We start from the raw sequence: 288,358 nt of genomic DNA, 5'->3' as shown, positions 1-288,358 counted from the left end.
GAGTATTCCATCAGCATGAGTTGAATGATTTGAGACTAAGAAAAAAGCTTCGGAACTTAGCATCCAGACTAAATGAGAAAAACTTACTTGGAAAAGGAGCGAAGGTACCATATCGTACTTTCGATCGAGAGAAAGTGTGTTTTTACCGTACTTTCAAAGTGACAGTTGCATTGTGTATTTGTGGCTTTGTGTATTGCCATAATGTAAAAGGTTTACTAGAGGAGTTGGGAATTCCGATCTACAACTTAACTGAATGGCGAATGTTCATTGACAGCTCAAAGAGGAGCTTAGTACAACCTTCTCCATAATGTCAATTTATACGGTGTAGTACCAATTGCACATTCACTTAGTCTTCGTGAAGAATACGGAAACATAAAAAGAGTTATGGAATCGTTGCAATATCACAAGCACAATTGGATCATATGTGTTGACTTTAAGATTGTATGTTTTCTTCTTGGTCAGCAACACAGATACACAAAGTACCCCCTCTATTTGTGTATGTGGAACAGCAGAGCCCAGATCAGCACTGGATGGAGAGGAATTGGCCTCCGAGATCTGACCTTAAACCTGGTGATCCCAATATTCTACATGAGCCTCTTGTTGACAAAGAGAAAATTATTTTCCCACCTCTGTATATAAAGCTCGGCCTAATGAAGCAATTTGTTAAAGCATTGTCAACTGAAAGCAACTGTTTCAATCACCTCATTTTGGCTTTTCCTGGCCTGTCAATACAAAAAATTAAGGCTGGCGTATTTGATGGTCCAAAAATTCGGCAACTCATCAAAGATGAACGATTCTGTGGTTCAATGTCAGAATTGAAAGAAAATGCATGGTTATCATTTAAAAACCTTGTCAAGGGATTTCTTGGGAGTACACGGGCAGAGAATTATATTGAAATTGTTCAGAGGCTATTGGAAAGCTACAAAGACCTCAGCTGCAACATGAGCATCAAGATGCATTTTTTGCATTGCCATCTTGCTAATTTCCCGGAAAACATTGGTGTGGTCAGCGATGAGTAAGGAGAAAGATTCCACCAAGATCTGAAGGTGATGGAGGATATGAGGATATAGTGCCCTATAGTGACCAATTTGTAAAATAAGCATCAAAAATGAATTCTCCACCCTCGAAAATGGGGGGTTAGACACCAGTTTCATTTGATTTGGATAAGAAAGAAGCAAGATATCTGATAATGTATTATCACCACTAGAGGTGCTCTTAAGCATAAGAATGTATAAAGTTGCCTATATTTCTGCATCCTCTCATCCAATTTTGACCAACTTTTTTTTAAATGATTTACAGTAGTAAGAAGAGAGGCATCTGTTGAAACTGAATTGTTAGTTGTGTATTTTACACATCGCCCTCTAGTGGTAAAAATTGCCAAAAAGTGTTGTAAGTGGCCTTAAATGATGGCCGGCTGGGGGGGTCAAACCTTGTCCGATCAACTCAAAATTTTGGAATAGTTATTTTCTAAGCTAACCTCACAAGTAAAAAAAAGTTAGGCTTTCTTGTAAAAAGTTGGGGCAAATGGTGCACCCTAACATACATACATAGCCTACAGTTAAATCGCCGGCAGTAACAACTGTTGCGTGATCAGCTGATTGCTCGTCTTTTGTTACATAGACTGTACAGTCGCACGCTTCGCTGCTCAGGCCCATTCTGGTTTTGAAAGCTCTGACAAAAGCACGCGCGCATTCCGCGCAATGGTGGTCAGACCGCAATGGGGCAAAATTTTATTGACAATCGTTTTATGGTAGCAAGTTAAACACAAAGAACGTGGAAAATCGCCAAGTCAGGTTTTTCCTTTAGTATCTCTTTAAGTACGGTATTCTTATTCAATAGTACCTAATTCAATAATAACAGTCAACAATCATTATTAATTTAATCTATTTATTAAGTTAATTTGATGCCTTTACATGCTCTCTAAACTCTAGCACAATCTTAACATTTTTATGCATCAGATCTCTTAAGAGTACTGTACTAGGCTACCAGAGCTCACGCGTTGTTGCGATTCCCCTTTTTCTTTCGATTTAACATCGTCACGTGATGTTGCGATTGCTTTTTTTTATGATTTAACACGTGATGTTGCTGCCTTTTTCTTACGGTTTAACACGCACGGATCACGTGTTTTCTTGTTTGAATAGAAGCGCAAACGAGAACCACGCACTCTAAACGATCAAACGACAGTCATAATACAATGATATTTTCGCACTGGACAGTCGGACCAGTGCGAAACGATTCGTACTGGTCCGCGGGGAACTCGCACTAGACATTGGCCAGAGGACCAGCGCTAAGATCGAACCCTGTCGTTCTCAGCAGGGACTTTAACTGAATTAACTTTTTTCTCGCTTGAAAAACTATCACGTGTAAAAAGCAGCTCTACAGCTGACCTTTAAACAACTCAAAGCAACAATTGTACGTGCAGTACTAGGGGTGGGCAAATAAAGGCATTTTGACAATAGTATTTCCAGGACCCAATTTTTTTATGGCCATTTTTCTCTCTGAATAAGAATCCGATGAGTTCTTTTGTCTATGACGTCATTTTAGGTTGGTTCAGCGGCCATTTTTAGAATGGCCGCTGAAAAATTGATACCGTATTTTCCATCAATCAGATGAAGATTTGATCATATGGGTCATGTAATATGTCTAATAGGTTGTTTGGGGCATAGATTCTAAAAATTAACTCAGTTTTGCGATTCACTGCATTGCTGTGGCGATATCATCTGAAAGTACGAAAAAAAACGCTTTTTACATCAAAAATTAAAATTTTTTAGTGTGTTTCACCATCTAACAGAAAATAATCATACGAATATCTCTTTAACAATCATTCCGCATAATTACACATGCCAGTTCACATAATTCTGCTCAAAAGAGAGTCCACAGTCATCGTAATGTTGGATACTGGCTTTAGTGCATTTTTAATGGAGGACTTCGGTTCTTCTGCACCAAATTTTTCAACCCGGTATTGTCTGTAATCCGCCTTAACCCTATATGGTCAACTTTTAGTTGGTTAAAAAAAAAAATTTTATTTTATTTTTTGGTAATATTTCAGTTTAGTCAACATGTACCTTTTGCTAAATTTTTTTTTTCTTCAATACTTTAATTTTTTTTCAAACGTAGCAAATTTGTCACGCCAGACGCATTCGCACTACCTGCAGAATTTCGAAACGTAGCAAATCTGTCACGTCGAACGCTTTAGCAACAGAAGCACACAATAAGCAGTATCAAGCAACTAGTGTATTTTCGCTAAAACAACACACAATTAATTGTTCATTCCTTGTGAAATTTCAAAAAGCAGTTCTTTGTTTTGTCTATGCAAAGATGTACTTCACATTTATGGCAAAACAAGTATGGGCTGCTTGTGCATTTGTGCAACCAGGCATTTTGCATCGTCCCTTCTTTTCTTTGTGAATGGGAAAGTGGTCTAAGTTGTCATGGCGAACAGACTGTGGAGGAATTGGTTTGGTGTTGTGCCCTTTGACTTTTTTGTAGTTATGTATATCATCTACCGACGTGGATGGTCGGCCCCGTTTCTTTGATACCACCTGTCCTTCTTTTGCCAAAGTCTGGCAGATTGATATTTTGAAGTCCATCAATAGCAGTTTTTTTTTTGTGAGATACCTATATCTCTGCTGTCTCTTTGGTACAAAAGCCAGGTGGTGACAACTGTCATATCCACAAAATGAAAAAAAAGGCGATGGTAATACTTTTTGGACCGAAGTTTGATGCGATACAATCCAATAAGAGAATCCAAAAGGTCAACACCCCCCATAAACTGGTTGTATGTTATGTTTGTTTGTTTGTTTATCTTTATCCTGCATTGCGGGAAAGCGGACTTGAGCGCTATGCATCGGTGTACGCCTTCCGACATACACCTGACCCACGCTGCAGCCGACGGCAATGTCTGTTTCCGGTTGTCTACTCTACTTATGACTTAAATTTGGTACTACCCATTACTCGAAATCGATCACTAGGTAGAGGCAATTATCGTAAAGTTTCTTGCCCAGAGAAACAACAGCAAGTGCGAGTGGCTGGAGTCGAACATGCAGGCTCTCGACTGCGAGCCCAACGCGCTAACCACTCTGCCACGGCTGCCGACATGTTTGGTCGTGGTACATCCACCATTGATTGAGAGCGCTTATCCCAACGTTTTACAGTAGTTGAAGGCTCTGCTGATTCTAAAGTGGTCAAAAAAGTAACTGGTTTAGAATCAAACCATTTGACAACTCGAATCGTTGAGTCATCAATGACACATTCTTGCTCTTCATATGCACCTCTTCCTTTAGCTTTCATATCTTTGTCTGACAACAGCTTATATCCTTGCAAACGGTTAGTGCGTACAGTTCCTAAGCAGTGTATGTTGCGCTTTGATAATTCGCATTGCAGTGGAAGAGATGTAAACCAGTTGTCAAAGTACAGAAGGTGGTTGTTGTTTGAAGGAATTATTTCTGACAGAATAAGAACTATGTTTGAACTGGCTCCTAGATCTGGTCCATTGGCTGGAGGAGCAATTGGACCAGTATAAAGTTGGAAATCATGAACCAAGCCCCGAGCATCACACAAAACAAACACTTTATAACCATATTTATGAGGTTTGCTGGGAACATATTGTTTCAAACTTGATCTTCCTTTGAATGGTATCATCTATTCATCAACACATAGCATTTGATCCATAGGAATATTGCTGAATTTATTTCGCAAATGAGTCAATAGAGGTCTCACTTTGAATAACTTGTCAAAGTTATTCTGACCAGGTGGAGCCATATTATTGTTGTCGTTGAAGTGTAAGTTCCTTTTTATTTGTTCAAACCGACATCTGCTCATTAGACTGCTGATTTGCTGAATCCCAAGATTGATTGACCAATAAGACCGAGAACGAGGTAAAGGCATTACAGACATCCTCAAAATAATGGACACAAACAATGCAAACTCCTTAGCTGTTAGGCCGAGACATTTGGAAGGGTCCAACTGCACCGAATACAAATTAGACTGCTCCACAATGAGGTCCACAATAGCTTCATCGAAAAACAACTTGAAATAATCAGCTGGTGATGAAAGTGCCTCAGCGTCTTCACACACAGTACACATCGAAGGAGTAGTCCGCATGGAAGCATTTTTTCTTACGCGGCGCCAAATTGGTCGTGGTGGCTTGGTTGGTGGAGCGATGGATTCTATTATGCTTTTATCTAAAAACAAACAGTTGTAAAGAAATAAAGAAAAGTATTACAATCCCAAAAATACGCAAAAAAGAAACGAGTTGTCGTTTAAAAGTAAATGCCAGGTTTAATTTTTGACTCGCAGCCAAACTCTGACTCGCAGCCCAAATTTGTCAATGGTGCCTGCTTCAGTGCTTCTCTATTTACGCCCACGTTTACATCTTGCCACAGGAATTCGACTGCCGAAAGTTGCCTCTACACAGAATCAATAACTTCCCTCATCACTGCAGCTTCCAACTTATCCAGACCACTTGGTTCGCCTTCTCGCTTGGCCTCCATCACTTCTTTCATCACATTCAATTTTTGATAAAAAAAAAAGCTTCACTCCATTCCAATTTCTGTCGGCATGCCGCACTTTGTTGTCAGTCTCATCAATGCCCAAAAATTGCATCAGAGGGAATATGATTACATTTCCCATTTTGGTGTAGATTTCTGAGCATCGAGTGAACCATTCATTCTGAACGTATGCGGCAACTGCAAGCACCAACTTATTGCTGTTGATGTCTACCACTTGGTTAATGTCTACTTGGTCACTTGATGTCTACCACTTGGCATTGCAGTTTTCCTCATTCTCGGTTTTCCTCATTGTAGACCAAATATCATATTAGCTACGTTGACGATTTAGTTAGGGCAATATTATGACAAAATATGACCTTACCCCAAAAAAATTGCAACAAAAGGTTTTTCAACTGATTTGATTAGTATTGGGTGTCAGTATTGACATATTCAAAATCTTAAGCGATCCAACTTCCGGAAAGTGGTTATTTTCAAGATGGCCGCCAAACCGTTAAAATAACAGTAAATTGACCATAACTCGGTCATCATATGACCAAAACATGGAGTTTTGGTGTCTATATCTAGGTTTTTATACCCTGTGAAGTCAATGAGACCATTCTCAGAATTTTTGAATTATCTGATAGCCTATAAATTGAATATAGCAATCCAAGATGGCCGCCAAACCAATAAAATAACAGTAAATTGACCATAACTCGGTCATCATATGACCAAAATATGTAGTTTTGGTGTCTATATCTAGGTTTTTATACCCTGTGAAGTCAATGAGACAATTCTCAGAATTGTTGAATTATCTGATAGCCTGTAAATTCAATATGGCAATCCAAGATGGCTGCCAAACCAATAAAATAACAGTAAATTGACCATTACTCGGTCATCATATGACTAAAACATGTAGTTTTGGTGTCTATATCTAGGTTTTTATACCCTGTGAAGTCAATGAGACAATTCTCAGAATTGTTGAATTATCTGATAGCCTGTAAATTCAATATGGCAATCCAAGATGGCTGCCAAACCAATAAAATAACAGTAAATTGACCATAACTCGGTGATCATATGACCAAAACATGTAGTTTTGGTGTCTATATCTAGGTTTTTATACCCTGTGAAGTCAATGAGACCATTCTCAGAATTTTTGAATTATCTGATAGCCTATAAATTCAATATGGCAATCCAAGACGGCTGCCAAGCCAATAAAATAACAGTAAATTTATCATAACTCGGTCATCCTATGACCAAAACATGCAGTTTTGGTGTCTATATCTAGGTTTTTATACCCTGTGAAGTCAATGAGACCATTCTCAGAATTTTTAAATTATCTGATAGCCTATAAATTCAATATGGCAATCCAAGATGGCTGCCAAAACAATTAATAATGAACAATAACAATGTATTGGTAATGGTTATTAAAAAACCCGGTGAATTTCTATATATATTTGAGTAAACTAAGTAAGCATAAAGAGTTCATACGATGTGGTTATGTACAGTAGACTCTTGACATAATCAGCATAAAGAAAGCATATGGATCAAGTATTACTAAAGCTCATCGCTGTCACTCTTGATGTCATCGTCTGTAATTATGTGATTGCTGTATGGGTTGACACATGAACCAGTTTGGCATGGTCCACATCCAGCATGGCATGGTAGCCCATATCTCCGGCAACTACAGTGAAGTGGACACGATATCAAAGATCCTTGACGTTTAATCACAACCGGTGAATGCATGAATGAAGAGGAGCTGTGAGCAATGAGCATAGGCTATATCTGGCCCGGTGATTGCCTTCAGTTTGTTGATGTCGTGTATCTTGGTTGCGTAAGCTTTGTCGGAGCGAAAGTAAAGGTCTTTAATGTGTGGGTCAGTGTTAGCATAGCATAGTAACAATATTAAAAGAGCCGTGTCTTCACCAATTAAAGTCGTGCCATGTCAATGAGGGCTGTCCATCTGCCGTCTTGGCGATGTCAACATCTGCATCACCTGGTGCGCTGATCACATTGCAGCTTTTATTCCTCAGTTGAGCAGAAATTAGAGAAATTAATCCTTCCTTGTTGGAAGCTCGAGACAAAAACTGCTCCTTCTTTCCAATGAACTTGGTGTCTGCAGTAAAGTGAACAACCCGGTGGACGTTCATGCCGCGTCTTTGATGGGTATTATCTTTGATAGACGGACCACCAATCCACCATATCCATCAAAGACCACCGTTGCTAAGCGATAATGACGAATGGTATAATCTGCATACGACTGTACAATAGACCTACAACTGTCTCCAGCTTCCCATACCACTCGATGCAACAAGAACCCCCCATCAAGAACGTAGTGATCGGTTTTCGGGGCAGATTTTTTCACTACTTCATAATCGCCTGACGTCACACTGCTGGCATGTTCTGTGATGGCGGGAGCTATTTGAGACTTATCGGCTTCTCGGAAAAAATGTCTAGCTTCAAACAAGGCGGGTTGGCATGTACTGAGCTCGTGCTTTATCACTTCCTGCATGGAGAGATCACCTGTTTGATTAAGGATTTTGGAAACAAAGCTATGATCGTTATGTTTGGCAACGATGGCAGTAGTAACCTGGAAACACAGCGCTGCAATACATTGGTCAAGAAAATTACAACATTCAAGTCCTTTGTTCACCCTGAACATTTGCCACCTACACCATCCTCTACCAAATTCCACTGCCTCAGAGTTTACTACCAGATTATGGTCTGGATGGGTAAGCTACTGACGATCGTGTGGATGCTCTAGACTGGGGATGGAAAGTAGACAATAATCAGATGGTTCCAATCATGACGGACATGAAAGCTGCCCCGGACAACCTACTGAAAATGATACACTGCAATTGCGAATCGTGTCCACCTCACTGCAGTTGCCGGAGGTATGGGCTACCATGTCATGCTGAATGTGGACCATGCCAAACTGGTTCATGTGTCAACCCATACAGCAATCACATAATTACAGACGATGACAAGGAGAGTGACAGCAATGAGATTTAGTAATACTTGACTCATGTGCTTTATTTACGCTGATTATGTCAAGAATCTACTGATGTACATGACCACATCGTATGAACTCTTTACGCTTGCTTAGTTTACCCAAATATGTATAGAAATTCACCTGGTTTTTAATAACCAATACATTGTTATTGTTCATTTTTAATTGTTTTGCCAGCCATCTTGGATTGCCATATTGAATTTATAGGCTATCAGATAATTCAACAATTCTGAGAATGGTCTCATTGACTTCACAGGGTATAAAAACTTAGATATAGACACCAAAACTACATGTTTTGGTCATATGATGACCGAGTTATGGTCAATTTACTGTTATTTTATTGGTTTGGCAGCCATCTTGGATTGCTATATATTGAATTTAAAGGCTCTCAGATAATTCAAAAATTCTGAGAATGGTCTGATTGACTTCACAGGGTACAAACACCTAGGTATAGACACCAAAACTACATGTTTTGGTCATATTATGACCGAGTTATGGTCAATTTACTGTTATTTTGTTGATTTGGCGGCCATCTTGGATTGCCATATTCAATTTATAGGCTATCAGATAATTCAACAACTCTGAAAATGGTCTCATTGACTTCACAGGGTACAAACACCTAGATATAGACACCAAAACTCCATGTTTTAGTCATATGATGACCGAGTTTTGGTCAATTTCCTGTTATTTTAATGGTTTGGTGGCCATCTTGAAAATAACCACTTTCCGGAAGTTGGATCGCTTAAGATTTTGAATATGTCAATACTGATACCCAAAACTAATCAAATCAGTTGAAAAACCTTTTGTTGCAATTTTTTTGGGGTCAAACCATATATTGCCCTAACTAATTAGTTTGCAACTTTGCATATTTTATTGGGCGATGCGGCCGTTTCTGAGAAACACTGGACCACGCAACGTATGGCTGTCTCATTGAAAGATTTTCGGCCAGTCCTCACCTTCACTGACAGGAACTTTATTTCTTCTGATGTTACGGTTTATTTTTCAGCTGACTCTTTTGACGAACGAAGCTTTCTGTTGGGAAATGTTATTTGGGATGTCGATGGTTCAGAAGCCTCGTAGCTGACATCCTTGTTTGTGTCGACTGCACAATTCATTGCTTCTATGCTCTCTAGATTATCCATTTCTCACTGTTTTCTCTTCCTTTCCTCAATCGCAAGATGCTTCCTTTTCAGTGAAATTTCTCTATTTTCCTTCCTCTTTTTTGATCTAAGCCAATCTTTTGGCACAGTATTACTACACACAGCTCTGTATGGGCAAAAACAGTTATCTTCATAGAACTTCTGATCTTCTGCTGTCATTTTTACTTGATATTTATTTTCTAACTTTTTCTGGTAGTTTATGTTTCTGCAGCGGATGTCATATCCATAATTAGTAAGCCTGTCATTGAATTCAGATGCTTTTTTGAACCAAGCATCACTTTTAGGTTTGCTTGTACATTTTTCGGCCTTTCGCAACTCATTGAATTTTTCATAATCTTTCTTAATTTTGGCAGCAACAAACTTTTTCTTCATAGGATACACATTTTTTGTATGTATCCAATCACATCTCAGTTCTCTAGCTACAACTTTACTCGCTACAGTCCTGCTTAAGGTTTGCTTCCCCTTCTGTCGTTTGCATAGCTGTAGCATTCGTCCAATTAGGCTACAACAGTCCCATTAGCTAGTTTTCCTGTGGGTTTATATTCTTGTATTTCAGTGTAGTTGAATTCAAAAAGTTCTTTCCTGCTTTCACTTCTTACTCATCGTTCAGTTTTCATAATTGATTAACTATATTGCATTAAGTTATTTTGGCAGCCGATTGTAGCATCGAATAGACAGCGATAGACACGTGTTTCGCCCATGAGGCTGGGCTCATCAGTATCGCACCGTATTCTTGCCACTTGAGTAATCGACCGTCGCTTTACCAGTCAGTTTAACTCTTATCTTTGTGGAAAGAAAGAGCCAACAAAACCAGCAGGTGCCTGGGGTGGGTCAATGTGAAGAAAGGCGTTCTTCCCGGCTATCAGCACAAGGCTGATTACTCACTAGCACAGCGAGCAGCAGTAACGCTTCGCTAACCAGAACGGTGTAGCTTCCACGCTAGCCATTAAGACTTAAACGCATTAAGACTTAAACTTAAACGTTTAATTGGAGGTCTTAATGGCTAGCGTGGAAGCTACACCGTTCTGGTTAGCGAAGCGTTACTGCTGCTCGCTGTGCTAGTGAGTAATCAGCCTTGTGCTGATAGCCGGGAAGAACGCCTTTCTTCACATTGACCCACCCCAGGCACCTGCTGGTTTTGTTGGCTCTTTCTTTCCACAAAGATAAGAGTTAAACTGACTGGTAAAGCGGCGGTCGATTACTCAAGTGGCAAGAATACGGTGCGATACTGATGAGCCCAGCCTCATGGGCGAAACACGTGTCTATCGCTGTCTATTCGATGCTACAATCGGCTGCCAAAATAACTTAAACGTTTAATTGGAGGTCTTAATGGCTAGCGTGGAAGCTACACCGTTCTGGTTAGCGAAGCGTTACTGCTGCTCGCTGTGCTAGTGAGTAATCAGCCTTGTGCTGATAGCCGGGAAGAACGCCTTTCTTCACATATATTGCATTACTTAGTACAACAACTAGTCAACCTGGATGTAGACAAAGGAGCCTAAGGTCAGTAAATATGCATATAACAAGAAGCTCAAACGATCATTGGCGTAATAAATACACAAATAATAACCTAAAAATGATCTTTTCTGCAGAAAAATACAAGAAGGTGTCATGCCAGGTAGCTAAAAGTGCTTTTATTGTAATCTTTGACCCTCAAAACATATGTTTAGACATATCGCACAGGTATATTCGTCTCACTCGTATGTCCTGAGAGCAAAATAGCCATTTTGGCCACCATTTTGAAAATGGCTACTGAACCAACCTATTATGACGTCATAGAGCAAAAAATCAACAGATTCATATTTACCAGCCCAAATGGCATTAGAAAAAATGGGTCCTGAAAAATCGACCTGAATTTGCCCACCCCTAACAGTACTGTATAAACCAGTGGTTCTCAACCGGGGGTCCGCGGACCCCAAGGGGTCCGTGAAGCGATTTCCGGGGGTCCGCGAAAGTTTCCGACTTTTCAACATGACGGATAAATTAAGAAATTTAAAAATTGTTTGTGCTTTGTTTATGTATTAGCCTACAGTGATTCTTAAACTGTAAGTCGCAACGCACTGGTGCGTCGTTTGAAATTTCAAAGGACATTGCACAAAGGTTTGGTTTCTTAACTAAAATATCATAATAAATTACTTAAACCTTTTAATAAGGCTATGTTGGCTATGTTCAACTAAATTCTTTTAAGACAGCAGATTGTTGATCAATGCTTAACTTAGAAATGCAAACGTTAGTCAGCAGTCTATCACTACTCACAGTTTTGCAATGACTGTGATTATAACGAATTAATATTGATTTCAAATGAAAAAAGGGAGAAATTTTTGTAACAGTCGCAAGTATTCTATTAACTTTTGATAAAAGTTATAGAAAAACATCAAATGAGCATAATTATAGCTTACCGATGTTTGATCCTGTGTGCCAACATATAGCTCATAAGTCATAACATAATTTCGTCAATCTCATCAATCGTCAAGTGCGTTGCGAATTCAGCAAATTCTTTTAAGTGTGTTGCTTTGAAACTTATGTAACATATGATTCCATAAGGAAACGCGATATACCAAAATTTCAAATTAAAATTTTTAGGGGTCCGCGACCGCTTCGAAGACACCAAAGGGGGTCCACCAAGACAAAAAGGTTGAGAACCATTGGTATAAACTAATTAACTGAATTATTTTTTTTCCCGCGTTAAAAACTATCACGTGTAAAAAGCAGCTCTACAGTTGTGTCAAAACCGAAACAGCTCAAGATCAATGTCTTTTTTGCTAATAAACGATGAACTTCTCTACTACTATATGTAACGAGCTGTATTGCACAAATTTCCTGTACTTTTCGCTGTAGGTTATTTTTTTTAAGCAATTTTTTTGTTCACTGTATTTTCTGCGTGCCTTTTGTCAGTTTGGTGGTACACAGTAACCCTGATTGAATTATACACCTCTTTAATCAAAATACAGTTGTGAAATAGTTTGCGGTAGTTGGTCTATAACGTCAATTCGGCTATAACGTCAGTTTTTGCAAATCCCCTAGAGGTGCCGTTATAGGCGAATTCTACTGTATTATGAAAATATTTAGCATAGAACTGCTAAATGTTGTTAATCAACAATTCTTGCCATGCTTATAAGCACCGCAAGTGACATTTGTCTAATAATCAAGGAAACACGGTTTTATAGACTCTCACAAAAAGGATGAAAAACCAAATCATCGCTTTTTTAGAGGGAACACTGCTCATGAGTTATGATAGAAACGTTTTTTCGGTGATTTCCACAAGCGTTTGTTTCATGGTGCCTGGTTTCTGGGAATGGCCCGTTTCGGCGAGAGCCTTTTTCGGCGAGTGCCCTATTCGGCGAGTTTTTGAAATTTTATTTTTGAAAGGAAATTATCGGGTACCGTAGCCTAACTGTTTTCACATCGTTTTAACGTCGCTGAAAGTGCAGAAAGGAATAAAAATGAAATGTTTGAACTATTAAATTAAAATTCGTCATGTCAGTTCAGTTGTTTTTATTTCTGACCATCATATCAAAAACAATACACGTCAACATAGCAAAGGTAGAAGCGACAAAACGCGAACGCTAAAACGTGCTTGAATTCGTCAGTTCAGTTGTTTTTAAGGTAGAAGCGACAAAACGCAAACGTTGAAACGTGCTTGTGACCAAAGTAAGTTATTGAGTTGAAAGAAATTTGGCACGGTTGCAACACCTTCAGAAAAATTTAAGATGTGAAGAGAAAATAAAAAAAAGAAAATGTTACAAAAAAAAATCATGTTTATAGCTATAAGTTAGTACTTTTGAATAGTTAAAATGATTATTTTGGATCAACAAATGTGCGGCCTACAGCTTGGATTGAAAGGAAATTATCGGGTACCGTAGCCTAGTTATTTCTACCAGCAAAAATTTGTTCCAAGAACCCAGTTAGCTTAACAGTTCATTTTTACATTGTAGTAGCAGAATGAAAAGACTAACCAAATGTGTGGCCTATCGTTTTAACGTCGCTAAACGTTGAAATTGTGTAGACAAGAAAACTTTGATGGCTAGGATACAAGCTAGGTTGCAAGCCTTAAAGCAGCCGGCGGCCATGGCCGCTAAGTAGTGCTTGAACGACCGCCTGTGTTACCTTCTCCGTCGGCCAAGTTTGGCCGCCGGTTTCTTCTAGCCAATTATTTAATTTCGCAATAGAATGATCGTGGACTAAATGTCGAAAATATGTAGTATCAAAGAGTGATGCAGAATTAGGTCAGTGCGTCATAATCACTACTGTTGTATTAAATATATCCAGCTGCGATCACCAGCGCTGTAAGTCTTGTTTGCAATCCCCGATGTTTATTTTAACAAAGTGTTAATCCGAAGTGCTAATTTACATCGGCTGGCAATATTGTTGTTTTTATATCGATTCAATGTTGTCAGATATTGAATCGTTGTTAAAAAGGAGAACTAGGTTAATTGACATCCGTGGGTAAAACACGTGTCTTCATAGTTGAGAACGCTGTGGGTTAGTGACTTCACACCCTTAATGGTGACATCATAATGGAATAAATGGTCAGGTTTTATGAAAGGCAGTATGCAGTTGAAACAATTTACTGAGCTGCGAGCAGTTAAAACAATTTAGGGTCGTTAGATGTTCCCGCAATACCGGATTTCAATCCCGATAAAGCATTTAATGCGTAGTACGGTACAACGATTCTATTGCAGGACGTCGCCCAGACTTCAACAACGCTAAGTGATCATTTTAACATTGTTGCACGTTTAATGCTGTTTACTTGCGCTATCGCTATTGTATTTTGGCCTCCAAGCACGCAGATTTGGCCGCCGAGAAGGAGCTCTCGGTAGGCCACGATGGCTGCCGGAAAAAAACACTCGTGAGTTTTAATGCCTGCGTTGAAACTGAGAAACATTCACAGAAGCTCTTCGATGCGCTGTATTTTTAAGATTATGCATTTTTAAGATAATGTATTCAGACGTTGAATCAATGTACAAATGAACTGTTAGGCTAAATGGGTTCTTGGAACAAATCGAAGGGCTTCTGTGAATGTTTCCCAGTTTCAACGTATCCTAGTCAGCAAAGTTCTCTTTTCTACACGATTTCAACGTTTAGCGACGTTAAAACGATTTAAAAAAGGCAATTTCTGCTGGTCGGGATAACTAGGCTACGGTACCCGGTAATTTCCTTTCAATCCATACTGTAGGCCACACATTTGTTGATCCAAACTAATCATTTTAACTATTCAAAAGTACTAACTTATAAACATGAAACATGGTTTTTTTTTGTAACATTTTTTTATTTTATTTTCCCTTCATTTCTTAAATTTTTCTAAAGGTGTTGCAACTGTGCCAAATTTCTTTCAACTCAATAACTTACTTCGGTCACAAGCACGTTTTCACGATCGCGTTTTGTCGCTTCTACCTTTTTTTACACCTTTGCTGTGTTGACGTGACTTGTTTGTGATATCATGATCAAAAATAAAAACAACTGAACTGACATGACAAATTCAAGCACGTTTTAACGTTCGCGTTTTGTCGCTTCTACCTTTGCTATGTTGACGTGTATTGTTTTTGATATGATGGTCAGAAATAAAAACAACTCAACTGAACTGACATAACGAATTTTAATTTAATAGTTCAAACATTTCATTTTTATTCCTTTCTGCACGATTTCAATGTTTAACGATGTAAAAACGGCAATTATAATTAGGCTACGGTACCCGATAATTCCCTTTCAAAAATAAAATTTTAAAAACTTGCCGAATAGGGAACTCGCCGACTCGGATTAGCCGAATCGGACTCGCCGAATAGTAGCAGACCCCTGGTTTCTTTGCCCCTGTTATTGGAGCCTATATGTCTGAAGGTCACTATTGTTGCCTGTATTGCCATGTGTCAAACATTTCTATGTTTACTGAAACTTTCAATGGCAAGATATCTTTTGTGAAGCGAAGTGACAACACCACTCTTGCTTGGCGATGAATATTCTGATGAAACCGCTCGCCTGGCTATTAGTGCGCAAATCAAGTGGCCTCGTTTATTAGGCAATGTTAAAAAAGTCAAAAGTGTTGTTAAAGGAGCTTGGCCTGGCAGTAGCTTTGTTCGACTAATTTTGTTGCTGCGGTATTCTAAGATAAATATTAACAATATGTATGTATTATAACGTTGGATCACAGTCTCTATAATACTAGTCTGGAAACTCAATGGCGTTGCTAGGCAAGGCTGTGTCTTTGCATTTGAGACAGCGCCTCAAGTGTTGGTAGAGTACTTTTGCAAGTCGTAGCCAAAAGTCTAGGCAGTAGGTAGGCTTAGCCGAGTAATGTCAACTGCAGGTTGTTTTAACTTTTAGTAGGCTAAGTTCTTATTTGCAGATTACCGCTAAATAGGCCTAGGCTATTTTTTCTTATTACCAGATTATCCTTCTAAGTTAGTCTTAAGATTTTAATATGGAGACTGTGGTCAAATTACATAATCTGCTTGGAAGGTAGGCTATGCAAATACAGGCATATTGCCAACTATCAACGGTGAAACTGCATGATATTGTGGTTGCAGACTGTTTTTAACTAATGTAGAATGTTTAGGATGTTAGTTACAGTTAATATCTAGCATGACTACAAGTAGTTAAAATATGATGTGAGTTTTCAAATTGCTAAGGAATTGATTACTTTATAGTTTGAAGTAGTGGTCTTTAAAGTTCATAAGTTTCAATGTACCAAGTATATACAGCAGCTTAATAATTGAAGGGTTTATAATTACTAAATATTTGTGGAAGCTTTAAGCTGAAGTAGGCTTAAAATTAGTACCGTAATTGGCAGATGCTACTTAGCCAGCATCATTTCCAAAAACATTGATTGATCAATTAATTCAGTTGACACTTACATAAGTGCATAAAGTTGTTTTATTTAGTGATAGGCCTACAACAAAAAGTTGATATGTTTCAATCTGTGGCACTCAAAATAGTCACTCCCAAAAATAATTTGTAAACAAAGAGCATTAGCAAGACAATTTTAAGTACGGTACTGGTAAGTATGCAGGTTCAGTAATTTAAAGCGACAAAGGTTAAAAGTTCTGAGATTTAACTTGTATTATATATATTATATAGCATATACCGGTATAGCAGCGTTTCTCAACCTGGGGGTCGCGACGGTCATTTGAATGTGAATTTCTCTTTCAATTGGCTTGATGATTTCTTTGTTGTAGTTAGCATAGATGATTTATCTGATGTTGAACTGTTGATGCTAATGTTACGTGCTTTGTTAGTGGACACATTGGACGTAGTGTATCTCACCGAAGAAAGTGCTCGGCTTGCAAAGAATTGCTTGTGCAAGATTATAAATGTACATAAAATCCAAGACTGTGTACCAGAGGAATATGCCCAGTTGTTTGAGTTAGCTGATCGTGGAGGTTTGTCAGCTCCTACAGATGGTTGACTGCACTACATGATTTTCTATATGTTTGTGTAGAGATCCTACCCCAATCAAGGAACTTCAAACATCCTCCGAAACCAGGCAACAATGAGCGACGTGGCAGCCGTGATACCCCCCTTTCAAGGGTTAATATGCTTGCCCATGGCAGCAGGGGACCTGGAGCCACCGGAAACACATAGGCCTAACAATGTTGGCGTTGCAGCGGTATTCATTATCTTTGTTTAATTTTCCAAAAAAATGAATATATACAGTCTTATATTATTGGCGATTCCATGTAGTCTTATGATTTTAAATGTTATAGTGAAATGTTTATAATACTAAAGTTACGTTTTATTAGTGTTTGCATATTTTTCCTCACCATATACTCAATTGGAAGTGGCTACTTTTCCACACTTAACGCCGTGGTTACAAGCAGGTGTTGCCAGAGTTAGGATTAAAGTTAAGAAGGGTCAAGGTAAGGGTTAGAGTTAGGAATAAGATTAGCGTTTTCATCTTTGCCCAAGACTAAAAAAAATTACAAAATTCAGGCTTTTGTTTTCAACAGCTTTAAACTTTTCTCAAATTAGACCAGAATTCCTTATCTGGCAACACTATTCAGGTAATTATTACACTATATAGTGTAAATGTCGCCACAGCTTTTGTAGTGGCAAAAAATATGACTCCTCATACGTATACAGCACTTAAGTTTAGTTTTTTTTTATTTCTGACCATCACAGCGAAAACAATACACGTCAACATAGTAAGGTTCTAGAAAAGTTCTTTAAAAGCGCCTTCGTAGAGGGTTTCTGTATGGATTGCTGTATACCTTGCACAGTCCAAGTCCGGCAATAAGCTTTCTTCACAATAGTCATGATATGCATTAGGCAGATTAAGGTTGTTAATTTCATTGCGCGCAATATGTCGGTGTAATACCCCACTTTTCGAAGGGAATATCCCGTCATATGCGAATTTCCACCTTCCAAATCTTCATTCAACTGTAAAATACAAATAAATTCAGTAATGCATCATCTTCATGAAGTGCCATTAATCTCTCCGAACTTGGGTGACCATTTGATGCCATAGTTCTTTAGCATACCAGTAATGTAATGCATATGTTTTGTGTAAAATAAGTCACGTTCAATTGCTATATATAGTAGGCAAAATTGGCACCCAAAGAAGAACGTTCATTACCGGTACCTCAAAATGTAAATATAGCTACGGAATTATTGAATTAATGCACTTCTAAAGTAGGTAGCACTGTCATCATAATGGTGTATATTGCATATTATGCTTTTGAAAGCTAACTTTTTCAACCTGCAATTACGTATTTCATTGGCTATATTTCCAAATTTGATATTGATAATATTATTATTACTATTTATTTGCATCAGACCAATCAGTCCATATTAATTACCATACATGCAAAAAGACAAAAACAAAAAATACAAGAATAATCACAATAACCCGGTTAACAGATAATGCTGTTGCAGAGAATTGTTAACCAGTAAGCTGCAAAAATATAAGTGTAGTTTAACATACCTTATCAAAAAATATTGTACGATAAGTTCTTCTTCACTCATGTCTTGAAGAGCCTCCAAACACTGTGACAACATTTTAATGACTTTTTAAAACTATTTAATAAAAAACCTTTCTGTACACTTATTGCTGTTTGTAATAAACATATACTGTATTTATGAACATTCTCTATTTGTATTAAGCATATAAATTGTTTTGTATATCATGAGTGGCCCACAAGTAACATGCTAAATGTGACATACCTGAAATATAGAAGTACTGTATTTCATTTTGTATGAAGCTAGCTGTTTGCATTCAAAAGTAAGTACCGTACCGGTAACCAATATTTTAGCCCACCGATGTTTAATTCAAACATAGTTATTTTGCTTACTGTATGTAAGTGCTTACGAGAATTACCACCAGCATATTTTTAGTGGAATTGGCTCAAAATCAACCATAGTTACGGTAGTGAATAAGAACCCCATAATATATACCGTAGGCTACAAATGTGTCATGTCAAATGCACTTCTTCATTTTGGTGCAAAATATCTTAAGAGGAACAAGAAAGGAGATAACATATGCAACTTTATATTTTTATCAGTAGGCTAGTAAACAAACAAGTTTTTTGCCAGTATATCTGCAGTCTGTAGTGTAAACTGACAAACAATAAATATTCAATGGCAAGTTAGAATAAACTTATTGGGCCTAACCTAGAAAACTAGCCACAAGAATGGGAAATTTTTTGACTGTAATTCACATATTCTTAATGAACAGCAAAATTGTTGATTGTGACAAGTTTAGATTTGACCAGTGCATCATAATTTGCACATGTCTAGTAGGCTATAGGCTACCCTTATCTAGATTTACATAATGTAATTAATATCTTTTAAAAATTCTTCAGTATAAATAACCTGTACAGTGTACATATATATTTATAGAGTTTGAATAGACAAAAGTAGCCTACTGTTTAATCTTCAGTCTTAGGTCAATTTCCATTGGCAACAAGTGCCTTCCTTTAAACTAACCAGTGCCTAATATTCCTGGCAGAAAAGTTTATCAACTAACCAGCCTTTCAACAACCTATGTTTTGGTCTTATGCTGAAGAAGCCAAAATTCAATTGCTTAATAATTTGAACTCACATCATCTTTTAACTACTTGTAGTCATGCTAACCTAAGCCTCAGAAAAGTTAACCAAACGAATTTTTCTAGATAAACACTGGAACTAACATCCTAAACATTCTACATTAGTTAAAAACAAGTCTGCAACCACAATCTCTTTCACAATTTCACCATTGATAGTAGACAATATGCCTGTATTTGCATACCTTTGGTGCTTTGCTTTCATAATATACTCTACCACCACTAGGAGCGCTGTTTCACGAGCGACGACAACTGCCTTTTTCGTTAGCCTTCCAGACTAGTAATATAGAGACTGTGGTTGGATACTGGGTACGAAATGCGTTCTTTTCTAGCATAAGAGTCAACCTACCTAAAATTTTATTAGTACGGCCCGCCACAGCTCTCCTAAGTGCCAAAGTGGCCCGCATGCAAAAAAGGTTGGTGACCCCTGGCCTAGATCATAACACAAGCCAACACACGTTTTGTGTCAGCATAGTAAATGTCATTCTAGAGCAGTGCTTTTCAACCTGTGGGATGGTACGCACTTGTGCGGATGAAAAAAATTGCAGTGCGGATGACAAATGTGGTGCGGATGAGTGCGGATGAAAATTGTGCATATTTTTTACTTTTTCTGACTTAAAATAATTCAAATAAACTTATTCATTGTAATTTAGTTTTAAATCTTATTTTCCAAGCCTTCAGGCAGATGCATTACAAACAAAGCTGTGGGTTTTGAAGCCCTTTGGTGAACAGGAGCCTCCGCGACCTTTGGGTCATACTCTCAAAACCGATTTCTGCCAGCAAGTATTTTTCAATCGCGGAAAACACGCTGCGTTTTGGATAGGAGTTCTGGATAGTTCTTATAAAGACCTGGCCATCCAAGCATTAGAAGCTCTTGTACAAAACAAAAAACAACTTATTTGGCCGAAAAGGGCTTTAGTGCACTTCTTCTTCAACAGATTGATCATGTTTGATCAGCTGTGATCTCCCTTATGAACTACCTCCATTTTGTTCTGTCTTTTGTTTTTATTAGTGCTTCCGGGATGCTTTTTATTCCTGTAATTTGCTTGATATTGTCAAAATATTTCATTTTTGTTGTCCTTTTGTTCGTTTGCCTTGCACCATCCCAGTCAACATTGAATTTTCCAACAAGTTGCTTCTTGCTATGTGTCCGAAATATCTCAATTTTCTGAGGTTAATGTTGTTTATCAGACTCCATTTATCGTCTATTTGTTTGGAAACAAATTCATTTGTTTTTCCTTCCATCCAGCTGATGCGTAATAGTCTTCTGTGACACCACATTTCAAAACTTTTTAATTTTTTAATGTCACGTTTTTTGCATGTCCAACTAGTGCACTAGTTGACATCAAAACGAGGAAAAGGAGTTGTCTTCTTGATGAGACACTTGATGGCCTAATGCTGAGAGCTTTGGGGCAAGAAGTTGTGCCTAACTGGTCTGAAATTGCCAGAAATATTCAGCAGCAACCGAGTCATTGATAAACCGGTAGCCTACTTGTTGGACAATTTAATAAAAAAGTGTTAAGTCTCTTTACTTTATTTTTGTGGTATAATTTTCGGTTGGTTTGTGCGGATGAAATTTTTGCGAAAAAATGTGTGCGGATGGTTCTCAAAAAGGTTGAAAAGCACTGTTCTAGAGTATATTTTGGGTTCAGATTTTTGTGTCAGATTTTTTGTGTCACATCAGAATTTTATGATATCTGAATGCTGTTTTGGTAAAAATTGCTAAAATTGACTCCTGATCTATATTGGTAGACTATGGCGTTTCATAGAATTTGAACTCTTTTTTGTCAACAAAGACTGTGATAAAGTCTAAATTCATCACGATAAAGTCTAAAGTCTACACAAGCGATACAAACATAATATTAATCAAAACATTGAGGTATTTCAAGACCTGTTTTATTTTTTTATTTTATTGAAGTGTGGTAACTTGAACCCAATTCTTCAAAGTTTATCTGCTAACACTAAACGTTCAACATCATTTTTTTTACAAGAGTAGGCTACATGGTTATTTTTTTCATATTAAGAAGTAGGTTTGGTGGCTTTGCAAATCCCCAATACATATTTTAAATCTTTTGGTTTTGCCATCTATTCCTTTTGTTGGTGCTACACTGCTACAGTTGTGTGTTAGTAATGTCATTCGCTATTATGTTTGCGCCAGCAAAGAAAAATAAAATTGAAGAAATTGAATAGAATAGACACTTAAAAATAGGTTCAATTCTACAGAAAAAAGGAAATTCACATGCACATTTGGGAAACGTAACTCTGGACAAACTTTCGCTTGCATGATTTTTATGAATGTTGTGAGTGAATTTAGGATTTCCATTGATCTATCGTCTTAGGTTTTCCACACAAGCTTTACATGCAGCATGTGTGGAGCCCATGATTTGTCCTGATCACCCAGGCGAATTTTAAAGTAGGTAAACCGACAAATGCGCGGAGGTTTTGAAGAAACTTTAATGTAGCTTAAATAATTCTTGCACATTTCAATTAATTTTTATCCTGTAGCTAGCCTAACATCTTGGGTATGTATTCCCAAAAAATTACGTCATTTCCGGTTCGCGTTTTTAAGCAGGTAATTAAAGACACACTACCCTCATTTTCACTTAAATATATTAATGCGTGACGCTTATTACAGATATGCGCACGCGGAATATCATTGCGCGAAAACCACTTAAATAGGTTTACATCACCTATTGCACAATCGAATGAATGAATAACGGCTCACAGGGCGTAGGGACGTCGGAACTCTCTTCCTGTGACCCCAGCAGTGCTGGTCTTAGGGTATTTCGGGCCCTGTGCGGAATATGCTTTGCGGGCCCCAATGACAATTATCCAAATCATCCAATTCAGTAGCGTAGCTGGGTATTTTGAAAGGGGAGGGAGGTTTGAGGGCCGGCGGGCGAAGCCTGACGGCGTGTTTGCCAAAGACGATCCCCAGTGGCAGGGATCTTGGGGGCCTCCCGCAGAAAATTTTGAAAAATTACTTTGAATTTGGTGCATTTTGAGAGCATGTTCAACAAAAATTTGGGTATGAAACTGTCTTTATGTTTTCTGCATTTTCTGAGTAAATTACGGGCCCTGTACAATCGCACGGTTTGCACACCCCAAAGACAGGCACTTTCCCCAGACCAGGGTATTGGTATTTCATTGAATTAATACTCCTTGTTGAATTGGTATTTCATTAAATGGATAAAGGAAAATTGCTCTCCTGAACATTTTACGTCATTCTTTTTCCTTACAGACTGGCTACTTCAGTGAATCAGCAGGCAGACATCAAGTAGCCTACGCAAGTTGAATACCGGCAGGCTACCGTACTAAGAAGATTAGTTGGTTCCTTTTCGCCGCCTCCTATCGTCTGTTGTATCGCATCTGTGATCGCACTGTATATATTGCATGATATCGCAATGGGCGCAAATAAAAACCTGCTGATTGGATGGTTTTAAACCAACCATAAAAGTCGAACCAGCGCCGCTTGATCTGATTTGATTGAATCTTTATCCTCGGACTGGGAAAGCTTCTTGCAGAGCTTAATCCTGGCAGTTTCGCATACTTGTAGAGGCTTTGAATCACTGACGCAGGCCCGGTCACCGAGATTGACAGAGTGAAGTTTCCGATTGTTGAAGTCTTGTTGCCGGGGAACTATTCCATCCATTAGATGCCGCTAAATGGAGAGCAGTCCTTAACGTGCGTTGCTCAAGCGCACACCTCGAGAGTCGAACCAGCGCCGCTTAGTCTTGAAGCTTCTTCGTTCCAGAAGTGACGCGCTAACCAATTCACGAATTGAAATTGAAAGAATAAGAACACTTGATAAATCAACAATGGATAAAAAAATTAGAATTGGCTACCAAAAAATTTATTTAGAAGTGCCTTAAAAAATTTTATTTATGAACCCCTTGAGGACTATTAAATTTCAGAAATTTTTTTTATGTAGAATTTGTAACAGCTGAGTAACCAATGAATGGTGTAACCTCAGCTGCACCATTCATTGGTTACTCAGCTGTATTCATATTTACTGCACAAATTCACTTTTGAACTGCTTGTAAAGTTCTTCCCTGTCCTGATTTTGCATCTCTGAATAGCAGGCTTTGATTTGAGCAATGTTCGAAACTGCCCAACGATCCCCACGCAGTGCTTCTGCAGTAGTATAAGATGTAGGATACAAGTTGTAAATGTATTAACCCTCGGTATTAACCTGCCACAAGCACATTTGCTTTTATATAGTTATGAATGGACTTGTAAATGTAATAACCCTAAGTAGTGACGCACATTTGATTTTATGTGAGAAAGGTGAATCGCAAAGTCCGAATTACGTGAAGCGACATAATTGTGTAACCGAGTTCGCTTTTCTCACGATAGGATACTGATAAAAAGGCATTATGAAATAATGAATTGAAAAATGAATCTTTCCTAGCAAAAACATAAGATGCAATCAACAGACATACGTCATCCAAGCATCAAAAAGTGGTAACGCTAAGTGGTGACGCTATATCAAATGTAGTAACGCTAAATGGTGACGGTTAACTCCGCACTAATTTTCTAAATTATAAAACAAAAATGTCTTATCACGAGCCTAAAAGAATGCATAAGTTACATAAGATTCACTTACATAACTTACACAGAATTACATTGCTAAATCTGATTGTAACCATTTTTTTTGCAAACCTTCATTACATCATTTTTTTATACGCTTTACCAGGGAAACAACCTACAGTATGTTTGCGGTTATTTAACGTTACAGGATACCTTTGTGTCATCGCTTTTGTTTCATGATGCTGCGCCCCAGCTAGAAAGCTACGTATATTACACGTTGATTTTTGGTTGATTTTAGGTAGCATGGTATCTTAGGTAGAATTCAGGTGTTATTAAGGAGTCTTTGTACACCAACTAAAATTCACTTGTTTAAAAAACATTATTTTAGAGACATATTTTCGCTATCATTCACTATGACTAGTGTGTACATCTGATTCAAGAAGTTTTATCAGCAATTTTTTTGTGAATAAAATTCTTGTAAAAATAACACGTGTTCCCCACGTGTATTATACGTGTTCAACATCTTATGGTTATTTGACCAATTTTTAAGGTATATAAGGTGAAACCACGCCGAAAAGACGGCATACAAAACAGAAAAAATATCTTCACCCAAGCAGAAGGATGTTTTATCAGAATTTTTTGTATGTTGAATACATGTTGTTTCCACGTGTATTGCACGTTTACATTTGTTGAAAATTAGCACGTGTTTTCCACGTATATTAAACGTGTTAAAACTCTTTCGTTCATTTGGGGAATTTTTAATCTATGTTAAGTAAAACTAGCCTCCAAGAACGGTATACAAAACAGCAGGAATTATACACACAAGTAGAGGGGGTCTACCCCGCTCTTCTGCATTTTTGTGATGTAGATTATGTGTTTTTTGTAGATGTCTATTACACGTTTTTATTACGTTATGTGAAAAGAAAACTTCATGACTTTTATAGTCGCAAATTAAAGTGATCCTTTAACGATAGTTTTTAAGGAAAGTTTAAGTGGTCTCGCTTACTGATATGAAACAATTACAATTAAACAGTAAAAAAATGTCTGTTCCTAAAACTTGTTGAGGATTTCTTTTATTTGTAGAAGTTATAAGTTAAACCATAAATATTCAAAAATCTAATCTGGGTCTTTGCAACTCATAGAGATATGGTACAACTTCATAGGGTGGAAATCTTGAAAAATGTAACATATGTCCCCTGACTGCCCTCCAAAATAATGTCTTTCACTTCAGCCAGTTTACCAGATATGAAGTTTTGGATAAAAAAGAAACGCGGGAAAGATTGAGTAACAAGGAATGTGTTATCTGTTACAGAGCTGCCATATTGGCCAATTTATCGTTAAACTCCAGAAATCTGGCGATTTTTGAAGACGTTTAGCTTCAAGTTAGTTCGATTTGGCTCTTTTTTTGGGGAATATTGAGAACCGATTTGGCTAAATTAATTGCTTTTGGCGATTAATAAATATGTTAGAACGTGCTTGAATGTCCAGGAAAATTGAAAGTAGAACTGCCTAGACTCCAGGCTAGATTAAAATTATGACGTTGACTCATCTGTTCCAGAGAGAGAGCGAGAAACAGCTTACTTTGTCTGTTGCGAAAAATAGAGAGAGAGAGAGAGAGAAACCTTTTATTTTGTCTGCTGCGAAAAATAGTATACGGTACCGTACAAATATAAACCGGTACAAATATATTTAACAACTGACAAGAGAATTAATTTCCGTAGTTTTTGTTTCGGAGTCGAAAGTTTTTTTTTCATCAGTTGAGGGACTGAGTTAAACATTCAACCAAAAGACTTGAACTCATTGTAATGTGTAATTTTGGCGATTTTTCCCTGCGTTTTGGTGATTTTGTGATAACAGTTCGGCTACAGAATTATTTTGGATCTGGCAATCCTGATTAGTTGGTTCAACTTGCTTGTACAGTATGTACAGTACTGAAGTGAAAGGGAAGAAATTAAGATTAAGAAATAAGAATGTTCTCACTAATGTTTGGTATAAATCTTGATTGAGAATTGAGATAAGGATTATCGTAAATTCAAAAGTTTTTCTGGTTCACAGCGTGGTTAGTAATGTGATTCACCTTAGTAGTATTGTAAAGCTCCATCTTAAATAAAATGTTGAATCTACATCGCTGGTGATCTGGAGATGTACGGTACCATAGATATTTCCGAGTAATAATATGTTTTGTGTAAACTAACAGTTCAACGTGGTGCTTGGCTACTGTCTGCTCGGGTTGTACCAAATGTGTAGGCAGGGCATGTCATGGTAGGGCGTAACAACGAATGGCATGGTATGCCCTGCCTGCACATTTTAGTATAATTTACTCCAGAGTGTGATGAGGCCATGCCTGCAAGAGGTCAATATCGACTAAAAGCCTATATCAGTATGTCACCAGAATAGCTAGCGTACCTTGTACTCATATATCATGTACCGTAAGGACTGTTTTAAGCCATTGCTGACAGACCAACATCTCAGTTTGGCCTTATCACATACTTGTGACACTTCCTACCCAGATTTTGCACCAAAAAGACCTCATACCATAATGTGGCTGCCAAAGAACCACACCTAAGGGACTTGCACCAAAATGTCTCAATTCTATGAGGCCAAGACGTAATTGATAGTTGAAAATTGTTGAAAAACTTTTTTTAATCTGTTTAATTTAGAAATACTTTTACTCTTGTAATGGATAATCGTAATGAAAAGTGTAGACTTTACCAAAAAAGGTGGATAGCAAACAAATGTGCATGTAAAGCCAAACGGCGTTTTGATTAACAGAAACAGCAGCACAGTGAGCACACAAATGAAATTCAAGGTATCAGTAACCAAAACCGTAATCGCTCAGTGTCAGGAAATGGCAAAATATACAGTTGTTGAATTTACAAGGGAAAATACTGTTCAAGTTGTACCAAGTTCATGGACAGTTATAGAAGAGGTGAGCACCATTATTAAGTTCATTGACGACATTGGTGAATTGTTTAAAAAATGACTTTATACAGTTTTGTGTCTTTGTTCAACTACATAGTAAAACCAATTCTACCTTTTGACAGGTGTTGATCTAATGATCTTGTGCATTTTTAAGCCAGTAGGCTACAATATACCCAATTTGCTTGGGTGCAACCTAATTTGTACCATAAACAATTCGTACCGTCAGTTCGTAGCCTACCTTGAAAAGATCAAAAAAAAAATTAAAAAAAGCCGAAGTCGCTGTTAGGAGTTTCCGCAAACAAACAAACTGAAAAGATCGAGAGAAAAAAATTGAACAAAGCCAAAGTCTCTGATTGCAGTTTCCGTTTTTCTGCAATTTCCGCTAACATTTTAAAATTTCCGGCAATGATTTTAAGAGTTTGCCGAAGTCGCTGATCGCAGTTTCCGCAAACATTTTAAAATTTCCGGTAATAATCCTAAGAGTTTGCGGAGTCGCTGATCGCAGTTTCCGCTAACATTTTAAAAGGGTTAGGGTTAATCGGAGTTTCCGCAAACATTTTAAAATTTCCGATAATGATCCTAAAAGTTTTTGTTTGTTTGCGGAAACTGCAATCAGCGACTTCGGCAAACTCTTAGGATCATTACCGGAAATTTTAAAATGTTTGCGGAAAAACGGAAACTGCGATCAGCGACTTCGGCTTAGTTCAATTTTTTTTCTCGTTCTTTTCAGTTTGTTTGCGGAAACTCCAATCAGCGACTTCGGCTTTTTTTAATTTTTTCTCTCGATCTTTTCAGTTTGTTTGTTTGCGGAAACTTCGGCTTCATGCTATTTTTATCTCGATCTTTCCAGCCGGAAAATTTTAAAATGTTTGTGGAAACTGCGATCAGCAACTTCGGCTTTTTTTAATTTTTTCTCTCGATCTTTACAAGGTACGAACTGACGGTACGAATTAGGTTGCATCCAATTTGCTTAACCCGGTTTATAAATGGCATACTGCTATTCCTATTTACTTTGCAGACTACCAACTTAGGTCAATGTTATTGGCCACCATTTGGAGCAAGCAATCATGTTAAAAAATGCTCAATTGTGGATAAGGCAAAATGTACAATTGTACATTGTATTATATATATATGCAATAAGAGTCCTTGGTTGTAATGGTAAGAAATACTTTATTTTTATATTGCTACAAATTTTATGTTTATGGCAAGAAGAGCATTTTGTAGTCAATTTCTTTATGACAAGTATTGATAACTTTTGCATGAAGTGAATTACACTGGTCTACAAAAAAAATTTTTTTTGTTCCATGAACTTTGAAAACTGATTTAGAGTAACTTTGGGGTGCTGAATCCGAATCTGACCTCAGATTTATCCTATCACCTCAGGTTTGTGAGATATGATACAACAAATTGTTACTTTTGGGTCATTCCATGCCAAATGAGCAAATTTTTTGGAAAAATTACACCACATGTCATAGATTTTATTAAAATTTGGCATACTTGTAGATGTCGAAGAAATATAAAGAATGCAAAAAAACTTTTTGAAAAATTTCAAACATCGGTGGAGTTATGGGCATTGGAAAAATCACCATTTTTGCCTGTTCCACTTCAGTGATTTTGTCCAATTTCTTGTCATATTTCTAATTTCTTATCCTACGATCATACAATATGGCTGAAAATTGCTAAACAGACATTTTAAGATCCAAGGAATCCAAAAATGTAAATTAAAAAGTTGACAGAGAACTTCTTGATATGATTATAAAGGTTTCAACTTGCTACATGCATTTTTCGGAGGCCAAACTTTGGGGGCCTATAAAAAAAATGGGTATAAAAATTAAGAACTGAAATTCACAAGTTTTATACTTATACCAATACACTTTCATGTCAAATAAAAAAATTGAATTAATTTTGATAACTACTATGATAAAAGTTAGATTTTCTGACTTGCAAATTTTGACCTTTTTTACACTCATTGTTTAAGATTTTTGTCTATGACATCACAATTTACATTATTGCTTGTTGATGACATCACAATTTACATATTGTTTGTCATGACAATTGTTATGTAGCTCATGAATGAATTGAATACTGGTAATACACTAAGGTTTAGTTCAGTAGGCCATGCACCATAGTAGTGGTAACTTGTAGAGTTATTGAGTTAATTACTCTTTTAACTGTGATTTCAATTTTAGGTTGTCCTATTAGCAATGTATATATTGATTTCCATTAAGGATATGCTAGGGGATCTCCTGACTAAGAAGCAGCGGGCCAGCGATTCTCCATCAAGTATCAATTAATCATTCTTTATTACAAAATACATGGAAAATCAGCAGAGCCCTATTGGCATATGCATTTCGCTCTAACTTTAGAGCATCTTTAGTGCCTAAAAAACAAACATAAGAAAGCAAAACCTAAAAACTGTCACTAAATAAATAAGTAAATGAATCTGCGGTAGCCTAAGATACTGACCAAGACTAACTGCCAAAACTAACTGGTAGAATACTGCGTAAATATTAACTGGCTGCGTAAAATATTTATAGGCAAATTTAAACTATATTTAAACTAAACTACACGAACCTAACTACTATGACAAAATAATGATGACAATGCACAAAAACAAACCAAGGTTGATGAGAGTCGAATGGCTAAAGCAATACGTACAAAATGAAACTGTGTGAAGATAGCATGTCAAAATAAAACTAAGTGATAGAACATAGCAAAATCAATGGGTCCATGACCTAAGTGTTAAGTGCAAATCAATAAGATAGCGCAGCGATAAATTCACAATAAAATGAAGCTGGAAAAGCAGGACCAGCGATCAAAAACCTCTACTTAACAAGAGGCAAAATCATTCTCTTAATGTTAATCGAAGATTTGATTAGTGATGCCCATTTATCTTCGCACATGTCCAAATCTGCAACGGGTGGCTTTTCAACAAATGTTACTGTGAAACAGTCTGCAATAGATGGTTTTGTGTTTATGTACAAAGAGTGGCAGGAGGCGTAATGTTTGAGTAATGCCGCCTTATCACCCCCCGGACTGGTGTCAAAAGTGTTCCATGCAGACCTATGGCCGGACCACCTGGTAGAAAAGCGATTGGAGGTTTGGCCAACATATTGTTCCGAGCAGAGTTTGCAGGAGGCAACATATATCCCGTAATCATTATTTTGTCATAGTAGTTAGGTTCGTGTAGTTTAGTTTAAATATAGTTTAAATTTGCCTATAAATATTTTACGCAGCCAGTTAATATTTACGCAGTATTCTACCAGTTAGTTTTGGCAGTTAGTCTTGGTCAGTATCTTAGGCTACCGCAGATTCATTTATTTATTTATTTAGTGACAGTTTTTAGGTTTTGCTTTCTTATGTTTGTTTTTTAGGCACTAAAGATGCTCTAAAGTTAGAGCGAAATGCATATGCCAATAGGGCTCTGCTGATTTTCCATGTATTTTGTAATAAAGAATGATATTAGCAATGTATTATTCCTGACATGCTCCACAGATCTTGCAACCAGAAAAGATACTTTTCCCACTGTTCAAGTGTTCAAAGCCCGTCTACCTGCTTGAAGCAGAGAAATGTCAAGGTTCATAATAAACATGTTCATCTGTTTCTGCAAGTCCACCAATGTCCAAAAACCCAATGCTTCTAGCAAAGTGAATTTTTATGGTACAATACCTTATTTTTTTCCAATGTCATAATGCTGTGATGAATCCATAACAATTGTGTTATTGTAAAACTAATGTAGTACTAATAATATGATAACTACTATAGTGCATGGCCTACAACGTTAAACCTTAGTGTATTACCAGTATTCAATTCATTCATGAGCTGCATTATGACAAACAATATGTACATTGTGATGTCATCCACAAGCAATAATGTAAATTGTGATGTCATAGACAAAAATCTTGAACAATGAGTGTAAAAAAGGTCAAAATTTGCAAGTCAGAAAATCTAGCTTTTATCATAGTAGTTATCAAAATTAATTCAATTTTTTTATTTGACATGAAAGAGTATTGGTATAAGTCCAATACATGTGAATTTCAGTTCTTAATTTTTATACCCATTTTTTTATAGGCCCTCAAAGTTTGGCCTCCGAAAAATGCATGTAGCAAGTTGAAACCTTTATAATCATATCAAGAAGTTCTCTGTCAACTTTTTAATTTACATTTTTGGTTTCCTTGGATCTTAAAATGTCTGTCTAGCAATTTTCAGCCATTTTGTTTGATCATAGGTTAAGAAATTAGAAATACTATAGGAAATTGGACAACATCACTGAAGCGGAACAGGCAAAAATGGTGATTTTACTAATGACCATAACTCTGCTAATATTAAAACTTTTTCAAAATTTTTTTTTGTATTCTTCATATTTCTTTGACATCTACAAGTATGCCAAATTTCAAAAAAATCTATGACATGTGGTGTAACCCATTTGCTCATTTGGCATGGAATGACCCTTTTGTCAAAAGTAGAAGATTTGGCGTTGCGTTTACCACCAACATGTGCAGTGCTATAACGAAAGGTTAGTGTTAGACGGCCAAAACAGCCTAAATAAGGTTACTGGACAAGCATTGACATAGGCCTGCTTAAATCTTTGTGGTTTCATGCAAAGCATTGACGGGGGAGGGGGTCAGTTATACTTTTAGCCTCCCTTTTAGCTTGTTATTACTGCCTTGTTAATAATGTTGCTTAGAAAACAAATTGGTATCAAAATTATAGTTGGTGGGTGTATTTCAGCTACTTATGCACCACATGGCCTGGCTTTGTGGATATAGCACAATGTGTATGTGCAATAAACGCAACGTCTAATCTTCCACTTTTGACAAAAGTAACAATTTGCTGTTACCACATCTCACAAACCTGACGTGATAGGATAAATTTGAGGTCAGATTCAGCACCCCAAAATTACTCTTAATCAGTTTTCAAAGTTCATAGAGCAAAATCGTGTAGATCATTGTTATTGATAACAAGGGCCTGCAAAAGTCAATAGTCAGAATTTTTTAAGGACCTCGTCTATCCACGAATCAAAGAATAAAGTTGTTTTAAGCACCTAGGGGACTGTTTCTAACAAGTTTATGGCTCAAAATTGACAATAAAGTCAAAGTTTGTCAAATTATGGCTTTTGACAAACTTTTTTGTGTTTCTTGAGAGTAATTTTTGTCAAAATCCTCGTAGAAGCATTGTTAATCAGGAACTGCGACACAATTAAGCCATATTAACCCATAAAAACAGGAAATATGTCACAATGCCCTCTTAGATCAACACTAACTTTTATCACAAATTTTCCATTGTTTAAGTTATTCATTATTACGTATTTAAATAGTTCTTATAAAACACGCTTTTTCGACAAACGTGGTCTTTTCGAAGATCAACAGTTTGGATTTTAGAAATAGCTTACTGACATTTTGTAATACAAAAATGCCTAAGCAAGCTAAATCGGGAAAAGTTAAACAGATTTGTTGAGATTTTCCTGGTGAATTTAATGCAACTCCCGGGGGTGATTTAAGGTGAATTTTTGCGAGTTTATAGTGAATTGAGATAAAAAGTATTTTGTTGAAAGCGACAGGAAAAGTAAACGCTATCAAGCTGGATTGGAGCGACAACTAGCATTGCAATCAAGGCAATTTTTTTGAACAAGTCCCTTTTATTGAACACGTTCGGGTCTGAAATCGACAAAATGTTATGTTTGGGTAACTGGTATCAATTCAAGGAAGAACTGTGGCCTCTACAAATTTCGTTAGGTCAAAATAAGGTCAAAATTTGATAAAAATAAAGTCAAAAAATTTTTTTTAGGTCAAAATAAAAATGGCCCTATTGATAACCTATATTATTTAGTTTAACCTAAATGTTTATATTTCAGATGACTATAAAATTGCTTTAGCTATGTCGGAGAAAGAAGAATAGGCCTACACTTTGAACTTGGAAAAAGAGGATCAGATCATCAGAAAACGTACAAAGAGAAGAGTAGAAGTCCTAAGTTCTCCTGATTGGGTAGGTTGATAATACACAATTGTTAAAGTAGTTTAGAAAAATTTATTTATGAGATTATAAATTTAATGTAGTTCTATAAATCTATATTTATGGATTAACAGTCACTAAACTAAGATATCAACATATCATATCTGTTCCCCCTGTTAGGGTTCGTCAGTAAATACCTCCCGACGAACCCTCATAGGGGGAAACAGACTGTTGCGATCTAACTTTAGTGATTGTAAATCTATAAGTATTGTTCAAACCTGTATTGTGTTATTACCCAAAAATTTTAAGCTACACAGTTCCATATATGTAGAGAGTGATCAACGTATGTAGCACAGTTGATACTGGCTGAGGGAGAGACTCTAAGAACAATTCCGTGACAGCACATGTACAGTACAATCTCACAGTACACCCATTGTTCGACCATATAGCTGTGCTTAAGCATTAATTGGTTTTGCGTCTCTCTACCAGCGAGTCTCAACTGTGCTACCTAGTACCTACGTTGATCACTTGAAATGTCATAGACTAGCACGGCTGTCTTATATATAATATTATAGAACACTGCTCTTTGCAGTCAGTGTTGGACTTATTTCTGTCCGGATTGCTTTTTTTTCGCTGAGACTTTGTTCTTTTAACCTCTAATTATTAATCATGAAACCCCGTTTAACAACTGTTTTTTTTCTCGCTGAGACATTATGGTACATAACCTCTATTATAAGCTAATTCCTTTCAATATACATATGCCCCTCTGGGATTTTAGAAATCTCCGAAGAAGGCTGTCTCCGAAATGGATTCTCCCAATAGTACCAGGCCGATTTTTTAATGCTAGATACTACACAGAAAACATGTTCGTTGTAATTGAAATTTACTGTAAACTTTACGTTTTTTGTTTAGATTTTGAAGCTATTTCTAAAATCCAAACCAAATTTCGAATCTGTAGAGTGTCAACCTTTAGCTGTTGACATCTTATTGTAAGCGCTCGTTATTTTATGTTATATTTTTTGGTTGTAATACAACTACTGCTAAATAGCTAAAGAGATGTATTGTAATACACCAAAGTATATCAAATTCATTTATTCTTTTATTTTTTCGGCACGGTACATCATAAACATACTTTGCCTAAATATCTTTGCTTAATGTTATTAATGATAAAAAGAAAGATTAATGAATACCTTTTCTTTTTCAGAATATTGGCTTACACTCAACAAAGACGGAAAACTATCCGAACTTTTTGGTGCAATCACAGATTTTTTTTTAATTCCCAAAGGGTCTACACAGGTAAGGATAACAACGTTTATCAGCGATTAAGGAGTTGTCATTTACGCCTATTTATTTATTTGATTAACGCATTGTTATCTTCCCGAGTACACTGTTTGCACTGTTCTTGTTTTTTCAGAAACACAAGAAAAATAAAAAGAAAATCATGTCGGAACAGGACCAACTCTGCGAGCCGGACGGGGGGAAGTGAGCCAACTTGCAGCAAGACCTGGTCCTGCTGACCTGACATTCCAACCTCGTGTAGGCTGGCTCGTCTCTACGCCGACGACATTACCATCACGGCCTCACTCACAAACACTAATACTTGAGTAGTTTTCGCATTATAAATAAATGTTCTTTGATATGTAGTTTTTGAAGTTGAATACGTAGATAGTTGCAGTTATTAACAAGGACGATCTATACTGCAATTGATAAAAATAATGGCACAGTGACACAATACGCATAAGTTTTATAGATAACAAATACACAGGTGTTAAATTGTTGAATTCAGATATGCGGAAATTAGGTAGAATGTGGGTGTAAAATCCACCACCAAATATACGTGTAATACACGTGAAATAGTGTCGACACATATACGTGTATTACACGTTAAAAGTAACGTATAATACACGACCAAAGGTACGTAGAATCTACGTGTATTAGTGTTGTAAGATACGCGGAAATTGAGTAGAATGCGGGTGGAATCCACCACCAAATACACGTGGAAAACACGTGTATTAGTGTAGTCAGATACGCGGAAATTGAGTAGAATGCGGGTGTAAAACACGTGAAATCCACCACCAAATATACGTGGAAAACACGTGTATTAGTGTTGTCAGGTACGCGGAAATTAGGTGGAATGCGAGTGTAAAACACGTAAAATCCACCACCAAATATACGTGTAATACACGTGAAATAGTGTCGACACATATGCGTGTATTATACGTTAAAATTAACGTATAATACACGACCCAAGGTACGTATAATCTACGTGTAATACACGTGAAATTTCTAGCTGGGGCATTGAATGTATTAATTGCGAAATCGTTTTAATTTCGTAGGCTTTCATAATTACCTTGCTTTAATTTCTTTCATTACAATTACACTACATACATTACATAAATAGCTTGTAAATGATGTGATTTTAACTATTTTTTATCTTCGCTTCGAAGTACTGCCATAATTGTTATTACAATACAATGCCTAAACACACCTATACTTGAAGATCATAAAGGTTTATTAACGTTATTTGTATAATGTTTCTTGCTCAACCAACATAAAAATATCAATCTCACAAAATAACTAATGTAGTGTTGTTGATTTAAATTGTAGATCTTTTGGTTCTAGGCATATAGAACATCACGATTTGAAATAGCAACGCAAAATATATCAAAATCATGAACACAGTTATATTGCCAACATTAACAGACGGAGCAGAAACATAGTCATTCACAAAACAACAAACAAGAAATCTGGCCGCGGCGCAAAGGAACATGGAAAGAATAATATTTAACATAAATAAAAAAGACAAGATTAGAAATGAAGTCATCAGAAACAAAACTTGTATTAAAGATGTTATAGAAACAACAACAAACCTAAAGTGGCAACCACAGAATGGACACGAAGATATACAAGAAGAACTAGAGGGAGACCAAAAAGAAGATGGCGAGATGCCATAGAAGAAAAGATTGGCATCACCTGGATGAGAACAGCAAAAGACAGAATGGTGTGGAAACATATGTGGAGGCCATCTGCCAGCAGTGGCATGACCGGTTGATGTTGATGATATATCTACGAAATTAAAACGATTTCGCAATTAATACATTCAATGCGCAGCATCATGAAACAAAAGCGATGACACAAAGGTATCCTGTAACGTTAAATAACCGCAAACATACTGTAGGTTGTTTCCCTGGTAAAGCGTACCGTAATATGGGGTAACTTTGGTCCACATCTGAATTTTTTGTTTTTTGCACAACTCCAGTTTTTCTTCCAACTTAGACAATTATAACCTTTTGTTTCTGATTATACATCATATCATAACGTATTTCTAGCTGTTAACTTTGTTTTTGCGATATCTGCTGCTGACTAATTCCATCAGAAAAAGGTTAGAAATTTGAAGCCAAATTTCTGAGCTGTCTACTTTCACTTCTGCAGTGAAACTGAGTCAGTGTGGTAAGTTATTTTTTGCATTTTTCTCATCCTAAAAGAAGTGTTATTGATAATATATAAGCAATATTATGATTGTGTTACATTAAAAAGCAATCTATGGGGTGGCCAAAGTTCCCCCACTAAATCACATCATTTTGGGGTAACTTTGGCCAGTGGTCAAATATATGTTTAATGCGGTACAAAGGATGTTTGTGTAAATTTAAAACCTTTTTAAACATATTAGTGTCAGAAGTGCTTCTCTCCCATCTTCAACAATGGCGGTGTGGAACAAGGTAGCCTATAGGAAACAGCTCCGCGAAAAAGCGTCTGTTGACTGTTGAGCCAGGGAAATGCGTTCGTGGGCCTGTTGACGAGCAGGACACAAGTGATTCTGATGCAGAGGAAGGCGGAATGGAGCCTCCAAACGCAGATGAACGGCAGGAGCTCCTGGACACAAATGGTTCTGTTGCCGAAGCTGTAGAGGTGGAGCCTCCAAATGCAGATGAACGGCAGGATTTCGTTTTAGGGCAAGCCGAGACCGACTACGATGATGAAACCATTGAGGAAGAATTATCTGATTCCGGATCTGACCCTGAGTGGGATCTCAGTAACCAACCTTCTCACTCCCGTACTAATATTTTCGAAGTGTTTGAGGATTAGAGTGTGTCATCCGGGTATGCTGGTATCTTAACCTTTTATTGTGTCTTCAAATTGTATTGTTTTTGAAAAAAAAGCATTTTACGCTTCGTTATGTCGCACCGGTGTGATTATCAGAGACCTAGCAGTCTTTAAACACTTTTTTAAAACTTGGATGGTGGCCAATGGTTACCCTAAGGCGGTTTAACATTGACATTCAAGGCAATTTATATACATGGCCAAAGTTATTTTTAAAAAACTCCTTTGTTACGTTGAATTTTCAGTATCAAATTATGTAGCGCTTGTGTCAGTTCATAAGCCCATGTTTTGGAATAAAATTCCACTTCTTAAAGATTAAGTATTCTGTGATAGCATTCAAGAAACAAAAAAAGTGGACCAAAGTTACCCCATATTACGGTATAAAAAAATGATGTAGCCTAATGAAGGTTTGCAAAAAAAATGGTTACAATCAGATTTAGCAATGTAATTCTGTGTAGGTTATGTAAGTGAATCTTATGTAACCTATGCATTCTTTTAGGCTCGTGATAAGACATTTTTGTTTTATAATTTAGAAAATTAGTGCGGAGTTAACCGTCACCATTTAGCGCCACTACATTTGATATAGCGTCACCACTTAGCGTTACCACTTTTTGATGCTTGGATGACGTATGTCTGTTGATTGCATCTTATGTTTTTGCTAGGAAAGATTCATTTTTCAATTCATTATTTCATAATGCCTTTTTATCAGTATCCTATCGTGAGAAAAGCGAACTCGGTTACACAATTATGTCGCTTCACGTAATTCGGACTTTGCACTTTGCGATTCACCTTTCTCACATAAAATCAAATGTGCGTCACTACTTAGGGTTATTACATTTACAAGTCCATTCATATTCATAACTATATAAAAGCAAATGTGCTTGTGGCAGGTTAATACCGAGGGTTAATACATTTACAACTTGTATCCTACATCTTATACTACTTTCTACCTCCGCTTTTGAAATGATGTCGGAGCATGGGAATACTTCGATGTCTTTTTCAAGGTGAGGAGGGATGCTTTCGTAGACACCTTCCTCCTTTGGCTGCATCTTCAAGCAGCAGTCGATTTCTAAGCTGGCAACTGGACCTTCCTCGTCTTGTAAAAATCGCCGCAGGCCTCGTCCAAGAAAAAGTGAGGTTTTTTGTTTTGTGCTTGTGTATATGCAAGCGTACCACCGCATAATTATCTCCGACTCGGGTGTTGGAGGTGAAATCGCCCTCCAAAAGCATTTCACATTTTCCTGGATATCTTGTGGGCCTACAGTAGATTTCTGTGGGCGTGCAGTGGATTTCGGTACCTTCCGTTTTTTTTGTTTTTTGGATTATTTCTCTTTGTTGTATTGCGTTGAGGTATTCTTGGTCAGTGATTATCCTGGCACTTAAATCTATTTTTCTTCTTTTTTTTTGACTGTCCTATCTGTTGTTTTGAGGCAATCTGTTAATGAAAACCTCCTCAAAACTTGTTTTTTTTTTCTGAATTAGGTGTTGAAGTAACTGCTGTTGGTGTTGAAGCCTTTATTACCAATGACCAGGTTTGTACCCATTCATAATTTTCTCCTGGGTCAGCAATGGGTTTTGGTCCCAGTTGAGTGTGGAAGTCATAAGAGGTAATGTCTGGATGAGCACTGGTGCTTTGTTGACTCTCATCAACACTGCTTTCAATCACTCTTTTGGTTGGAGCGTCATGGGAGGTAGCCAGTTCAATCATCATGTGCTTAGGCTTATTTTCAGCTTCCCATTTCCGATAACGCTTCAACAGCCTTTTATCTAATCTATCGACTGGATACTTTGAGCTGGAAACTGGAAATATACCTGTAGATTCAAAGCCACTCATTGCATTTTCTTTAGTGAGACAGTCGCACCAAATGGATGACAACTTGTCCACGAATAAAGATTTGCTTAACACTTTGCTCCTCAAAGGGAGGCCAGATTTGGCCCCCCCCTCATATTTCCTTTGATTATTTGAAGCACAGTAACGCCATGCACTTGGTTTTTCTTGACTTTTCCTAAAATTGCCAGGCGGATCTGATGATATTAAATTTGATGCTAACAGTTGTGTAGTTTTCTTGTAAATTCAAGATTTTGGTGAATTTTTGCTATTTCTAGCTAACTTCCAGCAAAGCGTGAAATGGATTACATTGCGATAACAAGCCATAAGCTCATAATTGCTTCGTGCATCGATATGCGCGAGCAGAGAGAAACGTCCTCTTGTTTTCCTTTGTTTGGTTTGACCTCAATAATACAAAGCGCGTTATTTCTTACGCTACAAAAGAAAAGCCAGTGATCACAAAGCTGTTAATTAGAAAAAATAATAGCAAACGTTTTTTGCGTTATCAGCTCTACAAAGAAGAATAGCAATCCACGATCAAAATAGTAGGCTATGTAGGCCACAAACTATTCAAAACAGTTATTTCAAGTAGATAATATTCATTGACGAATAAAAAACGTTACAATAAGAAATCATGGGTAAAGGCACGAAAACCTGGTTTCGAAATAAACGTTTTATGGAAATACTCTCATTGACAAGCATTGCAATTGCGGAAATGTATGACTGCAAATGCTTTTGGGAGAAGCCGGAGAAATAGCGTTTTTGCAAACAGTAATTGTGAGATACACTCAAAATTATGAGATAGGCTCCATTTACACGTAGCAGCTAACTCGATGGCGTCCTTTCCCTGCTTTATGTCGCCTACTTTTTCTTATGTCCTGCATTATTGTTTCACCGTGCACTGTGTGTTGTTCCAAAGAGCGCAAAATAAAGATGATAATGCCTCATGTACATTACAAAATATTTTGTAATGTAGACAAGGCATAAAGTTAGGCGTCACATTAGACAAAAAACAAATCAGCTTTCTTGATCATTGATTCAACGTCTGAATACGTTGCGTCAATGTACAGAAAAAGAGGCCGGCTATTGTGAAGACCCGCCATTTATAAAGGATCCGATTATACCAAAAGTGAGACAAACTAGTGGATCAAAGAATGAATAAACAATGCTGAGGAAACTAAATCTAAGTGACGAACAATACCGATGTCTTCATTTATCTTGGAAAAATGCTGCCTAAACTTATCAACAAAAAATACAGTAAATAACGGCAAGGATCCCGAAAGCAGAATTTGCTCAACTTTGGCATGAATTTAGTCAGACATTTACAGTAATAATTCCACACATACAATAACGGGCTTTCAACGGCTGTAAGATACATAATAATCAACCTGGTTCTGGGCGGTTTGTGTAACAGCTTAGGGGAAGACACTACTTGAAATGATGCACCACTCAAAATATTTTCAATGAAGATTGAGTCTAAAAACCGATGTGGATTGTGCTTCACAATGACTTCAAGTTTAGGACAGAAAAGGCACAAAAATATCACGATGAAAATAAAGACCTTGTGGGAAATTTTCGAGAATCATAACACGATGCAAATACCAAAAACGCGTAGTTTGCATGCTGGTCTAAGCTGGCCGGCAACCACAAAGGTAGACAATACAGGCAGTTTATATTTCGATAACAGCGCAATAAACATTATAAATACGTAAACCGACAATTTTCTTTTACAAACATTTTACGTCTAATAGTAAATTTTTCCCCAACAATTTTTTGTAAAGCGCTTGCAAACCACGGTTTTGTAAAATAGTTCATCATTATTATTTTTTACTTCTCGGATATTCTAAAACGTCATCAGCAAAATCACAAAAAAAAATTTATTACTTCAATGTAGTAGGCCTAAGAATTTTTTATAGAATTGTAGCCACGTTGTTTCAACAAAGAAGCCATTTTTTGGCAATATAAAGTTATAGAAAATAATTTGCAATCATGCAAATGTTTGGGAAGAATCTAGGAAGTCTTCTCACAATCTGGCACAAAATGATTATGTTTATTGTATTTCTGCAATATTTTTTACGACAAACTTTGAAGCTTCGTTATAATCATTTTTATCTTTGAAGTCAAAAGTTAATTTTTTTTTTGGCCAGAAACATAATCGCTGCCTTGCTGATGTTGTCGCCTTTACGCGTATTTTTTGTGCTTCAAACAATAAGAACCCAGTCAGCAATCCAGTCCTTTTACATTGATTCAACATTTGTAAACGTTAAATTTATGTAGATTTGCTGACTGTGGGTTATTTCACATTTCCTTTGTTTACGCATGTTCCTCAATTCGCTGTTGTATTGTTTCGACGCTGGAGGACTAAAAATGTTATTTCAAATTCATTGACACAATCTTCAATAAAAAGTGAGCTTCGAACTTAGCTTTGTTGATGTAAATGCTGTATTTTTTGTGGATGTAATTTATGAGTCATGTTTAAAAACACCCGTAAGCGAAATGACTTATGATGTGGCCTGCATGATATTTGTGTTGCGACTTGACACAAATCCACAATTTCAAAAGCACCTAATTTGAACTTAGAAATTTCAGATAATTTCAACAACTTGTTCAATTGTCTTCTCTCTACTAAAAATATTCATACTACAAACTCAATTGTAGACATAAAATACACAAACGAAGATGTAAACAGCTATTCAAGCAGGCTAAGGTGTTACTTATGAGAAATTTGGTTCCATAAAACTAGAAGCTAGCCATGAGTTTCGGAATGCATTAGTTTAGGATAAAAATGTAAGACAACAAACGCAGTTTTGTTTTTTTTCAAATTCGTGTAACAATGTTACTCTGATTGTAACTATTTTAGAATCAGTGAGTAGCTTACAATAAGATTTGCTCGCAAGTCGTAAATTCTAATCAATGCAATGATTCGGCACACCGCACACACACTTCGTGCGTTCGATCGAGCTCTTTGTTATTCAGAAGTTTGCATGAAATCGGATTAGCACGGTAATTAAATAGCGGCAAGTTAAATCAAAATTGTCGTTTTTGGGTACTTTTGCAAAAATTGAAATATCAAGTTTAATATATAAAATTTTAAAATAATGACTTTTCAAACTTATAGACAAATGATTTGCTTTCACACCAGTGCAACTTCTGTTGAAATATCACTAGCGGATAACACGTAACAGCTGATTGAATTTGATCCAAAAATGGCCCCCCCTTGAGCAGTTAACTTCCAAAAAAACGTTGAAAAGCAAAGGGTTAAGGTTCGTTCACTTCCAAACATAGCTTGTCATTCATTTAGGACTCCTTCCCATCTCTTTTTAAGTGGGGCAAAACAAGAAAGGTCCAATGGTTGCAGCACGTCCGTAACATGTGGTGGCAACTTCAGCAAAACAACATTTTCCTGAATGGCTTTCACGATGACGGAAGAAGAAACGTGGCTCAAATGCCCATCTACAATCAATAGAAGTGGGCGCTGTTTCACTTGCTTTGTGAAGTTAGCGAGCCACTCACAGAAAATGTCGCTTTCCATCCATCCATCATCACTTACTGCATAGGTGGTACCTGGGATGGCATTAGATCCTCGCCAAGTACTTTGCAAGTTCTTGCCTTCAAATACAATGAGTGGTGGCAAAACTCCACCAGAGGCACTGCAGCAAGCCAAGACAGTAGTATTTTGGCGACCCGGACCACGAGTAGGCCTAACTCTATAAGAAATTTTTCCTCGTGGACCAACAACCCTACATTTTTTGGGATCGTGTGGAAAAGCAGTCTCATCACAATTCCATATTTGTTCAGCTGTAAAGGAATGCTTTGCCACAAGGTCTTCTAGAAGGGAATAAAATTCATATATAGTAGAACTCGGTTAATCCGGAATCGGTTAATCCGGATCTTCGCCTAATCCGGATGAAGCTGGAAGTACAAATGAGTCAGGTTTGATAGAACCGTCATCTGTTAATCCGGATCTTCGCCTAATCCGGATGGAATCGCCAGTCAAATCGAATCCGGATTAACCGAGTTCTACTTTTATTAAGAAAGGATTACTAGTGGCTGATTTTCTGGCTTTGCTGATATTGTTAGACTTTTTTAAGGACAAATTGTTTCTTTTCATAAAGTTTTGTAGCCATTGCATTCCAGGCCTGTTATCGCGAAAACGAGTTTGCAAATCATTTGCTATTAAATAATCCTGAACGACGTCCAGAACATCGACCTGACGAGGACTAAACCCATTAGTACAGACAACCGAGATGCAATCAGCTAGAGATTTTTCTTGCTGTTTGTCGAGTTCTGGCCGTCTACCTTTTTCAAGAGTCACAAAGTCTTCAATTTTCTTGATCCGAGTTCGAATCGAACTCTCCGGTATATTGAAACGTCGAGCTATTTCTCGAACGCTCATGGAGCCTTCCTTTACATCATCTATGGCTTGGGGCTGGACCATCTCACTTTCCGACCAGTCAGCCATTATATATATATAATACAGTGTAACGCTTAATAACTTATCAATATGATCTGTTAAAAAGAAATATTAACCCAGACAACAAAATCCGTCATTTTTACATTGATTCAACGTCTGGAGACGTCATTGTTTCATTCATTTATTTTTAGACTTATATATACAGTAGAACTCGGTTAATCCGGATTCGGTTAATCCGGATCTTCGCCTAATCCGGATGAAACTGGAAGTACAAATGATTTGTAATCTTTTTCTTGAGAAACGGCTTCGGATTATCCGGATTATTTAATCCGGATCTTCGCCTATTCCGGACAAAAGTGGCGCTTTCTCTATCGCTTTATCCGGATTTTTCCGACAATTTTGCAATATTATGCTAAAACGTAACGTGGCTTATTGCGAGAAATTTTTTATCTATTGTTCCGTTAATGTGACGCAATAAATTATTGCGGATTTCTTCTTTTCATCAACAGTAATCCCTCCTAACGCAAAATTCGTGCGCAAATGCTCAAACTCGCACTGTAACTTGAAAAGATGTCGGTGGAATTTTCGGCGGTATGTCGGTGATGTTTTTCCAATAGAAGACTTTGTTTGATTTTTTGTAAGTTTTTCCAAAGAAACTCGACTTCCGTAACTTTTTTCAAAAGTTTTGAGTGACTACAGATTATTCCGATTTCCGACACGCATGTCTGAAGATATAACTTTTGCCAGTGTGTTCTTGCGTTAGACGCAGAGTCTACAAATACATTCGTTTTACATGCATACTGCATTTCAAAAGAATTCTATCGCTAATATGGTGATCGCGCGTCTCGGAATTGACAGATGACCACACTAATGGGTTCAATTTCGGTGATTTTTACCGATACCCTTCTATCTAGGTAACGTCAGGCTTGATAGAACCGTCATCGGTTAATCCGGATCTTCGCCTAATCCGGATGGAATCGCCGGTCAAATCGAGTCCGGATTAACCGAGTTCTACTGTACTTACTTCGCTCACAGCGTCTCAACCTAAATAGTTCTTTTCGTTTACATGACGTTTCATTGCGCCCGAAATGAAAGATTTCCATTTCGGTTCGTTTGGCAGACGCGTAATCTGTTTACACGCGGCGACCGAAGTGTGATTCATGGCGGTCTGGATTTCACATCGGTAGTTTTGACAGAAATGAAACCGATGTCAAGTGGTTGCGGCTATGTAAACACGCCGCAATGAGATCCTAGCAATGAGATTAGCCCTAGTAGTTTGATTATAGTCAGTTAACTGGTAGTGTAGTAATTTGTAGTGTAGCACGTTAAAAGCAGGGAGTCGAACCGTTTGATTTTTCCGGTTCGGGTCCGGTTCTGGTTCAAAGATTGTTTTAAAATTTGGTTCAGTTCCGGTTCAGGTTCGAAGAAACTTAAAACCGGTTTTATAAGTTCCGGTTCGGGTCCGATAAAATTAGGCCTAGGCCTACTATTGCCCAACTTCTAACTAGTCCAATTGGGCGTGAAAACCGCAAGGTTGGCAACACTGATCTCAACACTGCTTTGCTCAATTAACTTGCCTTTGTTGTTTGTTGCACAAGTTACAGTCAAACTATATTGTCTATGATGTCACAGAACAGAAGTTGTTTACCTCAAAAAATTCCTCTCCAAAGCATCGATGATAGTGGATCGTGTGTTACGGAATAGGCTATAATTCATCCGTACAATGTGGCCTCCAAGATAACAACATGCTACGTACAACTTCACTTACCACAATGCGAACAATGACGTAATGCTGGAGTGAACCGCTTTTTTCAACCGGTTCGGTTAGGGTTAAAGCTAACTCAAATTTTCAGTTCAGTTCCGGTTAAGGTTCAGACAAAATCGCACCAAAACCGGTTTACAAAAATCCGGTTCGGGTTCGGTTCGACTCCCTGGTTAAAAGAACTTGAACATAAAATAAAAAATATAGTTTTGTTTTTGAAGTCATAATGGTTGTGCTTTAGAACCAGCCAGATATGCTGCAAAGTGTATTAGGAAAGGAGAACTTGAGCATTACATCAGTGCAATAGCCATAGCTTTATATTTGTAAAGTCATGATGATATAGCCTACGTTTTCAATTGGGACTAGTCTAGAATGTTGGCTGTTCTTTTAGACTGAGCACAAAAACTTATTGTCAATGTCATCTGTAATCATTTAAGACATGAATTGGACTAGTGCACTAGTAAAGAGCAAATAATTAAGCTAGACCATTCTTGAAGAACACAAGTAAAGTTGCTCTGAACTTGTGATGTCAGTCTATTGACCCAAAAGAATTTTGAAAACACTTGTGCTGTTTCAGTACTGGTTAATGTACCCTTTGGAATTGCATGTTTCATTGTTGAATCTATGTTTTTTTGGGTAGGAGAACCAACTTTATTTTCAGCGTACTCAGTAGCCTAGTTACAGGCGTGAAAATCACTCATGCGTAGAGGCTGTATTCCTTTCGCCCGAAACCAAAAGCAGCCGCAATGATATGGCATGTGAACAAAACCTTTTTCACGCCGCTTTGAGATTTCATTTCGGTCATTTTCATTTCGCCTATCATGTAAACGTATTTTGAAATTGTTCAAAATCAAAAGTTGACTGGTCAGTTGGTCACTGTAGACTACTGCATTTTGAGAAAGTAGTGCTGCCAGATCTTTTTGTATCGTATTTATTATCATTAAAACTGTTTTACTTCTGTGGCCTTATTTTATTTTTTTACATAAATTGTCTTATATATATGATATAACTCTAATTTCGATCACAACTTATATATAATAGCACAAACTTTTATCAACTCGTATTCAATAACTTCAACTCTCAATCAAGAAAAGGGTCTAATAGAATAATTTCTATAATTTTGTAATATAATTTCTATAAATTGTATACTTTCTAACTTCAACTCTCAATCTAGAAAAAGGCCAAATGTATAATTTCTAAAGCCAACAGAATCTAAAAAAATAAATAAATCTGTGGAATCTGGCATTAAAAAGTTTAATCTGGCAACCCTAGCACACCACCACTCAAATGAACAAGTGACATAATTGAATCTTTGATAGCGTGTTTCGTCCGTAAAAAGGAAAATAGAGAGAATAGACCTTTTGCATAACAAACCAACAGAGCGTGACGTTGGAGTCGTGAACGACTAGCCGCTGTTTACAATACTGTTCGCTAGTGTTAGTGGCGTAGTTTGCAACAGAATAAATTGTTGAACGTTTGCTTGAGCTGTTGTTTTGGGTAGCCACTTTAACAAGTCGAAATTCTGCCGCTGAAATTGACTACAATGCAACCGCCAACCAATCAGAACGTGTTATAAGAGGCTGCCGTCCAATTGTGACCCTTCTAGCACTCATCCAGAGAGTTAATGCTTGTTTTGAACTTTATTTGGTAATTACAGAAGAAAAAGAGTAATAGCAGTGGTGAGAATCGAACACGCGTCAATGAAATGACTACTTTCTAGCCCTAACCATAACCCCTAAGCCAACCAGCTGACAAAAATTCCATCACTTAATTTGCTTTCTATGATCTTCTTTTCGCCATTTTTACGTCACTTAAACCGTAGCTTATGATTGGTTGGCGGTTTCATTCTAGTCAATTTCAGTGGCAGAATTTCGACTTGTTAAAGTGGCTACCGTTGTTTTGTGGTCTTTACAGGCGTGTATCAGTGTTTCAGTATAATTTACCAGAAAATAAAAGTCTTTTAAGTTGTAGACTTAGGCTACAGAAGTGTAAACCTTCGACCAGTTCTTTGCTGTATTGGAAGCGATCTTGCCAGGCAAAGATAGGAAGAATTTCTTGTATTATACAGCTTTAATTGATGCAGAACTTGACGATGCTAATTTCGAAATACCTCAAAATGCTACAGGAGCACTGCATCAACATAGATTAGCGGTGGAAGATGAATTTTTGTTGGTGTTTATGAAGCTTTGCCTGGGTTTGTTTTTTACAGACTTAAGCACAAGGTTCTGCATCTGTATTGTACACCGCATTTTTCAGTCATGAATGCGTCTTATGTATGTGAGGTTGATTAGTTGGAACATATTCCCTCATCGTGATGTTATCATAGCAGCCATGAAGCCAGACTTCAAGAAGGACTACACAAGCACCATGATCATCATCAACTGCACTGAAGTAGCCTGCGTCTCGAAACACTATCCTCATTTCATCCCAGTCGGAAACGTACTCAAACCATAAAAGTACTAACACTGCTAAGGCATTAGGCCTCATTAGTAGGAGTTGATCTAAATGGGGATATTACGTTTGTATCTCAGTTGTACACTGGTAATAGTCCTGTAGAATTTGGTCTAAAAATGGGTCAACCTAGAAAAAATTCTTATAAAGACGTATGATATATCGTTGGAAAGATAATTTTATCAGCTTTTCAATGATTGGTTTTGTCATTTTTTTTACCTTGGGGAAAAAAAGTTACGACCAAAAATGTGCCGGAGGGGTAAAAATTGAAATTAGGAAAAAAAATTAACATAAGAATATTTATTTTCTTATTATTCCTGTAATGGGTGAACAAAAGGTTAGAAACTTATGAATTATCAACAGAAAAGCAGGATATAGATGCAAAAGGTATAAATGAAAATAGAAATATATATCTGTTTCAGGGGGTAAGAGTGAGCAAGACGGGGGGAGGGGGGCACCAGTAAAGCTGTCGTTCATTATAACTTTATTATGTTATAGTTTACTTACTACGATTAGTGTGATGCATTGCAGATAGATTCAAGTCAAGAAGAAACAGCAATTTGTGTTAAGTGTCTATCGGACTGGTGATTCACTGTGTCATGTTGGAGCTTATTTCTGCGAGAGTGATAGTAGCCTACCACACACCCTTTGGACACTATAATTGGTCATGCTTTGAAAATGGATTGTGAAACGTTGGTTGCAATGGAGAAAAATAGAGAAAATGACCATATTACATACATCCATACATCATGCCGTAATTTCTTAAGAAACCATGCGAGATCCAAGAAACGTCCAGCCTCAAGCAATGAACAATCCAGTAGCAAGACATTATCGAACTGGTCAGATCAACAGTCGTTCGACTTTAAAAAGCAGTGTTTTACTGTGGATATACAGTAGTTGTATGTTTGATGAACGGCACCCTGGTCGAAATAAATTTGAAGAGGTGCAGACAAAATCGTCAGGAATATATTACGTAACACTTGCTTTATGCCAAAGTAGAGACGATGAACTTGCTAAAACTGTTCAGAAACGACTGCTTAGTGCACACAACCTGGTGTTTGCTGAAGCCAGATACCATGTACCATGCAGAACAAGGTTTGAAAATCCTGCTCGGTATTCAACACCTGGTCGTCCAACATACACTGAAAAAATGACATTAATATGTAAAAAATATGTAGAAATACATTAATATGTAGAAAATATGTAAAAAAAATGGAACATGATAATGGACTTGTACACCGTTGTCAGTATAGGATTGGAATCATGATTTGATTACAGAATGCCACACAAACCGTATTGTTTTTTATATTTACTTTCAGGAGGACCTTCACAATCGCTTTATTGATCTTCTCTGGAGCGCATCTTACATCTTCAAGAAGTCACCACCCAGTTGGTCTGGATACCTGAGTGCGAAAACAACATCGCAATCTAAGCCAAAGTCTGTTGTAACCATGTTACCGGTGATCGACTTACACGCCACAGATTAAACAGCTTAACACTCGTTTCTATCGTTTGTGGTTGAACATTGCCAAAAACTGAATGTCCGAATGGCATGTGTAACCTTCGACCAACAGCTTCATATAAATGCATACGACATAGAATCATCAAAGAACATGAGCGTATTTGTTCGATTGGGCGGCTTTCACCAGCTAATGAGTTTTGTGGGATCAATTGGTTCTTTTATGGAAGGAAGTGGCTTGAGAAGAGCTCTTGAGGCAGCATACGCTCCTGTAACTGTAGGTAGGGCACATGTTTAGTGGGAAGGCAGTTTTCCGCGCTGTTCGAGGTCAGCTGTTATGCGCAACAGCTATTCTGTCCCTTATGTTGGAAGAATTTTGGAGTAAGTTGACGCCCGGAGAGCAGAGTGCCTTGGAGAAATTGTATGACTCAGACAGTCCTTCTGATCATAATAATGATAACATTGGGCATAAGATGATGGCATTTTTCACCGATGAAAAGGAGCAGTTCACACGAGAATCACGTACATCAGCTCTGTGGTTGAGCTATGTCAATTACGTTTCAGTTGTGCTGGAGTTTATTCAAACAGAGAGAACAAGCAACTGGTTACTACACATTTCTGCGTCAAAAAGCATGCTGAAGCTATTTGCTGCCACAGGTCACAACAGTTGTGCAAAAACATGTCGCCTGTATCTTTAAACAGTTGCAGAATTGGAAACAAGTCCCCCAGATGTCTACCAGCAATTTATGTACGGAAATCACACCGTCAGGCGTTCTAACAAACAATTGTATGGGCAGAATTCTGAACTGATTCTCATGAACTCTTTAAAAGGAAAAGGCGGAGTCATCGGCAAGGGCACCACCGATAATGTATTAAGGGTGTGGAATAAAAAACCATGCATGATGTATTAAGGGTGTGGAATAAAACCATGCGCAGGTGTGCAACAGTGACAGATGCACTCAGTACAGTCTCATCATTGCCAAATTCTGATGATAAACACAAAAAGGCATTTTCTGGAAGAATCAAACATGATAATGATGATTTAAAAAAAGTAGGCTACAAACCTGGTTTTGTTCACATAATCCGTTGGAGTTCAGCTTATGGCTCTAGACTCAGGGTTGATTGATAACAACAACAGTATGTGACCTGTGACCGATCTGAGGAGATAGGGGCGTTTATCCAAATTGAACTTGATGATAAAACCTTTACTAATTGTTCCTTCAAGAGGAAGAAGCAAATAAATCCTATACAGACAGAGCCTTTATGCCAGTCTAAAAATTGGTCATGATACTATCACCATTGATCCATTAACACACTTTTTGAGATTGGTTGTTGTCATAGAGAGAAAGCCAGAAAACGAAATTGCAGACTACCGATACTTCTTCTACGAGTTATCACCGTACCCAATGTCACTGTTCAAAAATGGAGTTTTACGAACTGCGCAAAAATCAAAACTGAAGTCATACATCTTGCACAAAGTTGAAATGACAAAAGAACCTGACTCCATTAAAATTATTGATGGTGGTGCCTTGTTGTGGTGTTGTGACTGAAAGAAGAATGAGAAGTTCCATGAGTTCTTCAAAAAGTACATCAGTTTTCTTCAGCACTTGCGCGCCAACGTTATTGTTTTTGATGGCTGCAGGGTTGGTTTTGCATCTTCATCCTCGAACTGACAAAGCCTGGATAGGTTATTCCTGATAGTTTCGCATAGCCTACTTGTAGAGGCTTTTGACGCAGGGCCGTTTACCGAGATTGACAGAGTGAAGTTTTCGATTGTTGAAGTGTTATTGCCGGGAAATTATTCCATCCATTAGGTCCCACTGAATGGAAAGCAGTCCTTAGAATGCGTTGCTCAAGCGCACACACCGAGAGTCGAACCAGCGCAGCTTGATGAAGCTTCTTCGTTCACGAAGTCACGGGCTAACCAATTAAGCTATCGGGGTGGACTCACATGGGAAACGACCACAGAAGTACAAGGAAATGGTCATGTCTAATCGTTCTCCTGTTGATCCGGCTCTTCTTCCACCATCACCACGAGCTGCATACTATCACGGCCTCAGAGTATATCACCAGCTGAAAGTTTGGAGAACTTTAAGCAACTCAGATTTGAAACCATTGTCATTGGGTTGGCAGAAGAAAGATGACATGTTTTCTCCAGTCATGACGGATGTAGCTGCTGCACCAGAAGATGTCTTGAAAATCTTTCGATGTAGCTGCAAGGGATCATGTGACAGACGCTGCTCTTGTCGGAAAGCGCGCTCACCATGCACATCGTCAAGCAAGGAATGACACGGTGTCAACCAAAGATTTCACCCATCAAAAACGCTTTGGTACGACGTCTCAAACTGTTGAATTGAATGATCAAAATTCTTGCCAAACTGAAAGGAACATCTTTTTCTCAAACTATACACACAAAGATTTGTGGTGGCTTTAACGAAACAACTGGAGTTGAATGGTTTTAAAGTTCATTTGTGCCCTAGTGTTGCAGATACAACAATCGTTCAAGTTGCTTTGATTCGGTAGGTAGGACACCTGTAACTGTGTACTCCGACAATACTGATGTCCTTTTTTACTAGTGCATCCGTGACTATTCTAATATCTTCTTGCCAAACATTACAAGAGGGAAAAACTACCAGCAAAGACAGTGCTACAGAGTTAGAGATGTTATTGCGAAGGTAGAAGTTCTTGTTTTGGAGTGGCTGTGATACAACTTCAGCAGTTCATAAATTCGGCAAGATGTCTATTTGAGAAGTTGAAATCAAGCAAGTTTGCGAAATGTTGCCGATGTTTTCTACGAAGACGACATGTCTCCACACCAAGTTGGCAGGGCTTGGATACGGTTCTTCGAACTTTTAAGCTTGTCTACATATACTTTACCACAAGTCACTAAACAGAAGTACGAGGAAATGGTCATGTCTAATCGTTCTCACATTGATCCGGCTCTCCTTCCACAATCACCACGAGCTGCATACCACCACGGCCTCAGAGTATAGCCTATCATCAGACATGCACAAATATTACAGTCGTGTTTGATGACGAATTGGGAGAAGAGAGAAATTTTATGGATGCGTTTGCATCACTTTGATTGAAATGTGTTTACATTTTATTAGAACTTAAAACTGTAAATGTCGTTTTTACATATCCACAGCTGGTTTAACCCTAGCAAGACCGGGCTTTTTTGGCACTTCAGGACTTGGGGGACACAGTGTTTTGTAACAAAACACCCTATGAAATAGCGTTTTAACTAAAACCTTCTTCACTACGTCCTAGATAGCTTTTATGTGTTGCTTACATATCCTTGCTTATAAAAGAAAAACTTTTTATTTCGGTGAAATCCATCCTGTTATCTCCGTCTCGGTCAACTTTTACCCCCTTACACGTGTGATAAATACCTCCCAATTAGGTTATGTTTTATATTTTTGCTTTCCGATTGTTAGTTTGCTTTGTTGATAGCAATATTCCAATTGATGGTGTTGTATTCTGTTATAAAGGTAACGTATTTTAGCTTATAATTGTATTATAATATTGAGCAAATTAGTGTTTTACCCCCCCCGGCACGATTTTGACCGTAACTTTTTTTCCCCAAGGTAAAAAAAATGACAAAACCCATCATTGAAAAGCTGATAAAATTATCTTTCCAACGATATATAATTCGTCTTTATAAGAATTTTTTCTAGGTTGACCGAAAATTCTACAGGACTATAAGTGGTAATGTGAGTGACAAAGAAATATGTCAGAATAGTGGATTTTTTTCACCTTTTGAAGCAAAAATAGCTACTAATGAACTGCACTTCAATGATGCTGTTATGGCCGATAAAGGGTTTTTTTTTCTTATAGAAAAAGACCTAGCCTACATGATATTGGTCTACATGTGAATATCCCACCGTTCCTAGGTAGAAGGCCTCAAATGAGTGAGGACGAAGTGTTGAATACACGAAGTATTGCACGCCATCGCACTCATGTAAAGAGGGTCTTAAAAAAAATTCGTCAATTTTACATCTTCGACAGGAAAATACCAGTGACTATGCTTGGTATCATCAATAAAGTGTGGTTGGTTTGTTGCATATGTTATGCAGAATCAAAATAAAATGTTGCAAGACAAGGTACTATTAACGTGGTCCATATAATACTCGGTCAAAATGCACACGCTCTACAATGGCGGTCCTAAATTGCCTTTCCTAGTCTGTTAGCCAACACTATGATTAAAACGAACAAGAACTGAAGTGTACCGATAACCTATAACAATTCATAAACACAAAAAATTTACTTTCATCGGCCAGCGACTTCACGCTTGCTTGCAATAACAAGAAACGCCTTCATAAACCGTAGAAAACAAGCGATTCTTAACCCTCAGACTCTGCGTAACTCAAACGTCACGCTCTGGTGATTTTGAATGTGCAAAAGGTCTATTGGTTTGTTTGTTTTGATATGACGACAGTATCTGCTCTTCGCTGCAAATCAAGAAAAAATGGCGTTAATAGGATTTCTGATGAGCCAGCAATAGCAAAGTCAATTTCCCTAACGGCAAACTTGTTATTGCAGTAAAATTAAAAAGTTAGATTTAGTTAGATTTGAAGAGAAATTTTTTTACGAAAACAAAAAGGTAAGATGCTACATTTTCTATCATTGCAAGAATGGTGCTAGTGCTACAAAATTAACCAGTTGGAACCTACAATATTTTTGTTTGTTTATTATAATTTACACCTGCGCGCATTCGATGATGTTTTAGCTGTTACACGCATTTGTTGGTTTACCATATATGTAAGATATATGCTTGTTTCACAAAACTTGTTATGGTTTGCCTTTGGTTAGGAACAGTAGCCTATAACTGCCACATGGGTTTTTTTTTTGATGAGACTTTTCGGTCATTTGTCCGAAATGACTTAAAAAAATTCGGTCATTTTTTATTTATTTCGGTCATTTTTAGTCATATACACTCAATTTACTACATATTTTTTCGGACATTTTGACCAAATTGACTATATATATTTTTTCGGATATTTTGCTAAAAAATCGGTCCATGACCGAAAAGAAAAACCAGACTGCCACATATGTAACAAAGAACATCAGGGTCATTTTCACACTCTTTTGAAGATGTCATTCTGCTACTTATTTACACCACAAACAGAATTAACACCTTGCTAATATGAAAAAAATCTGAATACCTGAAAATTCAAATAAGAATGAGTCATAGACAAGTTTCCCATAAGCTTAAATCTCCACGTTCAGCGAAAGAGATAAAATCGATGTTATATATCAAAAAGTAGAATGGTACTAAGCATTCAGGCAAAAGTGAATGTAACCCTGCCTGTAAGAGGTAGTTTATGGACAGTTCTCAGAAGGTACATAAGTTGGATGGTGTCCACTAGCCAGATGGTCTAGGTGACTCTTTGACCAGTGGACCATCTAGCTTGGGGGGCTTCTGACTAGTGTACCTTCTGAAGGTAGGTTGGTCACTGCAATGGTCATGGTGTCATCATACATCTCCAAATGTTACAAAATAAAATCATTTCCATGTATATGACAAATCTTCAAACACTAATGGCTCATAAGGTCTTTATAAAACGGTAACAGTATGAGAAAATTCGGCCAAAAAGCCAATATTATGAGAAAAAATATCATGCAAAAATGTCAAAAACCTGATGTAATGGGTAAAATCTGATGTGATTTTTGAAATCAGCAGCCTCAATATACCCCAAATCACATCTTACATTGCAGACACAAATTTTTTTATCTTTTTTGTTGGCCTGTGTAATTGATGATAAGATGTAAAATGTAAACCAAGTGATTTGTGTAGTCATACAAAAGCTATTTGACCAGTAATGTGCAGCCTAAGGGCGCTTGTCGTTTGGTTGAAAAGCTTTTGCCAGGCCAAGGCTACCCAGGTAGCAAAAATGTATAACTTTGCATCGTTTTTACGTTGCTCAATGTTTAAAAAAACCATGTAACTTGGTTGTTTTTAGTAAGCTGGTTCTATCAGTTTGTGATTTAATTTCCACCTTTCGTTGTAATAAACTCACCATCACCAAGCTTAAACAATGTCATGGCAGAATAAGTAGGTTCAATATGAAAGCAATGGGATTACGAATCCTCACTAAACTACTCAAAATGGTCTTGTTGCGCCTAAGATGACAACCACATTGCGAAGAAAGGAGCGTTCTTCTCGGTTATCAGCACAAAGTTGAGCACTCACTCACAAAAAAAAATCCTTTGCTGAGAGTAAAAAAGAAAAAATTGAGTCTCCCTCACAACTTAAGAATCGAACAACGCAAAACTGCTGAAACAAAACGTTTTGTTTGAGTAAAAGATGTCACTGTAAGCAAATAATGCCAAAAGATGCGCGTCGCGCGAGGTATCAAAAATTTGAACAGGTGGTTATTTTTCTACATCAATGTGACGTAAGTTACTACTTTAAAAAATCTATATCTTTGTTTCTGCAGAAAATCCGCAGCAAACGCCTTTTTACATGTTTAGTATCGGCCAAATTTTGCCGATACTCAAAAAATGGCGATATCAGTATCACCGATGCCGATACCGATATATCGGTACATCTCTATTTGGGAACCATACCTACGGTTAAGAAAGCTTTTTAAAATTTCAGCTAAGTCACTCTGAAAGCTTTTGTCAGACAAACGACGTGCGCTTGAAGAGTTAAAGTGCCCTGTAGCTGCTTTGTGCCGCATAACTGATTAACTTCCACCAAACGAGGCTATGTAACTTCTTGCGTCACAATGCTCTTTCTGGGCATGAGTCAGAAAACCTCTACACCAGTGTTTCTCAACATTTTGTGGTTTGTGACCCCCTTTATTTGTTTAATACAGCCTGCGATCTACTTCCTGCTCTCCTTTCTATAAATATAAAAAATAGCAAAAAAATACATTTCAATAACATTTAATTTGAAACAACTGCTGAATGTCACAACTTTTAATGCGACGTTGATTTTGCAACTGCTTGGCGATAAGGCAAATCTCCTATCATCAACTTTCCTTCGATTTCTTGCCTTTGTTTTCAAGTTGGACAAGAGCTGAAAAACCACTGTCGCAGAGGTATGTTGTGGCAAATGGAAATCATATTCGAAAAGCTAGTTCAGATAGTTGTGGGTATGATTTGTGCATAGCACACCAGAACTGCGAGAGTGGCATTTCATGAAAAATGGCACATGCGGAGCGGATGCATCATTTTGAAGATCATAAAATTGGTCTTGTATTTCATTTGGAATATCAGCAACATTCAAAGCAGTAGAGAATGGATTTCGTACAAATTAAGGTTGGGATTTCAATACTTTTCAACGCTGCATATAAATCAGGGATATCTAAAGAAGGGGATGCGAAGGCTCACAACGATTGCCTTATTCCAATGACACTACCAGGGCGGTAGGTAATATATCTCTGAAAACTGCAATGAGTAGGCCTAGTTGAGTAGAGATTGTGTGTTTGCTACACCCAGTTATAATGCATTGTTTTTGGTGATATTGTTACTTGTTTGTTCTTGTTTTTTTTTCAATTAAACTTGGGTGTTCAATAAATTCTGACAGACTTTGTTAAATATGACATCAGTTTTAGATGTTTTCTCTTAAAAGTAGACTTCTTATTTATAAAAAATAGCTGATACCAGTCTAAAAAAAAATTGTAACATCTCACCCCATACTATGTAACATCTCACCCCGATACTGGGGTGAGATGTTACAACTGACTCATAGGTATGTAAATGCAAATATTGTTTTTAAAGCTCAATTTAAAAAATAATTAAAGTTGCGATTATAGCAACCAGTCATGTAGCAATAGTGTATTAAATTTGCAACAACTTTGCGCAAATAGTAGGAAAGAAATCTTACATTTAGGGGAAGAGAAGGTAATTTGATACACTTTTAACATTTTTGCCTGTTAACTGAAAATTACGTGACACAAACTATTGATTTTAGGCTGAAATGAAAGTCTGATCCCTTACACACTTTTTAAAAACATTTTCACTTTTTTATCTTTGTTACTTTTTTTTTAATTGAAATTTTAAAAACGTCACTCAAATGTATCAAATTACCTTCCACGGAAGGTAAATTGATACACCCGGAAGGTAATTTGATACAGTAAAACTAATACAGAAATCCCCTTTGACAGTAAAGCAATAAATGGAAATTTAATATGCGGTTGGCGTGCTTGGGTGCAAAGATGACTGTTGAGGCCTATGTGTGCGGCCAAGCTTCTGCAGCGGGATGGTCATGGGAAGGATCATTGGCTGGAGTTCTTATTCAAGGGGGCGCTTTGCACTTTTCTCATTTTTTGCCAGCAAATAGCGTGTAGGCCTACGAAAGCCTATATAATAGTTGTTTCCCAAAGTAGCAGGTCTTGTTAATAAAGAATAACTTATTTAAATCAAGTAGATCAATGTCAACATTTATTAGTCACAAAAAAGAATTCAATATACTGTATCAATTTACCTTCTCCACGTGTATCAATTTACCTTTTTCAAAAAAAGTTATAAAATGCGGATTTTTGTATGCTTGGATGCACATTGCAGAAAAAACGTGACATGCCCTTGAAGCCTTATCAATGAACTGTCAAATGAGTTTGGTTTCATCTTTCAGGAACTTTTCTTTAATTTTCCAGACGAAAATAACCATGAGTTAAAAATTTTACGAAAATACTCAAAAAACACACTTTCACAATTTTATGCCATAAAAGCACGAGTTAGCTGCATGGTGCAATTTTTGTAGGCATTATTTTCACAGATCTTCCACCTAATGACAATATTTTTGACTAATATTTTTTGTACATTTCTGTAGGGGGGTGTATCAAATTACCTTCCGTATCAAATTACCTTCCCTTCCCCTACTGAAAACTGTAACAACCCTCCCCGGTCTCCCCTAGTTTGTAGCGCGTGAAACGTGCGGTTCTTTTCAAAATTGCAGAAAGTTTTGTAGTGCAGCTGGTACAGTTACGGTAGCTACAGAAGACATTTATTAAATGTTATACATATAGATCATCTTTAAAAAATACTTGTTTGGAAAGACAGTGGAAAAGTTACCGGTAAGCTGTTTTTCTTAACAATACATTTGCAGTAGGCTAGATGTAGAGCAAGTATACGGGTAGTTGAATTAACAAGTAGGCTAACCATCCATGGGCATGCAGTGAGTATTCAGGCCTGATGCTAATAGCGCAATGCAGGTTATCATAGCAAGATTTATTAAACTACTATCGGTGTCAATTGTCAATTCACCGTAAAAAGACATTATTTATAATAAACAGAAGCCCTTTTCTGTCAGACGTATTAAAAGCCTTCGTATCCCCTTCTTTAGATATCCCTGGTATAAATTGTTTAAGTTTTCTGTCCTTTTTCGCTTGCTTTATATAGCAGCATTTCTTTTTGCATTACTCGAGCGCCGACATCAGTGGTGGCGTTAAGGTTTTGTGGGCCCTCGGCAAGAAGTAATATGAGGGTCCCCTGCAGCCTGGTATCAACAAATTAAAGTCCGCAAACTCAAATACCGGTAACCATGAATCACAATAGCACAAAAAAGAACTAACATTATACAACAACAAACAGCGATAGTAAGCAAAAAAGGTACATTTCATGCTGTGGCATCTTGGCATCACTCTGATGCTATGTTGTACCACCACACTCAGAGTCCTACACCATCCGTCTGCCAGCGCTTACACAAAATGCACCTTTCTATCTTTTATTGCGGCAAACTCTTTAATAAGAGAACCATTGTCCAATGTTTTGCCCATGTTGTGCTCTTCTTTGTTTGAACCTTCTTCGCCACTTCAAGGGTCGAGGGGCTCTGCCTTTTACCACCCTGAAGCAGTGGTGGCGACGCGGTCTAGATGTTTGGGCAAGTGTCGAGCAGCCATTTAATTGATTCGTCATTAGGGTGTACCAAAAAAAAATGAAGTTCTTTGGATTTTTTAGCCTATTTGCTAAAACTTGCATTTGAGGTCAAAATCAACTTTACGGGGATGGACGACAAGTGGCTCCTCGTGCCCCATCCTGTGAGTAACATCTGCACCCAAGCAGATGCCAAACGAAACTTGTCAACCAAGAGCCTCCACCCGGACGGCACAGCTGCAAGGGGCAATGGACAAGTTCAGACGCCCCACCATTCTGCAGCTCAACATAGAAGGCTACACAACAAGCAATATCAAAGTTGTGGAGCAGCTTGCCCATACCAACCGGGCACTCGTCATCTTCCTCCAAGAGACCCACTGCATCTCTGCAGATAAGCTAGCTATTCCTATCTACACGCTAGCCAGGTCTACCTTAAGCAGGAAGCACGGCATTGCCACGTTTGTGCATGAGAGCCTAAAGTGGACCTTTGTCGACCAATCTCCAATTGATGCTGAGATTGAGTGGGTGTGCATTTGTATATCAGACTACAACATCGTCAACATCTACAAGCCCCCACCCTCGCGAATGTTGCCACCATCCCTTCCAACGTTCCCCTCCCCCAGTCTCAGGAATCAATACAGCCTCCTGACCAATGAGTCTGCTGCAAAGTTACCATCACCTGAAACATGCAACGCAGACAAGGCATACCAGGACTTCTGCAATGCCACAATAACTGCGGCAAAGGCCACAATACCACGTGGCCATCGAACCAGCTATACACCATGCTGGGACTCTGAGTGTGAAGCTCTATATTGCTCTTACTTAAGCGCCACAAGTGGCGCTGCTTCTAACACCGCCGCCACCAGACTACTTGAGCGGCTGGACACAAAGAAGCTTGAGCGATGGAACGAAGCTGTCCAAACCATCGACTTCTCACACTCAAGCCGCAAAGCATGGAGCATCGTCAACAACCTCACTGGGCGCTCAGCAAACTCCCCTCGTCAGTGCCCCGTTTCTGCTAATGCCATCGCTTCCCAGCTAGTGCAGAACGGGGTCTACAAGACAAAGGACCGCAAGGCATCCCGCCTTGTTGCCAAGGAAGTATCTGCCCTTTGGCGAGTGGAAACACCACAAGAGGAAGCAATCTCTGGAGACTTCACCCCAGAGGAATTCGCTACCGCCCTCCGCCTAGTGAAACCACACAAGCCTCCAGGGCCCGATAAGATCTGCCCTGAGCTTGTGCTCCATGCTGGCCATGCCCTAAAGTCCTGGTTACGTAAATTCCTTTCTTCCTGCCTGCACCACCTCACAATCCCAAAAATCTGGAGAAGAGCTTTAGTAGTTGCGATCCCTAAGCCTCACAAGCCACCAGAGGACCCAAGGAGTTATCGTCCAATAACCCTCCTCTGTGTTCCTTTCAAGATCTTCGAAAGACTGATCTATGCACTCGTCAACCCAATTATCGACCCGCTCCTTCCAAAAGAGCAATCTGGGCTTCGGCGCAGAAAATCCACCGTAGATCAGGTCACACTCTTAACCCAAGACATCGAGGATTGCTTTGAGGCAAAAAAGAAGGCCGGCGCTGTTTTTCTAGATCTTACAGCTGCCTATGACACTGTATGGCATCGCGGCCTTACTTACAAGCTGCTTCGCCTGCTTCCTGACCGACATATGGTTCATATGATTATGGAACTTGTCAGGAATCGAAGCTTTACCCTCACCACCGGTAGCTCACAGCGAAGCAGACTGAGACGCCTGAAAAACGGCGTCCCACAGGGATAGGTCCTGGCTCCACGTCTTTTCAACATCTACACCCACGACCTGCCAACTACGGTCTCCGCAAAATATGCTTATGCGGACGACCTGGCAATTCTCCACTCCGCAAAGTCGTGGGAAAATTTAGAAGACACCTTGAGCCAGGACATGAAAACTCTCTCAGCCTATCTCCAGAACTGGCGACTGAAACTCAGCGAAACCAAAACTGTGGCAGAAGCTTTCCACCTCCATAATCGAGAAGCTGATCGTGAGCTACACGTCCAGAACAGTGGAAAATCTCTGTCCTTCTGGCCCGAACCAAGATATCTTGGGGTGACACTGGACAGATCGCTCACATACCGCCACCATTTGGTGTCACTGCCCAAGAAACTCACATCCCGCGCTGCGCTACAATTCCCACAGGCGTTGAAACTGTTTGTGCAATGTTATGTTTTACAGGTGTTACAAAAGATTGTGCAATCTCTGCTCATTTTTTAGTAATATTCCATTAGGTACGTAAGACATCAGATTCAGTAGACCTTAACGGTTTTATGTGACGTTTGATTTTGGGAACGATTCTCCGTAACATGCAGCCCCTAGTTATGACAGTCTGACATGGCATAACTAAAAAAGAATTGACGATAATCGTGAGCCAATAAATAAAAACACACGATACACAAATTGTTTGAATTATTCACGATAAAGCTAATACGCAAATACAAAGGGCATGCAAAGAATGAACAGCAAAAATGATACACGACGATACATGAAATTGGTACCATAGGTACACGCTATATACAATGGTTGTGATAATAACCGACTGTTCTGGGCTCAGACAAGTGTCGGCCACCGCAGACAGAACTAAGCTCAAACCCTAACTCTTAAGTATTCTTTACGGGGGCGAGGTACGAAATATCCCTCAACACGTAGTCTACTTTCACTTCCCCCGTTGCCTCCCAAGCGCCACCTTGCGCCGGAGCATACGGAGGTAGAATTCCTAGTTTATCTCCCTCTGTCTCAGGGCGTTGTGAAATTCAGCTGATTTTATCAACTCGGGTAACTTCTTAGATGCCGCCTGAAAGGTGCTTCCATTATCGGAATAGATAGTATTAACCTGCCCACGTAAATCTGTAAACCTTGTAAAGGCAAGTAAAAAATCACTTTGCGACAATGACGTAACCAGCTCAACATGAACAGCGCGAGATGCCATACATGGGAACAAGAGTCCCCAAGCTTTTTTGTGGCTCCTACCTTCAACAAAGGTTAAAAGTCCAAGATAGTCTAAGCCACAATCAAAAAAGGGTTTCCTATGCGCAGTTGTACGAGACAAAGGTAAATCAGACATGAGCTGCCTTATAGACCGCGCTCTCTCAATCGCACATAGGGCCTACAGCACAGTCATTAAGATACCTCTTCACGGAGGCATTACCATTAGCGATCCAAAACTTCTGTCGCGTAGACAACAAAGTGTGCTGTACTCCACAGTGCGCATTTCGATTATGATATGAAAGGACAATAAGCCTAGTAAAGGGATGTTTCGAAGGCAAAACAATCGGATGCTTTGCTTGTAGTGGGATCTCGGGAGAATTACTTAAGCGCCCTTCAATGCGGATTAAACTAGCGTCATCTACACAAGGTCTGTACTTTTTAAGTGAACGCAATTCTTTCAAGCGTTCCTTCTCACGTTGCGAAGCGCCAACACTACCCCGCTTTATCACTTTCTCAAGGGCATCCGGTGATCGTTTGGTCATTATACGAACCACATCGCCATACACGCTCTTCTGAACAAACTTCACAGCCAACTCAAGCACTATTAAGATAAGACGCGTCCACTCGTCCAGTTTTGGCTTCACAAAGCTACGCTTTCTTGTTTTACAGTACAAAAATTCAACAAAAGCAACCAAATAAGCGATTCTTTTTTTCATAACATACCAGTGCAAAGAAGGTGCAGCCTCGATCAATCTGTGAAGGCCACCATGTCCAATTGTCCAACGTCAAGCGACTCCTCTTCGCCACGAAGATATAGGCTATGGACAGGTAGCCTACTGAAGTGACATTTTCTACTGATGGAATTTCTTTACACTGGTAAAGAAGACTAGAACCATTTAACCACAACTCTCGAGATTCTTTCTTTGTAATAAGATTTGGCCGTGTGCCAACATCAGCTGGGTTCACATTGGTAGGGCAAAAACGCCAATCCTGGTCTCCAGACAACAATAAAATATGCTCAACTCGACGCGTGATAAACTTATTCAAACGTAAATCAGGGTTTTTAACCCACTGCAACACAGTCCGAGAATCACACCAAAAATACTTAATGCAGTCAGGCATCTTCAATGCCTCGTAGGCCTGCTTTATGAGTCTTGTGGTATTCTTGGTAGATTTACCCAGAACGAAAGACACACTAGGAACTCCGTTAACCAGTGTACGTAAGTAAACAACAGACAAGAAAGCTTGATTAGAAGCATCACTAAACCCATGCAATTGATATGAAACAACATCCTCCGGACTACACACACCAGAGTTTGCAAAATACCATGACTCCACTCTTTCACAAAGCTATCAGGGACCTCGGTGTCAGTTCAGTTGTTTTTATTTCTGACCATCATATCAAAACAATACACGTCAACATAGCAAAGGTCGAGAAAAGGGTAGAAGCGACAAAACGCGAACGTTAAAACGTGCTTGTGACCGAAGTAAGTTATTGAGTTGAAAAAAAAAATTGGCACGGTCGCAACACCTTCGCAACACGAAGTAAGTTATTGAGTTGAAAAAAAAAATTGGCACGGTCGCAACACCTTCAGAAAAATTTAAGATATAAAGGGAAAATAAAAAAAAGAAAATGTTACAAAACAAAAACAAATAAATTTAGGCTATAGCTTTATTAGCCCACATAGCTTTAGCTGATATATTTTAAGATTTGTATGGACAGTTGCTATGAAGATCGGCCACGGTGCGTTATCAAGAGTGCTGATAGTCGTAAGGGGAACACGTCTTGATGCGTTTAGCTCATAGCAAAGAAGAGCAAGGCAGGCAAAGAAAACCCCACAAAGAAATCCTACCACGGGCAAAGCCATTTCAAGCGCAACGCACCATAGGCCTTGCACGACTCACAAAATAGATAGGCTATAACTTGACGACATTGAAAACAATGACAAAACAAATAAAACAAACTAGCAAGAACAACATCATCATCTTTCGGAAATTCAATTATACCCAGGGAAGTTATGTCTTGAAGATATCAAGCGTGCTTTGATAAAAGTTGCGTTGATAAAGCGATAATTTTAGACCCCAGTCAGCTAAACTCGTCACCTCCACACTGATCCAACGTTAGCAAACGTTGAATTAATGCAAAAACGACAGGCATCGCCAGCTGGGATGTAATAGTGGCATGTCACAGTAATATGATAAATTTGGGTTACCGTATGTTTTACACGTTAAACCATAACAAAAGTCAAAAAAAAAATCCAATTCGGCATGTTAGAAAAATAGATAAACAATCAGACAATAGCATGACGATCCACTCCAAGATATTGATATAAAAACAACTGGTTGGAGCACATGGCCACCGCTTCACCGAAAGATGGCGATTGGTCGGAGTGGATGGAAAGACTTCTGAAGACTCTGTAGAACTTCTGTGGACAAAAAACACAAGAACCAGAAGGCCAGTAGGTGTACTAACAACCTTACTATTTTGCTAATGAATCTACACACATTGGCCTATCATTTCTGGGCAAAAAATATTAGTATGTTTGGTGCATGTGATACTTAGATAGAATCATTTTAAGGAAGATTTAGCTTGTTCATTTTTGATTTAAAGCCTTTTACAGTTTTGCATTCATTTCTTATAGTAGGTGGAAGCTTGTTCCAAACTGTTGGCCGCATGTACCGTATTGATTGTTTGCAAGTATTAATTCTGCAATATATCGGAATATAAGGAGAATTACTTCTTGTTGTTAGGCTACTTGCTCGTTTACACATAATTATATCATTGAATGTTGTGGGAAGTAGCTTTTTTGAATATTTAAACATGAAAGTTGCAATCTCTGTAGTTTTCATGCGGTTAATTGATTTTAAATTGTTGAGTTCCATTACACCTTTTATGCTTTCTCTGCGGTCAATGTTAAATACAATACGAAGAAAGTTATTGCATGTACGTTGTAGCTTTTGCAGTGTAGTTTTGTTTTCATGACACCATGTTGAGATACAATATAATATCTGACTCTCAACTAGAGAATGGTAAATGGAGAGAAGTGCTTGTTTGTTTAGGAAAGGCTTAATTTTTTATACTAATTAATTTTTTTTGTCACGCAGAGTGTTGATCTTATTTTTTGAAGCAAGATTTCCATATGAGATTTCCATGACAAATGCTCAGCTCGTTTACAATTATTCCCAGAAACTTTATTGAGGCAACTTGTTCTATGTTGTTTTTTCGAATATTTAAGGGTGGGTTGCATGATAGTGTCTTGCTTCCTTGACTTGAAAATAATATATGTTTGGTTTTGGTGACATTTAGAGACAATCGATTTGTTGATAGCCATTGATCTATGCATACAAGCTCTTGATTTGCCATATCATATACAGCAGAAACGGTTTTATTTTTATATATAATGGTGGTGTCATCTGCAAACATAATTGCAGTTCCGTGTTGAAGGCAGTTAGGAAAGTCATTTACATAAATCAGGAATAGAAGAGGGCCTAAGATAGACCCTTGTGGGACACCCAGAGATATGTTGTTAACGTTAGAAGATAGTGTGCCATTGAAAACAACTATTGGTTTTCTATTACTCAGGTAACTCATGAACCAATCATAGGCCACACCTCTTATTCCGAAATGATATAATTTAGCTAGCAATATTTTATGGTCGATGGTGTCAAATGCTTTAGATAAATCAAGAAAGATTCCTAATGCAAGATGGTTGTCATTGAGTATACTGGTGATACTTTCTATTAGCATTGAAGCAGCATGGCTTGTGGAATAATTTTTTCTGAAACCAAATTGATTGTTATAGAAAAATTTATGTCTAATTAAAAACGAGTATAATCTGTTGTACATGATTCTTTCTAATATCTTTGAAAAAACAGGTAGTAGGCTGACTGGACTGCAGTTGTTTGAATCTTTGCAGCTACCCTTTGAATCTTTGCAGCTACCCTTTTTAAAGATAGGTATCACCTTTCCCAGCTTAAATGAATTTAAGAATTTTCCACTCGTTAAAGATAAGTTAAATATATGAGTTAAAGCATGCAGTATATTGTTTGGGGTTGACTTTACAACTATGGATGGTATTTCATCGATGCCACTGCTAGTTTTTGCTGGCATAGCATGAATGATATTGTTAATTTCATTCAAAGTAGTTTGATAAATATAAATTGTCTCAGAGCATGGAGAATCAAGATATGTTGAAAATATTGTATTTGATTTGGGAATTTTTTTTGTAAGGGAATGGGCAGCACAGGAAAAGTGATCATTGAAGTGATTTGCAATAGTTAATCTGTCAATGACTGTACTATCATTTATTTTGATGGCATGGTTAGTCTTAGACTGGGATTTACCTAATAGATTGTTGATTGTTTGCCAAGTAGCTTTCATATTAAACTTTTGCTTTTCAAATTTAGATTTATAAAATTCCTTCTTTTTTTGTTTAACTGTATGGAAGTATAAGTTTCTTGCAGAGGTGTAGTTCTTTTTGGAGTGAATAGTTTTATTTGATATGTACTTTTTAAACAAACGCTCTTTTCTTCGTAATAGATGTAGTAGTTCTCTATCAAACCAAGAATTATTCTTTTTTAAAGGTGTTTTTTGTAAAGGAAAATGCTTATTAAATTGACTAGTATATTCTTCTATGAATGACTCATAAGCTTCATCAGCATCAGTTTGATTTAAGCAACAAGTGATGTCCATATTTTCCAGAGCATTTGAGAAGTTTTGTATGTTTGAAAGATTAAATGATCTGGTATATTGATGACATGTAACTGAGGGTTTTCCAATATTTGTACAATGCATAACTGAGAAGTGGTCTGAGATTGCATTAATTAGAATTCCACACCGACTTTCATTACCTGTTTGCACATTGGACCATATTTGATCTAAGACTGTTGCACTGGTGTCAGTTATTCTAGTAGGTTTATTAATTGGTAGGTAAAAAGAATTTGAGAACATCAAGTCTGTAAAATTGCCTACATTGATGTTTTCATAATCCAGTAAATTATAAATAAAATCTCCCATTATGCAGCATTGTTTTGATGTACCTATGTTATTCATGCACTCACTAAGCAAATCAAGAAATTCCAAATTTGACTTAGCATCCAATGCAGGTGCTCGATAAATGCTACCACAGGTCACTTGTTTACCACCAACAAAAATATCAATAAAAATAGACTCAAATACTTTTTCATAATGGTTAGGAAGGTCATCACGCTTGGTATACATAATATCACTTTTTAAGTATATTTCTACTCCTCCACCGCGACTGTTTATTCGAGCATTTGATATGAATGTATAGCCCGGTAGGTTTAAGTAAGGACCTTTTGAATTAGGCTGAATCCATGTTTCGACTACAGAAATTAAATCAGGACTGATATTTATAGACATCAGCAGGGCCTCAAGTTTGGTGAAATTTTTTACATTAACAATAGACCGAATTTACATTAACAATAGACCGTCAGTACAATCAAAGTACAATCAAGTACAGTACAATCAAGTACAGTACAATCAATCAATCAAGTACAAAGTACAATCAAGTACAGTACAATCAAACTTATCTGTCGCCAATTGCTGAAGTATCACGCATGCTTTTAAAAACAATAGAATGGAATATTGAAACGGAATAGTGAAATTTATAAAAACAATTAGGGTGAACTGTCAGAAATGTTCAAGTTCACCTGATTAAGAAGCACTGATCTAACAAGCAATAAATCTCGAGTCTGTCTGTTTAACACAACATTCCACACCAGGGCCGGATTTACCAATATGCTAGGCAGGCTGAAGCCTAGGGCCTCAACACCCAGGGGCCTCGAAATTCGGTTTCGAAGTTTGTAATTCTTTTAAAAACTTGACAAGGTTAAACCCTATCTAAAGTATATATATATCAAGCTTTTCAGAGTAGAAAATTCTATACACAACTGGTTTCAACCACGTTGTAAATTATTATTGTCGGGATATTTCAGCTTTTTTGTGGATTCTACTCCCGATAGTTCACATACCGATCAGTTAACTTTGATTTAATTATCAGATACGTGTCTCCTGTAAACGGTTTACCAAGTGAGAAATTTATAACTTTCCTTGAGCTGAAAGACCACTCTGGGGTAGGCATGGCAGATTTAGTGCATAAATATCTCACTACTGAGCTTCAGCTTGATTTTAATAAATGCCGAGGGCAGTCTTATGACAATGCTGCAAACATGACTGGTAGGTAGACTACAACGGTATGCAGCAACAAATCCTAGAAATAAATAAATTTGCAAAATTTATTCCATGCGCAGTCACTCCTTAAATTGGGTAGGCCGCTCAGCTGTTGATTGCTGTCTTGATGCAGTGAACTGTTTTGGCATTCATGGCAATGAAATTTACACCTTTTTTCAGCTTCCACAAAAAGGTGGGCAGTTCTAAAATCATTTTTGCAACCTCAATCAAAAGTGCCAAAACATTTGTCAGATACTAGGTGGGATGCACAATGCACATGCAAAAGCCACGGAAGCTATTTTGGAAAGTTACAGTGCCATTACCAATGCTCTCAGTCATTTGCACTCCAATGTAAGTGAGAAGGGCTACACCAGACTTCATGCTAACAACCTTTTGCAAAAAATGGAAAAATTGGAATTTGTGTTTAGCCTATGTTGCATTTTTGGTCCAGAGACCAGAGTGCTAGGTCGTTTTCACAGGGTTAGCAAAGCCCTTCGAAATCTGAATTGTTATTAAGTAGGCTACTATAGTCCAGTCGCTGAATGATTTAACCCGGAAAAAAATAATACCAAGCTGAAACTTTGTCAGGAAGTTCGATTGGTGATGTGGAGTGACCAAAAAAAAGCCCATAGTGAGTTTTGGCCATTTTTCCATAATGGCCGCAGCCCCTATAGGCCAAAAATTCAAAATCGTCTAAAATTGATGTTTTATACCTCATTCGAAAGATAGTTTCATACTGAATCACTTTCACAAAAGAACTATGGTCAAAAAATACACACATTTGAAGTTATTAGCCATTAAATGCGGACTATAAGGCAGAATCCATCATTAGGCTTTAGCCTGGTGGATTTTTGTGAGGAGTGACAAGCAATGAATTACTCCATGGTTAAACCAGAGATTACGAAAAAGTGTACAATTTCCCATCCGAAGTTACTCTTCAAACTTCTTCTTTGTCGTATGAGCTATTCTTCTGGACTATATGTTTGGGCATGATGTCATCAGCCACTCGACAGTCTCGTCATCCAGGGCTTTCAGTCCAAGCGCTCCATGTGGTGGTTGATGGATTGGGCAGTCATGGACGACATGATCTACTGTCTGGTCTGTGGCGCCACACTCGCATCCCGGTGAGGGAGCCAGGCCCCATTTGCACATGTCTGAACGAAAGCGACCGACGCCGGTTCGTAGGCGGTTAAGCCGGACCCACGCAAGTCTTGCGAGGGACATTCCCGGAGGGTGGGGATCGACGTCGGGTAGGAAATCACGGAGTCGGGAGGTGTTGTTTTGCCACTCCATGTTCCATGTGTAGTTCGTCCAGTGTGCCGCACTTATTCCAAGATCTTCAACGTTGTTCAGAAGCTGTCGTGCGGCGGGCACAAATGGGCGTCTTGATTTCAGTCGCTGCTGTCCTCCAGGTAGGCGCTGGAATGTACTGTGGAGGAGGTGGTCGGGGTCCAGTGCGCGACGAGCAAGGGAAATCATGGCTCCTTTACGGCGAAGCTCAGCAGGTTGGATGCCTGCAAGGATGGGAAGACAGTCCGTTGGAGTGGGACGCAGGCATCCAGTCACAGTGTGTAGTGCGTCATTGATGGCGGTATCAATGTGGCGGGTGTGAGAGCTGCGGCACCACACTGGTGCGCAGTACTCAGCGGTAGAATGGACGAGGGCCAAGGTAGCTGTGCGAAGGCTTTTCGCATCAGCTCCCCAGCCGGAACCCGCCAGCCGCCTCAAAAGTGCAACGCGCGCCGATAGTTTTTTGCGCAGTGACTCCAGGTGTCGTCGGTACGTGAGTGACCTGTCCAGGGTTACGCCGAGGTAGGTGGGTTCGGCGCAGTAGGGGAGGTGTTCGTCATCGGTGGTAATGTTGATCTCACGTTTTGCTTCCTTATTGTTTAGGTGGAAGGCCGCCGACACTGTCTTTGCCTTGCTGAGCTGTAGCTTCCATTTCTGGAGATATGTTGATATAGTTGACATGTCCTGGCTTAGGTTCCTCTCCATTGAATGCCAATCTCCGGCTGGATGCAGGAGAGCCAGATCGTCTGCGTAAGCATACTTCCTGGAGATGGTGTCAGGCAGGTCATAGATGTAAGTGTTAAAGAGGAGGGGAGCCAGGACAGAGCCCTGTGGGACGCCGTTCCTGAGTCGACGTAGTCTACTTCGTCGGCCGCTACCGGTGGAGAGGGTAAAGCTGCGGTTTTGCACAAGTTCCATAATCATATGGACCATGTGCCTGTCAGAAAGGAGACGGAGTAGTTTGCAGGTAAGGCCGCTGTGCCATACAGTGTCGTAGGCAGCCGTGAGATCGACAAACACGGCGCCAGCCTTCTTTTTTGCCGAGAAGCTGTCCTCGATGTCTTGGGTCATCAGAGTGACCTGGTCTACAGTTGATCTTCCGTGACGAAAGCCGGCTTGTTCCCGAGGGAGCTGAGGGTCTATTATCGGTTCGACACGGGCGTAGATAAGTCTTTCGAGTATCTTGAAGGGGATACAGAGCAGAGAGATGGGGCGGTAGCTCTTCGGATCCCCTGGGGGCTTCTTCGGCTTTGGGACTGCAACCACTAGGGTTCTTCTCCAGATTCTTGGGATGCGCAGGTGACGCAAGCAGCAGGAAAGGAATTCTTTTAACCAGGACCTCATAGAGGGGGCAGCTTGGAGTATAAGTTCCGGGCATAGGTGGTCAAGGCCCGGGGATTTGCCTGGCTTTAGGTGCTGGAGGGCGGAGGCAAATTCTTCTGGGGTAAACTCACCAGAGATGTTGCCCTCGACAGGTGTTGGGACCTTCCAGAGGTCCGTCATTTCCTTGAGGACGGACTTGTCTGATTCACGGTCTCTCGTTCTGTGCACTCCATTTTTCACAAGTTGTGAGGCGATAGCATTTGCTGAAATGGGGCATTGGCGACGAGAGGCACGTGATCTGCCAGTGAGGTTGTTGAGTGTACTCCATGCTGTGCGGCTGGAGTGCGTGAAGTCGATTGAGTCTATGGCTTCTGTCCAGCGCTTCTTCCTCTTTGAATCCAATCTTGCCAGCAGGGCTGTTGCTGAGTTGGTGGTGGCGGTACCCTGGGGGGAACGGAGGAAGTCGCGGTAAAGCCTGTCGCACTCCACATCCCAGCAAGGTATGTAGTTTTTCCGTCGACCTCGCGGGATGGAGTCTTTTGCCGCAGATATGATTGCATCACAGAAGTCCTGGTAGGCTTCATCCACTTTGATGGTGTGTGGGGATGGGAGGTACTGCGTAGCTTCGTTTGTGAGAAAGCTGTAGTATTCCCAATCGGCCTTTATGAAGTTCCATCGCTTGACAGGCTTGCTCGGAATAGGTGTGGCAAGCAAGGGGGCCGTGATTAGCGAGGGTCGGTGTTGAGACCTTGGGAACTTCTCTAATACACGTCTGTCCGGCTGGCGATCATCGGGGTCATCACTTGCGAAAGCCAGGTCTGGGTTCGTGCCAGTGTTCCAACGACCGGAGTGGAAGCTCGGTGCGCCCTTAGGATCGTATAAGAGGGCGAGGTTGTTGTTGGTTGCCCAAGCAGCCAGACTATCTCCGTCGTTGTTGATAGAGTTGTACCCCCAGTCAGTGTGGTGGCAGTTAAAATCGCCAGCGTAGAGGCTGGGGTGGGGGAACACTGGGATGGCTGTTGATGTTATCCGCGAAGGTGGGGGCTTGTAGACATTGACGATGTTGTAGCCTGCTACATCTACACAAAGCCACTCGATCTCCGATTGAGCTTGGGATTGGTCAACCTGTTCCAGACAATTTTTCACCAAATCAAACGTCATATAAAAACCGTTCAGCTCTACTGAATATTACGTCATGGAAGTTGCTAGAAAATGTGCCAAAATTGCACATCGTTCATAAGACTTGTGTCAAACCTGTTTGGACCTGTTTGGGCCTGTTTCAGTTTGAAACCTGTTTAAACAGGAAATATTACATCAGCTTTAAACACCTGTTTGAATGACTTCATAATTGTCTTCCATTATTGCGTCACAGAACTGCATTTGTGAGTTTGAGATATTGCTATCTATTCTGGTCATTCGTGAAATGATTGTTTGAAAGTTGGCCGCACATTTAACTGTTGGCTTAGTGCTTGCTAGCTGGACAAAAGTTCCGTCTTTTATCCAATTAATCTGTTCTGTAGTGACAGTTTTAGAGGCGTACGGTTTTGCGTCCCATTTTCGATAGCCGCGGGCTAATTTTACAGAAATACACTGTTTGAAAAGAAGTTCAAGTGTGTGTTTCTTCGGTCATTACATGCAGACGAACGGATTTGGGAATCTTATGTTACTGTGACGTTTGGCTTCGATCACCGCAAGCCCGCGCGAGAAACTAAATTAGTCTCGCGCTTGCCTTCAGATGATCTCACATTTTTTGTAAGTTACACGTTTCATTTTTTGACTACGTTGAGAAAAATTCATGAGTTTTTAAGTTGGTTGAGTTACAGGACGGTTATTCATTTTTTGCTTATCACGAGAGAGAAGAAACTGAATTAATAAAACAAAAGTGCACCATTATTGTTTCTCTTCATTTTGCAAGTCGTTGAAAACTGAGACCGAAGAAAGAAAAGTGAACAAGTAGCCCGTTTCGCGCACATTGGTGACCCCGACGTGATTTCAGTTTATAACAGAATTGCGATCGATTGCGATATACTGGCAGGAAGTAAGGAATAGCAATCCTGGCGGCATCACACCAGTCAGATTTATAATTCCAGATCGCTGTGGCACATCCAGAAAGAATGGATTCGTGGCCGATGAGATCTGAGCTGACAAATAAAAACATTCGAGGGTTGTCTTCGACAGTCTCTTTGATTTCGTTTTCTCTTTCTGCAGGAAAGTTGCATGGCCGTTCTTAGTTGGTGGATCAATTTGTCTGGTAAACCCCGATAACAACGAAACATTCTATCTTTATTCATTCTATTGGTACCGGTAATCAAGAGTTGATAAATTTGTTTAGTTTTTTCTTTAAAATTCAAGAGTTCAGGCCTCAAATGTCTTTTATAACCATTCCTGATGGTTTTGATGGATATGCATGTGATTTATTTTAGATTTATGCTTTAAAATGTTTACCATCAGGGCCTCCAAGAGCCCTGCCGGGCCCCGGTGCAGATGTTGCTGCCGGGCCCCCCAGCACGACATGTCGCATGATATCTCACAAATCACAAGCAAAATTTGCGGTGCGCGTTAATCCACAAGGCCAATGCATAGGCCTACATGGTGTTCCGCACAGTGTTTTTATTTTAAAACCACAACCTGTTTAACCGACTTGTTTAACCGACAAGACCTGTTTAAAAAATAATACAAAGAATACATTAGGCTAAAGTATAAACACTCCACCATTTCACAAAGAATGCAGTATTGTACTGGTGTTTATGACTTTAAATTCACAGATACACACTAGTTATACACAAAGATAAAAGGCTGTGGCTATAGTTACACTATGTAGTGTAAATATAGCCTCAATAGTGTTGCCAGATAAGGAATTCTGCCCAAATTTGAGGAAAAGTTTATAGCTGTTGAAAACAAAAACTTGTACGGTATATTTTGGAAATTTTTTTTAGTCCTGGGCAAAGATCAAAACCCTAACCTTATTCCTAACTCTAGCCTTTACCTGGCAACACCTGATTGTAACCATGGCAAAAAGTGGGTAAAAATATCCACTTTGAAGATAAAAATGGCAACACTATCCGGCATGGCTGACATACATATATGTGTGCATACAGCTTTACATTAACATACCGTACAATATCATTTCTGACCTTAAAATCAGCAGAGACTAGGAGACCAAACTTGGATGAATGCATTGCTATTGTTCATGACATTAAGAAATATATATATGATATACAGGTATACCAACTTCATTTCAGGATCAATAGGCTGCTTCTTATTTTTACTCCTTTAGTTTTCTTTGCTTGTTTGAGTGAAACTGCATTCAAGCAGGATTGAGGGTCACTTTCTCTTCATTTCTACAGCAAGCAGTCAGTAGAAAACAAAGTTGAATATATATTTCTATTTTCAAGTCCTATCAATGTAAAGTAAATGTACCTACATCTATCACTACCGTATACTATGTATCAATACCTTTACAAATACCCTGCATAACTACAGAATGGCTGTTTTGAGTCAATATTGACACTGTTCCTGAAATTCAAGAGTAAGATTGGATTGGCCTGGCTGGAGAAGACTGCTAAGAAATACTTAGTGAAAACAAATAAAAAGGAAAACTTAAGATATATAAAAAATATTTGTTTATATATTATACTAAGCATATTTTTGAAAATCAACACCTTTCTGCAGTGCTGGAAAAAGTAAGTTGCATTGCAATTATTAGGACACTTCTGATTCTGTCTAGAGTTAATAAAACTGTGTACTTCAACAGAAGTAAAGATCTATGATTTTTTACTCAAAAAATCACACTTTCACTAATCTTTTAACTTTTTTTCGATTTTTGTTAGACTGCTATGACATTTGGCCCTGCTACAAGGACAAAATTATTTTCCAGCACTGCCTCCACGAAACTTGTTTGCATTCCAATATAGCAAAATCATTCAAATCCTAAAAACTCAAAAATACTGTACTGTCTCAGGCTATATTAGAGAAGTTTCATGATTTCAGTATATATAATTAGTATCCAAAAAAAACACTTGAGCATTTTTGTACTGAAAAAGTGACAGTTAAAGACTTTTTGCTAAGCAATTCTAACAATATTTCAATACCGGTATTTTTTACTATTTTCTGAACTCTTAAAATATCACACTAAACAAGATTATCTACAACTAAAATTGTACCAGTTCAACATGATTACACATAACTGTCACTGCTTGCTTGTGTCATAAATTGACAAGATGTCAGAAAAATGCATGGAATACCTTCTGTGCAAATGTGTAATGACTGTAACCTAACCTGATCAATCAATTGCTTATTAAAACATACCATACACACCCAAATATTCACAATAAAACAGCACTGAACTTAAAACACTAACACTGAAATTAAAACATTAAAGTAAACTGAAATATTCACTCACACTGCAATATGTTTTTTCTGGAGTTTTTTAAAAAAGAATGACCATGATCCATGATGGGCCCAATCGAAATACGAAACTAACATAAAAAATAATATTTCATGCAAAATCGACCTTGGCAAGCAAATTTAAACATTTTTTCAGGCCCCCCTGAAAGTAAAAAATTGAAAATTCTGTAGTCATAAAAAAGAGCATACCCATGAGGGGGCCCAATCAAAATACGAAACTAATATAATACGAAGTAAAAAACAATATTTTATGCAAAATCGACCTGAGCACGCAAATTTAAACATTTTCTTGGGCCCCTTGAACTCAACAAATTGAAAATTCTGTAGTTTTGAAAAAGGGCATAGTCTACCCATGAGGGGGCCCAATTGAAATATGAAACTACCACTAATATAAAAAACAATAATTTATGCAGAATCGACCTGAGCATGCAAATTTAAACATTTTGTCGGGCCCTTTGAACTAAAAAAATTGAAAATTCTGTAGTTTTAAAAAAGAGCATACCCATGAGGGGCCCAATTGAAATATGAAACTACCGTTAAAACAATATTTTATGCAAAATCGACCTGAGCACGCAAATTTAAACATTTTGTCGGGCCCTTTGAATTAAAAAAATTGAAAATTCTGTAGTTTTGATAAAGGGCATACCCATGAGGGGGCCCGATCGAAACACAAAACTAATATAAAAAACAATATTTTATGCAAAATCGACCTGAGCACGCAAATTTAAACATTTTGTCGGGCCCCATGAACTCAAAAAAATTGAACATTTTGTAGTTTTGTAAAAAGGGCATCTATAGGCTACCCATGAGGGGACCCAATCGAAATAGCCTACGAAACTAACATAAAAAACAATATTTTATGCAAAATCGACCTGAGCACGCAAATTTAAACATTTTGTCGGGCCCCTTGAACTCAAAAAATTGAAAATTCTGTATTATAGTTTTAAAAAAGGGCATACCCATGAGGGGGTCCAATCGACATAAGGAACTAATATAAAAAACAACATTTTATACAAAATCGTTGAAATCAACTTTAACGCGTGAATTTAGACATTTTGTCGGGCCCCCTTGAACTCACCGGGCCCCGGTGCAATGCACCGGTTGTCCCCCCCTCTTGTGGGCCCTGTTTACCATACTGTACTGTAATTGGAGATGTTATGGTAATATGATAAGCTTTGGAAGAGAGTTCCTTTGTTGTACCACAGACATACAATTGTATGTCTTATGGTAATATTTATGCTAGTTTCAAATGGAAATCTTCTACATAAAGCAATGTCATCCAACTTGCATGTTGCTGATCAAAACTGATGCTTTGTGATTAGATTTTGTTGAAAAATTCATTGTTATATGTACGCACTGACACAAATACACATTTTAACAAAGTAAAGTTCAGAGAAAATAGTTTTCTTTTTTGAAAAAGGATTCACTTCAATGATTGAAGATGCTTTTTGATGTCAGTGCTATTTTGTGTCACAGTAGTTATATATATTGCGTTGGTTTTTGTTTTACATTGTGTTCTGCGTCCTTTGCATAGCATGTTAGCTAAAGTAAGAATTGTGTAGTTAGATTTCATGTTGACTTAGTGTAATCTTATGTTGTCTGAAGGTTTTTGCGTTTTTTGGCAAAAGCTCATGTAGTTCATCATTATTTTTGTAATATGAGATTGTTCCTTTTTAGTGATTATTTAAAGTCATGGGTTTTGATAGAAATACTGTATCTTTTGGCATGTGTTAATTAAACATCAATTTCTTGCTGATTCGCAGGACAAAAAACGTTCTCAAAAGTGATTTATGTAATCCGCCCAAGAAACCAATTTGTCCGTAGCAAAAAAAAAAGTGATATGTAATGGAAGTACTTTGTTCTTTCGTGCAAAAGTACCATGGTCATCTCTTCTGTTCATCCAGTGATTTCATTTGTGTACATCACATATGTTTTGTCGATTCACCATTTTTGTTTGGAACATCACATGGTTCATCTGGGGGAGGGCTGGTGTGACGTTTGGCTTCGATCACCGCAAGCCCGCGCGAGAAACTAAATTAGTCTCGCGCTTGCCTTCAGATGATCTCACATTTTTTGTAAGTTACACGTTTCATTTTTTGACTACGTTGAGAAAAATTCATGAGTTTTTAAGTTGGTTGAGTTACAGGACGGTTATTCATTTTTTGCTTATCACGAGAGAGAAGAAACTGAATTAATAAAACAAAAGTGCACCATTATTGTTTCTCTTCATTTTGCAAGTCGTTGAAAACTGAGACCGAAGAAAGAAAAGTGAACAAGTAGCCCGTTTCGCGCACATTACAATTTTCCCACGAAGAGATTATGGTTTACCGCTGTGATCATGAAAAATAAAAGACGATTCTCTGTCTAGTGTTTGGCACAGAAGCACTTAGAAGCATAAAAAATAAAAGACGAGTTTGTTGTCAGCTAGTGCAGAAGAACTACTTAGAAGTACAAGAAATAATAAAAGAAGATTTGTTGGTTGGTAGTCTACACTCTTACAGAAGCAAAGAAAAGTAAAGACATTTCTTCTCAGTTTGGTACTGAAGAAAAATAACTTTGACAATCATTGGCAAGAAAGAAGATTAAAGGCAATCCATCTGTGCTTGAAGATTCAAGTGGAAGAATCCAAGCAAGTTTTGTGGACTTTTGGACTTCATACTCGTACAGCTACGGTATCGTGCATTTAAATTTTTTTTTGTATTTTTTACGGTCTTTGCAGTTAAGTTTTTTATAACTACTGTTATAATATTGTGTGTTTGTATAAATTAATTTTTTAATTGTTAAATTTAGCCCCAACATTTAATATGTCTACACTCGGTGGCGACAGGGACTCGACCGCCGTCGACTCGACTGAGTTTAAGCCTGATGATGTTCTTTGCGGTCGGGCAGGCCATTCTGGGGAGGGACCCAGTAACGATGAGGCTAAGTCAGTTCGAGAGGCCCGGCATCTTAGACGGGATATTTTGACTCAAATTGGAAAACTTTCTGTAGCCCTAGGTTCTTTGAGTGATAAGCAGGAACTGTTAATTTTTAGATCTAAGTTATCTACTTTAGAAGAGGAATTACGGCATTTCCATGCTCTCTTGAGTAAAATTTTTAACTCTGCAATCTTGGCAGAACTTCGTGATAGGGTAGATCCAGAATTTAACTCGTTAAAAAATAACTTCGAACAAAAAGAAAGTGAGTTCTCAGATAGGTTGGATGCTGACATACATCCTGAGGATAGCGCCTCAAATGTAAGCACTAGGATGTCTGTGAGCTCGTCAAGGATAGTTGCACAAATTAACCTGCAGCTAAGACGAGAGGAGCTCCAGATACAAGCTGAGGCAGAAGCAAGAGCTGCTGAGGCCATGACGAGAGCGGAGGCCATACGAGCAGAGGCTGCCGCGAGAGCTGAGGCCGCACGAGCAGAGGCTGCCGCGAGAGCTGAAGCTAGAGCTGCTGAGTTCGCACTCAAAGACGCTCAGTTGAGGGCTGAACAACGTAAAGAGGTAGTTCTAGCTGAATATCGTTCTGAGTTGGGCTCCCGGCGTAGTTCTAGGAAGGGATCTTCTAGCCATTCCAGAAATGAACATCAATCGCAGTTTAATTTACATAACCTTTTCCAGACGCCTGTTCAATCTGTAAGTGGACCAGTGCAATTTACATGTTTTCAAGCTGTTTCAGGAGGTCTCGGGGCCGCGGCTAAGGGTCTTCCGAAGGCTGTAGAGCCAAGGTCTGCAAATTACAACCGAACTCCTCCCCCAGAGCGTACAGGTCACGGGGCCGCCATTAGCAGTAATGCTTTGCCCCCTTCACAGTTTTCAGCGCCGCTAGTTTTTGATCGCCCAGCTACACGTAATTTGGGTGGTTGTGAGAGGCGTATCGCGTCTCTTGATTTTAACGTGTGTGAGGATCGTGATCGGGTTGTGCATGTGACTGAGCCCACTCAGCCCCTTAAGGGATATAGCTTGTCTTCTCCCGCTAAATCGAGTTCTCAACAGCAGGATTGCTTTTTTGAATACCAAAATAGTAGGACGTTCTTCGATAAGGCGGCCTTGATTGGTTACGATGGTAATAATATGCCATTTATCTTCTTTAAAAATCGTGTTACGGCCTTAATGGCAGCTTCGCCCTTCAAAGGAACTCGTTTGACTTTGTTACAAGCAGCTTGTGTTAGAACAGCTGCGCAAACGATTGCTAATTTGGTTTCTGACACTCCTGGCTTGTCAGAGGAAGACAGGATAGAAATGTCGTTAGCTCGCTTGTCCCAGCGTTTTGGAGTTCGTGGAGGTCTTTTCGCAGAACCAGAAATTAGAAAGTATCGCTATGGTAGCAAATTGACTTCTATCTCTTCCAGTGATTTGAAAGAGTTTAAAGATGAATTGTCGCAGTGTTTGCTTTACGCGCAAGCTTTTGGTCAGCGTGATAAATTAGAAGGACGTTTTGTTTTGGATTTGGCTAAGCGACTCCCGTTTGACGCTAAGCAGCGTTATCTTGACTTTTTAGGTGATCAGTATGGTGGCACTGATGAGCCTACTTTTCAAAGTTTGTTTGATTTTGTAGTACGGGAAGAGACGCGTAAGTCGACTGATTTTAGCATTATGCTAATGGGCGATTCGGGTGAATCGCAGCATTTTAAAAAGTTTGGCAAAGGAAAATTGCCTTCATGTCCGGTTAGGCAGACGTCCGTAAAACCCCATGATGATGTGATGTCAGGGAGTTCGCAGTACTCGACTGTTGTTGGCGCACCGCGCGGTGGTGAGGCTAGACGTAAGAACCTACCGGCATGCATTTGTTGTTCGTCACGTGGTCAAGTTGAATATCATTTTTTGTCTAATTGTAAAGAATTTTTGCGCTTGACACCTAAAGATCGGAGAGATGTCATTGTGAAAGCTGGCAAATGCTTGAATTGTTTGCGCCAGCATATGGTTAGGGATTGCGTTCATGCAAATAACTGTCGTAAGTGTGGGCCTAACAACGATAGGAAACACTATTTTCTTCTGCATGATTTTTATGTGATGTCACGTGATTCTCTGGATTCGATCAGCAAAGATGATGCTGGTGCTAGAGTTCCTGTGCGTAATGTTAAGATTGGAAATGTTAAAGCAGCCTTTAACCGCGTTACTGCTGCTCGTATTTTGAATCCAATGACTGGCAAATCGAAGTTGGTGTATTGTCAGCATGATCCTGGTTCGCAGTTGACTTTTGTTTCGAGTGATTTGGTCTGCGAACTTGGCGTTAAACCGTATGACAAAGCGTCGTTTAAAATGGATACCCTGGCTGGTCAGAAAGCTACTTGTGCTGACCTTGTCAAACTCAACATCCAGTCGTTAGAGACACATGAACTGTTTTGTGATATAACTTCGGTGGTTAACCCAGCTTGGACTGACGATGTTAAAACTTTACCACATAAGCAGGATTTAAGTGGTTTTCGTCATTTTCATGACGTGAATATGTTTCATTTGAATGATTGTAGTACTGTAGATGTACTGATTGGCAACGACAACGCTTATTTGATGTGGGCCAAAGAGGAGCGTGTTGGTGAAAATCGTAGTGAACCGCATGCTTTACTCACTCGTCTCGGTTGGTTGGCTTGTGGTGGTAAGTCACCCTTAGATGAAAACGTTGCTAATGTGTGCAGAGTGCAGACGTCTTCAGAGTCGGATGTCATCTCTGGCTTTCAGCGTAAAATTGAGTCTCGTGATATGGAAATAGCAGACCTGAATAAAGTCATTCAGGATTTGACTTTGCAAAATGAAACCTGTGAATTGTCTCGCAATGACATTTTGGCTAGAGAACTTGTCGAACCGAATATTGAGTTGAAAGATGGTCGATTTGAGATACCTGTTCCGTTGAAGGAAGATATTGATTTACCTAACAATTTTGTGTTGGCATCAGATAGAGCTGCTGCTTTAAAGAAGAAGGCTTTAAAGGGACTGCTTTAAAACAATCTGAATTTCGAGGAACTTGTGTTAATGATGTAATGTCTTCTTGTCCTGACTTGTCTGACTTGTTAAACCCTCTGGCAGATGTCTTGGCTAGATTTCGGCTTGAAAAATTTGGTTTCATGGCTGATGTGACCAAATACTTTTTTCACATTTTGGACTCTTCAATTCGTAAGCCCAATTTTATTGAACTGCTTACGTACACCAGTAGTGCCGTTCGGATCGTGAACGAACGCCCTTTGGTACCTTTGAGTGACGACCCTAGGGATTTTACTGTCATCACCCCTGCCTCACTTTTGACCCCATACTTAGACCCATACTGTGCTGTTGGGCAACCACATGATCGTGACCAACAAAGAAGGGATTATCGGTTCAATTTGTCACTTTCTCAGCAGTTTTGGAGTAAATGGATCGATTTTTACTTGCCAGGTCTTCAGGGCCGGAAAAAATGGCTAAAAATGGCCGAGAATTTGGAGCCTGGTCAACTTGTAGTGGTAGGTTCTCTCCAAGACATTGGTAAACGTGGGAAGTATCAACTTGGGAGGGTGCATGAGGTAGTTCCACAAATTAGGAAAGGGAAGCCTGTGGTTCGTAGAGCCAAAGTTGCCGTCTGCAACTATGATGAGAGTACGGGGAAAGTGAAAGTAGACTACGTGTTGAGAGATATTTCGTGCCTCGCCCCCGTAAAGAACACCTAGTGTAATGGTTTGAGCCTGGTTCTGTCTGCGGTGGTCGACCTTTGTCTGAGCCCAGAACAGTCGGTTATTATCGCAACCATTGTATATAGCGTCATTTTAGCGTGTACCTATGGTACCAATTTCATGTATCGTCGTATTATTCTTATTGCTGTTCATTCGTTGCATGCCCTTTGTATTTGCGTATCTTAATCGTGAGTGATTCAAACAACTTGTGTATCATGTGTTTTTATTCATTGGCTCACAATTGTCGTCAATTCTTTTTTAGTTATGCCATGTCAGACTGTCATAACTAGGGGTCGCTATGTTCCAGACAATTTTTCACCAAATCAAACGTCATATAAAAACCGTTCAGCTCTACTGAATATTACGTCATGGAAGTTGCTAGAAAATGTGCCAAAATTGCACATCGTTCATAAGACTTGTGTCAAACCTGTTTGGACCTGTTTGGGCCTGTTTCAGTTTGAAACCTGTTTAAACAGGAAATATTACATCAGCTTTAAACACCTGTTTAAATGACTTCATAATTGTCTTCCATTATTGCGTCACAGAACTGCATATGTGAGTTTGAGATATTGCTATCTATTCTGGTCATTCGTGAAATGATTGTTTGAAAGTTGGCCGCACATTTAACTGTTGGCTTAGTGCTTGCTAGCTGGACAAAAGTTCCGTCTTTTATCCAATTAATCTGTTCTGTAGTGACAGTTTTAGAGGCGTACGGTTTTGCGTCCCATTTTCGATAGCCGCGGGCTAATTTTACAGAAATACACTGTTTGAAAAGAAGTTCAAGTGTGTGTTTCTTCGGTCATTACATGCAGACGAACGGATTTGGGAATCTAATGTTACAATTTTCCCACTAAGAGATTATGGTTTACCGCTGTGACCACAACCAAGGACCAGCTCAGCCGGTCATGGACAAACGTGGCGAGGCCGTGTTTCCTGCTGCAGGTTGCGCCTGCGAGTGTGAAGTTGGTTATTTCCAACTTATCCACAGATGTACAGTGAGTCTCCTGGAGGAGGATGATGGGGGCTTGATGCTTGGTGGCCAGGTGCTCGATGATGTTGAGCTTGCTGGCCGTGATGCCCTCGGTGTTCAGCTGCAGTACGGTGGGTCGTCGGTACTTTTCGACAGTGCGAGCACTGCCGTGCCCTGAAAAGGGCATTTTCCTACCCACCCTGCGCTGAACAGTCTCATTAGCTCTTGTTTGACAAGCTTCGTTTCGCATACGTATTTGGTATAATTTCGTATGTTACTGACGGGGGGGACCACGTGAAGGTGCTTGTCTTCCTCCCCAAGGTGCTTGTCTTCCTCCCCTCTTCAAACTGATTTTGAAAAACTCAATAGATATACATATAAACAACAAGTCTCCATAAAAGTGGAAAATTAAAACCAATTGTATATTGGATTGATCACTGCCTAACCTCTTTCTGTTCATCGATCAATTTCTAAAATGACTATACTGCATGACTACATCTCCTCGGATCATAGACCACTTTCTGTGTACTTTTCTTGTACAAATCTACCTGTTCTTGAAGAAGTTTCAAATATCTCTCCTCATAATACGATCAATATCTCCTCTGTATGTATCTCCTCTGTATGTATCTCCTCTGATCTGTATCTCCTCTGAGCAAAAATATGTCTTTGGTCTGGAATCTAAAAAATATCTATCCAAAATTTTTTTACCAACTGAAAGTATTGAATGCAATAATTCTCATTGTTCAGATGCTTCTCATGTTGCCTCAATAGACTCTTTTTATAATAGTATAACTGCTGCTCTCAAAGCAGCTTCTGATCAAATCTCTGTTGATAAGAAGAAATGCAATAAATTTTCTGTCCCTGGTTGGAATAATGAAGTTAAGCAGGCTCATGCTATTGCCAGAGAAACTTACATCATGTGGGTGAAAAATGGAAAACAACGGAATGGTTATATGTATGAGTTGATGCAGAATAAACGAAAGGAGTTTAAAAAAGCCCTTCGCCGTTGTAAAAATGCCTCTGAACAACATAGAGCTAATGCACTTGCCTCAGCACTCAACTTGGACAGCTCACAAAAGTCATTTTGGCAGAAAGTAAAAAAATCTACTTGCAAAAATAGTTCTCTTCCTGTAAATGTTGGTGGAGCAAAAGGTCCTGAAGCAATTGCTGAGATGTGGAAGCATCATTACAGCTCCTTGCTAAATTCCAGCAAAATCAACACTGAAAAAGAATTTGTTAACTCGTATATTTCTTCTAGGGATAAATATCATAATCTTTCAATATTTCGTTGCAACATGGACACAGTTGGTCCCTTGCTTGCCAAACTGCCATTAAATCGCGCTGCTGGTGCTGATAAAATTTCAGCTGAACATCTTGTTTATGCTGATTATTCTATTCGTTTTTATATTAGTGTACTTTTTAATATGTGTCTTAGTCATGGTATTGTACCAAATTCTTGCTTGGACACTGTCTTAGTCCCAATTGTAAAGAATTTGAATGGCGACATTCAAGATTCAGGTGACTATAGACCTATTGCTGTAGCTACAGTAATCTCAAAACTGTTTGAACGTTTTATTTTGAATCATCTATTGCCTTTTTTGAATACTAGTGACAATCAATTTGGGTTTAAGTCTGCCCATAGTACTGACATGAGTGTTTTCTTATTAAAACAAGCAGTGTCCTCTTATATCAGTCATGACACTCCTGTAGGCCTATATTCTGTCTTTTTGGATGCTTCAAAAGCCTTCGACAAAGTCAATCATCATTTATTGTTTAATCACTTATCACACGCAACGTGCCTATGTATTTTGTTCGCTTATTGGAATACTGGTATAGTAAACAAACCATGCAAGTGAGGTGGGGAGGTCATCTGTCCCAATCATTTAATGTGTCCAATGGAGTCAGACAAGGTGGGGTGTTAAGCCCCTATCTTTTTGCAGTATATATTGATCAGCTTTCTTATGAGCTCAATAAAACAAAAGTTGGTTGCTATGTTGGCAACTCTTGTCTAAACCATATTATGTTTGCTGATGACATTTGCTGCATCTCGCCTAGTTTGTGTGACTTACAAAATTTGTTAGATGTTTGCCACAAGTATGCTGTTGAACATGAAATTACTTTCAATTCTAAAAAGTCATTTGGTATGTTATTTTCGCCAAAAAACTTTTATCTTTCACGTGCTCCTCTGCTACATCGAAGGAAATCTGAAATTGTGTTCACAGACTCTGTAAAATACCTGGGTGTATTTATTGAGAGTTCTCTCTCAGATGAAAAAGATATTTCAAGGCAGGTACGCTCTCAGTACTGTGCTGCAAGCAATGCAAAATCTCATTTCGCTAAATGCTCACTCGCTGTAAAAAACATTGTATTTCGCTCTTATTGTATGTCCTTTTACGCATCCCAGTTGTGGAACAAGTTTAGATCTTCTAGTATAAAACGATTACGTGTTGCTTACAATGATTCTTTTAGAATATTGCACAACTTGCCTCGTTATGTCAGTGCCCGTGAATATCAAGTAATGTATAATATAACAACGTTTGATGCTTTATTGAGGAAAAACATGTTTTCGTTTATCAACCGTTGCATTCACTCCTCAAATCGCTTTATATCAGACCTGATGTCATCTGATTGTTTTTATCGTTCTGAATACTTTCAATTCTTCCAACGCTCATTGTATATAAATTTGTAACAGTAGATAGCCCATTTAGTGAGCTTTTAAACCGACGGCATCCAAAGTGGCTCTCTGTGACCTTTGTGCATTTGCAGTTTGTGTATTATTTCGTTGTTTTTGTTGTGGATATGGACAACTTTGTCTGACGCAAATAAATAATAATAATAATAATAGTGTAGAAATTCAAAAGTTGCTGAATATAATTTTTGGAATATTTTATCCTGAATTACTCCCAAACCAATATTGACATATTTTTGACATTAAAATACACCACACTGAACAAATGTTGACCGGTAAATAGAAAAATTGTAGAAACTATGTCAAAAAATGTGAAATACAAGATTTTACATTTTGGGACACTACAAAAAAAAACACCGACCTAAATAGTAAAGGATCACTTTTCACTTATAACAAATTTCAGTTCATAAATTTTTTTAAATCTTGTAGGGCCTAACCAATGTCCAAGTAGGCTACTGGCATTTCCATATTTTATATTGGAATAAATCAAAGGTATTCAGTCCATCGTCGTTATCATCATCACTTGATTCGTAAACTTCGAGTATCTAAAATTAACATTGATTTTAAGATATGAAATATCTGATCTGACTGCATGTCACCTGACATATAAATAATTAAAGTCACTCCATACAACTAAAATGATGGTCACATGACTTGCTTCTGTTGTAATGAATTATGGCGTTTTATACTTATTTTCATCATAATTAACCAAAAGCTTGATTGTCCAAGAAATTAGAAACATTGAACTGAAGAACTGTTTCACATCTTTATTTTCATATCCTTCACCATGACAACCACTGCATGCTGTTACACAACTGAGGCCATGCTTCTTACATGAACATCTCTTTGTACCACATTGATTCTTCGAGAATAATTGGCATTTGCATCTTATAACCTGCAGGGCACACTCTGGAGCAACTTTATTGTCCGTCATTATTGAAGAATAATTGTTGTCTTCAAGTTTCCAGCCTCACTCCTCTTCCTTTGACTCTATTTCCCTATTGCTTAACAATTTCCGTATGGTTACTTGATGATGTGCACGAAGAGCATGGTAATAAGCTGCCTGCTTGTTGATGGCATTTTTTCTGGTTCCAACACACCTTTGCCATCTCCATATACTTTCTATGTCTAAAGTTAAATTAATAATGGAAGGTATATGAAATAATAACTTATTACAGGGATGTCTAAAAGATCAAGGAAATTATATTAAATTGCCTCTCTTCTGCGTTAATTTAGTTAAAATGTTACACTGTTATTCACAAATGCAATGTTTTTGAGATTCGTGCTAAAATGCTGATTTGTTATGTGGTTCTTTAATTTTCTGTAGGCTACTAGGGAAATATAAAGTGATCTTCAGTGAGAAATACACATGTATAGTGTATACACTATACAATAACTGACTTAGCTAATAGCCTACTTTTAAAACAAACCTGAGTTTCGTTAAGGTTTCAAATTTCTTTCCACCATACATTGCTACAAAGATTGGTTCTGCTAACATTGCAATTTTAGCTTGATCTGCCCAAACATCGCTCATTTTTATGGATTAATCTTTCAGTTCATCAGATTTTTTCACAAGCTTGAGAAAGCTTACTTTTCCTTTTCCAAATGGAGCCGAAACAGTATCACAGCAGGACCATGCATGAATAAACAGAAGATGTTCTCTGATTGTCTCCAGTGGTGGTGAAACAGTTTTCATGCTCCATCCCTTCTGAGCCCTTTCTTGGAAAAATACAACATCTTGAAAATCTTCTCTCCAATGATGAAGTAACATAACAATGATGTCTGTGTCGTCGGCTACAACAACAATAGGATTTCGTCTGCTTGCAGAAAGATTGATTGCTGTTTCCACAATTTCAGTGTCAGCATCACCATCACAGTTAGTTACTTGCTGTCCATCTTTCTTCAAACTCTCGAAAATCAGATCAATAAATTGAGCTTTGTTGTGTTTATTCGAAAGAAAACGATCTTGTGTAGCTGGTACAGAATTGATAGACGCCACTTCAACATTTGGACACTTTTTACCAGCAGTTCGTCGAATATGCTCATTTGACTTTGTAGAAGCGTATTTATATCCATTAAAGATAACACGAGCAGAACCATAGTGTCTTCTAACATAAGATATAGTAGAGTTGAGCCAATTCAGCGAATGTTGTGTTTTTCAACCATCTGACTCTGTGAAGTAGGGTACCTCCATCAACATACAATGAATTTTTATCAATCTGGTCCTTACCAACAGCTTCTGTATCATTCATTAGTGCTGTTCTCAAAGCAGCTTTATCAGCTTTTCTCATGAGTCCATCCTTGAACAGTGAAGGAGGATATGGTGCCATTTCGAATGAAAAGTACTTCTCAACATCGTCTTCACGTTCTGCAATAGCGGTCAGTCTTGTAAAAAGAATGGTTGGATTGACATTTACGTGTTCCTTGTCTATCTTTACAAAATTTCCAAGTAGCCTACCTCAAGTGGTTTAATGCAGGTTTTGCGTTGAATAGTTGCAGTTGCTAAATTTTGACCATCCAATGTTTTTTGAATGATTGCTCCTATCTCCTCTGATCTCTCACAATTAACCAAATCTTCTACAGATATAGAAACTCAGCTGGATGTCAAGGAATGTAGATGCTCATCAGCAAAAGTAAACGGATTGCGTTGTTCAAGCCAATCTCTAAACATTACATAATCATCATAGTCGCGCTTGCGTCTGGAGTCGCCCATATCTAGGCTATGTGCTGTTCACTTGACTTTATATCTAGTGCGGAAAGCATCAACATTGAATGGTGCACAATGGAACTGTGGCTCAAACCCAAAACCCATAAGTGGCGCACACTATCATGTCATGAGTTTTCTTTAGAAATTTAAATCTTAACTTATGATACTTCAATGAATCATAACATCAAAAGTGGGCACTTTTGGACCACAGTTCTTTTGTAAAAGTGATTCAGCATAAAATTATCTTTCGAATGAGGTATAAAACTTCGATTTTAGACGATTTCGAATTTTTGGCCTATGGGAGCTGCGGCCATTATGGAAAAATGGCCAAAACTCACTATTCCCAAGGGGGAATCATGGGGCTTTTTTTGGTGACTCCACATCACCAATAGAACCACCTGGCAAAGTTTCAGCTTGGTATTATTTTTTTCCGGGTTTGACCATTTTTTTAAGTTCAGCGACTGGACTACTAGTGCCGAATTTTACAGTTCACTTGTAGACTTTCCAAGCGAAATTAAAGATGAGTTTGTACAGCAAGCAAAAGCAACCTGGCCGAATATTAACTACAGAGCTGTCATTAGGAAACAAAGAAATGCACCTGACGCTTTAAGTGAACTCTTCAAAGGAACGGTTTAAAATAAATTCCTTTATCCCTCCTATGCTCGACGCACTTGAGGTAGGCACTTTTACGTAGTATACTGTCCGAATTCCATAACGCAACCATGCGTGACGTATATGACATTACTGGTATTTCAGTCACAATTTTCCTTATTAACTCCATTGATTGCAGTCATTAAGATTCTTCTTGCACTCAGTTCAGTTGCAGAAGAAAAAATAGTATTAGCAGAAGGTGGGAATCGAACCCACGCAATCGAAATTACTACTCCTTTGCCCTAACCCAGTGGTTCCCAAACTGTGGGCCATGGCCCACTAGTGGGCCACGAAGACGGTTTCAGTGAGCCACGGAGTTATTTGTAATTGAACTTATACTGTTCCTGTATTGTTAACAATTTATAGATTTTTTACCGAAAAATTTTAACTGCCATTCTAACTGTCTGCTACAGGGAGGAATTGTTACGTAACAATGAGTTTTTAAGCTTGCATGTGCCAGAAATCGTACTTAAAAACAACAAACAAGCGTTCTTTATGTCGTGGACTGATAGTTGTGAGGTGCAGAGCGAAGAAGAGATTGAATAAAAATTTGCAAATCGAGACATGCTAAACTAAATTACTAAATTATTCAATGGCAAACAAAAGAAAGTATGATGATAGTTACGTTAAATTTGGATTTACTTCGTTAAATGATCATGGAGTCGAAAAGGGACAGTGCGTAGTATGCTACCGCGTCTTAAGCAATGGGTCATTGAGACCGAGTAAATTGAGAAATCACCTGGAAAAAAATCATCCTGAGTTGAAGAATAAAAGCATTGAGTATTTTAAACGACTAGAATCTAGCTGTAAACGTCAACGACTTGACAAAACTGGAAACTTTCAACAAACTGATCAGAAACTTACAGAAGCATCTTTCGTTGTTAGCCAAATTATAGCTAAGCAGAAAAAAGCTCATAATATCGCTGAAACTGTTGTTAAACCGTCTGCACTGGCCATGACGAGAATTGTCCTGGGTGATAAACATAAAAGAGAAAAGAGAAAAGTCTCAAAGCTATTCCTTTATCCAATAACACAGTAAAGAGACGAATTGCAGCAATGTCAGAAGACATTAAGGAACAAATAATAACTGAAATAAATAAATCTGCTTTTGGTCTATTCGACATCCAGCTGGATGAGTCTGTCGATGTATTTTCAGTTTCTCAACTTATGGCTTTCGTTCGCTATGCAGTTGACACCTCTGCAAAGGAAGAATTACTCTTCTGCTGTGCTTTGAACACCAGCACAAAAGCATCAGATGTAATGGAAAAAGTCAACCATTTTTTTAATGAAAACGGAATATCCTGGGACAATCTGTGTGGCGTGTGCACTGACGGTGCACCTGCGATGCTTGGTTCCAAAAGTGGATTTAAGGCACTTGTGCAAAGAAAGGCTACTGGCGTTATGTTTTCTCATTGCTTCATTCACCGGGAAGCTCTGGCTTCTAAAACTTTACCAAATGGTCTCCAAGATGTGCTTAACGTTACTATTAAAATAGTAAATTTTGTGAAGAGCAGCGCTTTGCACACTCATCTATTCAGAAAACTTTGTGAAGACATGGAATCTGATCATAAAAACCTTTTGTTTTACACAAAAGTTCGGTGGCTCTCTAAAGGGAACGTTTTATGCAGAGTGTTTGAGCTCCGCGATGAGTTGGAAATCTATTTAACTGATGTAAAACCTGAGTTAGCATTTCACTTTACCAATGCAAAATTTATTGCTTGTTTGGCATACTTGGTAGATATTTTTCATTCTTTAAACACCCTTAACCTGAAAATGCAAGGAAAAGAAAAAAACATTATTCAGAACATGACTTGATCAGAACATGGAATGCATTATTCAGAACATGGAATGCGTTTGTTGAAAAATTGGCAAACTGGAGACGAAAAGCTCAAAACGGCAATTTTGCCATGTTTAACAACCTGTCTGATATTTACGAGTTAAACGATGAACTAAAGACCAATATTGTTCAACATCTGAAAGAGCTGGAAAGCGAATTCAAGTCATATTTTCCTTAAGTTAGTGCTGATGACCTATCACTTGCAAGAAATCCGTTTCGACTTTCCCCTGAAAATGTGGAAAATGAATTGCAAGACCAATTGATTGAATTGAAAAACGACTCCAGTTGCCGAGATCTATTCGAAACTTTGCCACTCACGGAATTCTAGCTAAGCATGGCATCATCATATTGTTCCAGACAATTTTTCACCAAATCAAACGTCATATACAAACCGTTCAGCTCTACTGAATATTACGTCATGGAAGTTGCTAGAAAATGTGCCAAAATTGGACATCGTTCATAAGACTTGTGTCAAACCTGTTTGGACCTGTTTTGGGCCTGTTTCAGTTTGAAACCTGTTTAAACAGGAAATATTACATGAGCTTTAAACACCTGTTTGAATGACTTCATAATTGTCTTCCATTATTGCGTCACAGAACTGCATATGTGAGTTTGAGATATTGCTATCTATTCTGGTCATTCGTGAAATGATTGTTTGAAAGTTGGCCGCACATTAACTGTTGGCTTAGTGCTTGCTAGCTGGACAAAAGTTCCGTCTTTTATCCAATTAATCTGTTCTGTAGTGACAGTTTTAGAGGCGTACGGTTTTGCGTCTCATTTTCGATAGCCGCGGGCTAATTTTACAGAAATACACTGTTTGAAAAGAAGTTCAAGTGTGTGTTTCTTCGGTCATTACATGCAGACGAACGGATTTGGGAATCTTATGTTACAATTTTCCCACGAAAAGATTATGGTTTACCGCTGTGACCATAAAAAATAAAAGACGATTCTCTGTCTAGTGTTTGGCACAGAAGCACTTAGAAGCAAAAAATAAAAGACGAGTTTGTTGTCAGCTAGTGCAGAAGAACTACTTAGAAGTACAAGAAATAATAAAAGAAGATTTGTTGGTTGGTAGTCTACACTCTTACAGAAGCAAAGAAAAGTAAAGACATTTCTTCTCAGTTTGGTACTGATGAAAAATAACTTTGACAATCATTGGCAAGAAAGAAGATTAAAGGCAATCCATCTGTGCTTGAAGATTCAAGTGGAAGAATCCAAGCAAGTTTTGTGGACTTTTGGACTTCATACTCGTACAGCTACGGTATCGTGCATTTAAATTCTTTCTTGTATTTTTACGGTCTTTGCAGTTAAGTTTTTTATAACTACTGTTATAATATTGTGTGTTTGTATAAATTAATTTTTTAATTGTTAAATTTAGCCCCAACATTTAATATGTCTACACTCGGTGGCGACAGGGACTCGACCGCCGTCGACTCGACTGAGTTTAAGCCTGATGATGTTCTTTGCGGTCGGGCAGGTCATTCTGGGGAGGGACCCAGTAACGATGAGGCTAAGTCAGTTCGAGAGGCCCGGCATCTTAGACGGGATGTTTTGACTTAAATTGGGAAACTTTCTGTAGCCCTAGGTTCTTTGAGTGATAAGCAGGAACTGTTAATTTTTAGATCTAAGTTATCTACTTTAGAAGAGGAATTAAGGCATTTCCATGCTCTCTTGAGTAAAATTTTTAACTCTGCAATCTTGGCAGAACTTCGTGATAGGGTAGATCCAGAATTTAACTCGTTAAAAAATAACTTCGAACAAAAAGAAAGTGAGTTCTCAGATAGGTTGGATGCTGACATACATCCTGAGGATAGCGCCTCAAATGTAAGCACTAGGATGTCTGTGAGCTCGTCAAGGATAGTTGCACAAATTAACCTACAGCTAAGACGAGAGGAGCTCCAGATACAAGCTGAGGCAGAAGCAAGAGCTGCTGAGGCCATGACGAGAGCGGAGGCCATACGAGCAGAGGCTGCCGCGAGAGCTGAGGCCGCACGAGCAGAGGCTGCCGCGAGAGCTGAAGCTAGAGCTGCTGAGTTCGCACTCAAAGACGCACAGTTGAGGGCTGAACAACGTAAAGAGGTAGTTTTAGCTGAATATCGATCGGAGTTGGGCTCCCGGCGTAGTTCTAAGAAGGGATCTTCTAGCCATTCCAGAAATGAACATCAATCGCAGTTTAATTTACATAACCTTTTCCAGACGCCTGTTCAATCTGTAAGTGGACCAGTGCAATCCACATGTTTTCAAGCTGTTTCAGGAGGTCTCGGGGCCGCGGCTAAGGGTCTTCCGAAGGCTGTAGAGCCAAGGTCTGCAAATTACAACCGAACTCCTCCCCCAGAGCGTACAGGTCACGGGGCCGCCATTAGCAGTAATGCTTTGCCCCCTTCACAGTTTTCAGCGCCGCTAGTTTTTGATCGCTCAGCTACACGTAATTTGGGTGGTTGTGAGAGGCGTATCGCGTCTCCTGATTTTAACGTGTGTGAGGATCGTGATCGGGTTGTGCATGTGACTGAGCCCACTCAGCCCCTTAAGAGATATAGCTTGTCTTCTCCCGCTAAATCGAGTTCTCAACAGCAGGATTGCTTTTTTGAATACCAAAATAGTAGGACGTTCTTCGATAAGGCGGCCTTGATTGGTTACGATGGTAATAATATGCCATTTATCTTCTTTAAAAATTGTGTTACGGCCTTAATGGCAGCTTCGCCCTTCAAAGGAACTTGTTTGACTTTGTTACAAGCAGCTTGTGTTAGAACAGCTGCGCAAACGATTGCTAATTTGGTTTCTGACACTCCTGGCTTGTCAGAGGAAGACAGGATAGAAATGTCGTTAGCTCGCTTGTCCCAGCGTTTTGGAGTTCGTGGAGGTCTTTTCGCAGAACCAGAAATTAGAAAGTATCGCTATGGTAGCAAATTGACTTCTATCTCTTCCAGTGATTTGAAAGAGTTTAAAGATGAATTGTCGCAGTGTTTGCTTTACGCGCAAGCTTATGGTCAGCGTGATAAATTAGAAGGACGTTTCGTTTTGGATTTGGCTAAGCGAATCCCGTTTGACGCTAAGCAGCGTTATCTTGACTTTTTAGGTGATCAGTATGGTGGCACTGATGAGCCTACTTTTCAAAGTTTGTTTGATTTTGTAGTACGGGAAGAGACGCGTAAGTCGACTGATTTTAGCATTATGCTAATGGGCGATTCTGGTGAGTCGCAGCATTTTAAAAAGTTTGGCAAAGGAAAATTGCCTTCATGTCCGGTTAGGCAGACGTCCGTAAAACCCCATGATGATGTGATGTCAGGGAGTTCGCAGTACTCGACTGTTGTTGGCGCACCGCGCGGTGGTGAGGCTAGACGTAAGAACCTACCGGCATGCATTTGTTGTTCGTCACGTGGTCAAGTTGAATATCATTTTTTGTCTAATTGTAAAGAATTTTTGCGCTTGACACCTAAAGATCGGAGAGATGTCATTGTGAAAGCTGGCAAATGCTTGAATTGTTTGCGCCAGCATATGGTTAGGGATTGCGTTCATGCAAATAACTGTCGTAAGTGTGGGCCTAACAACGATAGGAAACACTATTTTCTTCTGCATGATTTTTATGTGATGTCACGTGATTCTCTGGATTCGATCAGCAAAGATGATGCTGGTGCTAGAGTTCCTGTGCGTAATGTTAAGATTGGAAATGTTAAAGCAGCCTTTAACCGCGTTACTGCTGCTCGTATTTTGAATCCAATGACTGGCAAATCGAAGTTGGTGTATTGTCAGCATGATCCTGGTTCGCAGTTGACTTTTGTTTCGAGTGATTTGGTCTGCGAACTTGGCGTTAAACCGTATGACAAAGCGTCGTTTAAAATGGATACCCTGGCTGGTCAGAAAGCTACTTGTGCTGACCTTGTCAAACTCAACATCCAGTCGTTAGAGACACATGAACTGTTTTGTGATATAACTTCGGTGGTTAACCCAGCTTGGACTGACGATGTTAAAACTTTACCACATAAGCAGGATTTAAGTGGTTTTCGTCATTTTCATGACGTGAATATGTTTCATTTGAATGATTGTAGTACTGTAGATGTACTGATTGGCAACGACAACGCTTATTTGATGTGGGCCAAAGAGGAGCGTGTTGGTGAAAATCGTAGTGAACCGCATGCTTTACTCACTCGTCTCGGTTGGTTGGCTTGTGGTGGTAAGTCACCCTTAGATGAAAACTTTGCTAATGTGTGCAGAGTGCAGACGTCTTCAGAGTCGGATGTCATCTCTGGCTTTCAGCGTAAAATTGAGTCTCGTGATATGGAAATAGCAGACCTGAATAAAGTCATTCAGGATTTGACCTTGCAAAATGAAACCTGTGAATTGTCTCGCAATGACATTTTGGCTAGAGAACTTGTCGAACCGAATATTGAGTTGAAAGATGGTCGATTTGAGATACCTGTTTCGTTGAAGGAAGATATTGATTTACCTAACAATTTTGTGTTGGCATCAGATAGAGCTGCTGCTTTAAAGAAGAAGGCTTTAAAGGGACTGCTTTAAAACAATCTGAATTTCGAGGAACTTGTGTTAATGATGTAATGTCTTCTTGTCCTGACTTGTCTGACTTGTTAAACCCTCTGGCAGATGTCTTGGCTAGATTTCGGCTTGAAAAATTTGGTTTCATGGCTGATGTGACCAAATACTTTTTTCACATTTTGGACTCTTCAATTCGTAAGCCCAATTTTATTGAACTGCTTACGTACACCAGTAGTGCCGTTCGGATCGTGAACGAACACCCTTTGGTACCTTTGAGTGACGACCCTAGGGATTTTACTGTCATCACCCCTGCCTCACTTTTGACCCCATACTTAGACCCATACTGTGCTGTTGGGCAACCACATGATCGTGACCAACTAAGAAGGGATTATTGGTTCAATTTGTCACTTTCTCAGCAGTTTGGAGTAAATGGATCGATTTTTACTTGCCAGGTCTTCAGGGCCGGAAAAAATGGCTAAAAATGGCCGAGAATTTGGAGCCTGGTCAACTTGTAGTGGTAGGTTCTCTCCAAGACATTGGTAAACGTGGGAAGTATCAACTTGGGAGGGTGCATGAGGTAGTTCCACAAATTAGGAAAGGGAAGCCTGTGGTTCGTAGAGCCAAAGTTGCCGTCTGCAACTATGATGAGAGTACGAGGAAAGTGAAAGTAGACTACGTGTTGAGGGATATTTCGTGCCTCGCCCCCGTAAAGAACACCTAGTGTTATGGTTTGAGCCTGGTTCTGTCTGCGGTGGTCGACCTTTGTCTGAGCCCAGAACAGTCGGTTATTATCGCAACCATTGTATAGAGCGTCATTTAGCGTGTACCTATGGTACCAATTTCATGTATCGTCGTATTATTCTTATTGCTGTTCATTCGTTGCATGCCCTTTGTATTTGCGTATTAACTTAATCGTGAGTGATTCAAACAATTTGTGTATCATGTGTTTTTATTCATTGGCTCACAATTGTCGTCAATTCTTTTTTAGTTATGCCATGTCAGACTGTCATAACTAGGGGTCGCTATGTTCCAGACAATTTTTCACCAAATCAAACGTCATATACAAACCGTTCAGCTCTACTGAATATTACGTCATGGAAGTTGCTAGAAAATGTGCCAAAATTGCACATCGTTCATAAGACTTGTGTCAAACCTGTTTGGACCTGTTTTGGGCCTGTTTCAGTTTGAAACCTGTTTAAACAGGAAATATTACATGAGCTTTAAACACCTGTTTGAATGACTTCATAATTGTCTTCCATTATTGCGTCACAGAACTGCATATGTGAGTTTGAGATATTGCTATCTATTCTGGTCATTCGTGAAATGATTGTTTGAAAGTTGGCCGCACATTTAACTGTTGGCTTAGTGCTTGCTAGCTGGACAAAAGTTCCGTCTTTTATCCAATTAATCTGTTCTGTAGTGACAGTTTTAGAGGCGTACGGTGTTGCGTCTCATTTTCGATAGCCGCGGGCTAATTTTACAGAAATACACTGTTTGAAAAGAAGTTCAAGTGTGTGTTTCTTCGGTCATTACATGCAGACGAACGGATTTGGGAATCTAATGTTACAATTTTCCCACTAAGAGATTATGGTTTACCGCTGTGACCACATATCCAGAAATAAGCAAAACTGTACTTAACCGTGTCTGTTACTGGCGTAAACCTTATGGTCTCGCCCTCTGCTAATTCAGCAATTTCACATGGAAGCAGTGACGCTAGAAACCTGAGATTTCTTGACTTTTAGTTTTTTTTCTTGCCCCAACTTTTAATCCCGATTATGTTGGTATCGGATAATTGTGAAGTTCACAATAAACCTTTTGTCACAGCCAATTATAAAATGCAAGAAATTTCCTGATATTCAATAGCTTGATTGACAGTTTACTATTAGCTTGCGGTTTCATTTTGTGTCTGTCAGTCATAACACGAAGGCGCTAAAATTCCATTCTCTACCCAGGCAGCAAAATCCGTCATTTTTACATTGATTCAACGTCGATTTTGCTGTCTGGGTAGGGAGTTGGTCTTTGATGCGATATGAGTCATTCTTTGCTGGCAGACATCAATTAGGAAGGTAATTTATTATTTGCGCAAATTGCTTTGTAGTGCAAAAAGTGCATGGAATACTGTTTGCACAAAAACGGAAAAACAAAATTGTTGAAATTCTGTGTTCTATGCAAGAGGACTTTCAAAATAAAATGTCAACTGAGAAATTTGATCAAGAAATGGCGAAAATAGGTCAAAAACCGAGTCTTTATCACCTTTTCTACCTAAAATACACAATCACGAATATATTTTGCGAAATAAATTGATTGAAGTGATAGATAAGGCTTTTGACCAACGGCATACTTTTTTCCGTTGTTATTTGATATAAGCCGACGGAGTATTTAGCAATAAGAGAGACGTAGACCTGATGGTCTCGGCCAGTAACTCTTGACGCCAAAAGGAAGCAGTGACAGATACGGTTAAACAGTTATTGCCTTTCACTTCTACATGGTTATGTGAATCTGCCTTTTCAGCGCTAGTAAGTCCAAGCAACGCAACCGCCTTGAAGTTGAACATGACATTCGCTGTGCTCTTTCGACAACTGAGCCAAGAATTTCTAAGCTTGTTGCTAAAGCGCAAGAGCACCCTTCCCATTAAAAAATAAATTGCGAAAAGCCATTTTGTTTGTTTTTGTGTTACATGTCATTTTCATATAGTACAGTAATTAGGTAGTAGAACTTGGCCGGTTAGCGTAGTGGTAAGAAGCATCGCTATCTGTGCTGGAGGTCTGGGCTTCGATCCTCGGGCCAGTCAAATCAGGCACAGCGTCGCCACTTAGAAAATTGCTAGAGCCTATAGTGCTCGCCCATATACAAGTGTATAAAATATTTTGGGTGGGCCACGAACTTTTTTTTAATCAAAATTTAGGCCACGGAGTAAGGGCCTAACCCATTCGGCCACGCAGGTTGTGGGGATGCATTCAGTTAAATTTCTTTGTATCAAAATTTTTCGATAAAGGCAACCAGATAATCACGTGTTGAGTCACATGACTGAAGTCAGCTGATTTGCGTGTACGTCACGCATGATTGCGTTGTGAAATTCGGACAGTGTAGGACTACTACGTTAAAGTGCCTAGCCGCACTTGAAGCCAATTTAAGAAGAAGAGGGGGGCGAAAGGGGCCATGCCCCCCCAAATTTTCAAAGTTTGGATTCCGAAGTTGAACCCTTTGTTGAAAATATAATATAATTTGTATAATTACGCGATTTACGCTTCTTTTAACAAATCTGTGGAAGAAATTTCAACTAATCTGTGAAAGAATGGCTTACTCTGTTGGGTTTTTGTGTAGCAGCTACCTTTAATAAGTTAATAGCTGTTTATCTGCTAATAAATTTCATACAAATATTACCCTCAAAGTGTTTCCAGAAAGCGCTATAATCCATTATTTGAGTGTAATTTTGCAAAAATTTTTCTAGGGGAGCATGCCCCCGGACCCCCCTAAAATTCTTGTACCTTCGGCACGCACTAACCCCCGCCGGCTTTATTTCTTCCCTTGCTTAACTCACCAGAATACGCCACAGCACACCAGGTGGCGATGTCTTAAATCAAACACTTTGTCGTTCTCTTCAATTCATCAAATATTTGGCCCCCCCCCAAATTATTTTTCTGGTTACGCCACTGAGAAGAGTTAACTCTTTCATATCTGGGCTTTTTGAGACGATGTTTTTCTGGGCAGGGGCACAAAGTGCCTTAAAGTTTAACCGCTTATAACTTCTTTCAGTTATGAACTAGAATCTTTTACCGCTGGAAAAACAATCGCAAGGCCTTTGAGCCTTGAATGATATTAACATGTTTGTAATACATATTATTAAAGTTTGTTAATAAACGTGTTTATGAACGCGGGTCAAATTTGAAAGCTGCCTGATTTTTATAATAAAGAAACAAACCTTTCGTTTTTCTCACTCTCGTGTCATTTGCCTTTTTCTAGACCTCTTTTTCGCTGTGATGGTCAGAAATAAAAACAAAACTCAACTGAACTGTGAAGACGTATTGTCGCCTGATTAGTTACGCTTGGCCGGCCAACAAACAAACTATGACAATTCGATGATTACGACGTTCTTGTGTGTGTTCGAACAATGCCCTTAGAATTGCGACTGCTTTCCACATTTCGCTGCTTTCCAGATAGAATAAACAAGTTTTATTCCGTTACAGAAAGTCTGTCCCTGATGTTTCGTCGATGCATTTCTACGTTGAATCAACGTAAAATGCTTGATCATTATTGTAACAATATGTTGCTTACTTTGATTGTAGCCTATCGCACAAACTACAAATCAAACATTACGATTTTTTCTTTTTATGTGCTCTACCCTTGTTCGACGACATTGCCGAAGTCATAAATACGCTTGTTTCTTAGAAGACGCTGACGCCTAAATTTAATTATTTTTGATTTGATTCTTTTTGATGCATGTTGTATTCCCATAATAATAACAAAATTGCTCGATTATTGATTTCACAACGCCTTATCGTACCCTAGATTCTTGCAAGTATATTCACTTGTATTTATCTCGTAGAGCGTCGATACAATATAATATAACACCTGTCATGCTACATACATAACGTGTTTTGTCAGCACCACGGTGTAATGAATTCTAGGTCATTGATTTTCGTGATGAGTTCATAGCGTCCCTACAATGAAGAATGAGAGGTACTTCAAGCGGTCCCATCATTGCTAAAAATCATTATACGTTTCACATATTTGTGTAATCGGTTGTGACAGTCAAATTATGCTAATTTACTGTCATTCAACCTATTTAGACAAATATAGATGAGTTTATATCGGACAGAAAACAAAGTATCCTGGCTCATTTTAATTTCTTTGCGCAAAACTTATAAACTTTACAGCTATTCTACGTCATTTTGATGTCTCATGGCACTTTGTTATTTATGAGATGAAGAATACTTTGAATAAGACACAAAGCATTCCTGATTATTGCGGCAAACTCTTGAATTATGTAAAATCGTACTGATGAATTCCTCTAAAGGTGCGATATAGATTATCTGCAACAGGTTTGCAGTATATTTAGCTCTGGGAGTACTATGAGCAACTGTCCAAATAAAACGACATCTACGATATGTTAGTATGCTAAAGACCAACGTTGCGTACAGGAGTAATGTAGAAATGCACATAATACCATGGCGATATTACAAGTCAGGTTACATCATTAGGCTATATGAAAAAATATGTTTTATGGCCCAATTAATTTGATATTGAAAAGGCCAGAAGTAAAGTAATAAACTTCGGAGCATAACCGTAGGATTTAGAGGAAATTCGGACTATGAATATCAAAGCTAACACATTAGCGAACATATTATTCAAACGTTTCGATAACCGCTGTTTTCATCGTCAGTCAAAAGTAAGAATGAAGCTATGTTTTTACAATGGCAAAATCGAGCAAAAAATGCGATACAGTAGTTGAGTCACCTCGGCTATCAAAATCAGTCACTCAACAACGATTCAACATCTGCCAACGTTGAATCAATGCAAATGGCTGACTCTGCCAGCAAGGGATAGTATAGCGTCTGAATAATAATTGTAACGAATGTCTGCTCTTTCCTCCAATTATTGTATTATTAAATTTAACTTCTTAATTGCTCAAAACACGAACAGTTGAAGAAAAAAATCTTCTCACACCCTATATTGGATTTATTTTTCTTGCAAAATGAAGTCATTTTGTTTCAGCAAGTGGCCCGTGTGTACCTTATACCACAGTTCAAAATTATGGTTTCGAATGTGTATTATGATGCAAAGCAAACGGCAAATTTATTAGCAACCGAAGATGAAAGAGATGCAAATTTTTCGGATAATGATGTTGATTTGCCTTTATCTGATGGTGAAGGTGGTCCGCTAACATCTGACAAGAGTAACGAAGATGAGGTCGTGATCGTCAGACATAGGCAGTCCCAACGTCGTAGGAGCCATGACGTCAAATCATTAGATAGCGCCTTGGATGAGGAAAATTACCATACATTGCCTGACCAGGAAGAGGAGCGAATGTCGGTGGTTGTTGACTAAAGAAGTAGAGTGAAAGTTGTTTGGAGTACCAAGCAACCATCAATAAGAGGAAGACAAAACTCTGCTAATGTGGTGCACAGTTTACCAGGAGTAAAGCGCGATTATCAATATGCAACGACGTCGTATGATGCATGGCGTTTCTTATTTACAGCAGAGATGATCTACATCATTGTTTCAAGCACCAGCACATGTATACGAGAGAGGCTATCGCAAATATCGGAGGCTCAACGAACACCTTGGCATGCTTCACATTTTCAGCAAACTGATGCCATGGAACTAGAAGCATTCATTGGATTGTGGTGTATTAGAGGACTACTCAAGCGAACATTTCACCGAATTAAGATTGCTTTTCCCATTTATATGGACATTCTATATTTAGTGCGACAATGTCGTTGAACCGATTCAAATTTCTGTCTGCAAATATTCGTTTTGATGATAAAAGCACTAGGGCCAATCGCTGGCAAAGTGACCGATTTACAGCAATCAGAGAACTTTTCCAATATTTTACTGGAAATTGTGAAAAGATTTTAATACCAGAAGACTTCCTTTCACTGGATGAGACTTTGTTTCCATCCCGCGTTGGTGTGTCCTTCAGGCAATAAGCTTCAGGCAAAAAATAAGCCTGCTAAATATGATTTTTTGCTAAGAAGCATAAATAGTGCGCGTATGTCATTCACCTATACTGCCATAGCTTATGCGGGTAAGCCAGTAGGTGTACCAGGACCACACTATCTGACTTCCACTATGGAATATGTGGAAACGTTGGTACACAATTTGGACAGAGTTTCTTCGCTTCAAGGACGAAACATATCCCTTGATCGCTTTTACACTTCACTTGATTAGGCAGAATGGCTTTGGAACAGAAACATAACTTTAGTTGGAAAATAGCAAAGCAATAGAAAAGGGGTTAGCGAGTTAAAATCTCTCACTGATTGGGAAGCCTTCAGTACCAAAATTTACTGGGAGGAGTCGAGAAACCACAGTACCGTTACGTCGTACGCAGTCAAACCAAAATCTAGCGGTAAACGCAATGTTCTGGTCTTATCAACTATGCAGCCAATCCTTGGAGTAACCAAAGATGACGGAAAAGAAAAACCTGCAATATTCAAGCTCTACGATTTTACCAAGGGTGGGACTGATGTCGTCGACCAGAAGATGCCATATTATAGCGTCAAGCCGAAATCAGCAAAATGGACTGTGTCTGCATTTTCTTACATTTTAGACGTTGCGCGAGTCAATGCGATGACCATTAGTTACTTGAACCGCGAGTTGTCCTTTTCACAAGCCAAGGGATACAAAAGTTTTGTGGAGGGGTGGCAGCTAGCCATGTCATTAGTCAAACCACACATGTCTAGACGATCGGATGATGTACCTATTCTACGTGGGTCACTCCGCCATGCAATGTCAACATTTTTGGGATGAAACCATGGATTAACAGCAAACTCAAATTTGCTATTACCAGTGGTTTTCATAATGAAATAGCGGGCTATCATAAGATTTGTTCTTATCATGTTATCGTTGATTATGAGATTAGATATTTTAATCACAGTATTTGGTCATTTCTGCTATATGGCTGTGAATCCTGGACTGTATGCCCGAAGATAGTAAAGAAGATCAACAGTGCTGAAATTTGGTTCATTCGTAGAATGATAGGAATTAACTGGATGGATAAAATCACTAACGAAGAAGTGTGGAGACGCTCTGGGTGCACCCCTGGCGTCCTCATCACAACTATCAAAAAAAGGCAAATGACATTTATCGGGCATGTCTACCGCAAACGCGGAATTGAACACTCGGCAATGATGGGGCGATTTCCTGGTCAGAGACACCAGGAGCGGCCACGTTTGGAAATCTTCAAAAATCTTTCAACGTGGACAAACCAAAATTTTGAAAATCTAATTAGAAGTATGGACAATCGATCGTTGTGGAGACTCACGGTAGCCGACGCCTTATTCAGGCATGGCCGATGATGATGATGATTTGGTCATCACCGTTTTATTCAAAAGCGGGGTATTTTTCTATCTATTAATTGATCGAAATATTACTTATAAAGCTGTGCGGTTCAATTTCATTACCATTATACTTGACGATGCTAATTTACTACACTTGCAATACGGTCTGTTTTGTACAATATTTCGCACAAGTCATATTTTTTTGTGACTGGAATTTCTTGTCTTCGAAAAATTTTGATAAGTCAGTTTTTCTCAATGCAATGACGAGCTGCATGCCTTCATTTTCAATAAACAGTGCCTGGATGACCTTTTGTGTTTCCATTTTCGCTGATAGGCATTACTTTCACAGGTCAAATGTTTGTACTGTTTCAACGTCTGACGATGGTGAACCGCTGTAAAGCGGCCGATATTTCCTGCGAAAGTTTTGCGTAACAAAAAAGCATTCATTCAAGAGGAATACAATGTCAAACAAACTCATGATTTTCTTAGGTTGTAACGCAACACCGCTGAACGTTGTATCGACATAAGCAAAGTATCTATAAGCTGTTAGCACTCGCAATGACACGATAGGACATATCAAGCTGTGCTTATTTCTCTACAATGAGAATTAGGTCAGGGCAAGAACGGCAAACCAGAGTTGACCTTTCGCTGCTTGATATTTGAGCAAACAAATTATATGGTAGAGTAGATTAATTACATACGTTCGACGTCTGTTGATGTTGTGTATGTCTTGTAAAAGCAGCGTGATCATTTCGGTTACAGCTGCACAAGCTAACACAAGGCGAGGCACGAAAGTAGATGCTCATAATAATTTGACGTCTACTGGCGTTGAATCAATGCAAATAGGGTGATGTTTCTATAAAAGATTCAATTTTGCAAGTTGGGCACGTGCCATGCGCCGGCGCGTATCACCAGTGAATAAAGAAACAACAGGAGAAAATTTCTGCTCCTAAAAAGAGCAAACTGCAAAATTGTTTGTGACAAGGTGTCATAAACCACGTTGTATTTCAAATAGTATCTGAGATACAAATTTTTGAGTAGCATCTCCAATATGCGTATGAACTTTGTGACAAAGTCATGAAATTTCAGCTTTTTAGAATAGTTTTATCGTATGGTTTTCAGCGTTTAAAAATTCGTAAGGCATGAGATGCCCTAGCCCAGGCATGAAAGTGTTGTGTACAGTGACATTACAGAAATGTTCCTCTTTCTTGCTAATCTGAAAGCAACTAAGGTAGAAGTTGTACGAGGCGTAGTACTTTTAAAGGAAGTGTATCTGGAAGATGTTGACTGGAAACTTACTGATGAACTTCTACATTTTCATTGGTATGGTAGCCTACGTGGGACAAACACAAAACCAAGGGCTCACCGGTACGCGAAATTTTTTTTCCTACGAGATTTTTGTCTCATTTATTTTAGTCACTTTAAAAGTAAGATTTTCCGAAAGTGTTTGAGAGATTGGTTGATTCAGATTGCGAAATAACTATTTGCCAATAAAATTCTGCAATGATAATAAAATATAAGCTTTCCCTAACCCTACTTTTTTGAAAAGCTCTTGTGCACCGCAAAAATTAATTTAAAGAAAAAAAAAAGTTTGACTTCGACGGGCGTCGAACCCTCGTTCTCACGATTACTAGGCGGAGGATGATACCACTGAACCAACCGTGCCAACGAGAAACTGTTGCATTCCACACGGTTTTAATACAAACTTTTACCAAAATATGTAAATGAGACAAAAATCTCGTAGGAAAAAATATTTCGCCACCGGTACGTACAGCAATACTAAGACTGTTTCTAAGCTTAAATGGTCACTAACTGCTCAGGAGAGAGATCTTTCTCAAGGCTCAAAAGCATCAAAAATAAACTGAGATCGACCATGTCTCAAGAAAGGTTGTCCGCACTGAGCATTGAGAGTGACAAACTTAAACAGATAAATTTTGATGAACTTTTGCATGATTTTGCTTTGACGAAAGCTAGAAACAAAATTTGGTAGCCTAGTCTTAGGCTACTCTATTTCATGGCTGCAATGTAAGTAGTTCTTATGTGTTCGTACACAGTGTTGGGCGCGATAACTCATTTTTCAGTTAAGCGATAACGATAATCGATAAACGAAAAATGCCTAAAGCGATAACGATAAATCAAAAAAAAGTTAAGCGATAACGATAAATTATCGCCGATAATTTTTTTTCTTGATTAGCGCTGCCCCATCCCATGCAGCACGAACTGTTTTCATCAACATGCCGAAAAATCGAACATAATATACTGTAAAGGGACAAAACTTTTTGTAAGTTATGCATAAATAGAATCCCAATAGCGGCAGTGGGTATCGAATCTTCAACCTCTTGATCCAGAATCAAACCACTGAGGTAACCAGTAACCACCTTGCTTATATTTATACCTTCAGATACCAGTTGGATGCTTTTATCAATTGATTTACACTGCCGCTTACGTACAGTAGGCAAAATAATTAAATCAAATGAAAATACCATAAAAAATTAAAGTGCCCCTGACAGGTTGGATCCAAGTATAGTAACTTTTTAAAGCATTTCCTAGCGCAGAATTACACTTAGCAAACTTTTTAATCTTAACCCCGTAGCTCGACTGGTTAGGGCGTAATTTAATCAAACGACTGATCCGCAGCGCCACCACAGGCGAAACTCCATATTTCACTGCTCTGGGACGACTTTGGTGGTATTCCGTCATCCTAAGTGGACGTCGTTAGCAACGGATGAAACAAACGCTTCCTAGATGTAATTGGTGGATCACAGTTTGGTCGGAGTTGGTACAAGCGGTTGCTTTTTTCGAAGATTTATTATTTTTTGCAGTTTAATAAAACTGTACTGGATACGTTCCTACAAAACCTAAAATATACTTGAAGGGAAAAATGAAGAAATCGTACGAATCATCATTCATATTTAATTCATCATCACTATTCAAAAATAAATAAAAGTTCTCTCTCTCTCATAATGTGCCTTCAGTTGGCCATTGAAATCCTGTGTAACGGCCATCTGGATCTGGAAAATTGTTTCGGATTCGCCAAACAATGCATGACGGCATCACAATCCGATTGTTGCTTCCGAGAGCATCACCTTGTAGTATACACTCCAACACATGCCTGCGTAGGCATTTTTACTTGAGTGGTATTAACAAAATCATCTTCAGTGAAGTGAACATACACGACTAGTTTTGTATGGCCAATCCAACTTTCGAACACTTGAAGAAAACTTTGACCATTTTCTTCTCAGTACGGTACCTTGTTTTGTGGGAAAAGAAAGCACACGGTCTTTGTCACTGACAATATCACATAAACAGCAATTTGTAGGCATTGTCTCAACCATGAATTAAAGGTAGGCTACTGTTTGTGAGATACTGTTGTTACACTGCAAATGGCTATAGCCAGATTAGGACAAATAAAAAAGCATGAAAATTGTAGCCCTATGAAACTGCAATTTCAATTGAATTGAGATGCTGTTTGATAAAAGTAAACTCAACCTCAGTTCAGTTCAGTTGTTTTTTTATTTCTGACCATCATATCAAAACAATACATATCAACATAGCAAAGGTCAAGAAAAAGGTAGAAGCGACAAAACGCGAACGTTAAAACGTGCTTGTGATCGAAGTAAGTTATTGAGTTGAAAAAAATTTGGCACGGTCGCAACACCTTCAGAAAAATTTAAGATATAAAGGGAAAATAAAAAACAGAAAATAAAAAATAAAAAATGTTACAAAACAAATAAACATATAGCCTATAGGCTATAACTTTATTAGCCTACATAACTTTAGCTGATATATTGAAGATTTGTATGGACAGTTGCTATGAAGATCGGCCATGGTGCGTTATCAAGAGTGCTGATGGTCGTAAGGGGAACACGTCTTGATGCGTTTAGCTCATAGCAAATTGCACATGCTTTAGACCAACAGAGCCCCACACATTCACGTTTTGCAGTAGCCGTACCATACTTTTCCAAGTCATCACAGAGAAAGAATGTATCCTTCCCGCTTACTGTGACGTCACAGCGAGGTTGCCGTTTTTATTTTCGCAATTGAATGAGTGCCAGATTCGCCGATGTCAACGAAAGTTTGCAAGCGTGTAACTTAGTAGCCTGTTGATATTTTTTACGATTTTCTGGTCAGGGAAGTTTGTTAGTGTCATCTTTTTGGTATCTTAGGTAAATTTAGCGAATTCAAAGTCAGCAATAATTGAAAAAATTCCCAAAAACGCAAATTGCTTGAAAATTTATCAGTAATCTTAAGCGTTATTGGTAGTAAAAATGTGCATACCGTACTGTGAAATCCATCAAGCTTGTCAAATTAGTCGTGTTTGTTTAAGAACAATAACATAATTATTGTATTTAGGCCTAGCCTACTGATAATTTCAGATAATTTTTTTTTTGTTTTCTTTGTGAACACGATCATTAAAGCAATGGCAGAACGCAGAACGCTGATTTGTTGAGATAAGAATTACAATGTAGCCTAGGCACTGTATTAGTGGGAATAAAAATATTTGATTGAGGTAGGCTATGTCGCATAGATAGGCTACAGTAAATGAGAAAGGTTATACTGTATTTAGCATAATTTTACCACGCAACTCGATCCGCCTATTGTCATGCAAAAACTACTACAAGATGCAAAAAATGTGATGTCGGTCTGCATGTTAAATGCTTTAAGCAATATCATATTCTGCAATGACTTGTTTCAGTGATATTGTGTTACTTCGCTAATTTTCATCTTCATATTTTTTGAACTTTCATTTCAATAAAATGCTCGCTGACAATAATGACATGAACAAGACATTTCCCATTTATCCCTTTGAGCGATAAGTAAAATGTAATAACGCTTAAAGTTATATCGCCAAGCTAGAAAAAAAATCGATCTTACAGTCTATAACCGATCTTGTGTTGTTATTGTGTGTGAATTTTGTCTTTTGATCTGAGTTTGTGACGTAACCGCACGTCTCAAGGTAAGTTCTTGCAATTTTAGTTAATCTACTCATCTAAAGATTTAATGCGCTTAAAACAGTAAGTTTCATGTTTTGACGAGAGAGATTTTATTTTTTTACGACAATTAGGCTACTAGAAACTAACACTTTCAACGAAAAAAGAAAACACAAGAATAAAATAGTTGATCGTGAGGTGGCGCGAAAGACCATGTTTCCGATGTAAAAACGGCCTCGTATTGCGACACTTTCACAAACTACTTGCCAATTTCTTTCGCTTTGCTTCAAAGGAAGTTGTGCCACCTGTGCGCTTACATTTTAATTGTAAAATTCACTCGCGATTGCCCATTGCAGCAAAACAACAAGAGACTTGTTGCATGCATTTCATTGCATTGCAATTTGCAACTCTAAAAATTAATGTGTTGTCAGGGCCGTCGGTGCAGGGGGGCGTTCCCCCTCCTCTGATAACGACCTGTGCACACACACACTTCAGGCACTGAAGAAGAACTGGTTAATTTTAGTTTTATTAACTAGGTGGCTAGTAAAAATATTACTTTTCATGATCTTTCCACTTGTGTGTTGATCCGAAATAAAATTTATCGGCGATTAATTATCGGCGATAATCAAATATTGCCTTTGGCGATAACGATAACTGAAAAAATAATTGAGCGATAACGATAAGCGATAAAAATTTATCGCCGATGAATTATCGCCGATAATGCCCATCACTGTTCGTACATAAACTTTACAATTATTGTAACGGTTGTTTGATTAAAGAAATTAAAAGCAAAACTGCCTTAATTAAATTTTTGTTCTTTTTAATTAAAAATTTGCACCCATGATGTGGAAAATGAAAAGAACGACGAGTTTAATGCACTTATATTTTTAACATTAAGCAATGACATGTGATGTTGTTTAGAGAGAAATTCTGAGCACAAAAATAGAGAGGGGCCTGACAAATTGAATAGCCTAGGCCTAGGGCCTCTCATGGTCTAAATTCGGCCCTGTTCCACACCATTAAACACACAATGTTTACAATGAAACAACCCATCGGGTATAAAACTGAAAAGTCAGCGAAAAGAGATAATTAATATCACTCTTTCCAAAGGGGGGGCTAACATTTTTGCAGGGGGGCCTCCGCCCCCCTAGATAGGCTACAGGCCTGGTTTAACCTAACCAGAATGCCACTCGTATTGCAATTTCAGTAGAAGACGACAACTGATTCAACTACCTTTTGCTGCGTTTGTCAATAGCAGTGTTGCAACCCACTTCAACACTTGTCGTTGCAGATGTTTATCCTTAGACTGAAAAAGCTTTCTTTGAGAGCTTAGTCCTGGCAGTCTACTTGTAGAGGCTTTGAACCACTGACGCAGGCCCGGTCACTGAGATTGATGATTCCGCTTGTTGTTACCTGGTAATTATTCTATCTGCTTGGTGCCGCTGAATGGAGAGCAGTCCCGAAATGCACCCCAAGCGCATTTACCAAGAGTCAAACCAGCCCTGTTTGATCTGGAGTCGGGCGTGTAGCCACTGATTATTTCTGCCTTGGCTTTTTCAAGCATTGCGTCAGCATCGTTTGTGGAAACGAATCGCAGAAACTTGTTTTGTGTCGCTACGGGTCATTGCTTTTCAGTTTCCAACAACCTGTTTGTACTTTTGTTTGCGCATGCGCCAAATGACCACTTTACCGTATTTACGATGAAGCTAAGATTAGAAAAACTTTTTACTGCTGTTTTGTCACATTTTTGAAGTGTTTTGGTACAGTAGCAAAAAGATTTGTAACTTACAGTAGAACTCGGTTAATCCGGATTCGATTTGACCGGCGATTCCATCCGGATTAGGCGAAGGTCCGGATTAACCGATGACGGTTCTATCAATCCTGACGTTAGGCCTACCTATAGAAGGGTATCGATAAAAATCACCGAAATTGAACGCATTAGTGTAGTCATCTGCCAATTCCCAGACGCGCGATCACCACATTAGCGACCCAGTAATAGAGTTCTTTTGAAATGCAGTATGCATGTAAAATTAATGTATTTGTAGACTCTGCGTCTAACGTAAGAACACACTGGCAAAAGTTACATCTTCAGACATGCGTGTCGGAATAATCTGTAGTCACTCAAAACTTCTGAAAACAGTTACCGAAGACGAGTTTCTATGGAAAACTTACAAAAAATCGGGCAAATCCGGATAAAGCGCAACTTTTGTCCGGTGTAGCAGTCCAAGAGTTACTGCTTTGTAAGTGGGTGTGCTTTTTTGAAATTCGTTTGGGAAAATTTGTAAATGGACTGAAAATTTTGCAGTTAAAACTGTTTTTTAACTGCAGTTTAAACTTCACTTGGTCAGTAAGCCTAGATTAAACCAGCTGTGTTTTCGATGGGAGTCCAACGGAAATTCATTGGAATCTCAAAGTGCTCAACACTTTCGTAAAAGTTAAAGCCTCCCCGCGTGTGAGACTGTGATACTATTGTGACTGTGTGAGACTGCGTGTGAGACTACTCACTGAAGGTTGATGGCGCTTTGACTACCGGTCGGCCTACATGTAGCCTAAGTTACTTTATATTTCTTCAAAACGGTAGTTATGAAAAATCAGACCAAAAATAGGCTCAGTGCTTCATTCACTAGAAAACTTTGGTTTTAACTTTCATGAAATACATAAAATATAGTCAAAGTCTCAAAGACTATGTTCGTCAACTACAACTCAAGACCAGGGGCTAACAAGTCAGCTTTCAAATGCAAACTTTGCACGATATATTAAGGCCTGTAGCTTATTAAATGCCACCGATTCATGTATAGCCACGATTCAAACTTTGAAATGTTTGGTGCGATGATCAATTAAATTATTTGTTTCAACAACGCCATATAGCCTACAACGAGTCAATAAAACACTCATAACACTACATTGTGAATCGTAGGTTGCATCATAGCACAATCAGGATGACAGCAAAAGACTATAGGCTAAGTGGCCATCTAGTCAATCACCTCCCCATGCAAATTTATTTGCAAACGCACGGACACAACTTCAAATGGTATGATAAAAACAAATCAGGTTAAAATGATAGCCTACCGTACGATAATTGTTAGGTTACAAATTAAACTTTCATTCCAATACAGCAACAATTTCTGGTACAAAACTCATCTTTTAACTTTCATCTTATTTTCGCTTCATTCCCAATTACGTTTCTGCTGTAAGCCATGTTGTTAAGATGCAATGGTGGATAAGCCTTCAAGTTCAACATGTTTCCAATGTTGAAATCATTTAGGCTATACAAATCTGCTGCAATTAGCCTAAGCGTCAAATCTGACAGCCCTGTTTTAGTAACTTCTGGACTGGCAGTAATTTTCAGAACGCGTAGGCTATACGTGGTCCAGAAGTTACGGTAACTATCAGAGCGCAGTAACTCCTTGACCGTTACACCGGAATAGGCGAAGATCCGGATTAAATAATTCGGATAATCCAAAGCTGTTTCTCAAGAAAAAGATTACAAATCATTTGTACTTCCAGTTTTATTCGGATTAGGCAAAGATCCGGATTAACCGAGTAGGCTACTACTGTACTTTAAATGCCACAAACAAAATGTAACGCCTATAGGCTAGCCTAGAAGGCAATTTGAAGCGAAAAATAGCCTAGAGGCGGAGGATTTTGGAGAGAAATTTCAATTTGTTTTACCAAGGGTCTTTAAATATACTGTTGTAAATAAAATCAGGGCTAAGGGAACGTTCAAATATTACGTAACGCTTTTTTTCCGAATTTTTGACCCCCCCTCCCCATGTAACGCCAACGTAACGCTTTTTTCAATCCCCCTCCCCCATGTAACGCTTTTTCACTACGAATTCAGCACAAAAAACTACCATTTCGTACTCGAAAGCGTTACGTAACGTTTTGCTTGAACTGCCCTGATGTGACGCTAACGTAACGCTTTGCATAAACCCCCCCTCGAAGGCGTTAGATAATATTTGAACGTTCCCTAAGGTTAAATTTGAAAAAATATCCATTAGCCTAAACCCCCTCCCTAATTGAAAATTTGTAAAACTACGATAGCCTACTTCTCCCTACGATTCGCACTAGGCTTCGTGTAGAAAATAATCCACTTCTGTTACACTTATGGAACTGTTGAAATAAGGTAGCCTACAGTACTTTATTTCTTGTAATTCACGTGCACTTTATCTCGAGTCCGCAAATATTTATGCAGCATTTGGCTAAAAAAGTCCGTAGCCCAAAAAGATCGAAAATCACTGCATTAGGCGATAGTGCTAAGTAAACGGCTACTAGCAACATTCTTTTCTGGATTCTATTAAAATTTCAACTGGTGTCGATTTATGTCTGTTAACTTGACAAGAGTTAGACGCGGAAGCCAAAGATCACATCCAGCTTTCGCATCGACGGCTTTAACCGATTTGTTGCTGTCCAGTGTCCATGCGCGATGATGTGCTTGTGAGAACAAACAATTTATCAATCATACCACTGCAATTTTGATAACACATTCCTTTTGCAGCACATGATTGAAGCGATGTAAGCATAAAAAATACTTTCACTGAAAACAAGCAAAGTTTTAAACACGAATACGGACAATTTGAGCTTGCAAAGTCTCTGTACTTTATAATAGGGGAGGGTGGGGTAAGATGAGCACCTTTTTGCTTAAGTCGCTTTTACAAAAGAACGGCTTGTTTTGGAAAATTTTAATTGGGTAAACTTAAAGCACTAGTGAATCAGCTACATTTTAGATTGAGTTTTATCACCTTGCGATTTTTATTTATTTTTTTATTGATACTTATTCGCGTGTTGCTCAACTTACCCCGGCATAAATTGAGCAATGACCTGGGGTAAGTTGAGCAATTCGATTAAGTTGAAGCATTCCCCTGTCAGTTTGTTTGTATAATTGCGAGGCATTATGCTTCACAACACAACACTGTTTTTTTTATCCAATACGAACCTAAAAAGACACAAATTCAACAGTTCAAACATTAAATAAGCTAAGGCTATTTCATTTGGGGTAAGTTGAGCAACTGCTCCAAGATACAGTACTTCAACTAGCATTGCACACTTTACCCCATCCTGATTTTTGTGACAAAATTACAAATATTTAAAAAACTACAAGACCAACCAACCTGAACGTTTTATTGAATATCCTCTCACTTTATACTTACCAATACAAAAAAACAGATTTGATTACATAAAAGAACCTAATTGGCGAACAGAGGTAAGCTTATTCACTAGCATGTAGGCTACATTTCTTTACGGGTAGGATTCAAAAGCCTGCAGGGTAGGCCTACTGATAACCTGATAAGTTGTTTTTACGTTTGTCTCAATATCCTACTAATGCAGTTATTAATAAAATCATTTGGGCAAAAAGGTTTAGTTATTTGGACAAATCAATTTTTACCATGAGTTTTTAACATCTTACCAGTTTAGGACCTTTGTATAGTGTTGTACTGTATTTTGAAGTACAATAACAATTTCTTAGAGATTAGAAGGTAATATGTAGCATCATCAGTGTTGAAAGCTTTTTTATTTGTTGTTGCAATTAGGGCTGAGTGTTAAGCTTTGATTTAGTATCTGCAGAAACTAAATGTAAAAGAATGCAATTGACAAGCAGATGTACGCTTTTTTAGATATTCAATAGGATACTAGCCTACACTTCTTCATCTGTACAATTTTGAAAGCTTGCTGGGTACTGGTAACCTTATGAAGTTTCTGTTTCAGCACCGGAAACCTGTTTAGGTTTTTTGATTGTTTTCCATATTCTACTAATGCAGTTATTTGTTAAAATATTTGGGCAAAAATGTCTAGCTATTAAAGTAACGATGGTACTGAAAAAACATTGACTATGATTTTATTGTAATATTACATCAAATACTAAAAGCAGTTTTGTTCAAAGGTGCAAGTTTGATGCAAGAAAGATTCAATTTGATAGTATATATTTACGGTAAAAATTGGGGCACAGGCAGGTCTATGAAAGTAGATTACAGTTAAGTCAGCCTTATTTACGGAAGTTGAACGTTTTGTTGCCTGTATTTTCGTGCACTGCCAAGTTGATGACTGTGGAGTTATTAGACCTGGGGTGGAGAACCCATGGCTCGCGAGCCATATATGGCTCTTCATGATGGCATCTGGGCTCAAAGAACGTTTTATCTTAACTTTTCATAGCAATTTAAATGTATTTCTTTTAAAATATTCTGGAGAAGGTCCCCCAGATCCCCGCTGTTTTTCTCATCTTCATAAAACACATGGCTCCACTTATACAAACTCATCACCTGCCACTACATGTTGGTTCTTGGTTGTGTTAAGTGTTAAAGCATTACATGGTTTTTAGGAAAATACATTTCCAAAAATGTAGCTTTCATGGCTCTCTTACCTTAAAAGATTCCCGGACCCTTGTATTAGACTATACAATACATCACTTCAGAGATTGTGAGTAGTGTTGCATTTTGGAAAGTATATTTGCAGACACAATTTGGGCAAATTTTGTTTGCCTCCCCAAAATGTTTCACTCTCCTACGGCTATGCTAATAGATGCATGCTGGTAACCATACTGAGGTTGTATATTACTGGTAAAATTAATTGACCAGAACTTATCTAAAATCCTTTAAGTGTTAAATTCCGCAACTAGCTGGCAATTGACACTGAGCCATGTCTTAGTCAGTAGACGTTTCTGGGTGAAATACTCTTCAGCTTCTGGCACCAATGTTTGCAAAGTTAGCTTGGAATGAAAAACGTAAGGTCATTCTCATCGTATCTGGCTTGTGGATAGAGGTCGGCCGATACTTTGTTGCCTCCGAACCAACGGTTGTTCAAAGCAGCCACTGCTTTATCGCATTCTTCGTTCTTAGAAAACTCCACAAAGATTTTAACAATTACCTCAGCACCCTCTTCTTCACCCTAAAGGAGAAAAAATGCTGTTGGAATATCTCAACAATGATGTTTGTAACACATTGAAGACAAATGTGATAAACCTATTTTCGGTGTTTAACCAAATGCAAAGGTATAAATTTTATTGGGAACATAGGTTGAAGATTTTTGGTAAGCTCTCTGGGATACAAAAGTTTTATCATCCAGTTTTTACTTGACCGCACAACTAACGGAATACACATGACGAAAAAACACCTTCCATTGAAAAGGTCATATCGCTTACAGGGAATGAAATATAACACAAAATTATTCGAGTTTATCCTTATAAAAAGATGATCGAAAAGTGAGGCGAAACTCTGACGTAGCCACATGAAGTGTATAATGGCTGCTCTAATAAACAAACTTCACTTTTCTGCTAAGTTATAACTCAGTGTTCGATAGTAGTTTACAGTGGCGTACGTAAAATTTTCTCAAGGGGTGGGCCATTCGAAATATTTTTCGAATCGAAACCCAAACAAATTGAAAAAACGCCCATTTGCTAGTAACAATCAGTAAGTTATATTGTGCAAAATTAGCCTACCAAAATCAGCTTGCACTGACGACAACTTTTTTTGTTTGCAGCAACTAGTTTACTCGTTTTAATAGATAGTAGATTTTGTATTGAAAACACAAAAGATGTGATGTAACACTCGACGTCACATATAATATTTTACGTAGGCGACGTAGTTAGCCTATGCAACTCAATGAACCACACGTATTGAGGGTACGCGTATTCAAGGTACCGTTATTATCACTACACTTTATCAAAACTGTTGCATCGTGACATAGTTTAATAGTCAGGAGTTTTAGACGCTTTTTAGACGTTTTAGACGCAAAACAACAAGCAAACGCAAGTCGGACGCCAATTACGATTTCATTGAAGCGTGGACGACGTCCACGCGTAAGAGATTAAAATCAAACACAAACGAATTGGCCCATCACACTCAATTATAAGGTAATTAAGAAGCGATTTTTCAAGTAAATAAAAAAAAATATGACTAACCACCAAATGATTTGATTTTTCAAGTTGTGCTGTTGAACAAATTTCAAAAGATTTTCGATGCTAGTTGTTCAGACCCGATAACAAATGTTTAAATTTTCATTTTAGTTCACTTTTCCGCACTGCAGTTCTATTGCAGCATATGTGTTTGAGTGGTTAATGAATTTTTACTTGATTATTTTTAAATTGTCTTCAGCACAACCTACTGTAGCCTGTGCTGTAGTGTCGGCCAGGGGTCACAAACTACCACCCGGGAGGCAGATGCAACCTGCGAGGCTCGCCCGCCTGGCTCGCCGCACTGTGCAAAGAATGTTATTTAGCAAGAAAGAAAAATCCCATCAAAAGTCAACACTGGCGTGATGTGAAATTCTAATTTGCAGTTTCCCGTCACAGGAAATTGGGTTAAAATTGCCGAAAAAACGCCACACCAACTAAATATGAATATAGGTGAACCCCTAAACAGAGATGTGGGTCCACTATAACCACTATAAGATAGGGCCTTGCGTGATTCAAGCTATTGAATATTGAGCTTCTGCAGCAATAGTTACAACATTTTTTCATTTCAAACAGCCAAAAAAACATTAAACAAATTGAAATGAGTGTGTTTCTAAACAGCCGTGCCTCGAAGTGGATTATTACGGTACTAGTACTACTAACCAAGACCACTCTTGAACAATAACATTTTTGCACTAATCACAACAACGCTAAATAAAATCAACATTTTTGAAGGAGAGGGGGCATGACCCAATGCCCAACCCCCTGCGTACGCCACTGGCTGTTAATCTCTGGTTAATTGGCTATAGATACACTTCTACCAGGTTGAAAACGTTCGTAATTTCGAAAAAGATTGTTCGGCCTCGATGAAAGCAGATACCTGCTTCTCCTGATAAATGATGACTCGGTTCACTGTGCCAAACTTCCCGCATTCGTCAGTGACTTCCCCTTCCAAATCCTCATCAACATCATCCGCATCCACCATGTTTCTCAGCATCATGACTTGACTCTGACCAACACAAATCCTTTTTAAATTTGTAACATTGTGTGAAAATTAAGAACAACCAGCTAAATGCAAAAAAATGGATCTCATTCAAAAGTGGGAAAAGCTAACTGGAAAAGGCGATCCGGTACTAAGACAATTCCTCAAATGAGCGATCTACCTAATGCAAAACCAATCACTAAGAAAACAAGTCAATAGTTTTTTTCCTAAAAGTTTAAACCTTAAAATCATTTGGCCAGGCTATCACTCACAACAGTATTTCAATAAAATTCATGTTGCAGAAGCGGTTTTCGCCTATTGGGCTCGTCAGTGCAATTAGATTGAAATGAAAAAATTACAATATAAAATATCAGTACAATTGGACCGAAATGTAATTTACGAAAAGTACTTTATTGAAATACTGTTGTGAGTGATAGCCTGGCCAAATGACTCTGGAGCATCTTTTCTCGTCCGAGCAAGCCCCCCTCTCCAATCGAGATCATTGTCAACCAACTCTGTTCTTCTTCTTCCAGGTTTTACCCTTTCCACACACCTCTCCTTCGATAGTGGCTAAATCAAAAATATAACCAATAACCATATTTGCGAAGCTTCCTCTTTGACGTTCGTCAGCATACTTTCACCCTTCCGGATTCCTATGTTGCTTCTCGCCCATTCATTGGTGCATCTGTCAGTCCAACTCACCCTCAACACTCGTCACCGCAACCACATATCAAAAGTATTAATCGTATATTCTTTTGATTTTCTGTCCACGTTTCGCATCCGTAGACCGCAACACTCCACACTACTTGCTCGCTGTGGTAATATCTGTGATTTCCAAATACCGGTGCGACTATTTTTGATGCTCCGTGTTTGTCCTAGTCTTGTTTTAATGTCCGGTTTACTGTATCCATCTGGTGTGTGATATACAATCCCAAGTACTTGAATTTTTTCATCTTTTTGATTTCCTGACCATCAATTTTTTACTTTTCCGTTTCTCATTCAGTATCCTTTTTCAATAGCTAGGTATTTCCCATAAAAACGCTTTAATAGCAAACAATAGCCGGAATAATTTAAAAGATACACCAAAGCATAAATATATTTCATGAAAGTAGCTACTTAATTCATAGAAATGGAAAAACAGATATCCTCATTTCACTATGATACAATACGCAAAAGCAAAAATTAAAAAATGAAGAATGCTAGGATAATTATGTTTGTTTTATTATCTTTATCCTGCATTGCGGGAAAGCGGACTTGAGCGCTATGCATCGGTGTACGCCTTCCGACGTACACCTGACCCACGCTGCAGCCGACGGCAATGTCTGTTTCCGGTTGTCTACTCTACTTATGACTTAAATTTGGTACTACCCATTACTCGAAATCGATCACTGGGTAGAGGCAATTATCGTAAAGTTTCTTGCCCAGAGAAACAACAGCAAGTGCGGGTGGCTGGAGTCGAACATGCAGGCTCTCGACTGCGAGCCCAACGCGCTAACCACTCGGCCACTGCTGCCGATAAAATAGTGCACTGCTGCCGATACTGCTGCCGATAAAATAGTTTGATAAAATAGTGCAAATGCAAACACTTGGTTAGAACTTATAATATCTGCTTTTTGTTAGTAAAAAAATACAGGTATATCCACATTGAAAATACCGTTTCCTTTCTCATTAATTTCTGCATCACCAAGTGTCTCTGAGAGCTCCCGGATATATTCATGTTCCCTTCTTGCTGGCTCAAAGTCTGTGGAGCGACTATCAACTCCTTGCCGTTCTGTGTTTTTATAAGCACACTGAATGTGACATCACGCCAAGTTCGTTGGTAACCCTACCAGGAGCAATGAAGTATGCTGGTCCGTTAATTATTATAGAGCTTAGTCAAAGAATGCACTCAGGTGTCGCTTGTGCCCGATCTACTAAATACTTTAAACTCAATTGAGCGTTTGCTGAAGTTTTTCGCGTACAAGACTATTCATTCGAATTTCACGGAAGTAAAATAGCATGTGTAACTGCAATTAAACGCTTCAGAAATATAATTTCAGTAGTAATGATAACAGCGTTTATATATCGTCAAACTATGCTCCTGGGCGCTGTACATGACAATGGTGATAAAATAATATGGTACTTTCAGTCATAATGTTTAGCAGAGGTGGGCAGTGGCGCATTACTTTTTTGGTAGCGATGGTGGCACTACATTCTTGTTAGAGTAGCAGCGCTATTTTTGCTTCAGTCGTACTTCTGCCACACGCTAATTTCTGAATTAAAGTGGAAAACATGAATCGTTTTTAGAGATTTTTGATGGAAACACTGAAACAAGAATAAACGTTGATACCAACAAGAGTGACACTAACACCACTGACGAATGTGAATGAAAGTCAATGGTGGAGACTTTTTTTCCAAACAGAAGCAAGTCCTTAAGCTTTCCTAGTGCCGATTTATAACGTTACTTTATTAAATACAACACACCATTCCTTACAGCGCTGCGGTGGAGATGTTTTCTCCATTGGAAAAGACTGTTCAATCTAAAGCGGACAGGACTCAGCAACCCGGATTCTGCATTGCTAAATTTTTTTAAAGATGCGTTACAATAAATTTCACCTAAAACGTGTGTTCTATAATGACTTTGCAATGGCAGTGTAAACGAATATCATTTGCTACTTTAGCCCGAGTAATGGTAGCGCACTACTTTTAAAGTAGCAGATGCCCACTTATGCTCATGTGTATAGAAAACTCGCAATTTTTTCAGCAGCTGTATTAAAACAACACATTTTAAAGCTTTGGTTATCGATTGCGCCTCACCTTGTCTGTGGCTTGAGCTTGGCTAGTTCGGGAGTTTGCAGTGTGTGGCGTAAGATGCTGATGAAATCCCACAGCCCCAGCTGCTGGAGTGACCCCTGTGAGTGATAGTTAAAGCAAACAAAACAGTGGTGGGAGAAAAAAAGTTATCAACTGCCGACAGTTGGAAAGGTGCGAAAGGTAGCTGTCGAAGAGGGATAGCGAGGTTGTGTGAAACGATTAGAGAAACACTTTTAGTAATATTTGAGAAAGACATTTGGAGCAAAAATTCTCAGCTTTAAAACTGAAACGCTGATGATACCAAAGAAACCCTGCGTAGGAAAAATACGTAAAGAAAAGTTTCGTCAATTCGAGCGAAATAGAGGATGTATGAGGGTGAACAATACCAGGGATTTCGGGTAGGATGACACAGAATTTTTGACAACAAACAAAATGAAAATTGTCATTAGTATTGCATACAATTGTTTTCCATAAGGTTTTAATAAATAGGCTTCATACTACGCATTCCTTTAGTAGCTTATGGAATAAAGTTGATGTATCAATGTGAAGAAAGGCGTTCTTCCCGGCTATCAGCACAAGGCTGATTACTCACTAGCACAGCGAGCTGCAGTGACGCTTCGCTAACCAGAACGGTGTAGCTTCCACGCCAGCCATTGAGACCTCCAATTAAACGTTTAAGTTATTTTGGCAGCCGATTGTAGCATCGAATAGACAGCGATAGACACGTGTTTCGCCCATGAGGCTGGGCTCATCAGTATCGCACCGTATTCTTGCCACTTGAGTAATCGACCGCCGCTTTACCAGTCAGTTTAACTCTTATCTTTGTGGAAAGAAAGAGCCAACAAAACCAGCAGGTGCCAGGGGTAGGTCAATGTGAAGAAAGGCGTTCTTCCCGGCTATCAGCACAAGGCTGATTACTCACTAGCACAGCGAGCTGCAGTGACGCTTCGCTAACCAGAACGGTGTAGCTTCCACTTAAACGTTTAATTGGAGGTCTCAATGGCTGGCGTGGAAGCTACACCGTTCTGGTTAGCGAAGCGTCACTGCAGCTCGCTGTGCTAGTGAGTAATCAGCCTTGTGCTGATAGCCGGGAAGAACGCCTTTCTTCACATTGACCTACCCCTGGCACCTGCTGGTTTTGTTGGCTCTTTCTTTCCACAAAGATAAGAGTTAAACTGACTGGTAAAGCGGCGGTCGATTACTCAAGTGGCAAGAATACGGTGCGATACTGATGAGCCCAGCCTCATGGGCGAAACACGTGTCTATCGCTGTCTATTCGATGCTACAATCGGCTGCCAAAATTAACTTAAACGTTGATGTATCAATTAAATTTAAAATAAAAAACATAGAAAACAATTAGCAAATACAGTTGGAGGTAACATATAATTTGATGAGAATCAGTAAGAGTGTGGTCATATAAACATACATTGTCATATCATTAGAAGTACCTTACCACTGACAGTTTACTTAGAAGTTTAAGATATACAAGCATCTTAGATGGGGATGGGGTCTTGACTGGCCAAATGCCAGTTTGATGCTGGATTTTGACTCGATCAAGCCATCAAACTGCTTATGGACTTTTCTTTACTTTATACTGTGGTTGTTCTATGCTCTCTCTCCATTTTTCTCTCATTGTTCTATTCAGTAAGTTATTTCCAGAAAAATAATAAGTATCAGAAATCATCAGACTTTCTCTGCTCAGCTATGATGTCTACAAAAATGTTACTAAAAAACAAACCTTTATTTAAAACCTTCAATGCTTTCCGCGAATTATTTCATCGAGATAGTGAACGTTTGTTCTAACAAATCCAAGCCAGGAATTTGACAGGTATGCGTCAATGGGAATTTTTGAAATGCAAAGTTTACAGTTTGACGGAATGGCTGATCTTAAACTTGCATAGAAAGTCCAATGAAGATGGGAATTGTTATTTGTCGACTTAGTGAAGAATTCGCCTAAGACCCAGTGAGAGATGCTCTTCGGGAAAATATTTTTATAAGTTAACTGCAAAAGCTTCAAATCGGGCTAGCCAGATAGTTACAGCGTGGAAGTAGACAAATTTATCTGACAGTACCAATGAAAGATCACATCGCCACATAAAAATAGGAAAATACTTTTGGTAAGTTACCCGTCACAACACCGGGTTGGTTGGAGGCCATTACAGCAGTGGGTGGAGCAAGACCTTGAGGTATGATAATGTTAGGAGCAGTGACCATGCTTCCGAGGATGCTACCACGACCAACAGCTGCAAACCAATACAACTACTGTCAAGATGTAACGTTTATCATTGTTTTGCAAATACATGATGTCTCCAACAGATTTCGTCTTAGTCACAAAAGAAACATAAAGTAAATAAGGATTGAACTGAACGTTTAAAAGTCTACTAAAGCAAGCAAGTGCAGATACACTGCATACTACCTTAAGCTACTCAACTAGCTTGCTTTTTCTTGGAATATAATAAAGTTTGTTAAAAAGCATTGCAAACAGAGTAAAACATATCAAGTTTTTCGGTTTGTGAGTACAGTAGTTTGTTCTTATAAAAATTTAGGTTATCAATTGTAAGCACGAGTTCACACACCTCGAGATACAACGTTTGCAACAAAATAATGAAACTTTTCTACGTGACGCAAAGTAAAAGTATTGTATACTGTACAGTATAAAACACACTACACATAGCGAAGTTACCGTTGCTCAACAAACAACAGGAAGCAACCAAAAGCAGTGAGCAATCAGTATGACAACCTTTTAGTCAACTGCTCCGTTTGTTCAGTTTCATTTGGGTCTTAATGGGTGTGCCTCGATACCGATAGCTCAGTTGCTTAAGTGCCTGGCTTTACAAACGAAGAAAAGCCAAGATCAAGTGACGCTGGTTCGACTCTCGGGATGTGCGCTTGAGCAAAACCCTACCTGGTGTAGTGAACAATTCTCGTTTTTCTTAGTAAAACACTGCTATCGCTTCAAAGCTTTTTCCTTTTTGCGTGCATGTGAACTTCGTTTGTATGTTACAATTTCTAATCACTTTTCGTGTGTCAGGCGTCAAACGTGGTCATGTAACCATAAGTTGTAATTTGTGGTTACTATTTTTTCTTGAATCGTGTGTACATCTGTATATACCAAGAAGCTTGCATGGAGCAATCGGCCATTGGCTGCATTCTTTGATGCAACAAGCCAGTGCTCCCCATGCTTAACACATGGTGAGAAAAAAGACTGGCTATCATTCAAAAACAATCAAATGCCTAATGAACATTTAATCGGGAATGTAACGCAATGCCTTCAGAACAGAAAAGTTAAAGACAGTGACGATGCAATGCCAAGCAGCATGATGAAGCAAATTGACGACTCCATAAGATCTTATGTCACGTCCATGACTGTAGAACTGAATTCAGTGTAAGCCAGTTGTCTGGTTCACAGCATAGTGTATCTTTCGAGCTTGTGCCTCGCTATGCTCGTGTGAAATATACCCAACCGTTATAATCGTATATTCCTGCGAGTCTGGTAACTGCCTATTTCTCTTCATGACTTTGCGCAATGTGGCTGACTTGATTTCTAGATACAGTGTATATGTTTTCTTGAAGATATCACAGTTGTGATGTGAATTTGTTGCATTCTGTGTTCACTAGCAGTTTTAGCTGTTTACAGTGTTCATTACGATTCCTTCAGTGTTTGTTTGTGTTCATTCAATATTCTTTAGCAGGTTCCGCTCTCAGTTTAAAAACTTAATTGGATTTGGCTACTGTATGTTGCTAGTTAACGTTGTTCTTTTCATTTTGTTACTGACACATGCATTTCATAAACATACACCTGAATTTTTTTGTATTTTAACTTAAATGCATTACTGAGCTAAAGACGTTTTCCGGTAGAATGACCCCAATTTGGAATAATTTAGAATATTCACATTTATTTTGATATTTTTCCACAGTTACTTTGTTTACTTATAGTATACACAACACCTTTCAACACAAGTTACTCTGCAACTAAACATTTGTTTTTAAAATATGCATGATTAGGCAGTTACTATGATTTTTCAAAGTCTCAAATGCCCTGAAAATCATTGTTTGGCTCATAACTGTTTTTCTCAACACTTTAAAGAACACATTCCTCTTAGAGCAGATAGGAACATGTGACTTCTGAGTCTTTAGAGCCAAAAACGAAGTTTCTACCTCAAGCGGTTTAGAAGTTATGCAATTTTAAGGAAAAATTGGGCTCAGACATTTTTGGGGAGGCGGAGGAACCCCTAAACATTGATATTTTTTTGCTCAAATTTTTTTTGGGTGGTTTTATGTGATTTCCCACCTAGCCAAACCTATTACTTGTATTTTTTTTAAATTGACCTCAAAACGCAACAGCCTACTCCGTATCTACCAGTAACTGATTTAAAACAATAAATGTTGCTGTTTTCGGGGACGCAATCTTCCTCTTCCACAACTTCAGCTTTTCCGTAAAAGCAATCAGTTTTTCAGATACATCGACCAACATCAACATCATGTCCTTGCAAAGATTTATTCAAGATGTTCAGCTGCGAAAATATATTAAAAAGATATGCCACAAACAAAAGCCACTTTTGATCTGCAAATTTTTCTGCCAAGCTATGCTTCTTGTTTATCAAAAATTTCTTCACCTCCTTGCGCAGAGTTACAAATCTCTCCAGTACTTTGCCATAAGATAATCATTTCACATCAGAAAAGTTCAACAGATGTCTGTATTCTGCATTCTGTATGTCTGTATTCTGCATTTGCAAAATCTTCACATAATTTTCCAAGCAATTGTGAGTTCAGTGATTTGGCCTTTATGAAGTTAACAATATGAATTACATCTTGCATGACAGTTACCAATTCGTTTGAAAGCCTGCAAGATGTTAAAATTTCTCAATGGACGAAACAGTGAATGACAAGTACATTAGGATTCATTTCTTTCACACGAGCAGTAAAATCTTTGTGAGATCCGAGCATAGCTGGAGCTCCATCACTGCAAATACCGGAGCATTTTGTCCACTCCAATCCCTCTTCATTCATAAATGAGGCGACCAAAGCAATGATATATTCGCCTCGTGTTGTTGTTTCCAAAGCTTTGCAGAATAAAAATTCTTCTTTCAAATTAGTCTAGTGTGTACTCTGTACTGTTGTGTACACTTCACCGCGAAATGCATGTGGCAAAATCGTTGGGTGAAACCTGTGGCATAGTTTGAATAGTGGAGCAGCGCTGGCTCAACTCTCGGGGTGTGCGCTTGAGCAACACATTTCAGAACTGCTTTCCATTCAGCAGCACCTAGTGGATGGAATAATTTCCCGGCAACAACACTTCAGCCATTGGAAAACTTCACTCTGCCAATCTCAACAGGCCCTGTGTCAAGAGCCTCTACAAGTATGCAAACTACCAGGAATAACCGATCAAGGCTTTGTCAGTCAGAGGATAAAGATTCTAAACCAAACCAAACAAAAACTATAGTGGAAGACAGTTTTAACGTTGCTCAAGTGACAATATATTTTATCACCACATCTAACAGCGACCCAGGGGTTGAGAAGCACTGCTCTAAAGCAATGATCTTCTTCGTCGTATGAGCTGTTCTTCCGGACTATATGTTTGGGCATGATGTCATCAGCCACTCGACAGTCTCGTCATCCAGGGGCAATTGACAAAACCTGCAAGGGAGAAATGAGCAAGCAAGATGCTCATCTGTTAGTGCTTGCGACATACAGAAGCACACCTCACTCATGCCTCGACTGGAAGACTCCAACCAAAGTTCTTCATGGGCACTAGCCAAAAACGCTGTTATCCTTGCCAATCGAAAAAGTAATTCAAAACAAGAACCTGCATCTCATAACAAGCGAAGCTATGAAGCAGGTTCATTCGTTTATGCTCGAAGCTATGCTATGGTTCGTAATGGTTACCGGATGTGATAATTAATAGACGGGACGTGTCCTGTACAAGGTACGAACGGAACGAGGCATTTGGAGGAGACACATAAATCAACTCCAGCCCAGGTTTTAAAACGTTCAAACTGAAAGTAAAAGTGACTATTCTGATTCAAGTACTTAAACATAAGATTGCACCAAGTCCAAAGAATGAGTCTGAACAGACTGATACCAATGGACACTCTGGGCATAGTAAAACTGTCCCGCAGAGACAGTATCCAGTTGAAAACAGATGCAAACCTGATTTCTATCAAGCTTAACCAACACGTGTGTTAGTCATATGTGCTTTTGGCCCTAAATTGTAATATGACTATTATTACAGTGATCTGTTAGAAGCACTATATATTGTTGTGTATGTTCCGCTGTGATTACTTGGTTAATATCACCCTCCTATAACTGTAATGTGTTTACATGAGATCGTGTGTCATGTAGGTCTACAACTCTACATGGTGGAATGCCATGTCTTATTTCTGGTGCTAAGTGTTAATTTATAAGGGAGGAATGATACAGTTCCATAACGTAGTTTTGCGTTGGTTATTGCCTTGGTACAAGTGCATTGCACCGAGTCACACGTGCTTGATTACGTCGTACCACCTTGTGACTGTAAGTAAATCGTAATTATTGCCCTTTTACTTTTTATAGCCTTTTTCAAGCCCATAAAAGAAAATATTGTAAAAGAAATACTAAAGAATAATACATATCACAGCAAAAAGATGGTCTAATCCAGGGATTCCCAACCTTTTTACGATCTCGTACCACTTGGACGCTCTGTACTGCCAAGCGTACCACTTCTTGCAAAACAACTACTTTGATCGAATCATATTTTATTCAGAAGAATAATATTGGCCTACCAAAATAACACTAAAGGGCAGTTCCATGATAAGGACAACCAACCCATCAAAACATATTTTTTATCTGATAACAATAAAAATGGTATCCCTGGAAAGCTTATTCTTTCTAGTTTTTAGAAAATAAAAATATTTGGCCCCCACCCAAAATGGTTGGAAGTTATGCCTCAGTAAGCGAACATCACTTCAAATGTCAAAAAAATCATGAAAAATACTCATATACTGAATTCTGAAGCTTCTGATTGATATTTCAAGAAACTTTGTTAATACCGCAGTTGTATAATCAGAAATGAGTGTAAGATTAATCTCTAAAAAAATTTTTTTTGAACAAGATGTAACGTTGGACTTATAGCATGTAGGACTTCGACCTGGGGGTCCTGTACGTCCGTCACAAATTTTTTCCTTTATTTTATTTAAAAAACTTATCAGATGAATTAAAATTTTGAAACTTCATTTCTTCTTTAAGTTCCTACATACCAACCTACAACCCAAATAGTTTTCTAAAATTTTTTGTTTAACTGAGTAAAAATGCGTGACGGATGTACACCGTAATGGAATTTCCATCATGTACGTCCGTCCATCACAGGTTTTTATACTGTTTAACTAACTTTAACTTAGTCATTTTGTGGTGCTTAATGCAGGGATCATGTTTATGTTGTCACTATTTCATGCTGTCACTGATTTAAAAAGTTATTATACCAGGTACGGTACCACAAATCTTAATTATTATTGGGCAGTTCCATAGTGACGGACGTACCATTCAGAGAGTTATGACAGTCCATAATTGTTGATAAAATAGAAATCTAGGCAATTCTACTACATAGCAAGAAAGGGTACCTACCACTATAAAATCACCCCAAAAATTATTTCCTTGCTGCTTCCTTTAAAATAGATACAGCTCGTTTATCATGCGTGATGGACGTATGCAGAGAAACAAGAAATAATAAGTATGATACCTTTCGTAAGATGCAAAATGCTCTGAATTGTACACAGGTAACTACGATTTTTTAACCTGATTAGTTTAATGAATGAATAAACTAACTCACAAAAGTTGTTGCACAAACTTATATATATACCTATTTGTTGTTATACCTTCCAACTATGGAGAATCTAATGAAGACATAAACGAAGCAGAAGAAAGTGTTTGCTATCAAAAAGTGATTGGGTAGGCTACTTGTTGAATATGATAGTGAATTTTACCCTTGTGAAGTTCAACAAGTAGTCGGCACAAACTACGAAATTTAAGTGATGCCCACAAGTGGCAGTGTGGCGATGGCCTCCACCTGAGGACAAAATTGTTTACACTGACGAAAAAGTTGCAAAGAAATTGAATCAACATGAGGTGATTGGATACCGTGGACAATTTAAATTTAAAGGAGTTTGAAGATAAGAGACGTTGACCAAACTGCAAACTATTATAGTTTTTTTGAAAATTGTTTAGTAGGATTCATTTTGTATCATTGTTTGGTTTTTTGCTTGTTTATGGTTGTTAAACTGTTAGTTTTTCTATGCACAACTGCACGTGATATGTTATTTAGCCTGTGCTTTAACTGGGATTTCGTCTGGGCTTCACTAATTTTTCTCAAAATGTGTTATTAAAGTTTTCTTACTGCAGTATTCAGTGTACTATGGAAATGAGCACTGTGTTTTGTAGCATTGTAATCTTGTATGTGCATGTAGATACGCTTGTTATGTGGATCTATTATATACCGGTATTGGCTACCATCTGAATTTTAACACTCGTACAATGTACAATATCAGTCACAATAATTGGAAATTACTGCGCTGATAACAATTGAAATTCACTGCCAAAATTCAAATTAAGCTGTTTTCTATAACTATGTGTGTATGCCTGTACGGCACTACAGCAACAACACAAGTGATTCTACTGGGAATGAAAAATAAACCATTTATATAAAAATTAGATCATTTTAATATTGGACAAAAGAGCTCAGTTTTCAACTATAATTGTAATTACTTGTATAGTCTCAATTAAAACATATTGGCAATTACAGCCCATCCATTAAGTTTAGAACTATGTATGCGATTTTTCACTTCTTTTATAGTAGATTTCTTGCACCTTTCTTGCTTAAAATTCAGAGTCGTACGTCCGTCACGAAAATTTTGTACGTCCGTCACGTTACATTCTGGGGCATAGTGTATTCAATTCATACAATAAATTTGTGCAACAACTTTTGTGAGTTAGTTTATTCATTCATTAAACTAATCAAGTTAAAAAATTGCAGTTACCTGAGTACAATTCAGAGCGTTTCGTATCTTACGAAAGGTACTTATGATTTCTTGTTTCTCTGCATACGTCCATCACGCATGATAAACGAGCTGTATCTATTTTACAGAAAGCAGCTAAGAAATAATTTTTGGGGTGATTTCGTAGTGGTAGGGTACCCTTTCATGTTATGTAGTAGAATTGCCTAGATTTCCATTTCATCAACAATTATAGACTGCTATAACTCTCTGAATGGTACGTCCGTCACGATGGAACTGCCCTAAAGCATCACAACTAAAATTACTGAGATTTTTGTTTACTGTCCACCAATTGGTCGATGAGCGGTGTAAATTTGCTAACAGCACAGCGAAAGTCATTTCTGAGTGCACATAGTCGGTTTCAATTTTTTGACTTGATGTGTTCATCATGACTGAAAATCCCTGTTCGCATTCCCACGTGGAAGGGAAAGTCAGTAGCTGTGGTACAGCATAGGAAGCTAGCGTTGACTAGGAAGAGGCCATACGTACTGAGCCAGAAGTTTATTGGAGAAAATTCCTTGTAACTGTTATCGAACATTTTATTCCGATCTATTTTTAGCTTACAACTAGCATTATTCAACGCTATTTGTAGCTTAAGCTATAAAACAGTAGATGATATCTATCAAGAGCAATCATTTGACATAATTAACGCCCACTGTCCCACAGCGCTGTACGGCTTTCCAAAGCAACTGTGCTCCTTGTTGGCAATTGACATGACCTGTATTTTGAAGATCGTAATGATACGTAACTATAAGAATAAACTTCCGGAAAAAAACAGATAACCAAGACATAAAGTTGTGAATCCAGGTTTTTGTGAAGTAACGAAAGCTACCCGCGTACCACCTGAAAAACCTTCGCGTACAACTTGCAGTACGCGTACCACAGGTTGGGAACCCCTGGTCTAATATAAACTAGAGCTCGACCGATATATCGGTCAGCCGATATGTATCGGCCGATATCAGGTGTAGCCGATATTTTGTATCGGCTATTTTTCGCCGATAAACATCGGCCAGCAAAAGCACACCACACTCAAAACCAGCCATACATGCCTTTAAAAGAAACACAAGTTGCTCAAATGTGCTTGCATAGCACGAACAATTGTTGCGAGAATATAATTACCCGCCCATTCTAGTGCGCGCATCTAGAAAATGTTAATACTGTATCCCTTAGCTTCCATTCAAGCAAGAAAACTTTCAAGTTTTACGTTGCTTCAACGATTGATGACATTGAATCAGTGTCACAAAGGTGAATTTTTCGCTAAGAATCGATGGTAGTACCGGTGTACTTCTACACTAACCACGCGCAACTAATTTTAAGTCTTCCATCACAATATCTGGCTTTGATCTCCGAGTGATATTGATAAGGCAAGATTCGTTACAAAATTAGATCATGAATACGAGTAGGCTATCACAGCAAGATGCAGCAAAATTTGTCAAGTTTTGGTATTAGAGTAAGAAAGAAATGGCCCAGGGAAAATTCACTTTCGCTCACATGACGCGCAAAAATAAACCTGAAGAAAAAAGCCTAGTGAAACTTTGCACTTTTTTGTTTGGTGTTTTTTGTAATTAGTGTTAAAGGCATACTAAAGGAAAATTTCAAACCGGAATTAAGCATTAAAATGAGTAAACTGAACATTCAAGAATACATTTCAAAAACAATTACCGAAAAAAATTTGTTTTCAATGGCACTGGCAAGGCCCAAAGTCCAGAGTTTCATTTATTTTCATTTTTTTCAAAATGACCAAAACGTGCAAACACTGCTCGAGAATACGTCATAAAGGCCAGCAATAACAAAAGCCACGTTACCAATCTGATGTTTTGAGCAAACTGTCTGCTGTTTTGATGTTAAAATGTGCTGTTTTGATGTAAATACATACATAGCCTACAGTCAAATCGCCCGCAGTAACAATTATTGCGTGATCGGTTGATTGCTAGCCTTTATGACGTAGACTGCACAGTCGCACGCTTCGTTGCTCAGGCTCAATCTCATTTTGAAAGCTCTGACAAAAGCACGCCCATAATGGTGGTCAGACCGCAATGGGGCAAAATTTTATTGAAAATCGTTTTATGGCAGCATGTTAAACACAAAGAACGTGGAAAATCGCCAAGTCAGGTTTTTCCTTTAGTACCCCTTTAAGAATGATTTTTCCATTACAGCAACTAATGCATAAACTTTCTTGGACTGGTTTGTTGCTTAATAACTTTGTTGGTAACAAATTTTTCGTAGCTGATATATATCGATATCGGCCTAAAATTTTTATAAATATCGGTATCGGCCTGAAAAAGTTATATCGGTCGAGCTCTAATCTAAACATTTGAGAAACAGCTTAACTTCCTCACACAAAATGATAACTGAAAGATTACGCAGTTCAACAGGTCAAGTATTTGAAAGAGGTAAAATTGCTTGTTCAGAGAAAAAGTACCCAAGCAGATTAAGATTAAGCAAGATGGACAGAAGCACAACACGTTTTTCGATGTCTGTCAGCAGTGTAATGCTTTATGCCAGTGAGACGTGGCCAGTCACTGCGGAGGACATCAAGCGTTTGAGCAATAATGACAACGTTGTGGTGAGATGGATATGCTCAAAGCGACTGGAGGACAAAGTATCAAGTAAAGAATTGAGAAATAGGCTTGGCAGCCATCAAGTAGGTCGGACAGGTCTGCTACTATTCGGCGAGTTCCCTATTCGGCGAGAGCCTTTTTCGGCGAGTGCCCTATTCGGCGAGTTTTTGAAATTTTTGAAAGGAAATTATCGGTTACCTTAGCCTAATTATAAGTGCCGTTTTTACATTGTTTTAACGTCGCTAAACATTGAACTTCTGGCCTAAGAAGGTTAGAAGTCTGGTGGAAGTAAAGGGCGACCAAAGAAGAGATAGTGCGATAATGTGCGGAGCAACATCCGAAAGGGGAACCATGTGGTGGTCAACATTTAAAATAGGAGTACGTGGAACACTGCCATAAAACCAGACCGAAATTTGTCTAACCCTCGCAATACGAAAAACAAAAGACATAAAACGGTGCACTAACTAACCAATTTTGGGAATGATAATGACAACTCCATATTTGATAAAGGATTCCAAATAATCTAGTTTTGTTTGCCATAGCGTGGTTACTGGTAAACTTTCGCCACAAAGCAACGTACAGGAACTGCGTGAAAATGTTTTCCTATTGTAAAGTCTTTGGAACGTCAGAAAGGTTAAATAATAGGGTATCCCCAGGACGAGGAATGATCGATTGTGAAAAACACAGTTCTTATTCTATTCTCGCAAAAAAAAAGAAGATACGCCGGATTTTCAGGCGTCTCGCCACAGCGGTTGAAAACCACTAACGTATAATGCCGATACACCCAGTCAGGCGCAATTCTTCTTTAAGCACAAAGTGAACAATTAGCTAAGATATCTTGTTAAAAGGGGTAAAGTGGGATTTTAAAAGCTGACAACCGGAATCGGAAGACAACACGTCACTCTATTTATGCAGCACATATCACAATTAACTAAGCTAACCTGGCAGTAAGCTTCCAGCAGCTTGTTGTGCTAGAATCAGCGGTTTCGCTGCTTCTTGTGCCATAATCTTTGAAGTGGCCGCCGCCGCCGCAACAGCAGCAGCCGCAGGAAGTGATGAAGCGTTCGCGGGTGTTGTGTACTGAAGAGTAAATATGGAAACACTGAACTTTCGAAACAGGTCATAAAAATTATTTAACATCACTGAAGTAAATAATATGATCATGCTAATCATCTATACTGAGTTCGAATCGAGCGCTGTTGAACTTGCGATGTCCAACAACTATACATTTACCTACTTGCTGGTACAATGCTCGTACACCACTCTTAATAATATTATGATGATGATAAATAATATTTACCAATGAACAAAGCTTTCATACAAGTTTTGTTTAATTAATTGTTACTGTATCGAAACAAGGAATAAACATGTTACCATTTGAAGATGAGTATTAGGAGGAGTTACAGCTTTCCCAACGCGAAGATACTGCCCTCCAAGATCAAACATGTTCATGCTGGTTATGGCATCAATACAGGATTGAGGCTTCCCATATTCTAAAGAAACACACAGTGTATGAGATGTGCAGCTAAGACACTTTGTCCTGATCAAACAAGCAAAGTGGCGTTTCTCTAAATCTACAACGCTGGTTAGTTTTGTAAGATTGCTCTGCTTTTTGATGACCACGTTTTGTATACCGTTCATAAGTAAAATATGTTTTCTGTTGCTTGTTTCGTGATCTTGAAGATAATATTAATTTTTCAGCAATTGTATTGTTTATACATTAGTAGCTTATCACCCCAGTGTCGAAACCAGGTGAACATTTGGTAATATTTTCCAAGCCATTATCTGCAATATGCTTATTGCTTCTATTCTTTATAAAGTTTTCATGAAAAACGAAAATGTTTGCTAAGTGTTATGACGATTCAAACAATTTTCACACCATGGTGTTATTTAATTTGAATATTTTCTGGTATGCCAAAACAAGTTGTCGATATTGAACGCGAAACAACAGTTTCTAAAAGAAACCAATTTAGACCACATAATAGTAATTGAACCCTTTGCTTTTCAACGTTTTTTTGGAAGTTAACTGCTCAAGGGGGGGCCGTTTTTGAATCAAATTCAATCAGCTGTTACGTGTTATCCGCTGGTGCTATTTCAACAGAAGTTGCACTGGTGTGAAAACAAATCATTTGTCTATAAGTTTGAAAAGCCATTATTTTAAAATTTTATATGTTGAACTTGATATTTCAATTTTTGCAAAGGTACCCAAAAACGACAATTTTGATTTATCTTGCCGCTATTTAATTACCGTGCTATTCCGATTTCATGCAAAGTTCTGAAAAACAATGAGCTCGATCGAAGGCACGAAGTGTGTGTGCGGTGTGCCAAATCATTGCATTGATAAAGATTTACGACTTGCGATCAAATCTTATTGTAAGCTACTCACTGATTCTAAAATAGTTACAATCAGAGTAATATTGTTACACGAATTTGAAAAAAAAAAAAAACTGCGTTTGTTGTCTTACATTTTTGTCCTAAACTAATGCATTCCCAAACTCATGGCTAGCTTCTAGTTTTATGGAACCAAATTTCTCATAAGTAACAGCTTAGCCTGCTTGAATAGCTGTTTACATCTTCGTTTGTGTATTTTAGGTCTACAATTGAGTTTGTAGTATGAATATTTTTAGTACAGAGAAGACAATTGAACAAGTTGTTGAAATTATCTGAAATTTCTAAGTTTAAATTAGGTGCTTTTGAAATTGTGGATTTGTGTCAAGTCGCATCACAAATATCATACAGGCTACATCATAAGTCATTTCGCTTACGAGTGTTTATAAACATGACTCATAAATTACATCCACAAAAAATACAGCATTTACATCAACAAAGCTAAGTTCGAAGCTTACTTTTTATTAAAGATTGCGTCAATCAATTTGAAAATACATTTTTAGTCCGCCAGCATCGAAACAATGCAACAGCGAATTGAGGAACATGCGTAAACAAAAGAAATGTGAAATAACCTACAGTCAGCAAAGCTACATAAATTTAACGTTTACAAATGTTGAATCAATGTAAAAGGACTGGATTGCTGACTGGGTCGTCATTGTTTGAAACACAAAAAATACGCGTAAAGGTGACAACATCAGCAAGGCAGCGATTATGTTTCTGGCCAAAAAAAAATTAAGTTTTGACTTCAAAAATAAAAATGATTATAACGAAGCTTCAAAGTTTGTCGTAAAAAATATTGCAGAGATACAATAAACATAATCATTTTGTGCCAGATTGTGAGTAGACTTCCTAGATTCTTTCCAAACATTTGCAGGATTGCAAATTATTTTCTATAACTTTATATTGCCAAAAAATGGCTTCTTTGTTGGAACAACGTGGCTACAATTCTATAAAAAATTCTTAGGCCTACTACATTGAAGTAATGAATTTTTTTTTTGTGATTTTGCTGATGACGTTTTACAATATCCGAGAAGTAAAAAATAATAATGATGAATTATTTTACAAAACCGTGGTTTGCAAGCGCTTCACGAAAAATTGTTGGGGGAATATTTACCATTAGACGTAAAACGTTTGTAAAAGAAAATTGTCGGTTTACGTATATATAATGTTTATTGCGCTGTTCGAATTATAAACTGCCTGTATTGTCTACCTTTGTGGTTGCCGGCCAGCTTAGAGCAGCATGCAAACTACGCGTTTATGGTATTTGCATCGTGTTATGATTCTCGAAAATTTCCCACAAGGTCTTTATTTTTATCGTGATATTTTTGTGCCTTTTCTGTCCTAAACTTGAAGTCATTGTGCAGCACAATCCACATCGGTTTTTAGACTCAGTCTTCATTGAAAATCTTTTGTGTGGTGCATCATTTCAAGTAGTGTCTTCTCCTAAGCTGTTACACAAACCGCCCAGAACCAGGTTGATTATTATGTATCTTACAGCCGTTGAGAGCCCGTTATTGTATGTGTGAAATTATTACTGTAGATGTTTGACTAAATTCATGCCAAAGTCAAGCAAATTCTGCTTTCGGGATCCTTGCCGTTATTTACGGTATTTTTTGTTGATAAGTTTAGGCAGCATTTTTCAAAGATAAATGAAGACATCGGTATTGTTCGTCACTTAGATTTTGTTTTCTCAGCATTGTTTATTCATTCTTTGATCCACTAGTTTGTCCTACTTTTGGTATAATCAGATCGTTTATAAATGGCGGGTCTTCACAATAGCAGGCCTCTTATACATTGGCGCAACGTATTCAGATGTTGAATCAATGATGAAAAAAGCTGATTTGTTGTTTGTCTTATGTGACGCTTAGCTTTATGCCTCTTCTACAGTACATTACAAAATATTTAGTAATGTAGATGAGGCATTGTCATCTTTATTTTGCGCTCTTTGGAACAACACACAGTGCACTGTGAAACAAAAAATGCAGGACATAACAACAAGTAGGCGACATAAAGCAGGGAAGGGAAGCCATCGAGTTAGCTGCTACGTGTAAATGGAGCATATCTCATAATTTTGAGTGTATCTCATAATTACTGTTTGCAAAAATGCTATTTCTCCAGCTTCTCCCAAAAGCATTTGCAGTGATACATTTCCTCAATTGCAAGTTTTGTCAATGAGAGCATTTCCATAGAACGTTTATTTCGAAACCAGGTTTTCATGCATTTACCTAAGAGAAGATTTCTTATTGTAACGTTTTTTATTCGTCAATGAATATTATCTGCTTGAAACAACTGTTTTGAATAGTTTGTGGCCTACATAGCCTACTATTTTGATCTTGGATTGCTATTCTTCTTTGTAGAGCTGATAACGCAAAAAACGTTTGCTATTATTGTTTCTAATTAACAGCTTTGTGATCACTGGCTTTTCTTTTGTAGCATAAGAAATAACGCGCTTTGTATTATTGAGGTCAAACCAAACAAAGGAAAACAAGAGGATGTTTCTCTCTGCTCGTGCATATCGATGCACGAAGCAATTATGAGCTTATGGCTTGTTATCGCAATGTAATCCATTTCACGTTTTGCTGGAAGTGAGCTAGAAATAGCAAAAATTCACCAAATTCACCACAAACTACACAACTTTTAGCATCAAATTTAATATCATCAGATCCGCCTGGCAATTTTAGGAAAAGTCAAGAAAAACCAAGTGCATGGCGTTACTGTGCTTCAAATAATCAAAGGAAATATGAGGGGGGGCCAAATCTGGCCTCCCTTTGAGACGCAAAGTGTTAAGGATTTTCGCAGAATGTTAGACTTAAAGAAGGTAAAGGTTGTTGCTTATCTGAAACTACTGTGCATTTTACTATAGAACGTACAAGCACAATCGTAAATATATGGTGTGTACTTATCATTGTGTGGACCTATCTCTATATGTAAAACATTCACCAAGATCAGCCGCCTTGTAAACCCTGAGCACAATCATAATTATAATTGTCGTTATGGTTTCCTACTCCAGCTTGATTATGTCTTTTTAGAATATATTTCAGAGCATTTTTCAAGGTATAACCTGATTGAGTTAATGCACTTGACAACTCTTGTTTCAATGTTCACTTGCTTATCTATATAGTATATATACGAAAAACGTATTCCCCTAACACAGTGGTTCTTAACCTTTTTCCTTGTTGGCACCACTTCGAAATCACCAACCAGTTCTCGCACCCCTTTCTACAATGACTTTAACGTAATGTTGTTTACATGCGTAAATAACAACGTTATTGTGTTTCATTGATCTTCATTCACATAACTGATAAAACAAGTAACACGATATGATACTTTCCTCATGCAAGGGATATGAAAATTGCGTTTTGTTTTACTTGATGTTTTGTGGTTCTATTCATCTCTACGATTTAATGTCTCTTGTTCACAATATAGCGAGGTCGGTGGCCATTTGGCCAACAAACGTCTATGCCATTTGATGGCATTCCTTCATGCCACCAGTCCTGAAGGTCGACTGACATGAGATCTGTGGTTCTGCCAAATGCAGACCTTTTCCAGCGTAGTCTAGCCGACGCTTGTTTAGACGTCCTCCAGGATTATTCTCATGCACGTCAAACACTTTATTTTTTTGAACACGCGACTTCTTCCATGCATTGCACGTGTCCGTACCAAAGCAGCCTTCTCCTTCTCATGACATTCAAGCTGATACATGCCAAGCCTAAATTTCAGCTTTTCCATCGTCATCTGATCAGAAAGGTGCTTGGAACCAAGCCATCATTCCATGGCATTATCAATGCAATTTCGCTCTTCGACGATCACTCCTCACTTACTTACTATACGTGACCTGACTACCAAAAGGAATAAATTTTTCCAGGCAAATTGCACTCTCACTGCAATGATCCATACAGCCTCCCTATTGCTCAATCATGTCACCAAGATAACAAAAGGCAGGCATCACGTCAAATTCTGCATCTGAAATACAATTCGTGAAAAGACGTTTTCAGAAGAGTATTTTTTCGGTGTTATTGCATACAGATGAAAGGATTCGAAAATTTTATGTTACAACTTTCCCACGAAGATATTATGGTTTTCCACTATGACCAAATATTCTGTCATTTTCTTCGTCAGTATGAGAACAAATGTTCTCATGAATAGGCAAGGTCAGGCCAAATTGAAAGAATACAAAATTAAAGTGCAAAGATTGCAGGAGAAATTGAAAGCCAGATTTGCAGGAGTTAAAACCATGCTTTGATATCATTGTAAATTCTAATGTAGTTGTAGCGCCCTGCGTTTTCACTTTAGGTCTTTTCAATCTTCCTTAACGCAAGTATAACCCTAGGACAACCGGCAAGTATGCTTCGGGCTTCCTGAAGTATGATTAGGAATTTGATTAGGAATTTGCTTGCTTCTTAAGAAATCGTTTGCCAATCAGCTAAAAGCATTCTTACAACTGTAGCTTCAATCACATATGCGTAGTCTTTCGTCTTTTCAACGTTATAGCTTACAGATGCTTCATTCCTCAGCAACTATGTATATCGCGTTTTGGCCAACCATTCGACAGAGAATTTTAGTTTTGGGTGTAAAGGATATGGTACTTGTAATCGAGAACTTTACTAAACCTTTACTGTAATAGATTTTACTTTACTATTCAACTATATTATTCGAGACGATTCAAGAAGGTTCGCTATTATTTTCTGGTTGCAACCAAGTTGGCTATTTGATTTCTGCAAGTCGAAGTTCTATTCTTTGAAAGTTCAGTGTTCTTAGTTCGCTATGTTTAAATCTCTGTTCTCCTGAAAATAGTGGATCGATTAATAAACGACGGAGCCTTGGAGAATTCAATCTCGTAGTCAAGCATTAGCTGTCAAGCCAGTTAGTAAATAGACAGTGTGAAGACCATCGTGTCCTGGTCATTCCTTGCCAGCCCCAATCTTGTTCTGCCCAGGAATGTCGCCGTCAGCACGGACGGCAGCATATGAGCGCGCGCACTAACCGACGCGTCCGCTACATAGTCATATGGCTGTCCAGTTTGCCAACTGTTTGTTACAAGCATGTGTGCTTTAGAAATGGAACTGAATGAAATGCAAGACACGGCTCTAAAAAATTTTACTGCCACACTACAATTGAGTTTGGAAAAAAGGTTCCAGAGTGTAAAAGACATTTCTGTATTTAGCAGGATATATTGTTGTGAATCTTTATTTTCTGAAATGAAGTTTGTAAAACCATGACATCCTGCAATCCTAATAAATGAATGCTTGGAAAAATTAATTCGTGCCACTTTAATAACACATAAGTTATAGTCCAAACTTTCTGAGATTAGCAAATCAAACAAAAACCTAATATTGTGTTTGTTGTTTTTTGTTTCTGTTAAGTTATTTCACTTAAAGCTTGCATTATTTACCTATTTTACTGACGCTACACAGTTTGCGGCTCATCACAAGTGGTTGTAATTTTTGGGAAGTAACTCTTTCATTAAACAAGTTTGCCCACCTCTGGTCTAGTTAGTCGTCCCTCTTCTTGAAGTTGCAAATATTAAAGGGGGCTGTCATGCTGACTAAACAGCCCCCTAGTTGCCCCCCTGGTTAGGTCTATGTGCAAAATGCAAAAAGGGATTATCAATATATAATGGAGAAGTGACCTATGAGAGAATTTTGCTATTTCTGTGTAGTTTGACTTAAAATTAAAAAAACAATTGCAAAAATATGAAGTTTTTCTAGTGCATCAATTCAAAATTCATTTATTAAAAAAAAAAAAAAACATGCACCTGTGGAAGAAAATCTCTCATCATTACGTGGGTAAAGGATGGCAAAACTTTTACATTAGAAACGTTGTTCATCTATTTAAGTGTCATATTTTGATTGCAATTTTCACACTCTTTCCATGATATATAATATATAGGGTTTTCTACAAGTCAAGCACATTTTTTGACCAATTTATTAAGGGCGGAGCTGAAATTGATATTCCATCAGGAGTGCAACATTCAAGCAACAAGTTAAGTGGCGTTTTTGCTGTTGTTTTCTGTTGATGATGGCATCAAATTGTGTTATGTTTGCGGTGAGTGCTACTCGCATTTGAGGATTCAATCGATTTTTGATGTTAAGCAGCAGAAAAATCCTGTTTTGCATAAGTAGGTTGTCGGAAAAGAAGGCAACACACCGAGAACCATTTTTGACAATACAGGATGCGTTTTCCATTGTGAAGCCCAACAGTGCCCCAGGCTGCTCAGCTGCTCTTAGAAAAAATCCAGTTGGATTCCACAGGTACTTGTCACATTGACAAGACTTTTCATAATGTCACTGTCATCATCCATATCTTCTAGATTCATTCTGAAAGGATGCCGAATCCAGGTATCATAAAATTTTAGCTTTCCACATGAGAAACATCCATCAATGAAAGTATGCAGTAATTGCAGATGTTCAGCAATTTTGGAAACAAATTGGAAACAAAGTTTCATGAGTGTATCTGCAAGATTCTTTACTTATTCTTTTATAAGTAAACCTAACGATTCACCATTCCAACACAACGTTAGGAAAAACTCTCGCACTTCTAAGGGGTGCAAGCACTCCCAGATAAGAATCCCTGCCCTAACAATATCTCAAACTATGTCAAGGGCTAGGCCTTGTACAGTATCACCTGTGACAGAAGATGCTGCAAACCCCTTATTATAAAATCAGGGATTTTAAGAAGTACGAGATGCGAAAACCCTTTCAGAGTAGGGTGCGTTAAATCATAGTGTTGCCATTTTTTGTTTCAGCATAAATGATTGATTTGCTCCAAAGTAGATTAATGCTTGTTAATGAAGTCAATTCCAAAATTTGCAACCAATTTTAATTTATCGACTCACTATTGTAGTCCCCAGACAGCAAATCAACTGTTCTTCACATTCATTCAATTTCTGCTGATGTTGAATCGATGTAAAAAACAGTTGATTTGCTGTCTGAGTAGTGTTTAAAATTGTACGATGTTTAAAACAGGCTACATCATGAAAAATTATAATTTTATCAAATAAGCTACTGTTGCGCATCATCAGCGTAGCTGAAGATAGCATTACTGGATAAGTCAAGTAATGAATGTAATATTACAACATTTTTGAGTTGTTATTGCGATAGGGATAATTGGTTTAAATTTATCACTAGGGGTGGGCAAATTCAGGTCGATTTTTCAGGACCCATTTTTTCTAATGCCATTTGGGCTGGTAAATATGAATCCGTTGATTTTTTTGCTCTATGATGTCATAATAGGTTGGTTCAGTGGCCATTTTCAAAATGGCGGCCAAAAATGGCTATTTTGCTCTCAGGACATACGAGTGAGACGAATATACCTGTGCAATATGTCTAAACATATGTTTTGAGGGTCAAAGAATACAATAAAAGCACTTTTAGCTACCTGGCATGACACCTTCTTGTATTTTTCTGCAGAAAAGATCATTTTTAGGTTATTATTTGTGTATTTATTACGCCAATGATCGTTTGAGCTTCTTGTTATATGCAAGTATGCAACCATGTTACCAGGAAGATTGAGAAGGCACTTTCAAACTGCATGGAAGTTCACGGATATTCGTTTTTGTCCTTTTAGTTCGTGGCTGTTGTCAACTTCCGCGAACTTCGTTCACTGAACTTCACACATGAAGCGAAAATGGCGCGCGAACTTCCGTCAGCTCAAGAAAACTTACATCCCGATTTTTTGTTTCGCTGGGTCCAGGTTCTTAGGCTAGGCTATTGAGAGTTTTGAGGTTAGCGGCTTATCCCGTGGGTGTTGGCATTTAGTGCTGCAAATCTTGCCGTTCAGATTTTTTTGACACTGTGGTGGTTTAGTCAGAACGATAATGTTTTCCATTTTTGTTTGCAAGTTATTTTGCTTTCTGTGCGAAACGAAATGAGCAACAGAGTCGAAGAGGTAGATCTCCACCTTTATTGGAAGTTACCGGTATCTTGAGCTGAAAAAAACTTCTGAATGTGATGTAACAAAACCTTATACAATCGCCATATTCTGCCATATCATAGTGGTCTACCACAAGAACGGTTTGAATTAGGAGAATAACCGTTCCGTGAGCTTCCGTCAACTTATGTGTAGTGTGAAAGGTTTTTGATTCCAATTTCTGTGAACTTACGTGTAGGTGTAGTCTGAAAGCGCCTTAGAGTTCTTCTGTGTGTAATTTTATCATATTTACTGACCTTAGGCTCCTTTGTCTACACCCAGGTTGACTAGTTGTTGCACTAAGTAATGCAATATACAGTGAAGACGGAGCGAAAGCGTACAATTTCAAATTGAAAACCTTAGCTGTCCTCGCGAACTGCACTGTGGAGGATATCAAGAGTCAAATTGACTTTTGGATGTCTGACCGGGTGGCTGATTGTAATGTTTTACTGGACAAACTGGACATTAGGGTGTGCCACTTTGTAACTTTTTTTTCATAACCAAGGTCTCAACCCATTTTGGGGTTCCTTTTAGGACCAAAAACTATCCCAAAAATTTTTGGGGAAAAATATTCGAATTTAGTGGCGCCACAGAGCACTTCGGAGCAAATTTGGCCAAAATCGCTATATCTGACTGACCGGTAAGGATAGAGAGTTGATTTTAGACTCTATTGAAAGGTAATCATCATGTTTCTATATGCTTTAAAAGAACATTTTTCTCTAAAACAAACAGAAATTAAGTTATTGCCAAAAAACTGATTTTCGCTGAATTTTTGGGCATTTTTACTGAATTACATAGTATTGTCTTACACTTTGTATAGGTTTTAGCAGATTTTTTTATTGGTAGTTTGGTATTATACAATACATGTTAATAAGTGAGTTTATTTTTATCAATGTATAGTAATTTCGTTCTCTTCTCAAGATCATATTGCCCTTGCTAAGCTAAGGCTTGTCAACGAATGGTACTATGTAAATAAAAAAAAAATGTGCATGTTTTTTACTAAAGAGAAATAAAACAAAGTAACTTCGTTTTATTTCTCTGTGGTTCAACAAAGCAAACTCTCTACCAAAGCTTTTTTTATTAATTAAAACAAAACAAGAAAGGATAATACAGCACAGACGATAAAGAAATTTTACAGCAGAGTCACAATATCTTAAATTACAGTCCAGATGAAGTGGAAGCAAGATCAGCATTTAGCAAAGTTTCTTTCTTTTGGTTCGGAACCAATCTTCTTACTTCTAGGTTTGAAAAAGTGCAGATTTCTGCGCCTTGTTCTGGGTTAATTTGTTATATGTCTTTGCTAATAAAATTGCCCTTTCTGCAGCGTCATTGACTACATGCATATGCTCAAGTGAATGTTTAGCAGCTATATGCTATATAGGAATCATATTTGCTCCTTGTCCCAGCATGTTTTTCAATGAAAGCACAATCTAACTTGCTCCTGTGTGGAATGAGCCAAGAATCTGGTCCAAACAAGTTAGACAGTAATTAGACTGATTTAGACTAGCAATGGTTAGACTTAAAAATCATGTTGGTCAGAAATTGTTGCATGTATATTGTCGTCATCATATTTATGAGAGAGTCGTGGGTGATATTGCTGAAACCGTTCTTGGTAAATCAAGCTCTCCTGAGACTGGCCTTCACAAAATTATGAAAGATGTCTGGCTAAACATCAGAGTAAATGACTAGTTTCCATTTCTAACATTTAGCAGAAGCCTTGACTCATATGTTAAACACTTTGTTAAATTTGCAACAAATGCATTAAAAAACCTCCCACTAAAGGATAACTATCAAGAGGTTCTTGAGTATTCTTTGCCATTTCTTACATCATATCCCCATGACATGATAGCCCCTATGATCAAAAGCATTGGTGCAGTGAGCCATGCCCGATGGATGGCCAAATTACTGTGTGAGTTAAAGCTTGCTCTGTATTCTCTTCAGTTTGTTCAACTCAATAAAATTACCGAGGAAGAAGCAAACGAGCATAGATCTCTTTCCTTATTTTTGATATTATTCATGTTCCTGCATTGATAACCGCACCTGTTCCATTTGATGCTCCATATAACGATCTCCATCTGCTTAAAACTCTTTTTGAACTTAAAAAAAAGAATGACCTTCCAGAATCTTTTTCAAAGTTTATTGCAGCAATGATAAACCGTCTAATGCAACATCTGTGGAATCTTAGTGAACCATTTGTATTTTTGGTATTGTTTTCTGCATTATCGTCTGTGCAAGAAAAGGAAAAATGTCGTAAAACATTGCTAAAATATGAACCAGCTTCAGAATCATCGTTGAAAAACTAAGAAAAATTAGTCACACCTGCAGAAATAATAATGTCAACCAACATAAATAACTTGTTTGGACCAGATTCTTGGCTCATTCCACACAGGAGCAACTTAGTTTGTGCTTTCATTGAAAAACATGCTAGAACAAGGAGCAAAAATGATTCCTATATAGCTGCTAAACATTCACTTGAGCATATGCATGTAGTCAATGACGCTGCAGAAAGGGCAATTTTATTAGCAAAGACATATAACAAATTAACCCAGAACAAGGCGCAGAAATCTGCACTTTTTCAAACCTAGAAGTAAGAAGATTGGTTCCGAACCAAAAGAAAGAAACTTTGCTAAATGCTGATCTTGCTTCCACTTCATCTGGACTGTAATTTAAGATATTGTGACTCTGCTGTAAATTTCTTTATCGTCTGTGCTGTATTATCCTTTTTTGTTTTGTTTTATTTAGTAAAAAAACATGCACATTTTTTTTTATTTACATAGTACCATTCGTTGACAAGCCTTAGCTTAGCAAGGACAATGTGATCTTGAGAAGAGAACGAAATTACTGTACATTGATAGGAATAAACTCACTTATTAACATGTATTGTACAACACCAAACTACCAATAAAACAATCTGCTAAAACCTATACAAAGTGTAAGGCAATACTATGTAATACAGTAAAAATGCCCAAAAATTCAGCGAAAATCAGTTTTTTGGCAATAACTTAATTTCTGTTTGTTTTAGAGAAAAATGTTCTTTTAAAGCATATAGAAACATGATGATTACCTTTCAATAGAGCCTAAAATCAACTCTCTATCCTTACCGGTCAGTCAGATATAGCGATTTTGGCCAAATTTGCTCCGAAGTGCTCTGTGGCGCCACTAAATTCGAATATTTTTCCCCAAAAATTTTTGGGATAGTTTTTGGTCCTAAAAGGAACCCCAAAATGGGTTGAGACCTTGGTTATGAAAAAAAAGTTACAAAGTGGCACACCCTACTGGACATAGACACCAACAAGCGATTAAAATGTTGTGCTCACATAATACTGTGTGTTGACCACGGCATAGATAAAGTGTACAAAAATGCTGAGCAGAAAATTGGATTGCAAAATCTCTTACCACTAACTGTTGGTGAGAAAGTCTTCGGCTCCCATGGCACACCAGTTCATACCTTTGGACTCATAGCACTCGCTAAGTTATTTTCGCCAAGTCATGCGTCTCACAGTGTTTCGCTTTACAATGACTAGTATACACAGTGGATGGAAGATAATAATATTGATCACCGAGGATTCAGAGGATTTGTATCTAACCGATTTGGGCGTATTGCAGATTTAGCGCGGTTGTATTTGCAACATCGTGTGCACATAGATGCGTTCTTTAACCAAGTGGTAGACATCATCAGCAATAAGTTGGTGCTTGCAGTTGCTGCATACGTTCAGAATGAATGGTTCACTCGATGCTCAGAAATCTACACCAAAATGGGAAATGTAATCATATTCCCTCTGATGCAATTTTTGGGCATTGATGAGACTGACAAGGTGACAGCATGATGACAGAAATTGGAATGGAGTGAAGGTTTTTTTTATCAAAAATTGAATGTGATGAAAGAAGTGATGCAGGCCAAGCGAAAAGGCGAACCAAGTGGTCTGGATAAGTTGGAAGCTGCAGTGATGGGGGAAGTTATTGATTCTGTGGAGAGGCAACTTTCGGCAGTCGAATTCCTGTGGCAAGATGTAAACTTGGGCGTAAATAGAGAAGCACTGAAGCAGGCACCTTTGACAAATTTGGGCTGCGAGTCACAGTTTGCAAAATTTGACAATCGTATAAGAGTTAAGCTACAGGTGGGAGTACGTCTGTTACTACACACTCGCGGAAAAATGTGGTTTTTACAAATGACTTACTGGTGGACTCCAGCTTTGAACAAAAATCTGTATTGGAAAGGAAAGCACGCTGGAAATGGGCAAGATGCTCAGAAGAAGTCAACAGCGTGAAAAAACTGGAATCGGACTTTCTGGCTACTGTCAAGGCAACAAAAAAACTTTCACTGATTAAAAAAGCAGATCTACAGTAAAGAACAAGAAGACACAAGACCTTACGTCAGATCGACTTGTGCAAGTTGCATGGCGGTCCAGTTACAAGTACATCGCTTGATTTATTGGAATGTTTGAGTGGAAAACAACTTTTAGCCGAAGTTAGCCATCTTCGACTAACTAAAGCACCCGAAATTCGACAAATGAGACGAGTTAAGGCGGCTGACGGACGACACCGGGTTAAAAAATTTGGTGCAGAAGAACTGAAGTCCTCCATTAAAAATGTACTAAAGCCAGTATCCAACATTACAACGACTGTGGACTCTCTTTTGAGCAGAATTATGTGAACTGGCATGTGTAATTATGCGGGAATGATTGTCAATAAGATATTCGTATGATTATTTTCTGTTAGATGGTGAAACACACTAAAACATTTTAATTTTTCATGTAAAAAGCGTTTTTTTTCATACTTTCAGATGATATCGCCACAGCAATGCAGTGAATCGCAAAACTGAGTTAATTTTTAGAATCTACGCCCCAAACAACCTATATTTAGACATATTACATGACCCATATGATTAAATCTTCATCTGATTGATAGAAAATATCAATTTTTCAGCGGCCATTTTCAAACCTAAAATGTCATAACTGTCATAAAATGTCTAAAATGGCCAACCTAAAATGACGTCATAGACAAAAGAACTCATCAGATTCTTATTCAGAGAGAAAAATGGCCATGAAAAAATTGGGTCCTGGAAATACTATTATCAAAATGCCTTTATTTGCCCACCCCTATTATCACTACCAATACTCTAATTTTTAGTACTTTTTTTGGTATCTTTGCATTAATAAGTTGTCAAGAGATCACTTTAAAAATTGAAATAATTCGTAAAGTTGTTGCAAATTTTAGTCAAAGCTTGACTAGAAATCATCGGCTGATTTTTGACCCACTTGATTACAAATAGCTTTTTGTCAGAAAATGTGGACAAAATCTGGCACCACTTTGTCATAACACACCCTCCTCTGAGAACCAAGAGGACATCAGTTGCGCTTCCAGATATGTTCTTGATTTCCCTGTATAAAGTATTGATTAATCGATCATCTTCAGCATGCATCTCCAAACGTCGAGATGATGTATTATTATGTCAAGATTGAAAAAATGATGCTGTGCTTAGTAGGTCTAGCTTCTTTACTTTGATACCGTATCTCTCCTTTAATAGTCTAGGCTTGGACTGTGATCAGTGGTCACCACCTTACACCTACTCAGAAGTGGGCATCTGCTACCGTGAACGTAGCGCGCTACTCGGACCAAAACTAGCACACACTACTGCTATTTTTGTCTGAAAACGACACTAGGAAGCACTATTTAACTTTGTGAACTTATGTGAAGTCAAAACGACCTTGAAAACGAATGGAATCAAATTCGAATGTGCTTACACTGCCATTTTAATGACGTATTTGAAAACACATCCTAGGTGAAACGCATTATGCAACTACCAAAAATACAAGCATTTCAAAATGCAAGTGACTGAATCTTGCCCGCTTTGGCTTCAGCACGTCTTTTTCAACAAAGAAAAGTCTACCCACCATAATCCTGGAAGAAGCGGGAGTGTTATAGCCTACTCAATAAACAGCTGTTTTAACTCGCTGGCAAAGCTCAAGGACTTGCATCTGTCCGAAAAAGTCCTCCAAAAGTGACTTTTTACCTTTCATGCGATGGCACCAACACACAAAAAAAATTCATCCTTGTAACCATGAGTGGTGTTAGTGTCACTTTGTCGGTATTAACGTGGCTTGATGTTTCCCATAATTGTTGAATGATTTCTATCTTGATTTTTTCACGCATTGTTTCCACAAAAAACTCCAAACATGAGTCATTTTTTTCACATTAAATTAGAGAGCAGTGGTAGCGGGAGTGTGACATAAAAAAATGTAGCGTACCTTCGCTCCGCTACATTAGAAAAAAGATAGCGTGCTAGTAGCGCCCCAGTGCCTATCTCTGCATTTACTCTGAAACAAGATACCAATGTTAATACGAATGAATATGAAGCTTTTTTGTTGCTTTTCCTGTTTTATATTTTTTGCTTGATATGTGTAATTGTGCATCAAAAATGTTTTGAGATGCATATATGGAAACTTAGTCCACACATGTTTGTGAATCACTAATCAAACTTGATAAATCGGCAAATTACACAACATATTCTAGATCCTACCTATGTAAGCATATCCCCTATGTTTCCTGGTCATAGCATCTCGATCTAGTTGACAAGATACTATTTGTCCAAACGCTTCAAATACAGATCGAATATCGCTCTCGTCAAGGTCAGGATGAATGGAAGCAATGTACACCCTGCAAAGCAGATTGAGGGTAAAAATGGAACTTTTTGAGGTTAAAATTTGTGCCTCTTAGAAATCAAAAGATGACCTCATTTGAAAACAATGTTATTGTAGTGGACATTATAGTAAGAAAATTAAAAGATTTCATTGATTGGCAGCAAAGTGAATGAGTTGGATAACAATGGTCAAACTAGAAGAAAAATAACAAATTCACAATGTTTTGTGCAGCACTGTGCCTTCAGGAAACATGAACAACTAGGCCTACATCTGAAGAAAGTTAGAAGGACAAAGCTATCCCGAAACCATTTGTTTTGAAGCTGGTAAAAAGCAGTTCAGTGCTTGTCGTCGTGTGAGCCTCTGGGGCCGAGGGTCTATCCTTTTACCACCCCAGATTCACGATGCTCCCGGACTACACTGGAAGGCTACTAGAGAGCAGCCAGTCTTTGGTTTCATCATCCATGAAGCGCAAACACTCCATTCCGTTAGGTGCCTTGATGGTACAGTCATTGATTATGTGGTCAGCAGTCTGTTCCTCGGCGCCACATTCACATGAGAGGGAAGACGCCAAACCCCATTGGTGCATGGTTGAGCGGAAAAACTCAACGCCGGTACAAAAACGGTTGAGGCGCAACCATGCCTGTCGTGGTAGTGGCAGGTGCTGTCACAGTTTTGGTTTCGCTGAGTTTCAGTCGCCAGTTCTGGTGATAAACTGAGACAGTTTTCATGTCCTGGCTGAAGGTGTCTTCTAGATTTTCTCATGACTTTGTGGAGTGAAGAATTGCCAGGTCATCCGCATAATGTCTGCTACTAATTCGGTAAGTACGATTCAGCGAGTCCGCTTCGGCTAGTCCGATTCGGCTAGTCCGATTCAGCTAGTCCGATTCGGCTAGTCTGATTCGGCTAGTCCGATTTGGCGAGTACCCTATTCAGCGAGAGCCTTTTTCGACAAGTTTTTGAAAATCCAACGGCGCCTTCTGTAAATCCAACGATTGAATATTATTGAATATTCAGACATTGAATGAATGTAAAAATAAACTGTTAGGCTAACTGGGTTCTTGGAACAAATCGAAGGGCTTCTGTTAATGTTTCTCAGTTTCAACGTATCGTAGTCAGCAGAAGTTGTCTTTTCTATACAATTTCAACGTTTAGCGACGTTAAAAGGATGTAAAAACGGCAATTTCTGCTGGTCGGGATAACTAGGCTACGGTACCCGATAACTTCTTTTCAATCCAAGCTGTAGGCCACACATTTGGATGGCCTTTTCATTCTGTTACTACGATGTAAAAATGAACTGTTAGGCTAACTGGGTTCTTGAAACAAATTTTTGCTGGTTGGGATAACTAGGCTACAGTACCCGATAATTTCCTTTCAATCCAAGCTGTCCACACATTTGTTGATCCAAAGTAATCATACAATTTTGGTAAAGAGGTGACTTTCTGCAACCATAAACAGATGAAACAAAGCAACCACACGGCATTTAACATAATATTATTAAACTGAACATAAACTATTAACTTCGAACGTTTTCGGCCATACACATGTTAGCCCTTTTTAAGTAACAAAAAAAGAACTGATTTTAAATCTACATTGAAATAAATAACTGATCTACACACTACATTAAACAACAAAAACAACAACATGTTTAAACAACAAACCATCCTTGAAATCTTTTAGACTTGTGCGTAAATGTTTCACCGAATTTGACACTAAAATCCACGAGGGTTTGCTAATAAAATCATGCAATCCTAGCCCCAATACGCAGTTGTTTGCCGCAGGTGCTTCTTATTTGCTTAACGTCTTTTCTTAATTCATCATTATGATGCGTGTTTGCCTTGCAGAATTAACCGCCATGTGATGTGCCTTTCTCCTCTGCTTTGCCGTTTCATTCTTATGCATTTCGTTTTCAATTTAGTATGTAAATCAGTTATTCATTTCAATGTAGATTTAAAATCAGTTATTTTTTCGTTACTTGAAAAGGGCTAACATGTGTATGGCCGAAAACGTTCGTAGTTTATAGTTTATGTTCAGTTTAATATATTATGTTAAATGCCGTGTGGTTGCTTGGTTTCATCTGTTTATGGTCAAAGTAATCATTTTAAATATTCAAAAGTACTAACTTATAAACATAAACGAATGACATAAACATGACAAATTTTAATTTACTAGTTCAAACATTTTATTTTTGTTTTTTTCTGCACGATTTCAACGTTTAGCGACGTTAAAATGATGTAAAAACGGCAATGATAACCTTTCAAAAATCGCTCGATAATTTCCTTTAAAAATTTCAAAAACTCGTCAAATAGGGAACTCGCCGAAAAAGGTTCTCGACGAATAGGGAACTCCCCGAATCGGGCTAGCTGAATCGGACTCACCCAATCAGACACGACAAAACGGGCCATTCCGGTCCGCATAAGCGTATTTTGCGGAGACCGTGGTTGGCAAGTCATGGGTGTAGATGTTGAAAAGAATGGAAAAAAGAAAAAAGATGTTGAAAAGCCAGGATCGATCCCTGTGGGACGCCGTTTTTCAGGCGTCTCGGTCTACTTCGCTGTGAGCTGCCGGTGGTGAGGGTGAAGCTTCGATTCCTGACAAGCTCCATAATCACATGAACCATATGTCGGCCAGGAAGCAGGCGAAGCAGCTTGCAAGTAAGGCCACGATGCCATATGGTATCATAGATAGCTGTGCATCTGGAAAGACAGGGCCGGCCTCCTCAAAGCAATGCTCGGTGTCTTGGGTCAAGTGTGACCTGATCTACGATGGATTCTCCGCACCGAAACCCTGCTTGCTCTTTTGAAAGGAACGCATCGATGATTGGATTGACGCAGGCATGTATCAGTCTTTCAAAGATCTTGAAAGAAACACAGAGGAGGGATATCAGATGATAACTCCTTGGGTTCTCTGGTGGCTTGTGAGGCATAGGGATCACAACTACTAAAGCTCTTCTCCAAATTTTTGGGTTTGTGAGATGGTGCAGGCAGGAAGAGAGGAATCTACGTAACCAGTAACCACAAGGCAGATACTTCCTTAGCGACATGCCTTGCGGTCCTTTGTCATGTAGACCCCGTTCTGCACAAGCTGGGAAGCAATAGCATTTGCAGAATTGGGGTACTGGCGGGGGAGTTTGCTGAGCACCGAGTGAGGTTGTTGATGATGTTCCATGTTTTGCGGCTTGAGTGTGACAAGTCGATGATTTGGACAGCTTCGTTACTTCGCTCTAGCTTCTTTGCATCCAGCCTCTCAAGTAGTCTGGTAACGGCGGTGTTAGAAACAGTACCAGTGTGATGCCTAGGTAGGAGTGATAGAGAGCCTCGCACTCAGAATCCCAGCATGGTGTATTGTATATAGCTGGTTCAATGGCCACGTGGTATTGTGGCCTTTGCCGCAGTTATTATGGCATTGCAGAAGTCCTGGTATGCCTTGTCTGTGTTGCATGTTTCAGGTGATGGTAACTTTGCAGCAGACTCATTGGTCAGGAGGCTGTATTGATTCCAATCGGCTTTTTTGAAATTCCATTGCTTCACCAGTAAACTCGGGACAGGAGCCACAAGTTTTTGGGGCAATAATGAAGGACGACCAGTGTTGTGACCACCAGAACTTCTCAAGCACACGTCTGTATGGAAGAGAGCTGTCGACACTCGCGAAGGTCAAGTCAGGGTTTGTCCCTGTTCCCCAGCGGCCGGAGTGGAAACTGGCCGATTCCTTTGGATTGAATAGGAGGGCAAGATGGTTTGTAGAGACCCAGTCAGCCAGCAATTCTCTGTCGCTGCTTGTGTCGTTGTAGCCCCTGGCGATGCGCTGACAGTTGAAATTGCCAGCGTAGAGACTGGGGAAGAGGAACGTTGGAAGGGATGGTGGCAACATTCGCGAGGGTGGGGGATTGTAGATGTTGACGATGTTGTAGTGTGAGATACAAATGCACACCCACTCAATCTCGGCATCAGTTGGAGATTGGTAGACAAAGGTCCACTTCAGGCTCTGATGCACAAACGTGGCAGTGCCATGCTTCCTGCTTCTTAAGGTAGACCCGGCTAGGGTGTAGTTGGGAATAGCTAGCCTATCTGCAGAGGTGCAGTGGGTGCAGCTGTGCCGTTCGGGTGGAGGCTCTTGGTTGACAAGTTTCTTTTGGTATCTGCTTGGCCCAAGCAGCTTGGGTGCAGAACTGCAGATGTTACTTACAGGATGGGGCACGCAGAGCCACTTGTCATCCATCCTCAGTTCAGTGCTGATTGATATGAGTGAGAGTCCCTCGTCCAGCAGACAATGTGGTTGGATCAACTTTTGAGCACCAGAAAGGTTAATTGATTGTGTGTATTTTCTTGATTTCATTTATTTGTTGGGAATACAAAAAAAACTTATTGGGATACAGATTATTATATATACAACTTAGTCTTACAGAAAAACTATAAAAACGAACAAACTATAGAAAAAATTTTCTGGAATTGTTTCAGCACTGCATGCTGCATTGCACTTAGTTTGCAATTACTACAATTTATCCCTGGAATGACTCAGTCTACAGGCCTCGAAATTCGTTTTTGTTGACGGCGGACAAACGTGTCCGGTCTGAGCAAGCTATCTCGGCGGACAAATTAAGTTTCACGGCGGACACACCAGTTTTAGCGTCGATCGTCATGCTTAATCACTTTATCTTGATGGGCCTAATTCTTCGCCATTTGAGAACTATAGCCACGGTACGGATTAGAAGGCTTTTTAAAATTCCAACGAAGTCACTGACTCTGAAAAGCTTTCATCAGAACAACGACGTGCGATTGAAAAGTCAAAGCACGGTGTAGCTGTTCAATACGCCGCATAACTAATTAACTTCCACCGAACGAGGTCGTGTGGCTTCTTGCGTCACAATGCTCTGGGCACGAGTCGGAAAACTTCTACACTGAAACGCTACTATTTTCTGTTGTGCAAAGTTTCACTTAGGCTTTTTTCTTTAGGTTTATTTTTGCGCGTCATGTGAGCGAAAGTGAATTTTCCCTGGGCCTTTTCTTTCTTACTGTAATACCAAAACTAAACAAATTTTGCTGCATCACTGCACCAATGCTTTTGATCATAGGGGCTATCATGTCATGGGGATATGATGTAAGAAATAGCAAAGAATACTCAAGAACCTCTTGATAGTTATCCTTTAGTGAGAGGTTTTTTAATGCATTTGTTGCAAATTTAACAAAATGTTTAACATATGAGTCAAGGCTTCTGCTAAATGTTAGAAATGGAAACTAGTCATTTACTCTGACGTTTAGCCAGACATCTTTCATAATTTTGTAAAGGCCAGTCTCAGGAGAGCTTGATTTACCAAGAACAGTTTCAGCAATATCACCCACCACTCTCTCATAAATATGATGACGACAATATACATGCAACAATTTCTGACCAATATGATTTTCAAGTCTAACCATTACTAGTCTAAACAGTCTAATTACTAGTCTAACAGTCTAACTTGTTTGGACTAGATTCTTGGCTCATTCCACACAGGAGCAAATATGATTCCTATATAGCTGCTAAACATTCACTTGAGCATATGTATGTAGACAATGACGCTGCAGAAAGGGCAATTTTATTAGCAAAGACATATAACAAATTAACCCAGAACAAGGCGCAGAACTCTGCACTTTTTTAAACAGTCCCAGAAGTAAGAAGATTGGTTCCGAACCAAAAGAAAGAAATTTTGCTAAATGCTGATCTTGCTTCCACTTCATCTGGACTGTAATTTAAGATATTGTGACTCTGCTGTAAATTTCTTTATCGTCTGTGCTGTATTATCCTTGTTTTGTTTTAATTAGTAAAAAAAGCTTTGGTAGAGAGTTTGCTTTGTTGAACCACAGAGAAATAAAACGAAGTTACTTTGTTTTATTTCTCTTTAGTAAAAAAACATGCACATTTTTTTTATTCACAAAGTACCATTCGTTGACAAGCCTTAGCTTAGCAAGGGCGATATGATCTTGAGAAGAGAACGAAATTACTATACATTAATAAGAATAAACTCACTTATTAACATGTATTAGGGTGGTCCCGAAAATCGAATTTTAGAAAATGCAATGTGACACTACCCAAAACATCTCCAAATGACCAAAAATGGACCCTGTAAAATTTTCAGAGAGATTGAACTTTGTTTAGAGGTGCCAGACTTACCTTAAAAATTTAGATATTTTCCCTATGCAAACATATGGGAAACTACAGTCTGTAAAACCATACTTGACACACTGAAGTTGTAATTATCCAACTGTTGATATAATTGTAGAAAATGTCCTCTTTTAAACTGGGTTAATCTCTTTTTAACAGCATGATGTTGTTCCATTTCACTGACCACCATTACTTAGCCTACTTGGCTGCCATGTTGATAGCCTTAATTGATAGCCATGTTGATAGTCACAGTCCATTGGGATGGAAAACTCCTTCCAGATATCAGTGGGAATGCAGTAATTAAGCGATTGCCATCACTACTAATAACTTGCTCGGCGTTCCAAAGTTGCTGTCATCTTCAGGAAGTGCAGTTGTGACATGTGTCAGGGACTGGGGTGTTGCTAGTAATGTAAAAGCGATGTGTTTCGACACAACAGCAAGCAATACTGGTCACAAGTCTGGTGCTTGTGTCCTAATTTCAAAAGAATTGAACAAGGACAATGAACATGCTTTATCTGGCTTGTCGTCACCATATTCTGGAAATAATATTACAAAAAGCCTTCTTGACATGCCTTGGGCCATCATCTGGACCAGACATTCTCCTTTTTAAGCGATTTAAATCAAAATGGAGTACATTGAATAAAGATGGGTATGTGACATTGGAACAAGATGACAGAAGCTTTTCTGATGAAGTCATACAGTTCTGTATCCACCATCTGCATAACAATAATCAGCCAAGAGACGACTACTAAGAATTTCTAGAATTATCGGTCATAATCCTCAACAGGACACCACCACGTGGAGTTCGATTCTGTCATCCTGGTGCTCTTCATCGCTCCAGATGGATGGCAACTGCTGTATATGCACTCCAAATCTGGTTATTTCGAATGCAGTTTGATTTGTCAAGTCAGGAGCAACGTGGTTTAAAGCGATTTGTTCTGTTTGTTTTGAAGGTGTATGTAAAATCATGGTTCACAGCACCTTTAGCTAAATGTGCACAACGACATGACCTGGAGCTCTTAAAAAGGGTAAATGAGTATGAGCAACATGATACAGGTTTATCGCAAGAAGCCAAGAAAACATTTTCGAGGCACTTGTGGTATATAAGTGAAGAACTTGTGGGCCTGGCATTTTTTTGATGATGCTGTTTCTGTTACTCAAAAAAAAAGCCATGGTTTCTGCCTTAACTCATCAAAGCAGTACACCTTCAAAGAGTCTTTCTCAAGTACCAGATGATATTTCATCGAAAGATCAGTCGCACTTTGTCACATCAAACACCATGAGATTTTTCCAGATTCTCAACTTATCGTGTGACTTTCTGAAGGTGGAAATCACATCATGGAATGTTGATGACAATTATAAGAAAGCCATTGTTGCCATTGTTGGTGGGCTCCATGTAATCAATGACTTTGCCGAAAGAGGTGTTGCTTTGATGCAAAATTTTAACAATGTATTAATAAAAGATGAAGAGCAAATTCAATATATACATTCTACAAGTTGTGGAACAGCACTGGCATGCTCTGCCGACTTGCAGCAAAAAAAATCTTCAGAAAGTGTATCAGTCCACAGACTGAATTGTATTATGTATTTATCTTTAGAATGCACCAGTTAATCTTGTTGCGAGTTAAACTTAGTTTTCAAGTAATATACTTTGGAGTTATAATGACGCAAAGTTATTAATATGCACAAAGCATAGTACTGAAAAATTATATCATGTTTCCTACTGCAGAGTTGGATGAGAGTACAGTATTCCTACATATCACTTTTCTCATGTTTATTGTTCGTTCTGCCATGATGTGTTATGTCTTTTTAAAGTACAATTGCAAATGTTACTTTATCTTGGGTGGGTTTCGTAAATTGCTCTATTTATTAAATTTTCACCTGTAATCTGGCACCTCTAAACCTTTATCAAATTCTTTCAAACTTTCAGGGGAATGTTTTTATATAAAAAGGAACCAAATAGAAGTGTGTGCACTTCAATTTTTTAAGTTTGAAATTTTTGCATACATTTGAGGACCACCCTAACATGTATTGTATAACACCAAACTACCAATAAAAAAATCTGCTAAAACCTATACAAAGTGTAAGGCAATACTATGTAATGCAGTAAAAATGCCCAAAAATTCAGCGAAAATCAGTTTTTTGGCAATAACTTAATTTTTGTTTGTTTTAGAGAAAAATGTTCTTTTAAAGCATATAGAAACATGATGATTACCTTTCAATAGAGCCTAAAATCAACTCTCTATCCTTACCGGTCAGTCAGATATAGCGATTTCGGCCAAATTTGCTCCGAAGTGCTCTGTGGCGCCACTAAATTCGAATATTTTTCCCCAAAAATTTTTGGGATAGTTTTTGGTCCTAAAAGGAACCCCAAAATGGGTTGAGACCTTGGTTATGAAAAAAAAGTTACAAAGTGGCACACCCTACTGCATCTTGCTATAATAGCCGAATCGTATAATCTAATTTTGTAACCAACTTTGCCTTATCAATCTTACTCGGAGATCAAAGTCAGACATTGTGACGTAAGACTTGAACGAAGTTGCGCGCGATTAGTGTAAAAGTACCGGCACTCTCATCGGCGAAGAATTCACCTTTGTTACGCTGATTCAACGTCACCAATTATAAATATCGAAAGTTTTCCTGCTTGAATGAAAGATAAGGGATATTATACACAGTATTCACATTTTCTAGATGCGCGCTAGAATGCACGGGAAATTATAGATTCGCAACAATTGTTCGTGCTATGCAATGACGATTTTGATCAATTTTCTCGGCGGACAAATATGACCGATCTAGATGGTACTTCCCGCGGACATCATATGCTGTGACGACGGACATGACCGCGGTGTCCGCCGTGAATTTCGAGGCCTGGTCTAATAATAATAATAATCGTGTTTTTATTTGCATCCATTGCGATAGCATACAGTACTGCGATCACAGATGCGATACAACAGACGACAGGAACCAGTGCTTCCTAACCGGTGGGTCACGATTCACGAAGCATTTCTAAATGTTACTGAATGTTAAAATTTTCTGAAAATATCGACATGACTATGTATCTCACAAGCCGCAGTTTGGTCTTGAACAGCACCACGCCTTTGCTACTCTTATCTTCACTTCATTTGTTGACTGTCATTTTCAAGAATTGTACACACTGTTTTCTATTATATATCGAGAAATAATTGCATTATCATTACGTACGATATCAATTATGCAACAATGTAACAAATGGTGCAGACGTGCAAAACGCTATGGTGCAGACATGTTGCGCTGGGGCTTGGCAGAGAGTGCTGCTTGTGAGTGTGGTGAAATGCAGACGGCAGCCCACATTATCAAGGATTGCCGGCTATACAGACCACCTCATGGTATGGAAGGTCTAGTTTCCATCGATGACGACACCAAGCAGTGGCTAACTAACGGATGCCCTGACATATAGCGACAACACGAGAGAAGAATGTAACAATTAGATGTGTTGTGTCGCATTAACTATTTCAGTACGTACGGTCCAGTAGTAAAGAAGCCATAATAAAGATGTTATATCTCATTGTGGGACGCACAATAAAACTTGCATTAAAAGTGGGTCACAAACTGAAAAAGGTTGGGAAGCACTGGTCTAAACCAAGGGTCTCAAACTCAAATTGCTGTGAGGGCCACATGAACACTTGTAAATTAATCCGAGGGCCACAATACACAATAAGAAATTAATTAAGAAAATAACACAGTTAAAACACAATAAAAAGGTAGTAGGCTAAGAACACACCAAGAATGTGCAAGAAAAAACAGATGGAAAAACACTGGAAGAACGCAAAATAAAAGAAAAATGAAAAAAAATGAAAATGAAAAAAAAAACGCAAACGAAACGACGACCAGGAGAGCAGGCCAAAAATCTTGCAATCAACTGTCAAAAGCGCAGAAAAAATAAACCTTTAATGAACTAACCAGCAAATATCTAGGTTACTATTGCGATAACGACACCGCAAGTGAATAGGCAAATGTGATTGTAATGCAACAATACGTGTTTCTAGTAGCAATAAAATGGCGCGACAGTAGTACTAAAAAGTCGTGTGAAGTTTGATGGGCATTGTCAGATTTTTTGCGCAATATTAGAGTGCATTTTATCTTTTTAAATCTATAAAAAAACTATGTACTGCAATTGCTAATTATTTCAGTTTAAAAATGCATCACGAGCTGCACCAAAAGTCCTCACAGACCGCATGCGGCCATCGTGTTTGAGTCCCTTGGTTTAAACATACGCAATTATGTAGATATTAATAAAGTGCTTTGAAAGCGATTTTAAACACATTGGTTGTGTATTTACCGAAATATGACAGAAGTTTAAAAAAGTAATTCAAGTCAAGTCGTATAATATTCACTAGTCAGGATAGGGTCACAAGATAAAAAAATTATCGGTTCTGTTTTAACCCTCTGTCCACCAATGGACCCCAAAACAAATTTCGCTCTGCGATTTCTCAGGAGATATAGCAGATGCGATATTGATATACCTTGACTTTTCACAACTTTGCTTGATCTTTAGGACAATATAATAATTATTTATCTCAAACAAACGTTAGTAGTATAGAAAAAAATAATAGCATCTTGTACTGTGGGGTCCAATGGACCCCAAGCCTGCTGCATTCGAAGTAATCGTGTGTTGCATCAGCACTAAAAGGGAAGTTGACACTATTGACACAATGGTTAGGAAATACACTTCCAAAAGAATGACGAAAAGATTGCCGATAGCTCTATTTTACAATACGATCGATGTCACTGCTGTCGATGCTTTTGTGATATGGCATCAATTGCAAGGCGAAAATAGCAGCACAACATTCAGCATGAAGGAGAAGAGAATTTTAGATTCAACTAGGAAAAGAGCTTGCTGGATTACCAGCTTCGACTTCAATATCAACAAGACATCTAAATCCATAGACAGACAATCGATAACAACTTAATAACATTGACTTAATAACATTGAAATCCGTAACAAAACAAAAGAAACAGATGTTGAGTGTTGAAGATCAGGTGCCAAAATCAAAGAAGGCTATAGATGCTATCTTTGCGAAAGACACAAACACCAAACATTACAGGCAATTCTGTACTATTTGCAAACTCAACGTTTGCCAAGAACATTCGCAAATCATTTGATCATGAATGCGATAATATATAAACTCACAATATTTCTTGTGAACTAATATGTAGGCCTAATATGCGTTTTTTTAGCTAATTATCTTAGTAGTTTCACCATTGCTCAAGAATAAACCAATTCCGTATCAATTTGGTTTGTGCATGGGCTACTGTATGACTTGTTTGTTAAATTTCGAGTATTTTTGGTTTTTCTACAGTGTTTGTAAGTTATGATTTTTGTAGTAGGTTACGTCCTTTCCTATTGAGTTTTAATTTCATCATTGAAACTGATTTTTTTTGTCCAAAACAAGTCCTTTGGAGTTTGAGGTCCAATGGACCCCAACGGTAAAACTTGTATATATTTTTTTCGGTAGACAGAGGGTTAAACAATAAATTTTCATCCAAACATTAATTTGATGAAGCGTATTGAGGAGTTTGTTTTGGTTTCAAAACTTATTTTCAGAATTGGGACTTTTTAGTGATATAAAGCTCATTGTTTATGAAACAGTGTCACAACAAAATACCTGTTATATCGCTTTGATTCTTCAGCTAATTGATCAATAATAGGCTGAGCTTGTCCGATATTGCTTGGCCTGCCTACTTTGATGGTCCGACCTGGCAACATAACAAGAAATGATAGTCATTGCAAGTATATGGTGGACATTAAGGTGTTGGCCCGACCTTCTCAAAAACAGCTTTACTTTTTTTTGGTTTTGTGTTAATGAATATTAATCATAAATTCGAAGTTTAGAGAAAATTTGATCAACATTTTCTCCATCCACAGAGGCAGTTTCTGAGCACATTTTGTAAAAAAAAAAATAGATTACCACTAGTGGGCGCTGTGTTAAAGCTATATCATTAAACAAACTTCTAACAAATACCTTTTTGTTCTCTAAACAATTTGAAAAAAGTTTGCCCTGCTTAGGCCTTTAAGTCTGGAGGTATGGGCATATCAGTAATCATTCTTAGCTCCACTGCCATTAATAGCGGAAATGTAATCTGCATGTTATGCATTTTGGCAACTGTTCGACCAATTCGAACATGATTTGGCATAACCCCTTTTTCTGGTGTGAGGAAGGGCAGCTAAACATTTTCTTCATTAAATCAAGTGATTTGATTCACTAAAGTTCTACTGTAGGCAATGCCTTTATCAAAATACCACAGTGATTAGACTGTACACTTGTATTATCTTTGCTCATCTTTTTACAAATCTGATGCAATAATATAATTCCCATGTGTTGAACTAAATTCACCCCATGAAAGATAATGAAATCACACGTCTCCAATCTTATAAAAAAGACAATGCCATCGACAATAATCTTTCAAACATTTGGAAAGAAGATAAAGGTTTTGTTTGTCACTTGTTAAAGTATGATTCAGTCAATATGCTAATGTGTCAGTTCAGGTGAGATGTTCCAACATGTCACATTTGGCTTTGGTAAGGCCTTCAACGTTTAGCTGCAAGATTGTTATTCCGACATGAGGATGAATTTCTCTCATTGGACACCGGGGACGAGGGTTTATCCTTTTACCACCCCAGGTGCCCTGTGAGTTGCGGTCTCTGATTGTTGCCATTCGCTTCATTAATTTGAATTACCAGGACTCACCACGAGGAGGTTGGCAACATGAGTCCCGTCAGTTCAGGTGCTCAGGCTTTACTCAGAATACAGCAAATTATTTAAAATACAGTTCAGTAGGCCATAACCATAAGAAAGACCGTAAGCATTTCTCTCTAGAGCAGTGGTCGACAACCAAGGACGATCATCCGGCCCGCAACCCCTTTACAAATTATAATATTATATGGCCCAACGGTACAGTAAATATTATATACTATAATAATAATAATGTTAGTTTTTATATAGCGCTGTATCCATCGCAGAATGCGTTGCTCCTCAGCGCTTTACAAAGCAGACAGTATCAATGCAGCCGTATAGAGGCGCAACTGAGTACATTATTACCCGAATCCATTCCATTGCTCAGTGCCAAGCAGGAATTAGATTCAGTACCATTTTTAAAAAGTCTTTGGTATGACCCGACAAGGTATCGAACCCATGCCTACCGATTCAGAGGCGGGCGCACTAACCACTAAGCCACCGCTGACCATAATCGAACGGTATACTATAATTGAACAGGAGAACAAATACTTTTTCATTAATCATTTTGGTAGACCCATGTCTTTGATTTGCAGCGTTTCTGTAAACAAGGAAATCAACATAAAGAGCCATTATGATATATAAAATATATGATATTATTTTTTCTAAGTTAATGGGTCAAACAAAGAACAGCAAAAATAATTTACTCAAAAATAGCTTAAAACAGCAAATTTCTTTGTTAGTGTGGGCACATTTGTCATGAAAAAAGATTTCATGTATTTTTTTTGTTAAGCAAAAACTTTCTTGATTTTGTTAGATGATACTATAAATGATAGAGCTTCGGTAGAGAGTTTGTCTTGTTGAACCATAGGCATACGAAGCCGAGCAACGTGATCAAGTTTAACATTTTCAAGTTTATTACATTTACATAAAACTACGCAACAAATTAAGTATCGAACGTTTTCGACATCACAAGATGTCCTCTTCAGGAATAACTACTTGTGATGTCGAAAGAGTTCGATACTTAATTTGTTGCGTAGTTTTATGTTTATGTAAATGTAATAAACTTGAAGATGTTAAACTTGATACTACAAAGATGAAAAAAAAATAGGGTGGCATTTTTTCTGTGCACTCTAATGACCTGAAATCCCCTATCAAAATGACCCAAATGAAATTTTGGCCCTATTCATTAACAGTAAAAAATTTACAAAAGTACTTTATGACGTAAATACTTTGTAGCAAAGTTACTTTGTAACGCACATACAGCAAGCTTATTGAATTATTTTAATCAGCTGTTTTTTTATAATTTTTGACGTCATAGATGAATGACAGTGGGCTACCAGACAAGCTTGTATAACGGTTTTTACAGGTTTACTCAGGCTGCTGGATAAAAAGAACAAAGAAGTGATACTGGAGTAAAAAGCGAAACAGCCTGTTAAAGATTTTTAATAAATTGAAAAACTCATTGTGGCTGCTTTTTATGTATAAATAGTTTCTGGTGATGATCTGTAAAGCAAACAGTCTGCGAGTAGCCAGGGGTCCACGTCTATTAGGCGCAGACAGTTAGGCACTGGTCAAATAGGCGCGCACACTGTGGCGTCAGGATATTTAGGTGCGGAGCACTGTGGCGCCCGTTCATTTAGGTGCTATTTCTAGTGAAATCTGCAGATTGTATCAGCTTAGCTTTGGCAAAACCTAGTCGGGGTTTTAATGGAAAACTAAGTTACTCTTCACTCAAGCCTACCACCCGTTTGAATATAGGTTACGGCATATTTTTTACTGATGTTCAGTGTAGTTATTTTTGACTTATATAACTAAAAGTGAACTCAGTCATGTTCGGAAACTTGAATAATTTATTGATAAAGCTTTCGCCAACGCAAACCTGGACTAACAACAAATAAATGCCGAACACGCCCATTAAAAAAACAATATATTTTCCTGTTCAATATAAACTTTTGTGTGAAAAGCATTGCCCTACCTGCCAAGCTGAAACAATCTGCAGACTTTACTACGAATAGCACCTAAATGAACGGGCGCCACAGTGCTCTGCACCTAAATATTAGGCTGGCCCTTTTTGGGTGATTTTAGAAATTGATTAGGCCTGGGTGTTAAATTTTTGCTTTGACCCAAAAAAATGAGATTCCCAAAATTTTTTTGAAGTTGAATTATGTTTAGACCCTGCCCCGGTCCGTCTCGCCAGTTGACGAAATTTAAAACAGCCGTAATTTTTACAATATTCATCTTAACCAGGTCATGTAAGTACTCATTTTTATTGGTTTTTCATGGAGAACAAGTATGTACACATTGTACAGGTTTTTGATAAGTTTGGCTTAATTTTGGAAGTTTCGTTTTTTAGTGTACAAGTAATACGTTGGCATATAGGTGCAGGTATTGCATACTACAGTCTACAATCTACATGTTGTGCTACTTCCAGTTTGTCCTTGAATAGTACAGGTTTATCACATGCTTGTATTTCACAATCACTTTTTTTAATGAAATTTTACCGTGTATTCTCAAGCACTAAGATGTAGCAAGAAGTACAACAACAAGGTTTGTAACTTGGGTGGTGCATGAAGACCACAGATTATTGCAACCATGCAATTTTCACTGCAATGGAGGACCCACAAACGGTACACAATAACAACTATACACTGAATGGCACTTGAAAATACACATTACATTATAGTAACCATACAGTTGGGTTGCATGTAAAAGCACACATCATGACAACCATAATCTGGTATCAATGAACCCTTGTTATTCTCGCAATGCAGCCTTTCTGGTTACACGGTAGTGTGGACCATTCCACTTCTTGCTTCTGCCAGAAAGCTTGCATAGTGCTTCTCCCACTTGTCGGCCTTTGCCAGTGATGTGGCTTGTTGACTCTGTAGTTAGCTTAACTGCTCGCTCAACTGACTGTATGATTAGGGTAATTGAACTGAACTGGGAAGTTAATACACTGCTTGATGTCACAGTTTTGCAGGATTGGCGGCTCATGTATTTGCTGATATCCTTTGTTTTTTGTCAGGTATGTTGGTGCAGCTCTTCCATCACATGCCATTGTTATCATTTTGGTATAACATGTGGCATCAAAATTTAATTTCGGAAGGTAGAATTCTCGAAGTTTACCTTGTGATTTGGTTCGTCGGATTTTTAGAATGATCTTCACAGCTTCTGAACGAATAGCTTTATTGTCATCCCCCAGCATTCCAAGGAAGGTTTTCAGGGTGAGCAAAGTAGCAGTTATTCTGAACACAAGTTTCCACAACATTGAGATCACCAACATCTAAAAGTAAATCTCTCTGGGTTGCTATTTCTTGGTATAAAAGTAAGGGACCTTGTTGAATTGATCTTCTATGTTTTATGTTGATGTGCAGTTTCCAGTATACACCAACAATATATGTTGCCAGCTTTTTCACAGCAGGATAGGATGGAGATTCAGGTGTAATGGAAACATACATCCTGAGCAAGCGAGATGCTAAAGTTAACCATCGTGCATGTGATACCGGACCAATTTTTTTCTTCAGTGCCCCAGAAATATTTCCATCATTCACCATCATGCACATTTGATAAAGATATTTTGCATCTGTTGACAAACTATTTTCGACTTCTTTGCTTAGCAACGGAAATTCTGCAAGCTTGAGAGGATCAAACTTCTGGCAAGGCTGTTGCCATACATCTGTTGCTGCCAGCTGACCAATTGGTCCAGAAAAGCTACTTGGGCCTGTTGTTGAACCATCAAGTTTTTCAAACAGCTTGCGTAGTAGCAGTTCACAATGATAGTGGCAGTGGCAGTTCACAATGATACAACATGCATACTACTCGTTGACACGGTCTTGCCAGCCTTTGTTCAATGCATGCCATTGAACCCCCTTTCCACCCAGCGTTGCAACTTGTTCCGTCACAGCCTAACACACTGATATCCCCAGCATCAACCTCCAATGATTCCAAGTAGTCCAAGATGCTATCAGCTACACATTTATCTGTTGAGAAAAGTGTCATTGTTAAAAATATCCATCCAAGAACAGAAGCAGTCTTTCATAGGCTACTTTAGTTCACTTTGTATCATGTGTACTAGTTATGCTTTATATGGCTATCCAGCTCCTTTAGTTCAACAGATAATATAAAATCATATGCATGACATACCAGTCCCATTTTCAGGGCTGCAAAATCCCAGATAAGTTTCGTCAGGCTGTGAAACAACAGAGTAGTGGCCAGTGGGCTTCTTTTTGTGTTGATGATGATGAAGGCAATGTGCTCTCTTTCACAACCGTTTTAGCATCCAGGCGCCCATCGTAATAAAGACCTGTTTGATATATGGAGTGTTAAATAGCTGTTAATTTTGTTACCATAGCTCAAAATCTCATTCACAAAGTTAAAAACTAGCTTATCACCATACCAAACATACCATATGCAGTCATTTCACTTATCTTTTGTCACCGTGCTTTTTCCCTCTGACCACAAACTTTGTTTCTCGTTACCACTGCTTGGTAACCAATGTCTTGGTTATAAGCAGTTAAAATTTTGGCTACCTGCTCTTCACCAACATTGATCTGCGCTGCAACAACAGCTGTATTTGGCAGTGATTGTGTGAAGTATGAAGAGCTAGAAGCTGACTGGTGTTCCTGATAAGTTTCTTCTTCCCATAGTTGGGAGCTACTTGCACTGCTCTTTTCAGATCCGCTTCCTTGACAAGAGCTGCTCTCTTCGTGGCATTCCAACGTTGATGGTTCCGGTTGAAGGCTGGTCAGCTGGAATTGATTTCTGAGTTTACGCTGATATTTAGCAGTTTGTTGTTTGTCAACAGAGAAGGAATTCATCATTTTCCTGTCAGTGCACTGGTCATTGTAAAATTCTCTCTCTGGTATTGGTACATCAGTTGTACTTTTAAGAACAGAGAAAATCAAACTTAGATGATCTGTGAAGTCAAGAATTCGTTTGGGATTCTTTCTTTTGTTAACTTCCTTCCTCATTTTTTCTAGTTCTTGCGTTTCGGCTATTATTCTGGTCTTACTTTTTGTTACTGGAATGGATGCAGCTGTGTAGATTTTGCAAATGCAGTCATAAACTTCATTGTAGAGCACAGTTTGTCCTACATCATTTGTGTACTTAATATTTCGCAGATACAGATAATGCCTCAGGACATCTAGCTTTAGCGGAAGCATTGACTGACTCATGGGTTGGTACGTACCAATATCAAGCGGATCTTTTGCAATTTTTCTTCTTTTTCTCTCATCCATATTAAAAATTTGACAAACGTTACAATACTATGCTGAAATCAAGAGAATAAATACAGTAAACACAAAGGCAGTTGCTTCAGACATTGCTATGCAAAATGAGGCTAGTAAGCGTAATAACAGTAATTTTTCAAATAATTACAAAAAACAAGATTTCTAAATCATGCCACATGTATCAAAAACCTTTAGATTCTTGTTCTCCATAAAAAACCAATGAAAATGAGTACTTACATGACATTATTAACATGAATATTGTAAAAGTTACGGCTGTTTTAAATTTCGTCAACTGGCGAGACGGACCGGGGCCCGGGGCAGGGTCTAGACATGGTTCAAATCCAAAAAAATTTTGGGAATCTCATTTTTTTGGGTCAAAACAAAAATTTAACACTCAGGCCTAATCAATTTCCAAAATCACCCAAAAAGGGGCCAGCCTACTAAATATCCAGACGCCACAGTGTGCGCACTAGGGTAATGACTAAATTTTTTTTTTGAGGAAATCGAAAACGCCTGCTATGGGAAACGATGAACTTTTCTTTGTGTACCAAGAATGTGAAATTTTTTTTTGAAAATTTTTCAAAAACCTCTCCCACCAATTGATATTTCTGACGTCACCTGAGGACATTTTTCTCCTTTTTTACTCCTCATACATTGTTTAAACTTGTTACAGACTCCTTACCATACTAAAAAGGTGGCGCACAGTATGGTGCAGATATAAAAAAAATTGTCTAAAAAAGTCAAGGGGGTCCAGAGATTTTACCCTTTCTGTCATTATTTTTCGCAACAGCGCCTCTAGCGGAAAATTTTCAATTAGTGTAACTTCAAGCGATTTCGACAAATTTTTTTGTCAGATGATTTATTTTTGATACTGGGTGACTTGGTAGTTTGTAGGTTGTTACATTTCTACCACTAAAAGGCAGTATTTGTTTTTTAGTGTAAAACTTGCAAAATCCTCAAATCGACTGCATGATACCCAAATTTATCGTATATTTCCATGTTCTTTTGCAATGTTTCAATATAATCAGTAAAAATTACTCTATTTATTTTCTAATGTACTACACATGACTCACAATCAGTTACTTAGTAATATGAATGGCAAATTGTATTATTGTGACAAAATCATTTAGATGCAGTACAGGTGCACAAAGTATTAATACACACAATACTTTGTCCTTAACAGCTTCACAATTTGTTGCATGCAACAAATTTCACACTCAAATATTTTTCTTTGGTGCACTTCTTATGGAGTTTTTCCATCAGCTTAACAGCTCTTTCAGCAATCACATTCGAGCGAGGGATGTCGAGAACAGAGCAATCCTGGTTCCAATGTGTTTTCAAGCATTTCAGTGCACCGTCACACTTAACATAAAACATATTTGTTAAAGCCTAATTTACTGTTGGTATTGTTGGTAACAATGTTTGTTTATGAAATAGTCCGGTATAACCTTGAACTATTTCATAAACAATTGTTTTGGCTATTCAAGAGTACAAATTTGATGAGGATGATGCTTTTATGATATAAATAGTACCGGTACCATAAAGTTACTTCAAAATATCACGGTTCACTATATGGTTAAACACTAGTTTTACTCACTTTGATTCCTTCAACAGGCAATAACAATTTTGGGTATGCCTCCTCTGAGTATCTTTGGTCAGAAAACCATTGCTCTTGCTATCCATTAGCAATAAAGTGACATGGGATTTCTAATTTTCCTCTCCATTGCGGGATCAAGAAGTATGCAATTAAAGTATAAATTGCTCGTGAATTCCATCTAGCATTGTGCAAAGAAGGTAGTTTTCTCCATTTTATTTGAGGAAAAACATGATGCAACTGTAAAATTATGAATTTTAAATTGATTTATTAGAAGATGTAGCCTTCCTTTAGTAATCTTACAGCACAGCATGTTCAACATTTAACTCACCTTATAAAATTGAAAAAAACGACACAGCTCATATAAGAATTTGAAGTCATCTCTCCAACCAGGATTTTCATTGATGTTGACACAAACTTCTCCACTGCAACATCTCTGCAATTCTTCATATCTTTCGGAGATATCATCAATAAACTTGTAACTCGAGTTGGTTTGGTGGAATGTTTGCTGACAAAGAAATCCAAGACATGCTTCAGAACTCTTTCCAGTATATGGTGTTGACAACCAATATATTGTGGTCGATCCATCCATCCATCTCAACCATTTTTGTCCCATCTCAACCATTTTTGTTTGTAATTTCACCACTAGCCTATACCATTTAGTCGACCATTATTCACAGCGGTTGTGTCACAAATAATCGTTTTGATACTGGACCACTGGACCAGGCTTCCTATTCATTCAAAATTCGTTCCAATTCATTATAAATATCTTGAGCAGATCCACTTTTGCACTTTAGTATTCCAAGTTTGACCTCATTTGTTTCTCTTTGGAGGCAAACCACCTGAAACTCCTCCCCAGACTCCAACTCCTCCCCAACCCCCAACTCCAAAACCCAATACCGGTAACTAAAAAACTAACCCGATAACTAGGCTAACTTGAATTCAATTGCATGATAAATTGCATGATATAGGCCCATTAAATAGACTAGGCTACACTTTCAAGATTTTATGTAGGCCACAGAACAACAAGCTGCTAATAATTAATAGATCAAATGATTTCAATTATTCTTTTAAATTATTAGCAACTTCCAATGCTATTAAAAACTCTTGTCTGGTCTAGCTTTATAGGCTATCAGTTCAGATATAAAGCACTAGTGCCCTCTAGTGACAAAAATATATCAAAATAAAGTGACGATAAACTTCCTTAGCATTCAAAATGAGCTTATTGACAAAAAAATTTACCGAAATCGCTTAAAAATTCTTGAAGCTGCACTAATTAAAAAATTTCCGCTAAAGACGCTGTTGCGAAAAATAATGACAAAAAAGGTAAAATCACAGAACCCCCTTGACTTTTTTCGACAATTTTTTTTTTTAAATCTTCACCATACTGTGGGCCACCTTTTTAGTATGGTGAGGAGTAGGGTTGAGAAAAACCCGGGTTTTTTAAAAAAAGCCCAACCCGCCCGGGTTTTATTAAAAAAACCCGGGTTTTTTTGGGTTTTATTGTTTTGTTTTAAAAAAGATGCAAAAAAAGGTAGATTCATGCTTATTTCACCTCAAAACTACTTTTTACGAATGAAGTACCTTGCACTCACAGTACATGCTTGCATAACTCAATAAAATAATGCACTAGGGCTGTTGTTGCTTGAATTGCATCATCCATTAATTTCAAGATCAAGTTGGATGTTGCATCATCCACTGATTTCTATACCAAGTTGATGCTGCCGTGGTAGAAATCACATTATTGCATCATTTGCTTTAGATTTGAAGGCAAGGAGCATTTATGCAATTATGTTTAAATATTTTTTATCATTTATATATATATATATATTATATTTAGTAATGGATGAGCAATTGCGTGGCCAATGGCCATTTAGGCAAATGCTCTGAAACAGCCATGCGTTAGAATCCAGAATCTGTAATTGGTAAATAGCCTCCTAAATTGCATTTCACATCATATATACGGTACAGACTACAGTAGAGTAGTACTTTCACCAGATTAACTATAAGGCCTTCTTGCATAGATGAGTTTTAGTGTAGTACGGTATACACACAGTGACATTACTTGATTTTTGTGTACTGTACACAAAAAAATTTACTTCACAATCACATCCTTAAGTCCTAATTTAAAGTTTGTTTTAAGTGCCTTGTAGTGTTTTTGTTCATTTTTTAATTTTCTAATAAAAACTGATGTGATTTTCTAATAAAAACTGATGTGATAAAAACTGATAAAAACTGATGTGACACATGTGATGCTCTGGGTTTTTTATGTTTTTTTTTTGGGTTTTTTTAAGTGGGTTTTATCAAAAAAACCCACCCGGGTTTTTTTGGGTCGAGTAAAATACCAATAACCCTGGTGAGGAGTCTGTAACAAGTTTAAACAATGTATGAGGAATAAAAATGGAGAAAAATGTACCCAAGTGACGTCAGAAATATCAATTGGTGGGGGAGGTTTTTGAAAATTTTCAAAAAAAAAATTCACATTCTTGGTACACATAAATAAGTTCATCAATTCCCATAGCAATCAAAAAAATTTTTTTTTAGTCATCACCCTAGTGCGCACCTATTTGACCGGCGCCTAACTGTCTGCGCCTAAAAGACCTGCTCCCGTAGCCAGAGTGTCTAATGATCACATGTGATACACAAATAAACCACTATTGCCCATGATCATGTAAATCATGCATGCCTGATGATGATGATGGCGTATGAGCGATCTTTCCAGGCTAGATTGGAGGGCAGGAAATCTTCAGCCACTCAGCAGTCTCGTCGTCCAGGACCCTCAGACCATGCGCACTGTGTGGAGGCCGGTGGGTTAGGCAGTGGGGGATGACATGGTCTGCGGCCTGTTCCGTGGCACCACACTCGCATTCTGATGAACGAGCCAGGCCCCACTTGTGCATGTCCGAACGAAAGCGGCCGACGCCAGTTCACAGGCGGTTAAGCCTGACCCACGCAAGCCTTGCGAGGGATATCCCTGGTGAACAGGGATCGGCGTCGGGTATGAAGTCACGGAGCGTGGAGGTGTGATTTTGCCACTCCGTGTTCCACATGTGGTTCGTCCAGTGTGCCGCACTTAAACCAAGTTCTTCTGCGTTCTTAAGGAGTTGTTGTGCGGCAGGCACAAAGGGGCGTCTTGATTTCAGCCGCTGCTTTATAGGTGGTGGTCGCTTGAATGTTGCATGGAGGAGATGGTCGGGGTCCAAAGCGCGGCGAGCGAGAGAAATCGTGGCTTCTTTACGGCATAGCTCAGCGGGTTGGATGCCTGCTAGGATGGGTAGGCAGTCCGTTGGAATGGGACGCAGGCATCCAGTCACAGTATGCAGTGCGTCGTTGATGGCGGTATCAATCTGGTGGGTGTGAAAACTACGACACCAGACCAGCGCGCAGTACTCAGCGGTGGAATGAACAAGGGCTAAGGTAGCTGTACGAAGAGTTTTAGCACCAGCTCCCCAGCTGGAACCCGCCAGTCGCCTCAAAAGTGCGACACGTGTACTTGTGTAGATAGTTTTTTGCGCAGTGACTTCAAGTGTCGGCGGTACGTGAGTGACCTGTCCAGGGATATGCCGAGGTATGTAGGTTCGGTACAGTAGGGCAGGCGTTCCCCATCAATGTTGATGTTTATCTCACGCAGTGCCTCCCAATTGTTCAGGTGGAAGGCCGCCAACACTGTCTTTGACTTGCTGAGCTGTAGCTTCCATTTCTGGAGGTATGCTGATAGTGTTTGCATGTCTTGGCTGAGGTTCCTCTCCACTGACTGCCAGTTTCCTGCTGAGTGCAGGAGTGCCAGGTCGTCTGCGTAAGCATATTTCCTGGAGATGGTGGGGGGCAAGTCGTAGGTGTATATGTTGAACAGGAGAGGAGCCAAGACTGAGCCCTGTGGGACACTGCTTTTAAGTCGGCGTAGTCTGCTTTGACGACCGCTACCGGTCGTGAGGGTAAAACTGCGTTTTCGCACAAGTTCCATCATCATATGGACCATGTGTCTGTCAGGGAGCAGACGGAGTAACTAGCAGGCAAGGCCGCTATGCCATACGGTATCATAGGCAGCCGTGAGATCAACAAACACGGCGCCAGCCTTCTTCTTAGCCGAGAAGCTGTCCTCAATGCCTTGGGTCATAAGTGTGACCTGATCTACGGTTGATCGTCTGTGTCGGAAACCAGCTTGTTCACGGGGGAGCTGGTAGCAAGGCAAAGAGAACGCAACACCATGAGCTCACAGGAGGAAAACTCTCCGGAATAATGCAAAATGCTATCAAACTCAGCGTAGTATTTCACGAGCATGGAAACCCATTTCAATCCTCTGACGAAGATGAAATTTACAATTTGCTCATCAAAGCAGTTATGAATGAAACTGCTACCAACGACATTCTTCAGCGTGATGAGATTGGGCAACAGATTTTCGAAGGTTTCTTCATTGAACGAGTGAAAGTCTTGTAGAAGGAAAACTTTCCGTGTGGGACAAAATGACCAGAAAGAAACTGTCTACATTCAAAAGTGCCAATGCAATTGCAAAAATCAGCATGGGAGACAAAGTAATCAAAATTAAAGAAGAGCGAGGACTGTTGCAGCGTTTCATTGTAATATCAAGAAGAAGACGACAGACACAGCAGTTGAATATACCACTGTGGACCCACCAGATGAACTGACAACTCACCGAGGGGTCATCATTGATAGGAGGGCTATGGTAAACGCAGTTACCAAAACGGAACAAATGAAAACATGCCAAGACTTTGCCGGAGCCTTTCTTTAGATAATTTGTAACATGAGTACACACTACACACACAGTATGACGAGATCAGGTTGGTGTTTGACCGGTACATCGAAACATCACTCAAGCAACAGATGCGGACAAAGAGGACTAAGGGAAAGTCAACATATTACCACGTGAAAGACAACACTTTAACCCAGAATATTTCCCTGAAGGACTTTCTCTCAGATATCCGCACCAAAGGAGAACTGACCGAGTATTTAGCTGAAAAGGTTGTACATCACAGCAAGAGCTCCAACAACAGACAGAAAAAAATACTGGTGACATTGGAAACACAAACCAAGGGCAATGTTAATATTCCAGACTCGCTCCTGACTCACAGCCAAGAAGAGGCAGACACTTTGATTGTTCTGCACCCTCTAACTGTTCCCAATGAAACAGAACTGGTTGTCAGTTCCCCAGACTCAGACATCTTGTTTTTGCTCATCTACATGTATCCACAGTCCACACTTACCCGGGTCTAAAACTTTCCTTACGGGAAAGGGCAAATTAAAGAGGGACATTTGTGTGCAAAACATATACAACAACTTAGGACCAAAGCGTGCTTCTGCACTTCTAAGTTTTTATGCTCTGACTGGTTCCGATATGACTGGGAGATTTGCTGGCAGAACCAAAGACTTATGCTTCAAGGCATTTATGTCTTGTGATGAGAGCTTGGATGCACTAGCAATGCTCGAGAATGACACTGATCTTCCTGCTGATGTATGCTCGCAGGTGGAACGCTTTGTCTGTATTTTGTATCGATCCAAAATGTACACGAAAGTGAATGACCTACGTTGGTTCCTCTTCTCCAATCGTGCAGACAAAGGAGAAAACCTCCCACCAACTGCTGGTTCACTAGATTTGCACATTCGCCGGGCTCATTATGTATGCATGATTTGGAGAAAAGTTTGCAAAGCCCATCCCTCCCTTCCAGCACCAACTGCATTTGGTTGGACGTTTGATGCAGGTTCAAGTCACTTCACGCCAGATCGTTGATATTCCAAGTACAGAAGTCTGTGGCTGTAGTCTCAGCTGTAAAAACAAAACTATCCAACCAGTGATAAATGAAGACTGAAAATTTGAAGATGAATTGCTTTCTTTGACATTCAATAAACATGATAAATTCCTTAGATGTCGGTTGTTAACGATAACTGCCATTTAATCAGAAGGCCTAAGACTTCTTACATCTTTTGCGTGTAATACGACTTAAAGGATCGAACATTAATTCAAGTTTCATTGTAGACCTATTTAGATCAGTTCATTGGCTTTCTAGTAACGTAATACGTATTCTTTGTGAAAAACGCACGCATTTAAGTTAATACAGTCCTTGGTGTAAATCTACAAAATTACGTAGGTAGCTTAGTATACGTTTCGGGTGCGCGGGGGGGATTTTGAATAATATTTTAAAATTTGGCACATGTATGTCATATATGTAACTTAAATTCGATGATCCTATTAGATTTTCTGGCTCAGAAAACATATATTTAGATATTTTATTTGTAATTGTAGTCTATATACTTGCGAAAATATTGCATAATTATTGTTGTGCTCCATTTTGGACGCCATCTTGGATTTCGTGCGCCAAAAATGTTTAGAAAAAATGCCACCCTAATTTTTTTTAAGCTTATTATGTTTTCTTTCAAAAACAAGTGAGTTTTTGCTTTTAACAAAAAAAAAACACGAAATTACAAAAATGCCTACACTATGTTACAAAGGAAAGGAAAAGAAATGAATCAAAATTTTTTTTTACTAGCTACAAAGTAGCACACTAGCACAGTTAATGGCAAAATATAAAAAATCGTTCTACAGATTGATGTTTTACTGATGGCGAATTTGAAAAAAAATGTAGCTTATGAGGATTGGAGGTTGTTGAAAACATATGTCCAGAGAAAAAAAAACAAACTATTTTTGAGATTTAAGTCTTTCAGCAAGAACCGTAACTCAATGAAAAGAAGAGATATCTGAGAACGTAAAATCTAGCAAAGAAGTTATTACAAAAGTATAGTTCTTCTCAATGGCGATAGATGAAAGCAGACACGGCAGATAGGCCTACAGCTGAGCTGGCAGAATGTGTGAGTGGGCCGTGGAGTAAACAAAGATTTTCATGTTGAAGAATTTGTTTAGCTGATTCCTGTCAAGGGATTACCGGTACTACAAGAACCGATGTTTTGAAGCCATTACGTCAACGCCTTGAAGGCACAAGTCTGAATATACCAAACTGGTATCAGTACAGTAGGCTACAGCCCGTCAAGACCATTTAAAGTTTGGCTTTGGCTCGCGGTCAGAAAAAAGGTTGCAGACCCCTGCTCTAGAGCATCATACTGTTACTCATCATCATGAGAGAAATCAAGGACTATAGTCAAAGGAGTGCCACTTTGCAATGTAAAACTACGTAAACTTGAGAGAAGATCACACAGCAAAAAACATAAAAAAACTAAACGCAAAAATCAGTCTGATAATACCATTTTGGGCCAGGGAGGATAAAAAAAGATGGAAGTGAGTAAAAAAACTAAAACTCCAAGTAAAAAAAAACTATTGAAGATGATAATGATTTGATGTTTTTTGAAGTATAAATGGCCGAATTGCACCATTCACCACTTGTGGCTCAATAAACACCTCACAGATTGAACGGAAAAGGTGTGCTCAGAAAAATGAAAGATGTGGTCAAAGATATAGAAAATACAGCTGTACGTAGTTATGAACATATTAGGGGTTAATATTGGACAAAAAAACGAAGGGAAAATGCTGCAGCAGAAGCGAAGATTTCAACTTCTGACTGACTTTATAGTCTTTCAACTTCAACGCTGACCAAATGATTTTGACGTTTGCTAAGTAGTTGAAGCAGGAGAGTTTCTTTTACTGCTCTATAGAAGCAAGCTTGGCAGACCACTTTTTGACTGAGTTGCAGGAACTATGCGAGGAAGGTTCTCAACCTTGTGTGGGAGGTGCTCAAACTTGAAACGTCAAAGTCATCTGAGATTGAGCTATTTCAAAGATTTCAAGATTACGGTTTTCAAGCCGCCTCGCTTGCATTAGCTTCACTTGGCAAAACAGACCTAAAAGAACTGTGGAATTTTGCCATTGCAATCAAATCAAACAGACCTTGAGGTTTTTTTGTTTTTTTTTTATCTATCTATCTATTTTTTTAGCTATCACCCAGGAAGCTCAGGCTTACCCAAGAGGAAATTACAAGGGACTGTTGAATTTGATAGAAGCCTATTATTGGAAGCAAGAAGGATGGGAAAGTAATTTTATTGCTACAATGTGATAATGCTGCACAAGTCCATCTTCCCAGAAATTGTTTCAAATTTCCAACTTCAAACAATTACAAGACTCATAAACTTTGTATGTTTGTTTTTAATAGCCTAATTGGTGGTTTTACTGCCCGCTTGTAACACCAGCACTACATGCTGATCCCTAATTTGTCAACAATATCAAGAGCTTCCGTGATGTTGACCCCATTGTAAGTGCTGCTGCACAGTGGAAAAAAATGAGTAGAACGCCATTTGCAGAGTGATTATGAACTCTTTGAAAGTTTGCAATGACTGTAGTGGTAAGTGCGCTTCAGCAACGCACGTTAAGGACTGCTCTCTATTCAGTGGCACCTAATGGATAGAATAATTCCTAGCAATCGGGAACTCCACTCTGTCAAATCTCGGTGACCGGGCCTGCGTCAGTAGGGTGGCCCCTTTTGAGGCAATTTTTTTATTTCAATTTGCATGGGTGATAAATTTTTGCCTTAGCCCAAAATATTAATAAATGCAATTTTTTTTTTGAAATCTGACCCTGGTTAGACCTTGCCCCAACAGCATTTTTAAATGAGCCCTAGGCTGTACCAAATTTTGGTAACTTTTTCGGATTACTTAGCAAGTTTCCCAAAAGTTGTGGCTTAGGTACCTAATCAAAATGCTATATTTATTTTTTGAAAAAAAAAATGGTCTTAACGCCTCTTCAATGCTTGTTTCCATGACGACGGGCCCAAAATTGACGAAACAACTACAAGTCTGGAACCACTAGAGCTAGAACCAAAATTTTTTTTAAAAGATGCAGAATACCCAAGTTCCTATCTGTTGTCAATACATTTTGTAGGCCTATGTGCAGCACTTTTCCCAAATTCACAAAAAACGTGTATTAGCCTATTTATCCGCAAAACTGCAAACACAAAGCAATGAAAATGAATTAGTATAATAGCTAAAATCCTATTTAAGCAAATCAACAAAGGTTAAATAGTTTCACACATCAGTTAGCAAATAACACTTCTCTAAACTTGCACATTTCAGCATGTCTACCTTGAATGAAACATGAAATACTGTACAAACAGGCAGCAACAACTAAACAACAATCGATTGGCAATATTAAGCTCCCTAAAAGCACATTATTAATGATAAAATTAGTACTATTTTAGCTAGATATGTTGTTGGTATTCATTTTTATTGTTTTTCAGAAAAGAAAACACTTGCATGCCTTAATTCAAGATTTGAACAACTTTTTCATTAATTCATTTTATAATATCAATGAAAAATGCTTCTTTAATTGACCGATGAAGTGATATGATTTCTTTCTGACAGTTAGGCAAAAGACAAAGTGATGAAAGCACTACTAATTGGATTGTCTGGTGACATGATATTATTTCCCGACCCATGGCCTTTTTTTATCCTTCTATGGTGCCCACAGCTTCACCAATTTGTCGTTTTTGCCTGGCTACCCACCCAGTTGCTGTTGTTGTCAGTTTAACTCCATTTTCTACAGATTGAGTGTGACTTGGATAATTTAGATGAAAAGGATCTTCCACAAATTGCTTAATGTTAATTGTTTATGCAAGGTTTGGTCAGGGGAGGTTCATTCAAGGGAAGGATTCCCTTTTTGTTTGAGATATTGTGGAGCACCCACTGACATATATGCAGAGGTGGGCAGTAGCGCGCTACTGTTGTAGCGCCGCTACTTTTTTGGTGAAAGTAGCGGTAGTGGCGCTACTTTTTAGTTGGAGTAGCGGCTGCAGTAGCGGCGCTATCTTTATTCCAAAGTAGCGGTAGCGGGAGAGGCGCTACTTTTTTTCAGTCGCACTCCTGCTGCCGCTATTTTTTAATTTAAATTTTTAAAAAATGCTTGTTTTTTTTGCAATACTGGCGTGGTTAAGCAGCTATATAGCCTAATCGGCTTGGTTGCAAAGTTTCGGTCTTTTTTAGCTGACGTCAACTTCTTCGGCGAATATCTCCGTGTGATGAAGCCTATCTGCCAGGCTTTAGACATTCTACAGGGCGAGTCCAAAGCATATTAGGCTACGGAGTCTTGCTTCCAACCATCACAATTTGCGGGAAGAAGTTGACCGAGATCATTGATCTTGTGACCTGTGAGGAGTTGAAAGTGAAAGTCCTTGAAGGGGTAAAAAAACGATTCAAAAAGTGCTTCAACAACATGAAATGCGTTATGGCATCATGTCTTCATCTCTCCTTCAAGACGTCGTGGCTACAATTTCTGTACTACGTTTCCAAGGATGATGCTGACGCACTGCGAGAAAACGTCAAGACAGATATAATTCGACTGTTGCGGGAGACATCAAGCCTGGTTGATACCGAGAAGAATGACACCAACACCAGTCATGACTCCGAGGATGTATTTTTTGGAGTGTTTGCGCCATCCCGTGAAACGTCGGTGCAGAAGGAAGCAACAATTGTGGACGCCCTTTTCGAATACCGAGTTAAAACATTTGTTCATTAAATACAACACCCCCATTCCTTCCAGTGCTGCGATAGAGAAACTTTTCTCTGTTGGAAGAGATGTGCTTAAGCGAAAGCGGGCAGGACTTAGTGACTCTCATTTTAAAATGCTCGTGTTTTTGAAAGATGCGTTAACAATAAATTTCCCTTAGAATGTTTTTCTATAACGATGTCAAAATGACAGCGTTAACGAATGATAACATTTGTTTTCAAGGTCATTTTTGCGTCACTATAGGGACTTGAGTGTTTCCTAGTGTCATTTTAGACAAAAGTAGCGGAAGAAGTAGCGGTAGCACGCGCTACTTTGGCCCGAGTAGCGGTAGCGGGTAGCCCGCTACTTTGGCCTAAGTAGCGGTAGCGGGTAGCGCGCTACTTTAAAAGTAGCGGGTGCCCACCTCTGCATATATGGTTATCATTTCTGCATAAGATGTTGCCTTAAAATTTAATTTGGGAAGGTGGAACTCTTGCACTGAAGAAGTTTATGATTGACCTTCATCATTGGTGGTGAGCCTAACCTTAAGAGATGAGTTTGACTGCATTAGCTGTGATGGTTTTACTATCATCGCCCAAGCATTGCCAAAAGCACATTTTTGGGATGAGCAAAAAAGCAATTTTGTTGAACACTTTGTTGAATGACTAGGAGTACTTCATTGCCATTGAATAGATTCTTTTGCGTTTGCATTTCTTGAAAATGATTCTTCGGCCCATCCATGATTGTACTTTGATATTTAGCTTGAATGTGAATGTGACATCAAGAGGCTCATCGCTGTGCCATAACAACTTGGAGGAATGTCTAACCCTAACGTTACAAGTGCTCGTGGGGCCTCAGCATTTTTATTGCCCAAGGCATTGCGCCATTCGTGCATCTGCGTCGGCGTTAATTTTGAAGACTGAATATATCGCATCAATAAAGTGTATTGTGATATCACTTGCATCCTGCATTATTATGTCAGACATCAGCTGCTTGGTCAATCAATAATGTTAAAAATTCAAGCATAGACACTAGACAGTGTGTACTATGATTTATTGGGTGCTTTGACTGCTTTTTAATCCTTTGTGATTATAAGTGGCAAAGTACTTCATTCACAAGGCCGCTTATGTAAAATTTTCTCGGAACTTCATGGCGGCCGATAGAAGAGCGAGACCCGGTGGACAAAATGTCGATTTTTGTAGGTTAATCGCGGCCATGGCCGTGATGGCCGTCTTCAGCTTCGAGGCCTGAATTAACATTAAAGTGCCTCTGACAGAAAAATAAATTTGCGAAATTTAGCTAAGATATCAAAAAGGTGACACTAACAAACTTCCCTGACCAGAAAATTGTAAAAAATATCAACAGGCTACTAAGTTACACGCTTGCAAACTTTCGTTGACATCGGCGAATCTGACACTCATTCTATTGCGAAAATAAAAACGGCAACATCGCTGTGACGTCACCGTAAGCTGGAAGGATACAATCTGTGGTGACTGGTGACTTGGTTAGGTATAGTACGACTACTGCAAAACGTGAATGTGTGGGGCTCTGTTGGTCTAAAGCATGTGCAAATTAAGAATTACCGAAATAGAAAAGTGAACTTACTATTACTACCAGGTTTTGATCAAATAGGTTGAGTTTATTTTTATCAAACAGCATCTCAATTCAATTGAAATTGCAGTTTCATAGGGCTACAATTTTGATACTTTTTTATTTGTCCTAATCTGGCTATAGCCATTTGCAGTGTAACAACAGTATCTCACAAACAGTAGGCTACCTTTAATTTATGGTTGAGGCAATGCTTAAAAATTGCTGTTCATGTGTATTGTTGTATTTAAAAATATCTATCCCAAATTTCCTTGCCAACTGAAAGTATTAAATGCAATAATTCTCATTGTTCAGATGCTTCTCATGTTGCCTCAATAGACTCTTTCTATAATATTATAACTGATGCTCTCAAAGCAGCTTCTGATAAAATCTTTGTTGGTGTAAAGAAGAAATGTAACATATTTTCTGTTCCTGGTTGGAATAATCATGTTAAGCAAGCTCATGCTACTGCCAGAAAAAGTTACATCATGTGGGTGAAAAATGGGAAACAGTGAAATGGTTAACTATATGAGTTGATGCAGAGCAAACGAAAGGAGTTTAAAAAAGCCTTTCGCCGTTGTAATCATGCCTCTGAACAACATAGAGCAAATGTGCTTGCCTCAGCACTCAACTTGGACAGCTCACATAAGTCATTTTGGCAGAAAGTAAAAAAGTCTACTTGCAAAAAGAGTTCTCTTCCTGTAAATGTTGGTGGAGCACAAGGTCCTGAAGCAATTGCTGAGATGTGAAAACATCATTACAGCTCCTTGCTAAATTCTAGCAAAACCAACACTGAAAAAGAATTTGTTAACTCATGTATTTCTTCTAGGGATAAATATTACAACTTTTGTTGCAACATGGACACAATTGGTTCCTTGCTTGTCAAACTGCCATAAACCGCGCTGCTGGTGCTGACAAAATTTCAGCTGAACATATTGTTTATGCTGATTATTTGTTTTTATATTAGTGTACTTTTTAATATATAGCCTATGTGTCTTAGTCATGGCACTGTACCAAATTCTTGCTTGAACACTGTCTTAGTCCCGATTGTAAAGAATTTGAATGGCGACATTCAAGATTCAGGTAACTATAGACTTATTGCTCTAGCCACAGTAATCTCAAAACTGTTTGAACGTTTTATGTGAATCATCTATTGCCTTTCTGGAATACCAGTGACAATCAATTTGGGTTTAAGTCTGGTCATAGTACTGAAACGAGTGTTTTTTAATAAAACAACCAGTGTCCTCTTATATCAGTCATGACACTCCTGTATATTTCTGTCTTTTTGGATGCTTCAAAAGCCTTCGACAAAGTCAATCATCATTTATTGTTTAAAACGCTTATCACACGTAACGTGCCTACTGCCAATCTATTTTGTTCGCTTATTGGAATACTGGTGACCTTTGTGCCTTTATAGTAAAAAAACCATGCAAGTGAGGTGGGGAAGGTCACCTGTGCCAATCATTTACTGTGTCCAGCGGAGTCTGACAAGGTGGGGTGTTAAGCCCCTATCTTTTTGCCGTATATATATATTGATTAGCTTTCTTATCTCAATAAAACAAAAGTTGGTTGCTATGTTGGCAACTCTTGTCTAAATCATATTATGTTTCCTGATGACATTTGCTGCATCTCGCCTAGTTTGTGTGGCTTACAAAATTTGTTAGATGTTTGCCACAAGTATGCTGTTGAACATGAAATTACTTTCAATTCTAAAAAGTCATTTGGTATGTTATTCTCCCCAAAAAACTTTTATCTTTTACATGCTCCTCTGCTACATGTAGGTAAATCTGAAATTGTGTTCACAGACTCTGTAAAATATCTGGGTGTATTTATTGATAGTTCTCAGATGAAAATTATATTTCAAGGCAAGTACGCTCTCAGTACTGTGCTGCAAATAATGCAAAATCTCAATTTTTCTAAATGCTCACCCGCTGTAAAAAACAGTTTATTTCGTTCTTATTGTATGTCGTTTTACTTATCCCAGTTGTGGAACAAGTTTAGATCTTCTAGTATAAAACGATTACGTGTTGCTTACAATGACTCTTTCAGAATATTGCACAATTTGCCTCGTTAGGTCAGTGCCCGTGAATATCAAGTAATGAATAATGTAACTACGTTTGATGCTTTATTGAGGAAAAAACATGTTTTCGTTTATTAACCGATTGCATACACTCCTCAAATCGCTTTATATCAGACATGATGTCATCTGATTATTTTTATCGTTCTGAATGCTTTCAATTCTTCCAACACTCATTATATGTAAATTTGTGACAGTAGATAGCCTATTTAGTGAGCTTTTAAACCGACGGCATCCAAGGTGGCTCTCTGTGATCTTTGTGCATTTTCAGTTTGTGTATTACAGTATTTCGTTGTTTTGTTTTCGATGTGGACAGCTTTGTCTGACGCAAATAAATAATAAATAAATATGTGACAGTGTCAGTGACAAAGACCGTGTGGTTTCTTTTCACGCTTTCCCACAAAACAAGGTGCTGAGAAGAAAATGGTAGAAGTTTTCTTCAAGTGTTCGAAAGTAGGATGGGCCATACAAAACTAGTCATATATGTTCTCTTCACTTCACTGAAGATGATTTTGTTAATACCACTCAAGTAAAAATGGGCTTGAGCAAACTTTACATTTTGAAGGAATTTGCCATAGGCTACCATCTATAACAGCAAAGATGCAACCAGTTGCTGATGATGATTTCAGCACTTCTAAACAACAACGTTTACAAAAACGTACCCTTGTACAGGTAAACTAGGCTTTTACATGTATAGACTCTGCTATGTACGTACTGAGGGCACATTATGAGAGAGAGAGAGAGAGAACTTTTATTTATTATGAATAGTGATGATGAATTAAATATGAATGATGATTCGTACAATTTCTTCATTTTTCACTTCAAGTATATTTTAGGTTTTGTAGGAACGTATCCAGTACAGTTTTATTAAACTGTAAAAAACAACAGATCTTTGAAAAAAGCAACCGCTTGTACCAACTCCGACTAAACTGTGATCCAGATATCACATCTGGGAAACATATGTTTCATCCGTCGCTAAGAACGCCGACTTACAATGACGTAATACCACCAAAGTCGTCCCAGAGCAGTGAAATATGGAGTTTCGCCTGTGGTGGCGCTGCGGAGCGGTCGTTTGATGTAAATTACGCCCTAACCAGTCGAGCTACGAGGTTAATATTAAAAAGTTTGCTAAGTATGATTCTGCGCAAGGAAATGCTTTAAAAAGTTACTATACTTGGATCCAACCTGTCAGGGGCACTTTAAGCAATTTGTGGAACATTCTTTTCATCTAAATTATCCAAGTCACACTCAATCTGTAGAAAATGGAGTTAAACTGACAACAACAGCAACTGGGCGGATAGACAGGCAAAAACGACAAATTGGTGAAGCTGTGGGCACCATAGAAGGATAAAAAAGGCCATGCATTGGGAAATAATATCACGTCACCAGAAAATCCTAGCAAACATAGGTTCTATTGTGTGAAACGCGATGTGATGTTACTTCTTGGTTCATAAATTATGTTTGTTTTGGCATTTTTAAAGAGTAGTGCTCGCCCAAAGCTTGTCCGTTTATTTACGGGCAAGCTTTGGGCAACTACTACATTATAAATGCCAAAATGAGATTTTTTTCTAAAAATTTAAAAAATATTTGGCAACATTTTTACACTCCGCTTGTCAGATATCCAGCCGAGTTGGCAATCCCTATACTATGAATCCTTGGTTACTACTTTAAAAAATCTATATCTTTGCTTCTGTAGAAAATCCGTAGCATAGAAATCTTATGGTTGAAAGGGAGTATTATTATGACAAATGATACTTAAGGTGCAACAGGCCTATGATTTGTTTCTCGGCAGTCGAGTGTCAGTGGAGGCTACACCGGCAATCCGGCATGGTTAGCGAAACACAATGCTCGCTGTTCTATAGTGAGTAGTCAGGTAGTGCTGATGCCAGGAAGATCGCTCCTTCTCAACAGACCTATGATTGATTGATGGCACAGGGACATTTTAGCTATGTATGAATGCAAAAAGGGCCACCCCTAAATCAATTTCAACTTCAAAATTTTTTTGCAGGAATTATTGTTTCTGACAACCTCACCATTTAGAAGGGTGTCTTCAGCAAATTTTTTTTTTCATTTTTTGCCAAATAAGAGCCACCCTATCTGAGACTTTTGCATGTGATGATTTCACAGCTGCATTTACTATTGAAGGAGTTGGGTTACATATTTGAAACTTGAACTGTCTATAGCTTAGGCAAAGAAAATATTTTCCTGATAGTTTCAACTTCCTGAATGAATGTCCTCAGGGTCAAATATTAACCACAAGATGGCTCATTTTGAGTTTTTTTGCTCGAGCTTCATCTTTGCACCGTCCAAACTTCAATAATTTTACATTTGTTTGGTGTCAGTCTCATGGGGGTTACCTTACCAACTAGCAAAAATTAATGATATGCAAAATAGTAGTTCTGTGACTATGGGTTTGAGAGACAGCGGACATCAAAAATTGATAAAAAAAATTCAGCTTTTGAAAGATTCTATCTCTAAAACTAATTTGAAATTGGCAATTTTGATAGCAGATGTGAAAACTAGGGCTACTTATTACTTAGAATACCAAATTTCAGATTTGTAAATATGCTTTAGATTAAAAGTTGTGAAGACCCAAACATGGAAGAAAATTTACATGCAAAAGCATTTTGAGGGACCCATGTGACTTTGAAGGGCTAAAATTTCTAAACGTCTCGAGATAATGAGCTGAATTTTTTTGTGTTCATTACACAAGGGAACACAATTTTTGTTGACTTCGATCTAACAATTGTTTTTGACTAACTTTTGGGCGCTGAATCCAAAAATGACATCAGTTTTTTTCTATCACGTCAAGTTTTTAATCTAAGCACCCACTACTTTGTCTCATAACCCACAAAAAGTACAACATTTAAGACATCTGCGTTTATTGTATAAAACGTTTTAAGAACTACAAGCAACCGAAAGCAACTCCATGGTCTTCAAATAAACATTTGTACAGCTATATTCTATTTCTTAAAACGGATATTGCTTCTGCAGGACAAATAAAGAGCGAGTTTTAAGGCAAAATTTACGCTTGTAGCTTTTCCTGGCATGTTCATTGTTCAAGCTATGGGCAGTCTCGCTTAATACTCCAGCAATAGTCAGCCAGCATATGCAAGTTTCATCTTCCCTGATATCTTTCCTCCGTCACCTTCAGATCTTGGTGGAATCTTTCTCCTTGCCCATCGCTGACCGCACCAAGGTTTTCCGGGAAATTAGCAAGATGGCTATGCAAAAAATGCATCTTGATGCTCATGTTGTAGCCGAGTTCTTTGTAGCTTTCCAATAGCTTCTGAATAATTTGTGTGTTTGTGTATTCCCAAGAAATCCCTTGGCAAAGTTTTTAAATGATAACCACGCATTTTCTTCCAATTCTGACATTGAACCACTGAAACGTTCATCTTTGATCAGTTGCCGAATTTGTGGACCATCAAATACACCAGTCTTAATTTTTTGTGTTGACAGGCCAGGAAAAGCCAAAACGAGGTAATTGAAACAGTTGCTTTCACTTTCAGTTGGCAATGCTTTAATGAATCGCTTCATTAGGCCGAGCTTTACATGAAAAGGTGGGAAAATAATTTTCTCTCTGTCAACAAGTGGCTCATGTAGAATATTGAGATCACCAGGTTTAAGGTCAGATCTCGGTAACAAAGCTGCTGTCACTTTGAAAGTACGGTAAAAACGCACTTTCTTTCGATCGAAAGTATGATGCCTTCGCTCTTTTTCAAAGTAAATTTTTCTCATTTAACTTAATCTGGATGCTAAGAGTTCCAAAGCTTTTTTCCTAGTTCTAAATCTCGTGCCAAATCATTCAACTCATGTTGATGGAATACAACACGTTCTGAATCGTCTTCAGTTTCAAAATCTTCATCATTAGGCCTGCCATCACTAAAACAATACATATATTCATTTCCATTTAGGATAGGCTAGGGGATCTCCTGACTAAGAAGCAGCAGGCCAGCGATTCTCTATCAAGTATCAATTAATCATTCTTTATTACAAAATTACATGGAAAATCAGCAGAGCCCTATTGGCATATACATTTCGCTCTAACTGTAGAACATCATTAGTGCCTTATTCAAATAGATTCTATTTGAATAAGGCACTAATGATGCTCTACAGTTAGAGTTTAGTTTAGTTTCTATTACACATTATTATTATGAAATTATTTATTGTTTATATTGTATTAGTTACAGTTACAGTTTAGTTTCTACTTGAATAAGGCACTAATGAATAATGATGCTCTACAGTTAGAGCGAAATGCATATGCCAATTGGGCTCTGCTGATTTTCCATATATTTTTGTAATAAAGAATGATTGATTCATCAGTAAAACATTCATCATGATCCGAATCTTCGAGCGTAGGTGTTTGAACGAAAACTGGAACTAGGATTTCAGCTGAATGAGGCACTGGACATATAGCTGATGGAAAACTTGAATACTCAATTTTACGTTTGTTTTTCTTTTTATACCCTGAAGTTTGCACCAAGCAAAAGTAACTGTGTAGCCTAATGATCTTTGGGCTCTTGCCACAAACCATGGGTCTACCGAATGCCAATTTGTCACGTGTTCCCTTGGTCTACATCCGCAAACTCTCGATACACTGCTTGCATACCTTGTGGGGTGCCCAAGACTTATTTTGATCACCAAGTTTTATTTTAAAATATGCAAAGTAGGCTTGTTTGACAAATGCACTGACGTATTTTCTTTGGCTAGGAATAGTAAAACTGCCGCAAATATAGCAAAAGGAATCCGGATTATTTGGACACTGACGACGAGAAACAGCAGACGCAGACAATATAGTATTCTAACAAACAAACATGTAGATCAGTGGTTCCCAAAGTGGGCGCCAGCGCCCCCCTGGGGGCGTTTGCAACCATGAAGGGGGCGCTGGCTATAAAGTGGGCGATTGGGGGGCGCTGAGAGTAAATCGGGGCAGTTACAAGAAGAGGATTGCAAAGCATTTTTTGTCATGTTTTGCTTCAAAGAAATACAAAAGAAGACGGTGACTATAAGAGCTCTGTGGCAGATATTGTGGCAATTAGGTTGGCAATGTCGCTTCGCATTGCCTTACAAGTTAGTTGAGGTCATAACGTAATGCATGACAATTTGAAACACTGCGATTACGCAAATCCGATCTTACAGTCCGAGAGTATTTTGATCTAGCGTTCGTCTTAATTTATCTTTGAAGACTGTCATCAAAGCAGTGAATAAAATTAAAGCGCACGCTCTGAATACACGCTTATTCAAACGATTGTGCAATGAGAATGGTGAAGCTTTTGAGCGCTTACTACTCCACATCTGGGTTTTTTTTTTCGCTGACACTTTTCGGTCATTTGTCCGAAATGACTTGAAAAAATTCGGTCATTTTTTATTTATTTCGGTCATTTTTTCTGATGAAAATATTTCCTTTCAAGTAGCTGATACAAACCAAAATTTGCACTTCCTGACTAGCTACAACATACGCGCCAACTTTTTATGCTGTATTGATACGTAAAATAATAGATGAACTAGCGATCGGCAGCAGGACAACATTTTTTGAATGCAAACCGCAACAGCTTCGCGATAAATAATCACTAGAACGAGTAGGATGCTACAATTCCACACCAGACAAAATCTGTCATTTTTACATTGATTTAACATCTGCAGACGTTGAATCAATGTAAAAATCACAGATTTTGCTGCCTGCGACATAGCAAAAATCTACCATTTTGTGTCGATTCAATGTCATCAGATGTTGAATGCACCCAAAAACAACATAATTTGCTACGTAGACGGAGCGTGCGTTTAGCTTTATGCGCTTGCAAACAGACTCGATGTTGCTTTCGAAAGTCGAAACCTCTGCAGAGAATTGTCGCGGCAGTGAACCGCTCGCTGTGAAAATGAACTTGAAGTCTCGGCACCACCAATCAACGCAACAAGGGCTTGTAGGCTACAAGCCGCATTGCGCACATGCGGAATAATCAACGCAACAACGGACTCGCGCAAACTGCATGGCGCACACATGACCGTTGCCAAAGAAACCAGATCAAAGGCGGGGAATATGCGCATCTTTTGTTTCATCTGCAACACGAAAACAGGTCAGCCATAAAGTTGAAAGCAGGTCAGTCATAAGTTGCGACATTGTAGTGAAAAGGGAGCTATAATCAAACGTCTCTCCTTAACTATTTTTCAAGAGCTGTTTACGGATGTGAGCAACTTCTAAATTTAAGTTATTCAAGGTGACGTGCTGTTGAATTGATGTAAACGTGAATGATTTTACTTTCAACAGGTACATTTTCAAGCGTATAATCAAGTTAGTATTTGCATTCCATTTTCAAGACATTGTCATTCCATTTACAGTATACCTTTTACTTTTTAGTAAACCTTTTCGTCTCTTGTTTCATGGTAATAAATCTAATTCGTTGCTAAACTTTATGTTGTGCTTAGCTTAAAGAGTCGCAGTCCATCAACCGCTAGTTTATGCAGACGCATGACATGTGTTTGCTTAACCGAAGTGGTCGAGTTTTGTTTATAATAATTAACGGTAGGTCGAACGTAGCGATAACTCCGAGTGTGGCAATAAAAGCAATCCTAGTGTGACGACATAATTACGTCATCCATCTGCGTGACATTTTGCTGAATTTACGTTACTGCTGATGAAACACGTTTTCGCACCCACGGCCAAAAAAATAGTTAGGTGCCTATGAGCTACAACATTAAGTTTCGCTGAGAAACGTTGTCATGTTTTATTTGAGAAAACTTTTTTCAACGTTCATTAGCGAAACTCAACCTTGCAACACCCGATTTTACTATATATTTTTCGGACATTTTGACCGAATTGACTATATTTTTTTCGGACATTTTTCTAAAAAATCGGTCAATGACCGATAAATGACCGAAAAAAAAAACCCAGCTCCACATCGAAGTACGATGGCTTTCCAAGAGAAATTGCCTTGCACGATTTTATTCGCTGTTTGAAACAATCGTAGAATTTCTAAATAGTTGTGACCCTGGCCTTGCGAATGACGTCCTGGTTGTGAGAAATGAAACTTGTCAGACATATTTTCCAAATTTAATGAATTAAAATTATCCCTTCAGGGTAACGAAATACGCTCGTGTTGTATCAGCGAAATTTAGCTAGACGAGAATTTTTCCAATTATCCAGTTTGCATCAACTTGATACCAGTGACAAAGGCATATCTGATGTTGATGTAGAGACGTGCAGCAATCATCTCGAAGAAGTACACAAAGGCATGGGAGTTCGATTTCCAGAATGTATTCCAGTTAGAAATCCATGACTGGATAATCGACCCATTCTGTGATATTTCCGAACATGGAATTCTTGAGGAGGAACTGATAACATTGCAAGGCGATTTTGCACTCAAACCGAAGTTCAATATCTCGTATCAATCGTTCTGGCTACAGAACCAAATCAAAGAGAAATACCCTCACGTGCTTTTATCATTGCCTTTCCCAGCTCATACTTGGTGGAGCTTTCAGTGCTGTGAAAACGCTGCTAGATAACAAAAGAAACCGTCTTGACATAGTTAGACTGGGAGACTTAAGATTGTTCCTATCCAAACTGAAACCCGATGACTGATGACATTGCACCAACCTCATCCGTCTCATTAAAGTTGGACTTTAAGTTGTGATGAATGGAAAATAACTTTGATTTTACTTTTTTTGTTGAAGGGGGCGTTTGATACTCTGTTCGTTGTCCAGGGGGGCGCTATTAAAAAGAAGTTTGGGAAACACTGATGTAGATTGTAGTACATACATGGTTGAAAGTGGAAAGCAACTAACTTCAATTTTACCATGGTAATCTAGTTTCGTTGAATGATTGCATCCTCCTACCAAAAATGGGGGAAATAGCCTAGCATCCACCTAAATCGATGCATGTGCCTTTTTTACTTAATAATTCAGTTGACCCTACTTGTATATAACTTACTATATGATTAGCTTGTGCATTCCTATTACGTATGGAAAAGCAACACGGCTAAACTCGTGAAAAGTTGCATATTTTGGATGTATACTGTAGAGCAAAAACTTGACGTGATAGAAGAAAACTGGTGGCATTTTTGAAATCAGCACGCCGGAATTAGCCTAAATCAAGTGCAAAATCAAAGTCAACAAAAAAAAATTTCAAAATTGTTCCCCAGTGTTATACATCAATCTGAAACTTTAGTGTGAATTTCAAGAAAACCTAAGAGAGTCGAGCTTGCACTTTTTCAAAATCCTGTTCAATCGACATGGAATGACCCAGTAGCCTACTAATGTTATGTCATCAAGCTATTGGCATAAACTGTTTATAAATAACAGCAACCAGAAATAGCCCAAGCATACGCGTCGACTTCCGGGGGGGCCGGGAGGCGGCGCCCCCGCAAATGTATAGTTGAGGGATAACAAAAATGGCTAATACAAGAGTTGTTTCAAAGATAAAGACATCGTGAAAGAGATTTAGCTCATTTAACCCTTTGTCCTGTGGGGGGGGGTCGGGTGGGACTTGGCGCTTTTCAAAGCAATATCACTAAAGAACTACGCAATCCACACGTTTGAAATTTTTTGACTTTTCCTAAAAATTATTCAAGTATTTATTCCGCTTGAAATGGCATTGCTATTGTCTATAGTTTTAGAGATATGACATGATTTTCATAACGTACTCGGATATTTTAGCCTGCTACTAGCTAGTCCTTTTGTTTTCTAATTATACGGATTAATAGGATTACTGAGCGCCATCGTGCGTGGAACTGCAATGCAGATATCTCGTGAGTTGGCTTTGTTGTAAAGCATTCGACCGTAATGATTCCGCCTTTTGTTTGCAAACTCGAGTTTTGAGTTGCTTTGATTAATCTTTTAATTACATCTGGGTTTCTTTGAAATTATATCAGAGAGTAAGTATACGATAAGCCATGCTGAAAAAGATGTAATTTTACATAGTTTTCTATGGCCAATACATTTTGTTTCTAACTTATAACAAGAAGCCGTACGAAAATTTCTTGACAAAACTCAGTCTATCTCACAAAACAAACAAACTGATGTGGGAAGTTTTTTGTTGATTTCTTGTCGGAAAGCAACAAGGAGTGAGTTTTTGACCCGCCAATAAACTTCTGCATGTACCTGTACACTTATATTCACATAAATACTAATGGATGTTGTTAAAACGTTTTTATAAAAACGAGAGATTGAAGGATACTGAAAAGAACTTGACATCGTCTATCTAAACTGCTCTGCTTTTGTGGAAAAACACGCGCAGCGAAATTGTTGTGCTTTGACAAACATTGCACATACTGTATTGTCAGCAATGAATCTTTACCTAAAAGGTAATTTTGCAGTTGCTTGAGAGATTACAAAATTATTTTTTCTCTACGAGGATTGAAAAGTTTTGATATATCTCAGCAGAAACACTATTAGGACCAACTCAATAATTTCAAACTTTGTTTTCAAATGTTGATCTTCAAAAGCTTATTTTCACAAAAGCTTACCTCAAAAAGGTGTAGGCATATATCATTTTCCCAATAAATTTGGATGTTTATGTCATTTGGAGCAAAGTTGTTTGCTTGGTTGAAAGAATCTGAAATCAATGCCTTGTTTTTGTAACGTATTGCAACGTAACCTATCAGTCAGCCGCTTTTGAGCTTTTTTGTTTTCGAATACATTTCCGTGACAAAAGATTGGCTTTTGTAATAACGCCATCAACCGCGAAGTTGCATTCTCTGACTGCATCTAAAACGCGATACCATACTCAGCAATTTTTCTAAAAAATTGTTGCACGAAATACATATCTGACAAAATAAGGGAAATATGTTGAATTGAATTATTTTTTATACGGATTGTTTTCCTTGTCTCCTAAAAGTAACTAAAAAAAAATAAAAACGATTTTTATCGTTTGGCATAAAAATATGATATTGAGGTTCACCTTGGTTTGCATGATGAAAAATGAAAATCATAACAAACAATTGCTCGAAGTGATTTTCACAGCTATTTGATCCTTCGCGATGATATCAATTGTAGTTTCTATTACATGAAACCTGTTCAAACTAATTTTTTTTAAAACTGTGGTTGATTCAAGAATATAATACTTTGTAAATATAACTTACTTCATTTTTGTGTTTTTACTTCGACTTTTTCACAAGCAAGACTTTACACAAAACAACTTCAGTGTGAGCCTACCCAATAATGTCGATAAGTTATTTGCAACGTGAGTCGATTGACCAGAGTAGCCTCAGTGGATCAGAAAGCTGTGGCCAAAACTTGATTACTTTTATCAAAAGGTTTGCACATAGGGAACAGCAATCACTTTGTTTCAAATCAGCAAATCACTTTTTGTCACTGGTTCAACGTCTGAACTAATATACAACAAAATTGGTTTTCTGGGTCTTTGGTTCGAAAAAACATCATTATGATGTATTGTTACGTGGTCTATCAGCCAGCAGTAGTTGATGCGCCTTTTGTTTTTGGTTATGTATCAATTACAAAAGATGGCTTTTGCAGTAATGCCGTCAACCGTAAACTGCATCTAAAAAGTTATTTCAAAATTTGAAGAGAAAGAAATTTTCTAATGCGTAAGAAATAGCTTGACACAAAATGCATGTCCAACAAATTAGAAAAACATGTAGAAAACCTTATCTTGCAAATATAGTTGACAACATAAAAAAGCCGTTTCAATCGCTTAGACATAAACGTGCATTTTCAAAATATCAAAAACCTTCAATTTTGCAAGAAAAAAGTCAAAATTTTAGTGATTTTTTTGTATGATAATAACAATCAGCCTAAAAAAGATTTTTTTTGCAAGATTTGATATCTTGCTAAATGTATTTATTTTTCCTATCGTTATGCCACGACTTTGAGTTTGTCACGCAGAACGGGAGTTCCCTTTGGCAATGTACAAACGACCTTTTCTATAGCCTACCAATACGATTTGACTAAACGATTATTATCACTACACTTTATCAAAATTGTTGCAAAATTATTTCATTCAAAGTGATCATTGTTGGTAGGTATGGAAACAAATCAGTTTTGTAATGCATCGTGACATAGTTTATCAGTCAGGAGTTCTAGACACTTTTTGTTTTTGAAGTGCATGAAGGTCCAAGTTGGAACGAGCTCCTATCGAAGCAAGTAACTACCTTTGGATAGGTTGTGGTTCAAACACCATGTGACACCAATAGGCTACCTTTCTTTTCTGTATCAACCGCTAGCTAGAAAGCAAATCAGATACTTTTACATCAATTCAACGTCTCTAGACGTTGAAACAATGTTAAAAACAAATAAATAGCTCCCTGGGATGTGCTGTAAACTGCAAAGTGTTTCTTGATCATGTATAACCAAATTGGACAGTATGAGTGTGAAAAGAAAACTGAACTGAACACAATTGTTACAAATAAAATGTTTACTAAAGCTCATTGCTTGATTTAGTTTTAATATCAAGCGATGACAGTACATTTGAAAATGTGTAGACTATAACATATGGCTCAAAAATGACTTGAAACAGTTTATTTTGCCGTGATTTTGTCTCATTCTCTGCAAATGTTGAGACAAAGCGAAAGATTTTTGCAATGCCTCGGGCAAAACAACAAGCAAACGCAAGTCAGACGCCAATTACGATTTCATTGAAGCGTGGACGACGTCCACGCGTAAGAGATTAAAATCCAACACAATGGAATTATCCCGTCACACTCAATTATAAAGTAATTAAGAAACGATTTCTCAAGTCAAATAAAAAAATATGACCAACCATCAAATTATTTGATTTTTCAAGTTACGCTGTTGAACAAATTGCAAAAGATTTTCGATGCTATGTTGTCAGATAAATTATCTGCATCATGTGAAAATTTGATTGATCTATTTTGCGTAGTTTTTGAGTTACACGAGCTGAAAGTGATAGTGTCGCACCGACCCCCCCCCTCCGCAAGTCAACTGGCCAAAATACGTCACAGGAAATAGGGTTAAACAGACTTTTGGAATGCCGAAAGCGAAAAACAGCCTACGTTGCTCTTGAGCAAACAGCAGCTGATTGCCTGGCTTTTTCTGAAACGTGAATTACTACTGAGATGCTCACAGTCATACACTGCTGATCTTCCCACACGTGAAAAGCAACTTCAAAGTCAAAACACGTGGTAGCAAAAAAGCGAATGCGAGGTTGAATGTTTACTTTCATTTCTTGAGTTATCCAAACGTCCGTTAGACTTTCTGTGACTTCAAGCATGGTATCGATTTTAGCAAACTTTATCGAGTTGAAACTACAACATAACGAACAATTACGTGAATACTGCTTAAAAAAAATGCATTTTTCAAAACTGTCATCCGTGTTTTGCTTCAATAAGCACTGTATTGATGTATACATTGTAAAAATATATACATCCTATACACTCATCTATTCTATATACACTCCTGCACAGTAGCGTAGGCAGAAATTTTGAAAGAGGGGGTTTTGACGACCTCGCGGTGGGGGTCTGGGGGGGCCTCTCCTATAAATTTTTAAAAAATTACTTTGAATTTGGTACATTCTGAGAGCATTTTCAACAAAAATGTGGGTATGAATATTCCTGTAAAATGGTGCTGTCCGGTGGCATAGCAATAGGATAAGATCATGTTTTCTTGGGCATTTTTCGGAAATAAAGCTAAGTCTTTATGTTTTCTTGTTGCTAATTCCTGGCTGAAATGTTTGAATGTTTGGTATTGGCAAAACTCGCTCTTTTAATGCAGTTTTGTTTAAAATTAGGCATATTTTTTAGACTGAAAGCATCATTCTCAAGCATAAAGAGACTGAAAGCATCATTCTCAATATCGTGACGTCACACACGTGCCAAAGGGGGGGTTGCAACCCACAAACCCCCCCCCTTAGTTACGCCACTGCTCCTGAACTACCGTAGCCTATACTCGAGCATAGGTCGATCTCGTGTATAAGTCGAACCCCTACTTTTAAGCTGAAATCGGTGATATTTCATTCTCTCGTGTATAAGTCGAATAGCTTAATACCGACACTACCATTCGATGGTTCATCTATTGTCATTGACATACGGTGAGGAAATTTCAAAGCAGAGCGTAGAGTAACTTACGCTGCTGCAATAGTCACGCAACTATTCACGGCAATATTAAGTAAACGAGCTAAACTAGACGCGATATTTTCAACGAGGTCTTCCCGCTGTGAGATCAATTATGATTCCACAGAACGCATTGTTTTGATCGCAATGTTGTGAGAATTAAATTGAAAACCGATAAAAGAAAAGGTGTTTAATGGTTTTGGCCACAGATATTGCTTGCATTAAGGACATTTTGCAAACATCTCGACTTATACTCGAGTATGTACGGTATTCGATAAAAGACTGTAAAGACTTTCGATAAAAAACAGAAGAAAAAACACTTCGTCGTTGTTAACGCTTTGAAGGTAAGTAATTAGCAAAACGTGCGATACGAGGTTAATAAAACCGATAGCGGGTTTCCACTCTGCTTAAAATCATATTTTTTGCGTTTTATTTCGATAACTTCACTGTCTTGATCGTTGTTATTCACTCGCACGAAAAGGAAATGAACCGGCTTGTTTTCCAACTGTTCCAATTATGAGCTAACAATATCAAAAATTTTACAACTAGGCGTAATGCATGCGTAAAACTAATCGTTTCAAGCAGCGATTCTAATAAATTCGGTTGCGACCTAGGTGTCAACATAAACAAGACACTAAGCTTAATCAAAGACTATTTTAATTGAGTAAAATAGCATTATGGTTATGACGTCATCACCTTTCTCGCCCCCCCCAAGGTTTTTTGAAAAGTCGACGCCTATGAGCCCAAGCTGACACACGTTTTAATTTAATTGAGCTTATAAACTGTTAATTTACAATCCATAACAGTAATTCAACGGGCAAAGTATAACAAGAAATATCTCAATAATTGTGCATTAAATGCTAGATCTAAAAATTAAAAAATGAAGCTGCAAACAACATTTCTTACCACCAAGCAGACTTGATTGCATGTGTTCTGTTGCTAAATGAGCAGCTTCAGGTATTTCATAATCAATAAAGCAATACCCCTGATCAAAGAAATATAATGATCTCTAAACTAACAAAAACTTATACAATCACATGAAGACAATATGCAATCAAACCAGATTAGAATCTTAATAATTTTACACAGCGGCCATAAAAAGGTTTCAAAAGTAAAGTTGCATTACCAATGAAATGTTGCTTAGCAATCAATAGAAATAAAATCGTAAGCTACAGGTTACAGCTTACTTTTAAAATAAACCTCATGAACAATTGAACATACTACATAAAATTAAATATATCTGTTGAGCATTATTGATAGAGATGATCTACAAATCTTTACCTGGAAATGATGTACAAATTATGTATTGATGTTGGCAATTTTTATGCTTTTCATGTTTCTGACAACAACTTACCACAAATCAGATAAATCCATCACAAAAAAACTACTGGCAAATACTAATTTAACTTGAATTGATTAATGCAGTGACACAATACATTTGCAAAAAAATTAACATAAATAATAACATAACCCAGACCTTGTGCTTGTGAGTGATAGGATCATATGACATATCAATGCTTTTGATTGGTCCAAAAGGTGTAAATGCATCTCGAACCATTTCTTGTGCTATATCGTAATATATGGAACCAATGTATACTCGGCACATAATTGCCAATGCCCTCTGCTTTTGAGCGGCTCCCTACAAATCATCACAAAACATGAACAAATTATACAGGCTATGTTCCAGCTTTCCTAACATTGAAGCATACATATAAGTTATAACCGGAATGGCTTGTTTTGGAGAATCCAGTTCAAAAAGGCCGATTCGGAGAAATGCCAATTTGCAGACAACCTTTTTCAGAAAAGAAAGATTCTGTGATTTTTTGAAAATGCAGCAACGCTTCTGATTATTTAGAGAATTTGTACGGATCATTTGGGTCAGTTACTGGTTGAGTGAGGTAGATGTAAATTAGCTGATAATAATAATCAATTAATCATGCTTTTATTTGCGCCCATTGCGATAACATACAGTACACGAGTACAGGCTATAGCGATATCTAATTTTCTAGCAACAATTATTTTATAGGTTTACAAGCAATTAACCTAACCCATAATCGATAATGTCACAGTGGAAGAAGAGCATGTTAGTAACGTTGAGTGGATCCGATTTCATACATCTGACAAAGAAAAGTACAGTAGTTGTTTACTAGTTTGTTTACTTAAAAAAAAGTTTACTGACGTGTCGTACAGGTTAGTAAAGTTAATGTATTACATTTTATGGAAGCGATTGCCAGATTCGCCACTGATATGTCGACCGTGGTAATGATTCATGCATAACAAGTATGGAATGAGCAATTTGGAATCAGATCATGAATGCGCAATTGCGCATCTTAAAACATTACGCTTTTGCTACTTTTTTCTTTATATTATAACCTTATTCCACCTATTGTAAGCTAATTCCTTTGAATAAACAGGTGCATCTGTTTGTATGTTTATATCATCTACTACTATTCGGAGGTAAACTATATGCCCGCAGATAGAAAAGCAGATCAACAGTGGTGAAATTTGATTCATACGGAGAATTATGGGAATTAACTGAATGGATAAGATCACTAACGAAGAAGTGTGGAGACGTTCTGGGTGTACCCCTGGCGTCCTCATCACAACTATTAAAAAAAGGCAAATGACATTTATCGGGCATGTCTACCACTAGGGTGAAGTGAAAAATTTTTTTTTTGGATAAATCTTTAAAAATCAGTAGTTTTCAAGTCCTGACAAATATGCCAAAAACACCAGAAAAAATGAATTTGGGGGGTTGCCACCATTTTCCAACCGGCAACCAGCCACTAGGTGTCTCAGGTAACCCCAAAACATGAAAATCTTCATAACTTTTGAACCGTACATGCTAGGAAGGTGGTTTTGGGTTTAAAAAAAGCGGAATTGCCATGTTCCTATCTAACTTCTAAAAACTTTTTGTTGTATTTTTACAAATAATGAAGTTATTGAACAAAAACCGAAATTTTACCATATGCGAAACAATAGGCTTGCCTATGATATTAAGGAATATTCTGCCATTGTAGAGTAGTTTGTTTAGCATGCAAAGATAATGTTTGCTTTTCTAGGAAAAATATTGATTCAGCTGACTCAAGATGATCGAAGAATCATGAATCGATTCTATTTGAATAAGCTGACTGAAGATGACCGTTTAGGCCGAAATCGATTTCAGGTTTTATATAAAACAGTGTAATGCTGACTCCTGCGATTTTACTTTTGCATTTAGCCTAGTCAGGTGTCACCTCACCATCATGATTTATTTTGACCAATCACAGCAATTTGTCTCTTAGTGACCTGTGATCAAGTTTATGACCTTGGGCATTGGATAAATCTTGAAGATGGAATCTTATGAAGTTTGGGTGATTATATGAAGTAGATGTTACCTCAGACGGTGCATCACTAGTCACTATTTATCATAGTGCAATACGTAGCCTATCTAAATGCAGATATCTCTGTAGTGTGGTTTTGTTGAGGATTCAAACGTTGCCTAATCCTAGTCTCCTTTGCAGACTAATTTAAGTTTAAGTGTGTTACTGGTTAATGGTAATTGTACTGTGGTTGTATTATTTCAACTTCTCAATTCTCATGGAAATACGAAGAAATACCGTAAAAGTGCTACACAGTGGCCACACATTTTCCAGCATCAATGGTTTTTCCAAAGGTATTTTATCAACAAAACGGGATGTGATTCGTCGCTGTATTCACTTCAAAAATTTCAGAAGTGTGGATGTTGCTGATATTGTTGCCAAAGAAATTACTGAATGTTGGGTATGGTGCAATGTGTACTCTTTACATTATGTAACTGTTACCAAAAAAATCCATGACTTGGTGACAAACTTCAGTTCTTTGGATCTTTGGTCAAAGAAGAAACGAACAGATACATTCTTGAAAAAGGAGGAAACTTTTATGTCTGATATTGACACGTTATTTAATGTATTCTGTAAAGACCCACGACAAAGGAGGAGTTTAGAAATAGAGCAAAAGCTTAAAATGATCGATTATGACTGCAAATTTTATGAAGATTAGAGCAGTACTCAAGCTATGAAATGCCTTGATACCTCTGTGTCACTGGCTGAATCTGATGTTATGTTCATTCGCCGTTCAGTCAATCCTTTCATACCATCAAGTTCATTACTACATGATAAACCCTCAACATCTGTAACTGCCCACTTATCTGAATATGAGTCTGGATCAAGTGCGATTGTAGCATCTTCATCCAAATCTGAATGTGAAACTGCAGTTAGGCTCACAGTTGAGCAAAGTAACCAAAATCGGAAGAAATGGCCAAATCTTGCAAAGATAAGTGAAAGATATCAATTGTCAGATCGTGCTGCTGCTGTTGCAAACAGCGTGTTGCAAGATGTTGCTCTCATCACAGATACAGACGAAATCGGTTAATAGTATACTGCTTAAACGTATCAATCGTTTATTTGAATCAAAACCTGAAATCCCAAACCAAATCCAATCTGATGTTAAGTAAAAACATCGGTTAAGCGCATACCGCTTAAAAGAATAAGTCGGATAAAAGCATCAGGATTTGCTTCTAGTTTGCATACTTCATTCATTTAATCGTATAATTATACCCGTTAGCGAAAAGAGAATGTCTCTTTTTTGCTTCGCATTATTGTCTGCAACCTTCAAAGGCGAAATGAAGCAAAGGTGAGACAGACGCATGCGCTCAAAACAAAGACAAGTGTCTGTAATCCCAGCCATAATCTTATGTGCTAGACATCGCACTACAAAGAACCAATTTTCGCACAGTGGGGCTTCATCAAAACAGAAGAGCACACAAAAGGAATAATCACACTAAAGAAGTTTAAATGCTTTTGATGTCATCCGTCGGCGACTGGCCTTCCAAGGAATGGACATGGACAAATTATTTCAGCTTAAGATGGAAGTGTTGGAAAGCATGTCCAAAAGTTTTTACCAGAAAACTTTGGAGAATTTTTTTTAAATTGCTGAAAAAAAGTAGCCTACTTTTGTGAAATGCAGTGCATAATTTCATTTGTGCAGTTTTGTTCAGTTGAAGAACATTGCAAAATAATTATTTTACCAGACAGCGCAAAAGACTTGAAAAAAAAACTTTGCGATTTCAAAACAATGTGTGTGAGTCGTGTTTTTCTACCATACCACTATTCTCGTAGGCCACATTCCATACTCAAAACTACAGCTGGTACGAGCTAAAAATAGCACGCGTGACTCAAAAACTTCAACGGTCAAAGTAGGGGGGTGTGTTATTTGACGAATTTCACGATGGCAACGTGGTACGGTGCTTAAAATATGTGGAGTAGTATCCAAATCCGGAATATGAAAACAATTATCATATTGGACCACCCTAACCCCCATGTACATGCCCCCTGAAAAGGGGGTATCCATAAATTCACCAAAATATGAGTTTTTAAGCCTTTTTACCAAACGACGTGTATTTTGGCGGTATTTATGGTGCTCCTATAGGGGTTTTCGGGGTCTGTGAGTTCAAATATGGCATTAGAAATTACCTCCAAAAATCCAATATAATGGTAATCCAATATGGCGGCCAAAATGGCGCTTAGAATGGGTACTTTCGTAAAGTATAACCAAACATAGTCATGTAATATGTCGAATTATAGATTTTCGGGGGCGTAGAATACGAATTCATGATTATTTCAAACGAAAAATAAGCTGATAACAACATATTTTCAAACTTATGACGAATATGTAATTGAGTATAAAACACAGTATTCAGCTCTTTGTTAAATTCATGCCGTCAAGAACAGAATTTAAATCAGTCATCGTAACATCCGCTTTGCAACTCAAATTACTCAGGTAAGCTCTCAGATTGGCTCCATAAACAGAAGATGGCAACTTTTTATGGTCTTTCAATAAACGAAAAATATCACTTTGTGTTAAAACTGAGAGTGCAGTGTCACGGGCGTATCTGATCTCGAGGTATAACCGCTTCTGTTTCTCAATCTCTGTTATATTACTATTTAGAATCTCATCCACATCAGAGTCCTTCGTAAAAAGACCGCCTTTTTTTCAGTTCGTTTAAATCATTATTTCGTCTTTTATCAAGTGCTACATTAGCTATTTCTTTGTCGGAGAGGCCCTGTTGTTGCAAATGCTTCTGTTGATCATCCCAGGCTTTCATTACGACGGGAATCGTAAACTTTGCAATGTTGCCATATTGTCGGAATGAACCAGAAGATTTGGATTCTATCAAATCCTGTGATTTGGCCTTTACTTGAACAGTCGACGCACACTTTAAGTTCTTGGCGCTTCGTTGTTTGAGTTCATAATTTATGAATCCTACCACTCGTTCTGAATCCAGATTGTGTATAGGGGCACTTTCTAGTTTTTCCGAATCCATTCTAGACAGAGCAATCTCCGATACCTCATCTGAAAGTCCAAATCCAAATATGTCCCCTTTCTGGCGTTGGAAACCATCCGCTAGTTTTGGTAATAACATAGTAAGAACCTTAATCACTTCAGGACTTATTCAGTGTTTGGAAAGCTTCTGTTAGCTTTGAATACTTAGTAGTTTTTGCCCTAGTGCAGGGATGGCCAAATAATTTTGGCCATGATCCACTACCGCCAAATTTGTCAACTTAGAGATCCACAATGAGCTGAAGATGTGCATTTTTCCTTTTTGTATCATACAAAAACATGCAATTATTTGTGTACATCTAAAACAAGGCGTGTGCTGTAATAAACAGGTGTGGTATTAGTGAGGAAAATGGTGAGTGCGCAACCACTACTCTTTAAAAATGCCCAAATATAATTATTTTAAAAATTTAAAAAATATTTGGCAACACTTTTACACTCCGTTTGTCAGATATCCAGCCGAGTTGGCGATCCCTATACTATGAATCCCTGATAAAAGCCTTAAAAGTAAATAGGCCTTATAGACTAAAAAAAAAAATTTAAGTAAATTTAAAAATAAATACTTTGAAATTCTTTTCAGAGCCAACTTGAAAGATCCACAAAAAAGTTGAAAAGATCCGGAACCGGATCGCGATCCGCCATTTGGCCATGCCTGCCCTAGTGTTTTTGCCCTTTGAATACTTAATGAGGGATAAAAAAGGTTCTACCAGATGCAATTCAATCAGTGCTCCTACAACGTACATTACTCTCATGAAATCTAGTTCTAGAAAACATCTTACAATACAAGCGAGCTGGTTTGTTACTTGCTCAAATTTTTGTAGAAATCTATTCACGTCTTGAAGATGGTGAACAACTACAGAGCAAGTGAGTGTCAACCGATTAAATCTTTCATCTTTTAAACATACGGAAAGATTCTTTTTCGGCGCTATGAAGATATCAAAATCCACTGCTCTGTTCCAAGGCTTATGATTGAAGTCGTGGTTTACGAGCCTTGTTATGCAATCGAGTGCTTGCTCGGTCACACTTGAATGTGTATTACTTGCTTCAACGAAGAATTTTGAATAGATTTTGTCCTTTCCAAAAGCGTTATCTATCTCTGCCCATAACCTCGTGATTATTCTATTGAACATCAATGTTGGATGCACATTACAGAAGAGGTGATCAGGGATGTGCCCAGTCTCAAGTCTTTCAGCTACAAGTTTCTCTACCTCTAGATTGTGCGAAGTCTGATCAGTAAGAATGAAGTCAAGTTTTTCAAACAGAAGTTTGGTGCTGACTCCACTAGCAGCTGATAACACATTTAATACGGCAATCTTCAGTTCTGCTAGGTTTTCACGAGTCTCGGATGCAATTGGCAATGTTGGTAGTGGTCGAAACATGCCATTTACCGTTACACTCTGAACTGAGAAGGACCCAGCTCCTTGCTTTTTTGATCCGTCATCTGCGTACGTAACTGCAGATTTTTCATCGCTGTCCATCATCTGTTTTACGATTTTATCTAACGCCAAAGCTTCTAAACTTCGCTCCACCTGTTTCACGTTGCGCTTATCAGGCAACGTATCTCTGTCTATTTCATCGGGAGACTCATTATGAAGTTTCCATTTTCGACCAAAAACCTTATTGCCGATGGTCACAACGGCCGCTGCCGCCTGTGTTTCTGACATGTGGTTGACGCTTTTTAATTCGTCCATTGCCTCGTAAATCTCTGGACGCACTTTTTGTTCACCTAAACGGATGTGGCGATACTGCGCTGGCATTTTATCATGTTCATCAGATATACTGAGACAAAAATTGAGCTTTCGTTTCTTTCTGTGTCCTCTTAAAACTTTCTCGGAATCACTTACTTCATACTCGCTTCGGTTTTCTTCAGCTGATTGTTCGGAGGAGCCACTTATCTCTGCTTTCTCTTCCAAGTATGATTTTTCTAAGACAGACGTCTGGCGCGATCTGTCGATACTTTGCATATCCTGAGGATATTGCAAAACACAATGCAAAATAACAAGCATAATTCATCAGTATGAACATAAATAAATACTCAGGTATATTCATTGCGCATGCCAGGAAAGAATAAGCCTACTTTTGGGATCAAATTCGAATTCTATGCCCTCGAAAACTTATAATTCGACATATCCCACAACTATGTTTGGTTAAAATTTACAAAAGTACCCATTCCAAGCCCCATTTTGGCCGCCATATTGAAAATTCTTAGGAATTTTTTAATGTCATATTTGAACACACAGACCCTGAAAAGCCACATATGAGTAAAATAAATACCACCAAAACGCAAGTGTAATGGTGAAAAGGCCAACCATCTCATATTTTTCTGAAAATAGGGTACCTTATGTTCAGGGGGCATGTACATGGGGGTTAGGGGGATCGTACGTCGAATTTTCATAAATATTCTAGACTTTGATACTGCTCCACAAATTTTTAGCAGCGTACGGTATGAATCGACAATTAACACACCCCCCTAGTCAAAGTTCGCGTTGTGACGTCACAGAGATCGGTGAGATGAAAACAAGTCCGATTGCTGCAGTTTGCAGAAAAATGCTTTGATCATACCTGCTCAGCCAAGTCAGCAAAGCTGGTCCTTTTTACATTGTTTCGACGTCTGCAGATGATAAATCAATGTAAAAAGGACTAGTTTTGCTGGGTGGAACATACAGTATAGTGTTATGTAACACAGAACTAGTAAACTCTTTAAAGTTTAACCATAATTGTAAACAGTTGTAGGAAGCATCAGTTGTAATGTGCGTTGCAGCCTAGTCAGCACAGACATCTTCCCAACAATTACGCCCATTCACAATAAACCTTTTTTTTTTAGTAAATTGGTTAAACGAATCAATCGTATAATCGTATCAAAACGTCTGGCAAATAGGGGATTCGATTAAGCGATTTCGTCTGTACTGATAAAGCTTGTGTGATCGATCGTAGCAAGCTGCAAAGAGAAAGGCAACGCTGTAGAAAACAAATTAAAAAAGAGGAGCAGCAGCATTTCAATTTAGTAAATGCCATTTACTTCGATGGTCGAAAAGATGCTACACTCACGATGCTTGAAGGGCCAAATGGAAAGCAGTACAGATCGCTAATGCTTGAAGAACATATATCTGTGATGGGTGAACCAGGAGAGTACTACCTGACTCACCTTTCTCCTACTGACGGCAGGGGTCGTACAATTGCAAATGAGCTTTATAAATCACTTCAATTTATAAATCACCCACAATCACTTGTGATTGTGGGTACAGATGGTACAGCGTCCAATCGTCCATGACAGGCCGACACAATGGCTGTATACGAGCTTTAGAAGAGCTGCTGAACAGGCCATTGCAATGGGTGGTTTGCATGTTGCACGCATGTGAACTACCCCTACGTCATGTTTTTTTAGAGTTAGATGGTTCGACTCAAACCCCAGATACATTCTCTGGGCCAACTGGCAACATGCTGGATGGAACAGTGTCTGATTGGCCTGTGGCAGATTTCCGTAATATTCCAAGTACCAGCTTTCCTGAATTGATTCAAGACATCATTGATGACCTAAGCACTGACCAATATTATGCTTATAATATTTGCTTGGCAGTAATTCTAGGTAATGTGGATGCAGACATACAATTTTTGGAGATAGGACCAATTGTGCATGCAAGGTGGTTGACCCTTGGATGTCGTATACTAAGATACTACACATCACTTCCCGAACCATCCAGAGATTTGGATACACTAGCTCAATTTTGCATCAAGGTATACTTTCCCACCTGGTTCCAAATTAAAGCCTGCAGCAAAATAACGGATGGATTGAAAAACTTTTTCAGTTTAATGCAACGCATCATCAGGTTTCCAGTTAAAAGAGTTAAAGAAACTGCATTAAAGGTTATTCAGAGGAATGCCTTCTTTGCACACCAGGAAAATGTTATCCTAGCAATGTTGGCTGACGTGGATGAAGACATTAGAAGAGCGGCTGTAAATAAAGTGCAGTCTCTACGAGGAAACCTTCCTTCGTTCCGCATCGAAAATGGTGATTTTGCGGAGGGCTTTATGAGTTTTAATGGGGATGACCGGTCGGATCTGCACAACTTGACCATTAGAGAGTTTTCATTGCCAGTTGTAAATTTAAAAGCAAAAGCATACCACAAGATAGTTAACTTAAATCAGGGGTCGGCAACCTACGGCCCGCGGGCCAGGTCCGGCCCGCCAGGCGCTTCGTTCCGGTCCGCGAGCAGTTCCAAGCAAAAGTACGCAATTTGGCCCGCGACGATAAATAAGTTGTTTTTCGCATGCTAGCATCATAGTGCAACAAAACCACGGATAGGCTACTACCTCGTGCTACAAATTATATGCTTCATTGCACACGTTTCATTTTTGTGCAAAAGTTTAACGAGACTGATTCAATAAGATGATGCAATCTTGAACAAGCCAGATGACATCACAATGCTGAAAATCAAGAAAAAGGAGATTTTTGCTGGAAATCAAGAAAAAGAAAAAGGGAATCACACGACTGTGATTGCAACTGGTTGATATATTTCAAAATTTAGATTCCAACAGTTGGTAGGAGTAACGATGGCAAAACGCAGAAAAGTGGATTTGGAGAAACGAAGTTTTCAGCAAGAGTGGACTGAGAAATACTTTTTTATCGAGCATTATGGCAAATACATTTTTATCGAGCATCGAAGTTTCACGTTATTTCTCCGGAAGTGTTTTACAAAGAACATGTATCTGCAACCCTATTTCCGAAATTATGAGATAATGCGAAAAAAATTGCATCCATGTTTGGGAACACTTATTTTTGTGAACAATTATTTTCCAAGATGAACTTTGCAAAAAATAAACTTCGATCACGTTCATCTGATGAACATGTTAATGATGTTTTACAAGTTTCTTGTTCCAATATCAAAACTGACTTAGACAATTTGGCAAAAAAATGCAAAATACATCAACATTCACATTAAATTGTTGTCTCTCCGCACAATTGTCTTCTCACTCCGCTCATTGTCGCCGCACAATTGTCTCTCCGCACAATTGACGATCTGACGAAAAGTTGGCTGATCACAAACTTTCTGCTTCATACGAACGACATTAAATTGTTACACACATTTATTTATTTAATAATCGGTTTGAAAGTAATAAATTCCTTTTATCATATCAATGAACATATTATATAAGCATGAATAGGAGTGTAAAACGCCGTGCAATTTAAGGGTAAGATATTCGCGTTTCAGAAAAGCTGTCCCGGCAGTTACGGCCCGTCAGTATATTTTATTTTATCAAATTGGCCCGCGGCTCAAAAAGGTTGCCGACCCCTGACTTAAATGCTGAAGAAGTTCAGGAACCACCAGCTATAAAGAACTTGTCCAACGATGAGATTGAAGCTATACGAGCTCATCCACTAAACCTTTGTCATCCATGTCACAACCAGTGCGTAGAACGCCATGTGAAAGTTGTCACAGAAGTGTCTTCTCAAGTTGCAGGATTTCAAAGACGAGATGGCGTTATACGCCAGAAAATCAAGTCCAGCAAACTAATGAAGAAATTTGACACAAAAAAGCAATTTTGAATGAAAACTGGTTGAACACTTCTTTGTGTAGGCCTATGTTGTGTAATTTTTCGTGTGTTAATGTTCCTTGCATTTCGCCAACTTCGCTGTTGTTGGTTGGATAGCTGGCAAGTCGCGTAATTGGTTGCCAATTTACTGTATTGTATTTTCTGTGCAGATCTGACTATGATCTTATTACGTTGTAGGTACGTACTGTATGTAAACAGCTATGCTACTGTTTTGCATACCGTAAATTTTCGGTTTTTGTAAGTAAAATTGCAGAATGTTTTATTTAAAAACTGAAATCGATTTCGACCTAAACGATCATCTTGAGTCAGCTGAATCAATATTTTTCCAAGAAAAGCAAACATTATCTTTGCATGCTAAACAAACTACTCTACAATGGCAGAATATTCCTTAATATCATAGGATATTGTTTCGCATATGGTAAAACTTCGGTTTTAGTTCAGTAACTTCATTATTTGTAAAAATACAACAAAAAGTTCTTAGAAGTTAGATAGGAACATGGCAATTCCGCTTCTTTTAAACCCAAAACCACCTTCCTAGCATGTACGGTTCAAAAGTTATAAAGATTTTCATGTTTTGGGGTTACCTGAGACACCTAGTGGCTGGTTGCCGGTTGGAAAATGGTGGCAACCCCCCAAATTCATTTTTTCTGGTGTTTTTGGCATATTTGTCAGGGCTTGAAAACTACTGATTTTTAAATTTCAAAAAAAAAATGTTTTTACTCCACCCTAGTCTACCACAAATGCCAAACGCGAAATTGAACATTCCACAATGATGCCCGGGCGACTTCCTGGTCAGAGGCACCGCGTTTGGGAAATCTTCAAACATCTTTCAACATGGAGAAAGCAAGATTTTTTAAACTTAGTAAGAACTATGGACAATCGATCGTTGTGGAGACTCATGGTAGCCATACGGTAGCCAACACCTTATTAAGGCATGGCCGATGGTGATGACTATTCGAAAACACCAATTTGGGAAAATCCCACTTCGGAGACAGCCTCTTTCGGAGATTTCTAAAATCTCATAGGGGCATCTATTTATTTAAAGGAATTAGCTTACAATAGATGTAGGTCTCAACTAAAGTCTTAAGCAAAAATATTTGTCAAATTTTGACATGAACAATAATTAATCAATTAATCAAATGAAATCTCAGCAAAAATGTCTCAACTAAAGTTGCTAGATATCGCTATACCTATACCCGCAAGATATCAGCTAATTTACATCTACCTTAAACTGAATTGCTGAAACAAGAACTTTCTTGTTTGCATGGGTAATTTGGGTATGATAAGGTAAACACAAAAACTGCCTACCCAAATGATTCATAAGAATTCTCCAAATATACAGAAGCCGTCGCTGGATTCAAGAAATCACCGGATCGAATTCTCCGAAATGGGCCATTGTGATATAAAAAGCCAAGCACGTTGGGAAATTTACATACAAAATACAAAAATAATTGTCATGAATACAAAGCGACCAACCAATAGCTACGGTACTCTAAACCATGCAGCAAATGTGCACTATGCGGTAACCAACTAACCATGGACCTCTATTAAATGTAAACCAAACAAAACTTTCAGTATCAAACATAAATTAACTTGCCAAAATTACGGGATCTACATCGTAATAATAATAATCGTGCTTTTATTTGCGTCCATTACGATAACATACAGTACACTGCGATCACAGATGTGATACAACAGATGACTCGAAGCAGCGAAGTAACATAATATTATAGTCTTGGAGGCAGCTGCTCCCCTTACTTTGGCTTATCATTAAGTGTCTTTGTCGAGACACAGCCGAGTGCTCGAGAGTGGTGCGAACCCACGTCCTTTTGAACGCCGCGCAGATGTTCTCATCACTCGGCTACACAGCCGACGTGTACAATATGTCACGTGTACTATATGTCACAAGTACTATATGTCACAAAAACTATGTAGGACAAACCATGACAAAGTTTTCCACACGTTGGGCCATACAGATTTATTTGGAACAGCTTTAATTACTCTCATAAATCCAGTGACAAGTAGCATTATTAAAACATTATGCAAAATTCCACAACATTGAACTGAAAAAGAAAACAGCCAAACAACACAACAAACAATATAAATAGGTCCAAACATAGGTGTAGAGTTTTAGAAATTACCGGACCGGGATTGAGTTATATGAAAACATCAAACGTATAAACATCAAGTAAAAAAAAATGACAACCAACGAAAGAACTGAAAACAGCGAAGCAAACTAACATACAACAATTCAACCACAAAACGTATTTTTGCGAACCGATGTTTTCGCAACAAATTCTGCTTTTCTCTGTCGAAGCCATCGACTTTTTCTTTGTGTACTGTACATTAATGGAATGGCCCGTTTCGGCGATTCCGATTCGGAGAGTTCCCTATTTGGAGACAGCCTTTTTCGGAGAGTTCCCTATTCGAAGATTTTTGAATTTTTTTTTCAAAAATCGGGTACCGTAGCCTAGTTATCCCAACCAGTAAAAATTTGTTCCAAGAACCCAGTTAGCCTAACAGTTCATTTTTACATTGTAGTAACAGATAACCAAATGTGTGGCCTATCGTCTTAACGTCGCTAAACGTTGAAATACTGTAGCCTAGTTATTCTGACCAGCAGAAATTGCCGTTTCTACATCGTTTTAACGTCGCTAAACGTTGAAATCGTGTAGAAAAAAGAACTTTAGCTGACTAGGATACGCATACTAGGATATTCCACAATATCGTTTCGTTTATAGTTGAAATTATCGAAGCTTTAGATGAGTGGGGTTTAAACCTAACCATTGAGATCTAAAAACTAAAAAGCGAATTAAATTTATTTTTGAACTATTAATGTTTGCTCAGATAAAATTGACATGTATCCTGCGTCGCCTTCTGCATGCAAACTTAAAATATATTAGAATCTTCAACTATTACAAAATTCTAAATCCAACGAAGCCTTCTGTTTATTTAGAAAATTTTGTATTTTATTCCACAATATCGATTCTTTTATAGTTGAAATTCTCGAAGCTTTAGATGAGTGGGGTTTAGACCTAACCACTGAGATCTTAAAACATATTTATGACACCGGAAAGACCTTAGTGATATGGTACGTTCCATATTCATAACTTCACCAAAGAAAACCGGAGCAGAAGAATGCTCACTCCACAGAACAATTAGCCTTGTGAAAAAGTGAATCACCTAACAAACATCTTACTCCGAATCATGATGATGAGATTGAGACCAAAACTACAATCGGAAATTTCAACAGCACAGTTTTTATTTGTTCCAGACAAAGGGACCACAAAAGGTGTAACTACTGCACTGATGAGACCGGGAGGTCGAAACAGTGTGCACTGTCTGCAGATAAAAGAGAGATGTATGTCTGATTCTTTTGTTTATTTAGAGAATTTTGTATTTTATTCCACAATATCGTTTCTTTTGCATTCTTGCATTTTATCCAGTGTTTACCTTTGAGTGCCTCCCAGACGACAAAATCCGTCATTTTTACATTGATTCAACGTCTACAGACGTTCGAATCAATGTAAAAATGACGAATTTTAATGTCTGGGTTCGTTCAAAATATGTGTTTTACATCAAAACAACAGTTTTCATGATTAACAATAGGGGTTAATGAGATTAAGTCTCAGCGAAAACGTGTCAACTAAAAAAAGACAGTTAGGGTCATTTCATTATAATTTTAAGAGAATTCATGATTTTTTCCACAGGGTTCTTTAATATTCATTATTTTTTTATATGTTAATCAGTGCAAAAAATGATGAACAATAAAAAAAAATTTTTTGAAATTTGTTGAGTGGTTTTCGAGATATAGTCCAGGCCTCGAAACTGAAGGCGGCCATCGCGGCCATGGCCGCGATTAAGCTACAAAAACCAACATTTTGTCCGCCGGGTCTCGCCCTTCCGTCGGCCGCATTTGTCCGCCATGAAGTTGCGAAAAAAAAAATTACGCAAACGGCCTTGTGAATAAAGTACTTTGCCACTTATAATCACAAAGGATTAGAAAGCAACCAAAGCACCCGATAAATCACAATGCACACTGTCTATGCTTGAATTGTTATCATTGATTGACCCAGCAGGACGGTGATGTCTGACATAAGCAGGATGCAAGTGACATCACAATATACTTTATTGATGCGATATATTCAGTCTTCGAAATTAGCGTGGGCAATGCGTGAATGGATCATTCAACGTTGTTAGATGTCAAATTAATGTAAAACAAACGTAATTTTCTTATTGGGCATTGTTGTTACGCAATATAACACGCCGAAAAATTAAATCGATTTGTGCTGACTCGAACGTTGAATCAACCTAAAATTAACTTACTTTTCTCCCCGTGATTTATTTAAGGTGAATTACGTGTTACGTGCGTATCTTGTTGCTGCTCGCTTTATCGCTACTTTTGGTATTATTACACCACAACAAATCAAACAGTGCGGTAGTGATAGACTACTCTAGTATATTTTTCGCTTCTTGTTTTACATGTTTTAGTACAATTGTTTCGTAATAAACGTTTACAGCAATTGCCGAGGCAATTTCAACTTTTGTCGTTTGGCCTCGGCAACGTTTCTGCGGAAGTAAAAATGTGCTAATTTTGAAGACTGTACGTTGATGCGTGTCGAAGTTCCGATGGCCGCCATGTGCTTGTGATTGGCCGCCGAACAGCTTGCTTCAGTCGGACACGTTTGGCCGCCGGAAAAAAAAAGTTGTTTCGAGGCCTGTAGTCGTTGGAAGTTTTCACCACTAGGTGGCGATTTTATGACCGAGCGAGGTGGTCCAGCAAGTCTTTTTGTTAATATATGATATGTTAGTGAAATTTTGGAGTTATATTGGACGATGAAAATTGTCACAAAATGAGCTATGTGAGGAAAATGGAATTAAAAGCATTTGCCGAGTATGGGGATAGTGACAAAAAATTAATTTTGTGGAGATCTGAACTCAGATACACTCACAAAGAGTCAGACCTATCAACAATTTGTCTCCATCATGAAAAATTATTTCTTGGAATTGTCTTCGAAAGAAAGTTTTCTAAATGTTGTAATATACTTAATGCACACAAAAACAAAGCAAAAGGAACCCACAAAATATCAATAAAAATTGCTGAAAAAATGGAACAGAAAAACTTATTTGTCATACCAGGATGGAGAATGTGTGCGTCTTGTTACAAGACCATTTCAGCACTGGAAATACCACGTGTAGCTTCATCAGATGATGACAAGAGCATAACCTCAGACGATTCAGTGGATGCTGAATACTCCAGTGAATTGAAAAAGATAGTCAGTAAGGCTAAGGTTAACAATACGTTGGATGCACTTGACTTATCACCAATGCATAGCTCACATGGTCTCTCAAAACGCCGTAGAACAGATCAAGGGATAGAAAAAATAAACACAGTTAAGAAGAAGCTAGGGGATTTGTACAGTGGATTGCTTGAGGTAGAAGAGATTTCAATGAAGGAAGATAGTGTCATTAACATGAAAGAACTTGCCCTGTTGAAGAAAAAGGCTGCTGCACATGATAGATTAAATGAACTGATAAGAGATAAATTACAAGCCACCAAATCTTACAATGAGCAAAAACACATTCTCACATTAATACCGGAAAACTGGACAATTTCTGAAGCTGCAATTTATTTTAAAGTTTCTGAATATCTAATCAGAGAAGCAAATTTATTACGAAAAGAGCATGGCATACTGGGACATCCAACACGCAAAACAAGGTTTGGAATTGATAATGAAACGGTGAAAGCTGTATTGAAGTTTTACCAAGATGATGAGAATAGCAGGATAATGCCTGGAAAAAAAGACTGTGTTAGCATTGGTAAAAATATCTATGAACAAAAACGTTTGCTTCTTTGCAATGTGAAGGAACTGCATGCCAAATTTTTGGAAAAGCATCCCTTCAAACAAATAGGAATTACCAAATTTTTTTCCCTGAGACCAAAGTGGTGTGTTAATGTTTCGTCCAGTGGAACGCATTCAGTATGTGTATGTGTACATCATCAGAATGCTTTGCTATTAGCTAATGCTGCACACACATCAGGTAACGATGACTACAAGTCCTTAATGGCAAAGATAGTGTGTAATGTTGATAATAGAGTTTGCATGATGCATCGGTGTGACAACTGCCCTGGAAAGGAATGTCTTCGAGAATATTTGGAACAGGTCACACCACTTGCCAAAGATTCTGATGAAGAACAAGAGATTAAGTTCCAAAGGTGGCAATCAACAGACAGATGTAGCCTTGATACACTAATTCTGCCTCGTTCTAACTTCCTTGATTCATTAGTGACTGCAATAGATGACTTAACTTCCCATTCGTTTCTGGCAAAATGCCAAGCAAGATTTCTCAAAAAACAGAAGGAGGAACTTGATGACAAATCTGCAATTCTTTTGTTAGATTTTGCTGAAAATTATCAATTTGTGATACAAGATGAAATACAATCGTATCACTGGAATCAAAGTCAGTGTACACTACATCCGGTGGCTATGTATTATTTGGAAAATGGTGAGATTAAACAACAATCCCTGTGTATTATATCTGATGATTTGGATCATGATGTCGTATTTGTGTATCAATTGATGGAGAAATTGTCAACTTATGTTGCCACGCAATTTCATAACAAGGTCAAAGTTCTGAAATATTTCTCTGATGGATGTGGTGGACAGTACAAAAACTATAAAAATATGATGAATCTCTGTTTTCACAAATCAGATTTCAAAGTTGAGGCAACTTGGAACTTTTTTGCCCACAAGTCACGGCAAATCTCCTTGTGATGGGATAGGAGGTACTGTTAAGCGTACGGCCGCCAGAGCAAGTTTACAACGTCCATGTCATAACCAAATTTTAACTGCAGAATCATTGTTTAAATACTGCAAATCACACATGACAGGAATAACTTTCTTTTTCTTTGAGCATTTTACTTTGAAAAAACAACGTATTGTAATGGCCAAGCGTTTTGAACTTGGATCAACAATTCCTGGTACCCGTTCCTTTCATCATTTTCAACCCCTTTCTTGTTCTTCTATTGGATACAAGAGAACAAGTGAGGATGAACATTTTGCTGGAGTGCACACATTTAATGCTGTACCAAATGTTATTAATATATTGGATACAAATGTCAATGATTATGTTGCTTGTAAGTTTGATGGTCAATGGTGGATAGGTCTTGTTGACGAAATTAATCAAGAAGAAATGGATGCACACGTTATGTTCATGCATCCACCTGGACCAAGTTTAGATTTCAAATGGCCGACTGATAAAGACCAATGTTGGGTTCCATTTACAGAAATTATCTGCATAATTTCAATACCATTTGCAGCAACTTCAACAGGACGTACCTTTCGAATCAGTGACAGTGACCGGAGTAACATTGTTGCTAATTTTGATTAATTTGCACCTTGTCAAAATAATAACAATTTCTTCATTTGTCTGCTTGAACCGGGACCTTGTATTAGTTATTTGTTTCAAGATCATTGATTTACAGTGGCTTACAGCTACAGGTATGAAACTCATTATGACAATAGTAAAATGTTTTAACATTTCATATTCAGCTGTGTGCTTTTTAAGATAGCAGAAATGAAAATAAGACATTATTTGTATTTTCGGTTAGTATTTGATGACCGCTATTTACACAAAACCTTGGTATTATCACAATAATTTAATTAATGATTAAATAGTGAATAAAGCATATAGTGCATACATAAGGCATATAAGGCATTAAATAGTGAATATATACTGTCACAATAATTTAATTAATGATTAAATAGTGAATAAGGCATCAGGTATATACATCATTCATGCAATAGCCTATAAATTTGATGAGTTAATAAAAAAAAAATTATTTCTTAACAATGTTAAAAAGTAATCCATCTGTTAATTATACAGTATGATACTTGTATAAATTTTGCATGAAATTTACAAGATTACTTGTAAGACTCTTAACTTTCTCTATGGTCAATACTAAATTATAAATCGCGTTTCCTCTTCCCAGGCACTAGATCTAAAGGTGGATGGGAAGAGGAAACGCGGTCGTCCAAGAAGAACGTGGAAACAACAAGTGAAGGATGAATTTAAAAAAGTCGGACTGAAGGAGGAAGATGCAAGGGACAGGGTGAAATGGAGAAAAGGGATTAAAACAATTGCTGCGCGGAAACAATCGGCCACCCCCACTAGTGGGGAACAAACCGACGATGGATTATGATGATGATGATGAAATCATGTATTTCCTAATAGAATAGGATTAATAGATCATGATTAAAAAAAAAATAAATTCCCAAACTTTTCCAAACATGCCAAAAAGGGCTCCAGAAGTTTGGCATATGCAAAATCTGGAAATTGATTTTGAAATGCTATTTAGACCCACTTAGGTTGATCTAAATGCATTTTAGACCTCAGAATTGGATTCCTTGACCCCAAAAATAGGGAGATACATATATTTACACTTCAAAATGTCACTAACATATCATATATTAACAAAAAGACTTGCTGGACCACCTCGCTCGGTCATAAAATCGCCACCTAGTGGTGAAAACTTCCAACGACTATATCTCGAAAACCACTCAACAAATTTCAAAAAAATTTTTTTTATTGTTCATCATTTTTCACACTGATTAGCATATATAAAAAAGAGAAATTTTTGAGGACCCTGTATTTTCTCTCTTAAAATTATAATGAAATGACCCAGTAGTCAAATAGTGTTTGCCTAAGTTAAAACCTAAGTGGCAGTTTAGAATAAACCTATAATTTTTAAATAATTGATTTTTAAAATGAATAATAATTAATAATAATTTTTAAAAATTTTTTAAAAAATCTCTGAATAGGAAACTCTCCGAAAAAGGCTGTCTCCGAATAGGGAACTCTCCGAATCAGACTCGCCGAATAGTAGCAGACCAGTACATTAAGCACACACACGTGGTTTAGCCTGGTTTGGATCATTGTTGACCTCAAATACGGTACGTCTTGATTAGAGATGTAAATGCAAAAAAAAACGTTTTTTTTTTTAATAAAACCTGTTTTTTTCAAAAAAAAATTGGGCCAAAAAAAACAAGCGTTTTTTTTTTCATGTTTTCCTGGAAAAGTTGCAATTTTTTTACAATTTGCAGCTTAGTTTCATTATAGTGCTCTTGAAAAACATTAAACTAGTAAAAATGGTTTTATGGTTGGGCTGAAATTTTTAAGTGTTTGTGCTTGGCAGCAGCATATGTTTTTTGCATAGTCCTACGTTGTTTCGCTTTCTTTTTCATTCTCAGGCATGTTTGTGGCAGTAGACCTGACAAACATTGAATTAATGCAATTTGACACATGACATAATGTAGATGAGTTAATTTCTTTTTTCTTTTATGGAAGTTAGCCTACGGTGTTAGATTAGTATACCGGGACTGGTTATTCTTGTACACACACATTAGGTTGAGGAAATTTTGGCAAAAACAAGATGGCAGTATTGAGAACACACATTACCTTGTTTGTGGTAATTTACTAATGCAAGCTATTGCCAATAGCTTGTTTAAACATGTTTAACTGATAGCTTGACAACGATGTATATGCTTTATAAATGTTGAAACAGAAGTATTCTTTTCGTGTGTTGTAGGCCTAACTTGTAAGGTCTTAGACACTTTGTCATTGATGCTTCTTGCAGATCATTTGTGACATAATGCAAGAGATCTTATCACTGATATTTTTAGCTGTCAAAAGTACGTGCATTTCTCAGAAAAGGTTTAGGTTAATATTCCTTTCAAATGCCCACCACCCATGTTGACTACTTGTCCGCCCCGATAGCTCAATTGGTTAGCGCGTCACTTCTGGAACGAAGAAGCTTCAAGATCAAGCGGCGCTGGTTCGACTCTTGGGGTGTGCGCTTGAGCAACGCACGTTAAGGACTGCTCTCCATTCAGCGGCATCTAATGGATGGAATAGTTCCCCTGTAACAAGAATTCAACAATCGGAAACTTCACTCTGTCAATCTCGGTGACCGGGCCTGCATCAGTGATTCAAAGCCTCTACAAGTATGCGAAACTGTCAGGATTAAGCTCTTCAAGAAGCTTTCCCAGTCCGAGGATAAAAAATTCAGATCAATCAATCAATCAATGTATTGCTAGTAACTACCAATCCTGAATAAAGAAATTTTCCATTTAAAGTGGAGTTTTTCAGCACTGCTCAGTGTTCACATAGGGAATAAATGCTTCATAGTACTTTTCCTGACAAGTATAAAGTTTTACCCATATTCCCGCAATGCAGGATAAAAATACAAAACAAACATCAAAGATGAAAACTTATTTTATTTGGGAACTAAGCCTACTACTTTTGAGATAAAAAGAAATTAACCTCTTGTGGTTACGCACCGATAAAATCATGATGCGTAACTTTAAAAAAAAAAAATTATTGGGTAGATGAAAGATTGACGAAAAGTTTGGCAAAAACAGAAAAGTGCTAAAGTCTCAAAGTCCTGCAAACTAGTTCAAATTGGATGGATAAGCGCAACCATATTTCTTTTAAACATGTGTATGACAGCACAATGGTGTGATTAAGATAAAACAAACACGACTATGACATCACAAAGGAGTATTGAACCTCTTCAGGGAAAATAAAAAAGCATCCAAATGTTCCATCTTTCAATACATTTAAATGTGATTTGGGCTAAAAGTTGGGACTTTAGCACTACACTGCTTTTGCCAAACTTTTCATCTATCTTTCCTCTACTCAATTCAAAAAATTAATTTTTTTAAAGTTACACATCATGGTTTTATCGGTGCGTAACGACAAGAGGTTAATTTCTTTTTATCTCAAAAAGTAGTAGCCAAAACCTGTTTTAATGTTCATAAACAGATAGCCCACCTAGAAAACATGGGGTAGAGCTAAAAATTATCCAAATATGATGAGCGGTTCTTGAGATATTGCCGTGTTTCTATTGCTTAAGGATCCTTATCTATGAAGCCACCTAGCGGCTAAGGTTATTTCACTTATAACTCGAGAACCGCTTGTGTGGTTTTCATCAAGTTTGCACCAAATGCACATCAACTGGAACAACCTCTTGACGTTGTACTCGAAAAGGTGTGGTGTGCTGGTCAAAAGTGCCTTTGTGAAGCAGAGAAGCAGGACACTGACCACCAGGTCCAAACATGCCCATTAACCAAAATCATAGGCGCCTAAGCTGTGGGGGCCAGGCCCCCACGCATATTTCTGTGTGAGAGCAACTTTTTATGCTATATTGAATTATTGATATATAAAACAATAGATAAACTAGCGATTGGCAGCAGGAAAACATTTTATAAAAGCAAACCGCAACAGCTTCGCGATAAATAATCACTAGAACGAGTTGCGATGGGACAATCCCACACCAGACAACAAAAAATCTGTCATGTTTACATTGATTTAACGTCTGCAGACGTTGAATGAATATAAAAATGACTGATTTTGCTTCCTGGGACATAGCAAAAATCTACCATTTTGTGTCGATTCAATGGCATCAGATGCTAAATGCACCCCAAAACAACATAATTGGCTACGTAAACGCAGCGTGCGTTTAGCTTAATGCGCTTGCAAACAGACTCGATGTCGCTTTCGAAAGTCGAAACCTCAGCAGTGAATTGCCGCGGCAGTAAATCACTCGCTGTGAAAATGAACTTGAAGTCTGGGCTCGAGGTAACCAACGCAACAAGCGCTGGTACAAACCGCATTGCGCACACGCGGCATAATCAACGCAGCAACGGACTCGCGCAAACTGCATGGCGCACACACGACCGTTGCCAAAGAAACCCGATCAAAGGCAGGAATATTTGTTTCATCTGCAACACGCAAACGGGCGTTTTACAGCGAATTGAATGCAGACAGTCATAAGTTGCGATATTGTAGTAAAAAGGGAGCAATGTCAAGTCGGAAACTTGATCAAACGTCTCCCCGGAACTATTTTTCAAGGGCTGTTTACGGATGTCAGCAACTTTTAAAATTTATTCAAGGTGACGTGCTGTTAAATTGATGTAAATATGAATGATTTTGCTTTCAACAGGTATATTTTCAAAAACGTAACGTTGGCGTCACATGGGGGGGGGTCTTTCGAAAAAACAGCGTTACGTAATATTTGAACGCTCCCTTACAGTATATCTTTTAGTAAATCTTTTCGTCTCTTGTTTCATGCTAATAAATCTAGTTCGTTGCTAAACTTTATGTGGTGCTTAACTTAAAGAGTCGCAGTCCATCAACCGCTAGCCAACGCAGAAGCATGGCATGTGTTTTGGTCGAGTTTTGTTTATAATAATTAACGGTAGGTCGAAGTCGAACGTGGCGATAACTCCGAGTGTGGCAATAAAAGCAATCCTAGTGTGACGACATAATTACGTCATCCATCTGCGTGACATTTTGCTGAATTTACGTTGCTGCTGATAAAACACGCTTTCGCCCCCACGGCCAAAAAAATAGTTAGGCGCCTATGACCAAAATCCAAGGTGGCTTCGAAACTGTACACGAGTGTGGTACTGCATTTAACAACTGGCTGAACCAAATTACGGACAATACTTGAGATGTGCCAACCATAGGGCACTGTTACTACTATTTGAGACAATGAGATCTACAAAATTGCAATGAAACAATATACCAGACATATAGTCTGATTTGAAATAAGTTATACGAGTTATGAGACTGTTTGTTTGTTGAAAGAGACGCTATTGCAATGAGTTTACCCTAATTGCTGCATATTGTGACATTTAACGTTAAAATAGGTAAAAAAAACAAAAAAAAACAAATAAAACGAATAAAAAACAAAAAAAACGATAAAAAATAAACAACAACAAAAAACGTTTTTTTACATCTCTAGTCTTGATCCGTCTGAGTGTGCTGAACAATCGTTCGGCCTCACAAGACGTGCATGGTAATGTCAAGTACAATCGTATGAATATTGCCACATTTGGAAACATGATTGATAAGGTGTCGTCTTCACGAAGTTTAACGACATTGTTGCGTTCTTCCAATGACAACAACTGTACGGTTAATCGGTTGTTAATGGACCCTAAACCTCAGGCGTTGTTGTAACATGCTGCGTACGAAACGAACTACATTGGTGTGAATTTGAAACAAATATATTTTGAATAATAAAATTAAAATGAAAATATAAATTAAAATAAAACTAAAAAAAAAAGAATTGAACAAGGAAATATTTGACACATCGCAATACAGGCAACAATAGTGATATGCAAACATATCAGCGAAAATAGGCTCCAATAACAGGGAGAAAGAAACCTGGCACCATGAAACAAACGCTTGTGGAAATCACCGAAAAAAATTTTCTATCGTAACTCGTGAACAGAGTTCCCTTTAAATATTTTTCAACTGCCCGGAAGCATAATAATTCCTTTTGTACGCGTTTCAATCAACCACTGGAACAGTGTGGCTGGACATCACATTGGAATAACTTTAAGCGACCCCCACCTAGAACTACAATCTGATTGGTCGGTCGGTGGAAACGTATGCAAAGCAAAAATATGCTTCCCGGAAAGTACTATTTGCCTTCATGCTCTTTAACTCCTCAAGAAAAGTATTTTTGGTTATACTTGTACGCTGATACCTTCCGCGGGCCGCAAATAACAGCGTGGCGGGCCGCCAGTTGGTGACCCCTGGTGTAGGCAATAGGCATATAGCTATATATTGACTAAATAAACCGTTTTCATTTCAGGATAAAAATTTTAGAATTACGTTTATAATGAGCACAATAAATGCGACTATACAAGAATTGTTCATAGCAGGGAAGACCGCCAGTGAAATATGCAAAGTGTTGAAGGCTCGTTTTAGCAGGTGTGGGGTTTATAAGGATCTAAAGCGCTGGAAAGAGACAAGCTCGACTCTTCCAAAGATACGAAGCACCCCAAAACACAGTACAAGAACTCCAAAATTAATCAAAAACACCAGGGAAAAAATGAGAAGAAATCCCCGGAGAAGTATTTGAAAACTGGCATCAGAGGCTGGAGTGAGTTATGGAACCATGCAAAATGTTCTAAAATATGATCTGCAACTATCACCATACAAGAAAACCAAAGTTCAGTTGCTCTCACAAGCTGGAAAAACCAAAAGATTGGAGAGAAGAAAGCTTCTTTTGGACAAACTTGGTGATGGCACGCAGCCACCAGTTCTTTGGACAGACGAAAAGTTATTCACTGTTCAGGCTGTGCATAATCATCAAAATGACCGCATTTATGCAAAGAATAAAGAAGATATCCCACTGAATCAAAAGCTGATGTTCCGGAGACAGAAACCAGCCTCTGTGATGGTTTGGGGTGGGATAACTTCAACTGGTGAAAAAACTCCTCTCTTCTTCCATTGAAGAGGGAGTAAAAGTTAATCAACATGTTTATTTAAAAATGTTGAAGGACAAATTGATTCCCTGGATCAATACAGCATTTGGAGAAAACAGAATAACTCTTTAACAAGACAGGGCTATGTCCCACACAGCAAATCTTGTCCAGAACTGGTGTAAGGAGACTATGGCAGGGTTTTGGTCAAAGGAATTATGGCCTCCATCCTCTCTTGATTTAAACCCAATGGACTTCGCAATATGGAGTATCTTGGAGAGTGAAGCCTGTTCTTGAAATCATTCAAGCGTTTCAGCCCTGAACGAAAAATTGTGCACTTGTTGGGAAAAAATATCATCAGACACCATACGTGTCTCATGCAGTCAAGTGCACAACAGACTAAGGCGTTTGGTGAAGGCAATGGGAGGGTATATTGAAAAATAAGAGTACATTTTGTTTATTTATACTTTTCTTTGTATTTATCTTTTATTATGTGTATTTTTTTCCTGCTTGGATGTACTGTTATTTCAATAAATATTTGTCTACACTTGGCTTGATCACCCTGTATAAATAACTTTTGTAGTAGATGCTATCTTCATTCAGGCAATTACTTGCAAATACAGTGTGCAGACCTATTGCTGGTCTGCGCTGCACTTGAGGCAGTATCAATTGCATGGCTAAATCCCATCCACAGTCGAATGAATTAACTTTTCTCGGATTGCTGTGGGTGTTCAAGCAAATCAAACTGCTTGCATTTACGCGGCATGTATCAAGCACATAGGAGAATGCTGCGACTGTCCAATGTTTCGATTTGTTTTTTTGTGGAGTATTTGGCCAAAGTGTTCAAATAAGATCTACAGTATTAGTTCCACCTTTTGTGATATCTTAAAGTTTGTATATTGCTGATTTCTTTTTGATGTCACCGTTTATCGACTACACGTTTTATCCTAGCATGCCAAGAAAGTTCGCTTTATTTGCTTGTCTTAAAACAAAGTAGCAATAAAGATTGAACAGCTTGCTTTTTCAATTTTTGCTTCTTACAAATTTGGGTATTTTTAGAGTTAAATGGATTATATCTTTTTGTAAGGAAATCACAGCTTGAAGCGAATCTTACAACTTGTTTCTCAATCAATTAAAATTTCAGCTAAACTGAGAACCGAAGCTCCAAAAACCATTATACGTTTCATAGGTTAATTAGCAGCCTACTGACTCATGAAAAAACAAATTATAAGTCATTCCATGCCAATTGCCAAGCGTCCTAGACCTATCAGTTTGACCCTCTTCGATTTTGCTCAAACTTGGTCAAAATGTTATTCGGCATGATTTAGCCATGCATTACAAATTTTAGCTCAGTATCTATTATAGTTTTGGAAATATGATGCTTTAAAGTTTTAGGTACCCCCTAAACTTTTCCGCATTTGTTTTTTTTAGATCATTTTCAATTAACCATATCTTTTCCTCCAAAGGTTATATAAAGTTTATTTTTGGTAAAATGATTCACTTTTAGCTATATTACATCATTGCATTGTCAAAATGCAATTAATTTGCAGCATAATGGAGTAATCAAGCCTCAAAGTAGCTCTTTTCTTCATCAAAAACAAATTTTGTGCCATATTTGGAAGTCTGTAACTTTTTTATGAATAGTAGGATGGTTATTATATTTATCATGTATGCTCTTTCCCTACGAGGCAACAACTTTACCAAGTTTGATAAGTAACATTATATTTATTAGAAAGTTACAATGCATCAAAATATGCACCCTGAGCAAAAAGGCCAAAATAATGCCATTTTGTGGCATAAAAATAACTCCGTAAACAAGTGTTTACAAAATAATATTTTTAACCATTTGAAGAACATTACCTAAGGAACTTGTGTACAAAGTTTTGACTTTGTCACTCAACCATTTAAACGGTTGAAATGAAAGAGCAAAAAATAACTGTAGAGATAAAACTGTTGCTCTGAGCCATTTGGAACTGTTTTCATTGAATTCAGTGCCCCTGAAAACCCCCAAATAGCAATTTTCCCCACTTCTCTATCATCTAAATAAGAAATTAACTTAAAAATCACTCATGCGTAACCAGGATTTGCCTCTCGTGTGGCCAAATTGCAATCCTCAATATCTCGAGAACCGAAGGCCATAAAATGCTAATTTTTTTTTAAAAAGAGTTGTCTCAATGAGCTCTATCTGAACACAATATATTATCATAAAATTCTGGAACCATACTAATATCTTTTTTTCTCCCTAAATTAAGCATGGAATGACTCCTCTGCAAACAAGACAATTTTTTATTATGAAAAGTTAAAAATTGGCCCTCAACTTACCTCTTAATAGTTAAGTCACAAAGTCAAAACTTTGCCTGGTAGGGAAAGAGCATACATTATAAATATAATAACCATCCTACTTTTCATAAAAAAGTTACAGACTTCCAAATATGGCACAAAACTTGTTTTTGATGAAGAAAAGAGCCACTTTGAGGTTTGATTACTCGACTAGGCCTATGCTGCACATTAATTGCATTTTGACAAGGCAATCATGTAATGTAGCTAAAAGTGAATCATTTTACCAAAAATAAACTTTATATAACCTTTGGAGCAAAAGATATGGTTAATTGAAAATGGTTCAAAAAACCGAATGCAGAAAAGTTTAGGGGGTACCTAAAACTTTAAAGCATCATATTTCTAAAACTACAATAGATATTGAACTAAAATTTGTAATGTATGGCTAAATAACGCCAAATAACATTTTGACCAAGCTTGAGCAAAATCGAAGAGGGTAAAACTAGGATCTTTATAATTTTCAGGACGTTTGGCATGGAATGACTCTATAGCAAAATTTACAGCAAGAAACCCTTGTCATACAGGATTGTACACCAAAATTAATTGAAAATTGTAATGAAATTGCGCTCTTCTGATTCGCGTGTGTGACGTCATTATTATTTTGTTTCGGATGCAGGCATTCTTTCTTTATTGGTACACGCGGTGTTTTGTGTTTTCAACTCGTTGCAGTCTTTAGTTTGTTAGCTGGTGTTAGGTTCCTATATTTACAGAGTAATGGTGTTCTTTTCTGTTTACGTATGTATTTATGTTCTGCATTTAGATATCATACAACTTTAAGTTAATTAAAACTTCAGTAAGTGAAATGTCTGGTTATTGTAACAGAACTGAACAATTTAATTACCTTATTTGAAAATGGAAAGCAAGTTTTATAAACCTAACGTCTTCAAGGCTGATCCAAGTTCTGCGCAATCCAAGAAAACCTGGCTACATTGGTACCACAAACAATTCACGGGATTCTTAGAAGGTACACCGGATGCGACTGATGTGGACAAGCTAAGATGCCTGATTGCGCATGTAGATGCCAACGTTTATGACTATATTAGTGAGTGCGACACGTTCGACAATGCAGTCGCTACACTACGTGCTGTTTATGAGAAACCTATCAACAGTAGTTTCTCACGTTACCAATTGAAAACTTGCAAACAAGAAATAAGTCAATCGCTAGATGACTATCTACAAAAGCTAAAAACGTTAGCCAAAGATTAAGATTATAGACAGGTGACAACAATAGAATATCGAAACGAAGCTATACGCGAAACGTTCATTTCTGGTATTGTCTCTCACGAGATTCGACAGCGTCTTTTGGAAAACAACACGCCAGAGACCACAACACTAGAAGCTATTTTCAAGCAAGCTCGTTCCCTAGAAATTGATCATCGAAACTCCGAACAATATGACAGGCCGTTTGTGTCAAAGCCGATTTCTGAGTATCATGATGAACCCAGTACCGCTGCTATTCCAAACCAACTTGCGGGTAGTTCCAATCAATCAAGCTCCAAATCAGAATGTGGATATTGTGGAAGTTTTTCAAAACATGCTCGGTCGCTGTGCCCTGCCAGAAAATTCAAGTGCTACAAATGCAACGCTTACGGACACTACGCAGTGGTTTGTCGCACAAGTTGGAAGAAGTCTTCTGCAATGGAATTGCTCGCGGTGGTATTAACGTCGGAACCAACAGGAGATCTTTCGACAAAGGTAAATGTTAGAATTAGCATCAATGGCATTTGGGCTAATGCATTAATTGACACCGGATCCAGTTTAAGCCATGTGGATAAAGAGTTTGTTCCAAGGCATAGCCTTGTAGTTCACCCTCAATCATGTAAAATTGGAATGGCGATAAAAGGAAAAGCGTCAAGTAGTCAAGGTTATTGTCAAGTAAACATTGAACTCGGGCAACGCAAATATGTTGATGTCAATCTGGTAATTTTGAAACACTTACTGACTGACGTAATTTTGGGCCAAGACTTCTTAAAACAACATGAGTCAGTAAAAATTGATTTTGGTGGAAAGGAACCATTACTTCAGCTTGGCGCTCTAGGAAAAATTAAGACACCTCTCATGCCAAAACTTTTTGAACATTTGACTGCAGATTGCAAACCAATTGCCACAAAATCAAGAAAACAATCTATTACTAATGAAAAATTTATTGGAAATGCCATTCGAACGCAACTAGCTTATAGAATAATTCGTCCAAGTACCTCCCCATAGAGAGCCCAAGTTCTTGTTGTGTCTGGGGAAAATGAAGAAATTCACCGGAAAAGAATGTGTGTGGATTATAGCCGCACGATTAACAAATTCACTGATTTAGACGCTTACCCATTATTCAATATGCAAGATCAAGTAAATAAAATTGCACAATACACGTTCTTCAGCACACTCGATCTCAAAAGTGCTTATCATCAAATTGAAATTCCCGAAGCTGATCGCTTGTACACCGCTTTTGAAGCAAATGGTCAACTGTACGAGTATAGTGTCATTCCATTCGGCTTAACTAACGCGGTGCCATGGTTTCAAAAAATTATAGATGACATTATTAATCGACATTCTTGTAAAAGTACTTTTGCTTACTTAGACAATGTAACAGTGTGTGGCAAAACAAAACAGGAACACAATGAAAATCTGCGTCATTTCCTGGATGTTGCTAAAGACTGCAACCTCACTTTTAATGAAAAGAAGTGCAAGTACTCATGTGAAACGATTGATCTTCTAGGGCAGTGTTTCCCAAACTTCTTTTTAATAGCGCCCCCCTGGACAACGAACAGAGTATCAAACGCCCCCTTCAACAAAAAAAGTAAAATCAAAGTTATTTTCCATTCATCACAACTTAAAGTCCAACTTTAATGAGACGGATGAGGTTGGTGCAATGTCATCAGTCATCGGGTTTCAGTTTGGATAGGAACAATCTTAAGTCTCCCAGTCTAACTATGTCAAGACGGTTTCTTTTGTTATCTAGCAGCGTTTTCACAGCACTGAAAGCTCCACCAAGTATGAGCTGGGAAAGGCAATGATAAAAGCACGTGAGGGTATTTCTCTTTGATTTGGTTCTGTAGCCAGAACGATTGATACGAGATATTGAACTTCGGTTTGAGTGCAAAATCGCCTTGCAATGTTATCAGTTCCTCCTCAAGAATTCCATGTTCGGAAATATCACAGAATGGGTCGATTATCCAGTCATGGATTTCTAACTGGAATACATTCTGGAATCGAACTCCCATGCCTTTGTGTACTTCTTCGAGATGATTGCTGCACGTCTCTACATCAACATCAGATATGCCTTTGTCACTGGTATCAAGTTGATGCAAACTGGATAATTGGAAAAATTCTCGTCTAGCTAAATTTCGCTGATACAACACGAGCGTATTTCGTTACCCTGAAGGGATAATTTTAATTCATTAAATTTGGAAAATATGTCTGACAAGTTTCATTTCTCACAACCAGGACGTCATTCGCAAGGCCAGGGTCACAACTATTTAGAAATTCTACGATTGTTTCAAACAGCGAATAAAATCGTGCAAGGCAATTTCTCTTGGAAAGCCATCGTACTTCGATGTGGAGCTGGGTTTTTTTTTTCGGTCATTTATCGGTCATTGACCGATTTTTTAGAAAAATGTCCGAAAAAAATATAGTCAATTCGGTCAAAATGTCCGAAAAATATATAGTAAAATCGGGTGTTGCAAGGTTGAGTTTCGCTAATGAACGTTGAAAAAAGTTTTCTCAAATAAAACATGACAACGTTTCTCAGCGAAACTTAATGTTGTAGCTCATAGGCACCTAACTATTTTTTTGGCCGTGGGTGCGAAAACGTGTTTCATCAGCAGTAACGTAAATTCAGCAAAATGTCACGCAGATGGATGACGTAATTATGTCGTCACACTAGGATTGCTTTTATTGCCACACTCGGAGTTATCGCTACGTTCGACCTACCGTTAATTATTATAAACAAAACTCGACCACTTCGGTTAAGCAAACACATGTCATGCGTCTGCATAAACTAGCGGTTGATGGACTGCGACTCTTTAAGCTAAGCACAACATAAAGTTTAGCAACGAATTAGATTTATTACCATGAAACAAGAGACGAAAAGGTTTACTAAAAAGTAAAAGGTATACTGTAAATGGAATGACAATGTCTTGAAAATGGAATGCAAATACTAACTTGATTATACGCTTGAAAATGTACCTGTTGAAAGTAAAATCATTCACGTTTACATCAATTCAACAGCACGTCACCTTGAATAACTTAAATTTAGAAGTTGCTCACATCCGTAAACAGCTCTTGAAAAATAGTTAAGGAGAGACGTTTGATTATAGCTCCCTTTTCACTACAATGTCGCAACTTATGACTGACCTGCTTTCAACTTTATGGCTGACCTGTTTTCGTGTTGCAGATGAAACAAAAGATGCGCATATTCCCCGCCTTTGATCTGGTTTCTTTGGCAACGGTCATGTGTGCGCCATGCAGTTTGCGCGAGTCCGTTGTTGCGTTGATTATTCCGCATGTGCGCAATGCGGCTTGTAGCCTACAAGCCCTTGTTGCGTTGATTGGTGGTGCCGAGACTTCAAGTTCATTTTCACAGCGAGCGGTTCACTGCCGCGACAATTCTCTGCAGAGGTTTCGACTTTCGAAAGCAACATCGAGTCTGTTTGCAAGCGCATAAAGCTAAACGCACGCTCCGTCTACGTAGCAAATTATGTTGTTTTTGGGTGCATTCAACATCTGATGACATTGAATCGACACAAAATGGTAGATTTTTGCTATGTCGCAGGCAGCAAAATCTGTGATTTTTACATTGATTCAACGTCTGCAGATGTTAAATCAATGTAAAAATGACAGATTTTGTCTGGTGTGGAATTGTAGCATCCTACTCGTTCTAGTGATTATTTATCGCGAAGCTGTTGCGGTTTGCATTCAAAAAATGTTGTCCTGCTGCCGATCGCTAGTTCATCTATTATTTTACGTATCAATACAGCATAAAAAGTTGGCGCGTATGTTGTAGCTAGTCAGGAAGTGCAAATTTTGGTTTGTATCAGCTACTTGAAAGGAAATATTTTCATCAGAAAAAATGACCGAAATAAATAAAAAATGACCGAATTTTTTCAAGTCATTTCGGACAAATGACCGAAAAGTGTCAGCGAAAAAAAAAACCCAGATGTGGAGTAGTAAGCGCTCAAAAGCTTCACCATTCTCATTGCACAATCGTTTGAATAAGCGTGTATTCAGAGCGTGCGCTTTAATTTTATTCCCTGCTTTGATGACAGTCTTCAAAGATAAATTAAGACGAACGCTAGATCAAAATACTCTCGGACTGTAAGATCGGATTTGCGTAATCGCAGTGTTTCAAATTGTCATGCATTACGTTATGACCTCAACTAACTTGTAAGGCAATGCGAAGCGACATTGCCAACCTAATTGCCACAATATCTGCCACAGAGCTCTTATAGTCACCGTCTTCTTTTGTATTTCTTTGAAGCAAAACATGACAAAAAATGCTTTGCAATCCTCTTCTTGTAACTGCCCCGATTTACTCTCAGCGCCCCCCAATCGCCCACTTTATAGCCAGCGCCCCCTTCATGGTTGCAAACGCCCCCAGGGGGGCGCTGGCGCCCACTTTGGGAACCACTGTTCTAGGGTATAAAGTTCAAAATGGAAGTATAATCCCAGATCCAGAAAGAGTAAGGCCCCTCCTTCAAATGCCTGTGCCCAGGAGTACAAAGTCTCTACGACGAATTGTCGGGTTATTTGCATACTATGCACGTTGGATACCGAAGTATTCGGATAAAATAAAGCCTCTAACGGAAACAGCATCATTTCCATTGAATCAAGATGCTGAAAACGCATTTAAAAACTTAAAACAAGTGTTGGCGGACGCGACGTTGCAAGCTATTGATGAAAATTTGCCTTTTTGTGTTGAAACCGGTGCGTCGGACATAGCACTGTCAGCAATACTTCAACAAAACGGTAAACCGGTTGCATTTTTCTCTTGCACCTTGAATTGCAATGAGAAGCATAATGTAAGTGTTGAGAAAGAGGCCACGGCAATAGTGGAAACTGTTCGAAAATGGTCACATTTTCTCCACGGCCGTCGTTTTAGCCTCGTCACCGATCAAAATTCGGTGAAGTTTATGTTTGACAACAAAAATCATGGCAAAATTAAAAACGACAAAATTCTCCGATGGAGAGCTGAACTTTCACAATTTTCTTACATTATCTATAGGCCTGGGACTTTGAACGTATCACCAGATGCTATTTCAAGAGCATATTGTGCCAGCACAGCAGACACTATCACTGTACGAAATTCACGACAAATTATGTCACCCAGGGGTGACAATAATGTTTCATTTTATTCGTATGAAAAATTTACCGTATTCAGTTGAAGACGTTCGACGTTTGACTGCTAATTGTAAAGTATGCTGTGAAGTAAAGCCACGATTTTATAAGCCACCGAATGCTACTTTAATCAAATCTACCCAACCGTTTGAGAGACTGAACATAGAGTTTAAAGGCCAGATACTATCAGTTTCTAAAAATCGTTATTTTCTTACTATCGTGGATGAGTATTCTCGCTTTCCGTTTGTATTTCCTTGTGCTGATACCAGTGGCGATACTGTGATTTCATGTTTGCATAATTTGTTTTCAGTATACGGTACGCCTAGCATTATCGATTCTGATAACGCCAAAGCGTTTAAATTTTCTAAGAGGTTAAAAGAGTACTTGAGAAATTTGTCTGTTGCGACTAGTTTCACTTCTGTATATATCCCCCAAGGGAATGCTCAATGTGAACGTTACAATGGTATTGTGTGAACTGCCATAAAACTGTGTTTAAGATCGAAAAATTTATGTACTGCCCACTGGGAAGCTGTGTTACCCAAGGCTTTGCATTCAATCCGATCATTGCTTAATACTGCCACAAACGAAACCCCTCACGATCGCTTGCTTAAGTTTTCATGACGATCATCGTTTGGCACTTCTGTCCCGACTTGGCTCGACACGGCATGTGAGAAACAGTAAATATGAACCTCTTGTTGACAGTGCCGAGATTCTCGAAAGTAATCCGAATTATGCCCGTGTACGTTTCGAAAATGGTCATGAAACCACTGTATCTGCCATAGATCTTGCCCCCACAGGACATTCGTCTTCACCTCTGTCACAAGAGGGCGTACTTGAACCTGATAGCATGGGAGTTAGCCCAGCAGAAAATAGGCCTATCGACTTACCGCTCGCCGCAGTTGACGACTCGCCCAAAAAGGTTGTGAAAGCACAAACTGAAGTGGGCAGGGTTAGCAATCATCAAGAGAACGTAAACCTCCTGATAGGCTATCTTACTGAATGTGTTCTCTTTAAGCTACTAGTCCAGTCAAATTAGGTTTTGACCCAGAAAAAAAATAGTACAAAGCTGAAATTTTGCCACAAGCATCAGTGCATGGTCTGAAACAAAATATCAAAAATCCGCAAAAATCCACCTTGGGCAAAAAAAATTATGGCAATTTCGAAAAAACAAGGAAATTTATAAAAAAAAATTATCAAAAATGACCGAATGGCAACATAGGCATGTGACATATCCATTATTTTTTACTGCTAATCCTGTTTTATTGATTCTAGGTTTCTCTTTCAATAAGATTGTTTTGAATAAGAGTAAGTTGAGTAATATTCTATTTGAGGTTTGATCTGTTAAATGTATACTGGAACTGCCAAGATTACGTCGCTAGAAGCTACAGGATCATCGTCTTGTCTTAGAATCACTGCAGATGGATACGCAGCTTCAACGAAGGATAACGAGCACAGCCGTAGAGAAGGTGGACGAACAGCTGCTTACACAAAGATTGCAGAACATCTCATCGTTCCAGATAACCAGCAGGCTTTTCTAAAAAATGACTCAAACAAGACTCAGTTCATAGCAATGTTGATGAAAGGTCTGGAACAACATGGTCATGATGTGTACCAAAGTGACAATGATGCAGACACCATGATAGCGAAACAAGCATTAATACTCTCTACTGCCGGACATAACACAGTGGTTGTTTCAGATGACACTGACATTCTTGTATTGCTCATTCACCACTGGGATGGGCAGGATATACTACATGATATATATGTTTTCTCACACGCAACAAAAAAGTCGAAGGTTGGTTTGCAGATGTTCCGAATTCGTGACATTGCGGAAAGCATAGGTCAGCAAATAGTAAAAAACATCTTATTTCTGCATGCATGGAGTGGTTGTGACACCACCTCGGCTACATTTGGACATGGCAAAGTGGCACTCCTGAAACATCTAAAAAGTAAAGAGGAGATCAGATCAATAAGCCAGCTTTTCTATTTAACAAACGCTAACGTAGAAGAAATTTCAACTGCAAGTCAGAAGTTGTTTGTCTTAATGTAGCCTATGGTGGTAAGGACGAGAAACTCTGTGGGCTACGATACAATCGCTACATGTCTGCATCCGCATCTTCAACTATTGGTGTTCGTCCAGAGAAGTTACCGCCAACAGAATGTGCTGCCAAGTATCATGCACAGCGGGTGCATCTACAGGTCTTGCAATGGAAGCATCCTATCCCTGCTACGGTCATCAATCCTGAAAACTGGGAAAGGAAGATTGTATGTGGAAAATACTTTCCTATCATGACGGACATGGAACCAGCACCTCCAGAGTTGTTGAACATTATAAGGTGTAATGCAGCATGTTCCTGCAAGAGGAATGGACTGAAGTGTGTTTCAGCCTGTACCTTTTGCACAGGAATGTGTAAAAATATTGAGCCTCTTTCACTTGAATCAGAAGAATGCGAAAACACTACTACTCCTGTTGAAATACACAGAAATATATTTGATATCTTTAATGTGTAAGACGAAAATATTTGCTGTCCTATTAGTTTAATGCAGGGGTCACCAAACTACGGCCCGCGGGCCCGAACCGGCCCGCAAACTGATTTCATCTGGCCCGCCACGTGCTGCGGAAATAACAGCTGTACTTTAACTGTTAAGGAAAAAAGTTACCAAATTTTTTGTAAAGGATTGACGTTGCTGTTTATCATTAGGCCACCACAAATGGGGACAGCCTAGGCCAAATTTGGAAAGATGGAATGTTTTTTCAAGAGCACGATGCCCTGTAGTGTATCGCAGCAGGGGATAACTTTTCCAGCAACCTTTCGATTTTCATCACAACTTTGCTATTCCACCGCTGACTTTGTTATTTTTTGTGCTCAATTTAAGTCAATGGAGATTCTAAATACTTGTTTATCTTTTCGCAATTTGCATCCGGCCCGCAGTTGTTAATCTCGCAGCAATCCGGCCCTCAGAGAAAAAAGTTTGGTAACCCCTGTTTTAATGTATAGGCTTTTTATGTTGAAAGGACCATACCTTGTTGAAATAACTTCATTTTGACCTAAATGTATCCTTATTGTATTTGCCTCATCATTAGCTTTAATTTCATATATCACTTGCCTATATTGCTATTCAGTCATTTTTGATAATTTTTTTATAAATTTCGTTTTTTTAAAAATCCCATAATTTTTTTTGCCCAAAGTGGATTTTTGCGGATTTTTGATATTTTGTTTCAGACCATGCACTGATGCTTGTGGCAAAATTTTAGCTTTGTACTATTTTTTCCTACATTTCAAGGTGGAATGGCCCGTTTTGGTGAGTCCGATTCGGAGAGTTCCCTATTCGGAGACAGCCTTTTTCGGAGAGTTCCCTATTCGGAGATTTTTTAAAAATTATCGGGTACCGTAGCCTATTTATCATTGCCGCTTTTACATCGTTTTAACGTCGCTAAACGTTCAAATCGTGCAGAAAAAAATAGAAATAAAATGTTTGAACAATTAAATGAAAATTCGTCGGTATTGTAGCCTAATTATCATTGCCGCTTTTACATCGTTTTAACGTCGCCTAACGTTGAAATCGTGCAGAAAAAAATAGTCGAAGCTTTAGATGAGTGGGGTTTAGACCTAACCATTGAGATCTAAAAACTAAAAAGCGAATTAAATTTATTTTTGAACTATTAATGTTTGCTCAGATAAAATTGACATGTATCCTGCGTCGCCTTCTGCGTGCAAACTTAGAATATATTAGAATCTTCAACTATTACAAAATTTTAAATCCAACGACGCCTTCTGTTTATTTACAGTAGAGGATTTTGTATTTTATTCCACAATATCGTTTCTTTTATAGTTTAGATGAGTGGGGTTTAGACCTAACCACTGAGATCTTAAATCATATTTATGACACCGGAAAGACCCTAGTGATATGGTACGTTCCATATTCATAACTTTACCAAAGAAACTGGTTGACCTAGTCGCCGTTAATAAGCTGAACTATCGTAAGTCTAAATTTTTCAAAATTGCGTTTTTGATTGATTTAGTATCTTTATAGACTACAGTTTATTTTGTTAAAGCATCGTAAGTCCATCTGCTTTAGTTTTGACGATACAGAACGATAACCTACCGTAAATTGGAGTTACGATAGTTTTGCAAAAAAAAAATGGGACTTACGATACTTTGCTCTGAAAGTAATTTTACACGTTTCACGTTAACACTGCCTTTTCTTTTAGCTAATTATTCTTTCAATGGTTTTTGCATGTTGATGTTAAGGCTTAGTTATATTTGAACAAAATGAAAAAAGAGAATTTTGACACTTTAAACCCTGATTAACGTAAAGTCAATAGAGGATCCATTTAATATATATTAGTTATATTTCTTTCTATTTTGCATAACAATTTTGCTGTACTATTGCAACTACATTTCGACAATTTTTTATTGTTAAACTATCGTATGTTAAACTAAACTTCTCTTTTTTATTTTCCCTTCATATCTTAAATTTTTCTGAAGGTGTTGCGGCCGTGACAAATTTCTTTCAACTCAATCACTTACTTTGGACACAAGCACGTTTTAACGTTCGCGTTTTGTCGCTTCTACCTTTGCTATTTGACGTGTATTGTTTTTGATATGACGGTCACAAATAAAAACAATTCAACTGAACTGACATGATGAATTTTCATTTAATTGTTCAAACATTTTATTTCTATTTTTTTCTGCACGATTTGAACGTTTAGCGACGCTAAAACGATGTAAAAGCAGCAATGATAATTAGGCTACGGTTCCCATTAATTTTCAAAAAAAATTCAAAAAAACTCCGAACAGGGAACTCTCAGAAAAAGGCTGTCTCCGAATAGGGAACTCTCCGAATCGGACTCACCGAATAGCAGCAGACCCATTTCAAGGATTGTTTCAACAATTATTTTAGGTGCGATCAAAACAATGACAGCAACCAAGCCACCCCATATCGACTGTGCAAAAACGCAGATAAAAAATATCCTGCTTTGTTTAAAAAACTATACAGCATGCAACAACTGTTGGGGTCATTCCACGTCAACTGATCCAAAAAAATTACAAATTTTAACCCACCATCTTGGTTTTTCTTGAAATTGTATGAGGTTAAAGAACTTTTCGTTCTGATTCATATGAACTAAATATTATGAAAAACAGATAATATTTCGCGAAGTTATGGGTCATAGAAAAGTGGTACTTTTTGTGTTCAATGAAGCGGAACAATCAAGAAAAAAATGGTTGCTTAATTTTGAAGGCATATACTTAGTATTTTGAAAGCCATACAAGACATATTTCTTGTAGTATTTCATTGTACTAGATCCTAGCTGGCCAGTGCGAAACATAAGAAGAACAAAAACTCAAGAATATACCCCATTTTAGGGGTATTCCCCAAGGGGCTGCATGAAATCACTCATGCATAATGCTGATTTTAAATGCTCATATCTCAACGTGTACACCTGCTATGACCTTGGGTAATACATTTACTGAAAGCTCTTAATGAGGAGAATCACATACTAAAATACTGTGACGGTTTTTTTTGTATATCTCCCTAAAAAGCTTTCAATTGAAAATGGAAGCACTTTTTAGAAATTTTCCTTTCACATTTCCAGTTTAATGATGATAGTCCGGTTAGCAAACTTTTTTTATCCCAAATTTTACTATTTAAAAGATTTAATCAATCCTGCTTATCATTAAGCAGTATAGTATATCTAAAAATATGTTTAACTATGTACAAAACTACAGTAGGGTGGCCCTTAACTGTATGTAAAAATATAGCAAATCTCAATCGGCCACCCCATCAATCTGTGCCAATTGCCTCAAAATAGCACAGTGTGAAATATGGTTCTGATTGAACAACTTTTAGAGGTAACCCTCCAAGTTACCTGTTCTTCTCCAAGATCACTTTCATTAACATTCAGTGCCTTTGACAGCTTAGAAGAAAAAGCTTTATGCACACTTTGCAATTTGTGTTTGCCGTACATCAGTTTGCTGGAAGAAGGAAGGCCATGTAGCTTCAAAGGTGATTGCCCAAGATTTTCAAGGTTTGAGTTAACTTCACTGAAGATTGTATCCATAGTCATTTCAGACTCAATTTCTTGCTGCTCACTATCAGTCGAACTACTAGAATTTGTAATTGAACTTACATCTTCCTCATTCAACAGATTATTAACCTTTATAATACATTGAGCACACATCTTTTTCCCAGGCACAACTCCCAATTCAGGTTTTTTTGATGTAATGACATGGTATCTTTCCAGTGTAATTGGGCGCAAAGCAGTTTTGGCAGGTTTTCTGTGGATTAGAAATACATCACAGCATTTCTTTTGAAGAGCAGAATACCTGTCAATATAGTTGTACTTGTGGAATATACAAATGCTGTCCAAAGTTCCTTTCTTTCCCAAGTCTTTCAGAACACGGATGTGCAAAACCTCCCTTTCTTCATCTGTGAGTATGTTTACAGGTAGTAGGGGAGACTGGGGTATTATGAACCACGGCCCACGGGGTATTATGAACCAGGCTATTTTCTGGAAAACTGTTGGAAATCCTAAGATCTCATTTGCATATTTTAGTCACAGGATCACCATGCTTTTTTGGTACCATCATTTTTGGTCAGCAGTTCTTTGTTCTCAGTAGCACTAGAAAAATGTAGTTTTAGAGGTCAAAAGTAAATTCAGCTTTCCATTTTGGTAGGCCTGGCATGCTTAGTACAGGGACTCTAGAAATCTAAATTTTTATTCAGGGCTAGGTTATAGTTATGAAATACTGATGGAAACTGATTTTAAGCTTTATGTTGATTTCATTATGTTAGGCAATAGCTTGAACAAGAACACTCTAGCCGGGGTATTATGAACCAGATGGTTTCTACCGCAAAAGTGAAAATTCACTATCAAGAAGCCCCCATCTGGTGATGTGAAATATGTAGGAACTGGCCAAATCGAGCAGGTTCTCCCTTATCCCACCTACACAGGGCAGACAATCAGAACATTTGGCTCAATCCGATTAGAATGCCACTTCAATACTGAACATGAAGTTAACTGATTAAGTAAACTGAACATTAACCTATGTGACTGAGTGAACTATTGTGATTTCATAATCTGCATGTCTTTGAAAAATGTAAAAATAAATTTTGTGTGATAGCTTTCTATACCAGTGGTTTGTCATGAGTTGTTTGTCTGAATCCATTGCTAAGTTTGCATGCAAACCACACAACCGTCGTTGTTAGGAGACCAGTTGTGTAGATGACTACGCAAGTGAAGACTTGCGGAATGCGGACTGCATTGGAACCTCACAACTTCGGCTTTTTGTATTCAAATAATGCAAATAGTCAGACTTGAAAGGCAAGAAGTTCCTAAAAATCTTCTTAACCCCACTCTACAAATTTCCGGGTTGATAATCACTGATTTGAAGCATTTTATGGAAAGTTGTTTATATTGGTTCATAATGCCCCGGCAAGGTTCGTAATACCCCAGGCCAATTTTTCATGAAAAACTACAATAATTAAAATTTTTGAGAAGTTAGTGAATTGTGCTTGTGACATGTTATTGACAATGTTAAAGACTATGCAACCTGAAAATTTCATAACTTTAGATCAATTACGGAGCGAAAGAGAGCATCCCGAATTTTTGTGGTTCATATTGCCCCGGTCTCCCCCTAATCGCTGTCCTTGTGAAGGATATGCCTTTTGATGACAAGTCACACCCAGTATTTTACCAACACTACATTTCTCCATTGTAAACTATTTTTTTAACACTATCAGTAGCATAATATGTCAAATTTCTAAAAACGAAATAAAAAAAATTTAATTAACGATATTGTCAAGCATAAAAAAAAAAACATTCCAAATATTTTATCAGAGATGCTGCTGCTGAAGAACTTTTATTTGAGCCTACAAACAACCTTTTACCTAGTGTACACGTCGAGATATTGCTGTTTGATATATGGGTTATGCATGAGTGCACACAGGGGTACCCCTGTACTAAACTCACCCCCATTCACTAACCCCCAACACATTATTATAACTGAAGTCATAAACTTGTTCTTAACAACAAAAGGAATAACCTGAACAAGTTTTAAGGCAACGGAACTTTCACCCAATGAGCTAGAGCATTTTAAAGAGTAAGCTTACTTAAAATTTAAAATGTTCCGCTTCAGTGATTAGGAAAAGCTTTAAATTTCAAAGTGCCATAATGTGGTCTGTGGTTGACCGTTTTTAAAAATTTTTTTTTTGTTGGAATCACAGTTTGCTGAACTACCTACATGCAAAATCTTAACAAAATCCAAGAGATTGGGTTAAATGGCCTGGATCACTTGACATGGAATGACCCGTTGTTCATAATGGAATAAACTTATCAATATGATATTTGCATAAAATAATAATCATTTCTAAGCATAGAATATTTATTAGCCTGGACACAGTGATATCACACCAAAGAGCGATTATACGAAAGTAATCACTGTCCACTATGTTCAAAATAGCACTTAACAAACCTGCTATTAGTATATCATTTGAGGCAACAACCCATGAAGTGTGAGGCTATTTTAAAATAATCAAATTAATTCTGATTAATTCCCAAATAAGAAGGCTACAAGATATATCAAGCACAGCCACCACAGCTAGGCAGCATATTAAAAAGATTGTTTTACCGAAACATTTTTTTTAATTTTCAATGAGCTATTTCCTTATAATAGGCTAGTGGCAATGGGGCACTGGGGCAGGCCTACGCATGTCGCATTGTATGCACTATGCAACTTGTAAAGTGAGAGTTTACTTTTCTTATTCACAATATTTATTATAAAGCCTGTGGTTATAACACCCAGCATCTATGCCAGAGGTGATGAGCCTGCGGCCCGCGGGCCGCATTCGGCCCGTCAAAGAATTTTGTGCGGCCCACAAAACAATTTGATAATCGCTCATGCATTAAAGACAAAAGACATCTCAAAGCTGTTTTATGCCTTCACTGGTACACCTTTCCTTTGCTACAGGTCGAGGCTGACAGATGAAAATCTTAGTGTGCAGTTAAGAGTTGCCACATCGTCTGTTCGACCTAATATTGAACTTTTAGTCAAGCAAAAAACTTTCCAAAAATCTCACTAAGCAAAAAAATTCAATGCTTCAATGTTATTTTTTAATATTTTATGCTTCAATGCTGCATTAGATAGCTTCAGCTGTATGATTCGCATGGACTTTTGTTGGTTGTTTGAAAAAGAAGTTTCATTAACTGATTTGTTGTTTCGGAGCATAATGGTCGAAACATTTCGTCAAATTGAGCAAAAAGGATAGAACCAAAAAAAGAAGAAATCATACTCATATGAAAGCAAACGCTTAAACTGGAAAATTATGCTTTGGAAATCAAACCGTCTTCAGTGCAAGTAGCAGCCTATACTGTTGCTCTATCCTTTTTGCTCAAGTTGATTTGTTTTTATTTTTACTGTTGTGTGATTTGATTCTGCGTAAGATAATTTCAAGTGTGTGGGTTTTATTACTTTCATTTGTCATTTGTTACTTTTCATGAATAATATCTTAAGTCGCTTCTAAAATATTTCATAGTAGGTTACAATTAAAAAGTTGTGTGGCCCGATAACTCATGTGTAATTGACAAAGTGGCCCGCGACCACAAAAAGGTTCGTCACCCCTGATCTATGCATATATCATTAGCCTTTTTATAAAACATATGATCAGTGCACATCATATTATGTTTTTGCTGCATAGGCTATGCGTTTTGGTTTGAGTACATCAATGTGAAGAACTGAATTTCGTCACTTTTGTAGTCCATATGACATGCAATTGAAGAAGTGGGGACCAGGGTTCGGTACACGGCATCTGGGCGACGGGCGAGGGAGCATACATAACTGACGTCAACCACTTTTTGGCCATTTGTTTGTCTCTTCTGAGGGTTTTCTCTTAAGCTTCATGATAAACCGTGATGCCGCAAAGCAACTAGATAAACTATTATGTCACCACCGTTCCGAACAACAAAACTTTCGCTACCGTCGCCCACGGGTCTGCTACTATTTGGTGAGCCCGATGCGGTGAGTTCCTAACCTCTAACCCTAAAACGGCAATGATAATTAGGCTACAGTACCCGATAATTCAACAAAAAAAAATTGAAAAAATCACCGAATAGGGATTGGACTCACCGAATCGGACTAACCGAAACAAGCCATTCCGGTCGCCCACATGGTCTTGCCCAAGTGGGTTTTGCCTGATAGGGCTCGCCCAGATGTTGTGTACCGCCAGGGTTTAGCCTGGTAGGCTGGAGGGCGTGCATCAATAAATAGTTGCATTAGTTGCCAGGGGTCGACCTTAACGTTTTTTCGCACTGGCCAATCGGACCAGTGGCTCACCATTTGCACTGGTCCGCACGAGATCGCACTGGTCTGTCCCGTTTACTGATAAATTTTGTATATAATAAAGAGAACTTTATTGAACAGAACACGAATTCTTTAAGCAATCTTGCATAAAACTTAAGTACGGTATTCTTATTCAATAGTACCTAATTCAATAATAACAGTCATCAATCATTATTAATTTAACCTATTTATTAAGTTAATTTGATGCCTCATCACTCACATGCTCTCTAAACTCTAGCACAATCTTAACATATTTATGCATCAAATCTCTTGAGAGTACTGTACTAGGCTACCAGAGCTCACGCGTTGTTGCGATTCCCCTTTTTCTTTCGATGTAACATCGTCACGTGATGTTGGCATGTTGCAATTGCTTTTTTCTTATGATTTAACACGCACAAATCACGTGTTTTCTTGTTTGAATAGAAGCGCAAACGAGAACCACGCACTCTAAACTATCAAACGACAGTCATAATCAGGCCTCGAAATTCACGGCGGACATCTCCGCCATCACAGCATGTGATGTCCGCGGGAAGTACCATCCAGATCGGTCATATTTGTCCGCCGAGAAATATCGATAGAAATCGTCATTGCATAGCTAGGGATGCACAATACAGAGATTCGAATCTCAATGTATTCGAATCGCATTTGCAGTTTCTTTTCGGATATCAGGATTCGAAAATAAATCTGTTAAATGAACAGTGTGCGACGTTAAACAAATGTAAAGTTGATATTTTCCGTCTTGCACGCTGACTTTTTTCTTCATGGACTGTTTGTTCCAAGCGACTTTTTTCTTCCTTCATAAGGTTTGTGCAGTTATCAGAAGTGCAGACACGCAGTTATCAGTTATCAGAAGTCGCGTTTCAGTGTGACCGTATGATGATGCATCGTATGATGCTTGATTTATAATATGTTGTACACTGTTTGACATGTGATACTAATACAATTCAAAATAAAGTACAAATATTTTTGCTTTTGGTTCGATATTATTTGGAAAAAATTGCCGTGTAATTTCAGAAGAGATTCGAAATTAAGTATTCTAGAATATTCTAGAATAGCCAGGTATTCTGTATTGTGCATCCCTATTAGGGTGGTCCCGAAAACCGAATTTTAGAAAATGCAATGTGACACTACCCAAAACATCTCCAAATGACCAAAAATGGACCCTGTAAAAATTTCAGAGAGATTGAACTTTGTTTAGAGGTGCCAGATTCACCTTGAAAATTCAGATTTTTTCCCTATGCGAACATATGGGAGTTGGGAAGCTACAGTCTGTAAAACCATACTTGACACACTGAAGTTGTAATTATCCAACTGTTGATATAGTTGTAGGCAATGTCCTCTTTTAAACTGGGTTTTAAATTTCTTTTTATCAGCATGATGTTGTTCCATTTCACTGACCACCATTACTTGGCTGCCATGTTGATAGTCTTAACAGTAGATAAAATTATGTCACACCAGCTACCAAAGCTTTGTCTGTAGTTGAGCAAATATTCTAGATTCCGCTAAAGCTAGTTCCTTTCAGCGATACTGGTCAGAAGTCTGGTGCTTGTGTCCTAATTTCACAAGAATTGCACCATATTCTGGAACTAATATTACAAAAAACCTTCTTGACATGCCTTGGGCCATCATCTGGATCAGACATTCTCCTTTTTAAGCGATTTAAATCAAACTGGAGTTCATTGAATAAAGATGGGTATGTGACATTGGAAAAAGATGACAGCAGCTTTTCTGATGAAATCATACAGTTCTGAATCCACCATTTGCGTAACAATAATCAGCCAAGAGACGACTGCCAAGAATTTCTAGAAGTATAAGTCATAATCCTCAATGGAACACCACCACGTGGAATTCGATTCTGTCATCCTGGTGCCCTTCATTGCGCCAGATGGATGGCAACTGCTGTATATGCACTCAAAATCTGGTTATTTCGAATGCAGTTTGATTTGTCAAGTCAGGAGCAATGTGGTTGAAAGTGATTTGTTCTGTTTGTTTTGAAGGGGTATATACAGTATTATGTAAAATCATGGTTCGCAGCAACTTCAGCTAAATGTGCACCACGACATGACCTGGAGCTCTTAAAAAGGGTAAATGAGTATGAGCAACATGATGCAGGTTTATCGCAAGAAGCCATGGAAACATTTTCGAGGCACTTATGGTATATAAGTGAACTTGTGGGCCTGGCATTTTTTAATGATGCTGTTTCTGTTACTCAAAAAAAGCCATGGTTTCCACGTTAACTCATCAAAGCAGTACACCTTCAAAGTGTCTTTCTCGAGGACCAGATGATATTTCATCAAAAGATCTGTCGCACTTTGTCACATCAAACACCATGAGATTTTTCCAGATTCTCAACTTATCGTGTGACTTTCTGAAGATGGAAATCACATCATGGAATGTTGATGACAATTATGAGAAAGTGCAAGCCATTGTTGGTGGGCTTCATGTAATTAATGACTTTGCCGAAAGAGGTGTTGCTTTGATGCAAAGTTTTAACAATGTATTAACGAAAGATGAAGAGCAATTCAATACATTCTACAAGTTGTTTTACATTCAACAGCACCGGCATGCTCTTCCGACTTGCAGCAAAAAAAATCTTCAGAAAGTGTATCAATCCAAAGACTGAATTGTATTATGTATTTATCTTTAGAATGCACTACCGTAGTTAATCTTGTTGCAAGTGAAACTTCTAGTTTTCCAGTAATGTACTTTGGAGTTATTATGATGCACGAAGCACAGTAGCCTACTAGAAAATTATATCATGTTTCCTACTGCAGAGTTGGATGAGAGTACAGTATTCTTACATACTGTATCATTATTCTCATAGTTAATGTTCGATCTGCCATGATGTGTTATGTCTTTTTAAAGTACAATTACAAATGTTACGTTATCTTGGGTGGGTTTTGTAAATCGCTCAATTTATTAAATTTTCACCTGTAATCTGGCACCTCTAAACCTTTATCAAATTCTTTCAAACTTTTAGGGAAATGTTTTTATATAAAAAGTAACCAAATAGAAGTGTGTGCACTATAATTTTTTAAGTTTGAAATTTTTGCATACATTCGAGGACCACCTTAAATTCCCTATGCATAGCACAAACAATTGTTGCAAAAATATAATTTCCCGTGCATTCTAGCGCGCATCCAGAAAATGTGAATACTGTATCTCTTAGCTTCCATTCAAGCAAGAAAACTTTCGATCTTTACGTTGCTTCAACGATTGGTGACATTGAATCAGCGTAACAAAGGTGAATTGTTTGCTAAAAAGCGATGGGAGTACGGGTACTTTTACACTAATCACGCGCAACAAGTTCAAGTCTTACATCACAATGTCTGGCTTTGATCTCCGAATAATATTGATAAGGCAAACTTGGATACAAAATTAGATTATACGAGTCGGCTATTACAGCAAGATGTGCAGCAAAATTTGTTAAGTTTTGGTATTACAGTAAGAAAAGGCCCAGGGAAAATTCACTTTCACTCACATGACGCGCAAAAATAAACCTAAAGAAAAAAGCCTAGTGAAACTTTGCACAACAGAAAATAGTAGCGTTTCAGTGTAGAAGTTTTCTCACTCGTACCCAGAGCATTGTGACGCAAGAAGCCACACTACCTCGTTCGGTGGAAGTTATTAGTTATGCGGCGTATTAAGCAGCTATACGGCGCCTTGGCTCTTCAAGCGCACGTCATTGGTCTGATGAAAGCTTTTCAGAGGCAGTGACTTTGCTGAAATTTTAAAAAGCCTTCTAATCCGTACCGTGGCTATAGTTCTCAAATGACGAAGAATTATCAAGATAAAGTGATTAAGCATGACGATCGACGCTAAAACTGGTATGTCCGCCGTGAGACTTGATTTGTCCACCGAGATAGCTGCTCAGACCGGACACGTTTGTCCGCCGTCAACAAAAACGAATTTCGAGGCCTGCATAATACAATGATATTTTCGCACTGGACAGTCGGACCAGTGCGAAACGATTCGTACTGGTCTGCAGGGAACTCGCACTAGACATTGGCCAGAGAACCAGCGCTAAGATCGAACCCTGGTTGTGTTTTATGTACAATTTTAAAAGCATATGACCTGGTGCATGCCCCTTGATCAACATTTGTTCACATGTCCATTATTCATTTTGCATGAACAAAACTACGTTTTAAAATTTATTTACATTGGGCTTACTCACTCGCAAGACACAGAAAATAAAAAATAAAAACAGTGACTGGGTAGAGTACTGGAATATTGGAAGCTACAAGCAATAAATGAAATTATTTGGTCAAGTAAACCAACCTCAAATTACAATCTTTTTTGGTATTTTCTCCTTCAACACAAGCTTGTTTTGCACTTTGCAGTCTTTCAGTTGCAAATGATATCTTTCTTCATCGAAGCATAAAGAAATGGCGTAAAAGTAACCGTCAAGAATTAAGCATTGCCGCTCGACGCAGCGAGCAACTGTTAGCAATAGCAACAACAACGCTTAAAATAATCCTATTCTTTCCATGTAATTTGAAAACAAAAGCAAAAGCAAGCAGCAAGTTAAAACATTAGGGTATGTTATGAAAATAATCTGATATCTTCAAAACTAGAAACGATAGAAACACCATTCAAAGTTGAGTAAATAAGTGAATAAGTTTTAGGAAAAGTCATAAAATTTTGAAGAAACTGGTTGTGCAGTTTTTTAGTAATATCGATTTGAAAATCACCAAGTACCAACCGACCCTTCTCCTCTGGAACCCCCAATGAGACTGAAACCTATAACATTTTTTTTCTTTCTGATAGTGGTTTGAAGTCACAGTTGGTATACAAACACATGCGCTTACTACTAACCTGCAACGAGGTCATTTGTTGCTGCTGATGTTGAATTGTTTGTTTCAATAAAATTTGTTTTATGCTTTGTTCCATTGCATATTTTTTGGCCTGGATAAGTACAAAACATAAAAAATAAATAAGTAAGATTCAGTTTTTATTCAACAATGTTTTAGTCAAAGTGGTATTTCATCTGTACAGTACGGTACGGTAGATTCATTAAAATTTTACAGGTATCCTACCGCGCCGATAGTTCTTAAGCCTTTGCTTCTTTCAATTGGGGATGGGTAATTTGCATTACTGTATGTATACCGTATCGTAGTATGCAAATTCTCTGACTAACCAAATACCCTAAAATATTTAATTTAATTCAAAATTATTTAAAGTATGGATCTTCAATCTAGGGTCGCAAGACGCCTGAAAACCCAGTGTATCGTATTCAATTATTTTTTTGCCAGTAAAGATTAAAAACTGTGCTATTTCCAGGGCTTTGGAGCCGAAGCCGTGCATTTTCAACGGAGCTGGAGCTCTACGTGAAATTTAAATGAAGCTGGAGCCAGCAGGAATTAGCTTCAGTACCATTTTCAAAAAGTCTTTGTTATCACTCAACAGGGTATCAAACATATGCCTACCAATTCAGAGGTGGACAGTGGACACACTAACCAGTAAGCCGGTTCAGCAGTTCAAATTGTTCAGAAAGCCAATGTTTATATCTGTACTAATGTAACTTTTGTCTCTATTTCTACTTCATAAGCAAGAATCTGCCAAAATTAAGTTTTTGTCCTATTCTCATGAAAAAAGTAGCATCCATGATGTTTGATTTTCAAATGAAAGTTACAGTACAACAATAGAATATTGTATTAGTAATGATGTATGATCATTCTCCCTTTCTTTTGCCAGTGTACCAGGTGTGCAGTAACATAGTGTAGTTGTTGAGTTTTAGTCTGTCAGGTGTCAGCTAATGAATCAGGTTAGAATTGTTGGCAAAAGATGAAACTGAGCAAGCCAAAACATGGCATGTCACAAGTCAGCAAATCTAGTTCAGCAAGTGATGACCAAGCAAGTCTGACACGAACATGTAAATCTCATAATTTGCTAACTGACAGTAGCAGGAATGTACTTGCTGAGTTAAAGCACTTGCTAAGTTGTTGCATGCCAAGTGGTCTGACGAGCAGAATTGTAACCGTATGTTGAGATTTCTGACCTATATGCTGCATTTCTAATGTTCGGCCTGTTTGTTAGTAAAACCAAGAAAACTTATGACAGTGCAGAAGTCTGGATGTACCATCCTGCCCAGTTGTATTTTTGTATTTTGGAATGTTAAGTGCGATCAGGTTGGACCGTAAAAAAGTAATAACCATTTGGCTCATTGTTTATGAGCAACTTCAGGCATGCATGATGCATGTTTAAACAGCAAAACGCAGTGAAGTCTAGTTTACTTTTATAACAATTTTTTTTCTGATTACAACTCGTTAATTTTGTAAAATACAGACCATAAAACTTTATTACTACATTTTGAAATAATTTTAAACCGCTGTTTCAATGCTTACATGAATACATAAAAGCCTTTCATTGAAAGGCTGTGACAAGGATGGATTTGTAAATGTCAAGGAGAGTATGAGTTTAACAGTACCGGTTCATTTCATACGGATGTTTTTCTCACAAAAAGAGATTGCCACAATCAATATGCGAAGCCTCACAACAGGCTACATTATGTGTCTTAACCAAGCATACTGTTTTAATTGTATAATTTTTACGCAATGCTAATATCGGTAACTGTCCTATAGTGATTGCAAAATCTTTATTATGTGATGCATATATTTCTAGAAGATTCTGCATACGTGCAAGTCTAGAAGGTTCTACTAGATCGAACAATTTGTCAGGTGGTAGGTTGTTATGACATCAATGACGTCACAAAAATGTTTACAAGTAGTAAAACTTGACCAGAACAATGAGTTCTTATGACGTAACATTGTCAAACCTTCTGGAAGCTACTGCTCAAAACAAACCTGCTATAAATAGTGGCGTAATTTGCGTAAGTGATTGATAGAGGTAAAGATTATAGTGGGATGATTGTTGATTGAGAGTTGAATTGAAGTTATTGAATAAGAGTAGAAGAGAGTTGGTGCTATTTTAAGTTATGATCAAGATTATGGTTGTATGAGACACTGTGAGTGAAGTATGTTAAAGTTGATAAGAGTTACAGGCGTTGGAATCTATTGCTATTCACTGTTACTTTGATTATATATTTGTTGGAAGTGTTATTGTTGAGTCATTCGTTAAAGTCTTTCAAGAAGTTTCATTTATAATCGCACTAGTAGAACTATTCGACTATTTATTTGACTGCTTTTCGTTGATATCCCATTAAACTGCGTCATTAATCTTTCCCAAGTCTCTTTCCTGGTAAGAGATAGAAAGAATCGTGACAGAGATATATTGCACAAAGCAGTACAATCACAGCAGTTTAAAGTTATTATAGCAAGCAGGCCAAATGATAGAAATACAGAATATGAGCCAGAAATCTCAACACAATTCTGGTCATCAGACCACCCGGCATGCGACAACTCAGCAAGTACATTTCAGCTACTATTAAGTCAGCAAATGAGATGTACATCCTTGTGTCAGACTTGCTTGGTCATCGCTTGCTAAACTAAATTTGCTGACTTGTGACATGCCATCTTTCGGCTTGCTTAGTTTAGCGACTTGCTGAAATGTTGCAGCTCAGTGGTCACTTGCTCTACAGGCATTTATGCTTAGTTCACAACTGCAGACTTGTAGGAAACTCAACAATTCTAGCCTATTTTAACTTAAGTGTATTTCCACATAATTGGTTAACCAGCTGACAGACTAAGACTCACCATCAAAAAAGCATAGAAAACAATCCACATTCCAAAAATGTAGAATACCAGTAAGATAATAATATGCAATTGATTGAGTTTCGCTTTTAGCAGCATGATCGTTGCTTACTTCACAAGGTAGATTTAAACGATCTGTCTTAGCCTGATGCTGCGAGTTTGCTGTGGCAATAGTAAGTTGCGCTAGCTTTCGGAACACAGTTCCCTAGTCATGTGCTTTGATGAATGATGTTGAAGTCAGTGAGTGGTTCTTTCGTTTAGCTTGAGGCTGCTGGTTGTTGAGTTTCTGTGTTGTTAGGCACTTTTTGTTGCAAAATTTTTTTTCAGTTGATTAGTAGATTAGATGACGTAGTTCTTCCCTTTCTTGATAGTTCTTCCCGTAGTTGTTGATTTTAGGATTTTGTCTGCTGATGAATATGGCCTCTTTGAAACGTAATTTTACCGCGTCATTTTTTCGGGCAATTATTGTAAATTCAAAGTCGGTGTGACACTGTTGTTGATGATTAAACACCGAACTTTTGTCTGAACTGAGGTGTTCTTTGATGCGGGAGTGGAGTGGTCGAATCGTGCTGCCTATGTAGCTATAGACCACTCCACTCCCGCATCAAAGAACACCTCAGTTCGAGACGAGCCACTCAAAGACGAGCCACTCAGCAGTCTCGTCGTCCAGGATTCTCAGACCATGCGCACCGTGTGGAGGCCGGTGGGTTAGGCAGTGGTGGATGACATGGTCTGCGGTCTGTTCCGTGGCACCACACTCGCATTCTGATGAAGGAGCCAGGCCCCACTTGTGCATGTCCGAACGAAAGCGGCCGACGCCAGTTCGTAGGCGGTTAAGCCTGACCCACGCAAGCCTTGCGAGGGACATCCCTGGTGGACGAGGATCGGCGTCGGGTATGAAGTCACGGAGCGTGGAGGTGTGATTTTGCCACTCCGTGTTCCACATGTGGTTCGTCCAGTGTGCCGCACTTAAACCAAGTTCTTTGGCGTTCTTAAGGAGTTGTTGTGCGGCAGGCACAAAGGGGCGTCTTGATTTCAACCGCTGCTTTATAGGTGGTGGTCTCTTGAGTGTTGCATGGAGGAGATGGTTGGGGTCCAAAGCGCGGCGAGCGAGAGAAATCGTGGCTCCTTTACGGCGTAGCTCAGCGGGTTGGATGCCTGCTAGGATGGGTAGGCAGTCCGTTGGAGTGGGACGCAGGCATCCAGTCACAGTATGCAGTGCGTCGTTGATGGTGGTATCAATCTGGTGGGTGTGAGAACTACGACACCAGACCGGCGCGCAGTCCTCAGCGGTGGAATGAACAAGGGCTAGGGTAGCTGTACGAAGAGTTTTAGCACCAGCTCCCCAGCCGGAACCCGCCAATCGCCTCAAAAGTGCGACGCGTGTAGATAGTTTTTTGCGCAGTGACTTCAAATGCCAGCGGTACGTGAGTGACCTGTCCAGGGTTATCTTTGCTGTTGAAGAGGTGGCAAAAAAAAGATTGAGCTTCATGCTTGAGTGACTGAAGAAAAATGGCTATAAAGCAGGGGTTTTAAACCTGGGGGTCACGACCCCTGTGAAAGAAGACAAGAAGAGAAAGACGTTTTTGGTTTCAGAAGCTTGCATTAAATTTAGAACAGCTAAATCAGGCAAAAGTGGATGTTGTTGAGAAGCAAATTCGGTTAAATATTGCATTAAACAGGCTGTGCTTTTGTTGAATGTGTTGATGAGAGGTTGCGTGGTTTCGTTGATTGCTCTGAGTGGGTCACGTTGCAATTGCAAAACAGGTTAAAAACCCTGCTTTAGCGACCATGCCTGCTATATAGGGTAACCACTAACCATAGGCTCTGTGGCTGTTTCAAATTTTGAGCCATCCTATGATCCAACTATCCGATTGAGATAAACATAGTGCAAAAATTTAAAAAGTAAAATAGGTTAAATAGTATTTATAAATACTTTTTCCAAGGCAGCTTTTTGAGAGGACGTCAGTTGAGGCAAAGGTATAAGAAAATGAGAAAGCAAAGGATTCGTATCCATATTAAACTTCAAGAGCAACCGGAAGATTATTTTCTGCATAAAATTTTCACAGAATTTGCAATTTCAACTTTAATCTTAGTTAAAAAATACACAGTAGCCTACCATTAGAAAATAGCATATTATCCTAATAACATAACGTATATGTATGTTACGTTGGGCACAACGATTTCAAATCAAAGTTAATCAAGCATTATCAACTATATCAATTAGAGATGTACCGATACCAATATTTTTGCCAATATCGATATCAATTTTTAGACTAATACCAATATTTTGATGATGCTTTAATGTTGCAAAAAGAAGCAGTTTTGGTATTTGCAAGGAGTTAAGTCAAATACTAAGTTTGACTTTATTTGCATATAATTATTAAAACAAGCTGATTGAACAAACATCATTGAACAAACATATGGAATTAAGATTGGGGCCCCTCTATTACAAATGATTACGAGCTGCAACATTGGAATAATCGGGTGGCAATGTCGTCCCCCCGATGTCGTCCCAATTTAAGTCGGGATGCACAATCATTTATGCCACCAGAAAAAGCTTCATATGCGCGGGCTGTTGGATTTCAGCTCGAGCGTCAATGCCCATGTCATCCCCGGTGAGTGATTATGAATCATGCAGCCGAATAGACTTGATATTCGCTGAGAATATGCTTTTTTGCTGAAGCTTAGGCCACAAAAGCAGAATTGCGAAATTAGGCTATTACATTTTAAATATTTATTTTGGTGTTTGCAATGTTATTCTTTCAGTTTGAAACAACTTGTGGGATTAGTTGATAAACAAACAAATAAAACAATCTATTTGGTAGGCTACCATTTTTAAACGTCTCTGATTTTATTCGATTACATCTTAAAAATAAAAATTTATTTCTAGAGTAGTTGTTTTTTTCAGATGTTTGCTAAAAAAAAAGAAAAAGGTGACGAAAATTTCGTTTTGACTTGAAAGAGTTCGTTTCAAACAATTTTAATATTTACCTACCGTATAATGCATTTAAATGGACAAAAAAAGTTGAACATCTGGCAACACTATTGTCAAGGGACGACATCGGGGGACGATGTGTTCAGGAGACGACATCGGTAGCATCCGGAATAATCTTTTCACTTTCCACTAACATTTTTAGACAAAATTACACAGAAAAGTCACACTTATTTTGTGGCACTGGCCTATAAAAATCTAATGACTAACTCCAGTGGTAAAATTAAAAATGTTTGCGAACACTCCGATCAGCGACCTCGGCTTTGTTCTATTTTTTCTCTCGATCTTTTCAGGGGACGAAATAAGTTGCATCCCTCTACAAGTATGCGAAACTGCCAGGATTACGTTTTCAAAGAAGCTTTCCCAGTCCAAGGATAAAAATTTAATCAATCAATCAAAGGATGTAATGTTGACTACAACATAAAACTCTTAATAATTTAAGTGTCAAAAACAAATTAAAAAAGTTAGATTGGCAAAAAAACGGAATGGCCCGTTTCGGTGAGTCCGATCCCTTAACGAGGGATTTTTTCAATTTTTTTCTTAAATTATTGGGTACCGTAGCCTAATTATCATTGCCGTTTTAGGGTTAGGGGTTAGAGGTTAGGAACTCACCGAACCGGACTCACCGAATAGTAGCAGACCCGCAAACTTTTAAAAAAAAAGCCCAAGTTAGCAGAAAAGTGGCAAGGTTGGCAACACTGCTTCAAAGTCAGTCTAATAGTGATGTGGCAGGCAGAAACAATCTGTCCGCTGCCCACACTACACTGCAAATGCCTGCCTGCACTGCAAAAAATTCGGAAACGTCACACTGCGCCAGCAGGCCTCAAAATTTGTACTTTTTTCCGGCGGTCAAGCATGTCCTACCGGACTGGCCTGAGACAATTGTGTCTAACACCTCCCCTTCTGTGCAGAAATTCTATTTCTATCAGTATCAGCGTGAATAAGGTCGCCACATTCGCCTAAGCACGTGCAGAACCCAGCTGAGACTTGCTTCTCTGTGAGGTTTCTTTTTAACAAACGATCAATGTAACGCAATAATCCTCATTGTTAAAATTTGAATACTTACATATCCTGCCAAAAAGATCAGACAACTTTGTTTCAAGGCAACATTACAAGGCGTTGAAATGATGTAAAAATGGCTACTTTTGCCATCAACTGGTTAACCATGCCACTGTAATGTGATTTTTAAAGCAATTGCCTGTACTACTATTGTTTCAGCTCCGTATTTGTTCGCGTTAAACAAACAATTGTAACAATTCAAATTTAAAATATATTTTTGCTGCATTAGCTCTATTTTTGTTAAGAATTTTGCGGCGGTCATGTATGACTGACCAATGAGTCGACTTCGGCAGACATTCGAGGTCATTCCCGCGGTCATGTCCGCCATGACCGCCGGATATTTCGAGGCCTGTGCCTGTATTGCACCTGAAAACAATACAGGATACTTGCACTTGTAAGTGGATGACAAACTTGATAGAATTCATACATGTAAAAGAAAATTTTAGGCAGTGGCTATTTGACCGGCTCCGGTCGTTGAGTCTGAAACACTATTTGATCGGTCATGACGTCACTATATAGGCACTTTTTTCTTTTTCTCTTTCAACACAAAAGACGAGAAGAGTGCCTATAGAAGTTCTAAATTCAACAATTATGTTTAACTGATTCGGTGGCGCGTAGGATACATCTCGGGCTAGTGTTCCAGAAAGATTAAGTTCGAAGCTACGCAGAAGCCGGAAGCGTTCTTTTTTTTAATTTTTAACTAAAATTTGACCCGAATTGATTCAATCGTTAGGCTGCTGCATTTTTGTGGACAATTTTTAATTTGAGTAGCTTACAGCCCTTTTTTTATGTCTTTTCAACTATGAGTAATAAAGTTAGAGTTTTTCTTGAATTTGAGAATTTCACTGGGTACAGTAATTTTCCGTTTGTCATAAGAGGATGTGACCGTGTTTGCCGAACGACGCATTATATTTTTGCGACTTTGGCACGCATTACATTTTTGCGACGTTCGGCAAATTATCCAGAGAAATTCTCAAATTTAAGAAAATTAAAAAACTCTAACTTTATTACTCATAATTTGAAAAGACATAAAAAATTAGGCTGTAGGCTACTTAAATTAAAAATTAACCACAAAAATAGTGGAGAACTATCGTACTCGCCACTGAATCAGTTAAACATAATCGTCGAATTTAAAAGTTATATAGGCACTTTTTTCTTTTCTTATTGTCTTTTGCTTTGAAAAAAAAAAAGAAAAAAGTGCTTATGTAGTGACGTCATGACCGGTCAAATAGTGTTTTAGATTAAAAGACCGAAGCCGGTCAAATAGCCACTGCCTTTAAAATATCCGGTAATGATCCTAAGAGTTTTTGTTTGTTTGCGGAAACTGCAATCAGTGACTTCAGCTTTTTTAAATTTTTTCTCTCGATCTTTTCAGGGTACGAACTGTTCAGGGTACAAACTAGGTTGCATCCCATCACAATTGATATCTTATTTGATTTGCCTTTTATTGAATATTACCGTAGGTCTTGCACTTTAAGTATATTATGGTGATTCCCCTAAACACGAATTTCAAAAAAAAAACAGGCTAATGTTTGTTTAAACTCAAAAACTGAAATGGCACCTAGGTAAGAAGATTGCTATCCCTATTTCTGCACTAAAAATTAGACCAAAACCGCTTTTCAGATTTCAGCAATCCCTGTCCCTAATAAATTGAAAACTTTCTGACCGTCTCCACTAACTTTGCTGTTAAGCCTCTTCTGGTGAACCTAGAATTGCCATTGAAACATCAATAAAATCGGAAAATAATACTCTAGCGCCATGTGGCAAATAAAAGTTCAAAACAGCAACCGCTAGATGGCAATAGTAAATTTCGCGTTTCCAGCAATTTTCCCATTGCGCAAGAGCGCTATGCATTTATTATATCTGTTTTGATCTGGTCATGGAAAAGGTATAGGATGCAGATATAATTCAGAATTCAGATATATGCATTAGAGAATGTAGAAATTTATTTAAACATGTATATTATAGTAGGCTAGTGTGGGGGTGTTCAGAGCCGGAGGCAAATTTACAAATGTCAATCCATCAATGGTTTGTTTGTCAGTAACAGGAACATAGTATAATACATGTTTGAAATATGCAAAATGCCCCGGATCATTTAAATCCGGACATCTCCATTTTCCCAGCATGTGACATAATATCTGTTGCATCCTTGCTGCCTCTTAAAGGCAACAAATGGCAATGCACTAGCTATGATGCCATAGTATGTCTCGCGTGCACTCGTCACGCAGAGCGAGTCAAAATATTTAAAGACTTTGTTAAATCATTTTAATTCCTCCATGTTGTTTTCGCGTTTCTTATGCTGTGTTGTTCATTTTAATTTCTTTAAAAAAATTCTTTTTTTTCACTGTTGCGTTGTGTAATGGCGTCCGCCCCGATAGCTCAGTTGGTTAGCGCGTGACTTCTGGAATGAAGAAGCTTCAAGATCAAGTGGCGCTGGTTCGACTCTCGGTCTGGGTTTTTTTTCGGTTATTTATAGGTCATTGACCATTTTTTTAGCAAAATGTCCGAAAAAAATATAGTCAATTTGGTCAAAATGTCCGAAAAATATCGGAATGGCCCGTTTCGACTAGTCCGATTCGGCTAGTTCCCTATTCGGCTACAGGTTTGAATTGTATTTTATTCCACAATATCGTTTCTTTTGCATTCCGACAAAAAAAATAAATTGAAATGAATTTTAGCGCAAAATGTTTGAACTATTAAATTAAAATATTTGCTCACATAAAATCGACATGCATCCTACGTCACCGTCAGTATGCAAACTTGGAATATACAGTATTAGAATCCTTAACTATTACAAGATTCCAAATCCAACAGAGCCTTCTGTTTATTTAGAGAATGTTGTATTTTATTCCACAATATTGTTTCATTTATAGTTGAAATTTTCGAAGCTTTAGATGAGTGGGGTTTAGACCTAACCACTAACCAGGGGCAACAAAAATGGTTATCACAAGTGGTGTTTCAAAGATAAAACAATTCGCAAAAGAGATTTAGATCATTTAAACAATAATAATAAATATTTGATGTTGTAAGCACCGAGGTGCTTTTTCATCATTCTGATATATATAACGCATTTGCTGCTAATTAGGTTAACAGCTAGTTTCATAACTAATAATTCTAACCATCAATAACATCTGATAACATATATAAACTTTTACAAGACATATTAGTGGGAGCAGAAAATGAAAAAAAAATTTAAAAAAATACGACCAACATGAAAAATACATACACAATAGTACTGTCACTTAATACATAACATCATAAGATGATTTCAAGGTAAATTTCAATGGATCACTGCTCCAGTGCTTGTCAAGCCTTGCCTTGAATGCATTCAAGCTAAGTGCATTTATGACTGTTGGTGGTAAATTATTCCAGGCATTCACTACATGTACTGTGAAAAAGTTGCTTCTCAGCCTTGACATAGTTTGTGGCTTATACAATTTTAAGTTATGGCCTCTTGTATCATAGGTATTTGGATTCATTTGAAACAATACAGTATAATTTACATCATAAAAACCATTTAAATATTTATACACTTGAATAATAATATCATGGCGAAGACGTCGGAATGCTAGAGTAGGCAAGTTTAATTTTTCTAATCTTTTAGAATATGACAAATGCCTTAATCCAGTAACTAATTTGGTTGCACGCCTTTGAACATTTTCTACTGCAGTTACAGAGTACTTATATGTTGGGAACCAGATTAAATTATTGTATTCCAAAATTGGACGAATTAATGCATTAAAAAGAGTGACAAATACTGTGGTATCAAAATGAGATATAGAACGTCAAATCAGTCCTACCATACTGTTAGCTCTAGAAACCATTTATTCTATGTGTTTTCTGAATGATAAGTCCTGGTCAATAACTACACCAAGGTCCTTATAGTCACTTACAAATGTCAATTCCTTTCTTGAGTTGTCAGTATAGTCTTGAATCATGGTATACTTGAATTTGGTGGGTTTTTTCCCATTCTTAAAATACAGGACTTTTCTGGGTGGAATTTCAATTTCCATTTTCTGGACCACTCATTCAATGCATCAAGATCATTCTGCAGTTTTAAACAGTCACTTCTGTCCGTTATTTTTTTTTTTTTTTGTGTCGTCCGCAAATAACTTAATATTACATTTTACACTTTCGGTCATGTCATTAATATAACATGCAAATAAAGTTGGTCCCAATACACTTCCCTGCGGCACACCACTTCTTACACTTCCCCAATCTGAATATTGTCCATTCACAACAACTCTTCGCTTTCTTGATGTGAGAAAAGATTTTATCCACTGCAGTACAGACTTTTCCATGCCATATGCCTCAAGCTTTGTCAACAACCTTTTATGAGGCACAGTGTCAAATGCTTTCTTTATGTCCATGAAAGCAACATCTACATTACCACCTTGGCCCAAAATTTCAGTCCAGTTGTCTAGTGCTTCAACTTGTTGAGTCATACATGACCTTCCAAGCATGAAACCATGTTGGTGTTGAGAGAAAAAGCCATTTTTTTTCATGTGTAGTGTAATTTGATTTCTCACAAGTGATTCCAGAATTTTACCAACTACTGAAGTGAGACTAATTGGTCTGTAATTTAATGGACAATGCCTGTCACCCCCCTTGAAGATGGCTGCTACGTTAGCTTGTTTCCATTCATCTGGAAGTTGTCCTGTTTTCAATGATTTATTAAATATTTTTTGTAAGGGATAGGTGATTTGACACCAAGCTTCCTTTAAAAGTCTGGGATGCACTGCGTCAGGTCCCATCGCTTTGTTAACATTATGTATATGTGCTTTGAGTTCAGCTCCTACTTGCTCAATAGTTATATGGATTGTTTCCATTTCATGAGTGAGTGATTTAGTGCTGAATGAGGGAAAATCTCTTTCATTCCCATCGTCCTCTTCATTTACAAATACACCACAAAATGCACTATTCAGTTCAGCAGCTTTGAGATCATCAGAATCTGTTCTTCCATAAGCAGTGTCAATGTCTGCAACACCTTCTTGACACCTTGTTTTGGATTTTACATAGTTCCAGAAACCTTTTGGATTACAAGATATATTGGCTGCTAGAGTTTTTTCATGATTTTTAACTGCATTACGTATGACTTTTGTACAGGTATTTCTCTTTTTGCAGTAAAATCTATAATCTTCATTTGTTCTTGATTTTAGCCATTTTCTGTAGGTCTTATGTTTTGCTTGTATTGCAGTTTGGGCTTGATTGCAATACCATTTTGGTCTTTGTCGTTTTTCAGATATCTTGACATGGGGTACAAATTTGTTACGAGCCTCAAATATTTTATTCTTGAATTTTTCCCACATCTCTGGTAAGTCTAAAGTTTCACTCAGTATTTGATCCCAGTCCACCTTTTCTAAGCTTTCCCTTAAACCATTAAAGTCTCCCTTGGAATAATTGTAGAACCAGTTGGACATTGTGGTGGTGGTTTTCTGCAAATGCAAGTCAAACAGTATTGTGGCATGATCACTTTTAGCTATTGGGGAACCTACAGTAACATTTGAAATTAGGCCAATTTGATTTGTCATTACCAGGTCAATTAAACTTGGTGTAGTTCCGACTCGTATCCGTGTTGGTTGTTTGGTGTAACTTGGTGTAGTTCCGACTCGTATCTGTGTTGGTTGTTTGACATGTTGATCAAGGTATGCATTCCTAGAGGTTTCCAAAAATAAATTGGCTGGGTGGGTCACAGCTTTGGTGCAGATTGGCACAGACCAGTCAATCTCAGAAAAGTTCCAATCTCCAACAAGCAAAATATCATTGTTTTTTGATCCAAGGTTATATATACAATAAGTTGTTTAAGTTTTGATTGTGAGCATCACTACTATTTGGACTTCTATAGACAGTTCCAATTACTACATTTACTCCAACGTTATCTTTTATTTCAATGAACAATGCATCAGGAAGATGCCAGCAAGGATCTTGCCATTCAGCTGCTTTTAAACTTTTATGTGTATAGATGCATACTCCTCTACCAGTGTTATCAAGTTTGCAAAAGATTTCAAATCCTGGTATTTCTAGTTCTTGTTGTGTCAGACAGAAGTGATAATTTTTTGGTTTTATTTCTACCAGAGCAATTATACGGACTTAAAGAGTGCCGAAAGCGAAAAATAGCCTACGTTGTTCTTGCCCGCAAAACAGCAGCTGATCGCATGGCTTTCTCATACGGTATAGAAATTTCAAAGTAGATGATAGAGTAACTTACTCTGCTGGAATAGTCACTGCAGCATTAAGTAAACCAGCTCAATTAGACGCGCTATTTTCAACGGGGTCTGCTACTATTCAATGAGTCCGATTCGGTGAGTTCCTAACCTCTAACCCTAAAACGGCAATTATAATTAGGCTACGGAACCCAATAATTTTTTTTTTTAAATTGAAAAAATTCCCCGTTAAGGGATCGGACTCACCGAATCGGACTCACCGAAACGAGCCATTCCGTTTCAACGAGGTCTTCACGCTGTGAGATCAATTATGATTCAACAGAAAGCATTGTTTTGTTCGCAATGTGGGAGAATTAAATTGAAAACCGATAAAAGGTGTTTAATGGTCTTGGCCACAGATATTGACTGCAATAGCGACGTCTCTTACCGCTATTATCACCTAGCTAACCTGACATCATTGTTTCATGCGACCGCTTAGGCTTGACTTCAACGATCATGGAATGTTATGTAATAAGAACGATTATATCCTATACGCAAAAACAAAAAAATCGATTTCTTAAAACAGCTCTTTCTGTTTTGTCTCGTGAGCTTTGCATATTGCTCAACAAGTGCATAAAGTTTAGAATTGACAAGAAATCATTAAATTTGAAATTTAAGTTTGAATCACTGGAAATTCAAAACTTTTACTATTTGACGCCGTTTCAAACTCCGTAATAATAATAATAATAATGTATTCTGGTCCAGTACACATGGTACTACAGAGAAAAACATTAACATACTCGCAAATAACAATTGATAAGAAAACATATATAAATAAATAAAAATAAGAAATTTTTAAAGAGAAAACAAAAATCTCAAGGAACAAAAAAGATAAGACACAATCATAAATAGTTTTCTTCACGTCGCTTAAATATTGCAATAGACATACTATTGACTACAGCAGGGGTCACCAACCTTTTTTACATGCGGGCCACTTTGGCACTAAGGAGAGCTGTGGCGGGCCGCACTAATAAAATGTTAGGTAGGTTGACTCTTATGCTAGAAAAGAACGCATTTCGTACCCAGTATCCAGCGTTACATGTTGTTCATATTTATGTTAGAATACCGTAGCAACAAAATTAATCGAACAACGCTACTGCTAGGCCAAGCTCCTTTTACAACACTTTTGACTTTTTTAACAATGCCTAATAAATAGAGGCCACTTGTTTTGTGCACTTATAGCGAGGCGAGCGGTTTCATCAGAATATTCATCGCCAAGCAAGAGTGGTGTTGTTACTTCGCTTCGCAAAAGATATCTTGCAATTAACAGTTTCAGTAAACAAGGAAATGTTTGACACATCACAATACAGGCAACAATAGTGACCTGCAAACATATCACCGAAAAATAGGCTCCAATAACAGGGAAAAAGAAACCAGGTACCATCTTCTCTTCTCTCGTGTTGTCGCTATATGTCAGGGCATCCGTTGGCTAACCACTGCCTGGTGTCGTCATCGATGGAAACTAGGCCTTCCATACCATGAGGAGGTCTGTATAGCCGGCAATCCTTGATAATGTGGGCTGCCGTCTGCATTTCACCACACTCACAAGCAGCACTCTCTGCCGGAGAAAGCAAGTACCTCCACCTGGCCGCCCCCGCAAGTACCGACTTTGGAAAACTAAACTTGCTACAACTGTCGCTATAAAGTTATGCGGAAGAACAATCATCAGAATGGCACCCCCAGACCAAGCACAGCGCCCTTGTCAGGGCGAACAGCACCAGCTGTTGTAGGTCAAGGAGTGACCATTCTGCAACTAAATGTTGAAGGCACCACCAACGCTAAACTAGACATCATCACACCAGGTGCCATGAAACAAACGCTTGTGGAAATCACCGAAAAGTCGTAATTTATGAACAGTCTTCCCTCAAAAAAGCAATGAGTTGGTTTTTCATCCTTTTTGTGAGAATCTATAAAACCGTCTTTCTTTTATTATAGACAACTGTCACTTGCGGTGCTCATCAGCGTGGCAAGAATTTGTTGATTAACAACATTTTGCAGTACTTGCTTCAGCAGTACATATACTATAATTGGAACGATACAGATTAGCATGGCTCCTGCGCAAGGATGACACGCAAAATCGTGAAGCGTTTCATATTTCTTAAAAAAAAAAAAGTTTTGCAGTAGGCCTACTAAGCTAAATATTTTCATAATATAATCAGAAAAAGTCTCTAAATTTATATGTAATATATTGCCAATTTATTATAAATTGAGTTGGCACACCGACCCATTTTGTCAACAAAAACTTGCATAAAGAGAACACTGCTCGTGAAACACAATAACGGTGAAACTCGCACTAGTGTTTACATGACATTTGCAAACTTAAAGTAAGCAACCCTATGCTCACAGACAATTTCAAAATTCGAAAACAGACGTTTTAATCACCCACTGGGACAGTGTGGCTGGACATCGCATTAGAATAACTTTAAGCAACCCCCACCTAGAACTATAATCTGATTGGTCGATCGGTGGAATCGTATGCAAAGCGAAAATATGCTTCCAGGAAAGTATTTTTTGCCTTCGTGCTCTTTAACTCCTTCAAGAAAAGTATTTTTGGTTATACTTGTACGCTGATACCTTCCGCGGGCCGCAGCGATACAGCGTGGCGGGCCGCATGCGGCCCGTGGGCCGCCATTTGGTGACCCCTGGACTACAGCATAAGGTAAATTATTCCAAGTGTCGACTACTCTATTGGCAAAGGTAATCTATGTCAACAATGATTTTGCGGCAGTAAAAATGCGTTCATTTTGAAAACTGCCAAGCTGGAGACAATAGCTTGTCCCGTGTATAGGTTAAACCTGTCTTTTTGAGGTGAAATTCATTTGCGAACATCTTGACTTATACTCGAGTATATATGTACGGTATTCGATGAAAGACTGTAAAGGCTTTCGATAAAAAACAGAAGAGAAAACACTTCGTCGTTGTTAACGCTTTGAAGGTAAGTAATTAGCAAAACGTGCGATACGAGGTTAATAAAACCGATAGCGGGTTTCTTTCCACTCTGCTTGAAATCATGATTTTTTTGCATTTTAATTCGATAACTTCATTGTCTTGATTGTTGTTATTCACTTGCACGAAAAAGAAATGAATCGGCTTGTTTTCTAACTGTTCCAATAATGTAATGAGCTAACAATATCAAAATTTTTACGACTAGTCGTACTGCATGCGTAAAACTAATTGTTTCAAGCAGCGGTTCTAATAAATTCGGTGTGCGACCTAGATGTCAATATAAACAAGACACTAAGCTTAATAATCAAAAACTATTTTAATTGAGTAAAATAGCGTTATGGTTATGCAGGCCTTAAAACTCGTGTTTTTTCCGGCAGCCATCGTGGCCTACTGAGAGCTCCTTCTCGGCAGCCAAATCTGCGTGCTTGGAGGCCAAAATACAAATAATGATAGCACAAGTAAATAGAATTAAACTTGCAACAATGCCAAAATGATCACTTAGCGCAGTTGAAGTCTGGACGACGTCCTGCAATAGAATCGTTTTGTTTGTTTGCTTATCTTTATCCTGCATTGCGGGAAAGCGGACTTGAGCGCTATGCATCGGTGTACGCCTTCCGACATACACCTGACCCACGCTGCAGCCGACGGCAATGTCTGTTTCCGGTTGTCTACTTTACTTATGACTTAAATTTGGTACTACCCATTACTCGAAATCGATCACTAGGTAGAGGCAATTATCGTAAAGTTTCTTGCCCAGAGAAACAACAGTAATAACTGCTTTATCGGGATTGTAATGTGGTATTGCGGGACCATCTAACGACACTAAATTGTTTCAACTGCTCGCTGCTCAGTAATTTGTTTCAACTGCATTACCGCCTTTCATAAAACCTGACCATTTATACCATTACAATGTCACCATTGAAGGTGTGAAGTGAAGTCACTAACCACAGCAGAAACTTTTCTCAACTCTGAAGACTCAACTCTGTTTTCCCAAGGGATGTCAACTAAACTACCCGGACAACAAAATCCATCATTTTTACATTGATTCTACGTTTGCAGTTGTTAAATCAGGGTAAAAATGACAAATTTTGTTTCCTCGGTAGTTCTCCTTTTTAACAACCATTCAATGTCCGACAACACTGAATCCATATAAAAACAACAATATTGCCAGCTAATGTAAATTAGCACTTCGGATTAAAACTTTGTTAAAATAAACCTCGGGAATTACAAACAAGAGTTATAGAGCTCTGGTGATCGTAGCTGGTGATCGCAGCTGGATATTTTCCATACAATAGCAAATGTTTCCGCACAATGCAACAGTGGTGATTATGACGCGATGACCTAATTCTGCATCACTCATTGGTGCTAGATATTTTTGACAGTTAATCCACAATCATTGTAAATTGTGAAATTAAATAGTTAGCTAAAAGAAACCAGCGGCCAAATTGGCCGACTGAGGAGATAGCACCGGCGTGGGTGATGAAAAATATTTTCAGAAAAAAAAATTCATGCTTTGGGGAATCACTATATTTGCTGAATTTAGGGATGGTAGAAGTAGGGGATTGCTCACTCAAAAAGAAGGTGGACAACTGGAGGGTCATAGTGTTATGACAAAATTTGGTACAACTACCGGTACTGTACAGCTTGAGGTCCACCGCCATATACCCAGGTGCAGCGTATGTGATCTGGCTCCGTGTGTACACTGTACACAGTATGTAATACTATGCTAGTCATAATAAGGCAGCAATAGATTTCACGCTACAGAGTTAGCCTCGGGTGCAGCCTAATTTGTACCATGAACAATTCGTACCTTGAAAAGATTGAGAGAAAAAAACTGAAAAAGGCCGAAGTCGCTGATCGAAGTTTCTGCAAGGTTAGGGTATCGGAGTATCAAGTCAAGGCATCGGAGTATCGGTATCCGCAAACAAAAAAAACTGAAAAGATCGAGAGAAAAAAATAGAACAAAGCCGAAGTCGCTGATCGCAGTTTCCGTTTTTCCGCAAACATTTTAAAATTTCCGGTAATGATACTAAGAGTTTGCCGAAGTCGCTGATCGCAGTTTCCGCAAACAATTTAAAAGGGTTAGGGTTGATCAGAGTTTCCGCAAGCATTTTAAAAGGGTTAGGGTGTTTCCGCAAACAAAAAAACTGAAAAGATCGAGAGAAAAAATAGAACAAAGCCGAAGTCGCTGATTGCAGTTTTTGTTTTTTCGCAAACATTTTAAAATTTCCGGTAATGATCCTAAGACTCTAAGAGTTTGCCGAAGTCGCTGATTGCAGTTTCCGCAAACATTTTAAAATGGTTAGGGTTAAGGTTGATCGGAGTTTCTGCAAACATTTCAAAAGGGTTAGGGTTGATTGGAGTCTCTGCAAACATTTTTAAATTTCTGGTAAAATGATCCTAAGAGTTTTTGTTTGTTTGCGGAAAATTTTTAAATGTTTGCCGAAAGCGATCAGCGACTTCGGCTTTTTTTTAATTTTTTCTCTTGATCTTTTCACGGTACGAACTGACGGTGCGAATTGTTCATGGTACGAATTAGGTTGCATCTGTTAGCCTCACACTGCTATAGCAAGGTTCTGCCAATGTTCTAGCATCCCAAACCTCACGCAAAATATAGCATTCATTTGATAAAAATGAACTTACGCAAAAGCAAACAAAACTTTTGCAGTTCTGCCAATTTTTTTATTTTGCAGTGACCCTCCAGCACTCCATATCGCAAGTAAAATCAATTAAGTGAGTCGTCCTGGTATTCCAGTGTCCCTAGCTGAAATGTTTCTCTGTAGTTATTTCCTTTTATTCAGATATATGAACATGACATGCTTTCTATCTTTGAACACCTTACTGTACATCACATTTCACAACAAAATGCTGTTATCTAAAACATCACTCAGAGGCTACACAGAAATTCGGGTGCAACTAGGTTGCATCGCAGAAATTCACTCCTTTCAAGTTTCATGTGTATTGTGTATTCTTGCCACTAACTCATAATAGCCTACACAATAGGGTGGTCCTTAAACATTTTTTTTTCATTTTCACTAACCTGACCCTGCCAAAATGTTCCTTTTGGTTAAAAAACACCATGTGTAAAATTTCATTCAAATTCATTAATGTTTAGAGGTGGCTCAATGGATCTGAAATTTTTCTCAAATAAGGCGTCTCAGGATATATGTAATGATTACATACCGCCTTTTTCTTCTAAATTTGTTGTTGATGGCTTATGAAAAACGTAAACATGTGTATCTAATTGAGAATTATGAGGAAGATATTAAAGGTTCCACACTCCCTCCAACATACAGGTTTTATGCTTCTTTCTGTATAACCATAACAAGCTGAATGAAACTGTCCATGCTTCTGCTACTAAGACTGTTGAAAATGCAGAAGGCTTTTGGAATTGGGCAAGGATTCCCATTCGCTACAAGCAGGATTGTATTAAAAAAGTAACTGGACTTTTTAAGAAGTGGAAAGCTATCAAGAAGAACGCAGGAAGACTGACATCAACTCAACAAGATAAGGAAGCAGCTTTCAAAAGTACGTTTGGAGATTTATTTGATATTTCCCATGCCAATGTGCTGGAGATGATTTCAATTGAGGAAGAATGGAAGTTTTTGATTGCCCGACGTGAACCTGGATGCCGTGGAGTAATAACATCAATGTATGTTACCTTGAAAAAGAAAGAATGCTGAAAAAGGAATAAAGAGCAGTGACTTGAAAACCAGAGAAAGAAAGCTGCAGTGGATACGCACTTTCAACATCCTCTGGCGGTACTATAAAGCAGCACAAGTGGCAGTAGTACCGAAGAGGAAGAAGATCCAGTCGCAGGCCCCGGTCTCAGCTGCATGACACAAACACCCTGAAAACGTGGGTCTAAACAAGTGGTTACACAAAACCTTGTGGCAACTTTGGACCGAAATAAGGTCGTCAGACAGAGCAGATGTGATGGTAATTGGCGAAACTGTCCCATGTCTTGGACAAGAAATCAAACCAATAGCCCTGAACTGATCCAGCATCAGGCGGCAACGACAACAGCATCGTAAAGCCATCTCAGAAAAAATTAAATATTAGTTTGACTCACAGTTCCCACTCATTGTGCATCAGGATGGCAAGCTTAATCCAGATCTCACTGGAACTGAAACCATTGACAGACTGCCTGTGCTAGTGACAAGTAATGGCCAATCACAGATCCAGGGGATGTGCTTTCGGCACAACCAGCTCTAATACTGGTCGGCACAAAAGAGCCTACAATCCTACATTCTTTTAGAGCAGATGCTTGGCCATGATTTTCTGCATATTGGGTGTCACCACCATGTCTTGGAGCTGATTGTTGCTTGAGCCTTTTCTGAAGTCATGGGGACTTCATCAGCTCCTGATGTTGCCAGAGTATATTTGAAGACTTTATTGACCAGACCAGAGTACATATTGACCAGACCATTGACCAGAGTACATTTGAAGACTCGTCAACTGCACTCGTCAGCCAATGCTGGGGTTGTCATCAAGAATGAGATGGTGATTGGTGAAGGTTTTGGAGACGGCCCTATGAAAGTCACTCGGCCAAGAGATCACTACATAGAACTACTGGAGCTGGCCATTATTTTTCTTTGAGCTGTCAGCCTGTCACTCCTCAAGGCATCCACTTTGCAGCTCCCGAAGCCAAGCACCAATGGATGGAAAAAGCGATCTACACTTTCAAAGTCTGGATGTTTCGTTCACAGTTTAAATTGACAGGGCGCCAGCATCTAGGATTGCGGGAACTCTACATATTCTTTTCCCACATCTACATTGAAGCATGGGCAACAGCGAGCGTTGCTGTAAAGGCCCCAAGAAAGGACCTAAAGCTGCTGAAGCAATTGCAGAAGTATCAAACGATTAATGCTGACATATCCAACGCTACAGCAAAGATGGCTAGCCATTGGCCAACTGTGGTTCCTTTCTGAGCAATTGGTTGGCTTGGCGTTGTTTGATGACGTTTTGGACAATGGCACCAAGGACAAGATGGCTAAGAAAGAGAGAGAAGGGGAAGAAGAGCCATTTAAGCATGCAACCATCGACTTAAAACTCATTCAAGAGAAGACTGTAATCGACTTTACGATGAGGAACACTTTCTTTTATGAACTCAAGCCTCGAAATTCGTTTTTGTTGACGGCAGACAAATGTGTCCGGTCTGAGCAGCTATCTCGGCGGACAAATTAAGTCTCACGGCGGACACACCAGCTTTAACGTTGATCGTCATCTTTAATCACTTTGTTTTGATAATTCTTCGCCATTTGAGTACTATAGCTACGGTTTGGAAAGCTTTTTAAAATTTCAGCGAAGTCACTCTGAAAAGCTTTCATCAGACCAACGACGTGCGCTTGAAGAATCAAAGCTCCGTGTAGCTGCTTAATACGCCGCATAACTGATTCACATACACCGAATGAGGTCGTGTGGCTTCTTGCGTCACAATGCTCTGGACACGAGTCGGAAGACTTCCACACTAACTCTACTATTTTCGGGTCTGCTACTATTCGGCGAGTCCGATTCGGCGAGTCCGATTCGACTAGTCCGATTCGGCGAGTTCCCTATTCGGCGAGAGCCTTTTTCGGCGAGTTCCCTATTCGGCGAGTTTTTGAAATTTGTGAAAGGAAATTATCGGATACCGTAGCCTAATTATAATTGCTGTTTTTACATCGTTTTAACGTCGCTAAACGTTGAAATCGTGCAGAAAGGAATAAAAATTAAATGTTTAAACTATTAAATTAAAATTCGTCATGTCAGTTCAGTTGTTTTTATTTCTGACCATCATATGAAAAACAATACACGTCAACATAGCAAAGGTGTAGAAAAAGGTAGAAGCGACAAAACACGAACGTTGAAACGTGCTTGTGACCGAAGTAAGTTATTGAGTTGAAAGAAACATACGCGCCGACTTCCAGGGGGCGGCGCCCCCCGTAAATTTATGGTTGAAGGGCAACAAAAATGGTGATGACAAGTGGTGTTTCAAAGATAAAACACTTCGTGAAAGAGATTTAGATAATTTAAACGGACTTAAAGAATGCCGAAAGCAAGAAAAACCTACGTTGCTCTTGCCCGCAAAACAGCAGCTGATCGCATGGCTTTCTCATACGGTATGGAAGTTTCAAAGTAGATGGTAGAGTAACTTGCACTGCTGGAATAGTCACGTAACTATTCACTGCAATATTAAGTAAACCAGCTAAATTAGACGCGCTATTTTCAACGAGGTCTTCCCGCTGTGAGACAATTATGATTCAACAGAACGCATTGTTTTCTTCGCAATGTGTGAGAATTAAATCGAAAACCGATAAAAGAAAAGGTGTTTAATGGTCTTGGTCGCAGATATTGCCTGCATTAACGACGTCTCTTACCGCTATTATCACCTAGCTAACCTGACATCATTGTTTTATGCGGCCGCTAAGGTTTGACATCGACTTCAACGATCATGGAATGTTACGTTATAATAAGAACGATTATATCCTACAGGCAAAAATAAAAAAATGATCTCCTCTTTCTGTTTTGTCTCGTGAGCTTTGCATATTGCTCAACAAGTGCATAAAGTTTAGAATTGACAAGAAATCATTGAATTTGAAAATTAAGTTTGAATCACTGCAAATAAACGTATTCAAAAGTTTTACTTAGGCCGACGCGATTTCACACTCCGTAATCTACGTCGACAATGATTTTTAGTGCGTTCATTTTGAAAATTGCCGAGCTGGAGACAACATCTTGTCCCGTGTTAGTTGAACTTGTCTTTTTGAGGTGAAAATCACTTGCGAACATCTCGACCTTTACTCGAGTATAGCCTACTGTATTCAATAAAAGACTATAAAGACTTTCGATAAAAAACAGAAGAGAAAACACTTCGCAGTTGTCAACGCTTTGAAAGTAATTAGCGAAACGAGGTTAATAAAACTGATAGCGGGTTTTCACTCTGCTTGAGATCATCATTTTTTGCGTTTTATTTCGATAACTTCACTGTCTTGATCGTTGTTATTCACTCGTACGAAAAGGAAATGAATCGGCTTGTTTTCCAACAGTTCCAATTATGAGCTAACAATATCAAAATTTTTACGACTAGGCGTACTGCATGCGTAAAACTAATCCTTTCAAGCAGCGCTTCTAATAAATTCGGTTTGGGACCTATTTGTTAATATAAACAAGACACTAAGCTTAATCAAAGACTATTTTAATTGAGTAAAATAGCGTTATGGTTATGACGTCATCACCTTTCTCGCCCCCCAAGGTTTTTTGAAAAGTCGGCGCCTATGGAAAGAAATTTGGCACGGTCGCAACACCTTCAGAAAAATTTAAGATATGAAGGGAAAATAAAATAAAGAAAATGTTACAAAAAAAAAAATAAAATAAATTTTGTTTATGTCTATAAGTTAGTACTTTTGAATAGTTAAAATGATTAGTTTGGATCAACAAATGTGTGGCCTACAGCTTGGATTGAAAGGAAATTATCGGGTACCGTAGCCTAGTTATCCCGACCAGCAAAAATTTGTTCCAAGAACACAGTTCATTTTTACATTGTAGTAACAGAATGAAAAGGCTAACCAAATGTGTGGCCTATCGTGTTAACGTCGCTAAACGTTGAAATCGTGTAGAAAAGGGAGCTTTTGCTGACTAGGATACTTTGAAACTGAGAAACATTCACAGAAGCCTTTCGATTTGTTCCAAGAACCCAGTTAGCCTAACAGTTCATTTTTACATTGTAGTAACAGAATAAAAAGGCTAACCAAATGTGTGGCCTACTGTAGGCCGCCTACAGCTTGGATTGAAAGGAAATTATCGGGTGCCGTAGCCCAGTTATCCCGACCAGCAAAAATTGCCGTTTTTACATCGTTTTAACGTCGCTAAATGTTGAAATCGTGTAGAAAAGAGAACTTTGCTGACTAGGATACGTTGAAGCTGAGAAACATTCACAGAAGCCTTTCGAATTGTTCCAAGAACCCATTTAGCATAACATTTCATTTGTACATTGATTCAACGTCTGAATACATTATCTTAAAAATGCAACGTATCGTAGGGCTTCTGTGAATGTTTTTCAGTTTCAACGTATCCTAGTCAGCAAAGTTTTCTTTTCTACACGATTTCAACGTTTAGCGACGTTAAAACGATAGGCCACACATTTGGTTAGCCTTTTTATTCTGTTACTACAATGTAAAAATGAACTGTTAGGCTAACTGGGTTCTTGGAACAAATTTTTGCTGGTCGGGATAACTAGGCTACGGTACCCGATAATTTCCTTTCAATCTAAGCTGTAGGTCACACATTTGTTGATCCAAACTAATCATTTTAACTATTCAAAAGTACTAACTTATAGACATAAACATGATTTTTTTTGTAACATTGTCTTTGTTTTATTTTCCCTTCATATCTTAAATTTTTCTGAAGGTGTTGCGACCGTGCCAAATTTCTTTCAACTCAATAACTTACTTCGGTCACAAGCACGTTTTAACTTCGCGTTTTGTCGCTTTTACCTTTTTCTCGACCTTTGCTATGTTGACGTGTAAAGGTCGAGAAATTATTGTTTTTGTTTTTGATATGATGGTCAGAAATAAAACTAACTGAACTGACATGACGAATTTTAATTTAATAGTTCAAACATTTTATTTTTATTCCTTTCTGCACGATTTCAACGTTTAGCGACGTTAAAGCGACATAAAAACGGCAATTGTAATTAGGCTACGGTACCCGATAATTTCCTTTTAAAAATTTCAAAAACTCGCCGAATAGGGCACTCGCCGAAAAAGGCTCTCGCCGAATAGGGAACTCGCCGAATCGGACTAGTCGAATCGGACTCGCCGAATCGGACTCGCCGAAACGGGCCATTCCGACTATTTTCTGCTGTGCAAAGTTTCACTAGGCTTCTTTAGGTTTATTTTTGCGTGTCATGTGAGCGAAAGTGTCAAAGAGCGAGTAGGTTCATCGCCCTCATTCTCACTTTTAGAATTTTCCCTGTGTTTTTTCTTTCTTACAGCAATACCAAAAGTTAACAATTTTTTTTGCATCTTATTGTAATAGCCTACTTGTGTAACCTAATTTTGTAACCAACCTTGCCATCAATATTACTCGAACAAAGCCAGACATTGTGACGTAAGACTTGAACTACGTTGCGCGTGATTAGTGTAAAAGTACGGTACTCCCATCGATTCTTAGCGAAGAATTCACCTTTGTTACGCTGATTCAATGTCATCCATCATTGAAGCAACGTAAAAATCGAAAGTTTTCTTGCTTGAACGGAAGCTAAGGGATACAATATTAACATTTTCTAGATGCGCATTACCGCGCTAGAATGCGCGGGAAATTATATTCTCGCAATAATTGTTCGTGCTATGCAATGACGATTTGTATCGCTAGTTCCTGAGTTCTTTTTCGGCGGACAAATATGACCAATCTAGAAGGTACTTCCCGCGGACATCACATGCTGTGATGGCGGACATGTCCGCGGTGTCCGCCGTGAATTTCGAGGCCTGTGAACTTGTGTCTTTCGGTTGGTTTCCTTGAATATCCGGCAGCTCAGTGGAAGGATCAGCCTAGCTTCATTGCTGCAAAAAGCTTCATTAGCACATTGGCTGTCACCAACGACCAGGCTGAACGTGGCGTTGCCTACGTTTAGGATTTCTCTGGCCCTCTCACAAAGGACGAAGAGCAACTGCAGTTTGCATTGAGAGTTGTTGCTGACCAACGCAAAAAAAATCCCTAACACACTGAAGCAGGCCTTACTGGGCAACAATGAGTGATATTGCTCATCATGACACCACTTCTGATGAGCATTGAGCAGCTAATACCAACCGTTAAGGAACACATGGCAGGATCTAGGCATGTGAGTGTTGGGCAAAAAGCATTAGAGCAACTATGGAAGTGCTTACTGCTTATGCATTCTATACCTCATCTGGGTGGAATTTCGAATCCATTGAGCCACCTCTAAACATTAATAAATATCAATGAAATTTTACACATGGTGTTTTTTAACCAAAAGGAACATTTTGGCAGGGTCAGACCAACAAATTTCCAAAAAAAATTTTTCGTGTACAACTAAGGACCACCCTACTACACAAAAAACTTTAGTCAGCTTGATTGCCTTCAAACAAAATAAAAACTGTGGCTTTGAACGAAATAATGTTGAATACAGGATACAGCTGCAAATTAAAATCTTTCCCACACACACACAACACTTGCAAATTTGACATCATATTATTTTGGTAGCCACTTTAACAAGTCGAAATTCTGCCACTGAAATTGACTAGAATGAAACCGCCAACCAATCATAAGCTACGGTTCAAGTGACGTAAAAAATGGCGAAAAGAAGATCATAGAAAGCAAATGAAGTGATGGATTTTTTGTCAGCTGGTTGGCTTAGGGGTTAGGGTTAGGGATAGAAAGTAATAATTTCATTGACGCGTGTTCGATTCTCACCACTGCTATTGCTCTTTTTCTTCTGTAATTACCAAATAAAGTTCAAAACAAGCATTAACTCTCTGGGTGAGTGCTAGAAGGGTCACAATTGGACGGTAGCCTCTTATAACACTTTCTGATTGGTTGGCGCTTGCATTGTAGTCAATTTCAGTGGCAGAATTTCGACTTGTTAAAGTGGCTACCTATTATTTTCATGCATGACAGAAATAGCGGCGTTGCCAGAAATATTTTTTTATTGCTTTGATCTTCGCGTCTGCTTAGATTTTTCTGCGCGGTTCCAGCCGACAATATTGGTTGCGCGCTCGAACGGTTGCGCACACTTGGTCACAGCCAGGGATGGAGGAACCACGTGGGCCTCGTGGGCCTGGGCCCACCTACTTTATTTCCTGGGTGGGCCTGGCCCACCCACTTTTAAACGCCAAATTTCTTTGAAAAGGTAGCAAAAACGGCAAATCAGAGAGGGAGTTCCAAAAAAAAGGTCTTCACTTATTTGATACACAGTAGTTTGATTATTATCTTTGATAGCTCAATGATGAAATCCAATCTTTAAAATTTTCTGTTGAGTCCATTATTGATGTGCAGCACGTGTGGGTGTGGTTGCGTGTGACTGGTGGTCTGGAGCAATCTACCAATCAATTTATTTATTTTCTATTCTCTCTATGGTTAGAACAGTGATATCATTATATATGCACATAGCCTACTGTATAATGCTGCATATTATTACTCCCAGGTGGCATTATAACTGTGTGTGTATTATTGCCTTTTTATTTGTATGTACATCGCCATATTTTGTAAAGCGCTATAGAACAATTTAACAATTTTGTAATTTTTTTGACCAAATCCGGCCCAAAAATATAAATTTTTGCCTGTTGGCAGGAAAAGCAATTATGAAACCGGAATGTGTAAACCAGGGGTCGGTAAACTTTTTCTAACAGCGGGCCAAAGCCAAACTTTACATGGTCTTGGCGACTGTAGCCTATTAATACCAGTTTTGATACATTCAGACATGGGCGTCCGCACATAGGGGCAAATGGGGTCAGCTGACCCCCCCTGGAAAATTGTTGGATGAAAAATGAAAAAGCGAGAACATGCAAAAATAGGCAATTTTCTGAAAGGGGGAGGGAAGGGTGAAGGTGATACGAGTGATGGCTGGCTGGTCAAGCTCTCCGATTGTGATGATTACCCTTCTTCGGGAGTATCCCACTTCCTCTATTAATTTACGAAGATACCTACGAGCTACCCGTAATCGCAAAATTCGACAACTTGAGCTCCTGTACTGTCACTCTGTCAGAACCACATTACTAGTGCGGGCACTGGCTTTATCTCACGTAAATCTGAAGAAGGATAATTCACAGTTTCAGATAAAATCATCTCGTATTTCGTGAATTCAATGAAGCTGTTCGTAACATTGAATCATACAGAAAAGAACAATCAGCCACCGGTTTAGTTAATCAGTTCTTGAATAAAAAGTGAAGTCGACGTGGGTCTTTGCCGAATTTTTCGATGACTCTTTGGATGAACGAATTTTTGTCCGAGGTTATTCGGCTTCTGAGGACACTCATCATACACAGCTTGGATAGCCTGTCGTCAGACATGGTTGATCTGAGCCATGTTTTGACCCGCCTCATTGGGATGAATGTTCTTTCTACCGTACAAGTAGTGGCGGGGAGGGTCAGTAATGTTATCATCGCTTGACGTACAGCTGGAAAAAGTTCCATATTTTTCACCAAGTCCACAAATTGCAATTCTTCCTGGTCTTCGGACTGAGGAAATTTTCCTTTTATGGTTATGTCATACCACGACGTGGTGTCCTGCTGAAAATTGTCAAAGTTGTAGAATTGGTGTATGGTTTTGACCAGGGCTTTGTAGTCTGAACGGTCAATTTTCTCCATGTGCGCTGGATGCAGTCGGTATAACATGAATGACGGCATGTTCGTCTCTGAGAAGCGGCTTTTCAGAGACTAGATTAGAGTCTATGTAAGGAACGTAAATGGAGCGACGATAGTATTCCTCACTGGTGCCACCAGTATTTGCTCTGAATACTTGACGCTAATTTTCAAATTTGCTGTTGATATAATCACAACTCATAACTTTTTTCTGTGTATGGTTTTAAAGATTATAGACTCCCAAATACGAAATACCATCGCGTAATTGAAATGCTTATTTTTCTCTGTTCTTACCTTCTTTTACTACTGTATCTCTTCTTGGAACTACTAGCTACTAGCAGTCGGTCACTGCGGAAACCACACAGTTATGACAAAACAAAGTGCATTATTACCCCAAATGTATATATTACGGGTGCAACCTAGTTCGTACCCTAAACAGTTCGTACCCTGAAAAGATTGAGAAAAAAAATTAAAAAAAGCCGAAGTCCCTGATCGCAGTTTAATACCACAAAGCCGAACTCGCTGAGCGGAGTTTCCACAAACAAAATTAACAAACTCGAGGGTTAGGGTTAGCGGAAACTGCGGAAAAATATTTACGAAAACTGCGATCAGCGAGGGTTAGGGTTAGAGCATAGATTACTCTATAGTTAGGGTAAAGGTTAGCGGAAACTGCGGTTAGCGGAAACTCCGGAAAAATGTTTGCGGAAACTGCGATCAGCGAGGGTTAGGGTTAGAGAGCATAGATTACTCGATTGTTAAAAATAGGGTAAGCAGAAACTGCGATTGGCGGAAAAATGTTTGCGGAAACTGCGATCAGCGAGGGTTAGAGCATAGATTACTCTATGGTTAAAGTTAGGGTTAGGGTAAAGGTTAGCGGAAACTACGGAAAAATGTTTGCGAAAACTGCGATCAGCGAATGTTAGGGTTAGAGCATAGATTAGTCTATGGTTAGAGTTAGCGGAAACTGCGGAAAAATGTTTGCGGAAACTGCGATGAACGAGGGTTAGCGTTAGGGTAAGGGTTACGGTTAGGGTTAGCGGAAACTGCGATCAGCGACTTCGGCTTTGTGCTATCTTTCTCTCGATCTTTTCAGGGGGAAAATTTTAAAATGTTTGCCGAAACTGCGATCAGCGACTTCCGCTTTTTTTAATTTTTCTCTCGATCTTTTCAGGGTACGAACTGTTCAGGGTACGAACTAGGTTGCATCCATATATTACACCTTACGCAAGGTTTACTTGAGCACGATAGTAGTACCGTATGCAATAAAACGATTATATAACTCTGATAATTTTTGCTCTGGCCAATTTTGGTAAAAATCCGTAAAAATGTAAACACTGATAAAAAGGATAAATTGTCTGGATGGTGTAATGGTCAAATTTTCAAAAAAATTTTGCATCCGGCCGAAAGGGCAGAGTGAACCCACCTTGACCCCCCCTAACCGAAAACCTGCGGACGCCCTTGTTCAGAGGCATGATTTCAAGGCGTTGACGTAGCCTAATCCCTTCAGAATATCGGCTAGTAATATCCTTGACAGGAATCAGCTGAACAAACTCTTAAATATCAAAATCTTTGTTTACTGCACGCACAAATACTGCCAGCTCAGCTGTAGGCTTATCTGTCGTGTCTGTGCTCTCATCTATTGCCATTGTGAAGAACTGGGTGCAAGTATAGAATCCGCCAGGTAGGCACTTTAACATGCAGATATCCAATCCAGCACGAACCAATCAGGTGCTACGTTGTGAATGGCAGATTTCTAATAAACCACGAACCAATCAGATGTTACGTTGGGAAGCGCGAAAGACAAAGTCGTTGTATCAGCTTTCATTGCAAAGGGCAAAAACAAAATCACTTTATCAGCTTGCACTGTGCAGGGTTTTTATTGCAAAAGGCATCATGAATCAAAATCAGGTTTGTTGTATGTGTTTATTATTTACATTTAGTTAGTCCGATTTTAAACTACAATATAATATTTACGGGTGGTCCCGGTAGCCTACCAGTATCATACTTTTTGCATTTAGTCACTTACTGTACCGGTACCATAGATCTACAACATGGTAGCCTACCAGTATCATACTTTTTGCATTTAGTCACTTATCGGTACCATAGATCTACAACATAATATTTACGGCACAGTTGGTCACTTAGATTTTAAAGTATAACATAAATGCATATTTTTCTGTACACAATGTTGCAAAATAAATAATTTTCAATTGTTTGCTACCAAAGATTGGAAATGCTGATTAATGAATACGATGTTTTCTTTGGGTTCATCGTCGTTCGTACAAAAACCAAGATTTTGGCTGTTGTTAAGCCTTCTACATTCGTTTGCAGCAGGGTGATGCCTTCCATTACAGTGTTAGAATATTCCCGCCCTAGAAAAGGCACATGCTTAGGAGAGGTGTCGGGCTTATCAGACTGCTTTATCTGCGACCTGCCGTTGACTGTAATGTATGTTAACATAAAACATGCTTACCGATATCTGGTTTGTAGTTTAATAAACTTAGCCGTTTGTCTCCTACGTGGCCTGGCCATGTGGTTAGAGCACTTGCCAGTGAATAAAGGGGTGCAACCTAATCCGTACCCTGAATAATTCGTACCCCAAAAAGATCGAGAGAAAAAATTAAAAAAAGCCGAAGATGCTGATCACAGTTTCTGTTTTTCCGCAGTTTCCGCAAACATTTTAAAATTTCCGGTAATGATCCTAAGAGTTTGCCGAAGTCGCTGATCGCAGTTTAAAATTTCCAGTAATGATCCGAAGAGTTTTTGTTTGTTTGCGGAAACTCCGATCAGCAACTTCGGCTTTTTTTAATTTTTTCTCTCGATCTTTTCAGGGTACGAATTGTTCAGGGTACGAATTTGGGTGCATCCAAATAAAGTTGTCCTTATTGTTGCAGTGGTTTACTTCTGTGGAAGATGGCATTAGATCCATTGAAGACTATAAAGTGAAAACACCAACAAAGCTTCTTGTTGTGCAGAAAAAAACATACGGTGTGGACTGTGGATGTTGATTGTTACCTACGTAATATTCTATTATTACAACCTACCATTGTAACGCGGTGGGATGATGCAGCAGATAAGGTGCACGCTTTCCAATCATGCAATCCTGGTTTGTTTCCAGCTCAAGCTGATTGTTGAAAAACACTGCTCACCTTAACCCAGGGTATGATAAATGGAATGGGTGTAGTTGCTGAAAAAGAGGCAGCCGAGAGAAAGGAACTGGCCATCCTACTCTCCTTAGTGCCGAAGGCTTAGTATAATGAGAACCTTATCTTCTCTTCCCCGATGTATGGGACTCACCTTTACATTTTACCAGTGTAACAAACTCATACTGCAATTAGTTACTTGGTAAAAACCTTTCTACCTTTGGTAAAAATCCTAAAAATGACTTATCCAAAGCACAATACTTTGATCAAATTAAAGATAAGGTTGCATAAAAAAGAAAACGGTTTTTGCTACAAGCTACTGCAATCCATTTTTGAAATGTTTTACATCAACATAGCCTACTGCGGTAATAATTCGCCTTCATTGAATGCTGGCATTTGTGCAACAATCTTTCTCTTAGAATCCATTTTTGTTTCTGTGCACTGTTTTAACAAAACATATTAGGCTACTATGCAGAAGTGTCGAATAGCAAGATTTATTGGCGAGAGAATACACCATACATCAAGTTAGAATATGTCCAGTTCAAGTGTCGGCAGCAAAGCAAAAGTTTCAAGTTTATATCTTATCTACAAAACGGGCAATCGTCGTTCAAACGTAGCCGCTCGGCGACACTTTTTTCCAATGCATTGTAAAGGCGAATCGATCCTTATTCAGTATACGCCACCCCCTGTTTGCAGTGATCGGTAAATAGTGCTTATAGAGGAAGGGAAGGCAATTTGATACGGAAGGTAATTTGATACACCCCTCCTACAGAAATGCACAAAAAATATTAGTCAAAAATATTGTCATTAGGTGGAAGATCTGTGAAACTAATGCCTTCAAAAATTGCACCATGCAGCTAACTCGTACTTTTATGGCATAAAATTGTAAAAGTGTGTTTTTTGAGTATTTTTGTAAAAGTTTTAACTCATGATTATTTTTGTCTGAAAAATTAAAGAAAAGTTCCTGAAAGATGAAACCTAACTCATTTGACAGTTCATTGATAAGGCTTCAAGGGCATGTCACGTTTTTTCTGCAATGTGCATCCAAGCATACAAAAATCAGAATTTTATAACTTTTTTTGAAAAAGGTAAATTGATACATGTGGAGAAGGTAAATTGATACAGTAGGCTATATTAAATTCTTTTTGTGACTGTAATAAATGTTGTTATTGATCTAGTTGATTTAAATAAGTTATTCTTCGTTAACAAGACCTGCTACTTTGGGAAACAAATATTATATGGGCTTTCGTAGGCCTACACGCTATCTGCTTTCAAAAAATGAGAAAAGCGCAAAGCACCCCCCTTGAATAAGAACTCCAGCCAATGATCCTTCCCATGTCCATCCCGCTGCAGAAGCTTCGCCGCACACATAGGCCTCAACAGTTATCCTTGCAACCAAGCACGCCAACCACATTTTAAATTTTCATTTATTGCTTTGCTGTCAAAGGGGATTTCTGTATTAGTTTTGCTGTATCAAATTACCTTCCGGGTGTATCAATTTACCTTCCGTGGAAGGTAAATTGATACATTTAAGTGACGTTTTTAAAATTTCAATTAAAAAAAAAGTAACAAAAATAGAAAAGTGAAAATGTTTTTAAAAAGTGTGTAAGGGATCAGACTTTCATTTCAGCTTAAAATCAATAGTTTGTATCACGTAATTTTCAGTTAACAGGCAAAAATGTTAAAAGTGTATCAAATTACCTTCCCTTCCCCTAGATATAAATATAAAAGATATAAACTTGAAACTGTTCATGTGCATAAAGCAGGACATACACTTTCAATTTGCAAAAGTTTAATAATTTTATTGTTTAAAGTAAATTACTGAGAATCGGTACAAGTTGGAGAAGTTTAAGTTATCACAAGCAAAAAATGGTACTTGTTTTGAATTTGTAGTTAATTGATTCGTGTAGATGTGTGATCTTGCTTTCCAACCATGGCAAAATTGTTAAAATCCGAGGTAAAACAAGAAAACTACAGCAAGTTTAGTTGAAGCACTATTTACCGATCACTGCAAACAAGGGGTGGCTTATACTGAATAAGGATCGATTCGCTCTTACAATGCATTGGAAAAAAGTGTCGCCGAACGGCTACGTTTGAACGACGATTGCTCGTTTGGTAGTTGAGATATAAACCTGAAACTTTTCAGGTGAATAAAGCAAGACATACTCTTTCAATTTGTAAGAGATTAGTGATTTTCTTGTAAAAATTTAATTGCTGAGAATCGTTACAATTTAGTGAAGTTTATGTTATCACAAGATAACTTTAGTGCTTACTTTGAGGTTGCATTTTATTGATTCGAGTAGATATATAATAGTACTTTCCAACCATGGCAAAATTGTTAAAATCCGAGCAGAGACAACTACAGCAAGTTTAGTAGAAGCACTATTTAACGATCACAGCAAACAGGGGGTGGCTTATACTGAATAAGGATCGATTCGCCTTTACAATGCATTGGAAAAAAGTGTCGCCGAGCGGCTACGTTTGAACGACGACTGTCCGTTTTATAAATAAGATATAAATCTGAAACTTTCCAGGTGTATAAAGCAAGACATATTCTTTTAGGTTGCAAAAATTTAATAATTTTATTGCAAAAATTAAATTGCTCAGAATCGTTACAAATTGGTGAAGTTTAAGTTATCACAAGATAAATCTAATGCTTACGTTGTGCTTGCATTTAATTGATTCGGGTAGATATATAATCGTACTTTCCAACAATGGCAAAATTGTTAAAATCTGAGCAGAAACAAGAATACTACAGAAAGTTAAGTTGAAGCACTATTTACTGATCACAGCAAACAGGGGGTGGCGTATACTGAATAGTGAATAAGGATCGATTCGCCTTTAGAATGCATTGGAAAAAAGTGTCGCCGAGCGGCTACGTTTGAACGACGATTGCCCGTTTTGTAGATAACATATAAACTTGAAACTTTTCATGTGCATAAAGCAAGACATACTCTTTCAATTTGCGAAAGTTTAATAATTTGATTGTTTAAAGTAAATTGCTGAGAATCGGTACAAATTGGTGAAGTTTAAGTTTTTTCAAGAAAAAGATGGTACTTGTTTTGGATTTGTAGTCAATTGATTGTTTGTTTGTTTGTTTGTTTATCTTTATCCTGCATTGCGGGAAAGCGGACTTGAGCGCTATGCATCGGTGTACGCCTTCCGACGTACACCTGACCCACGCTGCAGCCGACGGCAATGACTGTTTCCGGTTGTCTACTCTACTTATGACTTAAATTTGGTACTACCCATTACTCGAAATCGATCACTAGGTAGAGGCAATTATCGTAAAGTTTCTTGCCCAGAGAAACAACAGCAAGTGCGGGTAGCTGGAGTCGAACATGCAGGCTCTCGACTGCGAGCCCAACGCGCTAACCACTCGGCCACGGCTGCCGACAATTGATTCTTGTAGATGTATTGATTCTTGTAGACATGTTGACTTGTTAGACATGTAGACTTGTAGACATTGTAGTAGACTTGTAGACTGTAGTAGACATTGTTGTAGACTTGTAGACATGTAGACATGTAGACTTGTTAGACTGTTGATGTAATTGATTCTTGTAGATGTATGATCTTGCTTTCCAACCATGGCAAAATTGTTAAAATCCAAGCAGAAACGAGAAAACTACAGCAAGTTTAGTAGAAGCACTATTTACTGATCACTGCAAACAGGGGGTGGCGTATACTGACTAAGGATCGATTCGCCTTTACAATGCATTGGAAAAAAGCTTCGCTGGGCGGTTAAGTTTGAACGATGATTGCTCGTTTGGTAGATGGGATATAAACCTGAAACTTTCCAGGTGTATAAAGCAAGACATATTATTATAGTTTGCAAAAATTTAATGATTTTGTTGCAAAAATTAAATTGCTCAGAATCGTTACAAGTTGGTGAAGTTTAAGTTATCACAAGATAAAGTTAGTACTTATTTTGTGCAATTGTTTAATTGATTCGTGTAGATACTGAATAAGGATCGATTCGCCTTTACAATGCATTGGAAAAAGTGTCGCCGAGCGGCTACGTTTGAACGACGATTGCCCGTTTTATAGTTAGATATAAAACTGAAACTTACCAGGTGCATAAAACAAGACATATTCTTTTAGTTTGCAAAAATTTAATGATTTTATTGCAAAAATTAAGTTGCTGAGAATCGTTACAAGTTGGTGAAGTTTAAGTAATCACAAGATAAAGTTAGTACTTATTTTGTGCTACTGTTTAATTGATTCGTGTAGATGTATGATCTTGCTTTCCAACGATGGCAAAATTGTTAAAATCCGAGCAGAAACGAGACAACTACAGCAAGTTTAGTAAAAGCACTATTTACCGATCACTGCAAACAAGGGGTGGCTTATACTGAATAAGGATCGATGCGCCTTTACAATGCATTGGAAAAAAGTGTCGCCGAGCGGCTACGTTTGAACGACGATTGCTCGTTTGGTAGATGAGATATAAATCTGAAACTTTTCAGGTAAATAAAGCAAGACATACTCTTTCAATTTGTAAGAGATTAGTGATTTTGTTGTAAAAATTTAATTGCTGAGAATCGTTACAAGTTGGTGAAGTTTAAGTTATCACAAGATAACTCTAGTTCTTACTTTGAGGTTGCATTTTATTGATTCGAGTAGATATATAATAGTACTTTCCAACGATGGCAAAATTGTTAAAATCCGAGCAGAAACGAGAAAACTACAGTAAGTTTAGTGGAAGCACTATTTACCGATCACAGCAAACAGGGGGTGGCGTATACTGAATAAGGATCGATGCGCCTTTACAATGCATTGGAAAAAAGTGTCGCCCAGCGGCTACGTTTGAACGACGATTGCCCATTTTGTAGATAAGATATAAATCTGAAACTTTCTCCGTGCAAAAAGCAAGACATACTCTTCGTAGTTGCGTTAGATTGGTACTTTTATTGTAAAAATTAAAATGCGAGCAGAAATTACATAGCTACAACACATTTAGTTGCAAACGTTTCATATTTTTGTTTTAAAGTTTTATTGGGTAAAGTTTGAGTTGAATTGATGCAATTTGGTAAATTTTATGTCATTCTAGTTAGTTATATTCAACACTCGACGTTGGTTTAATGCTTTTATGGTAAAAACACAGTAAAATTGTCAAAAAATCCATATCCATTCCGCTTTATCACCTTCATTCCGCCGTTTTTCAGCATCCTTTTTTCACCCCTTATGTAGTAGTTGCGTTTGTTTTGTGACGTCATGTTGACCAGGGTGGCAGATTCTATATTTGCACCAAGAACTGTAGATATACAATAACTTTTTGCTAGATGTTACGTTCTCCGATATCTCTTCTTTTCGTTAAGTTACGATTCTTGTTGAAAGACTTAGGCCTATATCTGAAAAGTAGTTTTGTTTTTTTTCTAGACATATGTTTTCAATAACATCCATCTTACACCTTTTCCCAAATTCTCCATCACTATACGATTTCTTGTCTTTTGCTATTGATTTGTGCTACCTTGTAGCTAGCAGAAGAATTTTCTGATTCATTGGTTTTCCTTTCCTTTGTAACAGAGAAATTTGCTGTTTTAAAGCTATAATTTTTGAGTAGATTAACCTTGCCGTTCCTTGTTTGACACATTAACTTGGAAAAAAATAATATGTTTTGCATCATAATGGCGCTTTATGTTGAGTTACCGTATTTGTTTGTACAAGCAGAAACGCTGCAAACCAAAGACGTGGGCCTACTAAAATGATTAATGAAAAGTACTTGTTCTTCCATTCGATTATACTGTAATAAAGCACTGGCCTGGCCACATATTATAATAATTTGTAAAGGAGCGGCGGATGACTTTTCTTGGCGGCCGTAGGTTGCCGACTCCTGGTTTAAACGATTTCAAATATTAGTAATGCAACAACGTTATGGGGAGTCTGGGGGGCGAAGCCCCCCAGAAGTAGGATTGACTTCGACTGCTGCGCCTCTGGGCCCACCTACTTTTAAAATAGTTCCTCCATCCCTGGTCACAGCGGTAAACCATAATAATTATCTTCGTGGGAAAGTTGTAACATACAATTTCCGGATCCTTTCGTCTTTATGCATTATGACAGGGAAAAATTACTCTTCTGAAAACGTCTTTCAAGCATTGTATTTCAGCAAAAAATAGCCAACAGGCTGTCAAAAATGCTGTGCAACGCGATACACCACTAAAACACCACCGTCATTCTGGCAGAATAGTTTTTCCGCTTTCCGCCTAAAAAAGTCATCCGTGAATAAGTGCGAGGCATAAAATGCGACCTGACATATCTTCGAAAAACCTTAAATAAAACAATACCCCGCAAAACGTGCCACTTAAATTTTACATGCATCGGATTCAGTATTAAATTACCTTTCCAGGGATGTGCTCCAATAGGTGTGCATTTGGAAGGAACTCCCAGCAGAACGGTTGAAAGATGCTGGAGGAAATAATACGATAAACATTAAAATAATATGATTTTTGCATAATTGACACCACTTCAAACATCTTCGAATAAAACTTTAATCTGCAACACGTGCCGCTTAAATTTTACATGCATCGGATTCAGTATTAAACTACCTTTCCAGGGATGTGCACCAATAGGTGTGCATTTGGAAGAAACTCCCAGGAGAACGGTTCAAAGATGGAGGATATATTTACGATAAACATTAAAATAATACGATTTTTGCATAATAGACACCTCTTCAAACATCTTCGAATAGAACTTTAATCAGCAACACCTGCCACGTAAATTTTACATGCATCAGATTCAGTATTAAATTACCTTTCCAGGGATGTGCATCAATAGGTGGGCATTTGGAAGGAACTCCCAGGAGAACGGTTCAAAGATGGAGGATATATTTACGATAAACATTAAAATAATACGATTTTTGCATAATAGACACCTCTTCAAACATCTTCGAATAGAACTTTAATCAGCAACACCTGCCACGTAAATTTTACATGCATCAGATTCAGTATTAAATTACCTTTCCAGGGATGTGCATCAATAGGTGGGCATTTGGAAGGAACTCCCAGCAGAACGCTCCAAAAATGGAGGATATTTTTACGATAAACATTAAAATAATACGATTTTTGCATAATAGACACCACTTCAAACATCTTCGAATAGAACTATAATCTCAACACGTGCTACTTAAATTTTGCATGCATCGGATTCAGTATTAAATTACCTTTCCAGGGATGTGCACCAATAGGTGGGCATTTGGAAGGAACTCCCAGCAGAACGCTCCAAAAATGGAGGATATATTTACGATAAACATTAAGATAATATGATTTTTCTATAAATATTGTTCAAACCATATTTTTCCTCAATAAAGCATCAAACGTTGTAATATTATTCATTACTTGATATTCACGGCCCGGGCACTGACACAACGAGGCAAGTTGTGCAATATTCTAAAAGAATCATTGCAAGCAACACGTAATCGTTTTATACTGGAAGATCTAAACTTGTTCCACAACTAGAATGGGTAAAAGGACATACAATAAGAGCAAAATACAATGTTTTTTACAGAGGGTGAGCATTTAGCAAAATGAGATTTTGCATTGTTTGCAGCACAGTACGAAAGGCCATTTTCATATCTCCTTCACTACATTTTTCATCATTCATGATCATCACTTTAATATCATGTTCAAATAATAATCAATGTAGCCTATATTTCTGAACCCATCAGTTGTCGATTCCTATTTTAAAACTATACCACACTGTCGTTGCTGCGAACACTTTACTTAATTTTATTTAAAAACAAAACACTGTACATAGTTTTTGTATTAAAAACAATAAAAACTATTAATAGCCTACTACAAAAAAGTGCTCAATGCTAAGCAAAAAAGCAAAGCAGAGCGAATTAAATCAAATATAAGTTAGTTATTACTATCTGAATCCTTAACAGCCTGTTTCACCTTTAACGGATCATCAGAAATATCTGAAAAACATGCAAAAACAATAACTCCGTAATTCTTGAAGAGATATTAAATATTGTAACTGTAATTTAATCTGCAAAACAAAAAACTTTTAAACCTGTAATTCCTGAAAAGATATTAAATATTATAACCATAATCCAATCTGCAAAAAAAACCTCAGAATTACAAAGGGCTACCTCCTTCCGTTACCACAAAGCCTCAATTAGAATGTTCAGCTTGAAACCAAGCAAATTGATGACAACACCTGTGACATCACAATAAAGCAAAATGCCATAAGGATAAAATAACCTGTAGAAACCTGAACAAACTAAATGAAATTTAATTTTTCTAAAACCTGTAAAAATCAAATAAAATTTATTTAAATTTAAAATTTAGTTTGAAATTATAACCTGTAAAAATCAAATGAAATTTATTTTTTAATTTAGAACCTGTGAAAATTAAAAGGAATTTATTTTATTTTGAAGTAGCCTACTTGAGTTTAAATTTGTTTCTATGACGACATTTACCCACCAATTCCGAACGCTTGTTCAGAAGGTGGTTACTGTCGGCCTTCAGAATGGCCAGCTTTACAGCCAAACAGAGGCCACAATTATTACGACCACCTCCACTATAAGGCCGAGCACAGCAATGGATGGACCATGTTATTTTAGGATCAACACCCCTGTCCTTAAGGTCCCAAACTGCCTTAGATAGTTCCGTGCTGTTTCGTTTAGATCTATCCAAAAAGGAACATTTATGGTTGGAAAAACGTTTTTTAAAAGAAGTCTCACAACAACCAATGTAGCCTAATTAAGAACCTTAGGGCCGTTATCAATGGTGGCTTTGTAAACAACGGCCTTCTGCAAGCATTGCCCATTCAAAGGACAATCTGGCTTCACCCTACAATTGCAACCAGGCTGAGATAGTTCATTATCAGCCTGCAATATTGACTTATTGTGGGAGGATATGATGCTTGCAACATTCGGAGTAGGCTACAACTGTAGCTCAGCTTAATAGTATTACGGTTAAATATTTTATACAATCTATGATGGGGAGGAAAGTGGATAGAAATGAGTTTGAAAATTTTTTACCAATGTTGCTATCAACCTGCTAGGGATTGTAGATCATAGGGATGCGAAACTTCATCCGCTTTTGGCTTATCCGCAACACTAGAAGGGTTACGTTTTTTTGTAATTTACAAAATATTTTACTTTTTATGGATTATATAAGAAGAGTGAAGTTGGTTTTAAAGTAATTTAAGGTTTTTAGTTGAAAGCAAGCCAGCAGTAAAACGTAAAAAAATTGTCAAATTGGCAATTGACCCTTCTAATGTTGAAGGAACAACGGAGTTGCGCGTCCCGTAATGTACCGTCCCTATCAACCTGCAAGCTGAAAGGAGGATTAAACCATAAAAATTTTCGACTCCTTTTCCTAGATGTACGCAAGTTATTAGCAGGGTTGTAGAAAACTCTCTCCGTAAAACCACTTTTCAAAAGGGCATCATTATAAACAGATGCGGTCTTATCAAATTCATTCTGGCCAAATGATGTGGCGGACAATCGCTTTGCAACCATAGTCGGGATTTGTCTCTTAATGTTGGATGGGTGATTGGACTGGGCATGAATGTAAATTGGATCATTATTGTGTTTTCGGTAAGGCCAGAATTTACCAGATAGTAAATTCAAAGAGACGTCAAGAAAGTCAGTTTCAATCAGACCAGTCTCCACAGTAATATTGCCATGTTGTTTAGATAACTGAATGACATTTTTTCTCAAACGATCAACTTTTGGGCCGGGTGAATTACGCAAAATAGCCATACCATCATCACGGTACAACCCAAGCATCTCTCTGTCAACAATAGCAGAAAGTTCGTTCAAAAGAAACAAGCCAACCAACTCACAAACCTCCGCTCCATCAAATGAGCTCATAGTAACATCAAACAATCCATCTTTCTTAGCCCAAGTGTCACCACCATCACAAAGCAACAATTTCCTAACATGGAATATTGTTTGTATAATAGGCAGTATAATCATCTAAATCCATAAATGATTTGGCAAAATTGATGGATTTGCATAAAAGTCCTTCCGTAAGGGATGGGTAAAAATCAACAATATCAAATATCAAAAAAGTACATTGGCGTTTAGATGGAATAGTTCAGTTCAGTTGTTTTTTATTTATGACCATCATATCAAAAACAATACACGTCAACATAGCAAAGGTCGAGAAAAAGGTAGAAGCGACAAAACTCGAACGTTAAAACGTGCTTGTGACCGAAGTAAGTTATTGAGTTGAAAAAAATTGGCACGGTCGCAACACATTCAGAAAAATTTAAGATATTAAGGAAAACTAAAAAAAAGAAAATGTTACAAAAAAAACAAAAACAATAAACAACATAGCCTATATTTAGGTTATAGCTTTATTAGCCCAAATAGCTTTAGCTGATAGGCTATATTTAAGATTTGTATGGACAGTTGCTATGAAGATCGGCCATGGTGCGTTATCAAGAGTGCTGATGGTCGTAAGGGGAACACGTCTTGATGAGTTTAGCTCATAGCCAAGAGGAGCAAGGCAGGCAAAGAAAACCCCACAAAGAAATCCTACCACGGGCAAAGCCATTTCAAGCGCAACGCACCATAGGCCTTGCACGACTCACAAAATAGATAGGCTATAACTTGACATGAAAACAATGACTAAAACAAACCAAAAACAACATTATCATCTTGCGGAAATTCAATTATACCCAGAGAAGTTATGTCTTGAAGATATCAAGTGTGCTTTGATATAAAGTTGCGTTGATAAAGCGATAATTTTAGACCCCAGTCAGCTAAAATCGTCACCTCCACACCAATCTAACGTTAGCAAACGTTTAATTAATGCAAAAATGACAGGCATCGCTAGCTGGGATGTACTGTAGTAGTGGCATGTCACAGAAATATGAGAAATTTGAGTTACCGTATGTTTTACACGTTAAACCATAAGAGAAGTAAAAAAAAAAAATTCGCATATTACGTTATAAAAATGGAAAAACAAACAGACAATAGCATGACGATCCAGTCCAAGATATTGATATAAAACAAGTGGTTGGAGCACATGGCCACCGCTTCACCGAAAAATGGCGATTGTTCAAAGAGGATGGAAAAACTTCTGCAGACTCTGTAGAACTTCTGTGGACAAAAAACACAAGAACCAGAAAGCCAGTAGGCCTATGAGTAGGCCTATTTACAACCTTAATATTTTGCTAATAAATCTACACACATTGGCCTATCATTGCTGGGCAAAAAAAATATTAGTATGTTTGGTGTATGTAATAGGCTACTTAGATAGGATTATTTCAAGGAAGATTTAGCTTGTTCATTTTTGATTTAAAGCCTTTTACAGTTTTACATTCATTTCTTATAGTAGTTGGAAGCTTATTCCAAACTGTTGGCCCCATGTGCCGTAGTGATTGTTTGCAAGTGTTAATTCTGCAATAGGCTATATAGGAATATAAGGAGAGTTACTTCTTGTTGTTAGGCTACTTGATTGTTTACACATAATTATATCATTGAATGTTGTGGGAAGTAGCTTTTTTGAATTGTGTTGAGTAAGGTGTTGCGACCGTGCCAATTTTTTTCAACTCAATGACTTACTTCGGTCACAAGCACGTTTTAACGTTCGAGTTTTGTCGCTTCTACCTTTTTCTCGACCTTTGCTATGTTGACGTGTATTGTTTTTGATATGATGGTCATAAATAAAAAACAACTGAACTGAACTAGGCTACTGTGTGATGTGCAGTCTAACCATAGAAAGAGCTCAACACCTGCTCTCCTGGGCCACATTGAAACGGGCTTTTGCCTGAGGATGGGTTTCTTTGTCCGGTTTTCTTTTTCCATCCTATTATTATTATTATGACTGCTCATCCACATCAATATTGGAACCGGCAAATTTAATCCACAACACTTTTCATTAGGCTGCCATTCATTACTACATGTGTGCTTCTCTGTTTTTGTTTTATTTTT

General features: G+C 38.1%; 2 protein-coding genes, 1 long non-coding RNA gene, 1 other non-coding gene and 1 pseudogene across 7 annotated transcripts; 3 read left to right on the top strand and 2 right to left on the bottom strand.

Moving 5' to 3' along the window:
* Positions 1–26,957: 26,957 nt before the first annotated feature.
* Positions 26,958–34,717, top strand: LOC145765707 (uncharacterized). Its single transcript, XR_014288607.1, has 5 exons — positions 26,958–27,143; positions 28,155–28,294; positions 32,991–33,121; positions 34,293–34,384; positions 34,503–34,717. It is a non-coding gene; the product is annotated as an uncharacterized LOC145765707 (long non-coding RNA).
* Positions 34,718–89,702: 54,985 nt separating this feature from the next.
* On the top strand, positions 89,703–90,762 carry LOC145788491 (protein FAM200C-like; annotated as a pseudogene).
* A 22,104-nt stretch (positions 90,763–112,866) lies between these two features.
* On the bottom strand, positions 112,867–273,719 carry LOC145786740 (poly(U)-binding-splicing factor PUF60-like). 3 transcript variants are annotated; one of them, XM_082598487.1, is made up of 13 exons: positions 273,620–273,719; positions 244,990–245,079; positions 196,462–196,623; positions 195,891–195,969; positions 159,968–160,058; positions 148,067–148,203; positions 132,625–132,743; positions 132,192–132,330; positions 121,793–121,909; positions 119,670–119,764; positions 118,528–118,644; positions 116,772–116,900; positions 112,867–114,888 (listed from the first exon to the last, which is right to left on the bottom strand). In XM_082598487.1, exons 2-13 carry the CDS (start codon positions 245,062–245,064, stop codon positions 114,706–114,708), a joined length of 1,443 nt encoding a protein of 480 aa, XP_082454613.1. In that variant the 5' UTR covers positions 245,065–245,079; positions 273,620–273,719; the 3' UTR covers positions 112,867–114,705. The 3 variants fall into 3 exon arrangements, with proteins under 3 accessions (XP_082454613.1, XP_082454597.1, XP_082454605.1); XM_082598471.1 differs by lacking the exon at positions 273,620–273,719 and adding an exon at positions 249,760–249,959; XM_082598479.1 differs by lacking the exons at positions 118,528–118,644; positions 273,620–273,719 and adding an exon at positions 249,760–249,959.
* Positions 260,078–260,179, top strand: LOC145765733 (U6 spliceosomal RNA). Its single transcript, XR_014288615.1, has one exon. It is a non-coding gene; the product is annotated as a U6 spliceosomal RNA (small nuclear RNA).
* Positions 273,720–281,356: 7,637 nt separating the features above from the next.
* LOC145786768 (uncharacterized) lies at positions 281,357–284,524 on the bottom strand. 2 transcript variants are annotated; one of them, XM_082598507.1, is made up of 4 exons: positions 283,628–284,524; positions 283,219–283,379; positions 282,807–282,873; positions 281,357–281,722 (listed from the first exon to the last, which is right to left on the bottom strand). In XM_082598507.1, exons 2-4 carry the CDS (start codon positions 283,306–283,308, stop codon positions 281,556–281,558), a joined length of 324 nt encoding a protein of 107 aa, XP_082454633.1. In that variant the 5' UTR covers positions 283,309–283,379; positions 283,628–284,524; the 3' UTR covers positions 281,357–281,555. The 2 variants fall into 2 exon arrangements, with proteins under 2 accessions (XP_082454633.1, XP_082454638.1); XM_082598512.1 differs by lacking the exons at positions 283,219–283,379; positions 283,628–284,524 and adding an exon at positions 283,014–283,147.
* Positions 284,525–288,358: the final 3,834 nt, after the last annotated feature.

The sequence above is a fragment of the Aplidium turbinatum genome, chromosome 2, assembly GCF_918807975.1.
Source record: "Aplidium turbinatum chromosome 2, kaAplTurb1.1, whole genome shotgun sequence".
In the NCBI taxonomy this organism is placed as follows: domain Eukaryota; kingdom Metazoa; phylum Chordata; class Ascidiacea; order Aplousobranchia; family Polyclinidae; genus Aplidium; species Aplidium turbinatum.
The sequence above is the reverse complement of the archived record's forward strand: the minus strand, read 5'-3'. Positions and strand labels throughout refer to the sequence as shown.

Excerpts from the sequence above, each read along its gene's own strand:
- LOC145786740 (XM_082598471.1), bottom strand. The coding sequence starts at position 249,879 with ATGCAGAAAATAATCTTCCGGTTGCTCTTGAAGTTTAATATGGATACG. Across the intron at positions 196,624-244,989 it reads AACAAATGACCTCGTTGCAG|GGAGCCGCTCAAAAGCAGAG; the intron begins GTTAGTAGTAAG and ends GATGATTTGTAG. Across the intron at positions 132,331-132,624 it reads CTAATACTCATCTTCAAATG|TACACAACACCCGCGAACGC; the intron begins GTAACATGTTTA and ends TTTACTCTTCAG.
- LOC145786768 (XM_082598507.1), bottom strand. The coding sequence starts at position 283,308 with ATGTTTATCGTAAATATATCCTCCATCTTTGAACCGTTCTCCTGGGAG. Across the intron at positions 282,874-283,218 it reads TGATGCACATCCCTGGAAAG|CATCTTTCAACCGTTCTGCT; the intron begins GTAATTTAATAC and ends TATTTCCTCCAG. Across the intron at positions 281,723-282,806 it reads TGGAGCACATCCCTGGAAAG|TTCTTGGTGCAAATATAGAA; the intron begins GTAATTTAATAC and ends GTATATCTACAG.